The sequence below is a fragment of the Melitaea cinxia genome, chromosome 3 (assembly GCF_905220565.1).
Source record: "Melitaea cinxia chromosome 3, ilMelCinx1.1, whole genome shotgun sequence".
NCBI classification, from domain to species: domain Eukaryota; kingdom Metazoa; phylum Arthropoda; class Insecta; order Lepidoptera; family Nymphalidae; genus Melitaea; species Melitaea cinxia.
The window spans coordinates 12,466,006-12,730,158 of record NC_059396.1 but is presented as its reverse complement, the minus strand read 5'-3'; the positions used below and the strand labels follow the sequence as shown (position 1 = coordinate 12,730,158).

Here is a 264,153-nt window from a genome sequence, read left to right as displayed (position 1 = left end):
ATATGTATTTCTCTACTCTGACTACAGACAATCTTTGTTTTACGTTTCGTTGTACGCTTGACGGTATTTTTATTCCCTTCCTTATATAAGGTTTGCTATGAAAGTTTTTGTATATATGAGTTGGAAATATTAACAAGGGTTACATTTAATTTTTCTATAATTTCATTCGACGTAAGTTATGTTTAAGTAACTTGTGTTTAGTTAATTTTCGAGTTATGCATAATACGGTGAAATAATAGTAATTTTTCAAGTTAGATTATTTGGGTTTCATATATCATAGCGATTATTTATTCGCCTTAGAAATAGTGACTACCAATGTCACTATGCTTGGCCACTTAGATCGAAGTAAATTAAAACGTCAAGGTTAAGAAGAGTGGCTAAGCTAACAGCGATGAGTAACTATAATCTTAACGCGACTAGATAAAAGACCTAGTTATGTATACTACTATCCGATAAGGAATTTATATTCGAAAAATAATGCTAGTATGAATTGACAAAAATGGCAACTATTATAGCCTTAAGATCCCGCTGCAAAATCATTACATTCACCACATAGTTAATCAAGCTCGACAATTCTCAATTTCGACAAAACTAATAATATTTATTATATGTTATTGGAGTTAAAGTTACAAATCGTATACCCACAGCATGTTCGTGATGAATGTAATGATATTTCAACGTAGATCTTACGTATACTATAATCCCAGTTTTTAAAAGTCGTTCTTTTGTCTTAAAAATATATCGCTTTGCCTTGATATGAGTATATTTTTTAGTAATCATGAAACGTGAGTGTATCTTTGCGAAAAATACTTTTAACCGTGAAATTTTTCTTAATCTGTTGCAAACGATAATCAACGTTTAATTTTTAATATGCATACAGAGTCATTAGCTGAAAATGTAAAATTAACTAATATTTTGATAGAAACATTTTTAAACGGTTTTCCCGCCATAACGACGTAAAACTTCGATTGCCTTGTATTTGATATCTAGTTGTATTCACTTGTCCGCTTTAAAATAATTATTAGCTGATATTGTGTATAGCATACATTTGTGATTTGTAAATTAGATAAAATATTTTTTCATGATAGTGCTCATCTAATAGAATATACATATTCACGCCTGCAAGGCTAACCAACGAACACAGGGTGGACAGATGTTGAACTTACGACTACTCTACCAGCTTTTTTTTAAATAGTTGTAAAAAGCTTTCTAAATTATTCTAGTTATGCAAATACTATGAAAAGAATTTTTTTTTCTTTTTCTCATAATAGTGTGTTTTTCACAACAATACTAAGATTTTATTTTAAGTTAGTTAATTTGATTTATTTCATTCCTACATCGTGCTGTTGTGTTTTTCTTTTTGCGCCATGTTGAGACTAAAATATGAATCTAGCAAAGCAAACTAAAATTTTAGGAAAAATTCCAAATTTAACAATACAATAGTTCCACAGTTACGTAGAAGTGAATAGCGCATACCGTCTATAATATGGTTGTGCTCTATTAATCGTTCCATAAATGGTTTAACGCCAGTTCTTTCTCAAATAGTAGATATCTTTAAAGCTAAGAAATCTTATAATAGATATATACACATAGTTAAGCACATTTCACGTATTCGAAGTTAATTGTACTGTTAAGAGTTTGGAAAAAAGTACGAGCATTTATTATCCAAATAGGCAGCAGAATATAGTGTTATAGAAAATGTATTGGGAATTTTTTGTATCTTTTATTTGTTATTAGTCGGGCATGTTAATACTATCATTTTTCCCTCCTCTAGACAGTAATTTAACAGCTAACAGATGATGTCTATGTATTGGAACTATCATTATAAATTTTAAATTGACAATTGTTTTTACTAAAAGCTACTTTATAATATTTTTAGTAGTAGACGAGACCATTTTGCTGATATAACCTAAACTGGTTGAAACTACGTTACCATATGTTATACTTACATGAATGTTCCCATCCATTCCAAAAATTTAGAAGTAAACTTTTATTAATATTTATTAATAAATACTTCAGCCTTCGAGATTTATATTAAAGTTACTCAAAATGATCTCTTCGGATCGTATCTGTAAGTATTTGTCTATGGTATATTATGGCGTTTATCGATGTTCACTTTTGGATATAAATTAATTCGTAACCAAAAAGAAATTAGCTCATGTTTAATATGTTAAGACCAGAATTCATGAAAAAAATAATTATCGTCTAAAAATAATAAAAACTTTGAAAAAATTACTAACAACGGCAGTATTTGGTGAAAAATAAACTTATAATATGGCAAATTTGTTACTATATACGTGTGATTAAATAAAATACTTTTTTAGTATCTAATACGAGACAAGCGACAATCTTATAAAATGTGGTGTTTTACTTGATATTTTTTAATGTAAATTAGTTATAAGGTTTTCTATTTTTTTGTCGAATATATTTATTATTTTTGATGAAGTTTTGTATATTAGTTTCAATGAAGTTACCATTTCAGTTATATTTACTCTTGTGTTTTTATTTAAAAAGAACACATACTATTCTGATGATTACTTTATTCAATAGCCGATTGGTTATAAGTAAAGGCTATTAAATCAAAACACGAAAAATATCTTTTTATTATTTTTCTTTAACGATTTGATAACGAACGATATTAAATCTCAGTGTTATTGTAACAGTTGGATTATCATATAAAATAGACCCGAGTGATTATTGTTTAATTTTTTTTTGTTGGTGGTAGATTTTTGTTTACTTTTTTTGTTGTTGGTAATACTCGTTGTTTTTCCTACGTTTTGAGTTTCAAAAAGTAACAAGACTATGAACTAAAACTACTCGTACGTAAAGTATAGTTGTTGTTACAACTATACTTTACGTACGGGTACAGTTTACGATATTAGTAGGATCATTAGTAGTTTGTAGTGAGAAATATAACTTATAATAGAACTTATATTCATGTCTTGGAATCATACTGTGTTTTGTATATTCTAATTACCCACTTGATATTTTTATTGTATAAATATCAGTACTATTTGAAGTACGATTATAGTCTTTACCTACTCATTTCTGTATATTTTTTTTAACTACATTACAACAATAAAAATAGTACTATTATTATCTTGGTTGGAAAATGTAATATACATAGATGCAGTTAAGTATTAACAACTAAAATGTTTATTAAATAATTTAAATTGTTTGCAACAAAGTTTGTGAAGCTTGGGAGGCTTATTGACAAATTCTTACAGACATGTGATACCTACTATTGACTATTCTAAATAAATAAGAAAGTGTTCACATGGTTTTTTATTTATAATGCGTTAAGTATACCAATAATAAACGTTACAACGGGTATCTCTCTTCTTCATGAGTTTGAGAATAGTTCGCGTGTTTTATTATAGTATTACCCTTTACTTTGAGGCGAACAATGAAAGGTAGGTAACGGTTGGCTAAAATATAAAAAAAAAGTAATATAGAACTTTCTATTGTTTTTGTTGTTTTTCTTTTGTTACGATAAAGTTAAGTAACTTAAAAAAATATTTTATACTAGCGGACCCCGGCAGACGTTGTCCTGCCCGGAAAACAGCTACCAAATTTGATACCTTACATACCGATAGCAGCGCCACCTAACGGGTCCAATTGAGATAAAAACTAACATATCTTCCAAGTCAGACAAAATTACAGATGCTTACAAAATTTAATAAAAATTGGTTGAGTAGTTTCGGAGTTACATACTGATAGCAGCCACCTATCGGGTTCAATTAAGATAAAAACTACCCTATCTCCCAGGTTGGACCAAATTACAAATGTTTAAATTTTTTTGATTAAAATTGGTTCAGTAGTTTCGGAGTTACATACATTTAAAATTTTCATTGTTAACGCGCACCCCCGTAATCCTTATTGGACATGAGTTACCCTAAAATCCGCTCATCGATCATTTCTACATCACATATAGGAGATTCGTACCAAAGTTGGAGTCGATTGTTTAAAAACGGGAATTTTCCATTGTTAACGCCCCCAACGCAACAATATAATAATGTGAAATAGCTAGTTAATACCATTTTAACTGTATGTAAATTAAATTAAAATGCGGTTTACGAATAAGATCAATTTAATCATTAATAACTTACGTAAATGCGCCCTAATATATTATTTAACATGAACTTTATTGAATAGAAATAAAGTTCAAATTGACTCTACATTTTAGTTAGAAAACGTTTGTATGGGAAAAAGAAAAGGGCTGTTTTTAGGATTTTCACGGAAATTATTCGAATTTTTCTCGCCGTAAAAACCATCCTTGCACTTTAACGGACATTTTAAAAAAAGATTTGGTAAAATTGGCGCAGGCGTTGTTGAGTTCTCAAAAGGAAAAAACCCCGATTTTGAAACATTCTTAATTGTTGCTCCGCTCCTAATAGTAGCTCCCGATATTAGCGCTTACGAACACATTTTACGATTCATTTTTATATATAAGAATAAAATCTTGGTACCATACATAAATCAGGTTCACCTTTAGGTTGGATTCAAACCAAGTTATCTTTAAATTGGTTTCGACATTTTATTCCACGCATGAATGAACACATTTGTACCTCAATTTGCAACACCTAGATAAGTACTAAAGAATCTCTGGTATACAAATCATACTAGAAACCTGGACTAGCTGAAACTCGCGAGAAAATAATCGCGTTTAACTAATGTCCAAAATATGTTTCTGACATAATTGTGTTTGCTCGCAAACGAAAAAAAAACCGACTTCAATTACATCGACAAGTAATACAACGTAGATCGACGAAAAAATAGTCAAGCAACTACGCGTTATCAAAGATTACTCAAAAAGTAGTTATCAGATCTCGATAAAATTTATATGTGACCACATGATGAACATCAGCTTTCGATTAAATTAAAAATTATCAAAATCGGTCCACCCGGTAAAAAGTTATTGCTGATTTTCGAGAGATTCCCTCGATTTCTCTGGGATCCCATCATCAGATCCTGGTTTCCTTATTATGGTACCAAACTAGGGATATCCCCTTTTTAACAAAAAAAGAATTATCAAAATCGGTACATCCAGTAGAAAGTTATGCGCTATAATACAACGTAGGTCGACGAAAAAAGCGTCAAGTAAAAATGCATTATTAGATATAACTCGAAAAGTAGTTGTTAGATCTCAAATAAATTTAAATGGGACCAATTGGCACACAGCACCTTTCGATTAAAATAAAATTTGTCGAAATCGGTTTACCCGGTCAAAAGTTTTGATGTAACATACATTAAAAAAAAAACAGTCGAATTGAGAACCTCCTCCTTTTTTGGAAGTCGGTTAAAAATAAGATCATGACTGTGCACGGAACTCACAAAATCATGTGGACTTGATGCATGATGAAAGCACTTGTACACGCATGCTCAACTTACATAGAGAGATGAATTTGCTGTCATTGGTTTTCGTGCAACAGGGTTCTATCTTGTTAGCAGAAATATTTTTAAAGCTCACAATTTTACTGATTTGTATATTGGGTAAGAATTTAGAATAACTAAGGATGAAAATATCACAACGGAAGTCAGAACAACAATAAAATTTTCTACTCTTACATTAGAAAATGAATTTTTTGGTCGAAATTTTTTGTTAAAATGTTGGTACATATCGGATATGATTGACGGGCTGCCTACAGATGTAAACTCTACTTCAAGAGATGAGCACAAAGCGTTTTTTTACAAGTTTTTTTACAAATTAATTCAAACTTCAAAGGTATTGCTTTTAAATTTAATGTTGTTTCTGTGGACATATATAATAATTCGCATCTAGCCACTATGGCCCTAGGTCAAACTGTCAAAATTGTTATTCATGATTATAAAAAAATATATTTTATGACATGTCCTATTACCCAAAATTAGCTATTCTTATTGCAAAAACAATAACAAAAATAACTTAATATCAATATTTTACTTATAAAAAAGCACATGACTAGATTCACTGATGTTGATTCTACTTCACTGTGCGTAGACTATTTAAGTTAAACACAAGAAATTTGCTAAGTAGGGTCACTTTTCGGTAGCCATTTTTCAAATTCTATCTATTTTTATAAATTAAAATAAGGAGGTAAAATACTGGCTTAAAGTTTGTATGGATGTCGGTCAACTTTGAAGTTTCAAACATGAAATATTATTTTTTGATTAGGTAGGTACTGATTGAAAACGGGCAAATAATTGTAACGGCGCGGGCGTTATAGGAAATTCTACTACATTACGAGGTGATTTCGTATATTTATAATTGTGAAAGTCCGTCATTTTGGGATTGTATTGAAATTAATAATTTATTCACCTTACTTGACTTAAGTTTTCCGTCAAATATTTTTAAAATAAAGATTACCGCGATTGCTTTCAATGTCCGACTGAGGTATCAAACTTTTATTCAGGAACTTCCTTATCGAGTCCATTTAGGACTAGATAAGGATAGTGAGAGTAAAAAATTTTTGTTGGAGATTAAATTAAGTTCTGTTAGGACCTTGGAGACTGTACTTTAATATAGCCTAATAAATATTACGTTTAACAACTAATGAAAAAACTGATATTTTATTATATTATACTGTGTAAGTACGTATCAATAAAAATATGTAGTTAGGTAAAAATGGAAAAAGAATTATTTTGCGCATAAAATGTAATCTACTAAATTATCACCCATGTCCGTATTAATTAACCTGCGATGGGTCAATTCCCACAATTCTCGAACACTTCGGCACGATGTTAAAACCAACGTTGACCCCAAAACGGAGGGCTCACCTGCGGGGCCCAGGTGCGCGTGCGCAATTAAAATCATCCTCTAATAACACCTACATACACACTACAATTTATTTATTTTATTGTCTCCGTCTATAAGTCCATTTGGCACTTTAACTGAAAGATAGATCGTTTCCTATTTTAAGCTGATACTATTATTGGTATCTACTGATCGTTATAACTACGTACGATTTATTGTTTCAATAGATTCGTTATCTAAATTGAAACTTTAAGTAGTCTAAATGAGGGGGTCGATAGTGTGCGAATTTCATTTCAATTCTATCAATTTTATGACTACAATTTAATGGTGTTAATTTACTTTCCTTGTCTCGATACTGAACCTGCATTCTAATTTTGATGAAATTAATATAGGATTATATAAATGATAAATATTAACACATACATAAATATATTACATACGAAGTTATCCATTATAGATTTGAACGATAATCTATTCACATAAGTATGTAATAAATATATTTCTTTTTTTTTAAATTATTTTATTGATATTTGTCCTACACGCCACTTCCATAAATATATTTCTTAAAATCATATCATATAGGTATTGTTTTAATCTTTTCTATTTATTCTGTCAATATAATATAATTTTCTGTAAATAAGTATTTTCAGTTAGTTTTTTTTTTTTAAATCGGTTAATTCAAAATAATCCTACGTCTCGAACATGCGTACTTGGCTGCATGCAAATCACCGCTTCATGCGGGCTCGCGTCACCACACGACGTTGTTCACACCCATAGAGACAGTTTGCAACGGGACGGATTATATTTTCTGATTTTATTACTTTCGTGTATTAATATTTCAGTTCAAAAATGTATGCTACTACAATAAGTAAACTATCAGAAAACAACTGTATATTTGTGCTGTATAGGAAAGATTTACTTAAATACATTAAGCAGTAGAAGTCATATATGTTGATTAGTGGACGTTGGAGTGATGTGATGATGATTTTTTTATATATGATTTTTTTGATATAGGATTATTTTATAATGAATGAAATTCGCGTAAACATTAGAAAACATTTTGATTTTTTTATTAAAATACTTAATCGTTATTTTTTAATAGCAGTAGGTATCATATTAATTTATTAAAATAAAAGAAGAATAATGGCTATTAAAAAATTATTTTTATAATTATTTTTCAATACGAAAACTTTTTAACAAAATTGTGTTATTTTTTATAGTTAATTATTCCTTACGAGAAAAGTTTAGTTTTACAACAACTATTTAGTTTTTGAATTTTAATAAAAAAATTAATGCTTTAAATATGTATACAAATATCCCTCAACTCCCCCAACATAAAACGGAAAGTTCAATGTCAATGGTAAAATTGAACCACATAATATACGGGTCCCGCTACTGACGTACGAAGTTTTATTGCTTCTATGTTTACTGGATTCGTCGCGCATCATTATTTAAATAGTTTTACATTTCAACACAAAAAAAAAACTGTTTGCAAATTTGCTGTGAATAATGTAATCCGCGGAGGGCCGCAATGAACTCCATCAACCGAAAAATGATTAACAAGCGATTATACTGACGGATGGGTAGCGCGACTACGATGGCTTCCCGACCCATAGATCGCAAGCTCTCATGAAATTGACTTAGAACATTATAAAACGCATTATGATTAGTAATACGCACTTACAAATAAACAGAGTACCAATATAAATATTCTTAACTAGTATTTTTTCAATCACATACAATTTCAATCAGGTTTGTATCCATATAAACCAACAAATTGCAATTTAATTTTATAAAGTTACACAAACTTTGTAGATTTTTAGACTTACAATTCGTATACTTCTCATTAATTTTTTTTTTAATTTTATAATATTGCACAAAGTATGATTTATATCATATCATTTCGTATATATATAATATCATCAGAGTCAAAAATATTGTAGGGTCTATGAAGTGCGTAAGGCTTCAGTTTCATCCCCGAGTGAGCAGCACGAGCGATGCGCGAGCGCACGTGCCGCGACATATGGCAGCGCCATACTGTTTGTTTGCCAATCATAACGGACATATTTCATCAGATAACGGCCCACCACCTCCGACATATTGAAACAATCTAAAACAATTGTTGTACATTGTTAATTAAACGTCATAGGGCACCGCCGATTTGGCATGCCTTTCATCGTGATGAGGATTGATAATAGATAACGAGATGGGCGATGCGATGAGCGATTAGTTTACAAAGATGGATTGATTTCAGATCAAATAAAATGTACCCACGTCGTCTCTTTTTTAGTATAAAATAATATTTCAGCTATTATATATGAAGAATGATTCCTGTAAGTTCTCTAAATTTAAAATTAAGGAACAATACCATAATTTGCTCCCACTTGAAAATGTAAAATCCGAATGTAAAAACTATAAAAATTATTTTACACGATATTGGCAATATAATTTGTAACAAATCGCAAGTACTAACTAAAACAAAAAAAAAATTAACAATAAGAAATAATCTTTGATCAAATCCATAACGAATAATGGCTGTGCACAAAACGGCGATCAATTTGCATAACATTTGACGTTTCGCGTCTTGATAGATAGCCCTTCGCTTTAATTCAATGAAAGTAATCGAAGTAACCTGTAATTTTGGAGGGCTTGGCGCATGTGTAGCGCCATATGGCTGGAATCCATGGTGGCCAACTGAAGTGAAGTCTTCCAAACCCTGTTCAGTTTGAATTACGGCTTCTAGATAAGATAGGAATTAATTTTTAATTCTTAATACTTATTTAAATTTTTATGTGATACATATTTCTAAATTATTAATGTTGCATTTAGTAATTTTTTACTTATATTGGAATATCATTCACATTAATTTTATTCATTATAGGTATAGCTGATATTGCACATTTGTTTTTTATGATTAGATAGGTAAACTACCTAAAGTTAAGGGGTGACAAAGACGAATGTGTTCAATTATATTTGTAAAAAGAAATATATATATATATATATATATATATATATATATATATATATATATATATATATATATATATATATATATATATATATATATATATTTCTTTTTTTTATATGTAGACAATTTATATATATATATAAATTGTCTACAATAATTATAAAGTATATAATTATTGTAGACAATTTTTTTTATAAAATAAAATCTCTTTCAGCTTAATTATATCCTTTGCATGTATTATTATAAGTTTGACCGGTACAGATTACTCCAAAAGTTTTTGTGAAAATATAAAAACGATTACAGTTTTTTAGAACATCAGAAGGCGAGTAATAAAAAATGTCGCGGTTTTGTTTCACACATGCTGTTAGCTGTATATAGCCTGCAACAGAGAGTATCCTTTATCAATTGCTAAATGCATCTTTGGTATTTGTTCCGTGAATATGAAATGACCCCTATTTTATTATTTTTATAAGCAATAAAAAATTTGCCGAAAGCTCCAAATGAAAATAAACAGGATATTTATTTTACCTAGCTAGTAAAAAAAAAAAAAAAAAAAAAAATAAACGGTGAAATAGTTATCAACATAAATTCTATTTTAGACTTTGACTCTTACAAACATTCAAATCTTTTTTTTATGTACCAACAGATCTCAAAAAGGAGGCAGCTCTATTTTTGCCCGTTAGTTCGCTGTTATCTACATAAATTGTAAATATTTTTTCAAAAGTTTTTAAATGTTTTTTATGTTTGAAAGCGCAAAAGGGCTTCGGATTCTGTCAAAGTTGTAATAGCCTTTAATATCAATATTGTTATAGCCCTTGATAGTGATAATCTCATTAACTCTACCTATATGCATGTAAGAACTGTACAATAATTGTAAACCAGACTATTTTATTATATGTTTATTACATCGTAACTGTAATTGTGAGTTTAATGACGATGTGTTCAAGATATATATAAATGATTCTTTAGAGATTTTTGTTGCTAATTGTTAACGTTTTGAATTATTATTGTGTTTCACTTAAAATATTTAATAATAAAAATAATAGAAACTATATAAATTAAAATAGCTATGAGTATCGAGATTTCCATTCGGAACTTATGTAAACACAATAGTTTTATAGTTATTGTAAATAATGTAGTGACAAAATTTGTAGTGACTCCATTTATACACTTTGATTATAGTAGTTTAGAATTTAATTTATTAATTCTTATAAAAATATTATTGATTTACTAAAATAAAAATGTTATAAAATTATTGCATACACGGTACTTTCCATAGAATAATTATTATAACGTATGTGGGAAAGTGAAGCCAGGCTATAAAAAGTTGTAGTCGGTTAACCCGGATCCTTTGGTCTAAGGTCCACTTAATAGAATCTTAAGTGACTTCCCTTGTCTACACCACGTGTGTTTCAAAGAGTGAATTGTGTGTGAACTTATAAATTAGTAATGAGATAGTTACCGGTGACAACATTGTAATTCTTTTCTAATTGTAATGTTCCTATCGCGTTTAATATTTAAACCGTATATAAATTAATTAAATGCATTAATCATTCTTTATAAATATAAATAAAATTGTATCCTTTTTGCCTTTTTATGTTCAAATATAATAAATTTTGTTTTACACATTGTATACGATTAATTTTAGAAGAAGTGAAGAAAGGAACGAAATTAAGTTGTGCTAATTTGTTGTCTTACCTATAATTAGGTGAATATTTTTTAAACCTTATTTTATACGTACTGACATCCCTTTTGCCATTAATAACCATATCTAAGAATGAAACATGTTCAATATCTTTATAATAACCCGATTGTAAATCATTTATGTATAAATATTTAAAAACAGCGAGCGGGAATGTAGACAGGACCAGCTTCGCAAGATGTTCGCCAACCAGTCGACAGGACACTGATAAAGACCGTCACACTTCCACTTACGAGCGCAGCTCCCACAACAACTTAGCCATACTCAATTACCTTATTTATAATGACTGTCCGCTTATTTATTTAACATGTCCTGTAATACGAGATATATAATTTATCTCTACAACACACTATTCATATCTCGGACTTTTATATTTATAAAACTAAAAAATATTTAGGTTTTTATAAAACTAACGCTAATTGTAATGTTTTTTTAAATTTTTAATTCAGTGATGTGAGATTATTTGATTTTTTTATTTATAAAATTAAATACCATCAGTGCTGTTGTAAACGATTAAGGTATAATAGTAGCACCTTGCTACAGGATACCTTGTTTGGTAAAGCGTATTACGGCGAAACATCGGGATGTGAACCGTTGTGAGGCCGCGTGTATTCCATATTCCGTGTGCCCATCACAGGACGTCCTACCGGCTAGACCCACCACTTACCGGCTAACCTATTTATACGTTGCGTTAAAAACAAGAATAAATGAATTAATGTAAATGTATACTATAAAAATTGTCGCAGGTGCAGAAGGACGAGTTCCAGCCATCGTTGAATTCGATTTAACGCGTTTGCGTAGTGAAGGTTTTATTTATAGGGCCGTACCGCAACAAACCGAGTGCGATTACGATTATACCGCACACAAACATTAAATATCATTTATGATAACGTTTAGATCTATATAATTATAAAATTATACAATATTAGTACGTGGTTACGTAGCAGATATCATTGATATTATGCTTTATTGTTGAAACACGTTACAGAACAATGCATAGTTTTGATAAAGATCTCTCAAGTGTGAATCGGAAACAACGAACTTGGATTCCGTAGCTCTTTAGTGTTTTACAAAGCTTAGTTTTAGTTATTAAGAACAAACTGAACATGTTGAAAAAACATTTTTCGGTAAAGACTGTCTACAATTTAACTTAACTTTGTATCTTTATTTTTATTTTGTATTAATTATTATAAAAACGTAAAAAATAGAAGAGATACTTATATTGGTACAGAACGCACCCAAAAAACAAAAATTGTCTCAATAAAATAAATGTAGAATGATAAAATTATTTAATCTTATTCAAACGATCAATAAACTTAATCTTTAGTCATTAAAGGTATAAAACTTTTAATGCGTATATATTTAAAGGCCAACTTCACACAAGGAGTATAATTGAGTTTTTAATTTGAATTTAAAATCATTACAGTTTTACTTACAAAATATGCTATAAAAATAAAAAATAAAATAACAAAGATTATTTCCATGTCATCGTGATCGTGTGCACAAATATTCCGTTTGACAGTAGTTAGCCTAACTTCTCTCTGGGACAGAGGAAAACGTTCTTTCGTAACAATAACAAAAAATCACGATAGATAACGAAGAAAAAGTAATATGAACTAAATATATCGGATATCATTATAAAATTATGATCAATTTCATTTTAAAATGTTTTAGATGTAGAAAGTATTATTTATTATAACAGTTTTATTAACACTTTGAGCAATTTAAAATATTGTATACATCAAAAGATAGAGTTTGAAAGTATCGATAAATTATTTTTTTCAACGACATTTTTGATTTTTAAGTAAGGACAACGTAGTTGAATTGAGCTATTCAGAATCTATCGATTAGTATTTTTTTTTAATTACAAATATCATTATTTTGCAGGCTGGGGTGGGCTAGGTAAAATATATGATGCGTTTCTTATCAAAGTATTATGACTAAAGCATTTTTAACAGATAAAACAGAGTATTAAACATGTCTAATGAACCGCCAGGTGAAAATGTCAATAATATATAATAAATCAACTCTTTAATTACTACTGCATTCACTAATCTCTTCGCTACGTTCACATCAAACAATAATCACGTAATCTAAATAAAGATTCGTGCAGACGGTGGAATTGTTTTGGTCATTCGATATCGTCACCTTATTAAGGATCTGTCTTTTAATCCAACGTTTATCTTGACGCGACTCGCCAGGCGTGCATAAGTAGCAGAAGATTATAGTCTTGATATACAGTAGACGTTTCGCCTATAAGCAGATGTCACGACCTGTTTTTCCTCTTGTTAAACAGAAGAAACGAATCATAACCCTTGAAACGCTACATCTTCAGATCTCTTAACTTTTGCTCTTGTTTTATTTAAGGTAGCGAATGATAATGTATGTATCTGCAAAGATTACTGTACAATTATCACGTATGTGTTACAAACCTTATTGCAGGTTGAGGTTTTTTTAGAGTTTTAATGATGCGTTTTCTGCATGAAAAATTGCATTGTCTTATTGCTAGCTGAAGGGTATTATTTCATTGACAAGTTTTGTGTCATCTATAAATTTGTTAGTATCATAGTAACTAAAAATTAAACTACGTATTCACTTTAGCCTATCGCAGTCCACTGCTGGACATAGGCATCCACAAGTTCGCGCCAAAAATGGCGTGAACTCATGTATGTTGCCCATAGTGACCACGCTGGGCAGGCGGGTTGGTGATCACAGGGCTGGCTTTGTCGCAGCGAAGACGCTGCTGCCCGTTTTCGGCCTTTGTACATTTCAAAGCCAGCAGTTGGGTGGTTATCCCGCCATCGGTCGACTTCTTAAGTTCCAAGGTAGTAGTGGAAATGTGTTATCCCTTAGTCGCCTCTTACGACACCCGCGGAAAGAGAGGGGGTCGCTATATTCTTTACTGTCGTAACCACACACCAAAACTATGTATTAAAATTTAAAAATTCATGTGTAAGTGTTAGACTAAGATTTACTATGATTTTAGTTATGAATATTTTCAATATTAAAGCACCATAAATGACACCCTTTATTTCGGTGTTTGGTGCTATAAATAACCCGTTATTGAAGATGCGGCCAAGACATGTTTATAACTACAATTTACAATCAGATGTTAGTAGCACACATATATACTACAGTTTGTATATCAAAATGAAGCCTAGGGCGGCAGCGTTGAAGCAGGCTGCTCAAGCGCAATGTGCGCGCGCGACCTTTCGCGTAATTATTATAAGCGCGTGCGTCGCACACGCACCGCCAGCGATGTCTGTGTTACTGATATGGAAAGTGCTACCTCAACATATTCCCCCTCGGTAACTATTTTTTGTAACTGATTTTAATCAAAATGATTTTCATGGCATTTACGTATAAATATTTCGACATTTTAAGCGAAGTGCTCAAAAACGAATATTTTTAACGAACTCGTTCAGAATAATTGTCATATGATGTGACTGATTTACGATTACAAATTTTCATCGTTTTTTATTTAAATCAAAACAAAGTCGTTAATTTATTTCCGTATCTAAAAAGCAATTCAGACAGATATGAGACATGAAAGAAACAGTCACGGCGCTCTTCGTATTTTTTTTTCTTCTTCTATTTTCCAAGTGCTCTAAATACTGAGGTAACGCAATGTTGAAAAGTAGATTTTTTAACTGTTAAAAGCTCAATATTTTCAGATTTTGTACTAAAGTTATCCTAAGCTTCTAACTTCTTCAGCTTAGAGCTTCAATTTGAAATCGTAAAAAGGAAACTAATAGTTTTTCTTTCAAATTCTCCTAATATATTCTTTATATGGAAAATAAAAGATAGTACCTAATAGATTTACTTAGATTCAATTACAGATACGTCCTAGCCTGGTTTATCAATCGTCTTAATCGGCTTTCTTATGGAAAAAAACGCTTGAAATAAAGTCTTAAAAAGTTGCCGCGTAAAGGAGACGAAGTACGGATTAATGTTCGCAATTTAACCGATGGCTCCTAAGAACAGCATAGTCAGATGTCCTATATGCTTCACATAGTAAAAGCCCTAATAAATAAATATTCAATACAAAAAAATATACTCTGTGACTGTTGATAAATAAAATAAAAATCTTCATTGTGGTTAAAAACAAGTTATATATATTATTACAATAAACAATTATATATATTACTAAAATTAATTACAATAAATACGTTCTAAAATTGTTGAACAAATCAAAATTGCAATGGAACGGGCTATGCTTGGAGTTTCTCTCAAAGATAGGATAAAAAATGAGAATATCCGCGAGAGAACGAAACTAGCCGACATAGCCCACAGAATTAACAAGTTGAAGTGGCAGTGGGCTGGTAATCTCTATCACAGGACCGATGGCCGTTGGAGCAGACGTGTCCTGGAGTGGAGACCGCGTCTTGGTAAACGAAGTGTGGGACATCCTCTGACAAGGATTGCGGAAAACAGGGATGTCTGGCGCGAACACCAGGAGGCCTATGTCCAGCAGTAGACTACAATAGGCTCAATTGACTAACTGACTGATTGACTGCTCTAAATTAATAAATATCTAATAAATAAATATCATATAACATACACACACGGTCGTCTGTTCCTATGGTAAGCAACTTATTGCTTGTGTTACTGGTAACAGCCAACTGTTAACTATATTAACTAACTATATTTTTTTTTTTTTGATAAATATACATAGAAATTATATATATACAAATATCACACCCAGACTCAGGCGGGAATCGAACCCGCAACCCGCGACACATAAAGCACTACAAACTGCACCAACGGGCTAGTCCAAATTTCTAAAAATTGAATTAACGTCATTTCTAATATACTTGCTATTCCGAGGTAACATTGACGGCGGTCGCCTCGGTAATCGGTAGCCCCTTATTATTATGCCCATGCCTCCAAGATTAATGGAGTTAACGACAATTGTTCCTGACATATAAAAAGTAGACGTTGCAAAAAACTTCAGATTTAAAACCGCCTTAATAGCAAATATATTGGCAATCCTTACTGTTATTATTTTCTGAAAATTCTTCGTATACATATATCCAAAGTATAAGTATGCCGTATGCGGGACCTACAACTCTTAACATTAATGCTATTTAATATTTTAAAGTATGCTATATATATATTATTTTTTTTACTCTTACTTCATTGGAATTGTTCCGAAACCAATTACGAAGAAGTGTTAACACACATTTTAATTTTAATTTTATTGATTTTTTATACAGGTATATTACACAAATGGGCGGTATCAATTAAACGCCCTCAGATAGAGAAACCATTCCGTATAATAATTTTATTACCCCATAAACTGATCGACTCGCAATTGTCGCGAGTCGCAGACAAGTAGCGGGGTTTATAAACCACCGTTAATACCTCGTCCCGCAGAAGAGGGAAAGTGAACATACGAGTGAATTATCTTGAATCTGGTCTCAGATTGGAATCAATTGAGAGGCGAGTCGCTCCCGGGTTGGCCTTCGCGCCACCTGCCTGTTCGGCGACCCGTCTCGGCGCAATGCGTCAATGGAGTTGTGTGTCTTCTCTCCAAAATCTAAAATACTACACTGAATAATTTACTTATATATAACTACCCGTTTAAAAAATTATCAAATCACCTAAAAGCGTAGGTAGTCATGCATTTTATTAAAAAATGCACTTGCTTATATTCAAGTTTTATTTTACGTATCGAGTGGGTAGAAAAGATCAAATTAGGTCACGATGTATCATTTTTCTTTTAATAATATACTCCTTGAAAATATCTAAAATTTCCTAAAAGCTTTGTGTTCTATTTTATAGACAAAATGCATCTGTATCAAAAGACAAACTTATATGAAAACAAGACAAATTTTGGCAGTTTTTACCTCTCTTTCGTTAAAAATTAACGAATGTTTAGGAAACTATGAGTAAATTACTAAGATGATAAGATGATAAGATGGGCTTTGGGTATGGATTAACTATTTTTATGAAATTTTGTGTGCATATTTTTATAATTTTTAGCTAGGCAAACTTTAAGATAGTAAAATTACCCATTTTCTGGGTTAATTTTTTTGAGGAGGTTAATAACATCTGCGGCAAAACAACGTTTGCGGGATCAGCTAGTTATTTATATAAAAAATTGTGTGTATCGGGATATGACTACAGTTTTATCTCTGATATGATATCCCTTTGTAAATAATTAAATGACGAAATAATGGTCTGATATGACGGTAAATGAAGGAAGTTCATATTAGAGTAGATGTTGATGAAATATGCAAAACACACAATTATCTTTAACCACTAATAACCAGGTTAATACAGCTTAAATATATTAACACAGTAAGTGTAACAAGTAACATATATAGAAACTATACTGTTACGAGTTTCATATGAAACCTATACTTGAAATAAAAATTGCAAGCAGCGAAGTAAACGCCAAGAATTAATTATATTTGAACTATTCTGAAAGCATTCCTTAATTTTTTTTTTCAATTCGCCACATTTAACCTTTAATATTTGATTGGAATCGAAATAAATTAATCAATTAATTTCGAAGCATTTGCTCACAGTTATATTGCATGGGTTTATATGCATTTGGACAAGGCGCTCAATACTGTTATGCTATATATAATAACGGTATTATTATAGAACACAAGGCAGTGCAGACTGTAGCAAAACCTAGAATTCAGAGAAAAAACTTCTCATCGAAAGGGTTGCACGTGTGACACCTGAAGAATTTGACTTATGAAAACAATATAATCCATATAAAGTATGCACTAATATGAAAAGCTTAATGCACCTTACCAATCAACTACCGATAAACAGCGCATAAATAGGCTAAGAGCGCCAATGTTGCGACAAATTCCGAGCTGCACTGCCTGAAGCGTGCTCTTACTTTTTGCAGCGGCAGGTGCATGAGCATATGCTATTAAATTGTCAAAGAATACATCGTATGTACATACCTTTATACGCTTCAGATACCTTTAAATCAAGTAAACAAAAGACTCGAGAGATTTTTCTGTATCCTCTCCTAGGAATTACAAAAAATATGAAATAAACAACAAGGCACCGACAGCATTATTTTATTAATCACTTAAACCTATATAAATAATAAAACGCAATGAATACTTTAATGGTAGCATTTAGCCGGGAGGAGCACATTACGGTCACCATAATCAAAAACCGCAACATAGGCTGCAGCTCACGGCCTCGGCGATGTGAACATGTGCATATTTACTATATAAGAATGATAGTAATTAGTGATGAGGAGAGGAGCTAAGTAAGATATCGTAATGAGCGGGCGGGGTCTGAGGTGCACAAAGCTCAATAGCTCAGTATTGTAAGCGCTGCACGTGCTCATTACACCCAAGCCGAGCTTTTACGGTTTCGGCGCAACGCCCGCCATATGACTCTCAGGCGTGCGCCCGCGCCTCGCGCCAAACAGTTGTCTGAATGTTTCTGGGGACATCACAGTTTTTTGTTTAAAATTAAAACAAAAAAATACAAAATGAAAGAATTTGTAATAATTATAATATTATAAGATTTTGTATCCCCGAGCCTACCAATGACAATTTCCAGCAAGATTAATTTTACTATTTACTAACACTAAGAAATTAGAAAAACCTTTAATACGGAGTATATGAGAAATATTATGGCTATAAATTTTAGAACTATGATTGATTTTATGAACTGAAATATTGATACCGACATTCTTAATACGAATGTTTTTTTTATAACGTAATAAATTAAACAAATTGGCATTAAGTTAGCGTATTGTATAAGTTAACCCATCGGTAAAAAAGTCGTAAAATATAGAGTCGATATAAAATAATTTGCTTGATGGTCGCAGCGAGTTGTGTATAAATAATTATATACTGTAAGCAAATTGTGAGCAGCTCAAAAGTACTTGACCGACACAATATGTAATCCATTTATTATACATACATACTTATGTACTGACGGAAATTTCGTTGCTTGACTCGTCTCCACTATTTGTAGATAGATTTCTAAGGCTATTGACAATTATAATTAGCAACCTCTTTTTTGTATTTCGTTTTCTCTTCTTAGTCGTACACTCTTCTCTGAGTGGTCGTAGTTGCACTGATGAGATACGTGGGGGGTGTTCCGTGGATTGATAATATTTCCACGGGCAACTCTCCTGGCAATATGCGGCCACTGCCATGCCATATTTGTTTGTTAGAGGCGTCCCGAGTACACTGGACCATGGTGGACTCAGTAGCCCTCGTGATGACATCTATCCAGCAGGTTGGTGATCGACCACGTTCTCTCTTGCCTTCCACCTGACTCTGAACCACCAGTCTCTCCATCGAGTTTTCATTTCTAGAGATGTCGCCAAAGATCTTCAGTATTCGTAGTTGTACAGTTGCTGATAGTCTATCTTTAATACGAAGTTCTTTGAGGATGGATAGCAGACCTGGTGATGGTACACCGTCATCTGATTTCGTCTCCACATCCTCCAGAACTTGATATAGTAGAGCCGTGGTAAATATAGTTCTCTACTTCGCAGTTAGCTATATTGTGTACGTTGGTTCCACTTTGTTCAGCCCGATCCACTATCATCATCTTCGTCTTGTCTCGGTCGATAGCAAGTCCGAATTGCAGGCTGGTACTTTCTACACGGTCAGAAAATTTTCAATGTCTTCTATAGTCTAAGCGAGAAGGGTAGTGTCGTCAGCGTATCTGAGGATATTTATCACGTGTCCCCCAACTGATATACCTTTGTCCCAATCTTCCAGTACAATGCGCATAATGTACTCTGCGTAGATATTAAAGAGTATCGGCCTCAGTCTTAAAATTTCTTGAAAGTGTATCATCCACTCGTACCTTAGCGTATTTCGTTTTATTTGTTATTTTATTTTAAAGATATTATAGATATGATTATAATATTTTCATTATTAATTAAATTGTGTACGCTTTATAATGAAGTTACACGTAAGCACTAATTTCGCATTCAGCCTGTAACATTTCACTGTTGAGCTTAGGCCTTTTTCTCCATGTAGGAGAAGGATTGGAGCTTAATCCACCACGCTGTTCGACTGCTATCGTTATCAGGTATTTATGGTAACTCGGGAATCGAACCGGCGAACCGTCGGTGTTTTAGGTAACTACTCGCAACACTACACCAAAGCGGTTGTTAAAGCACTAATTTACTTAATGTTTATTAAGTAGATAATGTTCTCTTATATATTAAGTAATCTTACTGATAATAATAAAATTATAGTTCGATTTTTTCATTTGTTTGCTCAACTTTACTGTTCATCCGCTTGACCGGTGGCTATGAAATTTGGTTCTGTAGCTCGACAAAGACATAACCTGCCTTTTATCGAGGAATATAAATTATAGTTCCTCGGATGTAACGAAAAATCGCTATAGACAAGACCGGTTATAATTAAGAATTTTTTATATTGTGTTCCTTGATTGCCACTACCACTACCACTACTAAGGTTTAGCAAATTATCGTATAAAATTTTTCAAATTTTATCAACAAGAAAAACATATGAAAAATGTTACAGTTAAAAAGAAATCAAAGACATTTAAAAAAGCACGAAAATTTGATGATGCGAACATAAAATTGTAAAAAAAATTAAACGTATTGAAAAAAATATACAGAACCACATAGTAGTTTTGTGTACCAGCTGATAAAAGCTTATACATAACACTCAATTCAAACCCGAAATAATTTTAATGAGGTCAAAATCGCTAGCAAGAACCTAAAAAAAATTTGAGTAATCTTTGAGTAGTCTATTCTCAAGACTTCATAATTTGTAGAATTTCTTGCATTTAATTTTAATTTATTTTTTCTTTAAAGTCCTGTTTATGGACTATTATGGAGTCATAAACTATAAAACGTATCATTTGAACTTACAAAGCCTTTGCTGGTGAGTGTGAATTCACGGGAACTTCGAGTTTAGAGTAAGAGAAAAGTAAATAATGAAATATCATGCTATAATGAAATATCATCATCGTAATCGAATAGCAATGAGGAAGAAATACAATGAAAAATCGTTACTATTGAGAAAACAAATCATCATATATATTAATACGATAAGGTTAAGATGTTTGCCTCCCTTTTTAGAAAAAACCTCACAATTACTCCACATAAATTATATATCATTTTATAGATAATGGCATGCTATACAGGCATCAATAACTAGAAAAATATTTTTGCTTTTGTTTTTGTACATTACTGAATTATTAAAATTTTAAGTATATATGACTTTAGTTAGTTATTTCAAAAGTATTTTTTTTTGTTCAATTTAAAATCAACTCACATATACATATTTTTTTGTAATTTTGTAAAGTGATAATACTTACCTACTTAGTGCGAATTATTCGCGCGGCTATAGCTAATTATATTAAATACTTCGAATGCAATATCATCAATTCATTTGCATTTTTATTAAAGTAAATGACGTTATTCTCTTGACTTTTTTCGCATTTATATAGGTAGTAACAATATTAATTTTCTTAAGTCTCAAACGCCTCTTACATTTTTAATAGGATAAATGATAACTAAATATGATGGTCATTATTCGTACATGATAATAAAGTTAAAAAAAAAAACATACAATATAAATTCAAAACGTAGATACGTCATAAAAAGTCTTATTACTAAAGCGATTTCACCCACGAACTACTCCGCCCTTTTGAATCGTGACGCATATCTTATTATATAAGCTTTCTAAAAAAAACTTACAAACAAAAAAGTATTTCTTTTCAATTGGACCAGTAGGTTCTTAAATTCGACTCATGAAAAAAATATCACTTAGTGTGGGTATTGTTAACGTAACCATTTTTTGGCTTAAAACGGACATAGGTTTTTCATTGTACACATAATATGTAGCTCAAAATATTAGCGCTGCAAGTAAGTATAGTGTCTATTGCTATTGTGATAAAGGTGTGTTCAAGGTCAACACATGTATTATCTGATGTGATGTGTGACGTCACAGTGAAATAAAAAACTCATTATCCTAACACTCATTGGTTTTTATTTAGAAAGGTTAATTATTACAAATTAATAAGCTTTGGCTACCTGTGACATCAGGAGTATTACAACTTGCTATTTTGCATGCGCGTTGCGCCGACCCTATCCCCTTCTCTGCCCAGGAGCTCTGGTAACCTTACTCGCTACAGGAATAATGCTTGAGAGCAGGGTTATTGTATAGATGAAGTAGTTCCTCGGTCGGGCTGCTCAAGATTTTGACAAACATATTTTCAATTGTGCCCAACCTCAATAGTATGCGCGGCTCGGCTGACAGAATGTTTGCGCCATTTCGAAAAACGAGTCATTTTGCGTCCCGTAGCTATCTTTGGGAACACCGAAAAATAGAACCGAAAACGGGACGGCCCCATTCAAAACGGGAGGTCTGGTCACGTTATGTATTATAACACTTTGAAAAAAATAATTATCATCATTTTAAAATTACTAGATATACAGGCTACTGTTTTTTTGTGTTTTTTTTTTAACCTTAAAGTTATTAGGTATTATTATTCGATAATAGTATAAGATCTAAACTACATTATCTTCTTAAGTATGTTAAAAATAAATCGCGTAAGGGTTGGCTGGAAAATTCCAGCCAACCTATATTACAAATATTCGGCAACCGCGATTCAAATCAGATTTTTTGCCAACAACTCCATATCGTCACCGTATTCGTAATGAAACTGAATATAATGCTACAGAGAGTAAGTAGGTGCCTAAAATCATAACCATACACAGGTGTCTAATATTTTAACCGGCAATCTAGTCACGATCATTAAGATCGATAATATTGTTAGCAACGAAGTGGATTAAGCTACAACCTTAATAACCCTTAAAGTAGAAAACACTTATATCTGAAAACAATCACATCATCTGAAAATCTATACAAATAAATAAAATTGAAGTGTCTGTTTGTGATATTAAAATAACCGCCTATTACTGAATGGATGGATTATGGATACACGGTACATATACCAAAATAATATTTTTTACAATTTGTCTGTCTGTCTGTTTGTTCCCGCAAATCTCTGAAACGGCTGGGCCGATTTTGACTAATGGTTAAAAAATAACCCAATATTTTATTTAATAATTAGACTTTTTATCGACTTACAAAAAAGAGGAGATTCTCAATTCGACTGCATTTTTTTTTTATGTATGTTATCTCTTAAAGGTTTACTGGGTGGACCAAATTTCAATCATTCTTTTTTTTCTTCATTTAATCGAGATCTGACAAGTACTTTCGAGTTATAAGAATGTGTATTACATGTGTATTTACATGACTATTTTTTAGTATGTTATATCATTTTCGAAGTAATTGAAGTGGTTTTTTTTTCGTAACAAACATAGAAGACGTTGCCGTAAGTTATTTTTAAGTCTTTTACAAGAACATTTACAGGGAATTTTTCTGAAAGTTAGTAAAACTGTATCAAAATTCAATCTGTGTGTTAAGAAGAAAGCGAAGAAAACGAAAGAAAGGATTGTATTTATTGAATACTATGTGTCTAATGACGACGCGTTGACGCAACGGTCACAACACTGGTTTGTGGCTGTTGCGCTGGCGGTTGAGGGCTCGATCCCCGCACATGACAAACATTTGTATTGGCCAGACAGATGTTTGCCATGGTCTGGGGGTTTGTGCAGTAATTGTGGGTCTCCCAACCGTGCCTCGGAGAACACGTTAAGCCGTCGGTCCCGGTTGTTATCATGTACACCTGATAGCGATCGTTACTCATAGTAGGGATATATCCGCCAACACGTATTGAAGCAGCGTGGTGGATTACCTGATCCTTCTCCTACATAGGGAAAGAGGCCTGTGCCCAGCAGTAGGATATTACAGGCTGAAGCATGTAATGATAATTATGTCGAATCGTTTTTAAAATACAGTAACAATTGGTGTGAGGCAATAACGCGTGTGACGCCACGCGGCATCGTTTCAATAAATCCGTTAAGGGCGAAGGCGCACATGCCGCGGAATCTTGTCGACCGAGGCTTAGGGTGTCGTAGTGATGTCACTGAGGTCTATATTTTGTCGATACCTGTCTTTATCGATATGAGCATCATCGATGCAATGTATGTAACTATTTTAAAACGAATAAGACGTTTTTATACATTTGACCTTTACCGCTTACATTGTTCTATAACTTGTTCTTAAATATAATTTTTCAATTTTTACATTTCTGTTTTAATACAAAAAAAGACTACTTCGTTTTCGTATTACTAATTTAACGTAAATTTCACTCGTTTTGATATCATGCATTTATAAAGATATGATATACCCAAGTAAATAGAAAGGTACTATTTTTTTTTTTTTTTTTTGTATCACAGTAAATAGCTCATTATTGTTAAATGAGTAATCGACAATCCTAAGACAATCCGAGGCAACTCTACGAGAAGCCACCTGCCGCCCGCGCCCCCACGCTATATTTTATTTCACTTAATCGTCCTTTCCGTTATAATGCCTGCTTTTTTATCCTACACTTAAAGCAAATATTCTTGTTTCTATAAACTACAATGTCCAACCGCCCTATTAACTATAATAGACATTTTTAATTGAGAATCTATAAAAGGTTTCGCGAATCGTAGTCCATATAAGGCAGAGGCATTCATCATGGTCGCCGTGGTTCTCATCTGCCCAATTAATAAAAGTTGACTGTAAGGTATGGACGGCGACAGCCGCCTGCGCAGCCAGAGTACCGGTTCTGTCCGCAGCTGAAACGAACTCGCAACTATCCACCAAGTATTTTATTTTGATTTAACAATATACTTAACAATTTTGATAGCAACATAAACGTAACTAAGCAACGATAATAATGTTATAACGATATTGGTATAATTGTACAAGAAGTTAATCCAAAGGTAACAAGTAGAAATAGGATTGTGACGTGATTGCTTATTTTTTTTTTAACAAAAGCAATCGTAAAAAATCTCATTCATCCCGATATCAGGGTTCCGATTTTTTGTTAGTGCCGCAATCGAAACAGGCTAAATTCGAACAAAGGGAGAAAACAAAAACAAAAAGAGAAACAGAATGGTAAGAAGCGGCGCAGGCGCGTGCCGGCGCGACATGTGCGCGTGGGTAACGGGCCGCCACGCGCCGTTAACACGCTCCCCACTCGCCGCACCCTCTATCTCCGACATACACAAATCGTACGCTAACCCCGCAGCCCGTATCGCTTACTACAATTGTATTTATATATTTTCTACAACCTAAACTCCCGCTTAACATAATTTTGAATATAGAACACAACAACGCCCCCTCTGCCTCCGCGACACCCCTAAATACGACTCAACTGAAGCACTTCCCCTGAAACCATATATTTCCCGCCGGTAACAAAACACTTCGTATCAAAGCAGATTAGCCGCCTAATTAAATTTCCCGTGATTGCAACAAGGGGTTAATCTAGTGTAAAATATATCGTTTAGTAATGTTACCTACTTAGCAATTTAAACAATATAATAAGCCGGGGAAAAAGTATTTTCATACATTCTAGTAATAAGTTGTAATAAAATCTTTTCTGTTATATTGTTTGTAACTGGCTGGTTTTAATTCCATAAAAAGGAGACATCTTAAAAAAGAAATTAGAAAGTAAAAAACAGTTTTCCGCCACATTGGGTGAATCAACGAATAACTTCTGTACATTTTAAAGTTTTCCTTTAAAAAAAGGAAAAAATGGACCTCAAGCCACGAAAAAAAAAATAGGACGTTTATGAACCTAATGCAGTGTCATGGGTTGGTACCCACCAGAAAGAAACATAATGGACCGTTTGTGATTTTCTCTTAAGAGATATCAAATGACATTGATTAATTCATTATGAGCTTTTACGGCCGGGCTAAACCATCAATTCGGATTTCTACTGTCAACAGCCGATGATATTTAAGTAAGAATTGAGAATAGGCGGCCAGAATTGATTAACATAAAAGGTGTTGTCTTTCATCACGACAATGCCCGACCAAATTGAAAGAGTTGGACTGGAAAGTCTTAATGCATCCACTATATAGGCCCGATCTTGTACCCTCAGATGTTCATCTATTTCGCTCTCTTCAGAATTCTTTAGGTAGTGTAAAGTTAACATCAAGAGAGGATTGTCAGAACTACTTGTCGCAGTTTTTTAATTTTTTTTTTATACCACTAGGTCGACAAACAAGCGTACGGCTCACTTGATGGTAAGAGATTACCGTAGCTTATAGACGCCTGCAACACCAGAAGCATCGCAAGCGCGTTGCCAACCCAATCCCCAATCCCCCCTAGGAGCTCTGGTCACCTTACTCACCAACAGGAACACAATACTGCTTGAAAGTACTACCCCAGTCGGGCTGCTCCATATTTTGAGCAGGAAATTCCTGCTGTGCCCTTCCTCAGTTAGTAAAAATGATTATTGAAATTTAATGAGAAGTTCCGAAATTTCTACAGCAACGGAATCCTGTCACTTCCTACAAGATAGCGGCAAGTTGTAATGTATATAAATTTTGTAAAATCTTACCATGAATTTCTATACAAAATACGAAGAAACTTTTGCCTGACCTGATAATGTAGAGACAGGCTTAGTGTGAATTATTCGAATACTTGTTATTTGTTTATTAAAATAAACCAACGCGAACCTAACCACCTAATGTGAGGTTTGCATTATTTTCTATTAAACATGTTATCTAGAAATATTACTAACACGAAATAGTTTATTAATTTTTGAGAATATTTGAAATTTCAAGCAAATAAACAAATCTTTCCCTTTGTATATACAAATACATATATTATGTTATATAAATATCTGTATCTATGAGTATAGTAAAAGCATTTTATTTTATTTATTTATTTTATTTATTAAGCTTTATTGCACACAAAAAAGATGAATTTTAAAACAATTTGATACAAAAACAAATAATGTATGCAAAGGCGGCCTCCAGGCAACCTTTAACAAATTTTAAATTAAAACAACTAACTTTTAACTGAGGCAAGGCACAGCAGGAAATATCCTACTCAAAATCTAGAGCATCCCGACTGGGTCTACTACTGGAGTACCTCGATCTTACATAAGATAACAGTTAAATAATACTGCTTTCAAACAGTGTTGTGATCCTGTGATGAGTGAGGTGACCAAATCTCCAGGAAGGAATTTGGGGCAGGATCAGCAACGCGGTTACAATGTTTCTTTTATAGCAGGCGTCTATAGGCTACGATAATCACTTACCATCAGGCAAATAGTACGCTTGTTTGCTTACCTAATTGTATAAAAAACAATACCATTTATAAAAATAAAATCTAAAACATTCAAAGCCGAATACTTACCTAATACATTGAATAGTCCATATCTTTAAAAATGAGATTTTAATTGCTATTATTAGTTAAGATTGATAATACCTAAATATTGAGCGATATATAATCCCCGGCTTAATTAATTAATATTTCAGTTTTTAATACAAAGTATATACATATATATTCGTAGAGGTTAAATTTCCTTCCCGTTAGAAAAATATACCTATTTGCCATACAAAATATTCCTAATAATAAATAATGGAATCACAAAAAACGTATTTCACTTATACTAATTTAGTTACATGATATCAAGCGTAAAATATGAAAACTGGGAAAATCTTTCTAATTTCGTATCTAATCTAAACCCCGCCCAGCTCTACATGGCGACCAATACGCTCGGAGGGCGGGGCGCGCGCGCTCCGTGTAACAAATCTGAATCTCATCACATGCCGTGATTTTCCCTAACTCCTAGGATCGTATTTCATCCTCCTTAATTCTATTCAAATTGAATAGGTACATATTGATTTTCATCACCTTTTCAAACATCACTCGTGTACACATAGAGCCGTTTTACAGAAGGACGAATACGTAAATTTGCAATACGTAACGAGGTAGTATTAATGTCATACCGACGAAACCGCTTATTTGCAAACATTAATCCTTAAAAGTAATTTTGCAGTTCGTTCTGCGCATAGTCAGCGAAAGAAACAAGCAGTAATTATTCGGTGCTCGTAAGAATGTGACGCGAGCCACCTGTCAGGAGACCGTTTTATCAAATCATTTCTTTATTGCGCAGCCTCTGCGGGACCTGTTATTTTTTGTTAGTTTTGAAAAAAAAACGAACGTTATTTGTGGATGAGTCGGGTAGGTCGGGGCGCGCGAGCCTTATTTCAGTCAAGTGCCAGGCGCCGAACACGCAGGACCGTGTAAGGTTCCACTCGACCCGCACAACCTTCCAATCATTCAATCGTACGCATCCCCGTCTCGATGTTCATAAATCTTTGATGATATCTCTTAAAATGTTTTGATTTCAATTAATATTCAGTTGTTTCGAATGAAAGGATTTTATGTATTGTGTAAATTTGAAGTGATTTAGTGTACATATTACAAACCGTAACGCAGAATTTTGGCGCGTAAGGTAAGTTTTATTAAATTATTTTTAGGACTTATACGCAGTAAATTATTTCAGTAAAAAAGGATATCACTACATCAGTAAAATCAATACACGAAAAATTTAGTAAACACAGTAAAATGTACCACTATAAAACTAATGAGAGATTGTACGAGAAACAATAGTTTTAATTTAATTTAATTTCTTCAATTTTTATTTGTTTATTTTATGTGTCGTCAATGTCGTCATAACAGCTATAAAAATACTTTATCAACACACATTAACAAATTCTTCGAATATTTATCAATTACCCTTGTGAAAAGGGCTTCAGACCTGAAGCTTGTAGACGAATTGACAGACATATGCGTAGCGGAGGCCCTTAAAATAAATTATTTTTTTACTACAATTTACATTAACATATACAATTTTAATTACAATTATATCTATAATATAAAAATGAGTCGCTGAATGTGTTGCTAAGCGCAAAACTCGAGAACGGTTGGAGCGATTTCGCTAATTATTTTTTTTAAATATTCCTTGAAGTACGAGGATGGTTCTTACGGAGAGAAAAATTCTAAAAAAAAAAATTAATAAAATTAAAGAATCGACTGTTAGGCGATACGAAGTTCGCCGGGTCAGCTAGTATAAATATATATATTTAGCATGCAGAACTTAAAAATTAACTATTCACAAATAATAGGTTAAAAATAAAACAAAATACGTAGTCGGTACTGAATTACAACCGTAAAATCAAGCAATAAAACAAAATTAGTTTCGGAATCATATGTATATATTTGAATAGACAGTTTTACTACATTCTTATAAGTACATATACTCCTTTTAATTCAATATAACTAATCAATTCACATAAAATATTAATATACATTATTAATAAATAACTTGCGTTATAGAAAAAATTTAATATACAAGTCATGAAATTAAACTTTGATTGATTTTTATGTTAGCACTTGTTCAGTTTCCCACTAGCTATGCATATAAAATGAAAAATAAGACTACAATTGCGCGGCAAGTAATTGCCACTTACGGACTAATGAAGTCTTACTTTATTGAAATAAGAAATTGCGACACACGACCCTCTCGTCGTCAGTCAACTAGCGAGCTAATTATACGTAATAGCTGAAATCAATTGCGTTCACCTGTTTGAAATACAACGATAGAAATCGCAATTAACCTAATACACCACTTTTAAATGTTTACGGGAGTAAATCGGGACTGCGGTGATACTATCTGTATAACAAACGCATTTTAAACACAGGTGCCGCTAGATTGTTATCACCCCTGTCCCCGATACTCCTCCTCAGTACGGAATTAAGTAATTCGTATAAAACACAATCCATATTTGATTTCGACGAATTAAGTAATGAAGATAAGTGAACGCTTTCACGCCACATTTGCTACGTACGTAATACGTATAGATTCCGACTATGAAAACAAATGTCTTTTAGTCTAATGAAGATTGTTTTACTCCGATATGTTGTGAATTATTAATGCGCGTACGCAGCGGGTGACGTCCACGTCCATTATTCTGATTCTTCATTTGCTTGATTGAGCTTTTAATATGATTCTCTGTCAACAAACACCGGTCGAATTAATCAGGGCAAGAGCTGTCAACAAATAGACGTTAATGGCGACGGTCACGTAATAGCAATGATGACAATGTTTTTTTTTCAACTGATCACAGAATAGATCGCGGAGGACAACACCTGCGCGGCTTATTAAAATATTAAATTAGGTCATAGGTAGGTACTTAAAATTTAATTTGGTAATTACGTTAATATTTCGTTAAAATAACATTCAATCCAAATCATTATCTTCAAATTCGATTAAAATAATTAACGCTGAATATTTATTAAAAAACAATTAAATTTCTTTCATTTACAGAGATAAATAAGTGTCTGTACACGTTAAATTTTTCAAAATCACCAACGTGTTTACTCACTTACCCATGTAAGTTTGTATGTACGAGTAGACTTAAAACATAAATGCTGAAAAAGCTTTTTCGGTTCGTAATTATTACAAACTAACTATATCCGTGACTTCGTTCGCAATGATATATTTCAACTTTCATTCTGTCTCACATAGATAATGTATTTATTTTCGGGATGAAAAGTATTCAGTATTGTACCGTAGTATGGAATGAAATAACGCCAAGTTTCAATTAAATTCATCCACCAATTTTCTCGTGATACTTGATGTGCGTTTATCCTGGACAGATTAACAGACAAAAATGAGAAGTTAGAGCTTTATTGTCGATTATAAAGTTATTAATCTATCTTATATCCATATTCTTACATGTAAAATTCTCGTGATAACATTAACATACTCCTCCGAAACGGCTGGACCGATTTTTATGAAATTTTGTGTGCATATCGGGCAGGTTTGAGAATCGGCCAACATCTCTTTTTCATACCCCTAAGTTATAAGGGGGGGATTAAGGGGTTAATAACATACATTGCAAAATAACGTTTGCGGGGTTAGCCAGTTACAATATGTAAAAATGAATCGAATAAACGTAACTCCCGAACGACTGCACAAAATTGGTTAATATTTCTTTTTTGTTGTAATCGTTTAAGTCAACAAGGTTTATATAAAATAAGAAATCGATGCCTTTCGAAAAAAATATATGGTCAGCTTTCTTAGACTAAAGAAATCATATTTAATTGAGTTGTGTTTTTATTGTAGAATGTCCCGACACGTGCTGCTATCCCGTCTCGCGGAGCACTTTCAAGCCGCGTCACCCCCGGGACAACGTTTTCCGTCCCCAGAAAGAAGTGTGTCACCTCGCTCGCCGACTTCCGGAAACTCTCCTCCACACTCTCCAGACTCATTTTCACAAAAACGTCTGGATGTACTGCAGCTGGGAGATATAGAGATTGCAGGAAGAGCGCTCAAACAGTACGCTAGAGCTACAGGCAAGTCTTTGAGTAGTGTTCTAATTTTTTTCTTATGTGTGACAAGGCAAAATGTTCAAATAAAGTAATCCACTGAATGAGTTGCATAACTACTTACTGTAGCTATTACACTATTACTAAAATATGTAGTACCTGGAAACAAGTACCATTGGCCTATATACCTATGGTAATAAATAAAGACACAATAATTAAACATCATGCTGACGAAGTCACGACCTGCTTAACGTTTTATTTATTATTTATTTATTTATTTATTTGGAGAACGGTACAGAAACAATTACAGAATAACAGCGTAGCATAAAACAATAAAAAAAAAATAGATACAAATTGTCCCCTCTATGTCTCACTAAGAACATAGGGATAAGATTTACAGCAAGGACAGTAATGATGATTAGTTATTAATATTAATAGTCTAGAGCTAATGAAAACACCAAGGCGACTAATTAATCTAACTAAATAGCTTCCTAACTTTAGTTTTAAAAAGATGCCGGGAGCACGAGAACATATCTATATCATTAAATAAACTATTGTGTAGGACACACATTCTGTAAAGTGGCGCGCGTTGACCTATATTTGTTCTAGTTAATTCTATATGGAAAAGGTTTTTAGACCGAGTTGGTTTAGCTGGAGCTCGAAAATACAGTTCTGCAAGAAGTTGTGGTGCGTTTATTTCACCCATGCAAATATGTCTGAGGGTAAGTGCATCAGCCATCGAACGTCTATCGCTAAGAGAAATCATGCTGTATCTATCTAATAATTCATCATAAGAGCACCTTGGGGAATGAATACGGTAGTTGAGGATACGTAAAAACTTTTTTTGTACAAGTTCTAGGCGATTTTTGTATGTATCGTAGTATGGGTTCCAAATGGGGGATAAATACTCAAGTTGTGAGCGCACTAGACTTTTGTAAAGACACATAAATGTTTCTTCTCGCTTAAAAGATTTCGTGATGCGGCAGATAAAACCTAACATGCGGTAAGATTTTTTTATTATATGATCAATGTGTGTATCAAGCGTAAGCTTTGTATCCAGATAAACACCTAAGTCACGAATCGACGGTTCAGTATCGAGCATATGATCTCCCAGCGAAAAGGTGGATGGTATTATGTTTTTATTTCTTGAAAATCGAATATGTTTGCACTTGCTATAGGCTAAAAATAGTTTATTGGCTCTACAGTATTCATTCAGTCTATCCAAGTCTTCCTGCATCAAACAGATATCATTATTGTTTGTTACGGTGAAGTATATTTTTAAATCGTCTGCGTATAAAAGAAACTTTGAATGTTTAAAGCAAGGCGAGATGTCATTAATAAATAAAGTGAATAATAATGGACCCAATATCGATCCCTGTGGGATACCGGATGTCACAAGTGCAGGAGAAGATGCGTATCCATTCATGACAACAACCTGGGTACGATTTTCTAAGTACGAAGAGAGCCACCGAAGGAGATTACCTTTAATGCCATTGTACGATAACTTTCTTAAGAGCAAAAGATGATCCACCTTGTCAAACGCTTTTTTAAAATCAGTGTATATAGCTTCAACTTGGCCCTTTTTGTCTAAATTTTTAAATATGTAATTTGTGAAAACTAATAGATTTGACAAGGTAGATCGCCCCCTAACGAATCCGTGCTGCTCCTCGATAATAGTATGCTTAAGTTTCGATGATATGAAATTGTGAACTAGTTTCTCAAACACCTTCGGAATAGTTGATAGGATGGATATTGGCCGATAATTTGGTATTTCATTTTTCGAACCCGATTTAAATATAGGCGTTATAAAAACCCTTTTCCATTGGCTTGGAAATACACCTTTTCTGAGGCAGTTATTAAAAATCATTTCAAGAGGAAAAGAGATATTTTTACTAACTCTTTTTAAGAATATAGGTGCTATGTTATCGGGACCAGGCCCTTTGCTAGAATCTATATCTTTTAGTGCTTTATAAATGTCAAGTTGAGGTAGATAAAGTTGATTCAAACATATGAGGGTCTCATTAGTATCTAGTGTGTCAGAAATTTTGTAAGCTTCTAGATTCACCGGCTCAAAAACCGATTGAAAATATTGAGAAAACATACTACAAATTATGCTTGGATTACTGGATGTACAATTGTTAAGTTTCATGGTTTTTGGATATCCTGAGTTAGTTTCTTTTAAATCAGAGGTGTATTTCCAAAACAACTTTATGTTGTTTGGACAACTTTATGTGGTTTTTTTAATTATGTTATGCAGAACTTGGAGCATTGATGTACTGCAGCGGCCTGGGGGCGCTCTACAGCGGCGGAGTGTGGCCCCTGTTGCTACCACAAGCACCTCACTTCGCACCTGGCGTAGATCATAATCGGCACACGCCTCCTAGAGACGGTATAAATTCATAACTTACGAATAAAACTGTTACAGGGTCATTTTTTATATCAAATTACAATATTTACTTACAACATTAACTTAACTGATTAAAGGGAACGTCTCTTTTACTGATTCCAAACAAAGAGGAGGTCCTCAATTCGACTGTTTTTTTTTTAAGTTTGTACGATTTGAAAGCTACTCGTAAGAAACTAACTTTACGCTGACATATAAAATAATACCTACAGCTAATACGTAAGGGGATAATATAAACGTAAATGTAATTTTTTATACATATATATTTTTTTTTTTCTTAATTTGTCAATAGAGTCTGAGTTATTTAATTAAATAAAAAGACACGTTTGTAAACTTACAAGAATATATTCTTAAAATTTAAATAGTATATATTTAAGTGATTGGATTTTGGGTCGTTTTGATAAAACCTGTGTTCGCCTCGGCCTCCTTACATGACTTCTCGACTGTGTTCCTCATTAGAATTGTTATCAATGTAAGTTGTCGAATAAACCCGTGAACTGCTGATATGCCGTCGTTTACATGTCGTTTACCTCGAGAACGAAGCATTTTTAACGTATCTACTTGCTAAGGAAAAGCGACTACGATATTTACCTTACAAGTACATATTATCACATTAAAATTCTTAAGTATTGAAAAAAGTAAATTATAAACATATAAAAATATACATTCATATTTGGCTATTGTACATCAAACAAAATAAGTAGGAGTAGTATAATTTCGTATCAGTTTTAAATCAAATGCACGTGTAAATTGTATTTTGATTTATTTCGTACACAAAATGAGATCACATAAGCGGTATAGATATTGACTCAGGTGAATTTTTCGGTTGGTACAAAATATTTTTTCAGGTACAGACATATATGACCACGTAGACAATAATAAATTATATGTAAAAAGTTTTTAAAAATAACAAGGCTTCATTTAAATGTGCTAAAAAAATTTTGAAACTTTTCCTTTAAAACTTTTACTATCAACATAATTATGAAGTCATTACACGATTTACGTGATAGAAAAGCTTGCCGCAAGATTTAAGTACTTAGGTACTTGTACTTACTTAGTATGAAAATTCTAAAAATTAAAATTAATCAGAACAACTTTTTTAATTTCCTTATTTATCTACATAGGTTAATCTCTAAAAAATTGGTATCAAATGCAGAGCTTGCTGAGAGAAGCTCAAAACATGATGCGACGTTACTCTAAATCTAATATGGCGGATTTTAAAGATGCTGGACTACTTTAATGCACTCCTAAAATATGGATCCAAATTAAACGTGGATACAAGATTTCAGCTAAATCGGTTTAAGATACCTAAATGCTAACAAACATGCATACATACTTACATACATTGACATACATACATTGTAAATAAATTACATAAAAGCTCTTAAAGTCGTTGTTTTCGGAACACATTTTAAAACTAGATGTGCCCCACGGTTTCACCCATGTTTAATTTAAAATAAAGTTACTAAAATATTATATAGTCTTCTTCGATAAATGGGCTATCTAACACTGAAAGAATTTTTCAAATCGGACCAGTAGTTCAGATATAATCATCATCATTATCATCATCATCAGCTCAACCTACTGCAGTCCACTGCTGGACATAGGCCTCCCCAAGTTCGCGCCAGACTTTCCGGTTTTCCGCAATCCTCATCCAGCCTACACCAGCAATCTTACGTAGATCGTCGGTCCAACGGGCCGGGGGACGTCCCACACTGCGTTTGCCAAGACGTGGTCTCCGCTCCAGGACCCGTCTACTCCAACGGCCACCGGTCCTGCGACACAGATGACCAGCCTACTGCCACTTCAACTTGCTAATTCTGTGGCCTATGTCAGTTACTTTCGTTCTCTCGCGTATAGTCTCATTTTTAATCCTGTCTTCGAGAGAAACCCCAAGCATAGCCCGTTTTATTGCACGTTGAGCGATTTTAAACTTGTGGACCAGTCCCATCGTCAGTGTCCACGTCTCGGCTCCGTATGTTAACACAGGCAGGACGCATTTCTCGAAGACTTTTGTCTTTAAGCATTGCGGAATCTTCGAAGTGAAGATTCGACGAAGCCCGCCAAACACCGCCCAGCCCAACCGAATCCTCCTGTCGGCCTCCTTCTCGAAGTTGTTGCGGCCTAGTTGGATAGTATGGCCTAGGTAAATATAATCCTGAACAACTTCGAGAAGGATACTATCGACCGATACCGGTCTCGGTATGACTTGGATGTTAAACATAACTTTCGTTTTGTCCAAGTTCATACAGAGACTGACACGCTGGGAGGACCCGTTTAGGGAGGCCAGCATCTGGCCTAACTCATCCAACGTCACCGTAAAGATGACAATATCGTCGGCGAAACGAAAGTGAGAGATGAATTCACCGTTGACGTTAATGCCTCGTTCCCCCCAATCTAAGGTCTTAAAGACATCCGCGCAGCGCAGTAGTAAACAGTTTCAGTGATATTACATATCTCCCTGTCTTACTTCACGCTGGAGGGAAATAGGTATTGTTTTTTGGTCCTGGACATGAATGGTCATCGTCGCCGCGTCATACATAGACTCTGCAGAGAGTCCAGGATAGCCCAGGTCTCGACAGAGTCGAAGGCTTTCTCGTAGTCCACAAATGCCATACACAGCGGTTTTTATATTCTGTCTTTTGAATAATCTGCCGAACAGTATGGATGTGGTCTACGGAATACGGAATACGGAATAAATAATACGGGATAACAGATATAAACTGAAAGTTAATACGATTACCAATATTTTTTTTTCAAAATAATACAACCCATAATTGTATGACCACAGTCCACATTCGATGCACTTGTATCTATTGGATGAAAAATCAATGTTGATTTTTTTCTCGAAGTTATAGCGTTCGTTTACTAAGTAGGTATTATAACATGAAATACTTTTGTAGTAGACAATGACGTAAGCTACAAACAGAAGTGCACCTGTTTATGTAAAAAATAATGCAATAGTCGTCCGATTTGACCGAATATAAAATTTTAAGCGTGAAGTTTGCAATTATAATTTTTTTTTTTCGTAGATGACGAAGAGGAACTACCATTGAACCTGTCGATGAAGAATCGTCAAATTTGGTCTCCGGCTAGTGTTTGTGAGCGCGAACAAGTCGAGACGGAAAGAGAATCACCAGCATCGCGATGGGGTGGTCAGGAGGATCCAGATAGTCCTCTCGAGCTTGTTAAAAGATGTCGGAGCAATCCTGATGAGAAGCGTCCTTCGAGCACTGAGCCTCTCCGATGCCCCTCGGCGCCCGCCTACCACTCTTACGCGCCTCCGCCCCCGCCACCAGCTGATATCAACATCTCGTTACTCCTTAAAACAGAGAATAAAAACGAGAAATCTTTTCAGGTATTTTATACGCTCATTACTAAAACGTATCTTAAACTTACAACATATACATACATGCCTAGTTTCGAGTAACTGTACAATTTCCGTTCAGACTAGCTTTGAAATAGCAAACCTGTATCTGTTTAATTTTTTTTACAAATGGAACAATAAAAACTGCCCTTGTCTTAATAAGTACTCTTGCAACGAAACAAGTCGCGCATCTACTCAGCGCTCGTCTTCTCACCATTTTATTTTTCTTTTTATTTATGTCGCTATTAAAATTCAAACCGTTTTTCAATATATGTAGGCTCCAATTTTAAAGCTAGTATATATAATAGTGTTATAAAATGATCTTCTATAGAATTACTCTTAAGCTATGTGAACCTATATACATATAACTTTGGTAAATTGGAAATCATCACATTAAAAAAAAATTAAATTCAACTTAATATAACGTAGTTTCTATAAAGGATGGGAAGATCTAATCCTTGGTTTGACTCATAAACCCATGCAAGATAGTAAATCTAAGCAAGGGAGAACCCGAATTATATATAGAAATTATATATAGAATAATATAGAATAATAATAATAGAATGATATCTATAATAGCGAAAAAATTAATAACACTAAATATTTTCTACAATTTTGACCACTTTGTTAAGGTTTAGAAGGAGATAGGGATTTGAAGTAACTTTAAAGACTATTATGAAATGTAAAATAATATTGTTAATCGATACTAATTTAAATTACTTATTTTATAATTTGCTTGTCAAGGCGTTAAGCGGAAAAACGGCACGTGACCGGCACGAGACCTGGACGTTCAGTCGGTCAATTACCGTCGGCTAACTTTATTAAAATTTTTATAAAAATCCTTGCATTAGAAATAAAAATAAAAGTTGGATTTGTTTAATAACAATATTTTCGAATTTTTGAACTCATTGTAGTAACGACATATTAATCACAAAATTACAGTACCTAATAAGGTTAATGGCTAAAGTATTAGATATTGATTTTATATAATTAGATATTTGAGGAATTACATTATGTTACTGCATATGCTTAAAACCAGATAATTATCATATTAAAAGTGTACATTTTACCTGCATATTTTTAACTAACGTAACAACGATATCAGCAACTTTTTTGTTATAGCTAGAAAAATATACTCACCTTAAAACTGTTTTAATTCATCAGCACAATTTAACAGTCAAATACACGTTTTTCCAATTAATATTATCTCAATATTTTATTATACGTAATTCGAGGTGAAACTCTTGCTACAAAGCATAACATACCATATATCTTCAATCATATGATAAGAGAAATAGGTTAAACTGTTTGAATTCTTATTATAATGTTCTTTATTTGTATTCTTATTATTTTTATTCATAACTATCGTTACGAGTTTAAATTTTCACTTATTGAATCACTCTCGACATTCATGACCGTTATTCTTAAAGAACGCGCACCTTAATTTTTTAATTTATCTGACCATTGTAAAAAATCACTACCAGTTACAAGCCAATAACCATATGTGGATGGTCGCGGCATAGCACCTGTGTTGTTTATACGAGTGAATCGGTAAAAAAGAGGTTGAAAAAGCTAGCAGTTTTTATAGGCGAGAGTCAGGGCGGCGCGGCGGGCAGCTGCCCCGCCAACTGTCAGAGTCCACGAGGATTTCACTTGAATTATCATGGGTCATACTAAACGGCTAACGGTCTAAAGTTTAGGTTTTTTTTAGTTTTATAGACAAACAATGAAGTTGTCATTTTTTTATAATTGATTTTTTTTGTATCACGGGTAATTCGATAAACAAGTTTGAAACCGTCAAAATCAAAAATAACCATTATAATAGAATTGATCATAGATTTCGATACAAATTAAATCTACATATTTTTCATGTATAATATTCATTTAGTAAAACAAAAAATACGATATAAAAATAGACAAGATTTTACAAAGATTCCGTTACGTTAGATTATAATGTAAATACTTTTAAAATGGGACACAACATACATTCATTAAACAACTGATTAAATAAATCTAACGAAGGTATCTTTTGTCTAAGTCTCGGTGACGAAATATGAATGGACGAAAACAATTTGCTTGCTATATTCGAGTATGCTAATGAAAGATTTATAAATCGAACACACTTAGGTACATATTTACATTTCTTGTTTTCAATGTTTTCAAAAGAAAAATCTTAGGTACCTACGATACCTAGATCACGAAAATGTTGAAAATATGTCTTAGGATTGAAGTACAAATGCGCTTGATTACTTTTTATTGAAAAAAAAAACGTTGCAATAAATATTATGTACAAATCTAAAAAAATTATTTATTATGGTTCCAAAAATAATAACAACTTTGCAAATTTTTAATAGACAAACAAGTAACTTTTTTATGTTATTTCGATTTTATGCAATGTTTAATCAATAATTTAATACGTAAAGTATAGTTTACTCAAGTAAACTATTAAACGAATTTTGCATTCAGCCAGTAAAAACACCCCGCTGCTGGGCATAGGCCTCTTTCTCCATAAAGGAGAAGGAATGGAGCTTAATCCACCACGCTTCTCCACTGCGGGTTGGCGGATATGCTACCTACTATGAGCAATGATCGCTATCAGGGATTTATGATAGCAACCGGGACCGACGGCTTAACATGTTCTCCGAGGCACGATGGGGAGACCCACAAAGACAGATATCAAAACCGAAAATAAATTTTTCTCAAAACTGTAATTGTTTTAAATTTTGGACAAAACCTATGTGTGTATATAGCTGTTTAAGCCCTTTTTAAGAAATATGTAGGTACTTTAAATTTATAATAGAAAAACTATCTATTATAGTATTTATTATTACATTTCTTGTGCGATCCATAAAATAATTTTATATCATATGGTTATGGCTTGGAATAACATAAATAATTAAATAAAAAAAGGTGTAAGCAAATCAAAGAAACGTGTGGAAAGGGGTTAAAAAACTACTCTGTTATTAGTTTATTACGGGTTGTCATCGAAGGTGATAGACACTGTCAATTTCATGATACTTTTAATTATACGTAGACATTTTGTAGCAAGTAAAATTAATTGCAGGTCTAGCACTAATATATACATTCTTAAGAAGTATTCCGTTGTTACGACATGACGATAGAAAGTTTATATCATTTCAATGACTATTAATTACTGGTCAACAACAAACACATTAAATTTTGCTTTGTAAAATCGTAACGTGTAAATAAGATTGCTTGGTTTATTAACTAAATGTTACTAAAATACTATTAATAGCGTACGTTCCCATAAGCAATTTTTATTTAATCACAATACTTGGTGACCTACAATTCATTCAAATTTGAGTGAAGAGCTCTATTTCTTGGCATCCTAAGATACTTTAACTTTAGCTAACAATATCTCGGATAGACAAGATTTACATAATATATAGCTCAGATTAATAAACAATTATAATAGATACCTAATCTTTTACACAGTGCAAGCAATGTGGCAAATGCTTTAAGAGATCCAGTACGCTGTCAACGCATCTCCTCATACATTCAGACACTAGACCCTATCCCTGTCAGTACTGTGGTAAACGCTTTCATCAGAAGTCTGATATGAAGAAACATACTTACATTCACACGGGTAAGTTTACAATCATTTACTATTTCCATTATTATTTTTTTATTTTTTTTTTTTTATTTTTATACAAAATATTATACATATTTACAATTCATAACTTAAGAACTAAATATTTACAGATAGTTTTGGTATAAATCATGTCCGCGTGGAATTGTGCCAAGAGTGGAAAATTTATATGTTGTTTTCCAGAAGTACAACTAACACACAGAGCCGATAGAGATGGTGTTTCATAACTTTTGTATTAATTAAGTGTGGTGTCATTGCAAATAATACGCTACAATATTATCAATAGGCGCTATAAGTATAATATTTTTCTAGAACTGTCACAATTACGCAAATAATAACAGTCAACATAGAGTTTAGAATATGATTTTATATTTGGGATAATAACGTAATTTCCTAACATATTTATCATAAAATTAATAATGAAATATAAAAAAAATAAAACGTATTACAAGCCGTCAGGTACATATGCCTAGCAAACTTATAAACTCCGTAAATACTCAAATTAAGTATCGAATAATAGTAGACTTTACCACGTCACGAATACTCAAACTTTCGTTAGAAAATAACAGTTGAGTTAAAAGTTTCCTATTGTCCCCATTATCCATGTTTCACACTTATTGTGACTATATTATTCAACTAAAGATTCGAATTTGTCACCAACGATTAAAACTTTTAGTTAACGTTAATATACGACATACATAGGTAATTAATTGTCTTCTGTTTTTTTATACACAGTAATAATTATATCGTTTATTCCGTCGCTTCTCATTTCCTTATTTTAATAATTAACAAACTGTATCCATCGATGAGGTTTACATTTTAAAAGTCGATTATAATTAAATTCAATATATTTGAAATCCTATAATATTTTTAAAGACGCATAAACGCCTTACTACGTACAACTTACATACTTCATATCCTTAAAGTCCAACGATCTTGTACCTATTATTTTAACAACTTTTTTACTAAGAATTTCTCGTTCTTACTTAAATAGTCTTTAATTATTGAAAAAAAGCAATACGCCAAAATAAAACTATTTATATATCGACTTTAAGAAACAGCATTGAAAGAATCGAACGACTAAAAACTACAATTGACATATTTGTCCCGATCCGAGACATCTCGTCACGTATGTGCAGATGGAATGATTTACAGTTGCCATAAATGGCGTTCGTCCTCCTGATAAATGCCTCATCATCAATATTCCAAAATGCAGCTCGCCCTGCAATTAGCGATAGCCTTCGAAGACCTTCACATCAAGACGCAAACAAAAAGCCGCAGTAAATCCTGTTCCATCTATAAATTGTAATGTATTTTTTCTTTCAATACTGTTCTCGTTATATAGGTTGCTAGGACAAACAGTTATTCTACTTTACTATTGATTATATTAGCAGTAGGTTGTTGTTATATATCATATTACTTTTTTAATAGTTATGAAACGGTTAAACACGTTATTACTTTTTTTTTATATCGTAGTCTTATATATAGATAGAATGGCCAACCAAAATATTAAAATATTTAGTGAATTAGTATTGGTATTCCTTTTAAGGAAATTATTTTTGTTACAATAAATAATATAACACTTTATGATATGACACGTAGTTAGCCCGCTTGTATAACCTTTAATTACCACATTTCATTCCTGTAACGGCACCCTCATATTGGGCATACATTACAAGTTAACTTACGTGTTATGAAACAGAAACTGATATTAAGTTTGTGCATTGAATATTATCCTTCCAGTTGTTTATGTATAATAATGTTGAAGTAGTTATATTTAAAAAAAAAATCATATATAGATGCTGAAATACATATTTGTATACCTATTGTCAAATATATTATTAAAGATTGTTAATAAAAGTATGATTATAATTTTGTTGCAGGTGAGAAGCCGCACAAATGCGTAGTGTGCTCGAAAGCATTCAGTCAAAGTTCGAATCTCATCACACATATGCGCAAGCACACCGGCTATAAGCCTTTTTCGTGTGGTTTGTGCGATAAAGCGTTCCAGCGCAAAGTCGATCTCCGACGCCATAGAGAGTCACAACACTCGGAAGTCGATACTACTGCCAATATTGATCTCCCTCAACATCGCTACAAATTCTACGACGACGACCAAGCGCCACTCGCGCCCATTAGTTCTAATTGAAATTGGCTAAACACAACTGTAGTTTGTGTCGTTATTTCATCGAAAAAACCAAAATCGTTAACATAACAGACTAGAAATAAGTTAATAAATGTTACGACTTTTAAATATATAAGTTTATCGTGCACACTTTTAGTACTGTAGCCAAAGATGTCAAGCAATTATTTTACGTACTTAGTCCAACTACGTGTATACCAACACTGCTATCCGTTGAAAAAGGATCACCTTATTGTTAACATTATTAATATTGTAATTATCTCAGTAACCTCGAGAACAGAAGTCGCTTATATGTGTGTTACCCTTAAAGTGCCTTAAAATAAACATCAATTATATCCGATTAATGCGATCTTAAATAGAGAAGAAAAAAGTACCTATAGGCCTCGTCATTAAACATTTATGTAGTCATATTACGAACATCTTATATCCGTCCTTTCATTGTGATATCTATTTTTAATTTAACCGCGAAGTTATTATAATGTATGCATCCTAAAAAAATGTATGAAACATAACCATTTTAGTAATACAAATTTTTCCATTAATGCAAAATCACAATAATTTTGTCACTGTGTTACTATATTAATAAATATGACTAGATTTTTCTATGAATATGAGTTTTGTCTGTATATCGACCATTATAAATACTAAGATCATGATAGACAGAGACCAAAATAACCAACTTAATGATTATGCAATAATTTGCAGAACTTAGTACTTAATTATAATATTAATTATAATATTAATTATAAAATAAAAAAATGTATAGAGTCAGTCCAATACAAACCAAAGTAAAATGTCATTTAGTCGTAAAACGGTATATTTATATTATATAGATTAAGAATTGTATTATAGCTATTGTAATTACATTTTTTATTTATTGTAGATAATACATAAGCATTGTAATGTCAAATGGTTTGAATGAAAAAAAAAATCATTGTCTGTAAAGTCAGTTTACGGACGATATTTTTACGTGACAGCGTCATAAAGAATCATTGATTTGGATTGCACACTTTTATGAATTTAATTCAATTATCTAAGATGTATCTTATATAAGAGAAATAAATGTGTCACAAGCCAACGCTTGGGCCGATCGTCCCTCTCTATCGCTTGTTCCGCGTTCTCGCTTGCACGCTCAGGCTCAGGTGGAACGTGACACTTTTTCGTGCGTGCAGCCAGTGTTTATCGATTTATAAGACGTTATCACGTCAAAAATAAAAGTAAATTTTAACGTTCAAAACCATAAACCTAGTAATTTTATCACCATAAATGCTACCAATTGTTACCAATTTCTCGGTTTGTTACCATATTCTCAAAATAAGTTCACATTCTAAGCTTATCAAAGTCCAAGTCAAATTATGAAATGTTCGATGTAGACAAATTATTATTAAATGATTTTGTTCAACACTAAATTGCATTTTTTAGTTTTAAGTATTTTCATCTATAAGTAAACTATGTTTTCACAAAGACTGTCCGCAACCATATAGGTCATATTTTATGCTTTTATTATGATTAAGGTTTGAAAGTAAGCTCAGTTCTTTTGAGCCAACGTATGTAAGTGGATGACATATAGGTATAGTAAATACAATCACGTGTTCTTAAATATAGTGGAGCGGTTTATGTTGGAAACACACGTGCAATGACTAACGGCTAGAACACCAAAGAGTAAAGCTATGATTGTTTACCTATACCGATTAATGTAACTTTGTTGTGACTGAACAATTGTGGACTATGTTTAAAGATATTTTAATCGTTTTAAGTGTAGTTGCAATGTAGATAGCTTCATAAACACAGCACCCGACTTACGGGGTTAAACCGCGTCACTACTATCATGTTATCAATTGATTACATTTTTGCGTTCTGAATCTTTTTTGTAACAATAACTAGTTTTTTGGCGGTAAAAAGTTTCGTCAGTCATTTTTTTTGTAACTTTTAAGATGTAATTTATTAAGGCCAGTTCAATACAAAAATTTTATTAAGATACTTTTTTATTTCAATTTCCCTTTCCTCACTTTGTGTTTTGCTAGTTGCTACACAGTTTCTTAGCTACGCAGTTTCACATGCATTAATTTAAAAAAAAAATATTTAAAAAATTTTAAAATCGAACCAGTAGTTCCTGAGATTAGCGCATATAAACAAACAAACAAAATTTTCACCACGAAATAGCAGATTCATTATTACTTTATTTAAAACTAGCGAACCGCCCCGGCTTTGCACGGGTGCAATGCTGATACTAAATATACTACAGAATGTCTTTATTTATAGTATGAAGCTAGCTTATAGCATGGTTATTAACATAATAACAACATTCAAATATGCGTCATTAGATTACACGTCGTTACAGAATCCGTTGAAGAAATAAAGGTTCACTGCTCGTCCCTTGTAGGTGATAGCGTGATAATTTGTAGCCTATATGTTGACCCGACTTCTTAATAATATTTGTGCCAAATTTGAAGTGAATCCATGCAATACTTTTTGAGTTTATCCCGGACATACATACAGACAAACAGACAAAAATTCTAAAAACTATATTTTTGACTTCGGTATCGGTTATAGGTCACATCCCAAGTATTCTTTTAAAAAAATATTCAATGTACAGTTTTGACTTTACTACCATTTTATTATATGTAAGTATAGATTAAGTATTGGTAATAATTTATTGTCATAATAGTAATAAAAAAATGAAAAAAAAAATTAAATAGAAACACCAGTATAATTATACAAGAATTTAAAATTGATATCATGATGACTGTTGATTTAATATGTCACACGTAATTATGTCAACAAATTCGGCGTGTAACATCGTATAGTATACTAGCTGACCTGGCGAACTTTGTACCGCCTTCTTTATTTTTTTCTTAAATATAATAATTAATATATCAAAATAAAATATAGCCTATCTTTCAAGTTGGATCGAACTGCACATGGTGTGCGAATTTTATTATAATCGGTTAAGTGGTTTAGGAGTCCATTGAGGACAAACATTGTGACACGAGATTTATATATATTAAGATAAAGGTGCATTTTTTAATAAAGGTAGGTACATAAAATTACTTAATTTATTCTTTGTAGTTAACGATAAATCGTAATATCTACTAATTACCGCTGACAAATCATAAATATTCCATGTACCTAGAGCGAGCAGGCAGGTCTAAGTCTGCCTTGTTATTATATTCTTTACATTCTTTGTCATTAGTAAGTAAATGAAAAGATGACGAAGGACTATTAAAAAATAATTTAGTAATCAAATAGAAAATGAAAACAATGTGTTAAAAATAAAATTAATCTGATTTAAAAAAAAAATTACTCACATCTTTTTGTCTGAAAACTTTTTATTTGTTTTTAATACAAAAATCCCTCAGCTACATTTTGTTTTTTAACCAATACAGAACTTCTAAACAAAAGCCAATTTTGGATTTTACATTATTTAAATTACACTGTTTATGTAGACAAAGTAGACAAATTTGATTGGAGGTAGTAAAAACTAAAAAGAAGCACAGTTACAATAAAAATAAACTTTTAATACTTTATCGCACATTTAAAATTACATAAGGAAAATAAAAGATATTCTAACTTTATAAAAAAGTGCAAAAGCGGTCTTATCCCTAATAGTGGTCTCTTTCAATATTTATCATAATATTATCTTACAGAAACAGCTAAAAGAGACTGAGCGTCAGCGTCAGTTGTTTCACAAAATTTTACTTCCCATATTTTTCATACTATATCGTTTCTTAGGGAATGAATTCCAAAAAGTAAAGTTTCATTATTAAAAAAATTAACATCTTAGCCGGAGTTTTACAACTTTACCTACCGTGCTTTAAAGTTACCAATGTCCAATAATGATTTATTGATCCTAAATACTAACGAAGTTGAGTAGGTACATGTTTTTCGTATCAGTATTTACTGTAATCTAAACCGTCGGCACGACAACGTCTGCCGGATCCGCTAGTCTATATCTATATCTATCTTATATATATAAAAGCGAAAGGTCACTCATGACGAAATCTCCAAAACTACGAGTATAACACCTACAAACTTGAAATTTGGCAGGAAGATTCCTTATAGAGCGTAGACATCTGCTAAGAACGGATTTTACGAAACTCGACCCCTAAGGGGGTAAAACGGGGGTTGGAAGTTTGTATGAAAGTCCTATGTTTTTGAAGTAAGAGACTTGAAATTTAAAATGCTCTATAGATGGTAAGAAGGTGTCCAAATAATGTATCTTTAGAAATTAACTCCCTTTTGGGGTTAAAACGGGGTATGGTAGGTTGACTCACTCATCACGAAATCTCCGAAACTATAACAGCTACAAACTTGAAATTTGGTAAGTAGGTTCCTTATAGGGTGTAAACATCCGCTGAGAACAAATTTTTACGAAATTCGACCCTAAGGGGATAAAACGGGGGTGGGAAGTTTGTATGAAAGTCCTATATTTTTGAAGTAAGAGACTTGAAATTTAAAATGTATGCTTTATAGATAGTGAGAAGGTGTCCAAATAATGTATCTTTAGAAATCAACTCCCTTTTGGGGTTAAAACGGGGGATGGTAGGTTGACTCACTCATCACAAAATTTCCGAAATTATCTATTAATTTGAAATTTGACAAATATGTTCCTTATAGGGCGTAAACATCCATTGAGAACGAATTTTACGAAACTCGACCCCTAAGGGAATAAAACGGGGGTTGGAAGTTAGTATGAAAATCCTATGTTTTTGAAGTAAGAGACTTGAAATTTAAAAGGTGTGCTCTATATATAGTGAGAAGGTGTTCAAATAATGTATCTTTAGAAATCAACTGTGTTTTGGGGTTAAAACGGGGGATGGTAGGTTGACTCAGTAATCACGAAATCTCCGAAGCTATAACAGCACAAACTTGAAATTTGGCAAGTATGTTCCTTATATTGGCGTAAAGATCCGCTGAGAACGGATTTTACGAAACTCGACCCTTAAGGGGATAAAACGGGGTTGGAAGTTTGTATGAAAGTCCTATGTTATTAAGGTAAGAGATTTGAAATTTAAAATGTATGCTCTATAGATGGTGAGGAAGTGTCCAAATAATACATCGTAATCTATATATATAAAAGAGAAAGGTCGCTGACTCACTCATCACGAGAACTCAAAAACCGCTGGATGGTCCATCCATCCAAGATGGACAAAGATGAAATTTGGCAGGGAGGTAGATTATAGTTAGTAGACGCCCGTTAAGAATGGATTTTGCGATATTCCACCGCTAAGGGGGTTTAATTGGGGTTGATAGTTTGTATCGAACATATACAGCAGCTATAAGTTCGCCTGAAAGGCTATTTATACTGCAGCCTGAAAATAAAAGTAAAAATGTGGTGTATAGAGAGGTTTTGTAAAAATAACTATTAAATTATACTAAATTGTGCGTTTGAAAAAGTTACTCAGAGTGATAAGCATTTCAAGTGACTGAAATTAAAAAATAATTTGCGTTAAGCAGCTTAATAGTAATGCATATCTTTATAACCACGCGGACGTAGTCGCGCGCAACAGTTAGTGTATTATAAAACAAAGTCCCCAAAAGTGTATTTGATCGATTCCCTCAAAATCTACGGAACGGATTTTCATGCGGTTTCACCAATGGAGAAAGGGCTTCAAGAGGAATGCTTACGGAACGGCTAAGCCAATTATTATGAGAGTTTCCCTGGAAGTTTGCCGGGAAAACTTTGAGTCACACTGATTTCAACGCAGGCGTAGCCGCGGACACAGCTAGTACATTTATATAATTCGAGTAACCCAGCAGTTTGCTTTTGTAATTATGACAAATCCTCGACTGGTTTATACGAAAGAAAATCTTTATCATACCAAATCTATACTATCTGAACAAGTCAAAGGTTAAGTTTTAATTTTATTAATTTTCTATCAGATTTCATTCAGGTACTAAATTAACTTGATTCACGTACCTACTACTTACTTGTTTGCCGACCTAGTTGTATTATGAAACAAAAAAAACAATATTCCTATAACTTTATTATGAAAAATAATTAGAAGAAAGACTGAACAGAAGATTTTTTGATATTTTTTTGAGACTTGGGTAATTTTTACGTCCATAACGCTTATATAAAGATATATGTTTTATATAAAACTAGCGACTCGCCCCGGCTTCGCACGGATGAAATGCTAATACTAATATTACAACTACAAAATGTCTTTATATACAACATTCACAGCTTTTATGTCATTAGACAATACAAACATGTTTTCTTTAGAGGTTACTCTTGAATTGATAAATTATGGTTTTAGTATAATCATATCCAACCTAATGTACTTACCATAAATGCAGATTAAAAATTAATCTTACACATCATTACTTGTTAGTACCAACTAAAATACGAACATACGATTTCGAAAACGTTGTCGCGCCAACCCCACATAGTACAGTAAGTAACCTATATCGGGAAAAGAGAGCCAACTCCGCCTTTTCTTTTGCAAGTATGGAAAGTGGCGCCTTTAATATAAATCTATTAAAAATCAGTCCTGCAAATGGAGTGATTTATATAATGGATTTTATGTTTATGATGATAGATTAGATGAGATTTACATTTTAAAGAAAAAGTAAGAATAGTTTAAAATAAAACAATTGATTAAAACTTAATATCATTTATTTTTAATGTTTTTATGTTTATGATAATATTTATTGGCAATCAGGTCTTTGTAGGATCATCACCATCATACCCAATTTTTCCAAACAGAATTTTCGATAATTAAAAATAAGTAGTTGTTCTAATATTAAATTACCTTAACTCTTAATTGAAACCAAAATTGATAAATAATGGTTTTATTTATCAGTATTATTTAATTTTTGCTTATATCTTCTGATAGGTCTCACCCTTACTTCCCCAGTCGGACTGATTCAAATTTTGACCAAGATATTTCCTACTGTGCTCTACCGCATTAAATCTTACTAATAGATGGGTAAAAATTAATTCTTCCATTAATTACGTGAGCTATTTCTCGATCAGTTTAGAACCCTCCCTCCCCTTAGGTGAGATTTAGTCCCTCCCTTAAAGTTAGATTGACGATAAATATAATAGAGATTGACGGGAAATAATAAACTGTTCAAAAATACTATAGTTAATTTATTTCAATTAAATAAAATTCAAAGTAAATACTAAATGATTTTAATAGCCATGAGATTTATTTTAGCGAGTAAAATGAACACTCAATTTTTTCTTTTTTTAACCGACTTCCAAAAAAGGAGGAGGTTCTCAATTCGATTGTATTTTTTTTTTATGTATGTTACATCAGAACTTTTGACTGGGTGGAGCGATTTCGACAAATTGTCTTTTAATCGAAAGGTGGTGTGTGCCAATTGGTCCCATTTAAATTTATTTGAGATCTAACAACTACTTTTCGAGCTATATCTAATAATGCGTTTTTACTTGACTCTTTTTTCGTCGACCTACGTTGTATTATACCGCATAACTTTTTACTGGATGTACCGATTTTGATAATTCTTTTTTTGTTGGAAAGAGGATATCCCTAGTTTTGTACCGTGATAAGGAAACCAGGATCTGATGATGGAATCCCAGAGGAATCGAGGGAAACTCTTGAAAATCCGTAATAACTTTTTACTGGGTTTACCGATTTTGATTATTTTTAATTTAATCGAAAGCTGATGTTTATCATGTGGTCACATATAAATTTTATCGAGATCTGATAACTACTTTTTGAGTAATCTTTGATAACGCGTAGTTGCTTGACTATTTTTTCGTCGTTCTACGTTGTATTACTTGTCGATGTAATTGAAGTCGGTTTTTTTTTTTCGTTTGCGAGCAAACACAATTATTTAATATCCGTAATATTTTATAGTTTTTTAAGATGATGTGAGATTTTCGATTATACCCCCCTCGACTTAAATGAGATTTGGTGAGATTTCATTGGACAATTATGAGCTCCCCCATTATGAACTCACGTAATTAATAGATTTCCCCTAATCAATTCTTACTTTAACTAATTAAATTGTAAAAATATTAACACGCGGAAAATTTTTAGGTAGATAATTAGGTACACGTACCTGTACTAGGTAAATGTGTACCTATTTGTCGACATCGCAGACAAAACTTCCCACCATTCATTCCAAATTAACAGCATTTGTTTATTACCCTTCATTCCATTTTCAGCGTCATAGTTAACAAGTAGTTATCTGTAGAACTGCTATAATGAAATCAAAATACCGAAGTTTGCGTGATATTCCTTAATATGTTTTTATGATTGATCTAATCTATTTATTTGTAGGTATGACTTTATCTGTTATATAGATAAGATCAAAACAATTTGCTGATAAAGTCCATGCTTTTAAATCATACTGTTATGAAGCCTTTCATATAAAAACGTCTACATAAGTTAATGCCTACTTAACCCCATAACCATTCTATAAAAGGTTTATAAATAAGTATGCAATGCAAACACAGCCATATAAAGGCTTCCATTCATATGTACCTAGTATTAAGCATATAATTATAATGACAACCCTTTGCTGATTCGTCATTGCGATTTTGTAATACAATAAGTGGGCTAGAGCAACTGAATCCCTACAAGTCTTTTAACGCAATGAGAGATCGCTAATGAGATTTATTGCTGTCTCACCCTATTTATCTACCGGTGCTCAGCTACAATTATAATAGACTAACCATTTAAATTTATATACGTCTAGCTGACCTGGCCAACTTCGTACTGCCATATATTTTTTTTCTATCTATCTTGTAAATTTTCTTTTCAACCCATTTCCGACAACAGTGTTTGCTCGCAAACTAAAAAAAACGACTTCAATTACATCGATCAGTACCTACGCGCCTAGGCGCGTAGCGGTCCGTCCGTAAGGGGTCTAAGCGCTCCGTATAGCGCCTCCTCCACTCCGACGACGTTCTAAGCCGAGGTGCGATCTCGCTAGGAGACACCCTTAGAACGGGCGTTTTCCGCGAGCCCTCCCAGAGGGCTCCTCTTCTTCCTTCGCGGCCGGTGTCTATAGTACCCGGCCCCTCTCACCGGTGACGCTGTAAAGGCGGCCAACAGCACTAAACAATTCGAAAAAATTTTTTTTATCCAATTTGGTGCAGTCGTTCAAAAGTTACACGCATACATACATTTCAGGATTGTTTGTAAATTTGTATAAAAAAAATGTATATAACAAAAATAGTTTTTGGCACCAGTATTTGACTTGATATATAGGTATTTCAATACTTATTAAATTACTATTTCATTATGTTTATATATAATGTGAAAGCACTATGATATGTTTGTCTATATTAAACATATATTTTTAAAATTATTTATTAAATAATATTGTGTAAAAGATTACACTTCTATTACTTTATTAAGGCATTTTCCATTACTATTATGATACTGTATATATTTGTCTGTATATTTTTACTTGAAACCGCAGTGGCGTGACACGCTCTTTCAATTAAATCCAAAAAAATTAATATATACATATATTTTCTTCTAGATGTCTTTATTTATTTCTTTTTGTCATACTATTAATACAAAAATGTACAATTAGTTATTTTTTAAGAATTTACATGACTAGTGACATTTCTTATTTCACATATGGGTTTAATTATTAAAAACAATTGTTACAAAAAAAAAACATATATTAAAGTTTAAGTGTATGTGACACTATATCACAGAATAAAAACAACATTAACTTTGTATTTTTAATCATCCCAGTTCACTTGATGACAATCGTGCCACACAAATGTGCCTTTTAAAGACTGTGGTGCTTCCAGTGCTAGATACAGGGGGGCCCGAGCTCCACGCTCTGGAGTAAAATCACCCATTCCTTTTGTCATATCTGTTTTAACAAAGCCTGGGTGAACACAATTAACGGATATATCTTTCCCTTGTGCAATTAATTGTTTCTGTTGGACAAAAGTAAGAGCCGACAGAGCCACTTTTGAAACTTTATAGTCACCATTATGACCTGCGAAGGACACAAATGAACTTTTACCATTTTTGACATGCTGCAAAAAATCATCAACAAACTGCAATATTTCGTCTACTGTGAGGTCATCCTTAGCAAGAATGTCCAGCCAAGCCTGCTTCCTAATGTTCGATAACAAACCCCAATCACTGCTCAAATTGACAATTCGGGCGTCATTTTTAAGCAATGGATACAGTATTTTGGAAATTTTAAGAACACTGTAGAAATTTGTATCAATTAGCTTCTTAGCTTCTTCGTAAGTAGGCAAAGGCTTATCAAAATCTAAAATACCGGCATTGTTTACGAGTACATCGATACCGGAATGGTGTGTAGAAATATATTTGGCAAATTCCTCTATGCTGGATTCATTTGTAACATCTAACGTATGGAATGATGGTCGAAGTCCCAAAGCCTCTAATTTTTGTACTGCTTTTCTTCCTCTTTCCTCATTTCTAGAAGTTAGATATACGGTGCCATTAAACTTTTGGCATAACCCCTTTACGATCTCAAAACCTATACCTTTATTACTGCCAGTAACAACCGCTACTTTGGTTTCCATTTTGTACAAAAATTTATAAACAATCTAGAACTCACAATAAAAAATATAATTTTAAAATATATTCTATTTATCAGTTTTTAATGACATTTCATTTGTCATTGTGACAAAAGTGACTACACCTCAGCCATCTGTCAGTTTTACTGAATTTATAGTGATGTAGCTTACCATTAGCTAATTAATACCGGTACCGGTAATTTATTACCGACAATAGACGAGCTCTGAGACTATTTTGCGAACTATAGAATACTTTTTTTCATATTTTAGGGTACTTTTGCAATTGGGTTTTCTCATTTTCACTTAGTTTGAAAATTACAGAAGGGATACTTTGGAAAGAGGCACAAAGTTCAAGTCCGTACGCATAAATTTGTTGTAAATTTGTTTTATACCGTAAAATTTATTTTTAAAAAATATTTAACAAAGTCAACAATAGAATTTTAAAATAATTATCATTTTACTCTGTTTTATTACTAATAAAAGCATTTATTATAACGATGTCATATTAATATAATAATCACTTTTAAAATATTATTTGTAAAATGACGATTCGAAAGTGCTTTTGAAGCATATTTCAAGTGTTACTTTGATTAAGATTTGATTCAAAGTCGCACTATTTATTAAAATCATCACTCATCACATCACTTCAGCCTAATACAGTCCACGGCTGGAAATAGGCCTCCACTAGTTCGAGCCAAAAATGGCGTGAACTCATGTTTTGCTCAGTCACCACGCTGGGCAGGCGGGTTGGTGACTGCAGGACTGGCTTCGTCGCACCGAAGACGCTGCCCGTATCAGCCTGTGTATTTCAAAGCTAGCAGTTGGATGTTGTTATTAAAATAATTACACTTAATATTTTTTCACTCTTTTGTTTTGTTTCTAATCTATCATCTCGTCTTTTGTTGAAGATAAGTACAAACAAATACAGAATAACATAATACACAAATATATTAACTCTTTTAACAATTTTATTTTAATTTGGAAATTTTAAAAAAAATTGGGGTCACCTGTTTGGGGTCATCCATTAATGATGTGGCTCGAAAGGGAAGGGTTCGGAAAAAATGACGAAATATAACATGACTGTAATGAGATATCACGTATATTTATTAATTGAACAGGCGGTTTATAAACTAAAAAACAAAAAAAAAAAAAAAAACACTGCAACCTTGATATTGTTCTGGAAATTTGTATCACGGTGCTTAATTTTCGAATTTTCGAAATAAACATAATATTCTAAAAATGTCAATATAACTTTTTTTTCCGTTTCATCATATCAGAGTTCACTGCTGGATGTAGGCCTATTACGTGATTTTTTGTGTATAAGGGTGAGTCTAAAAAACTCACAACATATCACCAAGGTCAGAGAGGTTAATAAATATACATAATTGTGTTTGCAGGCAAACGAAAAAAAACCGACTTCAATTATATTGAAAGTAAAAAAGTAATACAACGTAGGTAGACGACAAAATAGTCAAGTGAATACGCAATATCAAAGATTGCTCCAAAAGTTGTAATCAGATCTCGATGAAATTTAAATGTGACCACATGATAAACATCGGCTTTCGATTAAATTCAAAATCATCAAAATCGGTACACCCAGTAAAAAGTTATGCGGATTTTCGAGAGTTTCCCTCGATTTGTCTGGGATCCCATCATGAGATCCTGGTTTCCTTATCATGGTACCAAACTAGGGATATCTCCTTTCCAACGAAACAAGAATTATCAAAATCGGTTCATAAACGACGGAGTTATCGCCGAACATACATAATATATATATATATATATATATATATTTATACGGTCGAATTGAGTAACCTCCTCCTTTTTTTGAAGTCGGTTAAAAAGTTACTAAAAACATCACTTGATTATTGTATGTCCCCTTTGCATATTTTTGCTATACTTTATTAATGAAAAATATTACTTATTATCTTTTTGTTCTGTGCTAGGTAAATTATTTTCTTCATGTTTTATATCATACTAGCTGACCCGGCGAACTTCGTATCGCCTAACACAAACTTTATCGTATGGTATTAAAGTTCAAATTGACTTTTAAGTATTATCACAAATCTTTTGTATGGGAGTATAGAAAAGTGTTGTTTTTAGACTTTTTCAGGAAATTTAATTTTTTTTTTTTTTTTAGAATTTTTCTCTCCGTAAGAACCATCCTCTTACTTCAAGGAATATTTTTAAAAAAGAATTAGCGAAATCGGTCCAACCGTTCTCGAGTTTTACGCTTAGCAACACATTCAGCGACTCATTTTTATATTATAGATTTTATTAACCGACTTCCAAAAAAGGAGGAGGTTCTCAATTCGACTGTATTTTTTTTTTATGTATGTTACATCAGAACTTTTGACCGGGTAGACCGATTTCGACAAATTTGGTTTAATCGAAAGGTGGTGTGTGCCAATTGGTCCCATTTAAATTTATTTGAGATCTAACTACTACTTTTCGAGTTACATCTAATAATGCGTTTTTACTTGACGTTTTTTTCGTCGACCTACGTTGTATTATACCGCATAACTTTCTACTAGGTATACCGATTTTGATAATTCTTTTTTTAGTTGGAAAGAGGATATCCCTAATTTGGTACCATGATAAGGAAACCAGGATCTGATGATGGGATCCCAGAGAAATCGAGGGAAACTCTCGAAAATCTGCAATAACTTTTTACTGGGTATACCGATTTTGATAATTTTTGATTTAATCGAAAGTTGATGTTTATCATGTGGTCACATATAAATTTTATCGAGATCTGATAACTACTTTTTGAGTAATCTTTGATAACGCGTAGTTACTTGACTATTTTTTTGTCGATCTACGTTGTATTACTCGTCGATGTAATTGAAGTCGGTTTTTTTTTCGTTTGCGAGCAAATACAATTATAATTTAGTAGCTTCCTTAATAATTAAGTTGATATGAGATTAAATACTAGGAAATTTAAGACACAGCATACGTGACAGACATACAATCTACAATCACTCCTAAAATACAATTATAATAATTGTTCTGCCAATTTAGTATTCACAGCAAATGTTGTGCTTCATACTATTATGAAACATTAGGCCTCATAATATCTTAAACTAAAATTACGAATTATACAAAACTTGCAAAATTATTTTGCAAATTAGTAATACATTTAATAATCAGCTATTTAGTTAAAATTATTTACACACAGTCAAACCTGTACTAATACACTCTTAATTACACTCATATAAACATAATTTATATTAACGCTTAAAATAAATGGCTTCAAATTTTTGTAATTTAATCAATTTTGACAGCTGCATATATTTTTCTGATGAATGTATATGCTGCAAAGAATCCAATAGTTCCAGTCAAAATCCAAAATGTTAACACCATAAGTCCTGTAAAAATGAAATCATTTAATAATTTATCTCATCATCATCATTACAGCCTATACAGTCCACTGCTGGACATAGGCCTCCACAAGTTTACGTAAAAATTACGTGAACTCATGTGTTTTACCCATAGTCACCACGCTGGGCAGGCGGGTTGGTGACTGCAGTACTGGCTTTGTCGCACCGAAGATGCTGCTGCCCGTCTTCAGCCTGTGTATTTCAAAGCCAGCAGTTGGATGGTTATCCCGCCACCGGTCGACTTTTTAAGTTCCAAGGTGATAGTGGAACTGTGTTATCTCTTAGTCGCCTCTTACGACACCCACGGGAAGAGAGGGGGTGGCTATATTCTTTAGTATCATAGCCACACAGTACAATAATTTATCTATTTAATAATAAATATTGTATTTTGTAGAATGTTTTTGTCCTTGACTCAATATTAACAAATTTTAATAATAATTTAACAAACATAGTATAATAATGTTTACCTGTGTAACCAATGTAAAGCAATGTAGGTATAAACTCTGTTATTTCCAATTTTGTGAAAAAATAAAATATGGAATAAATCAATATGTAAATAGCTGATCCTCCAGAAATTATAAAACTTTTCCACCACCAATGATAATCCTAGAAGTAAAGGTAATCAAAAGTACTAAAAAGACAAAATTATATTATACAATTCATGCATGATATAAAAACATGCAAATTTACCTCACCACATAGTTGGAAATACACCATTACTATAGAAATCTGAGAAACTGAAATAACTAATATGCAGAATACTAAAAACAAAAATCCAAATAAATAATAAAATTGATTTTCCCACAGAGCATTAAATATAAAGAATAGCTCAATAAATACAGCTCCAAATGGAAGTATACCAGCCATCAATATGCTGAAAATATACAAAAATTACCATAGAAATTCAAATAATAATGATATTTATAATTATTATTTTTAACACGACAAATTATAAATTAAAATATTTACTTTTTTCTTACCATATATAAGTATTCATATACCAAACTTGTTCTGGCACTTTCCTTGGTATGAAATTAGTACGCACTGGATGTTGGAATGGTTGTTTTCTACATCCAAAGTAATACCCCAAGTAGACTAAGGGAAGAGAAATACAGAACCAGAGGCATAAAAGTGCCATCATAGTGGAAAATGGTACCGCTCCACTAGAATGTTTACCCATGATGAAAAAGTTTAAAAAGAAACATGTTCCAAAGACAATTGCTGGGTACAGCGTTGCTGTTAGGAAAGCAGCTTGTTTCCATTGCTTTCCTTTCATAGTATTATACAAGCGAGCTGAGTAATATCCAGCTATCAGACCCATGAACACATAAAGGAATATTGCTGCAGTCATCAATGCTCCGCGACTTGCTGGTGACAACATGCCTAACATTGCTACGACTGAAACAAAATAATAAAAAATTAGATAATAACTCTTTACATACCATCATATTCTTATCCACTATTTGTACATTTATCTTCATAATACAAACATTTTCTAGCAGCTCTTTTGTAAATTTTCTAATGTATCCAAAAATTTTACAATGCTGTATCCTAAGATTATTGGGGTGACATTACTATTCAAGTGTTAAGAATGCCTTTGCAGATTCTTTTGTCAAACAATTGTTACTATTACTGTTGTTATTGTAATGTAAAATAAATAATGTATAACAATTTTATAAAATACTAGCGACCCGCCCCGGCTTCGCATGGGTGCAATGCTGATACTAAATATACTACAGAATGTCTTTTTATAGTGTGAAGCTAGCTTATGACATGGTTATTAACATAATAACAACAACATTCAAATATCCGTCGTTAGATTACACTTTGTTACAGAATGCGTTGAGGAAATAAAAGTTCATTCCTCGTTCCCGGTAGGTGATAGCATGATAATATGTAGCCTATATGTTGACCCGACTTCTTGATAATATTCGTGCCAAATTTGAAGTAAATCCATGCCGTACTTTTTTAGTTTATCCCGGACATACATACAGACAAACAGACAAAATTTCTAAAAACTATATTTTTGTCTTCAGTATCGATTGTAAATAACACCCCAAGTATTCTTTTAAAAAAATATTCAATGTATAGTTTTGATTTTCCTACCATTTTATTATATGTATAGAAAATGAACTTGGAGACTTACATATAGTTATGAGGGACATGAGAAATATTTGAATTCCACTTCCAATGACAGCTGCAAATAACATCCTCTTAGGTGGTGGTCGGAATACATCTCCGTGGACTAATTTCCAACCTGTTTCTTCGATCATGTCCTCAATGTTTTCATCTGAATTATACCTAGCTATATCTCTTCTTAACGTGCGGACAATGATCATTGTTAAAATACCTACAATATTTTGAATTTATAAAGAATTTAAAAAACATTTAGAGGCTTCATTTATTACCTAAGAAAATACAGAAAATCATACCTGATAAAAAAAATAGAACTACAATTGAATTAACTATAGAAAACCAGTGTATTTGTACATCTTTCATGCCTAAATATATATCCCATCTCGATGCCCATTCAATGTCTGATTCTCCCCACTCTACTGAATATGTGAAGTAGAGTTTTGTACCGGTATCTTCATTTACCAGTTGAGGTTTTGCTTCTGGTGAAAATTGACATGAGTCATGCAAAAAGGTCAAGTAATCCTTATCAATAGAAAATGTTTCTACTTCGAAGCCCACAACTCGGTAGGAATCTCTGTAAATAAGAAAGCCTTCTATTAATCAAATATATTTAAAAAGTCAATCAAAAATATGTGTCAAAATATATTACATATATATACTATAATAGTAAAAATTTTACACAATGAGCTGAAAGAAGAACTAACTGGCTATGTTTGTGATATTTGAGAAGTAACTTCAAGTGATTATTTATGTATGCTTTGCCTTTAGACATGAATCCTAGGCGATATCCCTGCTCTATTGTCCTTTCAGATGTATCAACATTTATAACTTTGGTAGCAACTGGCAAATTATCTATTAACCTGAAACAAAAAACACAAATGAGATTAAAATTAACTATTCTCGAAGTCATTGACTAGATTGTAAGAAAAAAAAAATTATATATACAAGTGCACAAAATATTCATGTTCAATTCGTCCAGCAACTTTTTCGGATTCTTCAACACTCCAATTCATTGGTTCATTTTGTTTATGACACAAAAGTTTGCATTTAATATTTTCAGCCATGTGTACTTCATAGGGTGTATTAATAATTCTATCTCCTCTTAAAACTTCTCCTAAATTTTCTGATTTATCGAGGAATGTTCCATTTTTTGGTCTACACAGGGGCAAGGAATAATACTCGTATGGTAGCTGTGTATGAATACTCGTCATTTTAACGGCTTTTACTTCGATTCTTTGACCTTTCTTAAACTCCACCGGTGCCACGCCAGGGACATAAAATCCATGATTATAAACTATGAAGTTGACAAGTAATATAAAAATCTGTGAAGTGGGCTAAAAACAAAAATGTTACTATCATAACTTGAAAAAATTAAACAATATAATTATAGCAGATGATTATATACTAACTGTAGACATTTTACTAATCAGACGGTTGAAGATTATCAAAGTATTAAAACCTTCATAGTTTTCATTTTATTATTTAATCAATATAATATTTTAATCGTATTAATACAAAAATTAGGTACATTCAGTAATTTAGATTTCACACAAATTGATATTACATAGTACATACAGAAATGTCACGATCACGAACGTCAACTCTTACTTTTTTTTAATTTATTGATAGCTGGATTCGAGTCTTTCGCTCTAAACTGTACACATTTTTACATATTCTTTGGTAGACCGGACTCCACCGAGTTCGAGCTCCAGTAGTCTCGACACCAATTCTTCCAAAGTCTAGACACCAATCGGAACAAACATTCATCGCTCTTCATAGAAATTTAGGGCTAAGATCTAGATTAGGTAAAACCGAATTAGAAAAACCGAATTTCGGGGTTTTTGGGTGTGGAGGGTGGACGGTGTAGGGGAATCTATACAAGGTAACACTGTCACACCTCAAAAGCCCATGGTTATGGAGATATCCATGGTTAAAGTTTTGAGTCTGTCCTACCCCTAGAGTGTTTTTTTTGTGCCGCGGAGGCGCGGAGGGAGGGCAGACCTCGCCCGCCTCATGCTCCGTTCCGCAGTGGAGCCGTTAGCCGCTCCTCTACGCATTCGTTCGCGCGCTTTCGCACGCAAGGGCGGAAGGGCTGCACTTCCCGCAGCGCCGGAGCCAAGCGTTCTTCTAACTTTCGAAATTCTTCTTCTAACCTCAAAACTTTAACCATGGATATCTCCATAACCATGGGGTTCCGAGGTGTGACAGTGGTACCAGGGGAAGCGTTCCCCACCCTCTCCCCCCCCATCCCCCCACGGTCCCGAAATTCGGTTTTACCTAATCTAAAGCTTTATCGAAATTTAGTAATATTCAACCGGTCAAAGTCTCACCATACCCGCCAATTTCTGCACCGTTATGGTCTATTTTTGGATCGAGTTAACTTATTTTCTTTGAAAAAAAATAGTATACATATAATACACCGATGCAAAGTGTATTTTGTGTACTTTGCGAATATTAATAATGCTATTTGTCGAGGATACGTAAAAAGTGTATGGTTTGCTTTTAAAAAAATATCCTACTTTCTCACCCTCTTTAGATATTATTCCCAAAAAATGTTGTTTTTAGTTTCATCGTTTCGTTGTTCATCTTCGATACTAATTTTTATTAGTTTTTCTAAATGAACCATGAAGTACAAGTACCGTACCTACGGTAATTACTTTACAAGTTGTGAAATGTCCACCTATTAGGTATATAGACCACCTATTTTCAAATATAAAAAAGAAACTTTGCTGTATCATAATTTTTTTTTTTTTTTTACTGTTAGAGCTAGATAGATACTATTGGGAAACAGAATAAGTAGAATTAGTGACAAAAGAATCATAATACTATATTTTTTTTGACATGTTTTTGCACCAAGATCACTTTCTCCCTCCCTCTGAAACAAGCTCGATTTTATAATTGATATATGCACATGTACAACATTTTTTACACAGTAAATTAAAGCTTAGTTCATACTCTTCAAATTAATATAAGCGTTTTTGTTCTAAGTGTTGAAACTTGTGAGCTATGACCAAAAAACTACGTCTCAAGTAGCGCGCGCTTATCAAAGCATATTACGCGGGAGATGCGAGGTCAGCGCCACGTGCCAGGCGGTGCAGTGCTGGGGTTTTTTTAATTTAACCCCACGGGAGACTACGGGAGCTTGCGTTCAGGGGAGTCCGGTCTACCATAGGTAAAAAGTAAAAGTAAGGTAATAAATTATATAATTATAAACAAAATCTTCTACACTTTATATTTTTCCTTTATTATAATTATCTTCTCTATTGACGAACATATAAACTAGAATAAGGTTTTAAAAAATATTGGATTTGCTAATATTTCTTCTGAACGGCAGGAAATATTTTCTGAGCCAATGTTATTTATATCCGAAGCCAGCTTTAATCTATATAGCATTGTCCTTTATTCTACTTTGATATAGTCCAATAGTCTTTCCAAAGTCTATTAATCCTGTCTTTGATGATTGGAAAGTAATCGGAGAAAGGTGTTTCAACAACATCTCTGTGGTCCTCATCATATACATTTTTTGCAGTTTGATAAAATGTAAAATAACTGACATTTGCGACACCCACGGGAAGAGAGGGAGTGGCTATATTCTTAAATACCGTAACCATACAGCACTTACTATTCGTTCGACTAAAAACAAAAGATAGTCAACAATTATCAACAACAAAAGATATGTAGGCATCTATTCTATTCAGTTATGTTTTGAACTTAAATACCTAACCTTAAACTACGATTTTCGATATTTAAAAATACCTGCTACTAACTTTTTTTTCGGAGTGTCTACTCTAGTGCTATTGGCCCTAGCGGCTTCGACAGCATCACCGATTGGAGTGGCCGGGCACTGAGACCCAGCTGTGAAAGAAAAAGTGGAGCCTTTTTACATAAGGATAGACAGCGGGAAGCGACTTTGTTTTATATGTATTGATTATATACATACATATTTATGAATCATGCACGCACGCAAGCATGCACGCACGCAAGCATGCACGCACGCACGCAAGAACGCACACACACACACATAAAATATACACAGCGTCACTTTTTCTGCATTAAAAACTTAGAAAGCAACCATAGTCAACTGTCAAGTATTATTTTATCTATGAACTATTTCTCTATGAATAATCTGTATCAAATATAACTTAGTTTCAACTCTGTGCTGATGACTTAACGTCGAGATAACCAGTTATAACCTGAAAAAAAAAGCGCGGGAACTTTGAAGTGAAAAGGCGGTCTTTTTTTTTCAAAAATATTTTATTAATTTTATAATTCATTCACTGGAGTTTTTTATAAATAAATACTTATAAATTAATCAAGAGATGGGGAGAAGTAAGAAAAGGAAAAAGAAGGAGGAAGGTAACGCTGAGGACGACTCGTTAAGCTCCGACTCCGAGTCCATAAAATCTGTTGAGCTAACAGACGCCGAAAGGTATGCCCCGTTTCGGGTAGCCGATTACGTGCGGCACTACCCTGAGAACGGGGGTAATTTTGACTATATTGTATTCCTGGAGAGTACAGAGGCTGACAAGCCAATCGGAACAAGAGACATGATGACACTCGCTAATAGCATAAAAAAATATAATAAAGGCGTGAAACAACTAAAACGCATTAATAAAAGTAAAGTTGGAGTTATCTTTGATAGACCTGCTTTTGCTAACGCGGTCTTAGGCAACAAAAAATATCTTGATGGGTACAAACTTAAAGCTTCCCTTCCGGCTGCCGCTACAGAGGTCACTGGGGTAATTTCTCATGTGCCTATAGAATTATCCAATAAAGAAATATATTCAGCTCTAACTAGCACGAAAAATATTATATCTATACGTAGATTTATGCGACGTGTAAGAGAAAATGGAGAAATAAAATTAATCCCCACAAAAACAATTTCTATAACCTTTTCCTGTCCCAATTTACCAGATAGTGTGGACCTCAACAGCTGGCGGTTCGAAGTACGGCAGTACATCCCGCCAGTAAAGCAGTGTCTAAAGTGTTTAAGATATGGTCATATTGCAAAATTCTGTAAAAATTCACAAAGATGCAGCATTTGTGGCGAAGGTCACAATTTTAAAGATTGTCAGACTCCTTATACTGCAGCCAGTTGCTGTCACTGCTCTGGCAATCACATTGCCATATCCCCTGCATGCCCTGTTAAAAAAGAAAAAATCCAGCTTAACAGAGATAAATTTCAGAAAAAAAGCTTTGTTGATGTTTTAAACAGCTCTCACTTTCCATCATTAAACAAAACTGATCAGTTCTTATCTCTTTTAAATTCCGAAATAATACTCAAATCTATTACAGAAGCTTTAGTAAAACTTATAACACTAAACAAAAATAATGAAATACCTATCTCTTCCCAAAATATTAAAAATGTCCTGCAAGATACATTAAAAAAGGTTACTAATAAATAATTTGTACTTTATGGATACTTTAAATATTGTGCAATGGAATGCTCAGAGTATTCTACACAATCAACATATTTTTAATTATTTCCTTTTGGACAAAAATATTCACATTGCGTTAATTTGTGAGACTTGGTTAAAGCCTTGTCAAAAATTTAAGATACGTCACTACAATGTAATTCGTCTTGATTCAGGAAACACCCACAATGGCGTAGCCATATTAATACATAGCTCTATTTCTTATTCTAAAATTGATACTTTTTATGATGACTCCATTCAAAATGTTGTTGTTCGTATAAAATACTCTAGCAACAAAGAACTTACTATCATAAGCTTTTACAGTCCAACTAATTGCAATCCTGCTTTTTCTAAATCTAAACTAGACAGGTTAATTAAAAGTTTACCAGAACCAATCTTCCTAGCAGGAGATTTTAATGGCCTAAACTCAGCCTGGGGCTGTTCTACTTCTAATTGTCGAGGCAAAGACATTTTAGAGTCTATCAATAACAATAATTTGGTTATACTTAATGACGGAAGTATGACCACTGTTGGTTCGCACATATGGAGACAGAATGCTCTTGACCTAACCATAGTATCACCTTCATTGGCTCTAGAGTGTGACTGGTCAGTACATGACGATCCCTTAGGCAGCTACCACTTTCCTGTAATCACAAAAATTTTACTTAATAACAATCATTACAATGCCACTCCTATTCCCAATAGTAGCTCACTACCCTGCTTCCCTAACCTGAACAACGTTGATTGGAACATTTATAATTTAAATGTCCAACTATTGCTCACTGAATTTTCTCTTGATACACAAGACCCCCTTCATAACTACACAAAATTTACAGATATTTTACACTCAGCACTGTGGAAATCATCTTCTATTTCTAAGCACTCTTTGGTTAATACAGCTTTATCTTCATGCTCTCCTTCTAACTTAAATAAAAAAAAAAAACTTCTTCCTTGGTGGAATTTCAATTGCACCAAAGCCGTATTAAATAGCAAAAACGCTTATTTGACTTTTAAATCTGATCCCACTGAGGCTAATTACATTAATTTTAAAAGACTACAAGCCACCAAAAAATATATTATCAGAAATGAGAGAAGAAACAGTTGGATAAAACTTTGTGAACAATTTAACAGATCGACTCCTATATCAGTCATTTGGACGTATATGCGAAAATTTAACAAAAGCTATTTTCCACCTTCCCATAACAACTCTGACTATTCTTGGATCTTTGATTTTCTCAAAAAATATACTCCAGATACTGTAGAGCCAGCCTTTAATCTTAATTCTTTCTGCCATATTCTTCCTAATCAAAATTTTATTATAAAATCTTTTACCATTGTCGAATTAAATTCTGCTATTTCATCCAGAAAAGACTCTACACCTGGCCTTGACTACATTTCATATAAAATGCTTAAACACCTGTCTTCTCAATCTAAACTAATTTTATTAAATATCCTGAATCTTCTTTGGGAGCATAATCTTATTCCTATGGATTGGAAGGTTGATTGTTTAGTACCTATCTTAAAACCCAACAAGGACAAGTTTAACTTTGATTCATATAGACCTATAGCATTGACTTCTTGCATGGGAAAAATATTTGAACAACTTTTAAAACAAAGATTGGAACATTTCATAGAGTCTAATCATATTTTACCTTCTAATCAGTTTGGTTTTAGAAGAGGCAGGTCTTCAAGGGAGAGCATTGCTCACTTACATCTTGATATTTATAATGCTATACAATCAAAGCAAGCTCTCGCTGGAGTTTTCTTCGATGTAGTTGGAGCCTTTAATAATGTTAACCATCATATTCTATCCACGGAATTAGCTGCGATTGGTTTACCTGTAAAAGTTATACAATGGATTTTTAATTTTTTGCACAGTAGGAAGGTATTTGTTAAGTATAATAATAGACTTATTGGTCCAAGGCTTTCTCATAAAGGTACATGTCAAGGTAGCATTTTGAGTCCATTGATTTTCACACTTTATATACATAGATTAAACTTAATTCTAGGCTCTCATATATACAATTTACAGTTTGCTGATGATTTGGTAGTCTATTGTTCTAGCAATAATATAACTACCCTAAATCTTAAGTTAAACGAAGCTTTAGTTAAATTAAATTCTTATTTTAATTATCTTGCATTGGACATTAGCTTTGAAAAGTCTAAAGTCATAGTTTTTAATAAAGTAGGGTCTGAAAGAATTAAAATAAACTATAATAATATATCTCTTCTTATCACAAATGAAGTTAAATTTTTAGGTGTTATATTCATGAATAACTTATCATGGAACAAATATGTAGACCACATAGTTGATAGAGCTCTTAAGGCTCTTAATATTTTAAAGTCTCTTGCAAAAACATATTGGGGTTCTGATCCAAAAATCCTTCTTACCCTATATAAATCTCTTGTACGCAGTCATTTTGAATATGGATTTCTATGTTTTTCTGCTAATGACAAGTTGGTTAACAAATTAAATATTATTCAAAATCACAGCCTGAGACTTATCACTGGCGCCATGAAAACAACCCCAATTAATTCGTTACAGGTCGAGTGCAACATTTCCCCTTTACACCTTAGATTTAAATATTTGAAATACTGTTTTTTGCTAAAACTGTTTTCCATTAGTAATCATCCTCTAATTAAAAAGCTTAATTACTTACATAGTAAATATCCTGTAAATGCTCCATTAACTTCTAATAACCCATTTATTCTCTTCGAATATTCATTCATGTTAAATCTAAATAACCAACACAAAATACACAGTTCTAGCAATTGGATGTGTTACGAAAAGGAGTTTGACTGTCTTATTAATCAAATCGATATTATTATTGACCATAAGCTAAAAGAGCGCCAGGAAGTTTACAACCTCATAGCACAATACTCTGATAAGTTCAAACAAGTTTACACAGATGGATCAAAAAATGATATAAATGTTTCCATGGCCTATTATGTACCTCATCTGAAGTTTGGCCAAGGCGTCAGATTGAAAAAGGAGATATCAATATTTACAGCTGAAGCTCTAGCAATTACTGCTGCCCTAGAATTCATTAAAAAACAAACTAATCAATATTGGCTGATCATTACTGACAGTATGAGCGTTCTAAAGGCTTTAGATAATTATCAATTCAGTGCTAATACAAACTTCATCATTTTAGAAATAAGACATCTCCTTTATCAACTATCCAGAAGAAACTACAACATCAAATTATTGTGGACACCTTCACATATAGGAGTAAGGGGAAATGAACATGTGGACTTTCTGGCACGTTCAATTGTTGACAGTGACAGCGGCAGCCCTGTTGATGAGAATGTTGCCGTACCATACACTGATCTATTAGTTGCTATTAAATCAAAAATCCTATCTGATTGGCGTGATCTTTGGCGACAAACCTTGTTAAGAAAAGGATCTTGGTATGCTCAGATAAATCAAGATATTGGAAAAAGTCCTTGGTTTACTAAATCGCATCAACATAGAAGCAGAAAATATTATACAATACTATGCCGCTTGAGATTTGGACATTGCAGATTTAATGCACATTTGAATCGTATGCGTATCATCTCATCGCCCGTTTGCCCACATTGCACCAACAACTCTACACAGTCTTTAGATCACATATTTTTTGAATGCTCCGCTTTTAATCTGGAACGCCTCTTATTTATAGCCAACTTGTTATCAACTTCTGGACCAAAAAATGTCCCGCGCAATACACAAGATTTATTGACTAATTTGGATAACTATACTAGTATATTTGAATTTATTTGCAATACTATCAATGATATTTGAAACAGGATCAGGACCTTCATTCATCGGATGTGAAACTTTATTTTGATATTTCAGGCTTCGGCCTATTACAGACTTGGTTTCGACCTCGCCTATCACTTATAGACAAAGAAGAGTAGACGAAAATATGAAATTTCAGACTTGGTTTCGGCCTTACTCTACCAGTCATCGAATCAGAAGAACAATAAAGTTACTTCAGACTTGGCTCCGGCCTTTTGATATATCAGAACGAAACTTACAAATTCAGACTAGGCTGTATGGATTATAGTCCTTTGCCTTTCCCTATTGGGGATAAATTTTAAAACAACATAACTTAGTTTCACATGGAATTTGGAAATATCCAGCTTGTATCCAGCGTATAGAACGCGTCGGTTTAATATTTTTCTTTTATTTCAAAAAATATAATGTAATATATTATTTGTGTTATTATTAACAAATTTATGTGAAAAGTGTTGAATTTAAACTTTTATGTAATATATATCATTATAAGTAGAAGTGAGGTTACATAAAAAAGCATACAGAAAAAAAACAACATGGTTCAGGTATGTTTTTTTTTTAAAGTACAAGGTCCTACTTCATTACACTTAAATCATCATGTAAATAAATAATATTTGATGAATTCTTTGTCTTTCAGTAAATTACCTTTATTTTATTTTTCAGGCTACAGATGAAATGGAACAGCCTGATTTACCTCAAGCCTTAAAATTGTTAAATGAAATGAATATGAATGTGCAGCAAGTTTCACAGTTAGTAGATAATATGTTGTTACGCGTTAAAACCGGTGAAATTTCGACTGATAAGGGTCTAAGTTTTCTAGAAATGAAATATCAAATGCTTCTTAGTTATTTAATTAATTTAACGTACATAGTGTTAAGGAAATGCTCTGGAGAGAAGATTGAATCAGACCCTTCTATAGACAGACTTGTTGAAATACGAACTGTACTGGAAAAAATTCGTCCAATAGATTCTAAATTGAAGTATCAAATCGACAAACTTGTGAAAACAGCAGTTGTCGGGACTTCAGAGGATGATCCTCAGTCATATCATGCTAATCCAGCTAACTTGGTAAGTAAAATCGAGAATAGTGATGAAGACAGTAGTAATGAATCAGATAATGGTGTCAAAAAGGAGAAGAGTGGAAGGTCAAATGTATATGTACCTCCTAAATTGGCAGCAGTACATTTCGATGATAGCATATCTCGTACTGACAGTGAAAAGAAGAGCAAGGAAAGAGCTAAGAAACAGTTCCTCAATTCTAATGTGATGAGGGAGCTTCGTGAAGAATATTCAGAAGCACCTTTAGAAGTGACAACAGGAAATCATGTGAAGCATTCTATATCTAAGTATGAACAGGAGAAAACAGAATATGAAGAAAATTATTTAACTCGTTTACCAGTTACCAAGGCAGAAAAGAATAGAAGGAAAAAGTTAACAACTGTTGGGATGTTAGCAGATGAAATAACTGGGAGCCGCAGTACAGCTCATAAACACAAACTAAAATCAAAGAAAGGTAAAGGGTTTAAAAGACGGCGCACTCACTGATCTCTTTACTAGACCTTTGTATAATAGTTTTTATTCTTGTCAAGTAAAGCATTACATTGATATATGTTCAGGAAAAAAACAAATTCACATGATAACATATAAGAACGTGGGTTCTTATTAATTTTCATTAGAGCTGGTAATTCGGACACTATAAAAAAGATTAAAAAAGGAATCAAATGAGTGAGTTTTTACATAATAGTAAATACCTGTGTTTCATCTGAGTGAGATATGGTAAAATCTTTTGTTGATTTTATTGATACCTAGAACTACCTAGACTACTTGATACATAGACTTTTTTGATAGCTAAAAGTATCGATACAAAAAAAGGTCGCCGCTTCCAATTTTCATACAAATACTGAACAACTGCTTTCAAATTTCAGTCGGGTTGACAAAAAAAGGGTCGTTGCTTCAAATTGTCGTAAAAATACTGAATACTACCCATTTAAAACTTAATTTCTTATTCAATATGATACCTGCCTAAAAGTACTTATTGAGTAAAAGTATCAAGTACAAGTTTCGGTATCGAATAGAAATGTACTCGATACCATAATGTATCGATACTTTTTTCATGCCCCTATGTGGCAGCTATTATTGTTTGTTTAAATTGATTCCAACACAAATCAAATCTAAATTTGTCAAAACAGATTTATATATACTGATATATACACTGATATATATATATATATATATATACTGATATGACAAATTGATACAAATACAACAAACAATAGAACAAAAACCTCCTTTTTCATTTGATATAAATACAACAAAATTTAAATGACTAATTATTTGTACCCACATACCAAAAGTACAGCTACAAGTTAGTAGTAGTAATTTCAAGACACCTAATATAGAAACGATTGAAATTCTTCAGTTTTGTCTGCTGCAGTCAACTAGTAATAATTATAACATTTGTGTTATCTTTGTTTGATCACAATTTGATGAGATGCTTTTTGGACTTAATAAACATAAATATACATACATTTTTTTTTTAATTTTTAATTTTTGTTTAATGTACTAAAACTCATAAGCAGGACACAATCAAGTAATATATTTTTTTACTATATGATGAAAAAACATTTAGTCCCAATGTCCTGTATTCACATGTGATTTAATAATCTTTATTTTCGTTGTTTACTAAAAGAAATAAGTATTTGTTAAGGTTTCTTAATGTTTGAAAATAAATTTAAACAGAAAAAGCAAGTATTAAAACTTTTCCTTGTTATAGTATAAAATCTATTTTAATTTAAACAAACTACAGTAATACAGAATATTTTCAGCAGCTATATGGATAGGTGAAACAAGACACCTCCCTTATGAACACGCACTTTTTACAACTGTTATAAAATAAAAAATTAGAAAGAGATTTTAGTATACAGGGTACTCCATTTATCTAAGCACATGCACAGTAAATTTTAGCTCCTATAATCCTATTAAAACATAACTATTAAAGTTAGGAACTTATTTGTTACTCTATAAAATATTTATAAACATCAAACTGGCTTTACAAAGTTGTTTAAGTTATGTGTACATAGCAATTTTAACTCAATAAATATGTAAGTCACCTTTGGAATTCTTTGCTGCTTAAATAGTAAAAACGTCCAGGGAGGTGCTACATCTTGCTTAATTACACTTGGTGGCATAATTAACCAGCCACCTATCTTTTTTCAAGTTTCTTCAAACTCACTGAGAATTTAATTCATTTTGTCATAACATTTGGGTTAACCTTTAAGAAAAGAAATGAAATTTTTAAAGGGGTAAATAATGAAATAAATATAAAAGTGAGAACGTGCAGTTTAAAAAAGTATGCTTTAAATTATCCATTTAATAATATGTATTTTCTTCTCTGTTTTCAATGAACCCTTGCAACCGATTTAGAAGTCTGTCCATTGTCTCAAATATAACTAGAATGTTCTGCCACTCTTCAACTGTAGCAGTTTTTTGAACTCAGATGGTTGTAGGAGCTTTTGTACTACTTCAAATCAGTCTTGAGGTTGTCCCATACGTTTGATCAGGTTCAGATCAAAATTCCAAGATGGACATGGTAATCGCTGAATATTGACTTCTTCAAAGTAACGGCAATAACTTTCCTCGCGTGTGCACAAGCGTTGTCGTGCATGAAAACGAAAGTTTTTGCCGATAAATGGCGTAATGGGAATGACAGTTGGTACTAAGACATTTATTGCATACTTCTGAGTAATAACGCTGCCTGTATCGAAGACGGACAACTTTGTACGTAGAAATAAATACCACATCAGAAAATTATCGAGCGTCCCACGTAGCCCTCTGTTTTTACCTCAAAATATTCAGCAAACCTTTCACCGGGGCGGCATTTATACAAACGCTGTCAGTCCATTAAGACCTCGCAAGGCCATTCTTGATCTTTCAGAGAAGAACTGCCTTACATTATTTCGAAGTGTGAATCATTAAGCAAACCTAAACAAAAGCCTTTCGTTGTTTTGTGAGGTATGGTCAGTACTAGGACTCGAACTGATTTCAGGCCCCTCTGTTAACCTTCTTCTTAAGGTTCTTAGGCTCACACTTACGTTTCGTACCTTAAACAGCTGTTATGAGCTCTGAAGATGTAGCAAACCAACCCATTTCGAAGAACATTCGTTCGCGATGATGTAACGATCATTATCTGATTTACATCTTCTGCCACCTTTCCTTGACCTACTTGTGTAAGAACCGGTCCGTCTGTAACACTGGATAGCGTATTGAATAATGGTATGTGTCCGCGTTCGCAAGTGCCACAGCTCACAGCTGGCTGCTCCAGCAGCATTTTTTTTTGGTGTAAATGAAATCACGGTACCCTAACCTTCATTTAGTCGAAGGAATTAAACAAAACGAGTGAGCAATTGTTTGGTTTATTGTAGGTGTACCCACTAATGAAGTTGCGCCTAGCACTCCAAAGTGCAAGTTAACATAAGAAAACGATAATGCATTTTAGTTAGGTTGACGGTTAATTGTGCCTCCGAGGATATTTTATTTATATACACATTTCAATTACTTTTTTGTTATCCCATAATACCCTTACTGAAATAATTGTTATGAAATTGGAGAAATTAGTCAGTATTTAATATTATAGACACATTGTTTATCAAGTTCAGCTTAATATGGTTTACAGATGATTAAGTGCAGTGCAAATAACTATTTTAAATTTGCCTTACTATGCATATTGTGTAATATAATAAATAAGTAATTAATGTTAGTAAAAACATGTTTATTGTAATGGAAAATTGGGATGAAGAAATTGCATGACATTGTATTTTTTTCTTCTTCATTTTTTATACGTACCTTTAACAAATACAGACTAGTTTAATTACAAAATTATGATATATTTTATGCGAAATATATTATGTGATATTATTTTGGTACAATAAACTTAGCAACTGCAAATAATGAATAAAATTTGTAAGAGATGATCGATTTGATATTATTGTATAAGTAATGCTTAAGATATATTGATAAAGTTGTTTAGTTTTTTATTACTTCCATTTTTTTTTTGTTTTATAATTATTTAATTGTCAACTAGTCCTTAAGTAATTTTAATGTTCATGTTTTTTAATAAACTACCGTGATGTATATGTTCTTTTATGTAATTTATTAATGTTGTCATTAAGGCGTTTTCTAGCTTTTGTTATTTTTTCTATTTCTTTTTTATTTTTAAGAATTATGATGTAATAAAGAAATTTGAAAACGTATGTATTTTATTTTTGATCAACAAACAAATCTGCAGAAGGAAAATCTTGTACACATGTAGCCGGATTAAAAGACTGATAACGGGACCATCTCATTTGACGAATATGACCAATCGGCGTATGAGTGTCTAAGCATTGATATTCGCCTTTAGGAGGAGCCGTTCCATGGTTATGCGTAAGATCCGAGCGAATCACACGATTAAGCAAATAGGGAGGAGAAGCCAGTGTTAACTGTAAATAAAAATATCATGATTTAATCCCCATTTCATTTTTTCAGTAAATAATATTGTACTATATACTTTAACGGTCCATTAAATTAACAGAACTGTCGTTTTGTTGCAAACTAACGGCTTCATACATAGTACATAAAAGCTTTTTTACTAGGTATATAAATATAATACTAGTTACTAGTTTCTATTATATTATAAAGAGGTTAAGTTTGTTAATGTGTTTGTAGATTTGTACTTTCTGAAACTACTAAACATATTTTAAAAATTCTTTCGTCAAAGCTAAACTAATCCAATTGTGAGTGATATAGACTACTTATATACCTATTATTAACGTAACAATTACTGAGTTCAATCTGAAAACATGACACAAAAAAATCCTTAAATAACTCCCTAAAAAGGCTATCGTGTTCATAAAAACCCTCTATAATGGAGTCCTTAGTGTATAACATTTTCCATAAATATGGAAGGTGTCAAAGATTTTCATGCTACACAAACTGGGAAAGCCTCCAAGTGATGTCTTTTCCTATAGACTGATTAGTCTGCTGCCAATCCTATCTAAAATCTTCGAAAAAATACTGCTTAGGAGAATTCCACTAATCCTTGAGCAAAATAAGTCTATGCCCAACCACCAGTTTGGCTTCAGGCAGAAACACTCAAGAGTAGAACAAGTTCATCGGGTATGTGACAAAATAAGAAATGCCTTAGAGAAAAAAGAGGATTGCTCATCAGTGTTCTTGGATATACAGCAAGCCTTCGAGAGTATGTCATAAAGGCGTGCTATGCAAACTTAAGTCATGCTTGTCACACTCTTATCATCTGCTCTTCACTTCGTATCTGACACACAGGTTATTCCGAGTTACTCGAAGTAGTTCTGTGAAGCCAGGGCTGGTGTACCTCAAGGCTCTGTACTGGGTCTGATGTTATACATATTATAGGTAAGTTAATAAATTCTGTGCGATGTATGATAATAAAACTAAATATAATATTATAAAAACACGGCTATATTTATGTAAATTACCGGTGTAGCAACAGTAGCGTAGGGATTTCTGTATTCATCTTGTTGTGTTGTTAGGTAGTCCATGACACCGAAATCTAAAGGGAGTTGTGCTAGATTTGCATTTTTCATGAGCTTATTTCTTCCAGGAGTACTGAAATGTGACCGTACGATGTAACTATAAATTAGTATTTTAAATTAAAAGTAAAACATCAAATTACTTATCTTACAGCCTGTTAATGATCGCATAAGTATAATTTTATAGTTACGTGTATATACGTTCATCCAATGTATTTCTCAGAAATTAAAAAATAATTAACTAGGTAACAAAGATACGTTTTATATCATAAATATTTAGGTGGTTCATTAATATATTCAATATAATTTAGGTATAATTTACTTACTCTGTACATGGATAGGAAGTAAAGTTAACAAGAGGCTTAAAAGCATATATTGGATCTGTTTTTTGATATATTTCTTCAAGCATAGAATGCGTTTCGCTTTTTCCAATATTTTGATCTTGATCCCCCCAGCGCAAATATGTACTAAGATGATTACTCAAATGATCATGGTAGACATTATTATCCTTCTTTTCTACGTGCCTTTGATAATCCCAATTTTGAACCTTAACTTTCGGACCATATGTGTTTTTTGAGAAGAGGATTTGTTGTGGCTTTTTAGGAGTTGCATGTTTAGATCTCATATTTATAAAAAATTACAGTGCCAAAAATGCTGAATACTCCAAAAATACTTCGTAAATAGACAAGTGTCTATTTATACTTTCAAATTTGAAATAAGTATATAAACGGCCAGTAATATTTTTTTTATAATATTTAATAAGTTTAACATATAAGAAAGGTTGAATTTATCACAATAATAAAGTAATCTTTTAATTTTAAAAATATTTTCCAATAAAAAAGTTTTTATTTTTTTTTTTATTTATTTATTACTTCTTGCATACATATAATCAAACACTAAAAAAGTTTTCATTAATAAACAGTCAATATTTTAGAATTAACTTAAAATAATTATTTATTTTTCCCAAGTGGATTAACTTCAGCGATATTGCTTAATGTAAGCGTCTCTTGCAGAAAATTCTCTTCTTTATTAACACGAATGCTCTCCTCGACACATATAACGAAAGCTTCAAAAAATTCAAAAAATGTTATCTCTATATTTAAATCCAATATTTTGTCTATTTCGCATATTTGCGGAAATAATAGCGAAAATATTTTTATAATGGATTTATTCGTCAAATTGCCCAAATTAAATAATTTTAAGTTAGGTCTTAATTTTGAGTTGTGATCGATTGGATCGTCTGAAATAAATATAAACACATATAGGTGATATTCATAGATGATATGTAGGTATAATTAAATGATAGTGTTATATTAAATAAATTGGTTATATAAAATAAAGTGGCATACTAGTAATGAATGCCATTTCATTGCCAAAAATATACGCATTCGATCCTATTGTAACAGGATCTTCTTCAATAAGCAATGTTTGTGTTTCATCGCAAGAGTGAGGAGATTGTCTAATAGCACATAAAAAAGTTCGTATCGTACATGGCTCGCCTAAACTACAGTATAAGTTATACAGTCCCTTCAATGGTACAAAGTTTCCATATCCTTCGACGAGTTTCCCTTAAAAATAAACGTTGATTATAACAGATGGGTGATGAAGAGAGGATAGTAAATAGTTTTACTATGATTATAATAATATCATTAAAGCATTTTTATTATTCATTTTATGTTATTAAATATTAAAAACACCAAAGAAAATTGGATAACTACCGCGCTTACGACCAGCTCCAGGTAGAATGTCTTTCTCCATGAACATTCTAAATGCGTTACCAATCATACTATCTGGTTTTTTACCAGGCAGTTGTCTTTTTGCATAAAGTTTTCTGGCAACTGTTATTAAATTATGTTGAAATTGCCAGAAATATATTTGCTCAAATGGATCATGAGGGTTTTTTGAAATCCATTCTGGATTTTCGTGAAACGCTTCATCAATTTGAACTAAAGTCAAACCCTTATTGTGTATATTACAATCGTAATAAAGTTGCCATAAATATAATCTGATAAGAATAGGAGTGAAATGTATTTCTTCTTTGTTACATATTGTAGCATATTGATAATATATGTATTTTAAATCATTTTCATAACATTTAAGTGCCTTGTGTAATGCGTTTACTTCGAAATTTAAGAAATCTTCAAAATCAAACTCACCGCCGTTACAACTATTTAAATCCTCCTTAGGAACACAAGATATTGATTTAGGTGACTTATTAGTTTCTATAAAATCGTTAATTATAGTCGCTCTTATTTCTGACTGTTTATCAATATTTTTAATTCCTTGTTCAATATGATAAACGAGGCCAACTTTAGTATCACATATATCAAATGTATAAGGATTTTCTAATATTGTATGAGTATTTTTATTTTCCGAAATTTCATTTTCTGTTAGTTTTGTTTTATGGCTCATATTATCGTCCAAAAATAAGTGTTTATTTTGAATTATAAGTCCATTGTTAGTAACGAACCTTCCGGTGCCATTCTTCTTATTATTTTTAAATTCTCCTTTATAAAAAGAACCTAGTCCTAATCCAAGATCCAATACACCATATCCGTTACGTTTTCCTTTTTCCCAAAAACCACGATATGCACAGAGAGATGGAGAAGACATCGAATTGTTATAATAGGTATCCCAAATGTATACCCCATATCCAGACATAACACCATTTTTCCATTCGCCTCTGTAAAACTTATGGCAATCGTTTTTATAAAAAATATATTATAGACATTTATAAATTTATATGATGAATAATAGATAATAATAATAACTATACTTACATCATGATTTGGCCATATCATTAAACCCTTTCCTTCTCTTATATAATTAGCCCACTCGCCTTTGTAACCGCTTTTTTCACAATATTCACGGGAGCCAAATCCGTGTCGAATATTCTTAAATGTAGTAAAGTTCAATATTATTTGAATAGGAATATCGTGTAACTATTATTTTATTTATGACTAGCTGTACCCTGCGCGCGTTACTACGCTTTTTTTTGTTCGTACCAACTCAAAAACTTTTGTGGGCTCATGCACAACACTTTGCTGAAGATCATGAAATGATCAAATGCATAGTTTACGATTCTATAAAGAACATACAGACAAACATTCAACACAACAAGATATAGTTACACTAGCTGATCCCACAAACATTGTTTTGCCATATATGTTATTAACCCCCTTAATCCCCCCCCCTCCTTTTAACTTATGGTTATAAAAAATAGATGGTGGCCAAGTCTCAGATTTAATAATAATAATAATATACTTTATTGCACATTTAAATAAAGAACAAAATTAACATTACAAGCAATTATAGTCACAAATTGTACAACTAGACGATGTTATTTCTAAAAAGCAATCTCTTCCAGACAACCTGATAACGAAAGAGATATTGCTTTTCAGATGGACTGGTGGTATATAAATATAAATAAGTAAAAAAAATAGGATATATAACAATTATATAGACATATACATTATACACATACTTACGCAATAAAAATAAATAAAGATCTATCCAATATGCACACAAAATTTCAAAATCGGTCCATTCGTTTCGGAGGAGTATGTTAACTAACATTGTGACACGAGAATTTTATAAGTAGGTATATATAAAGATGATACATATTTAGAAAGTTAACTACACATAAGTTGCAGAATTTAATTTAAGTATTATAAAACACAAATATAAGTATTCTACTGTTATATGTATTACAAATACGAAAGATTGTGAGTTTGGTCGAAAAGTGTTTGTTACTCTTTCACGTTTGTTTCTTTCACGCAAAAACTATTGATTTCTTTTTTTTTATACATGTAGGTCGGTAACAAGCGTACGGCTCACTTGATGGTAAACGCCTTCAATACCAGAAGCATCGCAAGCGCTTTGTTGACCCTACCCTCAATCCCCAGGGACTCTGGTCACCATACTCACCACAGGAACACAACACTGCTTGAAAGCAGTATTATTTAGCAGTGATCTTCTGTAAGATCGAGGTATTTTCCCAGTCGGGCTGCTCCAGATTTTGAGTAGGATATTGTCTACTGTGCCCTACCTCAGTTAAAAGTTTGTAAAGAAACTTCTTACATAGATGCCAGGAGATCCAGAATAGGCTAGTTTTAATCCCCTCATTCTCACGGGATCGGAAATATTGCGGATAAAGCCGCGAGGCGTAGCTAGTTAAATATACTTTCAAATTTTCAATCATGAATATTTGTATGGATTAATCGTATAATGTTTACGTTATTCTTACATTAACCCATTCGCCATCATATACATTTTGAGATCCAACGTAATGAATAATCCCTTCACCGTGTTTTGTTCCGTTATGCCAACCTCCCGAATAAGAACATTGATTTCGTGAATTCACATAAAGGCCTTTGCCATGGCGAAGATTTCCAGCAAAATCACCTTCGTACCATGTGTCATCTTTCCACTGAATAATACCTTTGCCAGTTATTTGATTTTCTCTAAATTGACCCTGTTATGATGTTTATTACAGATATGATTTAGAGTACTACTCATATTTCTATCTAGAGTTAACATTAAAAAAGAAGGAGGTTCTCAATTCGACTGTATTTTTACTTGAGCATCCATATAAAAATAAGTATGCATTCAGCCTGCCATTTTTTTTGATGATGGTCTCATTTAAATTTAATCAAGACCTGACAAGTACTTTGAGTTATGCTGCGTATTAAATTGACTGTTTTATCGACTACGTCGTATTACTTGTCGATGTGATTCAGTCATTTTTATTTTCGCTTGGGAGCAAACACAATTATTATTAAAATATAATCAAATTTTGATTACTATTTAAAATTTTATGTATGTAATAAATATACTGTAATTTTTCATGTAAAGTGAGTTTAAATAATAAATTAAAAAAAGTATCAGTGACATAAAAAATTGAAGTAAGTATATTATTGCCTATAGATAACTAAATAATGAAAAAATAACTTGAAGGGAATCTCGATTAAGTATCCAGTCACGTTAGGGTTTTATCTTGTAACTGAAAGATTACATAAATCTTTGATAATCTAAAAATCTAAATATTGTCTAAAAATGTGTTATAATGTCACGTGTAAAAGTCGTTAGATATTCAAGGTAAAAGAGCACAGAAATGAGTTTTTTGAAAATATCTTGCAATAGTAGAATGATACATAAATTATCAGCTCAGCTATTGTAGTCCACTGCTGGACATACGCCTCCCCAAGTTCGCGCCAGACATCCCAGTTTTCCGCATTATTTATACATTACAGAATGCAAAATTTGTAAAGACCTTTACACAATACAACTTTTGTAATGAATTCAAATACGATTAGAGGCAAAAAAAGCGAGTTTCTTTAGTTTCCATCAATGTTCCCTTGAAATACCAACATTCATATCGCTATGTGTAAATAACTGTTTTATGTAAAAAAAAATCTGAGTGGTGTGCAATAAAGTGTATTCTATCTATTCTATCTACCTATTCTATAATAAAATAAGAAATAAAAAATATGATAGTTAATCCTAAAATCACTTACTAAGTAAACAGTTCCGTCAGACCATTGATAACGTCCCTCGCCATGCATACATTTCATAGAAATATTTCCTTCATAAACGTTACCATTTCGAAAACGAATGTGTGCTCTCTCATCTGGCGCTGACCACCAGCACACTTGCAGAAAATCATCGCTCTTAAATAGATAATTAAAATTAGGTGTTATTAGCATTTTGTTCTGTCCTCTTCTCTATTGATAGATGTAGTTGCATATTGTTAGTTTTATTCTACCTGTGAATTATCGTGTATTTCAATATTTGAACGACTTTTTCTTGTTTTAGATCTTTTAACTGAAAAAAAAAATAGCAGATAAAGTTCAAATACCAATTGTAAGCATGTATTAAAGTTACTTCGAATAGCTATGTCAAAATTTTAGAAATATTTTAGCTCTAACAAACCTCCTGCAGCTTTCTTTTTTTTACTACTAGATATTACATCACTTGGTGTTTTGAGAAGATCAGAATTTAAATCTTCGTTTTTTGGTTTTTCGATAACATCCCAAGACTCTACAATATTATCTAGCATAGATTCAAAGAGTGTTGTAACAATTTCTTTTCGTACAGAACCTGCTGGACGTTGGGCAAGAACTACCCCTGATTCACCGGTAAGATGTGCAGTAGATTGTACTCGGGCAGAAGGCAATATTTCAAGTTCATTGTCCTCGTTTCGATTATAATACCTGGGCAAAACTAAAGAACTTTCACGACGTGTCAATATTTTTTGCGAGTCGACGTAGAACATTTTATAATTCAACCTTTCGTCAGATAAATGTATTTATTAAGTTTGTGAAGTTATATAAGTTTATTAGTAAAATATTAAATATTAGAATAAGCAGTTTAACATAAAACTGACAGTGTAATTGTCACAATATATAAATTTAAATTGACAAAAAGAGCAGTGTCGTAAAGTTTTACTTTTTTAAATGCAAAATTATAAAATTAGGAAGTCGAAATGTATAAAAAAAAGTAAATGTTATTACGTTATAAATAAAAATAAATGTTTTTTCATTAAAAATAAATAGGTTTTCATCTTTAAACACACCCACACTTTGATTGATTGATTGATTCAGCTTGTAACATCCCACGTCTTTATGAAGGAGAAGAAACTGATAGTAGGAGATACGAACTAGACAAGAACTTGACCCCATCTGCTCAATCAATGAAAATTATTTTATATTTATTTTAGCGTATAAGAAAAATAATCGCGAAACGGTTGACTAAAAATTCGTGGTTAGGCTATATATTTAAAATTCAAAATTGATAAAATTATTTTTATTTAAAAATGCACCTAGTATACTTGCATGCACTAAGTTATAAAGAATTAGAAGAAAGAATATATTTATTACCTATCGACAGTATGAAGCCTGTAGAAAATGTACGTAAGCGTTGGGTTGTCTATTATTTTTTTTATTATTTTTTTGAATGGAATTTGGCGAATATGATATATGATGCGGTTTTTTTTAAAGTACTAAAGAAAATAACTATTTAACTTTTATCCATTAAGTTAATACCGAAAAGCAAAATAGACACTGCAACAACATCGTTGTTTTTTTTTTTTTTGTTGATATTGTTTTACTTGATAGTTCATACAACTTGCAACAGGATCACTTTTGACCCTGAAGAGTGACAACTGCGAAATAGAAAACTAGTTTTTCTTATTCAGTGCTGACAACGTACTTATTTGTCTTTCTATGCACAGTAATACCAAACACCCTGGTGAAATGCACAAGTTTATTTACTAACATACTACATAACTTCAAAACGACTGCATCAAATTGGATAAAACTTTTTTTATGTACGTTTTTGTCATTACCAGATAAAAGAAAATAAAAAAATATCGACATTCAAAAAATAAGAAGTATGGTGGTACACCCACACAGTTGGCTACGTTAGCTAGTAATTGAATAAAACATTTTTAGCAGAATAGTCATTTATTTGACAATTTTTAGACGGCAATTCCTGACAGTTTTTTTTTTACAAAGTACCTATAACTATTATAAATTTCTTTTTTATATCCATTCATATTTTTCATATACACAAATCTTTTAATCTACCGAAACGTAACGAAAATAAACAAATACGAAAAAAAAAACATCGTTACAACAAACACAACTTATCGTTTTGGCAAATACAATTAAAATAATAAGTACATTTCATGAAAAATAATGACTAAGTACCCTTCAATAAAATCTATCAAAAAATAGACAGATCTAATAAACTTACGTTAACTATCATGTTCTATGTTTTAATATACAATTATTTACAATAAATGAATTAAACTGTCGCTTTGTTGAGCTATTGTAACTTTATTTATACTTTAGATTCGTTATTTGACTAGCCCATTGGTGTTGTTTTGCCCTGATTTCTGTTACGCGGGTTACAGGTTCAACTCGTAATATTTATATTTATATATATATATATATATATATATATATATATATATATATATATATATTTGTCAGAAAAAGAAAAAATAAATAAACCACTGCTCATCGTAATATTAATAAAAAAAAAATATTATTAAAAGAGGTCTAGCCAAATTACCTTCTATGCTAAATGATGTATTAACACAAAAATACTTTTTTACAACTATTTCCTATATTATAATAAAAGGCCAAACGAGTTACGACGACATAAGACTAACATAATTATTTAAGGCCTGTTACACATGTAGTGAATAACTCTATTTGTATTATGACAGTATCTAACAGTAAAAAGTTTTTAATTCATTATTCCATTCTTTTTCACCATCGAACTCTCTATATTTATGAGATACATCCATCCCCATATATTAATCTTAAAGTAGCAGTTTTTTAATTGAGGAGAAATATGTCCTAATAGCCTATTCTACCTCTCGCTATCAAAGTCTATTTGTATCGTCATCCGTCAAATAGCTTTATCCACGACGGGTGAAACAGGCCCTTAGTCAATAAAAACAAAGGCACGCCCGTGGATTTACCTGTAATTTTTACTATAACATTTTATAACCTTTTATATTTATACTTTGTGCTACCAATTGAACTTATCTAGATACAATTATCTCACTATTCGTAAGCGTAAAAAGACAAGGCTTAGATACATCGCTAACCTTACTTAAAATACTTTTTTACTATTTTTAATAAACTACACACAAAACTATCTTTGGCATTTTATATGAGCAATTAAATGTTATTTAATATACTACTTACATTAAAAAGGACGTGTTACATTCTATTTAGAATATTATTCATATTGAAAATTATCATTGATATTAGTATCTCACACAAAATTTTAGAAATTTAAACAAATCGAGTGCGTAGAGAATATTTATAAGGTTTACATATAAATATTTTGATCAAACAAAAGATTTATAAAATACAGTTCCATCACAATTGAAATGCAAATTGTAATAAATTAAAAGGAGATTTAAATAGATGTACAGATAATAAATATTAAACCCTACTAGACAGCACATCTCTATTATATGACAAAGTCGATAGTAAAATTTTAACCGATTTTCATGACTTCATTATTCCCTTGTATATAAATAAATAAATAAATAAATAAATTTTTGATTTTTATTGTTTAGTAAAAAATCATACAAAAATAAGACCCAAATCTGCTACATAGCAACGTAACATTTAAGAAAAACATTACCAACAAAAATAACAAAAATAAGTGTTGTACGTATTTTGCAACTAAATAAAAATAAGGTAAGTTTTAAATGAAATTTATCTATTTATAAAGTATATAATAAGCAAAACTATAGTTCTTTCAATAACATCTTCCATTCTAATTAGTAAGTACTTTCAAACTTTGGCTAACGGTCGGTTTCAATAACCACTATTTCAGTAGACTTAACATAAAAAATTATCTACAATAGCAGTATAATGTGAGATAGACAGAACTACACATGAACTATATTTACATTTGATCTAAAGACGCAGTGAATAGACATTAGGGAACATACTCATACAAAGTGACCCGTTTTTACAATTTTTTACGTGTCGCGTAGTATAGGTACGTTCCCTTATGTATGTCGGTGATTTTAATTTTAATTTAATTGTTATAAGCCTAATATAGCATAATACTACAGTTCTACTACTATATTTATTACTATTGTTCTATTTTGAAAGTCAACATTTAAATATTGATTGACTTATTTGAATACCAGTAAAATAAATTCGGTGTGCGGCTACGGTAGTAAAGAATATAGACACCTTTCTCTTCCCGTGGGCATCGACTAAAGGAACACACAGTTCCACTACCACCTTGGAACTTATAAAGCCAACCGGTGGCGGGATAACTATCCAACTGCTGGCTTTGAAATACACAGGCTTCGTCAGGCAGCAGCGTCTTCGGTGTGACAAAGCCAACCGTGCGGTCACCAACCCGCCTGCCCAGCGTGGTGACTATGGGCAAAACACACGAGTTCACGCCTTGTGGAGGCCCATGTCAGTAGTGGACTGTGATAGGCTGAAATGATGATGATGAAAATAATTTTTATTCATTCTTAGGATCCCTCACGATCTCAAACAGACCCCGGTCATTATCTATTTATAGAATTTGTTACTGAGGAAAATCCAATGAGCCAAAGCTTGACTTGTGTTATAAGCTAAGTAAGAAGATGCTCACTTGCCTTCATTGCCTAAAATGTAGCTGAAGATTTTCAAACAGCTAAACCGATTGGAACAACGTTTAAGAAAATATTGGGAAACGTAACTTCTGAAAAAAAAAACCACCTCAAAATCAGTTCAACCGTTTGGGAGCAAAGATGCTTCAGAAATACTTGTCACAGTACCTTAACACATTATTTTAACGGAGTTACACTACCGTGGTCTAATTTTCATGTAAAATTAGTATCTTGTTCTATTAACAAAGTACACAAGTAATCACGAAAAAAAGAAAAAAAATTAAAATGTTGTATGTAATTTTCAGTGTAAAGTAATTTTGGATTATTTTTAGGAAATTACACAAAATAAACAAAAAAATGCTTAATGATGTAAAAATATTAAATTATATTCGAGTAACTATTTTTAATTAAGTAAGCTAGCAACAACATCTTTTTAGAACCTATTTTAAGTCAAGTTTATGGTTGCATTGAATCTGTCTTTAAAAAAACAACTACTATTCAGAACATTTCTAGCGATTCTCATAATTATAAAAATTAATTACTATATATATTAAAATATGTAATCTGTGTATTGATAAAATTATTTGTTCGTTTGGCAATGTTGCTTGCGCTTAACAACAACCTCGCCTGATGGAAAGCAGCTTAAGAGGCGCTAGCCCGCTATATACCCATTTAGCGTGTCTTTTCTTTCCACGTTAGAGCGTGTAGCACACGCGAAAGAGAATCCTAAATGGCGGGTTCAAATCTGTAAACTTGACATAATATCTACGACTCCAAAAACATTTATTGAATTGACATTCTACGGTAGATTCGGAACAGTTCGGTTTTGAATATCGGAAGCGATGGTGATCGATCGGAATATACCCGACCAGCAGTCGAGTTATCGTCCACATTGAAAAATGCCAACACGCCTAAGGTCCGATTGCTATATTCAGAAAACATTTCGTTTTGCGTATCGAATGATTATGATGATAGCAATTTATTATACTGTTAATTTTTAATACAAGCGTGTATGTGTATATATATTTATTTTATAACATCGTATACTGCATTGACTTCCTACAAAATAAACAAATAAAAGAACCGTTAATTTTCGAACTAGAAATGTTTGTAAGTTTGATGTTTCTTAAGCAAAAATCGACCGTTTTTGGAAGTAAAACTTCTTTACGCACGCTTGACTCGGGGAGTTCATATATATTTAAGAGACTATTATTATATATAATTATAGTTATTCGAGCCCGACGAAATCCAAGCGCCAGCGTGTCGCTATAAGCTCCAAGCACCTTCCTAACCGAGTCCCACTCGGGGCCGGTTGGAGCCAGTCGGCGCGCAGGCAGTCGCCGCTCCTACGCACCCTCCCCTGCCGAACCCGCCCACGCGCACCGGCGGTGCGGTCCGGGCCGCCGGGCGCTAGCGCCGGTGCGCGGCGCGCAGGCAGTCGCCGCTCCTACGCACCCTCCCCCGTCGAACCCGCCCACGCGCTAGCGCCGGTGCGCGGCGCGCAGGTTGTCGGCGAGGCTGCGGCGGCGGGCGCGCGCGGGCTCGGGCGGCGCGCGTCACGCCTCGTGCAGCAGGCGCTGGTAGTGCGGGAACACGGCGTACGGCGGCACGTGCAGCCCGAACTCCAGCGCCACGAGCACCGCGAACTCGAACTTTATCAGGTCCTTCTTGTTCACTCGGAACGTCGTCTCGATGCGCTGCGGAAGTGCGAGCGTCTATTTATAGTTGCGTGTGTGTTATTTTCGAAGTCAAACTTTTTCGCGCGCTTGATTTGGGGAGTGAAGAACTTAATAGAGAGCGTTACGATAAGTGTGATCGAGTGAGGCGACTTGCGTGTTATTTTTTTATATATATATTTTTTAATACATTTAGATAAATCAAACAAAATAATAATAATAATTCAAACTATTAAGTGAAATTAAAACACACGTGTCTCTATTTATTTTTGTCGACAGTATAAAATTACATAAATAATTTGAAAAAGTTTACTAGTAATATTTTAGTTTTACAAACGTCATATACAACCGTATTAGTCGTATGACTGATATTACGTCACTTCCGTTATATATTTTTCTTACGGTTTTAGTCTCACATTTTTTTCAGTTCGGTCGCCCAGCCAAATGTCAAGCCTTCCGTAAGGAACTTCGTTGCAATAAGCGATAGATACAAGATTGATAGTTACTAAATGTATTAATGTACTTACATCAATAAGTGCTTTTAACATTTCGCCTTTGACGTCGTTTAGTTTAGCCGACAGCAACAAGCAAGCTCCGGCACAAAGTTTTCTGTTGTCTTTATTTATCAGGTTTGCAAGTATCAATTTTTCAAAGTAAACGTACGCCTGGGCCACCGATAGTAAATCTATACCACCACTATCGTGCTTTGCGATTTTTCTCATTTCTTTTTTTATACTGACAAAAAAGATAAAAGTGACATTGCATTATTCAACTATATTCACATTTATTGACCAATCGAAAAAGATATTTATAAAAATATTGGTTTGCCAGGAAATTTGTTTCAAAATTAAGCACTATATATATGTAATAAACGCTACACACTCAACAGCCCCCCAGTAGGATTTTCTCGTGTCTAGTGTCCAGAAACACACAATACGCCACAAGAGCCACGACAAAGATCTATATGGCCAATATAAATGTTTGTCATGTGCAGGTATCGAGCCCGCGACCGTTAGATCAACATCCACTTTGATCGCTGCGTCAACACGTCTTCAAACAAAAAATAATTTATGAAATAAAAATTATATTTCATAATTTGAAATAAAGAATAGTAACAAAAAATACTGATATCTTTATTCTATACCATTAAAAGAAGCAAAAAATTCAAAGAAAAATCTAAATCTAAAGATAGTATAAATGTATATTGTACCTATGTAGAAAAATACATACCTTCTGAGTTTGCTCAAAGTCAGCTTGATATGCGGAAATTTTTCTCTGAACTTGTCATTAAGCTCCTTTTTCAAATCTTGAGGTCGAACATAGTCGATAATAGATGTCATATACGAAGTAAATGTGAGTAGAGTTCTATGTTTTCCAGCGATTAATTCAGGATCGTCGAGAACATTGGGACAATATTGTACCTGAAATTTGTATATCTGTGCTAACCTACACTCAAATATTTCATATTACATAACCCGATAAAAAATAATTTCCAACTTATTTCAATCAAAATTTATCTCATTCCAGGCCATGTTTTTTTTTTATCCGACTTACATATTTCTGAGCGATGATTGCAGTCTCATCCCAATCAAAGGTTTTATTCTCTATTGATGAGTGGGGTGGTGATGATGCTGTTGTAGCTCGTTGGGATGATTCATATGAGAAACACCTAAAATATAAATAAATTATTTTTCATGTACACATACAGTTTTTAAACATGCAATTTAGCGTTACGAAAGCCGTTCACTAAAAGTAACATGCACTACAAAATTATATTTAAAAAATAATGTGAATATCAGCATGCTCATTAAGTGCCCGTGTATTGTACTTCAATTAAACAAAAATTGTACGTAATACATATTATTTACATTAAATGTTAGTATCTCCCATTTACAAAAGCTTTTACCTTTTACCTCCAACCATATTAGTACGAAATTACAAATAATAACACTATTGTATAACTCCCGTAAATTGCTATTAGACGCAACAGATATTTTAGTGTCATCAATCCTCTAAAAATTATCATTATACTGATTACATTTCTGGCTGGCTTTTTTTTTTTATAAAATTCGAAAGCATTCAATTATTTAATGTTGCTTGGTATTGTCTATTCTATATATGTATGAGTTATATATAGAATAGACGATAGTAATATATACTTACATTATTTTCTTTCAAATTAATTTTGTCAAGGTTCTTCTGTACTTTGAACATAGAACGTTAAAGGGACAAAATTCTAGCACAGCAGCTTGCGGGAGTTAAATCTCTTTACTTATAATAGAAACTATTCTCTATATTGAGTTTATTCTACATTATTCGTTTTAATTATTTATTCTACATTATTTTATACATTGTTTTTTTTTAAGCAATTATGCTATGTTTTGTTGATATTATTATATTAGTTGTCTGTCAGCATGTAATTTGGCATTATTGTTGGTACAACACGACTAGTTGTTGTTAGATACAAGAAAATTCAACGATATAATTATATAATCAGGTAGTTATCATAATTGATAAAGCAAAACCAAACAGTTATTTTAAAAATATATATATAGTTTATGATTTGTTAGTATTTTAATCTCCATATGTGGAGAATGTTCAGGAGTGTGACTATATCTACCTACTTAAATATATGATTTAATTTAGTTAAAAATATATAGGCAAAACAGTGGTTTAGATTACTTTTGGTGAAAAGGTAGTGATACTAATTTTTTTTAAACATTATAAAGAACAATAATTTAATTTGCATTCAAAACAAGCCCCTTTAAAAGTAAATCTAAAGCTTTATATTGTTCTATTTTTAATAAATAATTGCAATTTTTGTGATGACCCTGTCAAGTGTTAATTTTGACTATATTTAGCTTAGCATTACAAATATTCTTTTTATTTGGTTACCATTTTTTATCCGTGTGTCTCGTCAATAACTTAGTCCTGAAATTTAAATGTTAGTGATGGCATGAGAGGTGGCATGTAGTACTCCATTTTGTGATAAAGCAATATGGAATTCTTACAATGAATATATGTATTATAAAACATTAATATTTAATTTTATGCTGTCATTAAGATGATTATAAAATTTGTCAGTATTTTGCGGATAACGTCTGTCAAGTTTGAAAAGAAACCAATAAAAATGGCAATGAAAACATTAACACATGCATAATTTTCATGACATTTAGTGAAAACAAAAATCACATTGAGATTTTATTTTAATTAAATAATTTACCTTGCAATGACATGAGGACGATTCATAACTTTCCAAGTAGTTTTGTCACTAAAATCTCCTTCATACATTTTTTTGTATTGTTCACGAGTACAAACTCTTGTAGGTATAAGTAACTTTGAATAAGATATTTCTTGACCATTCTCCTCTCTTTCCAATCCCAGTAAATCAAACGGGTCCACTCCATTATCAGTAATAGAAGATAGAGGCCTTGGTCCAGACGTATTACGTCTTCGAACACCTTCTTTCCTTAAGTCAGAGCTAAAACAGTAAGAATCTATTATTATTATACTAGCTGTGCCAAAAAAGTTATTGTTCAGTTTGCAGACTTATAAAATAAAAATTCTAGAATAAAAGTAGCCTAAGTTACACCTCAGCTATCTGCCAGTGAAAGTCCCGTCAAAATCGGTCCAGCCGTTTCAGAGATTAGCCAGAGCAAACAGACAGACAGACAAAAAAAAATGTTATTTCGGTATACGTACCTTGTATACATCCATATGCATTTAGTAAAAAGAGGTTATTTTAATATTACAAACAGATACCCCAATTTGATTTATTTGTATAGATATAAATGTATAGATTATATTAAACATTTAAAAACTAATTTTCACCATATAAGTATCGATCTAGTAATTAATTATAACTTACCGCACCCCCCTAATTGTTTTAGAATAAGGTATAGTACTAAATAAAGCACAAGGGGCTCCTTGGCCAGGAACAAATGCGAGTCTCTCATCTTTAAAGGATACACCTTTAAAAGGTTTTATATGTCTCAGTTCTTTGCTGCACAGTTTTTCTGACACGCAAGTACTATTTGTTCTATAACGACCTGTAAAATATCGAACTTAAAGAAGCAAATAATATTATATTTCAATTGTAACAAGATAAACATTAATGTAGGTATTAATTTTAACACTATAATATTCATTAATTGTTAATGAAAGATAATGCTATATTAACTTATCAAAGTTATTTAAATACAAACTTAGTTCAAACTTAATCACAACACATAAAAGACAGATATTTAATCACTATATACATGTTAAGAAAATAAGTTTAAAAGTTTTAATAAAAATAATTGTGTTTGCTCGCAAACGAAAAAAAAAACCGACTTCAATTACATCGACGAGTAATACAACGTAGATCGACGAAAAAATAGTCAAGTAACGACGCGTTATCAAAGATTACTCAAAAAGTAGTTATCAGATCTCAATAAAATTTATATGTGACAACATGACAAACATCAGCTTTCGATTAAATTAAAAATTATTAAAATCGGTACACCCAGTAAAAAGTTATTGCGGATTTTCAAGAATTTCCATCAATTTCTCTGGGATCCCATCATCAGCTCTTCATCATCATCATCAGCATCAACTCTTTGGAATTTTTATAAACGACGTGCTAATGTGTTTCGAGCATTCTAAAATATATTTATATGCGGATGATCTAAAAATGTTTAAACAAATATCAACAACAGATGATTCCATAAAAATGCAAGCAGATTTAGAAAGACTTGTATCGTGGTGTGAACGGAATCACTTAACATTAAATCACCAAAAGTGTTATAAAATTACATATAGTCGAAAAATTCGAAATTTTTATTATGATTATAATATTGGGGGTAATAACTTGGTATGTGTTAATGAAATATATGATCTGGGAATCTTAATGGATTCGAAGCTAAGTTTTATCCCACATATAGAAGATATTGTTAAGAAGTCCCTCAAAATGCTGGGATTTATCTTTAGAAATACAAAGGATTTCAAAAAATCATATACAAAAATAGTACTTTTTAATTCATACATCAGGAGCAAAATCGAATATTGTTCAATTGTCTGGAACCCATACTACCAAATTCACAAAAATAGATTAGAAAGAATACAAAAAAAATTATTACGTGCATTATCATGTATAAAGACAATTTAGAATATAACTACAATAAAATGTTGAAACACTATAAAGTATTGTGATTGTCTACACGAAGAGATGTTTTGGATCTTTGCTTTTTAAATAAAATTATTGGAGGAGATATTGACTGTCCTGATTTGGTCCGAAGATTAAAACTGGCAATCCCTAGAAAACCTATGAGGACTACCAGATCAAAACAAACATTCGTGAGCAGATTTGCTAGAACCAATTTGGGCATGAATACATGCTTAAATAGAATCATAAACTTGTATAATTCAATTTTAAAAGAGGATGCAGATATTGATATTTTTAGATATTCTGGGAAAGCATTCAAGAGAAAAGTTAAGATGCTTTTTTTACATTTGAACTCAAATTAGTTACCTACTGTATGAAGTTATGAATATTCTTTCCATATTATACTTTAAATTAGCTGATTTCTTGTACCTCAAACCGTTTACTTATAGATATATTATATTTATAATTTTTATATTTATTCATAGAATTCCCGATGTATTATCATATTAATTGTTGTACTTCGTTGTTTTTTTTACATATACCTACATATTTTAACTTTTTTCTTTTAAATATTTTTTACTGTTTTAGCACGGGTTTTAATTGTTGTAATCTTTTTTTGATAGTTGGTTTTATACTTTTATTGATGAGTTAATTTTTCATAAGATAGATATTTATTGTTAGTATAAGTTTCGAAGCAACTGTTTAAAGTGTATTGCATGCTGAGTTAGCCTATAAGTGTGGTGTATAGTGTAAGATATTCTGTTTAACTATATAATTATGATAGAAACCACTGTATACTACGTTGGCTTCCTATGTAAATAAATAAATAAATCAGATCCTGGTTTCCTTATCATGGTACTAAACTTGAGATATCTCCTTTCCAACAAAGAATTATCAAAATCGGTACATCCAGTAGAAAGTTATGCGGTATAATACAACGTAGGTCGACGAAAAAAGCGTCAAGTAAAAACGAATTATTAGATATAGCTCGAAAAGTAGTTGTTAGATCTCAAATAAATTTAAATGGGACCAATTGGCACACACCACCTTTCGATTAAAAGAAAATTTGTCGAAATCGCTCCACCCAGTCAAAAGTTCTGATGTAACATACATTAAAAAAAAAATACAGTCGAATTGAGAACCTCCACCTTTTTTGGAAGTCGGTTAAAAAAGTACAAAAAACCTTCACCTTTTTTCGTTAACTTTGGTTAAGTGAATTATAAATGTGTAGATAAATAACGGAAAAAATACATATCTCTTGTTTAACGTGTTACAAAAATTTAATAGGATCGTTTTCCAAAAAAAAAAAAAAAAGTTGATGAACACTTATTACTGTGACTTTGGAGAAGTCGATGCTATATGGTTACATGTATAATATTTGTTACCATTGTTTCTAAATACCTCCTTCTATACAGGTACAATCCATGGCTGTACCGCCATTTACGGTCATAAACATATATATAACAGTCACAGCCATGGATTGTACCTGTTACGCTGGCGGTTGCAGGTTCGATCCCCGCACATGACAAACATTTGTATTGGCCATACAGGTGTTTGCCGTGGTCTGGGTGTTTGTGCAGTCCTTGTGGGTCTCCCGACCGTGCCTTGGAGGGCACGTTAAGCTGTCAGTCCCGGTTGTTATCATGTACACCTGATAGCGATCGTTACTCATAGTAGGGAATATATCCGCTAACCCGCATTGGAGCAGTAGCGGGATATTACAGGCTGAAGCGATTGTTTCTAAATAGTACAAAAATATGTATGTTAATAGAAATAAACAATCTATCAAACTATTTTAATATATTTAGAAATAACTTTTTAACTGTTTCAATAAGTAGGTACTATCACCAGTAAGTAATTTTTGTACTACATACCTACGTTTGTAATTTAATACGTGAAGCAAAAATTTTGTACCAATTTTAACGAAAATCGCACAGATGGAGGTGTATAAAATTTCGCACACTTATAGTTCATATAGAGAATGAGTGCAGAATGCTAATATTTTTTTTAATCTATATAATATATATAAAAGCGAAAGGTCACTCACTCATCACGAAATCTCCGAAACTATAACACCTACAAACTTGAAATTTGGCAAGTAGGCTCCTTATAGAACGTAGACATCCGCTAAGAACGGATTTTACGAAACTCGACTCCTAACGGGGTAAAACGGGGGTTGGAAGTTTGTATGAAAGTCCTATGTTTTAGAAGTAAGAGACTTGAAATTTAAAATGTATGCTCTATAGATGATGAGAAGGTGTCCAAATAATGTATCTTTAGAAATCAACTCCCTTTTGGGGTTAAAACGGGGGATGGTAGGTTGACTCACTCATCACAAAATCTCCGAAACTATAACACCTGCAAACTTGAAATTTGGCAGGAAGGCTGCTTATAAGGCGTAAACATCTGCTAAGAACGGATTTTACGAAATTCGACCCTTAAGGGGGTAAAACGGGGGTTGGAATTTTGTATGAAAGTCCTATCTTTTACAAGTAAGAGACTTGAAATTTAAAATGTATGCTCTATAGATGATGAGAAGGTGTCCAAATAATGTATCTTTAGAAATTAACTCCCTTTCGGGGTTAAAACGGGGGATGGTAGGTTGACTCACTCATCACGAGAACTCAAAAACCGCTGGATGGTCCATCGATCCAAGATGGACAAAGATGAAATTTGGCAGGGAGGTAGATTATAGTTAGTAGACGTCAGCTTAGAACGGATTTTGCGATATTCCACCGCTAAGAGGGTTTAATTGGCGTTGATAGTTTGTATGAAACATATACAGCCTGAAAATAAAACTAAAAATGTGGTGTATAGCGAGGTTTTATTAAAAAAAAAAAAAAAAAAAAACTATTAAATTATACTAAACTGTGCCTTTGAAAAAGTTACTCAGAGTGATAAGCATTTCAAGTGACTGAAATTAAAAAATAATTTGCGTTAAGCATCTTAATAGTTATGCATATCTTCATAACCCCGCGGACGTAGTCTCGGGCAACAGTTAGTGTATTATAAAACAAAGTCCCCAAAAGCGTATGTGATTGATTCCCTCAAAATCTACTGAACGGATTTTCATGCGGTTTCACCAATGGAGAGAGGGCTTCAAGAGGAAGGTTTACGGAACGACTAAGCCGATTTTGATGAGAGTTTCACTGGAAGTTGTCGGGAAAATTTTGTGACACACTGATTTCAACGCGGGCGTAGCCGCGGGCACAGCTATTCTATAATCTATCTATAATATATATAAAAGCGAAAGGTCATTCATCACGAAATCTCCGAAACTATAACACCTAGAAACTTGAGATTTGGCAGGTAGGCTCCTTATAAGACGTAGGCATTCGCTAAGAACGGATTTTACGAAACTCGACCCCTAAGGGGGTAAAACGGGGGTTGGAGGTTTGTATGAAAGTCCTATGTTTTAGAAGTAAGAGACTTGAAATTTAAAATTTATACCTTATAGATGATGAGAAGGTGTCCAAATAATGTATCTTTAGAAATCAACTCCCTTTTGGGGTTAAAACGGGGGATGGTAGGTTGACTCACTCATCACGAAATCTCCGAAACTATAATACCTACAAACTTAAAATTTAGCAAGAAGGCTCCTTATAGGGCGCAGACATTTGCTAAGAACGGACTTTACGAAATTCGATCCCTAAGGGGGTAAAACGGGGGTTGGAAGTTTGTGTGAAAGTTCCATGTTTTTGAAGTAAGAGACTTGGAATTTAAAATGTATGCTCTATAGATGGTGAAAAGGTATCCAAATAATGTATCTTGAGAAACCAACTTCTTTATGGGGTTAAAACGGGGGATCGTAGGTTGACTCACTGATCACGAAATCTCCGAAACTATAACACCTCCAAACTTGAAATTTGGCAGGTAGGCTCCTTATAAGACGTAAGCATCCACTAAGAACGGATTTTACGAAACTCGACCCCTAAGGGGTAAAACGGGGGTTGGAAATCTGTATGAAAGTCCTATGTTTTTGAAGTAAGAGAATTGAAATTTAAAATGTATGCTCTATAGATGGTGAGGAGGTGTCCAAATAATGCATCGTAATCTATATATAGAGAAAGGTCACTGACTCACTCATTAAGAGAACTCAAAAACCGCTGGAGAGTCTATCCATCCAGGTTGGACAAAGATAAAATTTTACGATATTCCACCGCTATGGGGGTTTAATTGGGGTTGATAATTTATATGAAACATGTACAGCCTGAAAATAAAACTAAAAATGTGGTGTATAGAGAGGTTTTAAAAAAACAACTATTAAATTATACTAAATTGTGCCTTTTAAAAAGTTACTCAGTTTGATAAGCATTTCAAGTGACTGAAATAAAAAAATAATTTGCGTTAAACATCTTAATAGTAATGCATATCTTCATAACCACGCGGACTTAGTCGCAGGCAACAGTTAGTGTATTATAAAACAAAGTCCCCAAAAGTGTATGTGAACTACTCGCTCAAAATCAACTGAATGGATTTTCATGCGGTTTCACCATTGGAGAGAGGGCAAGAGGAAGGTTTACGGATCGGCCAAGCCGATTTTGATGAGAGTTTCACTGGAAGTTTACCGGCAAAACTTTGTGACACACTAATTTCAACGCGGGCGAAGCCGCGGGCACAGCTAGTTATGCATATAAAATACATTAAATCAATAAAAAAAACATTACACATTATGTAAGTATTTGACACACACACACACACGCATATATATATATACTCTTTTGTTTATTGTTCAAACTTGTAATTTAATTAATTATGATCGAATTTCAACCACTGAGATAGTCTATTAGATGTTTCGTTTCATTCATGGACCACTAAAATCACCAAAAAGGAAAAGAAATCACTTGAGTTTTATAAACAAATATAAAGAAAACAAATTTTAAGAAAAGCGCTCTTCGAGATGTGATTCACAAAATTAAAAAAAAAAAATTTTGGTTTTTCCTATAATATATGAAGTAGAAACGAAAATATTTAGACGACGTAAAAGCAGTCACATAACACGGAACCGCTATATATTATTTAAATGAGACGTGGGTAAATTTATACAAAATCAAAAGTTTGGGTTGACAATACATCGAGATCTGTATTTCTAACCGACTTACTCAATTCGACCGTATATTTTTTTTTATGTATGTTCGGGGATAACTCTGTCGTTTATGAACCGATTTTGATAATTCTTTTTTTGTTGGAAAGGAGATATCCCTAGTTTGGTACCATGATAAGGAAACCAGGATCTGATGATGGGATTCCTGAGAAATCGAGGGAAACTCTCGAAAATCTGCATAACTTTTTACTGAGTGTACCGATTTTGAAGCCGATGTTTATCGTGTGGTCACATTTAAATTTCATCGAGATCTGATTACAACTTTTGGAGTAATCTTTGATAATGCGTATTTACTTTCTATTTACTATTTTTTTCGTCTACCTATATTGAGACATACTCAGTACTCATTTGTTAAAAAAAACAGAGTAGTCATACTTTAACTTTTTTGTCTCTTAGATGATGCAATGTACCCAGTAAAAGTTAGCTTTTTACATTTCTATTTATGTTTCACTTTTTAAGAAATAATAGATGCAGTGTGATGCACCTAAATTTTATCATGTTTTGAAAAGCTTTGTTGAGAAATGATGTAGAGAAAAATGGGAGACCTCTACGCTCACTTGTGATATGATGTTCAAACATAAGAAAGTGAAGTGTGATGTGAAGTCAAAACATATTATTTTATTTAAACTTAATTAATAATGTTGGTTTAAGGTCATATTTTGTCACATTGTTTTTTCAAATCAGTCATTTAGAATCAGATGTGACTTATAACATATAAAGAAATTTTTTTATAGAAGATGCAAAAGTTATTTTTTTACATGAAAATAATCCTAAAATGCATTTGAAACCCACTCACTTTGAGGACAAACCTATTCAAACAGACACAAAAGTATTATTAAAACCAGTCTAGTTGCTTATGAGTTTTTTCTATTTGTATACATACAATTACTAGTAAACTTAATAGGCATAGTCTTAACACGTTGAACGCCAGACCAAAAACCATGTTTAGTCCAGTGGGCCGCGACGGACACCATGTGACTGCCATTATATTGGGTCCAAGAGGCCGCGTCAGACACCATGTGTCCGCATGCCCTCGATCACTTCAGAAGTCTCTAGGGAGCCGACGGACAGTGTTTCGACTGTTTTTACTAAGGCAAGTGACCCGCGCGGCCTCACTGTGCAATAAGGCCACATAGCACAAAAAAAAATCGAAAACACTTTGAATTTATAGGCTTTTTAACAAATTGTTTCCAAAAATGTTATAGCTGGTGTCTGCCACTTGAGATCTTGGAAAATAATGGGTAAATAACTGTTTCCGTCAGTCGCCCATTATTTTTGAGGTTTTCGCTGACAATATTTGCAGAAAAACACCTTAACAATTTTTTGACGATTCTCGATTTATTGGTGTGGCCCCAGGCGAAAGTATGCTGTCGGACATATGGTGTCCGTCATGGCATCCAACGTGTTAAATAGAAAGTAACATGCCGATTAAAGAGTAAACTATTGTGTCACTTTGTAAATATAAAGCGTTCAGTGACTAATATGAAGATATACAAAAATATAATTAAAATTAGTTCATACACACATACTATAAAATTATGTAGATAAATAGTTACCAAAATTTAGGCTTTCTGAGCTGCTTTTGTCATCCTGTGTAGCAATTTTCCTGACTCTTACAGACGAGTGTCTTTCTTTAAATGATTCAGTATTTCCCGATGAACACCTTTAAGGTAAAAAAATTTTAGAGTTATTGTTTGACATAAAGCGATAGTAGGATGATTTGTATTCTAATACAATATACTATACCTTTCTCGGATCGAATTATAACCTATTCCTTTAACTGGGGTTGCGGTAGCTTGGTCGGAATCTGAACTTAATGATAGATTATCACCACTACCTTTTTGAATGGGACTTTTCTGAGGTACTTTGGTACGATTTTGGACACTGTTACATAAACCGTCCTTGTGAGCATAGTTTTGATTATCTTTAACTTTAGTTTGGCATAATTCCGTATCCTTGAAAGTACCATCTAATGAAATGTTAGATAAAAAAGTTACAGCAGCAAGCCGCCTTCGAGCTTGTCCGTATTTATTACGATTGTACATGGTGTAAACAATTTTTTTTTCAAATAAAATATTTATTATTCACTACTTTAAAATGGTAAATATTCAAATAATAATAATGACAGCTGATTCTGACATTTGATTACTGACTAGTGACAGTGAGGCTCACCTTGTTCACAGACATCTAAGAGAAATATATGTCTGTGACAAGAAGCTTATATAAAACCATGGATTAGGTATACTCTATAAAACAGTATAAGCTACTTGGTCTGTGACTTACTTTGTTTTCTTAACCGACTTCCAAAAGGAGAAGAGTCTTGATTTCACTACATTTTTAATATGTCACCACATAATTTTTTGCTGTTTGTACCGATTTTGATAATTCTTATTAATTCGGAAGTCAGTGCTAGTGGAACGGCAATTTCAACGGTCGTGGTCAATAATATTGCGGGCCTTCAGTGGAACGTAAGCTGATGTTAAAATTTAGATATTAAGAACAGTATTACTGTATTAGTATTACAATTTTCATTCAACGTAATATTATATACATAATAAAATAAACCCATACGGGTTAATTTAATTTATAATTCTGTCAAGAGGAAAGGGTACCTGAGAGACTACTGAAAAATAGGTATTTGAATAAAATGTTCCTGTCACTAGTAACTAAAAAAACCTTCAACTATGCCCCTACGTTCTCGCTTTTTTTGTAAATATGCGTAATTTTTCTTTAATGAGTGTCTGAAAATGTATAAAAATTTAGCAATATTTCTAGTTTTTGAAGACTCCTACTCTCTATGATAATAAGAATATGAAAAAAAACCGAGACATAGAGGCATGGTCATAGCAGTTAAAAGTTTTATCTTAAAAAAAATATTTGAAGTATCATTATCCAGAGAGAAAACAGTCGACTACGTTTGTATGAAAAAAAAAGCCGGTATCCTTCCCTCTTAACTATGTAAAATGCGTGAACTATGTATATAGTTACTTTAAAAAATGCTGAGTGCTTACTAACAAACCTTGTATAACGATTAAGCAAATTTGACTTACCTAATTTTTTTTTATATCTGCATCTTAAATATGCTAAACATGACACTTAAACCTTGCAATAATAATAAATTGCAAAATATTAACAATAAATATGTACTATCATACTATGTAAGTCTTTTGCCTCTTTTAATACAAAAAAAAAATCCAGTACAGATATTAGGTTGTCAATTGTCAATGTCAAAACTATTAGATACTGTAGTGTTGTGTTGTGTTGCCTGTAATTTTTAATAAAATCTAAAATCTAAATATCTTTCGAGTACTGACTTAGGAAGCCGCTTTTTTATTTTGACCCCAATTACTGTGTTATGGATGGAGTCTAATAGCACCAGCTCATCGTCTGCGTCCCGAGCCACCAGATTTATGATGGAAGGTGTTGGAGCCAGAGTTATAAGAGGACCAGATTGGAAATGGGGCAAACAGGTCGATTGAATTACTCTCATTACCTGAACTGACTACTTTTAGTTCTTTTATTACTTCCTTCAGCGTTATTACTTGTCTGACAGTATTTAAAAAAATTAACAAAAATTTTTAGGATGGTGGAGAGGGTCATGTTGGAACTGTGAGGAATTTTGAATCTCCTGAAGAAGTAGTTGTCGTATGGGATAATGGAACTGCTGCAAATTACAGATGTTCAGGAGCTTATGACTTACGTATTCTTGATAGTGCTCCAACTGGTGTTAAACATGAGAGCACAATGTGTGATACATGCCGACAGAAACCAATTTTTGGTAAGAATATCCAGTTTTGAAACTTAAAAAATATAAAATGACTAATTTGCTATTAAATTAATAGATCTGGTTTCTCAAATACACAAAAAGTATCTAAAAATAGTATACAAAACTAATTTATCTTTATATTTATTAACTATTTAAAAATTTCAATAGGAATACGTTGGAAATGTGCTGAATGCAGTAACTATGACCTATGTTCGGTATGCTATCATGGAGATAAACATCATTTACGGCATAGATTTTACCGTATCAGTGCTCCAGGGGCACAGCGCTGCCTTGTTGAACCACGCAGAAAAAGTAAGAAACAAGCTGTCAGAGGAATATTCCCTGGAGCAAGGGTTGTAAGGGGGGTAAGAAAAAGTTTTTAAAAGTTTATTCTGCAAATGAAATGTCTATTTAATTGAACACATTTAATTGTGTTATGCACAAGTATACCTAATAAATCTATTAATATTATATAAAAGATAAATACGTATCCAAGTTGTCCATGTATGTATTATACTATTATAGGGTTTGTAATGTGTGTGGCTTTGCCCATATGGATTTCGAATTTTTATTTTATTTTATATACATCATGTCACTCAGTAATTACATAGCATTTTCCTTGGGAAAGAATTTTTTTTAATTGATAAACTGGTTTTTGATTTTAATCATCATAAACAAATCTTTCCTAATTGAGAGATAACCATATCTGACCAATATTTGTGTATTTTTGTATTTTATTATTTCAGGTTGATTGGCAATGGGAAGACCAGGATGGTGGCAACGGCAGACGGGGTAAAGTAAATGAGATACAAGACTGGTCTGCTGCCAGCCCACGATCTGCAGCATACGTTGTTTGGGATAATGGAGCTAAAAATCTGTACAGAGTTGGTTTTGAAGGCATGGCTGATTTAAAGGTATCATTTCATATTTATTGAGTTGCTTTTATCGATTTTATCATAGAACTTATTAGATACTGTATATTAATGAACAAATATATTTAACATATTATTGTGTTGAAGATAAGTAACTATTACATATTAATGTAAATTTTTTAACAGTAAGTAGTAAGTAAGTTTTATAACAGCCAGCTGATATAGATACATATTCTTGTAAAAATTATTTATATGTAAAAATATACATTTAAATAATGTATATATAAATAACTGTATATACACCGAGACCTGGGGAGGGAATTAAGCCCACTAACCATAGACTAAGATGCAGGATCACTGTAAACTGGGCCAGCATACTTGTTAATATATTATACATAAATTTATTTTTATATCTTTTAACAAAAAGACAATTTGTGATGTTAATATTTACTGTTTCTTTAAACAACTTCCTCGTTTATTATTGTTAAGTAAAGCCTTTTATATTTCTAGAATGATCTTAAGTTTTTATTTCTGCAAAATAACAACTGGTCTGGTATGGTTGTGCTAAGTAGTTGCCTAAAACACTGACGGTATTGTGGGTTCGATTCCCGTTTGGGATGATGTTTGTATTTCTTTCAGGTTTGGATGTCTGTCCTTGTGGGTTTACCTACCGTGCCATGGAGAGCTCGTTTAGCCTTCGGTTCCTGTTTTTATCATAAATACCTGATAGAGATTGTTACTCATAGTACGAGGCATGCCTTTTAAGTTTTGTCTTTTGAAGAAAAAAACACAACTAGAACCTTATAGCACTAAACTTTTTATTGTTTTTCAAAGTATTCACTACGTAACTTAATACACTTTTCCATTCGTTCAAACCAGTTATTATAACATTTATTCCACTCTAAAGTGGGGGTGTTCAAAATGGCTGACTTGAAAGCGTCGACTGCTTTTTCACTGGACTGGTGCCTTTGACCACGAAGACTTCTCTTAATTTTAGGAAATGTAAAGAAATCGTTACTGCTTAGGTCAGGACTATATGGAGGATGTTCAAGAATTTCTACTTTTTCTTGCTTCAAATACTCAATCATTTGACGAGCGCTGTGTGAGCTTACGTTGTCGTGGTGCAGGATGATGCGTCGCTTTAAGTTAAATTTTCGAAGTTCGGCGATGACGTAAACAAACTGTGGTACACCACTCTGCGTTAACCGTTGTACGATCTTTAAGTGCAATAGTCGCAACATACCCGCCTGGCTTTGAAGTGCTACGAGAACGAACAACTTTAGTCGGGTTTGGTTCGTCTTGAAAGGCCCAGATTGTAGATTGTTGTTTGGAATCAGGATCGTAGCCATAGATCCAAGATTCGTCACCACTGATGATGTCGTAGACGTGATTTGACTCTCCTCGGTTGAACCTTTGCAGAGTTTTCTTACACCATCTGACGCGGGCCGCCTTGTGATCGTCGGAAAGGAGATGCGGTATCCAACGGCAAACTAACTTTCTCATACCAAGCGCTTCGTGCAAGATCTTCTAAATGGTTGTCCCTGAGATGCCTAATAGAGCCTCTATCTCTCGATACGTCACATGACGATCTTCGAGAATTAGTTGTCTCATAGCAATGATGCTATCTTCAGTGAAGGCGGATTTTGCGCGTCCTTCACGAGATTTGTCACTAACACTAGTATGTCCACGCTGGAATTTTAAATACCAGCGTTCGACACTCCGCAGACATGGGGCTTTATCACTGAACACAGATGTTAGCTCTTTAAAACACTAAAGCCGTGTCAGGCCTCTTCTAAAGTTGTAGAAAATTATTGCACGAACATTTTCCTAGAAAGATTCATTTTCGTACGTAACCTGACATATTCCAATCGACGCTGTGACTAAACAATAGCATTAATACTAATACTTTCAACTGTTGTAAGATTCAAAATTTAAACACATTTGAATATAGAACAGCCCCAAAATCTGAATTGACAGGAAATATCGAAACGACAGAACTTAAAAGGCATGCCTAGAAGGGAGCATATCCACTAACCCACCGTGGAGCAGCGTGGTGCACAAGCTCCCCCTGCATGGAGAAAGAGGCCTACGCCCAGCAGTGGGATGTTACAGGCTGAATGCGTACAAAATAACGGAAGTACTGCAATATTTAACAATTAAAGAGTGATTAATTATATATATGTGTGTGTGTGTGTGAAAATATATAAATAACTAGCTTGCCCGCGACTTTGTCCGTGTGGAATTTAACTAAAAAGTTATTTTTTAGTTCGTAGAGTTATAAAATAAACAAATTTCTAAAATAAAAGTAGCCTAAGTTACTCCTTACTATATCAGCTATCTACCAGTGAAAGTCCCGTCAAAATCGGCCTAGCCGTTTCAGAGATTAGCCGGAATATACAGACAGACAGACATTGTAAAAAATGTTATTTTGGTATATGTACCGTGTATACATCCATATCCATTTAGTAAAAAGCAGTTATTCTAATATTACAAACAGATGCTCCAATTTTATTTATTTGTATAGATAAGTGTATAATATGTATATATTTGTTAAACTCCACGCAGACAAAGTCGCGGGCACAGCTAGTCAAGTCATATAATAACTGATAAAAGGTAACCAAGGAATGCTATAAATTATTTTTAATATTTCTAGTTGTGAGCGTGAAAAGCAAAAAGATGGACTTTCTAAATTAAATTATTTTAATTTTTAATTTTGTTGTTGTTTATTGTTCTTTTTTTTTTTGTTGAAAACAAACTTTTCACGAAATTATGTATCTGTATAACTAGATATTTGTAATAACAAAAAAATAGAAAATGTATTTGAATTTCAACAGAAATATAGGTTGAAGAAAAAAATTAGTTATATTAATTTAAAACAATATTTTCTACATTGATTGTTAAATTTTTCAGGTTGTAAATGATGTCAAAGGTCAAAATGTATACAAAGAGCATCTACCACTTCTGGGAGAGCTAGGACCTGGTCGTACTGGGCCACATGGCTTACAAGTTGGTGACCAAGTAAGTTTTTTTGCTGCATTTGTAATGAAAACTCGCTGACCTGCTTATTGCATTAGGAATGAGACACTCAAATTTTTCTTATGGCTATACAGTTTATGGTAAATATCATTCAGAGATAAATATTTATAGCACCAATATATTTGTAAGAATGAAGTGGGTTACACTGATTAATAACAAGGTAAAGTAATGCAAGGTAGTTATTAGTTAATAGGGAGGGGGACGAACTTCTTAGCATTCGATGGATTCACCGTACGGGTGCCGGGTCCATCGTATAGCAGAGGGAGAAACTCAGAGCAGTTCCTAGTTCCTGCGACCCAGGTGTAAAAATGTGTGTATAAATCGTAATATAATATCTAAAAATTAATTCGCTTGCGCAAATTAATTGTTGAAAGAGTCTAGGTTAAGCTACTAGCAGGATACAACAAGTACATCGTGCCAAGCCAGAGCTAAGACTGACTTAGACGCGGTCGCACCGATCGTTTTAGACATGTCAGAACGACTCGAGTAATAAGAATGAGTGAGGGTAGATGACAATCGAACGATGTGCTAGGTGGCGAGATCGGTGCATTTATCTATAATATACAAATGAGTCGCTGAATGTGTTGCTAAGCGCAAAACTCGAGAACGGTTGGACCGATTTCGCTAATTCTTTTTTTTAAATATTCCTTGAAGTACGAGGATGGTTCTTACGGAGAGAAAAATTCTAAAAAAAAAATTATAAATTTCCTCAAAAAGTCTAAAAACAACACTTTTTTATAATCCCATACAAAAGATTTGTGATAATACTTAAAAGTCACTGTTAGGCGATACGAAGTTCGCCGGGTCAGCTAGTTGTTTATAAATTCCTTCCTAATTGCCTACGACAGCATAAGTGCCGACATATTCATTCATTTGTTTATTTTTATAAAGTCTAATACAACAAAAACAAAAATAGAAATATATTGCTTAGGTTATTTTGTCTTTAAAGCAATGAATAGTGCGTGTAATTGGAATATGCAATTAAACTCGAAAAAAATAAATCTTAGGTGATCAAGTTACAGGTCACATTTTTTTCAGACTAGCTGACGGGGTCAATTTCGTACCGCCTTTTTTGTGAATGTAACGTGCTTTTTATATTTCCTGTTATGCAAACCTGCTCTTCAGAATAAGCAAAAAATAAGGACGCGTACGTACATTTCGGCAATTTATTTTTAGTTAGAAAGATGATGAAAATTATATTACTTTTCCAGGTGAATGTTGATTTAGATCTGGAGATAGTTCAATCGTTGCAACACGGCCACGGAGGCTGGACGGACGGTATGTTCGAGTGTCTCAGTACCACAGGCACGGTGGTCGGTATCGATGAGGACCACGACATCGTCGTCACCTACCCTAGCGGCAATCGATGGACTTTTAACCCGGCTGTACTTACGAAGGTAATTAAGTTATATTAATATTATAAGAATAAATGTGATTTTATAAATAATAAAAAAAAACACTTTCAATTTACTTCCACAAGTAATAAAATGAGACGTTGATCAACGCAGGTAAACGAAAAAATAGTCACGTCATGAAGCGTAACACAAAAAGTATCACTCAAATCACGATTTCATTTATATATGACGACGCGTTGGCGCTGCGGTCACATTACTGACTGCTGCTTCTTCTTCTTCTCCTTCTTCTCCTTCTTCTCCTTCTTCTCCTTCTTCTCCTTCTTCTCCTTCTTCTCCTTCTCCTCCTTCTTCTCCTTCTTCTCCTTATTCTTGATGATATTGAAAAACAATTTAAATGGAATTAAAAATAAACTCGAAAGTAATGTGTGTGTGTAAATTTACAAAATATATGACGTCACATTAGGTAGGTCTCATGAATGTGACCAAATCGAAAATTCGTGTGACGTAATTTATGGATGGGGCCTAGTCAGCACACGGAGTTTGTCCGCAGGTGTGCGGCGGATCGCTGAGCGCGTCGACGTCGGCGGGCGCGAGCGGGGGTGCGGGTGCGGGGACGGGCGCGGGCGGCGGGGGCGGGTTCGCGGTGGGCGACCTGGTGCAGGTGTGCGCCGACCCCGAGCGGGTCAAGGCGCTGCAACGCGGGCACGGCGAGTGGGCGGAGGCCATGGCGCCCGTGAGTCACCTACGATACTTTCATTTTTACTGATTTATTTTTTTATGTAGGTATCTATACGTGTGTGTATGTATATGTATTTTAATTCTCTTCATGAGGATAAATAGTCCTACTCCTCTGCCCAAAGGTTGTCTGGAAAAAATCGCTGCGTTAGCGATAAGGTCACCCGTTGCAAATAATCCACTAGTTTTTTTTTTGTTGCTTAATTCAATTTTTGTTACCCTTTGTGCAAAAAAGTGTAAATAATTAAATAAATAAATTAAATATAAAGTCGGCAAACCAGCTTACGGCTTAACTGAGGGTAAGCGGTTGGTTTATAGACGCTTGCGACACTAGAAGCATCGCAAGTGCATTGCCAACCCTCTCCGGGAGCTCTAGCAGATTTACTCGCCACAGAAACGCAACACTACTTGAGAGCAGTACTATTTAGCTGTGGTCCTCAGTAAGCTCGGGTACTTCCCCAGACGGGTTACTCCAAAATTTTGGGCAGAATATATCCTGCTGTGCCCTACCTCATTGATTCTTCAGTCAGTCTAATCTTTACTATCTTTCCGAATCAGTGGTAGCTTTACTTTTACAAAAACAATAATTTATTTTTAAAGTTTTAATTTGTAAAATGACGATTTGAAAGAGCTCTTTGGGGCCTATTTGAAGAAAGCTGTTTTTGATTTTGATTTTCTTATATTCTTAACTGGAACGAACCAGCCTGTAACTTCTCGCTGCTGAGTAAAGACCTCTCCTCTTATTATCTCCAGATTCTCCATATCTCGTATCCTTAACCTTTATATCAGATAGGATCGGAACATAATACTGCTCCATTACGGATTGATTGATTGATTGATTTTCAACGGGCTATTCTCCGCAACTCGACGACTTAGTGCGCCTATTTTGCGTGGTAGGCTGGGGGCTTCATTCATGCCAGCCTAGCTCCTTGAGGAAGCCTAGCAGACCCCTTGCGTTGCCGACGACTTCCCGGAGCGACCTCGGTGTCCCGAGGTGTATCGCCCTGTAGTTCGCCACACTACCGCATTCCAGCAGGATGTGTGTGGCCGTTTCTTCTGCCTCCATGCACGCTCTGCATAGGGGGCTGTCTGTAACACCTAAGTTGTGTAAGTGTTTGTTGAGCAAGGCATGTCCGGTAACAGCCCCGACCAGTAGTCGGAGCTGGGCTCTCCCATAGCCGCAAAGTTTGCGGGACAATCCTGGGTTGATCGTCGGAAGAGCTTCCTTGGTCTCCCTGCAGGTGGTTAGGTTTGTCCAATATTCTTGGTGCATTACCTTGGTGTTGTGTCGCAGCTGGCTGCGCAGCCATCCGAAAGGCAGAGGTAGAATGGGTTCGGGTCCGTAGACCCTCATCTCCGATCCATTCCTCGCCAGTCGGTCAGCCGCGTCGTTGCCTCGCGATCCACTGTGGCCCTTTATCCATTGGAGGATAATGGTGTTTGTTTCACTTACCCTCGTCAGAGCTCGATGGCACTCGTATATTAGCCCCGATGTCATGGTGTCGCTCTGTAGGGCTTGCAGGACCGATCTGCTATCGGAAAGAATACGGATTGGAAAACCCTGTACCTCTCTAGCCGTGATCGCTGTTGCAGCCATTATGATTCCCATACATTCCGCCTGAAAGACGGTGTTGTGGCAATGCCAATGGCGATGACATGTTGATATTCAGGTCTTCTGAGTAAACCCCAGAACCTGTACCTGTTGATGTTTTCGACCCGTCTGTGAAGATTCTCAGCTCCTTGGGGTTGATGCCTTCCCCTGGGTCTTCATGTAATTGTATTCTATATTTTTTGTCGAATACGTACTGTTTGGGTATTCTGTCGGTGACCGCTTCGATGAGCGGTTCCCTGTTCGCCAGTTCTCCAAGTATACCTGTATGTGTTACTTTTACGTTTCTCCATAGGTTTAGCTTCCTGAGTCTTACCGCGGCCGCTCCCGCCTCCTGTTGGATAAACAGATGCAGCGGCGGCAAGTTCAGTAGGGCTTCCAGGGCCGCAGTCGGGGTGGTCCTCATGCAGCCCGTAGTCGCCATGCAAGCTAACCTTTGAAGTCGTTGTAGCTTTGCTTCGCCGGTGATTAGTTTGGTTCTCGGCCACCAAACCACTGCGCCATAGCTGATAATTGGCCTGATGACGGACTGGTACAGCCACAGAGTGATTTTCGGGGATAAACCCCATCTTTTACCTATCATTCTGCGGCACTGCCAGAAGGCTATTGTGGCCTTGTCAATCTTGCTGTTGAGATGGCTGCTCCAGTTCAGTTTACTATCTAGAATGATTCCTAGATACTTCACCTCCGAGCTGAACTGCAGCTCCGTTCCGAACAGTCTAGGGGGATTGTAGTTCCCCAGTAGTCGTTTGTTAGTGAACATTACCTGTTCCGTCTTTCTGGGATTGACGGTAAGTTCGTTGTCTATGCACCATCTCTCCACAATCCGTAGCGCCTGTTGTGTAACATTACACACGGTACTGCTGACTCTGCCGCTAATTAGAATGGCAATATCGTCAGCATACCCGATCGTGAAGTAGTTGTGCTGGTTCAGTCTGGTTATAAGGTCATTCACCACCACGTTCCACAGTAGTGGGGAGAGCACCCCTCCCTGTGGACATCCTTTAACCACCAGTGCATGTTGTGTCCCAGATGATGTAAGTCTGATGACTCTTTTACTGAGCATGTTACCTATCCAGTCAACCATTACCGGGTGTACACCGTGCTTAACCAGGGCCGACGAGATGCTGGTGAAGTTGGTCATGTCAAACGCACCTTCTATGTCGATGAAGGTGCCGAGACACATTGCCTTGTTTTCAATGGCCTCTTCTATTTTGCTGACCACTGCATGTAGAGCTGACTCTGTTGATTTACCTTGGCTGTACGCATGTTGGTGTGAGTGTAGGCGTACTGTAGCCAGGGCGTTTTCTCTCAGATCCCGTTCACACAGCCTTTCGAGGGTCTTCAGCAGAAACGATGTTAGGCTGATAGGTCTGTGGGATTTGGGTTCGGAGTAGTCACTTTTTCCCGGTTTGGGGATGAAGATTACCTTTACCTCCCTCCACTGCTTTGGCACGTACCTGTGAGCTAAGCACGCTACCAAGACAGCGGTAAGCCTATGGGTCAGTTGGTTGCCTCCCCACTGCAGAAGTGCTGGGAAGACCCCGTCCAACCCTGGGGATTTGAAGGAGTCAAAGCTGTTGATAGCCCATCTAACTTTTGGTGGACTTACTACCTTGAGTGCATACTCCCATTGCTCCTCTGTTGGGGTCACATCCTCTTCGAGCCAATCGACCGACCGCATAATGCGGCAGCCTGGAAAATGCGTTTGCACCAGAATGGTCTCAGCTTCCTCCAGCGTGCTCGTGAAGGTGTTGTCTGGCTTTCTCAGGGAGCCCCTCAACTGGCTAGATTGGTTAACGAGAACCTTCCTTACCCTGTTGGCCTGTTCGCAGGTTTCCACGCTGCTGCAGAATTTGCGCCACGAGTCGGTACTTCTATACCTTAAACGTTTCTTGTATCTGGACTTGGCCTTCTTGTACTTGTCCCAGTCCAGATCGGCGCATGTATTCATTGCTCTGTTTAGGAGTCGCCTTACCTTTTTCCTGAGTCTTTCCAGTTCAGGCCCCCACCAGTTCACTTTGTTCTCCGGTGGGATTGATAAGGGACATGCAGTTTGGTAGGAGTCTATAATATTGTTAGTTAACATATCTACCTGTTTTTCTATCTGTCCTGTTCCCTCGAGTCTGTCTGGGCATGTCTGCTCGCTGAGCAGCTGCTCCAGTCTCTCGACGTAATGCACGCGGTTGGTTTTGCGTGGGTTACGCCTAGGGACTGCTGGGACTGTATTTACCTGCACGTCGAAGCGTATCCATCTGTGATCTGAGCACGATGCCTCATCGGATACGTGCCAGTTGGAGATGGTTCCAGAGGCCGCTTCTGTGGCTAGTGTTAGGTCGATGATTGTCCTACTACGTCTGTTCACGAATGTGGGTTCGGAGCCCACGTTCACGATCTGTAGATTAGTCGTCATCAGATATTCAACTAAGAGCTTACCTCTTTCGTTTGTTGTTTTCATTCCCCAGAGGATGTGATGTGCATTGGAGTCAGTGCCTACAATCAGTTGCAGTCCGGACTCTTCGCAGTATGTTGTCAGCCGTGCCATGTCGTGCGGCGGTGGCGCGTCAGCCTCTGGCATGTAGGCCGACGCGATCACCATCTCCGGCAGGCTGTGGTCTTGCGTTCTGTGCAGCTTAATGGCGCAGAGATCTCTAGAACAAAAGCTCGTCAAAATTTGCGCCTGTATATCCTTAGTGATGTAGATACAGGCCCTGGTGTTTTCCGGGCCCGTATGTGCAATGAGCTTACCTCCAGCATTCCGGAGTCCGCATACCATGCCATTTCTGACCCACGGCTCTTGGATCAGCGCAATGGCTGTTGTGTTAACCTCCAACCATTTCCGCATCTGAGCCGTCGCTGTCATGCTATGGTGGAGGTTAGCTTGGAGGACCTTACAGGACGAGTGAGTCGGGTGAGCCATCTTCAGATAGCCTCTCCCCCGCCTCCTCCGTCCCTGTCCCCCCTATGGCCAGGTTGTCCAGGCCAGTTAAACTAGCCCCTTCCTCCGACTCCCGAAGCGGCTCTACCACGACCACCGATTCTTCGGTCTGGAGTTTGGGGCTCGACTGCCTCGTAGGGGGCGGCTCAGGAATGGCCGGGATTGCTCCTGACCCTTCTTCCTTCGCCTGCCCTACGCTGTCATCTGTGCCCTCCATTTGGTCTTCACGCCCCGTTGGCAGGTGCTCGGCGAATTTGCCCTTTGGACCCTGGAATTTTACGTACACCGACCCCAGCAAATAGCAGAGTCGGCGTTCGCGTTCAACCAGGGTCTGCACCACATCCTCAGGAGCGCTAAAGATCAGGAACGTGTTACCGTCCTGTCTATCGACCTTGTGGAGGACCCAGCTGTCTACCCTTGCCCACTTGTTCTGGAACCGCAGCGCGCGTCCCACCTTCCAGATGTCCGGTTGTTCACCCGGAAGCAGAACGCCGCAGCGGACCAACTTGACGAGGTCGCGCTGTCGCTTGACCGTCAGTCTAGCACCCGTGGGCAAGGTGAGCTCCGAGACTATGCGCGTGAGGTATCCCACGGTATCCTGGTCACCACACCACAGTTTCAGAGCCCCGTTTGCGTAGGTCGGTTTACCCTGAAAGACAGGGTACACCGGCTCGTCATCGGTCGCTTCTATGGAGTCCTTGAGAAGGCGCTCCTGTAGAAGGACCTGTATCTCTTGTGCGGCTTGTGCAGTCAAGGGCTCACCGGTCGCAGTTGTTACCGCAACCAGTAGGTCCGACTGCACAGCCGCAGCATAGGGGGCATGGGTTCCGTCCGCTAGCTTCGGCTTTTTGGGGTCCCCCCTCGGCGACTGAGAGTCGTCGAGGCGAGCCCTTTTGGCCGGTGCCTGGGACGTACTTCCATCCCCCGCTTTGACCTTCGCCAGCGCCTCGCCGCGTTGGGCGCGACCGGTTGCCTGGTTGCCCTGGCCACCTGCCGCCCCCTTCGCAAACTTGACGGACCCCATGGGTTTGGGTTCTTTGGCTTGGGCCCTTCTTTGACGTTGGCGCTGCCTCTTGCTCTTGCGCTTAGGCTTAGGTTCGCTCCCTGGTTGGGAGGACCCTGTACCACCCACGCGTCCCGCCGACTTGCTGGGTTTCCCCTTGGCCTGTCGTCGGTCGACAAGAGTCCACGCCTCGTCAAAGCGTTGGAGGGCAGCCACCTCTTCCACCGTCCGGGTTCCGGGTTGCCCCGGTGCCCTGTCGGCAACAAGGATGGCACCCTCTGTTGAGGACGCCGTCGACGTGGACGGCCTAGGTTCCTCCGGTTTCCCAGTTTCCCCTCGGCCACCCACGGACTTGCGTTTTGTGTGTGGTGGCGCCACCTTGGCAGCACCACCCCCGTGTTTGTGTGTGTTTGCTGAGGTCAAGGTCGACTTCGCTGCCTTGCCTCCGCTTGTGGAGGAGGGCGGTCCCAACTTCGTGGTACCGCTCCACTGTTGTGTCTGTTGAAGTTGTAGTGAGTGTTTGGTAGACGGACCCGCGTTCGCGGTTCTCGCCACCAGTGAGGTACCATCCGGTTTCCCTTCAGGTCCCTGTGTGGGTTTGGATCTGTTTTTATCCATAGTGTGTAATATATAAATTCATCCACTGCGCTCCCTACCCTCCATGGAGCCCGCAACGTTGGGGATGCCGTTTCGACACCGGGGCTACGCAGTGGGTATAGATGTGAAAGGTTGGGTTCCAAGCGCGACATCGGGAGCTGCAGATGTCCGGCTGGTGACCGCGATCCCACGGCCCCCAGTTGTTCCGAACACCCTTGCCCCGTCAGCATGGCCGGTCCCCGTGTCCTCCCAGAGGACCCTTCCCCATCTCGCCAGCGTAAAGCACCCGGCTCATCCGTGCAGTTACGCATGTCCGTTTCCCCGCAGTGGCTAGCTACGGGGCTACCGTTTAGCCTGAAATCCGGACCAAAGAGGGCGTGTTGTCTCCCGTGGTAACAAAACCCAGACCCCGTTCGACTCAGCCCCCCAGGACTCCTTCATCCCTGCGTACGGCGATCAACTGCGCAAGACACACGCAGGTAGGCATTTGCAATTGTGATCCGCCGGGTCACCTACTATACCCGGCGGATGGCCTGTCATACTTAGCTACAGCAGTCCGGGGAAGGTGGTAGTTTGCGGCGCCCGTTACGACCACTGTATTACCAGGGTGTGCGACCCATCCCAGAAGACATGACGTCCTAAGGAATGGGTTCGCCCCCAAGCCCGTATGTCGGCGAGCTGAGGGCGACGTGGACGCGTATGGCAGACTTGACAGAGGCGAGCCGACTTAACGCCGCACACTTAAGCCCACTCGCACCCTGCCCACACCCCCCTCCATTACGGATGAACTGATTGTATACGTTTTTATGCAAATATTTGTATACGTATATGTCTGAAGGTTTAGAATTGTTAAAATAAATTACAAAGACAAGAAAAAGTACAAAGGAATACCTTATGGCATAAAGCAATTTCTTGCATCCGACCATTGGATGGATACTGAAAAATAAAAATTTTGTGGGTGTACTAAAACAAAACAAAGTATTTATTTTTGGTATTGTAATGAAACAAATCTATACTCTTAATACACAATTTGCCCATAGTCACCACGCTGGGCAGGCGGGTTGGTGACCGCAGGGGTGGCTTTTTTGCACCGAAGATGCTGCTGCCAGTCTTAGACCAGTGTTTTGGAAAGCTAGCAGTTGGATGGTTATTCCTCCATCGGTCAGCTTTAACAGTTCCAAGGTGGTAATCGAACTGTGTTATCTCATAGTCGCCTGTTACGACACCCATGGGAAAAGAGTAGTTCACAACATTTCGCAGATATCCAATGGTTTAAGTCTTCGAAAACAATGCCTTTTCAATATATTTTCCCAAAGACTTCAGACCGTTTCCGTTTTAGTGTTTTACCTATTGAAAAACAAATCAAACATCGAACTGAGCAATCTAGATTGATCACATTTCGGAAGACTCCAAACCATATACTGCGTCAGGCGCTCGACCGGTATTCTCAAACAAAACGCAAAAATTGCCTTCTTAAAAAGATTTATTAAAGTTAAAGGCGTTTTGTTGTCTACCCAAAGGCGATGATAACCCTGTAACGAAATCACATACCCATCTAAAACCAAAGAAAGACTACAGTGTGCTCTGCTTCCGAAAAGAACTCCCAGAAATTTCAAAATCTTTTGAAAATCTACATATTAGAAGTATTTCTTCCTAAACTTTAAAACCAATTAAGATTGGTGCTAATTTAATTAGTCACAGCCCCGTACAATAACTTTCTACTTCCTTAAGAAGTTTATCCGCCAACCCGCAGTGGATTAAGCTCCAATCCTTCTCTTACATGGAGCAAGAGGCCTATGCCCAGTTGTAAGATGTTACAGGCTGAATCATATCGTATGGTATAAGAACTTTAAGTTAAAACGTTAAAAGGCTTTTGATTCCTTTTTTTTTTTATTTCACTTAAAGTTACAAACGAACCACTAACAAAAACTCAAAATAAATAGTTTGTAGATTTGAAAATTAGGACATGTAATTATTTTGGTGAAGACGAAGAAAATTTATGTATAGTTTAGGTTATGAAGTAAAAACCCTAATATTTTCTATATAAATAAAATATTAGGCTTTCAATATTAACTTAATTCTGTAAAAGTTTATTTCAGCTAATTTTTTTTATTGTTAGACGAACGAATTGATTCATAAACAAAAATATAAGTTTTTAAAATCAACTTCTTGAAAAGGTACATCAGAAATAGATTTTTCTTTAAAGGTTCATAGTTTTTGCCAACTCTCACGTTTAAGTTTATGAAAAAATATCCTTTAGTAAGGATATTTTAAAACAAAAAATTTTCTCTCTCAATGGCTGTTAATCAATTTATGGTAATGTTTTTAGTATTTTAATTAAGTTTTTGATTTGGAACTATTAATGTGAAGCATCTCTTCTGAACTTTGTTATATGTTCTTTTTTAATATCGGAAACTATTTTTGGTTAAGTGATACTATTGTATTTTGTATTTCTGTAAATTAATATTAATACCGTTTGTTTCCAAAATAAAATAAAATAAAAATAAAACTATCATATATCAAGCGTGCGAAGTTGTGATCGTCGCAGTTCGATGATAAAGTAGTCGTTTTTGTTGTAGACGCTCGGCAAAATTGGTCGCGTGCAGCAAATATATCACGATAACGATCTCAAAGTAGAAGTCTGCAACACTTCATGGACTTACAATCCGAACGCGGTCAATAAAGTGGCGTCATTCGATGGCAGCATTCCAGGAAATTCATCAGGTATATTGAATTTTGCCTCGACAGATATCGATGGCCGTTTCGTAACTATCTCATTTTTAGAGGCCATCTTTGGCTCGAGCGGAATAACTTAATCAAGTCCATTTGAACATATTATTTTTCTTCCAATATTTGCAAATATAAATTGATACGTTATTAATAAATTCAAAAGAATTCAGTTATATGGAGAGATATATTTTACACAAAGTACGTAAATGTAGGCACAAAATTATTTGAAAAATATTTCTTTAAAAATGTACCTTTTTCAGGAGATCGTCTGTCAGTACTCTTAAAGAAGTTATTTGAATCTCACGTGACGGGCGATGCGAACGAAGAACTAGTGAAGGCGGCCGCAAACGGCGATGCGGCTCGGTGTGCGGACATCCTCGCGCGGACGGACGGCGTACAGGCCGACGTCAATGGAGTTTATGGAGGACACACCGCCTTACAGGTGAGCTTAGATACGGGTCACACTTGTAGTCATACTTATTATCAAAAAATTTAAAGAATCTGTACTACGACTATAAAGAAAAAGAGATTGTTTGTTTTAGTGCTTTCATCTCAGTCTGTTGGGGGTTATCGCGCTATAAAATGAAAACTATTCAAATGAATCATTAATTATTCGAGTAGGTTTCAAAATGACTTTCGAGTCGTCTATTCGGAGTAATGACGCGCCGACGGCCGTGCGACAGGCGGCGGCGCAGAACGGGCACGTGGAGGTGATCCGCGCGCTGGTGGAGGCGGGCGCGGAGGCGGACGCGGAGGACCGCGACGGCGACCGCGCGGCGCACCACGCGGCCTTCGGCGACGAGTCGGCGGCGCTGCGCGCGCTGGCCGCCGCCGGCGCCGACCTCAACGCGCGCAACCGCCGGCGCCAGACGCCGCTGCACATCGCCGTCAACAAGGGCCACCTCGCCGTCGTGCGCTCGCTGCTGCAGCTGCGCGTGCACCCCAGCCTGCAGGTCAGTCACTTACTCTTGGTAATCATTATCCACACTTACATCCTACCTTTTTTTTACGCTGGAAAATGCATTTACGCACCCCCGTCACCCGAAGGCGACGGAAGTCTGAGACTACCGGCGGGAAGTGCAATGCCGGATTACTCAGTAAAAACCAGTGGTGCCCTCGTCGTCCTGGTGGGGCGTCACGGGACCACTTACATCCTACCTACCTACGTTTTGTATCTACTCTTGAACGCCACCTGTTAGTTGAGTAAATCTAAATAAACAGTGCCCTCTGTTTTTTGCTCTATGAATATGATGCGTCTCAGTCAAAACACATCGTATCGTTTTTATCAGTATAGGGATCGTGATATACTCGTATTCGTCTTTTAAATGAGGAGGTCGACGAAATTGTAGTCTCACTTATCTCTAATATCCATCTGGATAAAATACCTTTTACTGTTCTGCAGATTCTGCTGGGATATCAAACGTATATTTTTATAATAAAACTAGCTGCGCCCCGCGGTTTCAACCGCGTTAGTTTGAGGAATAAATTTACTAAAATACTATGTAGCCTATAGACTTCCTCGGTAAATGGACTATCCAAAACAAAAAGAATTTTTCGATTCGGACCAGTAACTCCTGAGATTAGCGCGTTTAAACGAAAAAAGAAACTTGTTTTATAATATTAGTATAGATTATTAATTATTTTTAAATAAGTCATTTGTTCACTTGTCGTTTGTTGTATATTTGAGTAGCTTTATATATTGTCTTTAGTCTACACAAAATAAATTTCGTAACGCACGAATTACGTTTGCAGCAGTTAGGAGGTTGCAAAAAAACCGAATAATTATAAATTATATATTAATACAAGTTGAAGTAGGACTGAAGAGTGGTCAAAATAATATTACAATCAATAAAGTTAGAAATTCTTACGACTAATTTCGATCTAGCGGGTACATCGTTCCATAGCTTAATTGGCTACAGCACCGACACGGTAAGTCGGAGATCGGTTCGATCCCCGCTGGAACGGTCGATTTTTGATTTGATTTTAAAAAATTGTTTAAAGTTAGAAATTAAAACAACCAGGCATTTAAAGGTCAATACGGGGAACTCGTGAGGTGGTCGATTGAGAAGCTTCTATCAATTTGGTACGTCAGGGGGTATTCGTGGGTTTAAGGTTCCGTAACTCACGCATAAATATTTGACAACCAATATATATGTCAATACTTTTTTAAACGACTTCAAAAAAAGGAGGAGTTATTCAATTCGACTGTATATATATGCATATTTTTAATGTATGTTCGGGTATAACTCCGTCGTTTATGAACCGATTTTGATTATTCTTTTTTTGTTGGAAAGGAGATATCCCTAGTTTGGTACCATGATAAGGAAACAAGGATCTGATGATGGGATCTCAGAGAAATTGAGGGAAACTCTCGAAAATCTGCATAACTTTTTACTGAGTGTACCAATTTTGATTATTTTTAATTTAATCGAAAGCCGATGTTTATCATGTGGTCACATTTAAATTTCATCGAGATCTGATTACAACTTTTGGAGTAATCTTTGATAATGCGTATTTACTTGACTATTTTTTTCGTGTACCTACGTTGTATTATACATTATTGACATGATTCTACATTTTTCAAATTTAAAATACGGCACTATCCGAATATTGTGAATATATCGTGTCGATTTAAACCTTTTTTAATGGGAGAGTTTACCATATCGACGGGAGGAACATTAAATATTTGACGGTTACGAAACCCACGAACTTTATTTTATATGCTGACCCACGAACTTGCATTGGAATTATTTATTTTTCTTAGTTTAATTTTTTCGTCAATTTTTCATCGTTATTCAATCGTTAAATTAAAAACCATGGAAAGCGGTCCAGCTGTTTTTTAAACTAAACTTATACTCATTTGTAGAACAAAATTGAAAGTGATGTATTCTCCGTGGAAAAACATGCAAATGTCGATTAAGTTTTTGAAATACAGTTTTTGCATAAAATTTATTCATTTCGTCAGCGATATAAATAAAATAATAAGAATTTCAATTATCGGGTAGAGGTAAAACATGTACGTTTGCCAATTCGCCATGGAGAACCACAGTGGATTTATTTTTTAATGAGGAAAGCTGTCTGCTGTCTTTCGGCTGTGTTCGATTTATAGTTTACGTATTGAGCCAACTTAAGTACTGTAGGAACTATATCCATGGGCGACCTCCAGTCATAGCTATAAGTATACCATAAATATGTATGCATAATATATAGTTGATGCATAAACTTACAAATGCGATTGGTAACCAGCAGGCCTAGCATGCGCGCCACGACAAAATTTTGTCTACCCCTTTTCTCGTATTATCTCTCTATGTCTACAGTAGCTAACATGCGTGCACGCGATACTCTTCTCGTTACGTCAATAGAAGAAATAATCATTAAATTTTAGTGATCTGTGATATTTATCTCTACGGAAGCTAACATGACATCGTAATTTTGTCGAATTTTGTCGTTTTAACTCTTCTCGTTTTCAATATCTTCTCGTTTTCAATATCTTCTCGTTTTCAATATTATCGACGAGAAAGACGATAAATAAAAAATAAATAAAACCGGGTGCCTATTTTTTGTATACCATGGCGTTTCCCTATTATAATTATATAATTTCGGTATACGAAGAGCGGGAAATGCGAAAAGTCGAGTGAAGTGTGCCATATAATGACACAAAAAACGTATTTGCGCCCTGTTGCTTCTTATTCTAAATAATAATAATACTTTATTTCAGACCAAAGTGTAAGTCCATATTGGGTTAGTACAACAAGACAAGACAACATTCAGAATAAAAAACAAAACAAAATTATATTAAAAAAATCAATAAGTAAAAATAAAATTAAATAGAATAAAAGTAAAATCAATAATCAAAAAAAAAAAAAAATTCAAAAATTCAAAAAATTTTAAAAATTAAAAAAAAACAAAAAAAAAAACAAAGCGTGATAGAATTACAATTATCTAATGTGCGACAAGATATAAAGCACAACACGAGCATATTATTTTACATATATAATTAAATTCATTTACTTACGCCGTTTTATTTTCCATATTAGATTTTTTAAATTAGATATATACTTTTTATCTTAGCCAAAAGGCCGAGAACATTGTTAAATAAAACATGTGTCACTCGTTTGAAATTATACAAACGTTGGCTCATCCCGGTTTGGCACGATTGGTCAATAACCTTGTAAATTCAACTTTACGACATAAGAAATAAGAATGATATTCAGTTGTGATTATGGTTGATAATGTTTCTCTACTCGACAAGGCGAAGTCTTCGGAAGAGAATTTTGTCTCTCGTAGTGCGCATGTTAGGGTAATCGAGAAAATACTCGATGTAGACATTATCTCTCTCTCTCGTCAAGAGATATCTCATTGTATGCATGCTAGGCCGGCAGAACCACTCGTCTATGCCTAAACGTATTAGTTTTGGAATCTTAGTTGAAAACTTAATTTAAATTGACAGTAGTCAACAAATGTTTTGAGTATATTATATTTCAATGTATATAGTAGGTTTCAATGTAATCGTATATTCTGTTGTCTCGAAGAGATCGCTCCCTTAGCGATAAGACCGCCTTTGTACACTGTTCTTTATTTGTAATATGGTTATTGTTATGATTATTGTTGTGTACAATAAATATTATTATTATTATTATTCAATAATGTAGCAAAGAAATTTTAGAGTAGGTATAATTTAAAATATTATTGCGTTATAAAACATGTTTATAAATACTTCTTATGACCTTTAGTAACGCTTAAATAACAAATGAGTTGGCTGAGTTGGTTGGGAGTACTCCGCGGTTTCGACCGCGTTAATTTGAGGAAGAAACGAACTAAAATGTTTTAAACCACTACTGTGCAACTCGGGCGACTTGCGCCGGTGCGCGGCGCGACGCAATGCAACGCCGTTTTATTTAACATTATTATGTGTCAAACTTAAGTACTCAAAAAGACAAAGTTCATCTATATAAAATGGCTTTCTTGATGAAGTTTTTTCATTCGTAAGTCTAAGTGCCTGTCTAATAATAATGCAATAAAATCACCTTTTCATTTTTTGTGATCATTAATAGGGCCACTATGTTTGAAAAAGTACTTTACAATGTTGATTTTCTAATAAAAAGCCACAAAATAAATATATTTCGACAAAATAAACACGCTTTCATGCCATAAAATCAAATTACATTTTAAACCTTTTTTATTTCCGCGAAAACGCTATCAGCCATTTTGGTGACGTAGTGTGTTTAAAAACGAAAATCGTGTATGACGTATGTATGACCGAACTCGTTCAATACGTCAAAAGTTCAATACCTTATACACATACTCTTTGTCGTTCAACGTTAACAGCTACAAATATTTGGTGTTTTGTGTAAAATAATGAATTACAATAGCTATCGTTGGTGTGTAGTGTCTAGCTGTACAAGTACTAGCATTAAAAAAAGACTATTAAGCCTTAATTTGGCAGTAACATAAGGAATAAAATATAACCTAACACTTTCTACAGTATAATATAACAAGTATAAAAGTAATACTTACAAAGACGTTTTAACATTCCGAAATTCGGCAGAACAGAAGTCTGGGTTACATGCAAAAAACTTTGCAACTATCATTGAATCAATTTTTGGCAGATTCGTACTATCTGCTTTTACAAAACCTTTTTGCATTTTAATACATAAATAGGTACAAATGAAATGGACTAACGAAAGAGCACAAGTATTACTTCTTGAAGTTAATGTTGATAGATATGTCCCTAGCTGTTTACAGTTCTGACAGAACTTTGTTTTTGTTACTGTCCGTATGACGTCATACCATGGCGGGTCGTGTTTTAGGTCATGTTATATACAGATTAAAATATACGACTTTTAATTTCAATGTAATAAAACAATAATGTGCTTTTATGATTCCAAATCAGAATATTTAAGTGTATTTTTACATAAATTTTAATTTTTATCAAATATCGTTTATTTGTCACTACCGAAAGTACCCTATTCGTTGCGGGGTTATCTTAAAACTGTGATATCTTCTAAGATATTCATTGAAATCAAATGATGTCAAGGATAATATTTTTCAAAAATAAATACTTGTAATGAATAATGCCTTTATTTGGATAAGGATTTATAATATGTGTATAAAACAAGCTTCGCAAATAGTGCATTATTTTAGAAAAAACTCATGTTGTCGAGGACTATTTTTAGAACTATTAGTGGCGATTATTTTCGTTATACATGATTTTTGGGTATCTTTTGCCGTTTACGCAGCGCACGCAACGGAAGCCCTCAAAAAGAATCAACTTTCCCGTTTTCGGAACATTTCTTATAAATGCTCAGTCTCCTTATGCTCTCAGCGAAATGTTATATAGCCTGTAGCCTTCCTCGTCAAATGGACTATCCAACACAATAAGAGTTTTTCGGTTCGAACAAGTAGTTCCCGAGATTAGCGCGTTTAAAAAAAAATAAACAAAAAAAAACTTTTCAGCGCCAAAAATAGCGTGATCTCATGTGTTTTGCCCATAGTCACCACGCTGGGCAGGCGGGTTGGTGACCGCAAGGCTGGCTTTGTCGCACCGAAGACGCTGCTGCCCGTCTTCGACTTGTGTAAAAGCCAGCAGTTGCATGGTTCGTTTCGTCATCAGTCAGCTTTTTAAGTTACAAGGTTTTAGTGGAACTGTGTTATCCCTTAGTCGCCTCTTACGACACCCACGGGAAGAGAGGGGTCTCTTCCCGTGGTTGGCTATATTTTTACCTGCCGTAACCACACAGCACATAATATTAGTTATAAATAACTTAAAATCCATACAATACGTATGATAAAAATGTGACTAGCTGAAATCTGTACATTAAAAATATTTAGAAAAATCGATTTGAAATCGAATAGAGAGACAATACTCATATGTGAAATGTCAATTATTATTATTATTATTTTTTTTGTATCTGTGTTGTACTGGATTACTGCGAAAAAAAAACTCAAATAACTCAAGCGCAAAAGCGCTAGGAACGCTCAAGGGTAATACTTACTAACGTATACGCTAATACCTAATTTTATTACTGAACCATCTATACTTAGCAATTCCGTAAAATAACGTCAAAAGCTAAATATTATAAAGAACTGATTTATAACAAAATTCAATTTAAATGTACTTTATCTTAAATTACGTAATCTCACTGCGATGAATGTAGTTCTTCTTTTTCTCAACAGTACATTTCTAGCAATTTCTTATGTTTTGAATAAATTTTAATAACATTTTGTCATGGTCTCATATAATAAATATATATCACTAGCGAACCGCCCCGGCTTCACACGGGTGCAATATACTAAATATAAAATAAATAAATATAATGTACTAAATATAAAATATAAAATAAATATTATATATGCGCGAAAAAAAATGTGTTTATTTACGACATCGCTTTAGAAACATCAAAAACTCTCAGTGTTCCTCTACTATGTTATTCATATATTATACATATAAACCTTCCTCTGGGACCACTTTATTTACTAAAAAAAATCGCATCAATATCCGTTGCGTAGTTTTAAAGATCTTAGCATACAGACAGCGGGAAGCGACTGTTTTATACAATGTAGTGATATATAATTTGGCGATTTATCAACGTGTTCTGAAAACCTGTGACCTGTGACGGTCATGGCACAACACCTTAATGCTTAGTTGTGTGGAAAATGTGAGATGTAGTAAAAACTTATCTCTATATAGTTTTCCGTATGCCTTTATTTTACGTACCGAAACTCTGTTGAACAAAATTGCAAACCCTACCCTGTAATAGAACAGTTTGAAAAGCACAGTCTCTTAGTTATACACGTTATACAAGAACAGATAAATGAGGCATAATAAGATTATATTATATAAAGCATAATAAGATTGAATTGTATGCAAAGTAAGCCCCTTCAATAGTGCTAAAGAATATGATAATCTATATATATATATATATAGCCTCGTGAATCCCTCAAGCTTTTTCCTAGTTATAGTTTAGGATACAGCAATCCATATTCCCTTAAAAATTCACATATTCCAGTATAGGTTAAAAAATTCGTTTATAAGTAAGCCAAAATGAATATTAAAACATAACACACCTACAATGAAATTGTTTTTCGCAGTATACTCGCTAACCGACCTTTACGAGTTGTGAATTTTTATAGTCACTATAACGTATAATTATGAGATAAATAATACTGTCGAGAAAACTGAGATAAACATTGCCATAATTTAGTTAATTTGATTTTATCGTAAATATAAAACTCCAATTAAAACAAACAATACAAACAACTATGAGGGAGCTTTTATGTTTGGTATCTGACCCCGTGAACTTCTTACTGCCATACATTTATTTGGTGACCATCAATAAATAACTAAACGCTTCACACTCAATTCAATATTTTATACAAAACTTGTCCCGACAGTAACAAACACAAAAAGATTTATACAATTCGGTAAAGTCTTTCAAAAGTTACGTTACGTGTGTACATACATTTCGGCGAGTCAATTTAGATAATATTCGTAGATAGATAAAAATATCTGTAATTGTCTACGAACATGGCTGGTAAATAGTTCTTAAAATCTTTCAGTGATTGTTCGATTTCGTTATTCACAACGCCTGAGGGTGAGCTGTGGTCCCCGAGGTTAGGTTAGCTAGTCATATTGTATAGCTAGTCGTAGCGTGTTGTAGTATCTTTATAACAGCTATATGAATTTCTATGTTATATAAATATAAACAGCAATTTGCATAAAGATAAAGACATAGAACGCTTTTATCTATACTAATATTTGCAAGGGGAAAGATTTGATGACAAAAAAAAAAAATAGATTATGCTACATTAGTAGCGAGTGGCATATTTTCAGTATATTTTTTATCTTAAAACAGAATAGTCCAAATCGTGTAATCCACGCGGACGAGACCGCGGACGGGAATGTACTTTCAAATACCTCTGAGTACTGAAAAAATAAAAACTTTAGAAATGTCACGCACATTTGAACTCGCCGAAGTGAAGTAAAAAAATTCAAATACACGCGAACCTTGAAAGCATCTCACTCCGTTATTGGGAAGTCGTGTATGAAATATAAATAAAGTATCGAAAAGTCGAAGAATTATTACATGTTGTGAGAAATTTCATAAGGGATTGCGTTATTATATTTCACAAATGAAAAAACTTTTCCCCCAAACGAGGTGACTAACGGATCGTTTAATCCTTTAGGTTCACGAGCTGCTGTGCTGTCGATTTTAACCGTTTTCACAATACATATAAAATACAATTTCTTGTATATCTTCTTTTTAACCTACTTAAAAAAAGAGGTTAACAATTTGACTGTATTTTTTGTGTGTTACCTCATAACTTTTTACAGGATGTACCGATTTTGAGGATTCTTTTCTGAATCGAAAGATGGTGGTTGTCGATTAGTAACATTTAATCTTGATCCAGATCTAACGAGTACTTTTTGAGTCATCCCTAATAATGCGTATTTAATTGACTATTTTGCGAATGCCTACTTTGTATTAGTTGTCGAGTAAAGTTAAGTCGGTGTTTTTTCTTTTACGAGCCAACACAATTGTTTTTTATCTTCTTCTATCTCTATCCTTTTTTATGTTATAATATATCTCTCTAGGGAAATTGTCAAGTCAGTCAAGTCTACGTACTATGTTCAACAACATAATCCATACAAGAGCCATTAAATGTAAATTGCATAATCTGATCATATCCGAATCTATAATAGTCATCTTATATTTATAGTGACAGCTTTTTATTTGTTAGATAAAAATTGTTTTTATTGTATTTTTTCTTAACATCTATACAAATAAATAAAATTGGATATTCTGTTTGTTATATGTTAAAATAATCGCTTTTTATTAAATGCATCTGGATGTATACATGGTACATATAATAAAGTAATATTTTTTACAATTTGTTTTTTTCTGTCTGTGTGTCAATCTCTAAAATGGATGGACCGATTTGGACGGGACTTTCACTGGCAGATAGCTGATGTATTATAATATGGAGTAACTTAGGCTACTTTTATTTTAGAAATTTATTTATTTTATAACTCTGTGAACTGAAATTGTTCAGTTCACAGAGTGACCACGTGAGACACAAAACTTGTAAATACATACAATTTCACTAAACAGCCGCTATAATTTTATATTTACCGCTCAATCATTACAGCCTATACAGTCCACTGCTGGACATAGGCCTCCACAAGTTTACGCCAAAAATAACGTGAACTCATGTGTTTTGCCCATAGTCACCACGCTGGGCAGGCGGGTTGGTGACCGCAGTACTGGCTTTGTCGCACCGAAGACGCTGCTGCCCGTCTTCGGCCTGTGTATTTCAAAGCCAGCAGTTGGATGGTTATCCCGCCATCGGTCGGCTTCTTAAGTTCCAATGTGGTTGTGGAACCTTGTTATCCCTTAGTCGCCTCTTACGACACCCACGGGAAGAGAGGGGGTGGCTAAATTCTTTAGTGCCGTAGCCACACAGCAACTTTACCGCTCGATATTGCTTAAATATATAAAAACAACTCCATACTTTGGATGCGATTAGCATGAACGCGCGAATGCCCATTTGCAATTGTTTCAGCATTTGAAATGTTTACGAAACGATTGCTAGTATACATCTTATTTGTTAAATTCCACGCGGACAAAGTCGCGGGCACAGCTAATAATTATATAATAGTCGTAATACATATTCAGTATATTCTTCTTGCCGCTAGATGAAAAATATAATATTAAAAAAACCCAATAACAAAAAAAAATCAACATCGGCGTTATTACGTTGAAAACGAAGCATACTATTTATTTATGTGGTTTGTTATTAAATTTTGTGAAATCTTACGTCAAGACGGAATTGCTCCTACATTAACCACGCGCCTCTCGCGATCATTGTTCTTGGTTTTAATTAAGTATTCGAATTAAATCGGATAGAGTACCGCCGCGACATGTCTTGAGTATTATTTGTTCGTAAAACTTACTTGTAAGTACATTTTAATTAAATCTCAAATAGAATCATGATCGCTTTGTTATAACTCACACGGATGCCTTATTTGTTCATGACCAGGCGAAGAAATTTTATTCAATACTAGGTATATCTCACGGTTTCACCCGCGTAATTTTAGATCTTGTAGGGATATCGGCATAAAAACTAGCCTAAGCATTATGAAAAAGGGAAAAAAATATTGTTAGTTAAACTTTGGTAGTTGTCTCGTTATTACTTCTCTTCAGCGAAAAGTTAACATCAAGAGAGGAAGTCAAAAAATTTCTAAGCAACGAAATCCTGTCTCTACCTACGAGATGGCGCTAAGTTATCGAACAAAATTGTACATATATATTATAACTAATGTAAATAAGTTTTGTAGAATCGTACCTTGAGTTTCTATATGAAATACGTAGAATCTTTTTTTACGACTAAATACTACACGAGTACCCATATACACTCATAACCGTAATCCCTAAGAGACAAATTTGTAATCCATAGGGTCAAAATACAATTGTCTTTTCAATGTTTAACGATTATTACTTATCTGGTTTTAGTTTTACGACCGGATTCGAAGGTCTAATTTACAATCAGAGTTTTACGAAGTACTAAAAGAAAGGACTCGTTAAAAACTAATTTAATTAAATTTATTACAACATCTTCTATATATTAACACGTGAAGCAAAAACTTGGTACCCTTTCTATTCCGCACTCTTTCTTTCTTCTACACTACCATGCATTTGACACACTTATAATTTACATTAATTATGGTCGAAATTCGACCACTGGGCGACTACTAGTATATTGAAACGAGCTGAATACACGAAAATATTAAATCTTGTCGTTAAAAGTGACTAATATTTACATTTGTGTTCTATGTGGAATAAAGTTGCAATAATGACACAGACACACAAGAGACAAGGAAATAAAAATAGTTAATTCTTAACTATAGCACACATATTAATCAGTAAAGTAATTTACAATAAAAGTAATAATGGAACAAACGATACATAATAATATCGACTCCTCCACGGAATAACTACGCAACCGCGATTTAGCGCATGTATAAAAAGAAGCTTCTAAATATAAAGATGTCGGTAATTGCTAAACTACTAATGCAATTTCCATATTCATAGTATTCCTTTGGGCTATCGACATGTAAACACCATATATAAATATGACTTATTTTTGTAAGTAGTGTAGAGATAATAGCAACGCCTAATGCGAATATTTCGTTTATTATAACAGACTGATGGACGTGGTCAAAAGAAAAAGAAAAAAGTAAATTAAGGTATTCAAAATCAAAATCAAAAACAATTATTATTCAAATAGGCCCCAAGAGCACTTACGAATCGTCGTTCAGAATGTAGATTCTGCAGAAAAGAATCGGCAAGAAACTCCGCAGTTCTCTTTAACTACATATACTACCTACATATCTTTTTATCTTATACGATTTTGACCGAAGTCTGAACAGTTTATGCTTCAAGTCAGGCGAATTATTACAAAATTCGTTTCGCTCGCAATATTTCTGAAATTATTTACTCGTTTAGTTGGTTCCGCTCACCTCGTTTCCTTTAGAAGCACGTCTATTCCAATTGCGTCGACTAGTGTAGCAAGTTTTATATATAGTGAACATGTGTAGGTTTTACATCTTTATTTCGTGAATAGATAAAAAAAGAATTATACTGAATTCAAATCTAAAGCAGAACTTATTTCAGTACTCCAAATTTTAATTAACGAAGACGTCAAATTAAATTTTTGGTGTGTAGGAAAATAATCATCAATAAAGAGTATATCTTTGTATCTTCAATACCGTTTTCTACTTTTAATATAGACAAGTAGAGCTTCAGTCCGTAATGAGTGTAGACGACGCTCTCAGACATGCGGTTGCCATAATTGCCAAACTTTACGTCGACCCAGGCCCTCCCTTCCAACTTGTCGTTTACCGCTGTTTTCATAGCAACCCATATGCTACTCCTTTGTCGCATGGTGTTTCTGTTTCTCTTTACAGTAACGATGAATCATTTTAATTAATTACGTATTCTACCCGAGCACAAAGAACTTATAAACTTACGGTGACTTATCTTTCCTAACTGATCTCATAATGAAGTTTCTTTAAACTCATTTTTGGCTCCTCGGCAAAGCTTTATCCTCAAATTTTCAAGAAAATTAAACGCCTAAGGCTCTTTCCTTCCTTGCAGCTAAGTTATCTCTAAAATCTTTGTTTAATGAAATAACTATCTGAGAGCTTGCGCCATATTGAAGCGCAATTGGGCGTAAAGCTATTTAAATCTGAATAGAGCATTGTGAAGGCGCGTCACCTTGATTCAGTGACAGCGCTGGCTTCTCGTCCTTAATAAAGTTAGAGCCGCTGCAGCGACACTCAGTCGGCCGTTTTATAATTAAACTTATTGTGATATTTATCATATTATTTATTACTTACAAAACTTAGTAATCAAAGTAGTAATTAATATTACTCGTAAGTTGTTTATTTGTCACAAAACGGATAGGAACCTTATTTATTATTATTATTAATCACTCAGCTAGAGTAAAGTGAATCATTAAAAATTTATTTGTTACATTACTCAGTTTTAAATACATATGCGACTGTAAAACTTTATCTTTAAAAATCGTTCTGAGATATTTTATTGTTTCAAATAATTCTCAAGACGTTTACATATTAAAGTTTAAGATAGATGTACCTGAAAACTTTGCGTCATGTAAGTTGTTATCGAACTTAAAAGTAGGAAGGTATTTTTCAAAATGTTGTCGTATTTTCGTAAAAATTCTCAAATGTGACTGTGATATTGAAGATAATTTATCATTGTTATAACATAAGGAAACGACACAGTATGTCAGGAGTCAGCAAAGACGTTTGTTACGTAAATATCGGCAGGGCGTGTTGCGAATTGGGCAGAATATACGATGAGGGGAGGCGTATGTCCTTTCTGCTGCATAAGTAGAAGTATTCAGTTTTATGTTTAGATATGTGAGAAACTCGTAGCGGTGTTTACTGATTCGAGATGCACGTTTAAGTTGTATCTACTCGTGTTTTAAGTTAGGTGATGGAAATTTTTATATGGCGGTTTTTATTTACTTTTGTTTTAAAATAAAACATCAATCAGTATCATCATTATCATAGTATGTACCTAAAAAAATAATTAATTAATACGTCTTAAAAATTGTAATCAAAGAATTGTTATAATTAATTGTAATAATTACATATTACGTTAAGTAGTAGTCGTTATTGCCCACGGATTAAAACATAAACGGATAATAGATATTGAAAAATATCCTAAATTATATGACTATCATTCAAATGTCAATTAGGCTATGTCATATACAATCATAAGTACCAAATAATAACGTTTCAATTTACATCACAAGTGGCAGAACTCCCTTACAAACTTTTAACTCTCATTTTACTCACTTCCAATTCTAATGGCTAAATCCACATAGCTATTTACAAAAACGTATAAAAAAGTATAGATCGACTATAGAGAGTATTACGTTTCGATAGAAGAGAATATTATAAAATTGCGAGATGAGTTACCATGAGCGTAAATTCACAGCCTTTCCATTTCTGGTTATTTGCCGATTTATATTCTGCGCCCACTCGCCGCCTGAGAAATCTCATGTTGGAGGTGCTCTTTCAATTTGAATCGGAACACTCGGATCGGGGAATAATGTATTTCGATACCGACCCTCCGTTCAGAACGAATCCTCCTGTTTATCGCCGTTCTCATTTATTCGGGCGTCGTCGCGCCTTTATTTTTTGAACACAAACTCGGTATCGTACTGTTTATCCGCCGCGCAGTACTATTAGCAGGGCCTTTGTTTTGAGACAATCGGATTGCGTCGCTCATAGATAATTGAATTGTCACATCAGCACACTACTCGTGCGTTGTCCCTCTGCTCCTTTTTTTATATAAAAAATGGTAAAGTTCTTGATTTTATATATTACGTATTTAAGCGTCTCTAACACAAACCTTTGGCAATAAATGTCTGTAGTAAAGAAATTATATAATATTATACAAAGTATTACATAAAACTAATGATCGACTAAAGAAATTTCTAGATACCAAAGTAAAACGTGTCTAAGAAGCTCCATTTTACAAGACCGGTACGTAGTCTAAGTTTCTTTTAGCGATCCTTTGAAAGCAACAAAACGTACGTTTCCTCGATAGCCACTTTTCTCCGACAATTTAAAATTGCTTTGAATTTTGTAGTGCACCATAAAAATAGAACATGATAGTTAAACATTTCCTAGAGAAAATGTACCTTTTATAACATATAAGATTGCAATTATGCCTTAAAATAGATACATGTTTAGTGAAATTGGGGTTTATTATAGCTTACTTAAGAAAACCGTCGGCTGTTCGGTTAACCGAGGCCCAGTTTAAATGGCTCATCTGGTATTCGAGTCGCGAGGCGGACATCTTGCGGGCCCTTAACCCGCGTCTAGTTTCTACTATTCGAGGACTACTTACGTCATTTTGTTTGATAATCTGCTATTGTATCGCCGGGTTGCGCAGCATCCCTGTGCGAATTATGCGAGTTATCTATTGAGAACGTGCGCGGCGTACGGGTATGTAATGAATAAATAATTCGAACTTGTTACACGGAATAATGATGGATTTCTTATCGACGAAATGTATGAATAGTAATCGTAAATATCCCGATAGCGTAATACGTTTTTGTACTAATATCTGTTTTCGAAATTGATGTGTAAAATACAGAACACAGAACATGATCTTTAAGCTATGAATATTGTATCTTTAATAAAAATCGTGTTCTGAGAAGAAATCTATTTCAAGTTTTATTTATGTGACTATTCGTATTTATTTCCGCCGTACCTAGAAAAATCCAGAAATGTTTTTTTCAATTCAAACTGAAATGGCCGAATTGAGGAGCGGCGGTACGACACTTTATTTGTAGCGAATAAAAACGGTATAACAAATTGTCTTGTAGCGTTATCCCATTTTAGAAGTTTTGTACAATCAATCCATAAAATAATTATTTATACGCATGAACGAATTTACTTTTAATTTACCTATGTATAAGCTTGTTTTTTAATCGTGATTATAATAGACATTAATTACAAGTTAATTAATAGAAGATACAAAGGCGTCTTCTTGTAAAATAAAATTAATATTGTTAAGAATCTAAATATAACTAAAAATAAATATCCAGTTTCAAATTTATATTAGTTAAATAAATATTTATTACTAAGTAGATTTTTCTCAAATTTAATGAAGAGAAGCAGTATCCGCTGGTGACATAGACTATAGGTATTATATTTTCTAAAAAAATTAGGGATCCTTATTAAAACTCCAATAATGTAATCCAAGGTGTATGAAATACTTAAAATATTCTTTACAAAAATAATAACAAAAAAAAAACATTAAAATAAAAAGAAAAGTTGGTTAAAATAATAATATTTACATTTATACATTTTTTTTAGTAACCTGACGCAATAGAAAGGTGTGTGTATAGTAATTTTTAATTTTGAAATATTTGTTAAATACCCGTGCGAAGCCAGGGGGGATCGCTAATTATATTAAAACGAGTAAAACACGTAAGTTTTAAACAGCTTTACTTCAACATAGTAAACATTAGTAATGAATGTCCAACATAGTAATGAATCTCAAAAATGATTAAAGTAGTAGAATACTAAAACCATGAAATAAATACATTTAACATCATCTGCACTAAGTCCACGTTTCCTGTTGGAGCTATTTTATTGCTTGTCTTTATTTACACACAGAATTGAGGCTGGAATCGAACTAAACACCCCTGAAGCGGAAAGCAGGTTAGTTGTCAACTGCGCCAACGAGCAAGTCATGACGTAACTTTTGAAAACAACCGTTATGACTCCTATAATCTCTCTTATTACCTGAATATCACATATTTGGTAAAATTAGTCTCATTACATTCGCAATAGCGCCTGTAGAGGAGATCTAGCGTTGCGTTTATTCACTTTATATCCTTACACATAAATCAAATCCTAAAATATGTCATAGAAATATTGACAGGTGTAAACAATACTAAATGCCGGGCAATTTCTTAGTCGTTAGCTTTTATTTACCTTTCGGAAGCCTGATTGAGTTGCTAGTCTTTTATATAGAGAAATATTTCAACCTCCAATGGTCTTTTTGGCACCTGCTTAATATTCCTTTTGATACCTCTATTTGTAATGATGTCACGTTTGTAGACAGATATTTAGGGGTGCAGACTGTAATTATGCGTTATCGTATTGCTTGAGTTTATATGATTATACGAAATAAAGTACGAAAATTTATATAAATAAAGCCCCAATCTATTTTATATTTTAAAACAGATGCATATTTTTAAAAGTCGTAAAATGAAATAAATAATTTAGTTATATTTTATAATATTTTTTCCAAAAAAACCATTAAACCCAACTTAACCCAACCCTACTTTCCCTGAAAAAGTTAAAAAGTCGCATCCAAAATGTTAACAATGTAATGTATGTTTGGGACAAATCGGAATGTATGATTATTAATTTTAGTCTTTCTAAAATTACTTAGGAAATAATAAAAAAACTTCAAAAGAAATACTCGATTCGAAACGACTAGTTAAAGGATTTAAGTAGAAAATAAATTATTTTTAAAAATGAGCTAAGTATTATTTGAGCTCAAGAGCAATGGACATTTGCCGACTATAAGATTAAAAATATCGATCATACACGTCGACCCAGCCGGAGTCGATTGCGAGTGCGGACTGCTGACATTGCATTAAAAGGGAGGAGCGTGACCGTCTCCGCATTACATGGTTCCGCTTTAGATTTGTTCCTTGTCACGACTCAAGCGTCTTATTGAAATCTAATTTTCGTTAATCCCACGACCCGACCGAGTCCAACTGGAAATCCGCAGTTTAGCCATTAGCGTTCTATTGTAGTTGTTATGCTTTGCGACCAATATTTTGTACATTTTGTTGTTAAACCGTTAGTTCTAGCAGTTTTAGTAACTTGAGCTACAATGGTTGAAATTCTCAAAATTGAAGTCTCTTTCGAAAAGACTTTTAAATTCGCAATAACACACTTAGATAAGACTGCGGAAAAGTTCCAGTATATTATATAACTTTGGAAGACTTATTTCAGTTGATAATATCGACAGCGCTAGTATATTCTCTCTGATTAAATTTTGGCTTTTCAATCAAAAAGTAAATTTTTTTGCATACATTTGTTTTTACTAAAAAAAGCTAACTACAATTAGTATAATATACTAAACTTCTCATGGCATAATAAGCAATCAATTTATTCCATTGTGATTGTAAAAAAAAAAGGTACTAAGTATAGTTTGAAAAAAGGGGAAAAACCTGTATTTTGGCTTGCATCATTTTTACCACATTTATACGAGTGCTGCTAAACTAATACACGAGATCAAAGGTAGTAAACAGTTTTTTATTAATTTCTCTTTAAGTAATTTTTTGTATGAACTTTTCGTGCGTGCGTGCGTGCGTGCGTGCGTGCGTGAATTTCTTAGTGCATATAATTTCAGATCGATAATAACTTAAGATCGTTTCATTAAAACAACTATAATGCCGTGTTACAAATTCTAATTTTGTGCCTACTTTTTATCAGCTTTAGTCTATATAGTCAAGCGCGATGGTGGCATGAGTATCTGTGTAAATGAAACCAGATTGACGAATATATATAAACCATGACTACGAGTATGTAATGTTTAATCTTACATTTTGTAGAGCGGTAATATAAGTAAAATGTTATGGAGATTAGTAAGTTCAGTTTAATTTCCGAGCGATGATGGGTTGTCGCTTAGGACAGAAGCTTTATTTCACTGCGCCTTGCTACGATCTTGTGATGCGAGGCGCTATAGCCTGATTTTATGCTATTTGCGTGCAAAGCAGATTTAATGGCCTATTACACTTCTCTGTTTGGAGATCTTGGAGTGATTGTCTATATCTTTCCTAACTCTAATACCTTTGATGTTTCTAATAAACGATGACTTCCTGTCAATCTCAGCAATACCAAAGACAGCGAAGTGTCTGTCTGTTCGTCTTTCATGACAAATTAAATTTTTATAAATATAAAAGTAGTTTATAGTACATAGTTGTAAGTGCATATATATTTAACTAGTGGACTCGGCGAACTCGTCTTTTTTTTCATTTACGAGCAAACAATTATTAATCATCACGATTCTTAAAGAGTAAACTCAGTTGCGTGTCTAAACTGACACTCACTTTTATTCATCGATTTATTTTTAAATTTACCTATATAAACTTTATCCTAATACAAACAATAAAAATATTTATTCAATTAGATGCAATCGTTCGTAAGTTGTAGGCGTACGTACATATGAGATATTAGTTTTTATTTATAATATCTTTAATTATTATCAGTATTAAAGACGTGCACCCGATTTTTAAATTTAAACAAGGCTAACTCGGTTTGATTGCTTGCTAATACTCGTACAATACTATACAATACAAGTACTCTTTATTGCACACCAAAAATATTACAGATACAGATTAACAATATTTACAAGAGAAATGTCTAAGGAGCGGATTTATTGATAACGAGGCAATCGCTTCCAGGCAACCTAATGTAGTGAGAATTAACAAAACTGGGGACGCAATACACAAATGTCATACACACACGTACACATCAGAATATATAATAAATTATAAATATAACCCACTCATTATATTTACGAAAGGCGAAAACGTGATCATACTTACGAGGACTAAATATGATGATCGAATGCAAAGATTTTCATCTTTACTCAACTAACTGCTGAAAACATTTTTTTACTTACCTCACTTACCTGCGAATCCCAGAAAAGATGTTGGTCAAAGATAATTCCAAGTTCCTAGCTTTAACACTGCATTGTATGTCGACACCTTAGTAGATATTAATATAGATTTGAAGGTCGTCTGCATACAAGTGAGAGAGAATATAATATGGGAAGAAACATAATTTATAAAAATGGAAAATAAGAAAGGAGATAACACGCTATCTTGGGGAATACCGGCAACTATAGAAAACCAATCGGAAAAAGAATCTTGAACTCTTAACCGATTGCCGACGCTCGCGCAGGTAAAAACGAAATTAGTTATTAACGTTTGTAGATATGTTAAAAGACCTTAAAATAGCGAAAAGGACATCAAAGTCTACTTTGCCAAACGCATTACTAAAATCTAATAATGTTAATACCGTAACCTGTTGATTATCCATTCCCAATTTAATGTCATCAGTTATTTTCATGAAAGCAGTGATTGCACCATGTACGTGATGGAAGCCAGATTAGAGAGGATTCAAAAGGATGTTTCTGGTCAGGAAATTATGTACTTGAATATGGATAAGGCGCTCAAGAACTTTAGATACTAAAGGAAGAATAGAAATAGGATGATGGTCAGCATAAGATAAGGGATTCGATTTATTAGGCATTGGTACAATTTGGATGTTCGTCCAGGACTCTAGATATTGACAAAAAAAAAATATAGATCGGTTGAAAATATTAGTAATAATAGGTACCACAAAATCAGGATAGGAAGGACCATTTTACGAGTAACGCTGTCAAAACCAATCGCAACAGATTTAATAGCTAAAATATTCTTCTTAACATCACAAACATTAAGTTGACTTTAATACAAATGAGGATAGAGGAGGAGAAGTTGGCTTAGCAAAAAGTTATTCTAAAGGCTTGGACTGGATTGGTCCAAAGTGTGAGAAGATGAGAAATGTTTCTGTAATTGATTCAAATAAAAGTTGTAAGAGTTTACGTTTTAAGGTGCTTTCCCAACTCCTAATGGCTTCAGAAACTTCCAAATTATTTTCTTTAATTGAGGAGTAACCCACGGGGCTGGAAATATTTTATGCGTGCCGGTCGAATGAGTGCATTAGTGTATTACGCATAGAATTCCAATAGTAAGGATTTAAAAATTGTTATCTGTTCGTTAACAGTATTACATTCAACATTCAACACCGCACTCCAGTTAATATTAGTAACGTCTTTTTGCTGACTTTTCATATCCATTCCACTAAAAGACCGGCTATACAAAAACTCATTTGCAATTCACTCTTAAGTCGTAATGATATCGAACCATTTTTGAAGAGAGTGATTACTGCTGATATTCATTGTGATCTTTTACCATCAATTCGGATTTCTATTGTCTACAGCAGATGAGACTTAATCAAGAAATTGATAATAAGCGGCCAGAATTTATCAACGGAAATGGTGTGGTCTTACATCATGACAGCGACCGACCACATACGTCTTTAGCCACTCAGCAAAAATCGAGAGAGTTTGACTGGGAAGTTTTAATGCATCCACCATATAAACTAAGTCATGCACTCTCAGATTTCAGTCTATTTCGGTCTCTTCGAAATTCTTTAGGTGATGTAAACAGACGTTAACATCAAGAGAGAAAGTTCAAAAATTTATACAGCAACAAAATCTTGTCACTACCTGTGAGGTGGCGGTATGTTATCGAACAAAATTGTACATATATATTATAATTAATGTAAATAATTTTTGTAAAATCTTACCTTGAATTTCTATATAAACTGTGCGAATTTCTGATTTAAGTGTAATTGTATTGAGTTTCACAATTAACTTTCAGTACATTTTTCTTGAATATAAGCGAAAACACAAAAAAAATAAAATTTTGTCTAAATGGTTATATCTTTATCTTTTCTTTGTGGAACATTCCGCTAGGAGCAATATTCTAGAGTTTACACAAAGACAAGTTATAGGTGTTTAGTAATTCAACTGTATAAGTACAATTTATGACATAATTTAAGAACGTAATAATTGTGAAATAAAATACAACTCCAAAGTTTTAAATGTTTACTACTGTATCTAGTCCACTTAGTTCACGAACAAGAAACGTTGTCTTTGCTCTCCTGTAAAATGATGATTTTCGACTTGTATCACTTGTCTCACAGGAGGCACAGGTGTAATTCATATTAATATATATGTACATAAGTAACTCTCTATTAATATTATGGGTATGTAATATTATTCATTATTTATACGCCTATGTGTCATAATAAATCACTGAGGAATCACTGGAGCTGAATTAATGGTACTCGACTCGTCGCATTTGTAACGTATTAAAATTGATGACATATAGAATATTCGTTTCCTTAGAAATAACACGGTGTCTAGGAATATCGGAAAAACTTTATATAAACCACTATTTACCATAAAATATTCTGAGGGGGCAATATGAAATCCAATAATAATTAATTAGTACACAGAACAATGTTCAAACAATTTATTAATAAAATGATGAAGTTATTTAGAAGCGAAGTGGTTCGGCTTAAGTTGTTCCAAATCGTAAATATTTTTATTTATAAAGTATAAGTAAGGTTACTTTTTATATCATTTTTCTTAGTCTTATACAAACCATTAATCTTATATAAATGTATCTGGCCGCAAAAACGATGTCGTTAACTTTTTCCTACGGAGTCAAAGTTATATTTCGAGAAAGCAAATAAATGAAAAAGACAAGAAATATTACGTCTGAAAAAAGTTCGTACGTTTCTTAAGAAAATGAATATTAAAGGATAGTATGTTTTTATAATAAGTATAATAAAATATGTTAAAAATGACAAGAATAAAATAAACATAGTAAAGGAAGGTTAAGTGTAGCTAACACGGGGAAGTTTCATTATAGGGCATCATAACTCTTGTGTAAGTAATAACTCGCGCTGTACACATTCCCCGGTCGGTGCGACTCGGCCCGCAGGTGAAAAATTTGAGCTTCGTTTCAGTGCGGCGCGGGCTGTTTTATCTCGGCTTAACGTTACGAGGATTTGTGGCTCGCTAAGTAAGGTTTTATGTCTCTGAAACGCCTGCAAGTTTGCTCCCTAGATAAAAATGTATCTCGGATCTTGCACTTAAAAGTTACGAGTACTATTCTGTTAAGTAATTTAGAATTAAAATGTAAATTTCGTTATCTCTCTCTCTAACGTTCTACTCTGTCTCGTTCGCTACCATCGTAATGCTCCTGTTAGTGTAAATACGTTCAGACAGCAAATGCACGAGAATAATAGTGACGCTGAAAGTTGCGCCGACGAGCGTGCATCGAGTGCAACTGAACTAGATTTCCTGAATTCTTAACGGCACCGGAATCTAGAGTCGTAAATAACGCGCACTGCGCGCTTTCTTCCTTTCTTCAGCTTTGGGGAACTAACCTTCAATGTTGTAGTTTCTTTTATAAATGGACAAAGTTGGGGTATATTGTTCTAACTTTACATGTTTGTTTGTTGTTATTGTTGTTGTGAATGCTGTCGTAATAAAAATACTGTTTGAAATTCGGAAGAGTATAAAAATAAAAAAAAAAATAAAAAATACTTTTCTCGTAGATTATATTGCTCACAGGAGCGTACCCCACGATGCAATGAGAAAATGGAAAACAAGGCATATCTACACAAAGTGGGAGGTGTTGTATCAAGGAATGGAATTCGGCAAGCGCGCCACTCGGGGTTGTGTGTCGACGTCGGTTAGAGGGTTCGTAGGCGGCAAACCGTTCCTAGCTAACGTACGTATGGAATGTGAGCTACAAGTATCTATCTACATTCGCATCTCCTAAGTAATTCATACATAAACATTAACGCTTCCGGCGATATAGACCCTATTTGTGCCTACACGTGTTATATTGCTTATTAAGCAGATAATTCTTATTTCTCTATTGAAAAACAGTCATCTATTAGCTTCTGAGACACACTATCTATGTAAATAAAAACAAACATGAGCCGAAAAGTATGTACGCGAGATATTTTCAAAAAACCACCAAGTTAAATATTTATCTTTTTGTGTAGGTATTGTCAAGACAAAGTTTGTATAAATGTTTTAAAAAAAAAATGATAAATTCGCGAAAAAAGGAAATATGACGGTCATACGAAGTTCGCCGGGTCATCTAGTTAAATCTTATAAAACTGTATCATATTTACGTTTTTAATTCAGCGTTATTTTAATGTACAAACTATCTTGAATATATCTTCTATTCGACTGTGTTTTTTTTATGTGTTATTCATCACTATTTACTGGTTTATCGATTTTGATGATTTTTTTAACCGACTTCCAAAAAAAAGGAGGTTCTCAATTCGACTGTATTTTTTTTTTAATGTATGTTACTTCAGAACTTTTGACTGAGTAGAGCGATTTCGATAAATTTTCTTTTAATCGAAAGGTAGTGTGTGTCATTTGGTCCTATTTAAATTTATTTGAGATCTAACAACTACTTTTCGAGTTATATCTAATAATGCGTTTTTACTTGACGCTTTTTTCTTCGACCTACGTTGTATTTATACTGCATAACTTTCTTCTGGATGTACCGATTTTGATAATGCTTTTTTTGTTGGAAAGGGGATATCCCTAGTTTGTTACCATGATAAAGAAACCAGGATCTGATGATGGGATCCCAGAGAAATCGAGTGAAACTTTCGAAAATCTGCAATAACTATTTACTGGGTATACCGATTTTAATAATATTTAATATAATCAAAAGCTGATGTTTATCATGTGTCACATATAAATTTTATCGAGATCTGATAACTACTTTTTGTGTATTTTTTGATCACGCGTAGTTACTTGACTATTTTTTCGTCGATCTACGTTGTATTACTCGTCTCTGAGTACTCGTCGATGTAATTGAAGTCGGGTTTTTTTCGTTTGCGAACAAACACATTTTTTTTGTATTAAAAGCAGCCTGTTATGAAGTCTCATTTAATGTTCATCAAAACGAAAATTAACTGACTGTTTTACCGACTACCTACGTCGTATTACTTGTCGATATAATTAAAGTCAATCTTTTTCGTTTATTACAAATTCAAACACATTTATGTAATATAAATATATAAAATATTTGTTAGTCTTCGTAGGGTTATGCTAACACACAATTCACATAGATGTCTGGAGGCAGTGTGACCGAGTGGTCCTAACGCGCTGGTTTTAGGCACCAGTCCGAAAGGGCGTGGGTTCGAATCCCACTGCTGTCATAATTATTTTGTTTCACATTTTCATTTTATAATAGCAAAAAAAAATGTATTAAAGTGTTGTAGAATAACACGTCATCAGTTTTTAATTATTTTTTCAATGTCCAGTTAAAACTTACCTTGTAACTTTGAAACTTTTTCATGACTGCAAAAAATAGACCTTTGCAACGTTTTTTAGCTTAAGTTGATTATGAATGTATCTTTAACAAATCCATGTTATTCTGTTCGCTTCAGCCTGTAATATACCACTGCTGGGCATAGGCCTCTTTCCCCATGTAGGAGAAGGATCAGAGCTTAATCCACCACGCTGCTCCAATGCGGGTTTGCGAATTTACTATGAGTACCGATCGCATAAAAACTGGAAGCGACGGCTCAACGTGCCTTCCGAGGCACCGTGGGGAGCCCTACAATTTTTTGATTTGATGTGACGTAAATACAAATGAAGACTGATAAAAAATTTCCACGCCATGCTGTGTCAACTTCCGCGTCTATCTTTTCACTATTTATCACTTTTTTATGACCTGTAATATATATATATGAAAGTCGTGTTAGTTAAACCGTTTATAACTCAAAAACGGCTGGACCAATTTTTATGATATTTGATTTTTTTTGGATTATTCTTAGTCCGGAATAGAATAAAAATTATTAAAAAAATTGGAAAAAATAAAAAAAATCCAATACAAAATGTTCATGGGTGTCATAACTGTCAAACAGTTAATATTCATCCCGTCGATACGGTAAACTCTCCCCTCAATTTAAAGAATGTACTTAAATAAAGGTTTCGAATTGACAAAATACATCCGCAATATTTGGATGATAGCGTACTTTAGATTTTAAAAATGAAGGATATTGTCGGTAATAAATAAAAATTGACACATATATTGATTGTCAAATATTTATGCGTGCGTTCAGAAATTTTGTGTAAACAGCTTTGTTCCATTTACTAATGATGCATTTAAAACAGCCAAAAAGATATATAAACATATAGCATTAATTATCATCATCCCTAATAATATAAAATGAATTGGACGTTAATAATTTAATTTGACATTACTTTTTTTAAATATAAAAAGGGAATTATCAAAGTATTGCCAATTGAAAAAGCTTATATTATTATTAAAATTAAATTATAATAGTAATAATATCCTATTGTAAATAAACGATATCTATAGCTCCCGTGATATTAGTATAGGATTTTGTTTATTTTATATTTATCCTAACCGATAAAGTAGTTCCCCGTGGCTATCTAAAAAATCGTAAAATGAAGCACACGCGGTCGGGAGCCGTAGGCAATAGCTGTATAAATTACTCATAGAGTATGCGCGTAACGATCACGCGCTTATAGTAGAAGAACGCAACGCTAGCTGGACCCGATCACTTTTCATGAAAATAAACTAAATTGCAGCAAATAAAAGAATCATATGTTACCTAGGGTAAAAAGATCTGCTTAAATTTCGTGTAAAAGATATTGAAACGAAATAATCTGATTCATCAGCGCTTTGTCTTATACTGGCGTTGGCCCGTCCTCCGGTCGCAAAATTTCGGTCGATTGTTTACTTCGTTAGCGGAGTCTATCTCCCACACAGCGCCTCAACGGCTTTTGATTGTTAGACTATGAGTAAATATACTTCCTTTAGCGAAATTGTACTTTGAAAACTTTCCTAATTACGTAATTTTGCAGCAGAAAAACGTTTGATTTCGAAATAAAATAAAAAATAATAAACCGTACATACAGTTACATAAACATATTATTAGAGTTCAAATTGTGTATATAAATATTACTAGATTTTTTTCACAATAAAATAATTTATAGTTTAAATAGGTAAAATTTTTATAATTAAAATAACGTTAACTTATCTCGCATTAAACTTTTATCCATCAAGATATAAGTATAGTTTCTATTAGTTGCTGTACTTAGAACCACCTGCGCCCTATACAGCTCCGCCTAGTGTAAATTTATGTATGCTTTCAACGCTTTTACCGTGTGCCACCTGACCTAGGCGGACATTTCGCCGGACAAATGTCTCTCTGTCCCTATTTATATTGGGTACTTATTCTAACTCCAAACTGACTTGTGTACTAGAGCAATCGTTACGTTATTCGAAAGACTTTATTTTCTTTGCTTGAAATTTATGCGATCTAAACGTTTGTCTGGATTTAACGGGATCTATTGTTTCCCTTTTACTTTTTTTTTTGCTTTCCCCATTCAGATTTAAATGGACAAAAGTATTAATGTTACTAAAAATGTTTTTATGTGTGTATTGTTTCTTATATAAAATCTTCTTTCTAAAATAATTAAGCGTTAAATATAATGAGCGGTGTATATTAAAATGATTCATTAGACATAGAAATAATTTAAAGAGGAAAACAGGCGCTGTATATTTCGTCGATCGTTACTTCACATGAAGCGTAGATAAAAAATCAAAAGAAATGTCGCCATTTCGTTTGATTGTAAAAATTGCGGCAGGCAAAGAATAAAAACTTTTTTAATATAAAATATTACACATCTGTCCTTTGGTTCGAAGGTTATTGAGAAAAGTGAAACAGTATTAATTAACCCAAAAAGAAAGTACAAAGATAAAATAATAAGAAACTATTACATCACGTTTCTTACACATACGTATTTAAGTTTAATTATGGTCATGACATAAATACATAAATAGTTAATAATACTTTGAAAAATTTTCAAGACTTTAACACATTACTTTTTTTATTACCCGACTGCCAAGAAAGGGTTATGTTTTTCGCGCGTATCTTGTATGTATGTATGTTTGTATGTAATATTCTTTACTGCCTCATATTTCCAGAACCATTGAACGGATTTACACAATTGAGCTATAGTTAGGTTCGTCTTAGCTGCCCAAGTGTTTTTAGATAGGTGACATTAAAAAAAATCAAACATGGCGGCTGCGCGAAGCCATTGTAGTTAATGAAAAAAATTTTTTTCTCGAATACTACAATATGAGTATCAAATTGAAGGGCACAATACAAGGATTTTAAAAAGGTATATCATGATTATTATTATCGTAATACTAATAAAGAAATACAATATTAAAGTTTAAAAAATGTGGACTTTGCTCTTTCCCACGCCTATGCCATGCCAAACTCGCCTCCTAGGCGACGATCAACTTCGGGGTGTAGCCTTTCTAATAAAATACAATGGTTAAAAAAAACATACAATTAAAATTACAAATAAAAATTAATAAATGTCACACCAATTTACAATTACATTTGTCGGCATTAGCGCTGTCTTACGCAATTAGAAAGGAATTATTAAACAACAGATGCAACGATCGCGCCACCTAGCACATTGTTCGATAGTCACCTACCCTCATTTATTATATTACTCTAGTTATTCTGACGTGTATAAAACGAATAGTGCAACCGCCGCTAAGGCAGTCTTGGCTCTGGCTTGGCACGATACATTTGTTGTATCCTGCTAGTAGCTTAACCTAGACTCATTCGATAATTAATTTGTGCATACGAATTAATTGTTACATATTATGGCGGATAACTCGAGCAGTGAAGGTGAGCGTTGATACGTATCCCAAAGGAGATCTCCTTAAACCTACACCTGGGTCGCAAGTCCTAGGCACTGCTCTGAGTTACTCCCTATGCCACACGATAGATTGGATCGGATCGCATTACAATTTTGTTATAATCATTTTAAGTACTACCTACATAGTATTGTAAAGAGTATGAGTATAACCTACGCCCGCGCCCTGCAAATATAGAAAACGAGCTTCCAATTTTAGTCGAAAGACTACACATTAATAAAATCAATAACAAATACATAATACCAAATACAAACAAATAATTTTAATAATAATTTCATTATATTAAAACTAATAGTTGTTGACTTAAGCAGTCACCTATTTGCTAAAGGACAGGCTTACGTTGCTTTGAGCAGAGTGAGATCTTTCTCCGGGCTTGCTATCAGTTCTCTAGACCCTAAAAAATTACTTAATCAACCACATGATGTAAACTTTTTAATGAATTGAACCGATTACGTAATTTGTCTGACTAAAAAGACATAAATAAAATAATAATTAAAAAAAAAAACAAAAAATCCGCCTGCGTGAAGAACAACTAATAAACAAAGAGAGAATGATTTGACTTATCCTTCAATTTCATGCCTCCGACTGCATATTATCTACGACGTTGCATAAAGTTTCGAAGGACTACCGTATTAATATATTTTAAATGTACAGCACAAAATGTTCGATATTGTTTCTATTTATTTCGCTGACTTTGTGTGCATATTGAATTTTTATCTTGTTCCAGCTTTTTCAGTTGATTTTCTATTAGTTGTTCTTCACGCAGGCGGGTTTTTGTTTTTTTTTTAATGATTATTTTATTTACTAACATAATTATAGTCTTTAGTGGTCAGAAATATTAATAATTTATTAAATAATTGTATTTGCTCGCAAACGAAAAAAAATCGAATTCAATTACATCGACAAGTAATACAACGTAGTTCGACGAAAAAATAGTCAAGTAACTACGCGTTATCAAAGATTTCTCGAAAAGTAGTTATCAGATCTCGATAAAATTTAAGTGTGACCACATGATAAACATCAGCTTTCGATTATATTAAAAATTATCAACATTAGCACACCCAGTAAAAATTTATGCGGATTTTCGAGAGTTTGCCTCGATTTCTCTGGGATCCCAACATCAAATCTTGGTTTCCTTATCATGGTACCAAACTAGGGATATCTCCTTTCCAACAAAAAAAGAATTATCAAGATCGGTATATCCAGTAAAAAGTTATGACGTATAATACAACGTAGGTCGACAAAAAAAGCGTCAAGTAAAAACGCATTATTAGATATAACTCGAAAAGTAGTTGTTAGATCTCAAATAAATTTAAATGGAACCAAATGACACACACTATACCTTTCGATTAAAAGAAAATTTATCGAAAAAAAAAATCGGTCCACGCATTCAAAAGTTCTGAAGTCACATACATAAAAAAAATACAGTCGAATTGAGAACCTCCTCCTTTTTTGGAAGTCGGTTAAAAAAAGTTAATATTAAATAGTAGTTAAATATAATGTAGCTGGGTGGTTACGGCAGCAAAAATATAGCCACCCTCTCTCTTCCCGTGGGTGTCGTAGGAGGCGACTAAGGGATAACACAGTTTCACTACCACCTTGGAACTTATAAAGCCGACCGATGGCGGAATAACCATCCAACTGCTGGCTTTGAAATACACAGGCCGAAGGCGGGCAGCAGCGTCTTAGGTGCGACAAAGCCAGCCCTGCGGTCACCAACCCGCCTGCCCAGCGTGGTGACTATGGGCAAAACATACGAGTTCACACCATTTTTGCCGTGAACTTGTGGAGGCCTATGTCCAGCAGTGGACTGCAATAGGCTGAAATGATGATGATGATGATGAAAATATAATGAAAAGAAAACACAATAATTAGAAAATCAAGTAAAATAGTCATACATGTTATTATATAAATAAAATTCTAATTATTTTGCAAGAAGTTACCACCATCAGTTTGAAAAAAAAATTGTAACAAAAAAATTGCATAAAAAGGTAAAACAATTTTTTATTTTATTTCGTATGTTAGTATCAAATATATTATATGACTCCTACTTTATTTTCATTTAATTAAAATCTTACGCGTCCTTGTCAATCTCGAAATGTTACAACTTCAAGGTTTAGCGTTCTCGCTGACCTAAGCCTAACTGGGTTGAATGTTATTACGTGTTGTTCCAGATATTAAAAATAAAATTTTGTTAGCGTACTCGTCAAGGTGGTTTTAATAAAATATAATGTTACGAACTAATTTTAGACATGCATATTTTTGCAAGCCCTGTGATATACATGGGTACTAAACTTAATGACAAAATACAAAAATAACATTTAAAATTAAAATTTAAATTCAATTGCATTTACATTGCTGATGCCTAAAATAAATAAATTTAAATTAGAATTGAAATTAAAATGTTGGAATATCAAGATATTTTTTCTAATTGAAAATTTCACTTAACTTGAAATATTTCGCTGCAAAATAAGAGGACATTGAAATAGAATACTTTGCTATTTAATCACTTGTTTAATTGGGGGCGTTACAAGATTAAATATAGGGTTACAGCGCTATGAAAGTATGAAAATCAATGTTAATCACTCAATTCTTTTGTTTCAAAGGTTTTAACTTTTAAGTTCCCATAAAAGTACCTCAACGGGCAACGTAAACATTTTATTTATACTTCATAAATCAGTTTAAATTTTACTAACAACATGTATACGATAACAGCCAAACTTAAAATTTTTACACAAAAATATAAATAGACTACAACTGTGAACACGCAGATGATAAGAAATATTTGATTGAACATTTTCCTCCTACAAAAATATGTACTATTTAATTTTAAATCAATTTAAAAAATGACAGTCTTGTAGATAAACATTTTGTAGTTTATTTCACTCCTTTTGCGGTTTCAAAATGTTGCGGTTGATGTATCAGTTAGTCAGTCAAGATTAACCCGCCCGGTTCCTATGTTCAAAAAACGATTCATACGTCGAACACGATATGTTCGAAATTTTATAATTCATAGGCAAATGAATAGTTTACTGAAAAGAAGAACTGGGCTTTAACTTTATTTTCAACTAGTTGTGCCCGCAACATTGTCAGAATCGGTCAAGATGTTTCAGAGATTAGCCGGAACAAACAGACAGACAGACAAAAATTGTAAAAAAAGTTATTTTGTTATATGTACCGTGTTTACATCCATATTCATTTAGTAAAAAGTGGTTATTTTAATATTACAAACAGACACTTCAATTTTATTTATTTGTATAGTTTTAAAGTGTGAACTTAGAACTAGACTCTGGTGAGTTATTTTTCATCACCGTTATCACCATTAAAAAAGGAAAAAACTATATAAGATCTTGTCTTGTATAATGGGGGAAAATTTGTCAGGCCAAAGAAGGTATTAGACAAACATTTGTGAATGTTTAGCCTAATATTCAATCTTAACTCTCAATCACTTCAGCCTAATACAGTCCACTGCTGGACATGGCCTCCACAAGTTCGCGCCAAAAATGGCGTGAACCCATCTGTTTTGCCCATAGTCCCAACGCTCTCAACTAATCATCATAACAGCCTATACAGTCCACTGCTGGACATAGGCCTCCACAAGTTTACGCCAAAAATAACGTGAACTCATGTGTTTTGCCCATAGTCACCACGCTGGGCAGGCGGGTTGGTGACCGCAGTACTGGCTTTGTCGCACCGAAGACGCTGCTGCCCGTCTTCGGCCTGTGTATTTCAAAGCCAGCAGTTGGATGGTTATCCCGCCATCGGTCGGCTTCTTAAGTTCCAAGGTGGTTGTGGAACCTTGTTATCCCTTAGTCGCCTCTTACGACACCCACGGGAAGAGAGGGGGTGGCTAAATTCTTTAGTGCCGTAGCCACACAGCTCTCAACTAATAGAACTCAATAAATAGAAAGAAGTATCTCGTAAAAGAACGCTTATGAGATACTTGTTTGAGCTGAAAGCTTTTTTTAGAAATAGTTCAAGATCTTAAAAATTCTCTGAAAAGTTTTCTAAGCCAACATAAGAGTTCAGGAAAATATAGCAGGAGGGGAAATTATTGTAGTGCAAGCGGAGGCGGTGCGTGAAACAAGTGCCGCTACGAAAGCGATCAAGCTCAGAGAGATTTACTACTCCGAGATAAGTTTTTCTTTACAGCCCAACCTCTACCCCGTCCGAGGCTCTCTACAATTTTATTGTTTTTTTTTTCGTGAAAAATGTTTTTCTTTTGTTTTGAACTCAAAGCAATAAAAGCTTTTGTTAATGTAGTAACAAATTTTCACTTTAACATTTAATATTATAGTTTTTAAGTAAGACCAAACGGGTACATTAACCTTGTTCGATTTGTGTAGTGAATTAAAATATTACATTTAAATTATCATCTGGACCGTGTGTTATTTTAATTATAACTTTAGCACTAATAAAAAAAATCAAAAATAATTTATTTAACTGTAAAGATACACATTACATGAAAGGAACAGTGAATCCCACACTAGGCAATGCCTGTGTCGTGGGATTCAACAACTCAAAGAAATAATTACCAGGCGTAGTGTGGCTTAAGATGATAATAAGTATATTTATAACTAACTAATGATAACTGAATTAATATGACGGTGCGTTGGATAAAATTAAATACCCGAAATATGGATCACAAAGTGCTAATTATATATGAAAATACGTATTACGTTCAATAAATTTTCTTTATGGAGCTGTAATATCAGAGAAAAGAGAGCGTTCACGAGGCTCGACATCCACTTTACCCTAGACCCGCAAATATCCAACTCATCGGCAAACATTTATTATAGAGCAGAGTTTGAGCGCGGAACTTGATAAGTTTACAGAGCGAGAAGTTATAAGTATTCCCAGCGAGCGTGGTCGGCTCGGGTGGCGTCAGCCGGGCTCCGCTACGGCTCGAGAAACATCGTCCGAGACGCCACAAAAACTTCGCCCCCACTTTATTATTACCACGATGCTAATTAAAATAGCTCGGAATAGATTAGGGGGCAGCTTCTGGCAGCGGGCGCTTAATGCTCTGGTTTTACGACGTCACGCTTTATGCCCTCTCATTAGCGCTTCTCCCGACCGAACGGTTTTTTACGATACACATTCGCATTCTATGTATTTCGTGTTACGAGTAGATGATATAGTTTTTATTTGTCGTTCAAGAGTAATTTGTTTTCCTTCGGGAATGAAGGGTCTTTATACTTGTATACTTACTAGTACAATATTTATTTAAATATTCTTAAAAATATGGAAACGAAAAAGTTCTACAATTTCTGTACAGCTCGGGGCTATCATAACATAATAAAATTATGGTTTTAATTAATGCGATTCAGAAGAATGAAATTATTGTTTCAGTAATTGTATTGGTCAAAGCCGGGCACAGTGTCGTTAATATATACAATATAATAATTGAGTTTCGAAGGTGAAAATGGCTCGAGCCGCTCGTTAACCACGTGAGAATTACCTATTGTTAATGTTTTAATTTGAATCCTCCCTTCCGTTTACCCCTGTACATCGAACCATTTTAGTCTACCTGCTATATTAAAGTTTGGAATGAAATTTATACTTATTTTATTTACAAAAATATTTAACGCTGTTAGTTACTATATTTTTTTCTAAACTTTCAAAATATGTATATCATTCAAGTAAGCTTAGATTTTAAGTGAGTTATGATATTGAAAAGTTAAAATATCATAATTATGATTTAACAGTCATATACACAGATACACAGTTACATGGTTTTATTCAATGGTGTAATTAGACTTAACGGCTATTTTATCTAGTTAACTGAGACACATATAAAATTTTATACATACAAAGGGTTTGTAGGATAACTATAGTTACATAGCTTATGGCATGAATATTCGTTCGCACGTCGGCTGCTTGCATAGCACTTAGTACAACGTTTCTTGTGGAAAGCAAGATTTCTTTGTACAGGAAACTGTTTCAAAATCTTCAAAAATTTCCTTTCAGTGTCTATTTGAAGTAACGAGAGCGTATTTAACATGATACGATATTACGTTTGTGCGATAAGTTACTGACTGTAATAGTATATCATTAGTTATTTTGGTTAATATACCATCTCCTCGTTTCTGCATTAATTGCTTCTATTTCTACGTTAAACATTTCTTATTACAAACTGTGGGTAGTCAAAAACACTATGCTTGACGCTTGAGCTTTATTGAGAGTTTTACAGACTTTACGCTGAACTAGAATTTTAAGACGCGTCAATATCATAAGACGTCGCTATAAACACGAACTGTGGACTTAGAACCGAGATGACTGTATAATTGTCCAAAAGTGTTATCGCATATCTTTGCAAATTAAATGATCGTTGATTTAAGTTATTAAATAGACGAACTAATAAGGGGATTGCGAGTATAATTGAAATAAATGTAATCATGTCCAATTTGATGAGAAGCGTTCGCTGTTCGCTTAAGCTTTATGGTAATCTGAAATATCTGACTCGAGAGCTTATTAAAAAAGAATTCTCCAAATCTAAAATCTTACTTATAACAAACAACCCAATCCTATTCTTTACTTTAGTCTATTTCTTAATTCATCATCTTAATCCATTTAAGATAACGCTTGCCCGTACCTAGCTGCTGCAGGAGATACGACTGTATATATATGTATGGATAAGTTTTTATATGGGTAAATTTTAAATCTTTTGAGACGTTGAATAACGCTTACACGTTTCTAGTCCCTAGTATTTTTATAGTTAAAACAATTAACTTGCAGTAAAATGGTAAAAAGATACATTATGCAAATTACTTCGTGTTTTTCAATGGATGACTGCAAATGTTTGAAATCAATACGGATTTAATTAATTATGTCCGAGCAGAATTTTTTTCGTGTTCCTTAGCAGGACCGATCGAAGATTTGTCTGGACCTGATCAGGATGAAATGAGATTTCCTGATCGGGTCCAGATCAATCATCTGCGTTACATACCTTGCCTGGTCCGGATCGAGTATGCCAGGTCCGGTCCTTTTAAAAAACACGAATATATATTCTTGAAAAAAAAATTGTTTGGTAAAAAAAGTGAATTCATATTATAAATATGTTACTTAACATAATTATTATTATATTTATTTCCGTTTATTTTTTCTATTGTATTATTTATTTTTGTTTTTACTTTAAATATCAAATATTTTTATTTATTTTTATATTATTAATAAAATTTTATTTATTAACTTCTATTCATTAACTGCTAATTAACTACTTTCTACTACTTACGACTGCTCCACTGTGTAGAAATGGACTCCCTGCTAGACTGTCCTGATAACTGTATATGTATGTACTAAGTGCGCTTAAAAACATCCATAGTGCGATTCCGGCTCAGTTCGCGCAATTTCTTTCAGGCTACCCTAATCTGGACCAAACCTGGTCCTGATGCAGTTATGCCTTACCATACTTGATTATATTTTACATCAGGCTATCCTTATCTGGACCGGACCGGGTCCTGATCCAGTATGCCTTACCATACTTGATTATATTTTACACCAGGCTATCCTTGTCTGGACCAGACCTGGTCCTGATAGAGCTTGCCGGATCTGGCATGCCTCATTCTATCCTGATCCGGTCCAGACCAGATTTAGCCCGACTTTTTTTGTAGTCAGGTAATTTAACAAAAAAGTTGTTGTTCAGCTCGCACAGTTATAAAAGTAATAATTTCTAAAATAAAAGTAGCCTAAGTTACTCCTTATAATATCAGCTATCTGCCAGTGCAAGTCCCGTCAACATTGGTTCAGCCATTTCAGAGATTACCTGGAAAAAACAGACAGACAGACAAACAAAAATTGTTAAAAAATATTATTTTAGTATATGTACCGTGTATAACTCCATATGCGCTTAGTAAAACACGGTTATATTAATATTACAAACAGACATTCTAATTTCATTTAATTATATAGATAGTAATGATAATAATTGATACAATTGAATTGTAATTTAGTTTTAAAATAAACAATTAACTTATAATTTAATAAAGCGTCGGTAAAAACGAATAGAGTAGATATGTCCTAGCATTAAAAAATAAACAACGTTTTTTTGAAGTAATTACTTCATCGTCGCCCGCAAAATGCTTCTCATTTGTTTTCCAGGCGCGATAAAACAGAAAATGAAAATAGGCGGCTATTTCATGAAACCTGGCCTTTGTGCTTTGCCGTCGCCTTCGGTTTGTTTATTTCAGGGGCCTGCCTCGTAAACACTCGCAGACCGATATACTAAATTTAAGTTGGCCTCCTTTATTTTCGCTCGAGAACTTTTTTATTGCTAACCAAAGATCGTCTGGTTTATTTTTTATTTCGTCAAAAACGTGTCAAATTTTTCATGACCTTCCATTTTAACCCTCAAACCTTCAAATCTAACCTTATTAAAGTAAATTAATCAGTTTAAATTAATCCAGACCTACAAAGATTAACAAGAATTTATGTATTGCAATTTTTTGACACTGAAGTGTTGTGATATTTAAACAAAAATACAAGATAGCTTGAAAGCACAAACCGCTGCGGCGTCGGACAGAGAACGATCAGATAGCGAGCGCTGAACTCGTATGTCTTTGGTAGCTATTCTAGCCACTTAATTTACTGCCACAGTAACGCCACATGCACGCTCCATATCCACTGTGTTATTGCCAACTTGAAAATAAGAATGCCACACACATTTCCTTCATATCTCTTAAATTTAAGCGTCTCCCTACTCCACCTTTAACGTTTCCAAGTCTCTGAGACTCTTAAAGTAAAAGCGTTACTAAACTCGTTGTTGTTCTTGTTTGCTATGATATTTTATAATATTTTTCTGTACTTCTGGTACTCTAGGCTTTTAGATTCTGTTAAAATAAAATATGTAGTAATATATAGTGTGACGCATATTATGTGTTAAAAAAAGTTATTATTTGTAAAACCGTGTCTTAACTGTGTCATGAACGAACGCTGATTTCTCTTAAAAAATTAACATGGTTATTATTTTTGTCCTTAAAGTGTACTTATGTGTACCTTAAAGACACGATTTCGAAAGTCAGCACTTGCTAGCTGGCTTACGCAAACTTGAGAAATACTCGTAAGTAGCGTTATCGATAAACCGAGTTTTAGATTCATGTCTGTTTCGATTCATAAAATTACGATACACCTGTGAAAAATTGTGAACAAGTTTTGTGAAATACGTGAATGTGGTTTTAACTTTAAGACTTAATTACCTTCAAGAGCGAATATAACTTGGTAATATAAGCAATTAGAAACTTATTTGACGCTGCCGGTCCGCCTGTTCCGCCTGAGGGGCAGAAATCGTGAGCGGGATGAGCCATTACTTGCTTTCGCAGAACTTTTCCTTTTAAAAGTCGTCTCTTACTCTTTTGAAACTTATTATATTGGATAATTTGGCCAGAAATATGAATACGGTGGCCACAACTTTAGTAATTTTACCTAGTCAAGAAAAAATTTCAGCGATTAGCAGTTGAAATATTGCAGCCAACGGGGTTAAACATCAGAACATTTACGTAATTCTATGTGGTATTATATTTTAGAGTTGGAAAACATGAATAACCGTTAAGGTTTTGAAAACTTTCACCATTACAGATAACATGGTTTTATAATATAGTTATAATATTAATATTGTAAAGTACTTTACAATATTACATACACTTAACATTTGTCGGAAATCTTAAATGATTATAAATAGCGAGGTGAATCAATATTAAATAAATAAAAAAAATTATAATACAAATTACTTACTATATATTCATCAAATTGGTTGTCAATCTATCTGTCAGTGGCGTGTGTTCTGTTTGCAATAACAGTTATACGTAGTTGCTGGTATGTTAATGTAATGTAATAACTATAAAATGTATGTAGTTGCTATAAAAAGGGTACATAGACTATCATTTAAAATCGTCGTTGTATTCAAGAGTGTCAACATTGTCACAAAACTAGTAGAACAGAAATTTATTGTCAAAAAGATACTTATAACTAAGTTTAAACTTAAATCTCTATACTTTTTAAATAGATTTTTTGCAATAAAGAAATGAATTTACCGCAAAAATTCGATTAGTGTTGAAAATAATATATACTAAGATAACAGTTCATTCTTTCCCATTATATTTCGCCCGCAGCCTCGTTCAAATGAATATCTTAGGCGGGCTTACGATAACCAGTATAACGAGGCTCTTACCTGATACAAATTTTAAAAAATCAGCGTAAATTTTCTATCATAAAAAGTGTAAAACATATTACAACATTTTTCATTTGTGTATATTTTGTGATTTAAATTTTATAAGAGTTTTAGAAGGTTTTTTTTTTATTAAATCCGAAAGAAATTTAATAGATACGTTAATACGTGTACTATAAATACAATTCTCTTGTGACAAGACTAAAACAAATAACTAAAACTATTTTACACGTCTACAACGGCGACTGTACACTGAACACTCGGGATTTAATGTTTTCTGAAGTTTGTTGTTTGAAACTTTACGGTGAATTATGTGAATAGTAAGACGAAACTAAGAGTAACAGCAGCGAAGCCGGGCTGCAGAATATTTCAGTGTGTCGACGTAGGTACTTACTTGTATGACCAGTTATGTAAAGCGTCTTCCGCGTTGCGGTGCGCTGTTCACGACGATGTGCTCGCGGGGCGCAATAGGGCGGTCGCTGTCGCGCTCTTTCCTCACTCGTTGCGAAATAACGACCTCAATTTGCATAACAATGCTCGTCACCCCTTATTCCCCACCAGCGGCTTTCGCAGGCGACGCGGCTCTGTCCCACCGGACACCTACCGTTTTTTTTGTTCATAAAAACTGTCCAGTATGAGCTGTCTATTAAAATTCATAAAATACGCCAGTAAAATTAAAATAAAATGAAAATAAATACGCCGAACCAATGTTAATGTAGCAGGTTTTTTACCATACTGATTTTGTGGGACTTAAAGGTTTATCGTCTGATTTAATTTCTCGTTAAAGTTTTATATAGCTGTGTAGCGATTTTGAATGAATGCTAAATACAGGTAATTAAAATTGATTTATTTTTGTGTTCACGTTTGAAATACAACGGCCACTTGGCCACATTTAGTATATCTTCGGTACAGCTCTTCTCGCTTTTAATTAAATCAAAGTTTTCGGCTTTTTGCGGCGAGCGTGCCAGACACGCACGTTCTCCTAACTCCAATAAACTTTCCTTATTAAATTATCAGAAGTACAGAGACGTTCCCCCTTTGAACGTGGTGTAAATTGAAAAAATATTGTTGACTTATACTGAAACTCTGATTTATATATTTTTTTTTACATTTTAACCGACTTCCAAATAATTGTGTTTGCTCGCAAACGAAAAAAAAACCTACTTCAATTACATCGACAAGTAATACAACGTAGATCGACGAAAAAATAGTCAAGCAACTACGCGTTATCAAAGATTACTCAAAAAGTAGTTATCAGATCTCGATAAAATTTATAGGTGTACACCCAGTAAAAAGTTATTACGGATTTTCGAGAGTTTCCCTCGATTTCTCTGAGATCCCATCATCAGATCCTGGTTTCCTTATCACGGTACCAAACTAGGGATATCCCCTTTCCAACAAAAAAAGAATTATCAACATCGGTACATCCAGTAGAAAGTTATGCGGTATAATACAACGTAGATCGACGAAAAAAGCGTCAAGTAAAAACGCATTATTAGATATAACTCGAAAAGTAGTTGTTAGATCTCAAATAAATTTAAATGGGACCAATTGGCACACACCACCTTTCGATTAAAACAAAATAATACATTAAAAAAAAATACAGTCGAATTGAGAACCTCCTCCTTTTTTGGAAGTCGGTTAAAAAGAGGAAATTCTCAGTTCTGTTATAATTTTTTTAAATGTATGTTACCTCAGAATTTTTGTCTAGGTGGACCGATTTCGATATTTTTTTAATCGCAAGCCGTTGTATCATGTGGTTCCATTTAAATTAAATTGAGATCTAACAGGTAATTTTCGAATTATATCTAATAATGCGTATTCACTTGAATATCTTTCGTCGACTTTTACCGCATAACTTTTCACTGGGTATACCGATTTCGATGATTCTTATTTTAATCGAAAGCTAATACTTGTCTTGTTGTTCCATTTAAATGTCATGGAGACCCAATGAATACTTTTTGAGTAATCTTTGATAACGCGTATTTAGGTCTATTTTTTCGTCTGTTTACGTTGTATTACTTGTGAATGTAATTAAAATCGGATTTTTTTTTTTTTTTCGTTTGCGAGCAAACACAATTATACTACTTTGATATATTGTTAAATTTTTTGATGCCACAACTTCAAAGTATTTTTAATAAATAACTTTGTACGATTTTATTTAAGTTTATAGGAAACACTGATATCACAGTAAAAGATCCGCTATATAGATATACATTTTACTCCGTTAACGAAATAGGCGTTTGTCGGCAGTATTGTTTTGCGGCGCAGCTTATCTGGTATAGAACGAGTTGTCGTTTCAGTAATTTATACATCTTCCCCGCCTCGGGCTCGGAGTAGCAACTAAGACGTAGCCCGCAGTATGAAGTCTGGTCTCCACCAGAATGCTATTAACGGTCACGTAATAGACTGCTGATTCCTCACGTTCCGGATTCAAATTTGAGTAAATATGTCTCTTTGTGTCGTCCCTTGTTGTATTTTGCCTTTGTGTTTACATTTTCTTCCTGTTATTTCGGACCGTCCTCTTGTTATTTCATTTACGTCCTGTAATCTGATATTGTTATTTCAGAAGCATGTTAAATGTTTTTTTTTTTTCTTAATCATATTTATGTTTAATTACTTTTTATTTTTGACGTACCTAATAAAAGTTTACAAGACAAAATCTATGCACATATTGTGATGTTGAATGAACCTCTTCATATATTATGTATGAATGTTACGTCGTATATTTGATAACGAGAAGTATTTACCATTGCACAAAATTCTCGTCTTACGGAGTTCTTTGTAGAGCTTTGTATAATACAGTAATGTATAGCGTTTCGGAAACTGCTCGTCGCGGATATTGGAGATTTACCTAAGTGTGACGAGATCCGTACAAGACTTGCCGTGCCGAAGCTTTTCTATTCTATCCAAGCGTCACATAATGCTACTTTAGTAATAGTTTCCCCTGCCATCATATCTTCCTTCAAATATTTTATTCAGAGTTACCTTAGAAGCTGTATAATATGTGTTTGTCATCAAATATTACATAATGTTTTGAAGAGAAAAAAACTGTACTAATTAAATAAATAAATATATATATTTTGTTAAACCGGGTTTTATAAACCTATTTATTTTACAGGATAAATGTTTTTGCTGTATTTTTAACATTTCCCACTTCTTGTAAACGCTGAATTATTTAGCGAGGTTAGATAAGTTCATGTAATCCTCCGTTCTTTCGTGTTTACTTTACCCGTATCACTTGATCCACGAAAAATAAACGTTATTCTCACAGGTACGCTAACATTGGAATCATAAAAAGCGTAAAAAGCTCCAGCGATAGACTTAACGCGCGGGTAAATGCAACCGGCAGGTACGTTGGCACGATGACAGTCCTAGAGCTCCCCGCGGGCCCTTTCCGCGATCCTCGTAAATTGCGAATATTAGATTATAAGTACGGACTGTGGCGAGCAGCGCGGGGACCATCAGCCGAGCGCCGAACTCGCTCTTTGCTTTACACCGCGCCGTGATGTGAATCTGCTTTTTACGTCATATTCCCCTTTGCCTCATTTTCACTTCCCGGTATTATTTCAATGACACAGATTCGTACTGCCCCTCTGTTTAAATACGTTTCACGTTTTTGTTTTTTTCATAAATTATATCATTCATATTGATTTAGTTTTCCGACAGTGCAAAGTGGTTTGAATTAATTTTGAAATAAACAATTCGTTAACTACGCCCAAGGGGTTATTCTGAATATACTCGTATTGGTGTGTGCTTATTAAAATGTAATTTGATAATAATTATTGTTTTAATGAAACATAAAAATTAAATTACAAATTAAAAAAAAAACCCTCGACACAATAACCTGAGTTGCCTTATTACCTACTTATTTATTACCTACTATTTATTTTTTCATTAGTATCACATGCCTACCTAAGTCTTTTACCCTTTTTGTTATTTTTTTTTTTTTGTTAAAGTTAAAGTAAATTGATGTTAAAATACATAACTACAACTCGGAAAAAGGAATACTACGGAGCGGATAACTAGGAGTGGTCCCCCAACGCGATGTATTTTTTTAGAATTATTAATACTCGCACATACTTACGTACTTTAAGATTGAGTTTCTTTAATAATTATTTCTTTTTAAAGGCAACTCAGGTTATTATGTCGGGGGTTTTTTAATATTTTAATTTAATTTTTATTTTATACTTTTTGTAGGTACACTTATTATAATGTAGATTTTGTTAAGTTGTTAATACAGTAATACATGAACAGATTCTTGTCGGAATTTATAAAATTTATATTTAAGGTAAATATTACATTTAAGGTTAAGATTGTTCGCTTTTATTTAATTACTTACTGATTACTATTTTTTGTTTCTATAAGTAATATTGTTACTCAATGGTTAGATTTTGTTGTTGTAAATACGTAGGTTCTTGTCGAAAATTTTCAAATTTATATTTCTATGTATATATTCCATAATATTCCATATATATATATACATATATATATACTATTATGGAATATAATAAATTCCATATGTAGTCCATAACACATTATATTGTAATGTGCACGTGATGCGCTTTCATTTGAGACTCCACTAGATGATATTTGCAGACATTCGGTTATTCTTTCCCACTTTCATCCCCACAACTTTTAAACGACCCAACCGATTTTCATCAAACATATCTAAAAACACTCGCCCGTAACTCACCTTTCATATAAAAAAAAAAAAAAACGAAATTGAAATCGCTTCATCCGTTCGCGAGCTACGGAGCCACAGACAGACAGACGGACAGACACGTCAAATTTTCCGCAGTTGCTTCGTTTTGATAGTAATTTTAATACAATGCATTTTGCTATATTCGTTACGCTGGTTGTGATAATAACAACAGCTGCGACACTGCGAGCGCGACGGTGTCAGTTTGCCTACCCCTTTCCGTTACGGCTTCATTAGGAGAAAAGCGAGCGTCGCAACTAACTCGAACCTCTTATATGCTTCCACTTCTATACTCGTTATATACTTACTTGATGCTGCATCTCGTTCAATTAAACTCCTTAAGTACTTAGTATAATGGTGTCTAAATATTCATAACGGAAGACTTACACTTTTCTAGTTTCTTTGTCATATACATAATTATATTACATTTTGTGATGAAAATGGTTATTTCCAAAGTTTTTTTTACATAAAATCTGTTACATGGTATTCTACGGAAATTCATGTTAACTAGCCTACAATGAAAAAATCCTATTTCTACAATCAATTGTTTTAAGCTATAATAAATACTAGCTGTTCCCCGTGGTTTCAACCACAGTAAATTGAGAAAAAAAAAAACGTACTAAAATGTTATATTAATGGACTATCTAACAAAAAAAAAAAATTTTTCAATGCGAATCAGTAGTTCTTAAGATTTGATTGAAAAATTTGAAGATTCAAATGCTTGAGCTTTATAATATTAGTATAGATACATGTATTCGTATTGAAGAACCAAATACCTATATGTTAGTTATATACTCGTATATATAAAATGAATGTTTGTCTGTTTGTCCTTTACAGAATAGTAAACTTTGCATTTGAACATGTCATGATCTTCAGTGAAGTGTTGTGCATGAGCCCACATAGATTTCTGAGTTGGTAGGCCCAAAAAAAAAAAAAAGCGTAGCAACGCGCGCAGGGTACAACTAGTACCTTTATATATCTTTTTTGCTTTTAAAAATGAATCATTTGTATATTGAAGAAAGCTGTTTTCACAAAATATATTTCCGAACGCACGCATAAATATTTGACAACCTTTTGGTTTTCTCGGTGTAAGTTGCAGTTGTGTAAGAAGCAAGTAATGATTATTAACAAAAATAAAAAAGCACGGGCATTATAAGCCTGTGGATATATATCTTTCTATTCATATTTAAAAAAAATTGACAACCAATATTTATATATATCTATCAATCCTTTTTCATTATTGACATTACTCTACATTTTTAAAATCTAAAGTATGCTATCATCCGAATATTGCGGTTGTTTTTTCGTTTCGAAACCTTTATTTAAATACGTTCTTTAATTTAAGGGGAGAGTTTACCGTATCGACGGGATGAACATTAAATGTTTGACAGTTACGAAACCCATGAACATTTTGTGTTGGATTTTTTTCTTTTATTTTTTCGTCAATATTTAAATATTTCAGTTATTCTGTAATTCGGACAGAGACAAACACAACAAATCAAAAAAGATGAAAATCGATCCAGCCGTTCTCGAGTTATAAGTGTTCGAACAAACCCGACTTTGTTTTATATATTAAGAGAAGATTAAGATAAACGGTAGTGTAGAAGCTAGTTTTATACTCACGAACTTTTACGTAGACGGTACATTATGTAAACTGGCATTCAAATGTAAAAATATATTACTTTGTTGAAATCCATAAAAGTGACTTTAATCTCGCAATAGTTTGTGTTGCCTTAAAGTATCAGTTTAACATAACCACGTAAAAGGTACAACGATTTATTGATATTTGAAAAGATATACAACCAAGATGAAACCGTTAACAGCTATTTCATTAGTCACATGTAGAGGGTAGAATCTCGGGATTTAACAATCTTTTTACTAAAATTGTTTCAAGATTACGTAATAATAGACAATAATATTGTATTTTTTTTTAATTATTTATTTACAAAAACGTATAAGACTGGTATATATTTAAAATATAAACATTACTTATGCTCTTTGGCATGGCATTTATGGGCAAAACACATGAGTTCACGTTATTTTTGGCGTAAACTTGTGGAGACCTATGTCCAGCAGTGGACTGTATAGGCTGTAATGATATGCTCTTTTAAGTAGATATTTTATTTATTAATAATAGATAGCTATGCCTGCGACTCCATCCGCGTGGAATTTAACAAAAAGCTATTGTTCAGTTCGCAAAGTTATAAAATAGATAAATTTCTAAAATAAAAGTAGCCTAAGTTACTCCTCATTACATCAGCTATCTGCCAGTAAAAATCCCGTCAAAATCGGTCCAGCCGTTTCAGAGATTAGCCGGATGAAATAGACAGACAGACAGATAGACAGACAAAAATTGTAAATTATTGTTATTTTAGTATATCTACCGTGCATACATCCATATGGATTGAGTAAAAAGCGGTTATTTCAATATAATAAATAGAATTTCAAATTTTATTTATATAGATATAAATATAACAAAAATAGTAGAACTTTTAAATAATATTTTCCTCTCTTAAGTATAAATTACTATTATAATAATACGAAATCTTGTAATGCTGGAGATAGTTACTACAGTTTCGCGAGACCTCTGCTGCTTCCAACATCTCACGAGATTGCATTCCCCAGTGGCAAGGTGTTGGCATCGGTAGTAATGCATTACTGGCTGTTCCGAAGTCCCGCCGCCGTCGCAACTCCTCATCCAGTGCCGCGATCTTTGTGAAGCACCCGTATAATTACTCTGGGACTGTGGGAAATAGCTCAGTGATCGCTGAGAGCTTTCTATTATTACATTGAATTAAAGTAGATCGAAGTTAAAAGTTTTAGCATTACACATTTGGATGGACTATAGCAGTATTTTAGAGATAAATAATTTTATTTTGTGTCTAAAACGCATGAATTATTCGATAACACAAAATCGGTTGTAATTGTAATATTAAAATTCAAGAATTCTTATAGTCTTCTAGTACGTGAAAGCGAAATAATTTTATTACAAAGAGCAGCCCAACTGAATAAGAAAATAAATTAGAAATGTAATTTTATTCTTATCTAAAACTTCTAACAACGCCGATTATTTTAATCTATGAAAAGATTAAACAAGGCATATGTTTTTCTTAATAGAAATACTTGACTTTTTAAAGATGCATTTCTAGATCTAAATATTCGTATATTTTCGTTGAAATCGTAAGAGCCGCTTGCGATATTTTGCGACTAGTGTAAATATTTAAATTATCATATGAAATTTACGTAAATAAAAATTAATCGTCAATTGTGTGAAGTACTAAACTTGAAAACAAGTTCTTACGAAAAGAAAAATTAAAAAAAATTGCGTGGTAAAGTGAAAAATTTAATAAAACGTAATATTCTAAGATCCGTACTAGACACGATCTTCACCCATCTGACTTATAGATAAAAATCAAATGAGAGCTATTTCATTGCGAATGCGATAACATAGAGTTGTTTTCTAAAAATCTGCTCTGAATGGCGGTTGTCGAATATAACCTAGCCAGCAATATTCCAGCCAACTCTTTCGCGATTTATTTTTAACATACTAAAATAAATAGAAATTATCCATTTTCATCTATTAATCAGATGGGTGAAGTTCGTCTCTAGTTCGGATCTCCTACTATAAGGATTATTATTATAGGATATTTTAACTTTATTCGTTTGCCAGTTCGCCAGACAAGACAATTTCTGTCGGGTTAGCTAGTCTATACAAATAAATAAAATTAGACTGTCTGTTTGTAATATTAAAATAACCGCTTTTTATTAAATGCATATGAATGTATACACGATACATATACCAAAATAACATTATTTACAGTTTTTGTCTGTCTGTCTGTCTGTTTGTTCCGGCTAATTTCTGAAACGGCGGGATCGATTTTGACGGGACTTTCACTGGCACATAGTTGATCTAGTAAGGACTAGCTTAGGCTACTTTTATTTTAAAATTTATTTTATAACTCGACGAACTTGTCAAATTCCACGCGGACAAAGTTGCGGGCACAGCTAGTATAGAATAAAACTGTGAATATAAAAGTACTAATCACTGATATTTCAAACAATGTACCGTTCCATATCAAAATATAGCTGCTTAGTACTTTTGTATTCATTGCAAATAATTGCTATTGTCTGTTGAGATTTTTTTCTACAACCATCTTACGGTGTAAAGTTTGATACCTAATTTAAATAAAACTACCGAGGTTTATAGCTTAATAACTAATAATAATAAAAATAAGATTTATTTATTTTCTCACCACAATATTGCAAACAGGACATTAGATAGGTACATAATAACATAAGCACCAATATTGTGGGAGACTGGTGCCTACGCTAGGCTCGAGGCCTGTGTTTCAGATCACCAGGTCTCCACCCCTTAATAAAGTACATTTCAAAATAATTGTGTTTGCCAGCAAAGAAAAAAAACCGACTTTAGTTACATCGACAAGTAATACAACGTAGGTAGTCGAGAAAATACTTAAGTAAATACGCATTATCAAAGATTACTCTAAAAGTTGTAATGAGATCTTGATGAAATTTAAATGTGACCGCATGATAAACATCGGCTTTCGATTAAATTAAAAATCATCAAAATCGGTACACCCAGTAAAAAGTTATGCGGATTTTCGAGGGTTTCCCTCGATTTCTCTGGGATCCCATCATCAAATCTCGGTTTCCTTATCATGGTACCACACTTAAAATATCTCCTTTCCAGCAAAAAAAGAATTATCTAAATCGGTTTATAAACGACGAAGTTATCCCCGAACATACATAAATATATGTATATACGGTCGAATTGAGTAACCTCCTTCTTTTTTGAAGTCGGTTAAAAATAAAACCTTAATTCAATTCACCCATGGTGATTGTTCATCATTAACATTTTATTAATAATAATAATAATAATAAGCGTTTATTTCAGACGTGTACATTCATAGTATATTAGTGTGTTAGTAACAATATTTACTACTAACACACTAATGTACTATGTATGTACTTATTACACTCCAAAATTATCTCAAACGAATGAAGAATCCGCTTCTTTTCCGAAGTCAGTAAAAAACAAAACGAGAAACTGCTTATTGACACGCAGGAAGATTTATTAATAAAAAATACAAATCAATATATATATACAAAATACTCATAACAAGTTTGAACGGAGTTCAAGAGAAGTCTTATCGGATGCGACAAACTTTTGCAAAGATTACAAATTATACGTAGCAAATAGCGGAAAGTTTTATGATATCTGAAGTGCGCCGAGCTATGTTTAACTAATCAGTACGTGGATTTTACTTGCTCACACATCTATATTAAACGCCTCTTGTTACTTCTTATTATCTCGATCTCTAAATTTGGGAAATATTTCCTTGTAAATCGAAATGAATACGGGAATCTATTAAAATTTATTTGTATAATATTAATAAAAAAATATATTCATTATTAATAAAAAAAATCCCAAAACTTAACATCGATATGTCGTTGTAAAACAATTACAATTGTAAGTTTTTACATATGTATGTATGTTTCAACATACGCATTGTAACATTATTTTTATCAACAACTTAACATTGTACGTTAGTAAATTGCAACTCGGAATGTGTTTTAAAAATTCTTTTTATATACGCCGAACTGGGAAAAGTTCCACTTAGTTCCGTTCGCCCTCGTACCGTACCGTATCTAAATAGAACCTACGCGAGTAGTCGTATAAACCAGAAAGGGACACATTTAAGACGTTTTCATACTAAATATAAACTACAAATTTTATTGTAAATTCGAGTCACTGAATTTTTTTTTCTTCTGTATATTAACAAAAATCTAACTGAGTCTAAACATAAGTAATCAGTAACATAATAGAACGAAATACAATGTTTATGAAATATATAACGGGATGTTTGGAACTTGGGTAGGCCTATGTCCAACAGTGGACTGCGATAGGCTTAAGTGATGAGTGGTGACTCAACAGAATAGTTAATGAATTAATTAATTTTCGCAATCAAATTTGATTTGATTGAATATTTTATTAGCAATGATTGAATTTATTAAAATATATAATAGAATATCTTGTGTCTCAGTTCAAGAGTAACATAAGGAAGCACGTCGACACGCGTCTTGTTCACGCCATGCTCGCTCCTCTGACAACAAGAATGGAATTCGATTCTGAGAGCGTAGAGATAAAACGTATGTTCATTTTATTTTCACATTTGTCAGCGTTCGTTTTGTGCCCACTAACATAAATTGGATGTGGAGGGAAACCTCGCAGGTGAATGTAAAATAGCCGGCTTTTCCCGAGATAATACCTCCGAAATTTTACGACACCATTATGGGATTTATTGGCCGTGTCACATTTAGCAAGAATATTATCTTCCTTAAATAATTTTCTAATATTCTGTATATTCATTTGAGTTAATGGCCTACTACTCCTTCTAGCAAAGACTTTTAAATCACTTTTTAATTGAAACACTCAAAATTTCCATTTCCTAAATCATTATATATGGATTAACCAATATATCTTGTCACGACTCGCATACATTTATTGGAATAGTTCAGTAATCTCTAAATCACATAGAAGTATATATATATAGTCCAAATGTAACACCTTAAATGCTCAGGAGTCCGTTTAGGAACTATGTTCGAAGTGTAAGTACAAATGTACAACAGGACGACCGCCTAGTGCCAATAACTGTTGTCTCGTACACTAATGGCTGAAACAGGCGTTCAATTAAACGTGCCAATTCGGTCGGAGATAGCCCTGTTAAACGCTACGCATCGGATACTAGCCTAACGTCAGGCTCATTTTATCCAAGCAATCCGAATAAGTAAAATTAAACGAATAAAGCTTGGATTTTACACTATGCCAAGTTACAACATACTCGTTACAAAATGTGTGTTTGCTTTAAAAAAAATCCGTTAACTAGACGATTAAACAAAGAATTAACTTACAATTTATATGAAAAAACTGACCATAACTTAATTAGATTCACCCCTACATGAATCGAAATACGTAGAATTAAAAGAGGATAAAGAAAATAAATTGTATTTAATAATTGAAAATTATTTTATTACATACAAATACGACTTAAACAAATATCATATGTTTTTGTAATAAAAATTATATAATATATATTGTTACACAGAATGACGTTGTTATTTTTATTATTTCAAGTTTTTTTTTTTTTAATGATAACTTACACTTTTCTTTTACATTATAGATTTGCACAACTGGGGACTAACAACTATAAAAAAGAGTAAACACGGCTTTTTATTGTATATCAAAGAGATTATACTAACTTGACAAATTACTCACACTTCGCAATTTTATATTTTTGTGAGCCTGCTTTCACCCTTATATTGAATATTTGAAACGATTAAATTATTTTACGTTTTCTTAAAACAGTTATCATTAAGCTAACGAAGCATTTTTTATGTTAAAATTTTCAAAACTAATTGACAAGAAAACTCTTATAATGTCAGAATAAAATATTCCGTCGTAATTTGACAATTATTAAGTCAAATAATACTTATCTAATGAAAATCGTGCGGCGCTGTTTTTTCTTCATAAATATTATTCTTATGGCCTGCCACCACGACCTGTCGATAAATTAATGGAAGGACCGACGTCACCTGAAATTTTATGTTTCCTTTCTTTGCGCTACTCGCTTTTATTTTATTACCGGCAATCTTTCCTCAATGTCGGCGAAAGATATCATTTGAACAATTTGTAAAAATCGAATCACTTCTCATTATGTCATTATAACAATAGAGTTTACATTGTTAGTTTACAAGTAAACGTGAAATATTGATTTTGAATAGTGTGTCATTAAACTAATCCTTAAGATTAAATTATTTATGATGGAAGATTATAAATGTTCAGTATCAATTTATTACTGTTGTTAAAATATTATGTATTCAAATTTCTTATTCTAAGTATAATTTATCTTTGTAGAATTTCGTTAAGGGTCTTTCTTATATTGATGCGAAACTTAACTGCTCTGGCTGTTTTGACCCGACGTTCGATTCGTGTCACATTACGGACACCTGTGCGTCGCGTACGACGATTGTCAGAAAAAGTCCCTATACTTTCCGAACCGTAATCTCAGCGGCACACTAGCTTCTAGTAATATTCACCTAATAAATACTTCCCATTCTGAACATTCACTATGTAACTATTGAAAGTTCGAAAATTGTTATTGGAAATGCGGACCCAAATATTTTACGCGAGCTGTTATTGCGCGTGCCGCAGGTTGTGGGCTAAGTCTGATGTGTGCAAACGATTTTGGACATTGTATAAAATAAAACATCTTTTCAAATGATTTGAGTTTACAAAACTATCTTATTTTATGTTTTATTAATTATAAAACAAGCTGTAGAGACAAAAATCAACCATTACGAGTAAATTTCGCTCCCGTAATTTAAGAACTTGAATTAGAAGCAATTTAGGTTTTACAAACCTATATAACTTTTAAAAGCTAATCTCATCCAGAAGTTTAGTAGGCGCTGAAAGTTAGGCTCTTCATCAATCTAACCCATGCACTCAGAGAAGCGAAAAGAAATTATAAAGTTTTATATTATCGACATATTCCCGATTTTCTGAGTATCTCCACGTGTATTCACGCATTACACGTACAGTTTAAAGTATAATAATAATAATCACATTTCAATTTTGCGATTGTGTTGTTACGTGGTTCACTATATTATGTATGTATATAATAAGTTTTGAGATTCGATTAGCAAGTTCAGTAAAGGATGTTTGTTTCGTGAATTAAGCCTCGGTTTATGGCCCGCCGGCACGCAGGTTGAGTGTAGTGATTACGCCAATCACCTCTCATTGTTTAAATGAGAGAGCCTCTGAATTACAGTGACAGACTAAAACCTACGCCTATAAATTTATTTTACCACACTTTAAATACACGTTTAACTCAATACATTTAAATAAATCTCTACAGATTTAGGTTCTATATAAGTTGTTCCGTATATATATTTATTACGTACTTTTACCTATATGTGCTTTACATATATTATTATAATGGTATATATTATAATGGTCAAAGTACTGTCAGTACAGGTCGTAAAGTATTTTGAAATAAAACCATTTTTATAATGTAGAAAATTATTAAATTTCTTTTTAGCAGCAGCGTGGTGGATGAAGCTCCAATCCTTCTCCTACATGGAGGAAATAATAAATAAATAATAAATGATGTATGCTATGAGTAACGAGCGCTATCAGATATTGATGATAACAACCGGGATCGATGGCTTAACGTGCTCTGCGAGGCACAGTGGGGAGACCCACGAGGACAGATATCCAAACCTGAAATAAATATTTATACAAATACAAAAATCCATCCCGAGCGGGAATCGAACCCAAAAACCTTCAGTGTTTTAGGCGACGAGTAGTCGCACTACTACACCAGAGCGGTTGTTAATAGTGTTAATACTAGTAAAATACTTAAATTTACTTTAAAAGATGTAATGTATTAGGTGCGGTCTACTTAAAAGATTGAGATTAAGTTATCGCGAGTTTTAGTTCTATTGTTAAAGTCGAGAAATGTTGCTTCTAGTGCAAACCGCACTGTCGGGTGGGTAGGGTTCGGCGCTAAATCTCGTCGAGTACATTACCGTTTTCCAATATCTAAAGCAAAGCGCTCGCCGCGGCCGCGCTCCTAGAATAACAAAGAACTGCGTGGTTGAGATATTGGGCCACTAATGGACTGCGGTATTTATGAAACGACCTACTTTATCACACAAAGTTCTTCCATCTTTATTTGCTAGAGCTCTAGGATAACGATAAATATTAATTACTACGGATTTCACGTGAGATAAAATACATGCCAAATCCCACCCATTCGGTTTAATCGCAAACGCTTTATTAAATAGTAAGACTGACTGTTCTTTACTTTGAAATGCTATTTTACTGTGTCTCAATGGAAGTTATGGTTCGAGCAATTTAGATACCTATCATGTAATTTACTACTGTTCATGCTTTAAACTAATTTAAACCGCCTTGATGTAACTACATATACATATATTCGAAATATGGTTGTAACGCTATCATACATTTTATATTATCATTATCTTATATTTCAAAGAAATCCTGTGGGTATATTATCATATAAAATTAGCATATTTGTTAAGCTGCTTTCTGCTTTAATTTATACCAATCCCTCGATAGATTCGATTAATATCCGCTATATAGCTCCAAAGATCTTCATTTATATAGCTCAAGTTCGTAATTTTACCTACAACTGCAACGTATAAACTAGTTAAATTATAATAATGCTAATATTTATTTGATGTGTGTTAGATATGAAATCGGTATTAAAGTTTATGTTTCGCACTTTTAGATCACCTAAATACTTAACAAATGTTAAAAATGCCCATGTCACAATACTCGTGCGAGTTTATTTTTTAACGATGAAATGATTAATTTTTGGGCGAGGCTATATGGTAAAAACTTCACGGTACGACGCATATAATCAAATTAGTAAATATAAACGCGGTTCAACTCAGCGGGTCGACAAGTTTTAAAATAAATTAAAAGATTATTGGCTTAAAATTAAAAATTGATGAATGGTGAAAAATGTAATTGATAACATGAGTATTTATTTAATTTGTACGAGATACTCGTCGATACACGTACGTAGAGATGAGGAGTGCGGGGGCTTAATTCCGCACAATCAATCAAGGCGGCTGATGAGGGTGCACCAGCTAGTGTGGAGCTCGCACTACTTAACTCGTTGAACCAATCAATAATTGCTATCGATATGGATTGGCAAATTAATTCACTTAGTTTAAACTCGTGCTCCGAATTCCAACGCTCTGAAATATTTTATCTTGTCCCGGATTTCCATAAATTTAAAATTACTTTCCAACGTCATTCCTATTTGGCAACATTCCATTATGACAGTATTAATTTATTTTTGTGTTTGGAACTAAATAAGTTCTTGGTTTCATATAATTAATATTATGATTTAATTTATACGTAACAATGAACTTAACATTTACCGTCCCGGTTAAATATTAACTTTGTTTAACTTAAATCAATACAAATTTATGAATCTACTAGATATTAAAATATTGTGACAACATAAATATGTTTGATAAAACAGAATATTATACAATATGACGCTAATTTGTTTCAGTAACAAATAGTAAATTAAACAGTACAGCTAATCATTTGAATTTTAGACGAATGAATAGAATAGAACGTAGCATAGCTAAAGAAAGCGACAACTAATGCTACCGCTAAATGTAATTATTGCGACCATTTGACAATACGAGGCTAGATTCAAGGTCCGGCTCATAGAGAGGTGTTTGTGTGTAATGAATCGTGGTCGAATGCGAGTTAGATGTAAATGTATGATATTCGCGGGGGCCGCCGGGTGGGCTGAGCTGGTGCCTCCATCATAAGTCAGCGCATACTGCAATGGCGCGCCGCTCCCTGACGCCGTGCTCTATGGTTCGTAAATAATCCCTCCCGTAATACTAGGCGTAATGGTTTGGATTTTAACAATTAGTTGTTTTCTTTTTGTCTCCTCAATGATCGACTCTCAGAACCAACAACTTTTATTCGTTATGAAATAAAAACCGCTGGTGGATAAAATTTCATGGCTTGAATTTGTATCTTTTTGTCTTAACGAGCCATCAGTAATTGGCCGCAGTCTTGCCTGCATAAATTAATCTTACTTAAACCTATCTCGGAAGTAGCTTAAGAGGTCCAGACTGTCTGCAATTACGACTATTATAATATACACAAAAACAGTAAGTTTTTGTAAATTGTAGTCATTAAGTCCCTTATAATAGTTTGTAGTGTATCGTCTGGAAAGGAACTAAAATATATTTACAGTAATAATTTTTTTATCTCTAGCAATGTAATCGAACAACTAATATTAACGTACTATTAATCTGTACAGTACTAACCTCGATAATACCTAGATGAAATATAAAAAGCATAAAGTAAACGCATAAAATAATGCATAATAAACGTAAAACCTTAACTTCATTACGAGTAATTTATTAGTTGCACGTTAAATTGAAATTGAATTGTAATATCACCTAAAGTATTAATTTAACTGATATAATATCAAAGGTAATTTTAATTTTCATTGAATATCCAATTAATTTATTTGTATAAAAGAATTATGAATGGAAGAAAATGGCTTGTGAAAAACCTTGCCATTTAATACAAAATCACAAATAGAAAAAAAAATAGTTTTTATGGATATAGACGCAGATTCTCGTGGACTTTTTTATGGGTGTTTTTAAGATTTACAATTTTCTAGTACATTTAACATATCCGATAGGGTCTAGCTATCGTTAGGGATGGAATCAAACAGAATTTTTTTTTTCAAAGAATACGTTAATGGTTTTGTTATTTCGTATAAAATACTTACTAAATAGAAATGAAGTTATATCGTTTATAGTTATTTAAATTATTTCAAAATGAGGTATTTTTTGTTAATCTGTGTGTATTTTAACCGACTTCAAAAAAGGAGGAGGGTACTCAATTCGACCGTGTATATTTATTTTTTTCATCGTTTATGAACCAATTTTGATAATTCTTTGTTTTGGAAAGAAGATATGTCAAGTGTGGTACCATGATAAGGAAACCAGGATCTGATGATGGAATCCCAGATAAATTGAGGGAAACCCTCGAAAATCATAGTGACTACTAGTACGTTTGTTAATTTTTTTCGTCTACTTACGTCGTATCACTTGTCGATGTAATTGAAGTCGGTTTTTTTCGTTTGCGAGCAAACACAATCTATATAACATACATTGCCAACGTCTTGTAAAACGATTATCATATGCTTTTTATTTCACATAAAATAGATTATTTTTGCTTAAAAATTTATAATAAAAAGGAAGGTAGTTAAAAAAGACGACTAACATCGCGTGTACAATATTATCGCGTTGTTCGAAAATATATTGCGTCGTTTAGAAGAAGCGGCATTAGAGACAAAAGAAAATAATGACTTTATTTAATACTATTTAGAAAAGATTTATTTCATACGAATATAAATGAACGTGGTTGGCTATCTCTCTTGACGTTCGTGGTATCTCCTCGCCCCCGTGGCTTATGGTAGGGTCGCCTACTTTCATGTCGCATTGTTTTGTATCTTTTGGTTTATAACTTTTTGTTTTGTTTGATGTAGTCAAGTTTCACTTTGGAAGTATTTTCTTGATTGTACAACCAATTTACAGCTCGTAACATAAATATACATGTGTATATATATATATATATATATATATATATATATATATATATATATATATATATATATTTAGATTGATTTAATTCTAAACGATATAAATTATCAATCAACAAGACAGAAGTTCAGTCGGAGATTCAATTTTTATAACATCATAAAAGTGGTGATTGAGAGTCGAAACGTTATAGCTTTAATTTTAAATTTCTAGACGAGTGTATTACGGGCCGCCTCGGGTGTTATAATATTCGTAAGGTAAGAGGTACACGTACGAGTGTCGTCGACTAGGGGGGCAGCTCATGTGCACCTGCGGATATTGCCACGTAAATCAAATTTCTTATTTCTCCTCAGCACTTATTTTACCTTACCTGTTTACTGTAAGATGTGTTTATCGCTAGTAATCATAACCAGCTAAATATGAACACTATATATGCGTTTAGGCTATAACTAGGCTGTATTATCTAAATTTGTTAGATTACCAGATTACGTTCACAGTTAAATAATTAGCTATAGCGTGTAAAGTGTGCGCCTGCACCAAAGCATGAATTACAGGCAGTAATGGCCATCTATATGCCAATAGGATTAATATTTAATGCTGCTATTCTGTGCGGAATTACTCTGACGCTGCGGTTGAGCTTCCCCTGAATTACTGCCTACTGACGTTAGCTCCTGTTTGTGTCATACATTTCACCATTTGTAAAAGTCGAAATATTATGTGTCATAAACCGTAGTTAGTGCAAAAAAGGAGGCATAATAATCCATTAAATTTAAATGAACGAAAACAATGACCGGTGTACATTCAATAATTTCATGAATATTATTAGTGTGATAGTTTTGCTATTTCAAATAGAAATGATATAAGTAGGCTGTTTTATTATGCTTTTTATATGCTTTATGTAAACTGGATAACATTATAGGGATTAGTGTATATTACGTTTAAATTTTAACCGCCAAATTGCGTGTTAAAGTACACCATGCAGGTGCAGGTGGCACTGAATTTCTAAGTACGAAATTTGTTTGAAATCGTATAAAAGTACTACGCTCGCTTATATATTTAAATTTTCTTTGTGAGAATATTTACTCTGGATAATGTTGTATGTAGTAATAGACTAAATAAAAAGAAATATTGTGTGTGTACCGCTCAAGGTTGCCGACGGTCAAGGGTTTGGTTCCCGCTCGGAGTGGATATTTGTGTTTATACAAATATTTATATCTGGTCTGGATGTTAGTCCTTGTGGGTCTCCCCACCGTGCCTTGGAGAGCAAGCTAAGCTGTCGGTCGTGGTTTTTATTATGTACACCTAATACGCATCGTTACTCATAGTAGGGTACATATATTCGCCAACCTGCATTGGAACAGCGTGGTAGATTAAGCTCTGATCCTTCTCCTACATGGGAAAAGCGGCCTATGCCCAGCAGTGGGATATTACAGGCTAAAGCAATTGTGTGTGATGTGATAAGAATGGTATGAATTAATTTTAAGATGAAAGATAAGATATATATAGATATAAAGTTTTTTTAATCCAAAAATATTTGTGTCTTAAATACGGGTAAAAATGTTCATTTTATTACTGCGCGAGATTACAATACTCATTCAAAAACGGTACTGGAGAAGGAAAATCGCTCATCTTACGGTATCTTGCAAATTAATTGTGGAATGACAGAGCACAACGCTCGGCTCTCTTAATGCACGTTCACAAAGCGAAACGGCTTGGGCGGCACCGAAGTGGCACGTAGCGGTGGTGATTATGATAATGACGCGGTAGCCGCGCTTTTTGCGCCGCTCTGCAACACTACAGACTCGACACAGTTTTAGATTTCACCGTATCCTGTGCAGCGGGAGATGCACAGCACCGCAGCTGGGCTACGTTCGCCTTACGGCCCTTGTTTTAACTACTTTAAGACGCTTATAAATTATGCAAGTCTCCATAATCCACGCCCTAAATGCCTTCTCCGCCGCCTCAATTATTCATTCGAGTGGTTTGATGTTTTAGAAAATTGTCTCGATGCTCGAGACGGGCGATGTTGTATAATTCAGTGGTATAAGGTCTCCACACAGCTGGCACATGTAATTGGAACTTCTCAGGTGATTTTTCACCTAAAACTTAAGCATATGTACAATCTATATTATAAATATCTTATGCCACGTTATTTGACAATCATTAACGTGATTCTTGTAAAACCAAAAATAAGCCGAATAAAAACACTTCGAAACTTAAATAAAATATAAAACCTGTATTTCTATTGTAGGATTCTGAAGGAGATACACCCTTACACGACGCTATTTCGAAGAAGCGCGACGACATATTGACTTTACTGTTGGATCACGGTGCTGATATGACACTCACGAACAACAATGGATTTAACGCTCTGCACCACGCTGCGCTTCGAGGCAACCCAAGGTAAATTATTTATATAGGTTTTTTTCTGTCGTATATACGTATTATACGTATGAACTAAAATCGTAATTGGTTCGATTTTGAGCATTGAATGTCTTTTAATACAATCATTATTATTTGTTTGGATAATGTTACTTTAGCTATATGTTTTAATTTTAACTTGTCCGTATATCTACTATTGTGGATGCAATAATCTCATAAAGTATTGCACCGTTTTTATTCAAATTTAATGTTCGATACCTTACTATAATATATTACGCAACGATTCTTATTATTATCAAACAGTTACAATGAATATCAACTTGAGTGAAACAACTGTTTTATATTTAAGAATGTGTGCCACGCAGTTTCACACACATTTATTTTAGGGGGAAAAAGCCTTCCTCGATAAATAGGCTATCTAACACAAAAACAATTTTTCAATTCGAACCAGTAGTTCTGGAGATAAGCGCGATTAACTTAATTATTTATATCTTACTGGAGACAATTAAAAGATATGAATATAGATAAGTTTAAAAAACTTTTGATAACTTTATTGTTTTAAGAGTCGCTATAAGACATGTACGAGTATATACTTGCACATACGAATATTCGGTAGCACTGAAAAAGTAAGTTATAGCTCTTCTGTTAAAACTGTTTTCAAATTCTGATAAATCTTATTATCTCCAATAAAGCTACTTATACTTTTCGTATGGTTTATTCATCATGTTTATGTTAACATTTTCGCAATAGCTATTGAAAGCCATCGTTATCAAAATAACTTTTATAATAATACCTTTGTACAACTAAAGACATTTTAAGGATGCTCGTATCTTTGTAGACCTTTATTCAGGGACTTTGAAATAAACATAACGTCGCTTGTTGTCCGTCATTATCCCTAGGAAAATGGGTAGTTATGAGCAAGCCCGCCGCACAATAAACTGCTACGCGTCTAATGCCGCGGCCGGCGGAGCGTCTCATGTGACGTCTTTATTACTCCCAACCTCATACGAATGTACACATTACCCGAACAATATATTCAAATTATCTTAGCCTTTTATAAATATATATTTTTTATTTTTTATTTTAATATTTGTTGCATGAAACACATTTGCTTATATCATAAAGTTATTTAATGTTCGATTATATTTTTATGAGTATACTTGACATCAATTGTTTTTTTTTCTTTCTTGGTATTTCATACTTTAAGTTAATCCTTTTGAAACTTTTTTATTAAGTCTAGTATTATCGGAATATACTATGTACGTAGACCAGAAATAGTTTGTAATACAAAGCAAAGGTAACTTCTATCTTATTTTAATATAAAGGAAGCTAAACGTATTTTATGAATCAGTGAGCAAAAGTTACATAGAATAATGAATCTCCGCTGGAGAGTCGTGCGTAAAGCGGTTTATTTGTGAAGGGTCCAGCAGCCGGAGTGGCGGTGACCAGGAATATTATTCAGGTCACGTGACGACTCCTAGAGAAATAATACGAAATTCGACTACGTGACTGGTTCATTATATTACGGAGTCACGGTCATCTCTAAACAGCGTTTTTGGTTTTTTTATGTGACATCTTCGAAAATCGCCCGTAATTTCAATTCTAATAGAGTTTTGCTTGAACTGTATGATGAATGTTTGATGAAAATTACGACATATAATTATATAACAATTATAATTTAATTAAATGTAGAAAAAACATAAATTAATTAATAAATGTGTATGTCAACAGAAACGAATATAAGCTATGCTTTAGATGGAATGTAAAACCGTAACATGTTCCAAATTACTATAGTTGTTGGTAGGTTTGCTATCAAAAAGTTGATCAGATATAAAACTCATGAATTAGGGTAACAGCAAGGTAAAGTGACGTAAGCAAGAACCTTAATCTCTTTCTGAACAAACGTAAGCACTAAGACTCGGATCGCTTAAAAAAGTTTTTTTTAAGATTGTTGTTTAATGGTAATCGAATAGAAGATTGTCGTAAAACGTTCCCGATTTTATCGCGAAATGAGAAGTCGCTCGCGACTTTTCCCATTCAACAAAAACGTTCGTTTCCCCTAGAGATGTAAAATCGTTTTATTTTATTACTTCCGCCAGTATATCGTTATATCAGAAGTATCCATCCTCTTCGACTCGCGGAATTTTTAATAAAAATCTGAACGAAATTTGATTCAGCAACTTTAAATATTTATTACAGAGGAGGTTGAATTAAAACATTTTTAGTTTCGTTCCACTTTATTAGTTACGGATATCACTGTTTTATTTGAAGAGATGGTAATGTGCTTTCGGCGTACGTGATCAATTAAATTATGCGATTGCATGAAATGTAATCAAAATTCGTATTTAGCATCGAATAATGCACAGAGAGAGGAGCTGCGTCATTACGTCTGATTAGGAACAGTTATCTCGTGCGGTTATCGTTACAGCCGCCCTAACGATCCCTTGTAAAACTTCTACAGTAATTTCGTCATATATAACGGCGGCTTGATAAGCTTCTGGTTGATCATTTGTACGAATTATACGTTTATTTCCAACCGTAATATAATGGAGTTGTTAACTCTTGTTGAGTTTTCTTAATAGCGGTTTTATAAACTTCATATTACGAATTAGGAGGTACGGATGCCATGATTTTAGATATACTGACAAATGTGACATTTTATTGGAAATTTTCGAATTACTCACTTTTAAAATAAATACTTAGTTATATTTTAAAACTAAAATCTTAAGGTTGAAGGAAAAACCTTGTGACATTGTTGTATTTGATAATATTTTAAGGATTGTTGTGATTAATTTGTCGCTGAATCCGGCGATCACGATGGCTCGAGCAGCTGCGTCTAGTGCGGTTCGGTTCGATAAGACGAGCATTCGCGCCCAGCATTAATCGTGAGCTTAAATATTTTAACGCGTCGTAGCATTGATTTATTCGAAGCGTAATCTCAGCTCGCGGCTTGTTTGTTCTTCGGCTCAAGACGTATAGGTAAGATTAAGCAGAACCCTCGATCTCAGCATCCCACCCAAATAATTTACTTCGCCGCTATCATCCTTTTTGGTTCTTTGTTAATAAGATTCTCTTAATCTCTCGGGTAATTGTAATTCTATTCGTTCTCACGTCCATACAATCCCTGGACTTTGACTAACTTTCGTAGCAATCATCGCTAGACGTATTGCGCTGCTATACGTGTAGTTAACTATAAATGAACACGGCATTCAGATGAGATTTATATGGTCATTTTACCGCGTTAATTGCAGCGAACGGAGCAAAGTGCGATGATATCGTATTGTCCGAACGAGAATTGTAATCCCCACTGCTTCGATGGAGGCAATATGATACGAATTACGTAGATATTGCGATTGTATGGTTTAGGTTATTGTGCAACTTTTTTGTAATATTCGTATGTACACATTGGTTGTAATTTTTTTTTGAATGTATAAACTTTGGTTTAGTGTAAAAATTACATTTTTTGACTTAGAATACGCTTTGTCCTCCTACTACCGTTGTCTGTCCTACTCTTTGCATTTTGTTTAGTAATAATCTTAAGCATCGATTTGATGCACCAAGTGTTAACTGGAAACTTCTTTAATTTAAAAAAAAACGGTGAAGGTGTGTTGTACACCTTCACCGTCATGTAAATGAACTAAGTATGTGTATAAAAACTTTAAATAAAGAGTCTATATCTTAAAAATATAGGTAGAGTTATTATTTTCGACCGTTGGCGTCGCTTAGAGGAGCGAAGCCGACTTAAACTAGAAAGGACGGCGTGGTGGCGCGGTGGCGGAGCGCCGGGGACGAGCTGGGGTGGTCGCGGGCGGCACCGTTATTGTGCGACGTTTGATTTACGCACGTAGCGCTATCACCCTTTTGTTTGGCCGAATACTGAACACTGTGCCAGTTCCGTAGCCCTCACTCTCCATGATGTTCCATACCCGCTTATAAATTTCTTGATTACATTTGATATAATTTTATTATGTTCCAATTTTATTATTTATAGTCGTGTGCTATTCGTTCGTAGAAGTGTACTAGTACGCGCGCATTGTTATTTTAAATGATTAAAAAACATGTGTTGATTGGCGTTGCAAAGTATCGTTGTGAGCGCGGCTGTTGTTACCCGCAATTAGCGGCTCTACACACGCGGATAATCCGCGCTCGCACCGCGCCGCGCCGCCGCCCGTTCGCGGCTCGCACACGAATGCACTGCGGATTCAGCGAATAAATTCATTTATACGCAAATTGTATCGGCGCTTGCAATTAAAACTTTGTTAGCGCATGAGCTAAGATAAATAACACTAATACATTCTGCTTATTGCGGGAAAGTTGTCGGGTACAGAGAATATATTAATGTTGTTCCTAATTTGTTTGGGCAGTAGTGTTGGATTAACAATGTCGTTTTCGTAACTTTCAACGTAGCCTTTAACCTACATTAGGTATTTTAGACCCTCCATTAGCTAAAAAGTTTAAACACAAAATGAATAATATAATACACCTATAAATTACACCTATAGATAATATTGATATAGCTTTTCAAAAGAGGACTGTATAGTTTTGCTGGTTGAAAATTTATTTTTTATATTTCACCAGCATATTTTCTAAAACGTATATTCGAATATGAAAGTCTTAGGTTGAGTCGACCGCAACGCTGAACCATAGTGATGGAAGATCTAGCCATTAATGCAATCTAATTCAGTTCGACTGTGCGGTTTCAAAGGGAGGGTAAGTTAGAAATTGATTCCAATAGTTTGCCGAAGCATGCAAGTCCAGCAATTCTGCCTTAATCGTGAGACGTTGCATTTGGTAATTTCCTTCTATTATCCGTATCTTTATTTCTTCTGTATCCGTATTTTATAGTTAAGTATTACTAGTATTTTTTTATATGAATGTAAAGTATAAAATAATCTACCAAAATAAGCTCCCTTAATGTTTTCCAATCGAATCTAGAATATCAAGATTTATCATATTACAAATTTACTACTAAACAACTACGATTTGAATTAAAAGTATTTAATATAAGATCAGATGTTAGAATTTTATAGAACCCTATTCACGGAATTAATTTATATTACAAAAAAAAACCCTAAATACGTATAATTTTGATATTGTTACATTAACAACCTCAACCGTTATTCTTCGAAATTTATAGAAGGGCTTATATATTAAATATATATATTAAAATAAAACCCACATATGTTTACACAAGATATTGTCAAATTAACAATTTTAACCATTTAAAAGTATTAAATTTGTGATTAGGTACGAATGGACCCGTAAAGTATAAGTAAAGCGTTCAGTTTAAGAAAAAATTTGTACGTATTTACCGACTAAACATTAAATCTATGCCTATGAAATACCAGATCTACTGACTGACAAATAATCGTCGAGGGTATACTGTCGCAGCGAAATATAAGAAAATTTAAGTCAGTTCTTTCACAAGCAAAATTTAAGTCTGTTCCTTCACAAGCAAAAGTTGGAATTTGAAAATTGTAGTATCCATTCCTATTAATATTTATAAGGTATTGATATATCTCTACATAGTCTGGCCATAAAAATACTGTTACAATTAATAATCAACAAAATATTACATTTATTAAATTATAGTATTTTGTAATACGAGTATTACATTTAAATTTAGAATCTGTCAATTTTATATGATTGTTCGTTGTGTTTTCTCATTTTCGCGACAGTACATTGTAAAATATTTTGTGAGGAGTGGAGTGATAAAGAGAACCGAATCGCTGTGATTGCATTACACAAAGTAGGTCTGGAGCCAAATACAATTTTTAAAATTCTCCATACGCTTGGTATTAGTCAATGTACCGGGATATTGATAAGCACAATAAAACCTCCTCTGTTTGTGACAGAAAAAGATCTGGCCGTCTACGTAGTGTTCGTGCGAAAAAGGCGATCAAAGCAGTAAGGTAAATAATTCGAAGAAACCCTGTACGAAAGCAAAAGATTTTTTCTCGGGAGATGAAGATAGCACTCAGAAACATGTAGCGTATTTTAAAAGATGACTTAGGTCTTGCAGCCTATAAGAGACGCAGTGGTCATTTCTTAACTGATAAAAAAAATAATACGGTGGTAAAATCAAATCAACAACTTAAGCGATACGCAAAGGGAGGCCACAGAACAATTTTGCTTACAGATGAGATTTTTTTTTACAATTGAGCAATATTTTAACGTACAAAATGACCGTATTTATGCTCAAAGCTCTAAGGAAGCTTCCCAATTAGTCAACTGAGTATAGCGTGGGCATTAACCAACTTCAGTAATGATTGGTGGGATGTTAGCTATGAAGGAGTGACTGAACCATATTTTTGTGAAAAAGGCACCAAAACATTGGCACAAATGTATCAAGATACCGTTCTTGAGAAGGTATTTAAGCCTCTTAACAACACCATGTTCAATAACCAAGAATGGACCTTTCAGCAAGACTCGACGCGCCGGGTCATAATCGTTCCGGACTTCATCAGAGCTGAAGACTGGCCGTTATCTAGTCCCGATCTTAATCCGCTGAATGATAATTTATGATCAGTTTTAGAGACTATGGCTTTACTCTAAATGCCATGATAATTTGGAGTCCCTAAACCAATCCATACGATTGGCAGTGAAGAATTTTCCCATGAAAAGCGTGCTTCTATTCGATGGCTCCTAAGTATACTGAGTCAACTCTACTTTTAATAACTTTATTTTTTTGTTACATATATAGATAGGAAATGAAGTAAATGTTATTAATATCTTAAAAAATGAAATTATCAAAAGTTGTTAGTTGACTCAGTATACTTAGGAGCCATCGTATTGATAACTGGCCTCAACGTTTAAATGACTATTGCAGGTAATGGAGACCACTTCGAATAAGCTTTATATATTTTTAATGGTTTTATTTTAACGAAAATACACTGTAATCGTAATAAATGTTACTTGTAATAGAAAAAATGTTTTTTTCTTTGTAACAATGTGGAATTAAGCTCTGATCCTTCTCCTTATACATTACAGACTGATACTGATGAGGCTGAAGCGTTTTATATAAATAGAAAATGTATATGTGTCATCATTTTTGCTAATTTGACCGTTTATTTTGTGTAATGTGGAATAATATTTTTTTACGAGAGGAAATCTACTACTAACGAACGACTAATGACAAGTAATGCTGAAGTAAAATTACCTCGATCTTTCATACATACGTATTATCATTGTTTAAATTTTTATCTTGGGGTTCGAAAAATTGCAATTATTGTGCTGATATTTGTAACTCGAATCGTAAAGCAATACCCGTAGCCGTTTAAACGTAGTCTGCAGATGTCCGTATTCTTAAAGTGGATTAAATGGAGCCGTAAGTTATCATCAACAGCTATAAAATACAGACAGTGTTGAGTTAGACTACGATTTATGAATCGAGAATATCGTATTTTCCTAACTTTGGAAACGGGATATAAATCAAGGAGCACCTCTAAGTGCATCGCAATAATCTAAAGTTTCCTGTTGTGTGTTTCATCTTAATTTAATGGATAGATATTTAATGACGGAAATTTATATGCAAACTTGAAATGAGCGAATTATAATAGTGTAATATCTAAATGAATCCATTAATTAATTTAACAGCCTAATAATAAAAATGTGAAATGAATTTTTGAAATTGACGTTGATTGATATTTTTGTTTGTATACCTAGTTATTCTTAGTATCAAGGAGATTGTGGATTTCTATTATTCAACGCATTACTTTTCCCGTTTCTTAATTCTCTAACAGTAGTTTCGCCTCAGTAGATACAGAGGTTCATTAGTGTTAGTTCGGTTCATTGTTCGCGGATGCGGGTGTCGCTATGTACTTGTAGACTGTAGTAGCGACGCGCACGCCCGCGCCGTACAAACTGTAGCGCGTAGCCGTTTTGTCTGGGCGTTCCGCTCCTTTGTGTGCTTTACCATTGTTCCATTCGCTAATGTTGTTAGTGCACTTTTTCAGCGACTACGCTAATTTAAATTCTTCTCCTTCCTTTTGCGAAGAGACTCGTCTTCCGTTTTCCGCGAGTACCGTTCCTTTTACGTTTGAGACGTCCGCATCGGGAGACTGCATTTAAATGAGATACTTAATCACCCGCGTTGGCCTCGCCTTCTTTATAGCTGTTGTTGTCTTCATTCATTACGAGCTTTAATATCCCTAAACATAAATCCACTTACTAATTGACCTTAGCTTTTGACTATTTCTCGTTTTTAATTAAATGTTGTATTACAAAGATTTTCTTTAATAAACCTTAAATTAACCCTCCGAACGAAGAAGTAACGTATAATTACGTGAACGTCTCAAAGAAAAGATGTTTTTCAACGCTCTAATAGATCTTTTATGAAATTGTCCGTGTATCTTTCTACTAACAGAAATATATTTGTGTCATCGTATCAACAGCGTCGAGTTATCTTAGAGGTACGATATTCTTTTGATCTATTGGGATATCACAAATGGAATACAGAAAAGATGTCAAAAGTGTTTTCTATCAAAAATAATTCAGAGACGAAAAGTATGGACCGAGGGGAATACGTCGTCGCCGCTCGCGCCTAGACCGCTAACACCCACTCGAGTTGTGTACATATGAGTAGAGTAATAAACTCCCGACGAGAGTTAGCTAAGATTTGCCTGTTAGAATTTTGTACGTGTATCCCCCTTTGCCCGCACCGTCTTCCTTATACCTTACGCAAGCACCAAACTTGGTCTTAGTCTGCGCTGAGCTATTCCAAGACGAAAGGTATTTCTTTGAAGTTTTTAAACTTTAAAGGCACGAAAAATACTCCACAATACTGACTGTAGATAAATATTCCACGATACTGATAGTAATATATATTACTGTATGTATACATACATATATTTAAAACATCACTGTAACGATATAACAAGAGCAAACTTGTTCCTTTTGAGATTTTTTTTTCTTAACAATAAATTAAAGAAACGAAATTAAATGTTCATTGGGAAGCATTCATGAGAAACTTTACTGACTGGATGTTTTTACCTATTTAGTATTTTTTTTTTTTTTGTATTTAAATATTCACAATAAGGTTATGAGCATTGGAAATTTAAAATGAGAAAAACTAAGTAGGCATCTCCTTTATTATTCGACTGTCGTTGAATGCATACAAATGTATGTATGTATATGTGTTTCTGAGTTGAGCGTTACTTGAATAAATTGTTATCTAGATAATTATTCGCGAATATTTTATCCACAAATGAATTATTCATCGAACTGCCGACGATTGAATTATTCTGTATTTTATTTATTTTAAACATTTTTAAGTATCATTGAAGATGATACCAAAAATGTAATGACATCGTAGTGATACAAATGCTTTATATGCACACCTCTATATTATGAATGTTAAAAAAAAAATTGTCACATGTTTTCCTAATGCTAGTGTGGCGTAACTTTTTTTTGGTTTTTTGGTATTTTGTTTGCTCGTTTCACGTGCAAATTTCAAAAAGTACTTAATTGATTCTAATCAAACTTAGCTATTACAAACACAGCAAAGCTCAATAAAACTGTCATATACCTAGTCATAAGTAAAGCTTACAACATCGTGATACTACATATGTATGAGCGGAGAAGTGACTGTTAACGTTGACGCGGTAGATATACATATTTACATAGTCATATAAAGTCTTCAGTTTCTTAAGTAAATTTCGGTTAGGTTTCTTTACCGCATGTTTTTTATGTTACAAATCGTTTACTGATGTTTTTAGGGCTATGAAACTTCATACTATAGTTCATAAAGGCGTAATTATCACTGGAGTCAAGCAAACTGACAAAATACAAAAATTACAGGGACGAGACCGCGTCTGTTATTATCATTAATAAAATAAGTTTTGTTAATTTATAGGTGTAGCACGTAAAAAAATATTACAAGTTTTATCTGCAGTGTTTGTCGCATAGTCGCAGATTATACGCGTTTACCTATTAATTTCTATGCTAAGCTTAGTGGATCAGTGTCGACGCGGCCACTTCGTACGTACCCTATGACGCATAGCGCGGCTTCGCAAAAGCTCGCTTAATGAAATATTCGCGTCGCGAGTAAATCGGACACCGCCATTCATCACAGGTGACGCTCACACTGTGCCACTTCCTCCATACCTATATAGTTTTTCTACGCAAAAACTACGGCGGCCTAAATGAAAGTTCATACTTTCTATTTATTATCTTTGCAACATATATTTAAATATTTATAAACTATATACTTCACAAATCCGTTTACTCGTTGTGTGGTGATATTTTATACGGTTTTATTATTACGGCTAAATGTAAGTAGGTATGTATCTACGTAAATCCTACTTTATATTCTCGTATCTGGTATGCAAGGCACGTGTATATCGATACTTTCCGGCGCGAAGAAAAACGTTTCTCAACAATGTTTTACGCGATATTGCCAATCACTCACAGCTCGTGTCAGCGAGACGTAGACATATGTACAAGTCTTTCTTTCTTTCATACACGCCATTTGTCTTGATTGGAACGACGATTACTTCCCTAACAAACTTTATTAACACATTTATCTTGATATTATCTCACTATTCGTTTGTAAGTCATTCACAAATTGTGTCTCTAATTAAGTTAATGGTAGGAAAACATAACAAATAAAATTACTTGTGAAAAAATAAAATATATGTGACTTATTTCGTCTTATTGATTTGAAGACGAGAAATGATTGAAAGTAGATCAACTTAGGTACGGCGGCGTGTAACCGGTCACGTAAGAAATATAACTTTGTTGGTAACGTCATTACGTCAGACGTGAAAATAGTAAGTGAACAACGTGACCGCAATATCAACAATCAATTGTCTTATATTTTATCGCTCGCGATGCTGGCTGTTATTCGAAGAAACACTGATTTCGAGCAATCAACAAATACAGCACGTAGCAGACGCGCAATATAGAACAATTTCTGTTATTTAATTAATTGATAAGAAAAGATATATTATTGGTTTCGTGATATGATAATAAAATTTTACACAAAATACTCAATATACCTAAGGAGATCTTAGTAGCTATTGTTAAAATTTATGAAAATATTTCTCTCCGTTTTGACGAAAACAACCCTGTGTCTGTTCCGCTGCTAAGAAGTTGAAATCATGTTAAGTTAATGCATGTGTAAGATTCTGCAGGGCGTCTAATGAAAACTTTATTATTGTCACCGTACATTAAATATTAATGTTCTTACGGTTTCTGTTCAAAAGAAAATATAACTTTTGAGATTTACAGAATATTAAGCTATAACTAGTGTTTCATATTATCTGGTTAGTGAAAAATATTTTTATTACTGTTTAAAACGTACAATTTTTACAGATGCAAATGTAACAGTATAAAATATTAAAACTAAAATTAAAACGCTACTATTATCTGAACCATTAAAACCTTTCTCAAAAGAACATAGTTCAAATTAAGCACAAATTTTTGAAAAGGGTAAATAATTGAATTCGCATCCTTATTACATCTACACTACATATTTTAACACAAAATTATTGATAAAGGGAGTAGCCACTGAGTATTACAGGATATTGAAATTTTTTGCAGAAGTAGGATTGATATAACATTGTATGAAACTCCTATGTAGTTTGTATTCATACCCTCAAAATACAAAATTTGTCATCATGATAACATGCTTATATATTAGTCTAAAGAGACCTTCTTTGACGAGCAGCCTTTATACGATCTATGTAATAAGAGTCGGGTCACAAAGAGAATCACAATAGCTCTTGGCATGCAGAATGGAGCATGACTCGGGCATTATTTTACTATCAGTCAAGATGACAGTAGTATTTTTCGCGGCTAGCGGCCGACGCCAAGGCGCCGGCTCAGCATCGTTTATCATCCACTTCACCACCGTGTCCTAGCCCTTACTTATTTATGGATATACCCTCAGAAAAGTAAAGTGTCATTCATATTTATTACTAGCGAAATCAAACATCTAAATAATATAAAAACTGTAGTAAATGTGTTATATTTATGTGTACAAAAATAGTTGAAAATGTACATATAGTATACCATAAAGTTAATTTACATGCATATTAATTTCTCCAATTTGGTACTAAACTCTAAGACCTTGGTAATATCTATATGTTGTGGCGCCATAGCCATGGTACAAGGAGTCGAGGCTGCCGCGGCCGTTTTATGATACGGCTTACGACGTAGTTATGCAGCAACTCTAAGAAAAGATGGGATACGACAATACGATATTACATGTCCGTCGATGCTCTATACTACGGTAACGGCTCCGTAAAATGACTAAGTTCATTATCTTCCTTTTTGTCTTAAAATCCATTTAAAATAAAGGTAATAAAAAATCTAAATATGAATTTCATTACAAAAACACACAGAAAGAGAGAAGTCAGTCGGAACTTGTTTGCATACTTATAAAGTCTGTATAAAGTGACAGTCTAGTTATTAATGTTTGTTTTATTTCAAAAACGAAATTATTTTTCTTAACATTTTTCTTGGACGACACATTTCATTTTTAAAGTAATTTCCCGTGCCTCTTACATGTGTAGAATCAATTCAGTTTTAATTTAAATAAACTCGGACCACGAAAGTATTCACTGATTTATTTCACTATTTGATTTGTTCACATTGAAATTTTCGCAAAGACTACAATTGAAAAGTAATTATTCTTACATCTAACCTCTTATTTCAATCTACCCTACAAATATCATCCAATTTAAACATGGCTACATATAAATAATCGTTACTAACAATTATTCTAGATTTAACATTGATATTTATAACCCAATTATAAGTTGTTTCTAAAAGTAATTATATCCGATTCTATCACATAATTATAATGCGACTAACGAAACTATACATTTGAAATTAGTTGATTGAAGTATTAAGTCTACAGAGCCTAATAATATTTATTTAGATACATGCATAGCTGCATTTTTTGACATTTTAACAACATAATCGATCTTCGGAGATCGTAATTATTATTATTCTTGGGCTTAATATGCTATGCATGTATCTAATATTTTCCATCTTCCTTACAATGCCAAGTCGTTAGTCCACGTCATTATCGAGCAATCGAGTAGTTCCTATAGAACGGCCTGGCATGATATTCCCGAGTAGAAATTTTTTCGTCTTCCTTAGAAGGACCGGACAAGGCATGCCTGATCAGGACTAGATAAGGCGTGTAACGCAGATGATGATTTTTTTAAGAATATATACATTCGTGTTTTTTAAAAGGACCGGACCGAACCGGCTGATCAAGATGAGATGAGATTTCCTAATCTGGACCCGATCAGGAAATCTCATCTCATCCTGATCAGTATATATTTAAAAAAAAATTGTTTAACAAAAAAAAGCGAATTGATAGTATAAATATGTTACTTAACATAATTATTATGATATTTATTTTCGTTTATTTTTTCCAATGTATTATTTATTTATGTTTTTACTTTAAATATTAATTATTTTTATTTATTTTTATATTATTAGTAAAATTTTATTTATTAACTTCTAATAATTAATTACTAATTAACTATTTCCTATTACTTACGACTGCTCCACTGTGTAGAAATGGATTCCTTGCTAGACTGTCCTGATAACTGTATATATACTAAGTGTGCTTAAAAACATTAATAGCGCGATTCAGGCTCAGTTCGCGTAATTTCTTTCAGGCTATCCTGATCTGGACCGGAACGAGTCCTGATCCAGTATGCCTTACCATACTTGATTATATTTTACATCAGGCTATCCTTGTCTGGACCAGACCTGGTCATTTTACATCAGGCTATCCTTGTCTGGACCAAACCTGGTCCTGATAGAGCTTGCCGGATCTGGCATGCCTCATTCTATCCTGATCCGGTCCAGATACATGATCTGGTTGAGCCTGATCTTTTTTTTAGTCGCGTTGCTGTTGTATGATAGTGTCCTGCTGCGACAAAAGCGATGCTTCGTTAAAATGCGTGTTAATCTGCATGAACCATAAAACAGAAAACAAAGATTTCATTTTACGAATATAAAAAAACCGCTAACAAATCGATTGGTACCAGTTAGACAAAACTAGGTTGGGGGTTTTGAAAGTTATATGCAGACTTTTACTTTTTTATATTATTTAAACTCATGTTACATAAAAAATTACAATAATACTGTTGAGAAATAACAAAATCCAGTTGTTACAAATAACTTTATTCATACTTGATATCTTCTACTTACCACACCCTACTTCAACTTTACTATTAAAATTTCTTTTTCGACTTCTAGTCTGTACCGTTGATATAAGAAGAGTGCTCTTTTTAATAAGCCAACACACTATATATAACCAACGACCGGAAACAAATGCTTTTGACATAAATGAAACAATAAATGACAATAATCAAATAAAAAGGCAATCTCCTTAATCAATTAATTGCTTACAATAAGTATGAAAAAATAAAATAAAATGTAAATACAAAATAAATTTGATTTTACAAACAATTCATTAAAAAGTAAACACAGATCCATAGCACAAAAATGATTAAAATCACTACTTATTGTAAATATATTTTATAAAAAGTGTACAAAATATTTTAAATTACTATAACAAAATCATTACATTGGGCCGTCCTACTACGTGCGGTCCCCTGACGCACGTATAAATAAATGTGTATTAAAATGTATAAAGAATTAAAGTATCAATATCGGATTATTATTATTAATTTATCCGTAATGAAGTTTTACACTTAATTTTTTTTTTCAAAAATTCAATACACTTAAAAAATCGCGGGGATTGGTCCGGAGTGTTAAGTTTAAATACAGTTCATTTGGGCAATTAACAATTAAGTGGGTAGTTCTACAAACTAAGATAAATATAAAAAATCTATTAGAAATAATTTTTCTTGACGTCGCCAACCTACCATAATAAAAATTTGGATCTGTTTTGGATAGAATTTGTTTTATTTCGATAACAAACAACATTCATAACAAATTATTTTAGTACACATCAACATGTTCATTGACAAATAAAGTTTTCGGAATTGAATCTGTAACTCCGTGATTTTTAAAGATAAAGCTCACAAATTTTGCACTATCATAAAAATATAGATTCAAATATCTTTGCTGATTTTTTGCTGAATAAGCTTTTGTTTTACCATATTCCACAGTGCGTAGCCGCGCCATGACAAGTTCACGGTACCGTACCGCGGCACAAATTCTGGTGCAGTCATCTGTCAGGCTCGTGTGGTTAATTTGCAGTTAAAACATAAAATAAATTGAATGTTAAGTTTAAGGCAATCAATGAACTTTGGATTATATAAATGTTGCAAAATTAGTTTATAATTGTTAGATTATAAATACGAATATATCACGTCCTCTTGTACAGACTTAGTAAATTATAAGAGTTGGAGGTCCAGTCTTCAGGAAAGCGTTCAAATTGGTTGATAACGATATCTTGTTAGTAAACTTAGGAAGAACTTAAAATCCTTGTAAAATGTTACAATTTTTTAAAATTACACGAGCCATATAAATTTATACTAATAGAACTGAATAGTTCGCTTACAAGTTAAATGTTCTAAGCATTAGTCCGATTCGAAACAAAAGATTTTGCGTTAAAAACCCTGTTTATGAAGAAGCAAGTTACTAATCAATAACGCTACAAACAAACTGGGCAGATTGTTTTGCAAGAAGAATGTAAAAATTATTTTTATTGTAACAGAATAATCCCAACATAAAACGTAAAAAAATAAACTTTAAATCTCTACCGTATTTCCTTCACAAAATAAAAATTATACATGTTTTAAAAAATCGCCAAAGGTTACAGAAAATCACAGCTAACGAATACTATTTTGAAGCATTGTTGTGTTCCTGTTGGTAACTAAAACGTGACCAGAACTCCTGGGGGGAATAGGAGATAGGGTCGGCAACGCGCTTGCGATGACTTCTGCTATTGCAGACCATTATAAGCTACGGTAATCGCTTACCATCAGTTGAGCTGTACGCTTGATGGCCGACCTAGTTATAAAATAATTAGATTTACTCGCGAACGAAAAAAAAAGGACTTCAATTACATCAACAACTAATACAATGTACACATAGATAAAAAAAATAGTCAAGTAAATACGCGTTTTCAAAGATTACTCAAAAAGTAGTTGTGTAAAAAAGTAAATGTAAAAAAAAGGAAAAAACAGCCCTCCTTCTTCTTGAAGCATACCTAACCTTCCTTTTTAAATAATTTAATTTTTTTAGCTGTGGATGCCGGTAGAGCAAGCAGTTGTCTATAAAATAATATATAATAATTTATGTGGAGTAATTGTGAGGTTTTTTTTTAAGAGGGAGGCAAACCTACCTTACCTACCTCGTATTAATATATATGATTTTAAACATTTTTAACATGATATCAAAAATCGACCATTCCAAATAAAATAAATATAAGTATGGTATATTTTATATATTTTCTTTTTTTTATTTAATAATTTACATCCACGGCCTCAAAATGACCATGCCTTTTGTTAATCATGCATGCATTATAATAATACCACAGGAGATTTTTCATTATAACTAAAAATCGACAGTCCTGTGACTGCCTAGTAAAACTAGGACGTGGGCCGACGTTGAGGGTTTTTTTTTCCTTACAAAATACTGTTTGATGGAAAAGTATACACATCATTCATTCGTAATTTCTGAACATATTATTATTTTTCTTATCTATGTCTATATTTACACTTATTCGCTAGTTATCATATGTGTACAGTATATTTTATATTTGGAAAATAAAGATTTTCTCTGGGGACTACAGTCATAAAACAATATTTACAGTCTCATCAGAAAGGAAAAATCTATATCTTTATATATAAACCTTATCTTCAATCTTTTTCCTCATTCTATGTATTTTCTACACCCTGGATCATCGCGTAAAATACTTAGAATCATTTTACATCGGGTACTGCTTATTTACTTTTACATTACTTTCTTATTTACCCTAGTAATTATTAGCCTGTATATATTTGCATTACCTCCTATTATAAATATATTATAATTTTGCCAGTGGCTTATTTTTTCATTGCCATACGTTATAGTTTTTAAAAATGGGTTCATTTATAAATTCATTTCATAAACGTTGCCATAGTATCGATCAGTATGATACAGTTGGTCGTAAAGTTTCCAAGTGGCGGAGGTGCGATGGCACCAGTAGAATCGTATTCTGAGCGCGAGGAGGTGCGACGCCGGCGCTGCAGGAAGCCGCGTCAGCAGCACGTGCGCCTCCGAGTCTCTCGACTCGCTCCACGTTTATTATCGAGTGATTGCCTGCCTGCGTGATCCGACTCGCCAACTATATTTTTGAAGCGATACGAACGTTCCGCTCCGGGATTAGCCTCTTTTTATATCTTTTTTATAGTCCGTCGCATGATTATAAGACCGAGTCATTGTATATGAGATAAGTTCTCCCTAACTTTTTATGTCGCATATCGACAAAATGTTCGTCTGTAAAAATATTAGTAGCCAACAATAGGAAATAAAATACATATACGAGTAGATGAGCGAAAATATAACGCGTAGCTTTCGCCGATGCTTTGACAGTTAGTAGGGACAAGTCTGAAATATCGGCGTACGCGGCTTAATCGCTCAGCGCTGCGATATTGGCGTTACATCATGTTGTCAGCGAAGAGAAAAATTGCCACTCCGCTTGCCTCTCTCGCTCGCGCCCCAACCCACCCGCTTATGTCGACAGCGCGTTTATATTACTAAGAAATTTATTGTAGTTTACGAATACGCTCTCGTTTGTATCGATGTGCGTTTTATAATAGTAAGTAAATAGTAATTTTTTCTCTTATTTCTAAGTAATAAAACATAGAAAGCATTAAAAATTCAGCTACAATTCCTTTGTTTATTGATAGATTATTGATATCGGAATCCAATAAATTGAATTAAACGTCCCGATCGTGTGTATCGCCATCTAGAAATTGTTGCAAATTTTAATGGTGGTTATGGCAGTAACCGATTCACACAAGTGTGAACCGAAGTGTCTGACACGTTTTTACACTATACATCTTTTACCGGGTATAGATGTTACAATACTGTAAACGCGCATGCCTTTATTTATGTGAAATGTCATTTCTTAAATTAAATGATAGCGTAGTTACATTCTCTGCTATGTGGTTATGGCAGTAAAGAACATAGCCACCTCCTGTCTTCCCGTGGGTGTCGATGGGCAGCAGCGTCTTCGGTGAAACAAAGCTAGCCCTTCGGTCACTATGGGCAAAACAGATGAGTTCACGCCGTTTTTGGCGTGAACTTAGGGAGGCCTATGTCCAGCAGTGGACTGCGATGGGTTGAAGTGATAGTTACGTTCTATTTCTTAACCCTCTTCGCCACGGCCATGTTTAACATTTTGTTTTTTCAGCGCTACGACTTTGTTAGTAGGTATATTTTTGTATTATTTTTATCAAAAAACAAATTCTTGCTTAAGACTAGCTGACGTAGCGTTCTAAATACAATAACACTGAATAATGGTTATTATTGTAAGAGATGGTTGCTGGTAATGTAATAGCGCTATAATTATATTTAAAAAAAACTTGATAAATATGATTTATTTAATCGTGTAGGTAGATCTATAAAAGAATTGCTTTTTAAATTCTACGTTTATTTGTTTACTTGTCATAATGTATTCTACTATTCATCTATGTATGTGAATTCACTTGATTTTTTTTTATATTATCACTTATATTTCAATTTCTCGTTTATCAAACTTTTTGATAATTTAGCAAAGGTTGTACGATTGATTGATGCTTTGTATTAAATTACGTGACATTAGCGAAATCATCTGTGCTATTTTGGTTCTATTAAGAGCAATCGTAATGAGTGCTTGTATTGTTTGAAAATTGTTAATGTGGAAATCGGTAATTGTTGATATAATGCCACGGAAGTAATTAGTTAATTAGTACACTTACGTCTAATCTAAATGGATTGCTTTAGTACAATAACGTTATATAATACTGTATATATGTGTTGGTGTCCTATTTATTAGTTATGCATATAACTTACGTAAATATTTATAAAATAAACTATGATCTGAATCTGAAAACAATGTATTCCAATCACAATATTGTTTTGATATTTGCTTTGTTTCGTATTTATTTATATTTGCTTTAACTAGCGTTTGTCCTGCGGCCGTGCATGCGTGTTATACGTTTTGAGCTTCCGTTTTCTTCCGTTGAAATAAAGCCTAATATCACTACATGATAATTAATACTGGTGTCATTCTACTGCTGGAAGAAAAATTTAATATGGGTTCAGTTCGAGTTTGAGTCTATCCATTACAAATATTCAAAAATAGGAGTTTTCCTCTTTATAATTTTAGTACAGATATTCTTATACATATTATGCTTATTACATTTGAAGTAAGTTTAAACATAATGTCTTTATTTTTTATTCTAACAAAATTCGAAGGATCGAGATAGAATAGGCCAAATGTCGCTAGTGTCTGGCAGAGTCTCCCAGTCCAATTACACAGTTCGTTACCCACCTTAGAAAGAAAATGAGAGATAATAACGATGGTTTGCCTCGGAACATGAATAAACTTGTAACATACAAGGACGGACCAAAATAATTATACTTGTAAATGTGAACGTCCATGTTTCAATACGTAATTACAATTTTAATAACACCAATTGTACTCGCCAATTTAAATAAGTTCACTTTACGATTCGCGTATTTAAATTTTCCTCTATAAAGGATTGTTAATTTGCAGCATATGCAATTAATACAATTTTTATATTAACATTTAGGTAATGTTCTTGTTTCATTCTTTACATTTCCTATGAACTAAGAACTACTTTTACAAAACTGCATTTACATAAGTGAATAAATAGTTATTGTCTGCGGTTTACTCGCCTGGTAACTTTTAATTTCTCATCAACCAAAATTTAACTCTAAAGAGTTTCATAATTATAGTTTAAAAATATAAGAGCTCCCATATATTTTTTATTCGTTATAAAATTTATATTTGCAAAAATCTTTCTTATTCAGTATTCTGAATATTAATAAAACTGACCAAAAAAACGTGTTTAGTAGTCAGAAAGTTAATTTAATTATTTTACTTAATAGCAGTTATTCTATAATGAATGTAAAAAAATCGATAGTAAAAATAAATGCAAAAACAATTAAATAACGAACCACGGAAAGCCTTAAAATGATTTTTTAAATACGTACAGACACGAACACATTCATAGCGTTATAAACGTTCACCCTATTAAACCCACGGGCCTAATAAAGATATTCTCTTTCATATGTTTCGATGAGATTTTTGATTCATGACACCGGAGCGACGATTAATGCCTACCAGTACCGGTGTATTCAGAAACAGGCGCACCTGCTGAATTTACGACGCCCGTAAATTCATTGTTATTCACTCCAATAGTTCTGATGCAGAATCCTCTGTATTGTCACCTCCTCTTATCGAACAACCGAGATTTACAGTTATGGAGAGCTATTCCTCACGTCTTAGTTTACGTTTAAATTATATCTTGTAGTTATCATTATATTTCAAATGTACTCATTGAAACGCTTAATCAGCTCATGTATACTCTTGTACTTGTTACGACTATTATTACTAACGAATTATTGAATACGATTGTTGACCCTCATGCAAGGAAAACTTACAGTATTTCTTATCTACTTTATCTTTTTGAAAAACTAAAAAAAATTGAGGATAATGTTCTATCATTTTTAATTGAAGTGAATTAACTCAAAATAATTGAAACACGTTTATGCAACGATCACAGCACTGGTTAGTGGCTGTTTCGCTGGCGGTAGCCGGTTCGATCACCGCACATGACAAACATTTGTATTGGCCATAAAGATGTTTGCCGTGGTCTGGGTGTTTCTGCAGTCCTTGTAGGTCTCCCCACTGTACCTCGGAGAATACTTAAAGCCGTCGATAACGGTTTTTATCATGTACACCAGATAGCGATCGTTACTCATAGTAGGCAATCTATCCGCCAACCCGCATCGGAGCAGCGTAGTGGATTAAGTTCTGATCCTTCTCCTACGTGGGGAAAGAGGCCTATTCCCATCAGTGGGATATTACAGGCTGAAGCGAAAACTCAAAATAAGCAAAATACACGAAGTCTGATCTCAAATCGTCTAAAATCTGAGAGGCGGTGCGATGTGTAGAACAAAAACTAAAAGTTCATATAAGATTAAAGCCAAAAAAAATTGGTTGTATATAATCCAATGAATTTCTAATTTATTTTATCAAAAAAAAAAAAAAATCTAAGAAAGTATTTAAGAAGTAAGATCACTCCGAAACTCTTAATTTAACGCGGATAAAAATAATCTATTCGTATAATTAAAAGGAAAAGAAACTTTAAATTTAGTTGTCAAATAAATTTTAAATTTGGTGGTGTTTTATTAATTTAGTTTGAATAATACTACTTGCGAGTGACGGGCATAGGTTTAATTGAAGACGCGCGTAGAACGCATATATAATAGTTTTTGTAATTAAGGGTAAGAAAATGCTGTTATAATTTTGAAGTATTTAAAGAATTTTGTCATTTTTGAGTATTTGATGCCATCTTGAGTAAAAGATTACACGATGAACAAACAATTATAACGTAACCATAACAAGACTTTTGAAAATTCTCTTATCTCTCCGATTCCCTCCAACAATATTATTGTGTAATTAAAATGGAAAGTTGCTTTGTATTTTTTTCTTTTCTTTTAAGAGAATCTTAAAGGCTTAGGGGTGGAACATTCTTTATATAAGTCGATCATTTTATTACATAAGCATAGATTCCTCAAAAATAAAACTATTCTTTTATAAAATGTTGTATTAAATATGTTTTATATTTAAGATTCAAATAGTTTGTAGTTATTTTTATTATAACCAAAATTATTTTTGAAATTAACAATCGAGGAATCTATGAATAAAAGAACAATAATTATATCAATTACATATTTTTAATCGTGTTTTCAAACGTCATGCTCGGTATATTAATATTAAATAATCTTATTACACGTTATTAAATACTATTTCGCACTAGCTGTCTTACCCGAGACAATTCTGCATTACTTATTATATGTGCGTACAATATGAGTTCGTTAGGATTTTAAGACCATTATTTATAGAGTACTAACTCCACTTCTAGTCGGTGTATCAAGATGTTACCTACCAACCAGATTTTAGGTTAGCCTTCTTGGATCACAGTTGTGAAAACCGCATACAATATCGTGTAATGAATACTGACACGGGAAAAAATAAATAGGCAGAGACGCAAAATGTTCAAAAAAAAAAATTGTATTATCCTCTATTGCTCACGCAAACAATCCTTGAAATTAGTTTTTCTTTAATATCTCTCGAGTAAAAGATTTGATTGGTTACAGTTTAACCAATTTACGTATACATACAATACATACAAATACATACGTATGGATTATGCTATTTTTATTTTGGCATAACCGAGATTATCTTCGAGATATAAGATGCATAAAGACCAGGAGACTGAAAAAATGGAAGTCAGTCGTCTCTAACAGGAAGAAAACAAAGTAATAACAAGTACATAGACATTAAAGTGTATGATTTTTATATAATTATAGTATATACAGTCCGTGTAAACAGCAATATTTTAACAAATGTGTGCGCTTGCTCTAAGTGGATAGCGGTACGATTTTTGTGAAAGCTTCATAAATAATTCCTAATTCTCCTAAGACCTTTACCGTTAAGAAAGGAAGTAAAACGTTCGCATTAAAGTACCTTATATTTGAGATGCTTATTATAAAATGTCCTCTATTTGTATTATTTATTATTTTTTAAGAATTTAACGTACCCAATAAATACTTATTACGAAATAATGTAATTTTTTGCTAAATAATATTATATAGTCATTTATTATTCTATGTAATAATTTCTACATGAGTAACAACAATATTCTAACGCGACGTTCCACAAAGTTCACTGATATATATCATCGATTCAATAATATAAATTCCATAAGTCTCGAATATGTGCGGAAGATAGCTTTAGTATTGGTTCTAAATTCGAATATTTGAACAATCGATTATTGGATGCAAGAGTGATGAGAACGGCGAGCGTGCCATTTCTGTACTGTAGAGAAGTACGCTGCGGGGGTAATTGTAGTAGTAGAATGTCGTGGTCGAGTGTTTGGCATGGTCCACGTGGCACAAGATTGCGGAGGCGCTGTTTGCTCTTTGGTGGAGCCCGCAACGGGCTTACGGTTCAGCGAGCCGTACTGCGGCCGCACGGCCTCTCGGGTCACGTCTCCGACCAAATTGAAATATCCCCGCTGCCCTGCCTTCCACTCCTTGCACACAGCACTACGTCGCCGTCGCCTCCCTGCTCCACATAGATACAACATTTAACTAATACGCTTCTTTACAAAAACGTACGAAAATTTCGACTTACGTTGTTTTTATTTACGTTTATAATTCTTTAAAATAGTCAAATTATTTTTAATGCCTTAATATCTTGTATATGTTTACCTTAAACCTTTTCGATGTCGATATGACCATTCAAGGTTGTTTTACGTAAACCATAAAGCTCGAGGAAATCTTTACATGTTCTAAAGTTTAAAAATCCTATGACTCTCTAGAGGGAAACAAAAGTTACAACAAGTATATATTTTGGAGATATGTTCTGAACGAGCTAATATTTTTTATTGAGAATACGGTAATTGTGGTCTGGTCATATTTTGTTAAATATTATATATTGGCATGGTTTTCGAACGATTCAATTTCCGTGCGCAGACAGCGGCTGAATTTACGTGCGCAGATTTACATGCCAACGAAATAATTTGCAAATGGTGCTCGAACGTTTCATCTCCATATATTTTATGATTTATTCCGTGAATACTGCAGCTTAGGGTTTAGTTTCGCACCGCGATACATTTATAGCTTTTTATTGAAATTCTTATCTTTAGCTTACACAATATGCTATCAACTCTCAAACCGAAGTTTTATTACATGATGTATTAATTAATTTATTATATGTAAAACTTATGGGTACAGATTGTTAACTTATCTTTGTTAAAGTTAGTTATTTTTATTCAAATGTTATACCACATTAACTATAACACAATGAAATCAAGTTGAATTTTTGTGTGTACATATGAGGTTAACACATCGGGGAGTCGAACACGGTTATGTATGACATAAATGTCTTGTAAAGTTAAGTAATGAATTTTGTGTTTTCATTTTTAAACAGGTCACTTTTACAGGACAAAGAAATTTAAAATAAAGTCATGCAAACTGTAACTTTTGCTACGTAAATATTTTGATTAATATTGTAGAGAAGAATGATTGAAAACCTGAGTTCTAGTGAAGATACAAAACTACATTCAAATAAAAGTGAATCTATAAAAAAATGAGAACAAAATAAAAACTGAATTCATTTAATTTTCGAAAAAAAATAATGTAATGTTTCGTTACCTTTTCTCTTAGTTTTTTGTTTTCGTGCCATGTTAAAATGACAAAAGTTTTCTTTTTTTTAGTAAAACAAGATGACAAAAAATCTAATAGGTACTACTCAATGCAACTGATGAAGGATGTATTAAAAAAAACAAAAGAGCACTAAAACAAATAGATCAAGGTACAGTGCTTAAATCGATAACCTTTGTAGAGGTGGTTGCCTTACGAAGCCCCTTTGCAGGTAATCCTGCCCACTTGGAGTTATTGCCGCCGAGGGAAGGAAAGATTACCTCGGCGGGAGATAAGGAGGTCGACGGGGCTTGGAGTGCGATTGTCCCCGAGTCAGGCGTCGAATTGTGTCAAGTGAACCGGCAAATTGAACGGCCGAACCTTCTGCGCTCTCTGCTCACTAATCGTCACATAAACTGCTGCCCCCTGAACGCTTAATTACGTAAAATACTTTTTTGTCCTTCGGCAAAATCAAGAATATTTTTAATTTTGTCTTACAATAGTGCCTTTTCGTTAGTTTTCATTAAATCAAAAACTTTCACGAAGAACAAATTCCAATATTTCTTTTTATATTAATCTGGTAACAACATGAAATATGCAAATATTGCAAAATTCTGTTATAAATATGTTAAATTGCGTTTCTTTTCTTCGATGTGATTCATTAATACTAGCAAAGTTGTGAGTGACGCTAATGATATGACGCTTAGCAATCGTAGCCACGTAGCGCCTTTCCAATTATGAGTGCTACGAGGGCAGGCGACAGGCGGCTACGGCCTGAGCTACGCTGCGTTCCATTCGTTACGGGATGTGCCACTAACATCTGCACCCTGCCATAACCCCGATAATTTGCATTCGATTTTACTTATTGACTTGTTCCATCGGCATATTTTTATGATCAGGAATTCAGTGTTGTTACGTACAGTTCTGATTATGCGTTCTTGTTTTCTTAACACAATAAGTAAGATTAATTTGTCAATACTCAAAAAGTTATGTTTATAATATCTCTTGAAATGGTTAATATTTAGTTAATACATTTTATTAAAAGAAACTTTCTAAATATTTATATTCACAAAAGGACAAGCCGCCGTGTCGACTTATTTATACTGATTATTCCTTACACAAAGCCAAAGTATAATGTAAAATAACTTATTGTTAACAAATGTTCACGCGTGTGAGATATAACACGTAGTAAATAATACTAAAAAAGTTTAGTTAGTGAATGAAATTAGAAATTTCAACAAAACACTCCACGTGGAATTCTGCGATAAGGTGAAACTTTTCCCCGCTCGCAAATTACACTCTGAATTTCGTTGATAGAGAGAAACTTTGTTCAAATGAAATCACTTCTACGGTCTCTACAACATTTCTCTGTTTTACTTTCTGCCAAGTCACCCTATCGTGATTCATGTCTTTTGGGACGAGACTAAAAAGAACTAAATTAAGTTTCCTTTCTCGTTACCTTAATTTAAATTTTAAATTATTTAACGTAAACTTTATCTTACGTAATTCGTCCTATAAATACGTAAAAAACTTCACGTTCTTCAAAGTACATAATCTAATAGACTGTTTTATTCGTCGTAACTATTAAATGACGCGTAATTTTAGATCTACGGGAAAATGTATCATTTTAATATTTCCGTCTACTGTGTCCTTTAAGATATGATATTTAAATAAATAAATAAATATCTTATAACATTCGCACACGTCGGTCATCTGTTCCTAAGGTAAACAACTTAATGCTTGTGTTATAGGTAACAGCCGGCTGATACAACTAAATTTTTTTTAGATATATAGATTTTAGAAATATACATGGAAATAATACACATACTAATATATAAATACAAATATTACTCCCCGACTCAGGCGGCAATCGAACCCACAACACGTGGAGCAGAAAGCAGGGCACTACGAACTGCGCCAACGGGCTAGTCATCAATATTTAAAAGTAATTTAATCCATCGTATAACACTATGACGGTACACACTCGTGTAAATAGGAAAGTAGCGGTTACGTAGAGTGCGCGGATTCAATGCAGCCGCTAGATATACGCGAAGTAACGCGGTTCCATTATGATATTGCCTCCTAAGTGAAATTTGTTTTCACGAGCTTCATAAAAGTATGTTTTTTCCAGCGAATCTCTCGGAGCATAACAGCTCTCGCTGCTTATCTGAATTTGAAATGGAACTTAAGTTTTTACCATTACCCTCGTAATGATATCCATTTATTTGAGCGTTATTTTTGTCCCGCCAAAAAGAAAGCCACAGGTTGCGATGAATTTACATTACGACTAATGTACTGTAAAAAGTTGCAATAAAGTATATTAAATCATTACACAGTGACAACGTGACACGATCGGCTCAATGATGCATGTAACTGTCAGACAAAAGTTTGTATTCAGCGAGCAGTGACGTATGATTTGGATTTTATTGCGCTGTCAATGCGTCACATTGCGCCGCGTCCGGGGTACGGTCGGTTAACTTGTCAATCACGTAATTGACGATGTAGCTCTTTGGCGTATAGCGCTCGCCAGGCGCCCGCTGACACAGGCGTTGCACTCGACGCGGCGCACGTGCCGATCGCCGCCACTTCTCTGCGATATTATCGCCCATGCACCACTTGTCACCTATTACATGTACATGTATATACACATACGAGATACACGCACATATGTATGTATATGAAGTTCATGCCAATTACGTTTCTTGAGTATCTCTGTCAGATTGACCTGAACTCTTACTGTAAAAATATATATGCTCCGGTTATGTAACGCCTGCAAAACTTCGTTATTATGTGAGTTACAGTGTAGTATCTATCTATAATATATATAAAAGCGAAAGGTCACTCACTCATCACGAAATCTCCGAAACTATAACACCTACAAACTTGAAATTTGACAGGTAGGCTCCTTATACGACGTAGACATCCGCTAAGAACGGATTTTACGAAACTCGACCTCTAAGGGGGTAAAACGGGGGTTGGAAGTTTGTATGAAAGTCCTATGTTTTTGAAGTAAGAGACCTGAAATTTAAAATGTATGCTCTATAGATGGTGAGAAAGTGTCCAAATAATGTATCTTTAGAAATCAACCCCTTTTTGGGGTTGAAACGGGGGATGGTACGTTGACTCACTGATCACGAAATCTCCGAAACTATAACACCTACAAACTTGAAATTTGGCAGGAAAGCTCCTTATAGGACGTAAACATCCGCTAAGAACGAGTTCTACGAAAACCGACCCCTAAGGGGGTAAAACGGGGGTTGGAAGTTTGTATGAAAGTCCTATGTTTTTGAAGTAAGAGACCTGAAATTTAAAATGTATGCTCTATAGATGATGAAAAGGCGTCCAAATAATGTATCTTTAGAAATGAACCCCTTTTTGGGGTTAAAACGGGAATGGTAGGTTGACTCACTGATCACGAACTTACAAACTTGAAATTTAGCAGGTAGGCTCCTTATAGATCGTAGACATCCGCTAAGAACGAATTTTACGAAACTCGACCCCTAAGGGGGTGAAATGGGGGTTGCAAGTTTGTATAGACGTACTATGATTTTGAAGTAAGAGACTCGAAATTTAAAATGTATGCTCCATAGATGGTGAGGAGGTCTCTAAACAATGCATCTTTAGAAATCAACTCCCTTTCGGGGTTAAAACGGGGGATGGTACATTGACACATTCATCACGAAATCCCCGAAACTATAACAGCTACAAATTTGATATTTGATAGGTAGGTTCCTTATAGAGCGTAAACATCCGCTAAGAACAAATTTTACGAAACTCGACCCCTAAGGGGATAAAACGGGGGTTGGAAATTTGTATGAAAATCCTATGTTTTTGAAGTAAGAGACTTGAAATTTAAACTGTGTGTATCCTCTATAGATGGTAAGAAGATGTCCAAATAATGCGTCGAAATATATATATATATATATAAAAGAGAAAGGTCAATGACTCACTCATCACGAAAACTCAAAAACCGTTGGATGGTCCATCCATCCAGAATGGACAAAGATGAAATTTAGCAGGGAGGTAGATTATAGTTAGTAGACGTCCGCTAAGAACTGATTTTGCGATATTCCACCGCTAAGAGGGTTTAATTGGGATTGATAGTTTGTATGAAACATAGCTAAAACAGCAGCTATAAGTTCGCCTGAAAGGTTATTTATACTGCAGCCTGAAAATAAAACTAAAAATGTGATGTATAGAGAGGTTTTATAAAAATAACTATTAAATTATACTAAATTGTGCCTTTTAAAAAGTTACTCAGTGTGATAAGCATTTCAAGTGACTGAAATAAAAATAATAATTTGTGTTAAACATCTTGAATGCATATCTTCATAGCCACGCGGACGTAGTCGCGGGCAACAGTTAGCGTATTAAAAAACAAAGTCCCCAAAAGTGTATGTGATCGATTCCCTTAAAATCTACTGAACGGATTTTCATGCGGTTTCACCAATGGAGAGATGATAATAGCTTCAAGAGGAAGGTTTACGGAACGGCTAAGCCGATTTTGATGAAAGTTTGCCGGGAAAACTTTGTGACACACTGATTTCAACGCGGGCGAAGCCGCGGGCACAGCTAGTAATAATATATATAAACGCGAAAGGTCAATCATCACGAAATCTCCGAAACTATAATAGCTACAAACTTGAAATTTGGCAGGTAGGCTCCTTATAAGACGTAGGCATCCGCTAAGAACGGATTTTACGAAACTCGACCCCTAAGGGGGTGAAATGGGGGTTGCAAGTTTGTATGAACGTCCTATAATTTTGAAGTAAGAGACTTGAAATTTAAAATGTATGCTCTATAGATGATGAGAAAGTGTTCAAATAATATATCTTTAGAAATCAACTCCCTTTTGGGGTTGAATCGGGGGATGGTAGGTTGACTCACTCATCACGAAATCTCCGAAACTATAACACCTACAAACTTGAAATTTGGCAGGAAGGCTCCTTATAGAGTGTAAACATCCGTTAAGAACGGATTTTACGAAATTCAACCCCTAAGGGGATAAAACGGGGGTTGGAAGTTTGTATGAAAGTCCCATGATTTTGAAGTAAGAGACTGAAAATTTAAAATGTATGCCTTATAGATAATGAGAAGGTGTCCAAATAATCTATATTTAGAAATCAACTCCCTTTTGGGGTTAAAACGGGGGATGGTAGGTTTACTCACTCGCCACGAAATCTCCGAAACTATAACACCTAAAAACTTGAAATTTGGCAGATTGGCTCCTTATAGGGCGTAAACTTTCGCTAAGAACAGATTTTACGAAACTCGACCCCTAAGGGGATAAAACGGGGGTTGGAATTTTGTATGAAAGTCCTATGTTTTTGAAGTAAACGACTTGAAGTTTAAAATGTATGCTCTATAGATGGTGAGGAGGTGTCCAAACAACGTATCTTTAGAAATCAACTCCTTTTTGGGATTAACACGGGGGATGGTAGATTGACTCATTCATCACGAAATCTCCGAAACTATAACAGCTACAAATTTGGCATTTGATAGGTAGGTTTCTTATAGGGCTTAAACATCCGCTAAGAACAAATTTTACGAAACTCGACCCCTAAGGGGGTGAAATGGGGGTTGCAAGTTTGTATGAACGTACTATGATTTTGAAGTAAGAGACTTGAAATTTAAAATGTATGCTCCATAGATGGCGAGGAGGTCTCTAAACAATGAATCTTTAGAAATCAACTCCCTTTCGGGGTTAAAACGGGGGATGGTACATGACTCATTCATCACGAAATCCCCGAAACTATAACAGCTACAAATTTGATATTTGATAGGTAGGTTCCTTATAGAGCGTAAACATCCGCTAAGAACAAATTTTACGAAACTCGACCCCTAAGGGGATAAAACGGGGGTTGGTTTGTATGAAAGTTCTATGTCTTTGAAGTAAGAGACTTGAAATTTAAAATATATGCTCTATAGATGGTGAGGAGGTGTCCAAATAATACATCGTAATCTATATATATAAAAGAGAAAGGTCACTGACTCACTCATCACGAGAACCCAAAAACAGCTGGAAGGTCCATCCATCTAGGATGGATAAAGATGAAATTTGGCAGGGAGGTAGATTATAGTTAGTAGATAATAGTAGTAGAGTAGAGAGATTTAGCGATATTCCACCGCTAAGGGGGTTTAATTGGGGTTGATAGTTTGTATGAAATATATACAGCAGTTATATAAATTCGTCGATAGGTTATTTATACTGCAGCCTGAAAATAAAACTAAAAATGTGGTGTATAGAGAGGTTTTATAATAACAAGTATTAAATTATACTAAATTGTGCCTTTTAAAAAGTTAGTAAAGAAGTTAGTGTGATAAGCATTTCAAGTGACTGAAAAAAAAATGCGTTAAACATCTTAATAGTAATGCATATCTTCATAACCACGCGGATGTAGTCGCGGGCAACAGTTAGTGTATTATAAAACAAAGTCCCCAAAAGTGTATGTGATCGATTTCCTCAAAATCTACTGAACGGATTTTCATGCGGTTCAAGAGGAAGGTTTACGGAACGGCTAAGCCGATTATAATGAGAGTTTAACTGGAAGTGTGCCGGGAAAAATTTGTGACACATTGATTTCAACGCGGGCGAAGCCGCGGGCACAGCTAATTGATCTATATAACATAGAGTCAATGTCCCTTTATGCAGCGCGATAATTACTTGTGCATAACATCATTTTGATGCGCCAATGTGTGTAGTCTCCGGGGGCTCATGTTTGCTCAGTTTGGTGTCCAGCCGTCAGCTTCACTTCAATGCGTTGAAATGTAGCCTCGTTATTCATGTTAGCAATAGCAATAATGCTCAATCCCGTAACCTTCTACAGGTTGACGTTTTGATGAACTAACTTACACATTTATGATAAGATATTGACAACGTCAACACATTGTGTCGACATGTAAAGTACTCTACTAAAATTAACAAAATTGAAATCGCCCGTAAACATGCCACTGTCATTGAAATAGTCCTTCTCCTATATACGTGAAGGTTTGATTAGGATGGCCTTAACAGTTTTATCAAACGTCTGTGCTTTCAATAGGACCTGATGACTTATGTTCTTCCGAGACGCGGTGAAAAGAACTACAAGGACAAAAACCTTAAAAAAATTATTATTATTTACAAATTCAAATAACCGTTTCGCACGGGAATCAAACCTATTGGCGTTAATGATTTTATTGCTATTACTAGCATAAAAAATTATAACAAACAACAATAATATAATCTTCTTGTTTTCTTTTTTCAGGTAAGTTTAATTTGTTAAACAAAGCTGGTCTTTCAAATTGTAAGTACTCTTAAATTATAAATATATGTACATTCCGAAATATCATTCTGTGATACTTCTACTAAAAAAGAAAAAAGAAATTTAAATAATATTTAGTATAAGAATTTATTCAGAATATAATTTTAAAATCTTAACACAAAAATTGACATTTATTTTTGTCACCATCACTCAAGATACGAGGGAACGTTCGCTCGAAACTCCGAATAAGAACGGAGACATTTGATTTTAAGCCTCGCGGACTATAAGTGTTATTTCTTCGGGAGAAGTATTATTCTACGAGAGTAGCGTAGCTGCGCCGTCTCGAATGCTCCATTTAGTTCCAAAGTTTTTCTCGTTTATCACCGTTGGGCACTCAGAGGCGGAGATTTTTCCTTTAGATTTGTTGTCACACCAGACCTTTTTAATGTGACTTTCTTATCGTAACACGATTAAAGGTACACTTATTTTTAAAAGTGGTTAACAGCGTTGCCTACGTTATGTTGGCCTATTATTCAAAGTTATAGTGTGAATGCCGCGAATTATGAAATATAATATATGTACTTATGTGTGGTAATGGAATTATGTATTTTATGAATATTATTTTCATCATCCCTTTTTAATATTTTCCTTTTTACGTTGACCGAAAAATTTGCCAAAAGATTTAGGAGAAGTTGAATAACAAGATTTTATGTCCACAATTCGCTGCCGCGGATTTCATCGGTGTCTGACGGCCGAGATAACGCCTACCTTTTGGCGCTCAGGGTGGTTCGTTAATTAAGCTGCGGAACAACAGTGAAAAGAGGGTAGATTAGCTTCGTCACAGATCGAGAGGTAGACAGAGACATTCTTAAATTTAATGTCGTAATTCGTAATATGTGTGAATATCAACAAAACACGGACATAGGAAGTATTCTTTGCGGATATATATCCGTATCCGTATTACTGGTAATATACACTGCAAAAAAAATAATTTATGACTGCTATAAAATATCTTTATTAAGCTTAAAAATGTTTGATTGTGTTGAACCAAATTAGTGTTTTATTAAAATAAAATTTAAATTTATTGAATTATCGTTGTTAATTTTGTAAGTTTGGTCGTTTAAAAACTCTAAATAGATCTTTTAAAAAAATGCAATTAGCTTTACCTATTTTAAAGTAAATGCAATATGTACAGATGATATTACTTCAAGAATTTTTGTATAAAAAATACGCAATATTGTTTTTTTGTTTTGATAGCTAAATAGGTACCTAAAATAAAGTATATCGGAGTTCATTATTAAATAAAATGTTTAAACCTTATAGTGGCATATTTAAAGTATGCAATGGAAATATATTTTAGCTAAATTATTAAGTTATCACTTTTTTAAATAAATTCATATTAACTTCAATGGTTATAAAACGCAACCAATACAATAAACTTAACACAATAGCAATAAAGTCGACAGTATTAGAGACTGCGAAGTTCTAAAAATGTGTCTTTCGTTGTGACAGATAATGACTTCCTATTATTTGAGACAGTTACTGTAAGCTATGCTACTACTAACACGTTCATTTACCTGTCTTCGATCCTAACGCCTTGATGCGGTTAGGACTTGGGTTCAGGTCAAATGCCATCACGTTTACGGTCTTACTTTAACAACTTCTGCACCAATTTATCCACAGTATATTACTTTGAAATATTTGGGCGCCTTAATAAAATGGGTCAATTTCTTATGATATCAATGTTTCAAAATAAATCAAGAATTTTAAATTTGGAAATACTATACTAACCTCGGGTTATAGAAAGCCTGCGGAAATAGTATATTCAATCAAAAAATTTGATTTTGATTTTATCTGATTGTAATACCATCGAATTCTACTCTTCTTGAGTACTTAATAACGATTGAATTATGATTTTCTATTTTTTTTTTAATGAACTCGTTTATATCACTCAAGATAAAATTCAAGTTAGTAAATAAAATCCTATGGTAGTAATAATATCCTTGTGATTCGGCCTCATACTGCGTAAAAGATAAAATATTCGACGTTTTACTACGCGATAGTGTGGCGTGCTCTTTACCCAAATATCTCATTATATTTTGATATTATTTTCTCCTCTTTCAAGTTAATTAATTTTTCATATAATTTTAGATTAAAAGACCACGTTGTAACTAATTAGTTTTGTTTATTTATTTATTAATGTAGAGTGTTTTATTTTATTCGTTTGGAGTACAAATAATAATTACAAAGATTGAAATATAAGACATTTTATTCTTTATTGATCGATTTTTATTTACTTAGAAAAATTGATCGGCTATCTCTAGTGATCCTTCCTCACAAGTATAGTGAGAGGTTGGTAGCACAGCCACAATGACAAACCTTTTTCTTTTTGAGTGACAGCGCGACTCCAAGATTGAAAAGCGTTAACGAAACTTTCTTATAGTAAATTTTGATAATTCATTGCAGAATTGTGTTTACATAGTATATTATAGCGTTATTTGAATAGGATAATAACACTTTTTTATTTTTTCTAGTTAGAACTAATTGCCAGTAGTAGTAGATAGTAGAGGGATCGTAGAGCGATAGGTAGGCAGTAGAGCCTGCATAGGAAAAATCCAAATATTCTATTTATATATACTTTTTCTGATATTATTATTCTACTGATTATTTTTCAAAAACACATATACATGTATTTTCTTTTATATAACGAGTAGTTCATTCTTACTTCAGGTTTTCAATTCCTATTATATGACAAAACTTAAAGTTATGATCAAGACAAGACTTCAAGTTTTATTTCTGTACAAATGTCTTATGTTTTTCCATGAAATTCCAAGACTTTTCTTAATAGATTCAGTGGATAGATAACAACCGCTCTGGTGTAGTGATACGAGTAGTCGCCTAAAACACCGACGGTTTGCGGGTCACCCCACCGTGCCAACAACACTACACGTGTTTTACCTATAGTTATATAATGGAAAAATTAGACACAATGTATGAAAATTTGAGCACAGAGATTCGATTTTATGCGCTTTGAAATTTCCCTAGTCTATAGTTAATATTATAAAGAGAAAAGATTTGATTGTTTGTTTGCATTTAATAAGCTCCGAAACTACTGAACCGATTTGAAAAATTCTTTCACTGTTGGGAAGCTACACGATACACAAAGCGTTTTTTTTTTTATATTTTTGTTCAATACCTGTGCGAAGCCAGGGCGGGATTCTAGCTTAATAATAAAATCAAAACCAAAGGAATAATTTAAATAATCTACTTCACTGACTTAAAAGTTTAAACTAGTGGATAAACTTCGAAAGAAAAATCCTAAGCCTACGTGACCCATTTTATTTGAATAAAATCTTTATATTCAAATAAGCTCCGCTCATAGAAGCTACGAGTACATATATTTTTGCTCTCCCATTTTTGAGCCCTTTATTTGAATGTACCTACTACATACATATTTTTAACTCTACAATTTAGCTATTTAAACTGTAATTTTCATTTAATATATTTATATATTGCTATCGTCCTTTTTATGGAATTTTAATACTGTATTCGATTTTCGAGAAAAAGAATATTGTTTCCTTCGATATGTCTACCCATTCATCCACGATTTTTATTTTATTTTTCATTTTTAATGTACCGTGTGACAATTGCGATACCAAGAAAAATCTGAGAATCTGTCATCATTTCATCCTTTTTCAAAACATACAAACAAAAATTCTAACAACTTCATTCGTTCCAACGAAATTTGTTATTTCAGATATAAATGTTTTTATTTTAACACGAGCATCAAATCTTTACTTTAGGATATAAGCAATAAAACTTGCCAAATTTTGGTCATATACCCGCGGCAATATTAAATAGGGGTCGTGGGCAGCACGGGCCAAAGGGTTATTTACAGCCTTATAAATGTATACTTCCAAATTAATGACTACATTGTCTGTTTTACGAAAGATATTTTTGTCATATATCTGTGTAATTTTTAAAAGGAACTGTATTATTCATATGATATTACATAAATCTAAAATGTTTTTCGCTAAAACTATGAAGATTCGAGTAAACATGTCAGTAAATCATGAAGACTGCGGCGCAACTTGACTTCTACAATATTTGTGCTAATAAAATCCCCTAACAAAGCTATTGTTGTCAACGAAAATCGCCTGACCCGTTTTTGTCTGTCACGGAATTCGCTGTCATTCTGTCGGAGCTTAATAGGTTACGTGTGCGTATTATTTTGTCCGGTTTTGTCGAATGTGATTTTTTCCTCTTATCTTTGTTTGTCATATTGAATGCTTCGAGTCAGTTTTCTTATAAAATATATTCGGAATCCGGACAAAATTTTAAACGGTTTTTAAACTTCATTAAAATGTCACGAAAAGGTGTCCGAACTTCTTTTTTTTTTTTTGTTATATTACTATTATTTATTTATCTCTACGCGTTAAAATACTCTTACGTATAGGAATTTGGATTTAGATATTATCCTAACTCGTCTTATAAAGTTAATAGAACATTAGTATTCTTTATAACAAGTACTTGTACTATTAAGTTGTATTTTATTCAACAAATTCTTTAACTGACTGAGGAAAGCATTGTTTACGATTCTCGTAACGTAGTGTGAGAATAGAAACCACACGCTACGATCCCTGCGGCATGCCTCGTCCCGTTGCATTTGCATGTTGCATTTACGCTAGTTACTCAATCAACCGCATATTATTATTCTGGATTCTGCAATTATTCTGGTCTTCATTTGAAAACACACTAGATATGAAAGAACATTTAATCTACGTTGTTAGTTTGAAAATTTTTTTAATGTTTTTATATTTGCAATTCAAAAATGAATTTGCAATTGGTGGTTTAATTGGCACCTTATGTCCACTTTCCTGCGAACCGTCAAAGAATGTCAAAAAATAGAGTTACAAAATCGTGTAGTAAAAATGACCATAACCTCATAAGGTTATGGTCATTTTACTAACAAATAAACTCAAAAACAACAGAACAAAAAAAAACTACAAATAACTAAAAAACCCATAATTTTTTTTCTCAAACAGGTAAAATAATTGTTGTATCACTTACACACATACACTTAAAACACGTAACTTAAAAATAATGTATCTATTTTTCTTGGCGTTGCACGGGAGGTGTGATTTGTTCATACAATAAATAACGTTTCCAGGGAGTAAAAATTTAGAGCGAGGCGTAATCTTGCTCCGACAAAAATAACGATGACAAAACGATAGTTTTGATAATAATGAGGAAGAAGAACTATCGGGAGCCGTCGTCTTCATTTAATAAAAGTAATTATTTTTTCTTCTCTTAAAACATATTGAAACGATAAAATGTAATTTATAAGCTGATTTAGTAATAATAATTTTACTTTGATTTAAAACCTTTTAAAGTGATAATTTGATAGCTTGTGCATAATGAAATCATATAATATTCAATATGTAACAATGATTATATATTAATACATAATTATAACATCTCAATGAAAACAAGCGCGATTATCGAACACACTTTCCTCGCCTTCTCTACTTCTCAATAACTTGAAAAGTATCACTTGCAGCTCTCACGGGTGGATGACTAATAAAGTAAGTTGGAGAGGAAAAGTAAACTAATATCGGATGGCTGTGAGCACCGACCGCTGCTGCCGATGGCCGCTGCAAGCGCCACGGGGACGTGGCCGTCGCGCTCGCTACAGATTTATTACTTTAATATAAGCACTCCATCCGCCTATGAATGTCACCGTTACTTTATTCTTCTTTTATGAAAAATATCTACGAAGCAGTGAAATAATTTTTTACCGAACTGATCATTTGAATATGTTTTGCTTAAACGGTTTTTTTTTTATACGTATCTATATTACTTATTGAGTACTTCAATAAAAAAATGTTCTCCCTTAAACCTTCTAAATTAATGAAAAATAATTCTTCCTAATACAAACAAGTTTTCAAAGTAATAACCATTAACTAAGAGAAATATAATTTAAAATATTGTAGAGAAGTGATGAGTAATAAAAACAAAACAATAATCATTAGCATTCCTTCTCATCATTCTCACTTTAAAACTCGTTTCGAAAAGTTTCTTAAAATTTTGTGAAAAAAAAAGTTTTTGTACAAATTAAGAGCGAATTTAACTCCGTCCGTTTAGCCATTAGTAATTTCAGAGTTCTAATGAATTTTCTTCTTTGACATTGAAAAATGAATTTCGACCCTTACTTTTACCATCGGGACATCTGTAGCGCACCGTACTGAAGCTACATCGATCCGCGGTCGCCGGGACCGCTCTACGGTGTCACTCGTGGCCCCGCCATTTACATATTTCAATGCTATAAAACGATTTTAGGAACGGTAGGAAAATTTCGGCACTAAATTTTACATATTCCTACATGTAATGACTTTCACATTTATAACAGCATTAACGATGAGGTTAAACTTCACAAAGTACAGTCACTGCCGTAAGATTTTTTAATCAATATTTATTGTCCATTCGGTACCATTGAAGCTTCTTCAAATACAGGCGTACCCTGACTTTAATGGTAAATATTTTTGGAAAAGCGTTGTAAAGCAAATCGAGAGGCAATCCCGCCCTATCCCCGCTCCCCTCATTACCCGTAACGCTGGCCCATTAGGCTCACGGGCCGAAGTGCCCCGGACCGTAGTTAATCCACGTCCTCATTCTCTGTTATTTCGAAGGTCTGATCTAATCTAAACAGGGCTTAGGATCCAACAGCGCCAGTATTCGCGCGACTCGTCCCTTTATGTACTTAACTATCCCTGTTCCCGGACCCGGCCGGTTATATGACGTTGCCTCGCTATAAAAGGAAATGACGCCTCCGGAAACTTTGTTACGATATTGCGTTTATAACATCGAACGTAAATAAATTTTATTATTACTTATGACCTGTTTCATTGATTAAAAAAGAATTACTTTTTATTTTGCGTTCAATAACTTTCTGTATTTGAAATGAATGAATATTTACAGATTTTCAGATTAAAGAAAGATTTTATAAACTATAGCAAAATAGAACGATACTGCTGACTCGAATGGCAACCGAGCGTAGCAAGCGAAGGCCAAAGTAGAAGGGTCAATTTAGAAGCTATTATACGGTGGCCGTTAGAGGCCTACTTCCGGCGGCTGCACTAAGCTGCCGTGTTCCAATCCACTCGTTCAATTTAGGCCTTTCTGCAAAACTATTCAACTCTTACATTTACTGTAAATACCTTCACCGCTAACAGAGCCAGGCATTTATAAAATGTTTCTAACACGATACAGTGCTTGTATCGTTTAGAGATATATTCGTTCTGTTAAATATTTACGTAGTATGTGTAAACTTTGCACTTTTGGTATATACGTAATACACGCTGAATTTAATTTAGTAGTGGATAAATACTTTTTCTTATAAAAATCTAAAAGTCTGCAATGAAAGAGACAATTCCTTAAAAAATTATTTCATAATAATAATAATACACTTTATTGTACACCAAAAACAAAAATAATACATATCAAAGAAAGGAAGAAAGTATTGACAATATATAATATTCATATTTCAATGGCTACAATAAACAAGGTATAATAATCACCAACAGCAGTAGTTATTATGCCTGCGTTATTTTATTTGTAGCTCGAAGTTATATCGTTTAACTATGGCTCGTGGAAATGCTGTATAGTACTTTGTAGTCGAGTAACAAACGAGGAGTTATGACGGCGGCGAAGGATTACGTGAGTGGATGTCGTAATAAAGCTCGCGATGAAGCCGTTACCCAAAGATGAACGTAAATATCTTGCCTCGTTGCTGTCGGCAGTTCACCGGAATTCACCGTTAATCTGACTAAATTTGTAATTTATTTTAATGATTTGAAAGTGAAAAATTAGGGTCTAATCTGAAAAATATATTTCATAAAGATATTTTTTTGTACTAGTAAAAAAAGAAATAAACATTAGTAACTACAACGCCATAGTCAAATACAAACAAATAAAGTAACGGCTTCTGAATGGCTCACTGTCTGATAAAAGTTTTATACACCTATTATAAAAAGAGATGCAAGAGTATCCCGTCACGCATTTCGTCCGAGAATAGGTAAAATATAAATTAATCTAGATCGTCTTCCTTTTCTTTTTTTTTTCTTTTTTAGACACGTCAACGAAAATTAGTCACAGCAAATAAAAAGATAAAAGCCAATATGACAATGACAATAGCTATTGTATTCATTCAAGTTCTACGATAGTCATACGAAATCTGTAAAATATGCTGTCTCACATTAAGCCCAGTTAACGAATCAGAGCATTAGTGACAGCTGTGAAAGTGTCCTTTGTCCTCCGTGGCGTACATTGTGCTACTCGCCTGTTCTTATCACCTAAATTAATTACATAAATCTTGTTTGCATACGTCTTAAGCGTGTGACGCAGCGCCATAATTCAACCAGGGCTTAGGTTAACAGTGCTAATGAAGGGAGACTACAGCGTAGCATACCTTGGATTTGAATGATTATTATAATCATAATAAACACCTCTCACTCGCCAATGATATCGCCAAATCATATCTAAGTCGGCATACCAATACTGTAATTATAAAATAACAGAATACTACTCGATTACATACATTTAACTATTATTATATCATTACAACGATCGTGTTTTTATACAAACTAATGGTCATCCAGTGCTCGAAATTTGACCATAATTAAAAATTTAAATTAACAAAATAATGAAAATATAGAACTTTTTTTTTAAGTTTTCATTTTGGCTACAGACTTTGACAATCAACAGAAGAGTATTTACGTGTGTGTGTGTCGAATACATGGTCGTGTGTTTAATGTTTTTTTTTTTTTTTTTTTATTGATTTAACATATTTTTTTGCATAATTTAAAAAAAAACTATTAGCGTTCGGCACTCCTCTATATAAACTATAAGTGTACGAAATTTTATACTCCTCCGTCGGCGCTATTCTCGTGAAAAGGGGTAGAAAGCTTTTACTTCACGAATTAATATATAGATTAACAGAATTAAGAGAACCAGTATTTAAAAATGTCATTATTTAAAAAAAAAAACGATTGATATTTATTTTTTAGTTCGTAATATTATTTTTTTAGTTTCAGAAGTGGATTAAAAAATACCTCACACTTGTCTGTGCCCGCTATTTTCTTTTTCCATTGAGATTCACAAAAAAAAGACATCAATTGTATTAAGGGACGCCATCGTAACATTGTGATCGAGTATATTAAATATTAAATAATAATAATAATAAAATACAATGTACATTTAAATAAAGTACTACCTCCAAGATTTCAGGAGAGAACAGAAAGAAATTGAGTTTACAAAAATTTTGCAAACAGATAATATTTTAATATTTAAACTTACATGTACGGTACGTAATGTACGGTATGTAATTCTACAGCGTATTAAAATATACTATAAATGGAAGTTAACTGTGACAATAACACAAGATGTCTTATTTACTGGAAGGATAATAATTATTTATTAATTTGTTTATTTTATTTATTTATTATGTACATTTTGACTAGCCCGTTGGTGCAGCTAGCAGTGATCCTGCTTTTAGTTCCGTGGGCAGCGGGTTTGATTCCCGCTTAAGTATGGGTGTGATATTCATATTTATATATGTATTATTTCTATGTACATTTATTAAAAAAATATTTAGCTATAACAATCGGCTGTTGTTACCTATAACAAGCATTAAGTTGCTTACCATAGGAACAGCCGTCCGTGTGTATATGTTATAAGATATTTATTTATTTATTTACGTAAATATTAGCCACTTCAATATTATGTTTATGTCAAACGCCATTTTTACTCACTCCCACAGAAAGGCAAAATAGTTTAAAAGATTTGAAATCACATTAGAGACAGAGCGACGTCAGTATCATTAAGCCTTGTATTGCTAGATTGCAATAATTTCCCAAGGCATTTAGTGTCAGAAGTGGATGCGTCGCTTCTAAAGCCCGACAAGCTCTAGATGTAAACCGGTTGCAATCATATAGACGTCGGGACAGTGTTGTCTCTTGTACTTACATGGTCTTTTCTTTATTCTTGTCTTCATCTTAGCATATATTTCGCTAAATAAAATTTTATATAAGCATGCAAATTTGATATATCAGGTATTAATATTGTTGCGCGTATCAACATAGTTGTAACTAAAAATTTTCTACAAGCAATTTCGTAGTCTTAATTATTTCTTAAGTTATTATGTTGAGAAAGGCAGTTGCAAAGATACGACAAGGCAAAAAACTTTAGAACATATGATATTAGTGTTAACAAAAATCAAATCAATCAATATGTAATAAGGGTAATAGTAACTATCGACGAAAACTCCATCGAACTTCAAAATTACTGAAAGAATCATCTCAGTCGCGCAGTAAATAGAGACTTTCCTTCGAGTAGTTTAAATGCTAGTATGGCAAGCAACGGTTGTAGCGTAGAGGTGCGCCGCAGCCCGCACTCGCGCGATAATCAGCTTTTGTGCTTGGTAATTGGGTGTCTAGCTGCCAACCCTAGCATTTATTTCCGATAAATTGAAAACTGCTTTTGTGCTTAGAATCATTGGATGTTACGAGTAACTTTTTTTATATTGAAATGCTTGTCTTAAAGTTATTAACCATTTGTTCTTAAAACTCATTTCAAATTCTGTTCTCGTTCACTGACATTTCTTAGATTTAATTAACTTAGGGTTAACAATTACGAAGTTAGGATGATTAGAGAGGTCATGCTTCGTTAATTATTTTTTATAAAGTGGTGATAATTACAGTATATATTTATAATTTACATATTTTGTCTTTGTAAATAAAGCAAGTGCGCGACTCTTAGCGCCGTATCTACTCGTTCGAATAGCGTAATTTACATATTTTAATAAAATAATATCGCAACTGAATCGTAACTGAGAACTTGATTTAAGTTCTTACTGCGATGAATGTAAATTTCAGCACCGCCGCCGCCGCCGCAATTCCAGATTTCAATTCTGGAATTAATAGCAGCCGACGTGGGCCGAACCCGTCTAATATTTGCGTTACTTCCGGAGACTCACTTAGCGATGGATATGGAATAAATTAGTGCGAACGAGTCGGAGCCGGAGGACTGAGAATAAAGCATCCTAAAATCGGCTGTCTGCAAATAGGCGAGTATTTCGGGGCAGATTTAACGTTTTTGCAATATTCCGTAGGCGGTACACGGAGGCGGTTGGCCCTGCTAAGCGTGCATTAATATTGTCAATAGTTGGAGTTAGTGGAAGTGAAGTACGTGTTCCGCCTGCCGCTATCTACGGCGCAGCTCGCGCGGTGAATTCGAATAGCCTCTCACACCGCGCCCGCCCCCTCCCGTGCGCCTCTTGCGCCTCCACCGGCCGCCCCCACCCCGTAACGCCCCATAAACTCGCGTCTTAATTTTAACTTTATTTCTTACCGCTGTTCCAAGAAAATTAAGTGTGAACGTACCGCTGAAAGATTCACAGGGGCGTTATCATGCACTTTTCCATCTCCTTAATGAATTGATAAAAGTAACTACTAGATATCGCATAATAGCGCCCACAAAATAGAGTGAACGAAGAAAATTAAATAAAATGTCTCTTCAAAATAACATCTTACGAAAATACTCTTTACTTTAAAATATACTAAATAATTGTATTATTACGCGCTTTAGATTGTTGGCAATTTTGATAGAAGTAAAAAATTCACGTTCGTAGATAATAAAGATTATAATTAATGAAAGTACATAGTCTGTTTGAGTTATATTATTTTCCTGTAAAAAGAAAATTAAGTATATATTGCGGCTAATATCCTTTAATATTGATAAAAATTACAAATATAAATATTAGTTTACGGTACATTTTTACTTTCAAAATATTAACTTATTAAACATAGAATGCGTAACACTCCGAGTGGCTCGACGCGTACTTGGATTTTTAAATTATGTAATAAATTCTCCGGAAACTTTTTATTCGTGAAATCAGATAAAGAACTAAAAGTTCCATACATTAGCTTTTATAAGCTTCCCAACTCTTTGTTTAAGCACGAGCAAAAGGTTTTTTCCCCTTTTTTAATGGAAGCTTGTTTTAAAATTCTGTTCCAACTGCTGTTACAATTAGTAGGAAATTTTTCTAAGCTTCGATCTTTATAAAGCTGTAAACATCAACTCAATTTACAATCATCTACTTAATGAATATGTAAGTATATAATTACCTATAATATTATATCATATATTTGTATTTATGTGTGTACGTATGTATGTATATATATATATATCTATATATATCTATGTAAGTGTATGTATTTATACCTGTAAGTATGTAATATATTACAGTTTTTTAGCTATTATGTTATTAATTCTTGCACTGTGTTCCCCGCTATATGACACTCTCTCTCATGAACATTGGTTGACTGGAAGAGATCTCTTCTAGAGATAAGTCCACCTTTGCCATCAACTTTTTTGTATAATTTTTCTGTATATTATTTTTAGTGCAATAAAGTATATAATAATAACATGATATTAAAATTCTATTTATTGAAATAGAAAGAATTTTTTAAATATTTTTTTTATATTTTATTGAAATATTTTTTTATTACATGGATATTATTGTGGTAAAATTAAAAAAAAAAGTAAAAAAATAATTACGTAAATATTTTTGTACATACTGCCATATTCGATTTATTTACATTTCTCACACAAACTCAAACCTACCATGTCAAAGACGAACAATGTTACAGTGTTTATGCTAGTGAGAAGTGCGGAGAAAAAAAAATGGAACCGAACAAGAAGGCGATTGTATTTCTTCATTTTATTGAACATAAAAATTATTCTTTTCATGCAGGTTTGGGAAATATTTAATTTAATTTTCCAACAAATACAAAACTTTAATTTTTTACGTTTTTAATATATATACTTAGGTACTTAGTAATGTTCTTACATTTCATACATACATTCATTCATACATACAAGTCAAAAATCCAGATCCGCAGCAGGTTTAAATAACAATTAACAATGTTGCATTCAATACTACATTTTTTTAAAGTTTATAATATTTCTTTAATTGAAAACATTAATATCTTTAATAAACCTTAAAAATAGTTATACAGCTATATCTTCAATAACTATTACTGACACTACTAAAGATTATTTTTTCTTATTACATTTTAAATGAAATTGTTGAGAGGCCGAATCAAAAATAAACCAAAAGGAACCGTCAATGCTATATGCTGAACTATTCGCTATTCCCGGTTTACATCAAGAACACATCGGATCGCTTGGAATTTTCTCAAAGGTAAAAGTTTTCTTGGGCGAATGCAATTTCGAAGTTGCACAGGCAAGCCAATGTTCGCGGAGCGCGTAAAGCCGGGTAAAAAAGTACGGTCGGGCGCGGCATCTCACTCCCCGCGCGCGGTTGCGCCCGCAGTTCCTCGCCCCCGGCGCCACGCAAAAGCGATTATTGGGGCAATCGGAAGCGCCCTATACTGCGCCCGAGAGAGGCCTCGCGATGCAAATAAATTCGGAGGAGGCCGCGGCCGGACAGCGCTGCCCCTCGTTATTATTCGGCTCTCGCGAAATTGCTTTTATGTCCTTAATGGAAAAGTAAGATATTTACTTCGTACTTGTAGAAAGACCTTCCTTTTACATTTTTCTCCGTATCCCCATAAGTCGTCGCTGAAAATTATGCGATTTCGACGTGAACGAGGCTGTTAGATTATACATTTACATTAGCTTTTCGGTGAGACTTTTCGCCTTCATTTTCATAATATGTAAAAGATCACAGAAGCGTGATGAATAAATCGCGAAGATTTGGATCGGCACACTTAATCTTAATTCAGTCAGTCAATTCAGCCTATTGCAGTCCACTGCTGAACACAGGACTCCCCAAGGCGTGTTAATCTTAATTAATTTCATATAATTATATGGATGTTCACCGTTTAATCCCCAAGTTTTACATTAGCGTTTTAGTTCAAAATTTACTGCAATGATAAAATGGCTTTGACATTATAATTATGTCTAAAGAAAATATTTAGCTTAGAGTGACAACTAAGTTGTTTGAGAATGTATGTAATGCTTATTGATATCTTGATAATAGAGTAGATTTATAGCTTCATACTATTACGTGTATTACTAACACCAACGACCAATTGATTGTTTACATGTGGTTACAATATAGAATACGAGTAGTAGTAGTTATTAATACAATTTTTACACATTTTCTTTGGCTTATATTTTCTTACTGATTTCTTGTGTTCGTGAAATACTAAAATAGTGCAAATAATTAATAAATGTAGAACAAGAGAAATAAACCTCATTAAGACAAGTGAGTGTAAATAATGTCGACCGAGCTCGCCAGTTGGTGCGAACTGCCCCTTTAATTATGAAAATGTATGCGAAGCACATGAAAGTTTGTGCAATTATGCCGCAGCCCGCCCGCCCGCGCCGTGCACTGGCCGGCCACGTCCTTAACTGCCGAGCACTGCCGTCTACTGCTCTATTCAATTACCTACTACGCTACGAGAGAGATTTTCAAGATGGCCATGTTGAAATTGCATATAAGAGATTATTTTAAAATATTGTATTTCAAAACTTTCATCTATTATATTTCAAATGTTGAAATATGTAAAGTTTAAATTTTCACGTATTTAAATTAAGTGAAAGAGTGTATACGCTTACTGAAAAGGACAAAAAAAAATTGACTGAACAGAAGCAACTGTTTTTATTGTACTCAAAGCGTTTGTTGTTCAAATTTGACAACAGTTAATTTTATTAGCTTTTTAATCATAAAATGTAAATCAACTCTTGAGAATTATAGAAATCTTCGTCAAGTTATAAAGTTAATTGTCTTGATATTCATAAAAAAAAAAATTGAGACCAATTAAATAACAATCGCTCTAGTGTAGTGGTGCGTATAGTCGCTTAAAACACGGACGGTTTGCGGGTTTGATTCCCGCTCGGATTAAATATTTGTATTTGTACAAATACTTCTTTCCCGGTTTGGATGTCTGTCCTTGTGAGCCTCCCCACCGTGCCATGTTTAAGCCGTCGGTCCCTTTTGTTATCATAAATACCTGATAGCGATCGTTACTCATAGTAGGGATTATATCTGCCAACCCGCAGTGGAGCAGCGTGGTGGATTAAGCTCCAATCCTTCTCCTGCATGAAGAAAGAGGCCTATACCCAGCTGTGGGATATTCAGGCTGAATTGTAAATAAAATCCACATAAAAATCGCATACAAAATAAACAAAACTTACATGAAATAAAAACCTATATTCGTACATTACTCAGACTTGACGAGGTCAATTATGAAGCAATAAAAGTTTTAGTGCTCCGCACAAATTGTCGATTTGCAGGCTGACGGATGGTTGCAATACTGACGCCGGCAAATGAGCACACGATAAAATTATCGTTAGCGGTAACGACATGAATAAATGCAATAGGGTGGTTGGTAGACGCGGTTGTGTGGCAGCAAGGAACAAGGGAGTGGTAGCTAGTGAGTGGCAACCCTAGGCGAATGCAGAGATTGCTCAGCGCTCGTCAGCATTTTGTGACAACTGTTCTCGTAGATGACTATATATAATATATGTTATTACGATTTAAAACCTATGATTATGATTTTATGTTCTATTACGGCTCATTTCATTGTGTCTATTTTATAATTTAACAAAAACAAGCTGTTCTGAAAACATTATTTAACCTTAATTTACTTAATTACACAATCAGGTGGCGTGTATGGTGAGGGTAATGTGAAATGGAACTTACATACAGCAATGAAAATATACGACATAAATTACGGTTACGGTTTATATTATTGTTTAATGTGCGTAACGAACTTATCTACTCGTAAATAAGCACGTTATTCACTTTGCTTCTGCATAATACGAGAAATTATGATGACTGTATTTGATTTTCGATCTTAACTCGCAATAAATATTGCATATCAAAACCAAAAGCATCAAATTACAAACCTGTCTATTTATGTTTGTGATTGGAGTTTATACTGATAAATAATTATTAGTTTATAACCGAGTATCGATCTTGAGTCTAAATATTCGTTTCTGATAATCGCGTTAGGTGAAGTAGAACAGTAAATATATGATTATTTAAATACACACGGCATTGCGAAAGTGTCCTAACTACTTTTTGTTTTGATTTATAAACCACCGCAACAGACTGGCTGAAACTGGCTGGTTAGAAATTTTAAATGTCACGCATTTATGATGAAATACTTGCAATATTCTCGCAGGAACACCGAGAAGATAACTGTGATTTTCCGACACTACGACGCGTTGTATCAAAATGTTTTTATATATACAGGTACTGTTACAATACACTTATATCATATATTTGCAGTTATTCTTTTTGAAAATTTTATGCTATTACCCACTAAACTGAAGATATACTTGAATCTAATAAATTATCTTTTGTCGTTGAAACTCATTTCCAAGTCTGTTTAAGTTGTGACTACCCAGCCACTCAGCCCCTGTCCTCTAATCGCGTCGTCATCGAGAGTAGTCGGCTCATGTCGCTCTGTTACACTACTGCCATAAATCAGTCGACACCGTGTGATGGATGACACAGTTTCGTCGAAAAAAACACTGTATCTTTATTTAGTCACTATATCTCAGTGTATAATATTTATGGACGTTGTTATTTAATTATATATCAAGCTTATTATTTTATTTAAGAACGACTGAATTCGTACTCAAAAATAAAAAGTGCTTAATTTTGTCGTTATAAGTTGTTCGAAAGGTTTATCCAAATAAAAAAGGAAATCCTCGCGATAGTAAACAGGGTCCGTGACAGACGATTCAAAGTGAGTGTCATTCCCTCTGACACGGCGCCTCACAGGCGGTTTGTGCTAAGTTTTATTATTTTTGTAAGGATTACACTGGATCTCCTGGAGGCTCCCCTCGTACAACAAACATTTATTATCTATATCACATGTTATTATATTTAAAATTCTGTCCTCGTGTTTTAGTCGGAAAATCAGAAAAGTTATATTTACTACTCAGAGAGAAAATTAGAAACTTTAATATATATATATATATATTGCTTTTATATTTATGTCACATGTTATTGTATTTTAAAAATCTGCTCTCGTATTTTGGCCAAAAAATCAGAATCCTTTTATAGTTTACTAAATTAACTTTGTCTTTACGAAATAGTCCGCTGGCAAGCGATGGGTTTTGTATTGAAAATGCACACCCGCTCGTTAAGCGGCGGCTGTGGTCCGACGCGTGACGTCACGTCCGCTGGTTCCGCCCTCATTAGCATACATTATATTCGCCATTCGTTGAGGACCGCTTGCGGCTTTTTGCGATATTTTTTGGTGATAAAACCAAACAAAAGTGAGATCTACGGTTTATTGCTAACTCTCTTAATATTATGTCGTCATGCTAAACTAATTACCGATTTTATTTAAAAAATATTTTTAACCCTGAAAGTTAAATATAAATTAATTTTCTATATTTAAACTTCATTTTGTATAGAAAACACTAAAAGTTGTCATTATAAGGTACTATAATTATTTCATAAAATTTAAAGCGAATTCCAATAACGCTAGTATGTACAGAGCAAAAACATAGAACACATCAGCCACATGAAAGCACCCGCTGTTCTCGGGTCTGAGTGTCCCCGTACAGTGAGTGAACAGTGACACGAGCCACGCGCAATGTTTCTGAGAGGCTTCTTTACGACTTCGAAACTCGCACCTACCTCGGACGATTAATGTTACTACGGGAGATTACTGCTTCTGTTCAACTTTAGACATACAATATTTCGGACCCATATAATTTTTCGTGTCACGATTAATTTTTAATAAGGTAACGTAATTGCATAACAGAGCGTCGCGACACGTAAATCACTAGCCTGCCGGTCAGGCAGCGACGCAAATATTTGCATATCGCGATTGATGCGAAGCAATCAATACTGCAAATAATGGAATTGTCACATAAAATCTGCAGTAAGGATTGCGCGTAACACACGTTATTAACAGATGTCATTGTTTTAAATACATCGATAAATAATGTAGTATTTGCTACAGTTGCTACGAAATTCGTATAAATTATCATCAAATTTCCTATGTATAAAATTTATACAATATTAAACAATTAATTATTAATCGTATTTAGCAACATAATAAGCGAGCCATTAACAATCGAAAAGCAGATATTTGTCATTAATATTGCAAACAGTTGAATTCCGAGATTACAATGTAAAATCAAATTAAAACATATTTTAACATCACTTTCCGTTTTCAGGTGACGTCTGAAGAATGATTTTTAATCCCACCATCCATCCATCTTGACCACATTTATGTTTTGAAGAAAAATAATCCTTATTATATATAAAACAATAATTCTGCATTACATATAATAACGTGCCAACCGTTTTGTAGAAATTCTTATAGAAAACGAATATTAGGGAATAATATCGCGATAAATCTGTACCTACTTAATCTACATATTACGAAGTGGGGGATACCAATACATACCAATAAAATACCAAGATTAATATACGAGAAAATGCAAACTATTAACATTTATTAAACATGGAAGTAATGTCAAAAATTGTACTGTGACTAATGTGATCAAACACAAAAAACGGCCAACTAATTGTCGTAATCTAAATCATCTGTTATATCAATAAATTTTAACGTATTTTTTTTAAAACTAAGATAACAAAGGGTTCGGAGAAAATAAAATTGGAACGTAAAAATCATAAAGCGGGTGTTCTAGGCAACATCGCACAAAGGCGATACAGTCTATAGATAACAATAACACATCGACGATGCGCCGTCGAATCGCTGTGTCAAAGTATTCGTCCTGATTGCTCCATTCTGCTTCCGAGGCACTACGCCGACTCCACTACGTTAGCTTTTTTTTCTCTCTTATTATCAATACAAGGAAAATGGAACGCGGCATGTGCGCGCGGTTAGGCAATTAAAGAGACCGTGCCGATATCGAGACATTAATTCCGTTTAGCTTCACTTTGTTAATATATTGAACGGGATAACATGGATTTGTGTTCAATACTATAATACGATCTATGTATTATTTTATAAATTATATTTCGGCTGCTTTTTAAAACCTATCAGGCGATTTTTTTATTTTCTCTTTGGAAGCATTGTTGCGTCACTATTTCTATTCACTTATTGGCGTGTTATCACCTATGTTTCCAATGGTTCCCCCAAAGTGTGGAATATATTGTGAATATTTGTGTTCTGTGCCCTCTAGAGACGTATTCGATGCCGCTTTCCTCTATTAACCTACAAAACTAAAAGTTTGTTCACCTTCAAAACGAGCCTAATGGGACACGAGAGGGCTAAAATAGGTAACTTGTTATCTTAAATACAATGAAAAAAAAGAAAACATTGTCACCAAAGCTTGAACTCCTGCTAATTTACTCCAGATTAAGCATATATTAGAATCAAACGTTAATCTTATTTCCTAATTGTTCATCCTGGGTATGGTGGGATATAACGACCTCAGGGTTAGAAGACAAGGCCCTAGTTTTTTATATGTTTAACCTTATTAGGAGTAAGCAAAATAACCCAGAGTTGCTCGGAAAGATATCCTTCAATGTGCCGGACCGCTACGTGGACCGCAGCTGCTAGCGGAGCCCCGCGCGCGCACTAACTTGCTGTGGGAGGCGCCGCTCACTCGCGCCACACGCCTTCTGAATCAGTTGTCAGATCAGGTGGACATATTCTGTTGTACTCTGAGTTAATTCACAAGAGCTGCTTTATTTACTATATGTTATGATTAGTGGTTGTTTTAGTTACAATATTTTAGTATTATATGTACTATCGCATTAGGTAATAAGCCTGTAACGGTATATTAGTATATTTATGGCAATAAATAAATAAATAATTTGTAAAGCATGCCGAGTTAACCTTAATATAGCTTAGCGATTGTTCAACTATGAATATATATATGAATATACCTTAAATAATAAAATATACAGAAGTCTGAATATAAAAATCGGAAATATATATCGAAATAATAGTAACCTGAGATGATTTTTATGTGTGCGAATCTACGTGTCTGCATTAAATTCGTCCTAAGAAAATGGCACACGGCAGGCGAAAATAATTTTTCATCTAAAAGCTTACATTTAAAGAATAGTTCGTGGTAGATAGGTACGATGAAAACTGATGCAGCTGTTTCCAATATCTGCAAATTCTCTGAGAATACCAGAAAAAAAATCGGAAACAGAAATCAGAAACGGCATTTCCTTTCTTTTTCATTTTTAATGTAAAATAGGATTTCTTGTTTACCGCAAATGCTCTGTTTACGGAGTTTTAAGAAAAATGTGCTATTAATGGTTAAGTTGTAAACGTGTGTTTTTCGCTTCGTATATGCACTTCAGAAAAAGACTTTGAAGTTTCACAATTTGTTTACCGATTATGAGCTGACTTTAATTATACTTGTTTAGATGAGAGACCGACGTATTTAAATTAGATCAAAGTTTAATAGCACCCGTCAAAACTGAGACAAGAGCTCTCTACGAACGACGAAAAATTGCTAGCAATTATTGTAATTACAGTAATCAATACAAATATGGCAATAAAAGATATATTAATAGATCAACTGATAATTGAAATATCTACTACTAAGCATTTTCCGATCATCCTGATAGCGATCGTTACTCGTAGTAGGGAATATATCCGCCAACCCGCATTGGAGCAACGTGATGGATTAAGCTCTGATCCTTCTTCTACATGGGGAAAGAGGCCTATGCCCAGTAGTGGGATATTACAGGCTGAAGCGTAAGCATCTTCACATACTTTAAGTTTGATACTGTTATGAAGGTACTGAATGTAGTATGTGAAGACAAACGTGGAGCAATCGTTAAGCGAACGATCAACGGCAACACAGCCAGCAGACGGTAATTCAATTTCAACTTCTCTAACAACCTTCGGCCGAAACGTCCAGATGAACGGACACGCGGCCGAATTTACTTTATTACGAATGACGTTAAGTACCCAATTATTGTAAATCCAATTTATTTAACAAGGAATTGGTGCCTGACTGCCTACGAACTGGTGATCAGCATTCCACTCGCCTCGTTACTTTGCAAACTTTGTATCTGTTTACGTTTTAACAGCAGATTTCAATTTATGCGGCAACTCTACTATATTTTTTAAATCTTGATTTGAACACTCTAAACCACAAGCGTCCCATAAAATAGAAAATTAACTGGTAAAAAAACTTAAATATTTCGTAATTTTACCACTAAGCTTAAAAAGTCGAGTTTCAAAAGTATAGCATTTAATCAGTAGCGCCACAAACAAAACATTACATTACGTTGATATAAGCGTGGGCTACTTGCCTTCATTCATCAGCCTTTAATAGTCCACTGCTGGACATAGACCTCCCCTAATGTTCGCCACTCCGTCAAGTCTTTGTCTTATCGGAAGAAAATGTATATTTCATTCCGTAAAGACCGCGTAAACTACGACACTTGCGTACTTGTGACACCAAACACCGAGAACTTCCTACGACTATTTTAAAGTCATCTGACAATCTGGTAGGAGTAAGCTAACACTGCTCTAAAATGCTTTTAATCATATAGCACTTCGGGTGGCTAACGACCATCAGGTTCACGTGTTTACTTCATCTTTGGTTTATTATTATTTTTTATTTTTTTAGTTCAGCATTCTTAAGAAGATTATATCATTACCTCATCGCGAAAAAGTAAGTTATTCAAAGATTGTGTTTCAGGCAACAATATAGCACAGTTTCTTAAATACTGCTAAGCTAAACTGTGTTCAGGGATAAACCTCCTTTTCGAGTAATACTATTGAAAGTATAGTTTTAAATAATTACCGAATGGAGCGTAATATACATTTAGTTGAATTCCACCATTTGAGAAGCTCTGTTAGTATAATTAGTTTCGAGAGTATGAGTATTTAGTTTAATGTAAGATTTGTAAATTTTACATAACTTTTCCGAAATTCTTGCTACAGCTTGTGACAGGACTTATATACCAGTATTACCTTATCTACCAGCGAACCTTAGTATATGCAATAAAGAACAAAATTATGTTATAGTTTAACGATACCATGACTGAATATAAAACAATAAACAGAGAAGTATATCACATGTAAATAAATATTAAACCAATTTAATAACGTATAAAATGTGTCAAAGAATTTAATTAAATAAAGAATTTACATCCATGTGTTCAACAACCGATCGGAGTTACGGGCACAGCGTAGTCTGATGTTTAATAAAGTGAATTCCACGCTTAATAAGGTTTTTTCGTACAGTAAACAAATGACTTTATCTATAAGCTCTGTTAGTTGGTTCTTTTCAAAGTAATATAGAATTGTTTTTTTTTTTGTACTTTTTAATACAAATCTTTAACATACACTCACAGTCGTCTGTTCCTACGACCATCAACTTAATGCTTGTTCTATAGGCATCAGCCAACTTATACAGGTACATTTTTTTTTTCGATAAATATACATATAATATTTAAATACTTACACGCATACAAAAACACGAACATTTTATACGCACACATTATTTATTACACCCAGACTCGGGGCGGGATTCGAACCCACCACCCTGGAACCAGAAAATAAAATCACTGCAAACTGCGCCAACGGGCTGTTAAATTAAAAACTGACTTAGAAGATAATCGAAAATTTTCATTAATTGTTAAAATCTCAAATCAATTCGAAAGAAAATTAGATTTGAGGAACGTTCCCACAAAAGAAATACTGTGAGATCTTGTTTGTGACGAAAAGGGAAAGTAACTTTTGTATGTATTCAACAGAAAATAAACAAATTCAATTTACATCTTTGATTTTGTTGTATTGTGTATTTTTTTTTTTTTTTTACATTGTTAAAATAGAAAATATACTTAATTTTTCTTATGTAATAAGAAGTCATAGTAGGTGGCAAAAGTGTTGCAAGTAATTTATTAATTTTGAAGAAAGAATAATAAATTTGAGTATGATATACAAAAAAGCGACACCGTTTTTTGTTTAAAATTAGTCACAATAACTGTATGAAGTAAACCGAAGTTTTCTATATACACATATACAAATAAATAAAATTGGAGTGTCTTCAATATAAAATAACCGCTGATGATGATGATGATGGATGTATACAGGATACATATACCCAAATAACATTTTTTACAATTTTTGTCTGTCTCTCTGTTTGTTCCGGCTAATCTCTGGAACGGCTGGACCGATTTTGACGAGACGTTCACCGACAGATAGCTGATGTAATAAGGAGTAACTTGGCTACTTTTATTTTAGAAATTTATTTATTTTGTAACTCTACGAACTGAACAATATTTTTTGAAATGAAACTTCTTTAGGTGCATGAGGGTAAAATGTTTACGGGTGAAACGCAATAATAATAATAATATATTAGCGTCACGAAGATGTGCAACGTTTTTGTCGAACAACAGAACCACCTAGCGTGTACTATAGAAACTACAAAGGTTGTTACATTAATATCGATAGTATTACATTGCAAACTAACTAGGTGTCGCTGAAACGGAAATTTAAAGCTTTAGAATTGTATAAATATAAACGAGACTTAAAAATTAGTTTGCCAAAGAAGTTTCCACAAAAAAATCCACGTCGGCGAAGTCGCGGGTACAGCTAGTTTATAAATAAAATTATATTTGACCGCAGCTGAATCGTTATGGCTATAGTTTAGAAAATAGTTTCTATTTTAGATCAAATGCGATCGTTTTATTAATTCCGAAACGAACCAGCTACATCCCTTTATACCCATCGAACAACACAAATTGCAATATTCTCTTCGATTTCGCTAGAAACAATTTCATTTGGCTCATGGTCCTTTCAGATCGTATGTAACAATGAGTTTAATCCTATTAAAACGGACACACATTGTGCCAGAATTGTAGCGTGGTGGCTTTGGTCTGTCGCCGTTCAGGCCGGCTCACCACCTCCTCTAACCGGAACCAGACCTTAAACAGAGTTAAACATGGTTTAATTTCCCTGCCGAAGCGCCAACGAAAAAGCTCCGCCTAGTTGAAACACAACTGTGCTGGGAGGAAATAAAATAGCACGGGAAGCGATGCGGGCGTCGGACGAAGCGATTATGCAGTCGAGAATAATGGGCGCCCGGTCCACATGCACGTTTTTGTTTGTGGTCTGTGACGCGATTTATACGCGAAATTCTACCATCGCTGAAGTGAGCACTATTCACAATAATTGCTTTGAACAAAATTTCATGGCATGTAACTTTAATTCGAGCACGAAATTCACTTTTACTCTAAAGTTAGTATACGATACATATATCTATTGAATATATTCCATTTTTTAATTTGCCTCCCTTACCTTTATTAATAAATCATATATGACGACCACACATTCACGATTGTGACTAATATATAAGTATAAGCAGTTCTTAATAAATAAATTAAATGAAAATCTCTAAACAACTTGATTTTAGTCGGTCGATACTTATTTTATTTCTCGTGTAAGAAGTTTTCTTTAAAATCAATTGAAAGTGTGTGGTTAATCCAGACGATAGTCTACAGCGCAACTTTTAATAGCCTTATCGACCTCGGACAGGCCACTTTCTAGACCTTCATTTTTCCTTTGCTCGAGAAACCATCCTTTATTATATATGTACAATGTACAAAGTACGAACGAGAAATTTTAAATTCGCTTGTTTAATGACTATACAAAATACCTATAGTAAATTTAATTACTTCAGGAATTAAAAATCTCTTTTTTCTCAGGTTATACTTAGGTGTCATAAATTTTATCACATTAATGTAACAGTAAATAAACAAATAAATCATATAATGAGTGATATCTACAACATAAATATTGTTATCGTATTACAAAGATCACCAGAACTTGTTAAATATCCATATATATGCATATAAACTTAAAGTAGTTTTATATTGCAAATAGATTTGTTTGTCTAGCACTGCGAGGAGCACTCTAATGCTTTCGGTATAAGAGTTCACTACCGTTAAATCTGGTATAAACGATAAAATTTGCATTTATTGGTCGTCTTCAGTGTCGTAAATTCACAGCGAGTGAGCTGCCAACGACATTTTGAGTGAATATCTGCGGCTACCACTGTAGAGATAGCCGATGATTTCGTGAACTTACCAATGCGTTATAATTGAAATCGCCTGTCAATTAATGGCCGTGACGACTATGACGACTACGATGTCGCGCTTCGACTGACCAACTATTGTAGCTGGCTCAATCACTGGACTGCATGTGTTGCGCTAAATCCTACTAACCTTTACACTAATTTAGTAAATTTTATTTACTTTTCCCGTTGTATCTACGGTATCACCATTCTAAATGCTAAAAGCTATTTACGTCTAAGCTTGTAAATACAAATATCTTGTTTCTTGATTGTAGGCGTATATGTATATAAGCTTAGAGAAAGCGATACGCTTTTATTTAAATTTATAGTCTAATAATGTTTACCGAAACGAAGATATATATTTCTATTATTTGTATAAGAAATGTATATATACTTAGTCAAAAAATAATTGGATACCAAACACAAAAAAGCTTATTGATGTATTTTTATGTTCTTGTTATATATATGCTTAACCTGTTATTTATTAATACAAAAAAGCATCCAATACGACCAAAGTAATAATTTATTACTCGTTGAATAAATTACAATACTTTTTCTTTTACGTATTTTAATTTTTGCGATATCTTATTAAAATAATATATATCGCTTTTTTTACTGAAATATATGCTTTTTATTTCGAACTAAACCCAATTAATTATTACATTACATATTAATATACAAAAAAAAAATACCGACCGGGGAATGGGATAGTACCTTACAGAAGACCACAGCTAAATAATACTGTTTTCAAGCAGTATTGTGTTCCTGTTGGTTCATGTGAGTAAGGTGACTTTGAATATAAGCCTACGCTAAGAGCGGGTCCGTTTGATGAAATCTATTCTCCAACCTACACTGCCTCAAATACTGCGTGGCTGCGAGTAGTTCCAACTGGTACTACGAAATTAATTCGATTCGCTGAAAACCACTAGCAACGTGAATGATATGACCAACAACGTGATGAAGACAGTATGTACACTGGGTCGCAGACACTTTCCGTCGGTGAAATCAACGAAGCAGTCCAAAATTTCACCCGAAACCTTGGATCTGATGCGGCGTAGGATGAGGGCTCTTTCTAAGAGGATAAAAATACTTGTACGCAGAGACCACTGCTGCTCTAATATGAGATATATTACAACTCTTATAGAACGGAATAGGGGTCAAAACTTTTACAAAAACCATTGAATTGCCTTCTTGCGAAGCTCGAAAACAGTGGATGGAAGAACAGTATGCTGAGACTCGGGACACTGAAGAGTCACGTGCACCATTTTTACGCCACTTTTCAGAAGACATCCCGGATATCGAAGTGGACGAGACTAGTGCGGCGCTCAAGCAGCTTGAAAACGATAGCCCTCGGGAGGAGGCCTCGGGGGATGATGGAGTTACGACTGAGCTCCTTAAGGCCGCAGGGCGACCTGTCATAAAAGTCTTGTCAAAACTCTTGCCGTTATCCACAGGGGTGCCTCCCCGGAGGTGTAGTCCAGTAGTGTGTAATGTTGATAAAGACTTATCTAATCTTCTATCTTAAAGAATTACAGACCAATCTTACTTCTGACTCAACAAATTCTATCCACAGGAACAGGCTGGATTTCGAAATGGCTACAGAACAGTGGACCACATCTATGCTGTTCGGCAGATTATACAAAAACCTGAAGAGTATAATCAACCGATGTGTATGGCATTTGTGAACTGCGAGCAAGCCTTTGACTCTAACAAGACAGGGGCTATCCTGGATTCTGTGCAGAGATGTCATATCGACTGCCACTATATTGAGGTACTGAGGTGTATGTACGACGCGGCGACGATGATCGTCCATATCCAAGACCAGCGAACGAGACCTATTTTCCTTCACCACGGGGTAAGACAGGGCGATGTAATGTCTCCGAAACTGTTTGCCACTGCGTTGGATGTCTTTAAGACGTTGAATTAGGGAAAGGGAGGCATCATTAACGGTGAATAAATCTTGCAGTATCTTTTCGCCGACGATATAGTCATCTTTGCGGAGACGTTGGAGGAGCTAAGCCAAATGCTTGGGGGCCTAAATGAGTCCTCCCGACGAGTCAATAACATAACTTCCGTTTTGTCCAAATTCATACCGAGATTGACTCAACCAAGTCATACCGAGATCGATATCGGCTGAGGGTACCCTTCTCAAGTTGTTCAGGATTATCGACAACTTCGAGAAGGAAACAGGAGGATTCGGTTAAACTAGGCGGCGTTTGGCTGGCACCGTCGAGTCTTCACTTCGAAGAATCCGTAATGTGTCCTGACTTTTTTTAACGTGAGGAAAATCCTCATGGACACCCCTCCAGCGCGAGTGCACCGGAGAGGTTATGTCAAACTTTTACTGACCAAAAACCACCACGTTTGAGTAGTCATCCGCCTGGGTGTGGCCAGATGGAATCGCGCTAGCATTCACCACCTCGTACAGGCTCGTGTCGTCCGGCCGGCCGAAGTCCCCCGACTGTCGGCCAGCGACTCCACTATTACGAGGGGGGAGGAGGTAGGCAAACCGTCTCCTCCTTACCCCTGTACGTCTGCGCCGGAGCGGCTCAGAAGAGGTGTCGTCCTCCCTGGTCCGCCCCGTGGTCTCCTTTCTGCGTCATTACCCCTTCGCAGAAGGAGACCGCCTCCTGCCACGACCTCTCACTCTCGAGCACGGCCTTACGATTTTTGTCGATTAGAACTGAGACTATCTGTGAGAGAACGAAATTAATCGACATAGCCCACAGAATTAGCAAGTTTAAGTGGCAGTGGGCTGGTCACCTGTTTCGCAGGACCGATAGTCACTGGAGCAGACGTGTCCTGGAGTGGAGACCGCACGGTTCCGGCCCGCTAGGCCGACGATCTATGTAAGATTGCCTTCGTAGCCTGGATGAGGTATGCGGAAAACCGGGATGTCTGGAGTGAAATTGGAAAGGCCTATGTCCAGCAGTGGACTCAGATACGCTTAACTGACTGACTAAGTAGGTTTTATAAGAAGACGTTATAATGAAACAACTTTTTCAGATTTTATCGCGGTTTATAAATTTTTTTAGATGATCCACGTTTCAGATACTTTACTTACGGCTGCTGCGTGGTTGTTTCATCATTATCATCATCATTACAGCCTATCACAGTCCACTGCTGGACATAGGCCTCCATAAGTTTACGCCAAAAATAGCGTGAACTCATGTGTTTTGCCCATAGTCAGTAGCGTGGTTGTTTGATTATACTTAATGAATGAAATGTACGTAAACATTAGAAAACAATAAGAAGACGTTTTTCATATTAAATCTTTATTAAGTTAATTTTTGCTTTTTAGTTTTTAATATCGGCTTTTTTAAACGTTGTGTTTTTTACAATAACATTTTATATTAACAACAATTTTACGTAGAAGAAACCGCTTTTGTCTGCGCACAAAAACTAAATCAAAATGAATAAATAGAATGAGAATTTTTACTAACTTACGAAGTAGAACTTCTTGTAAGTTTTATGAGAATTTAAGACGTGATTCGGATTTTATTAAAATAATAATACATGCGTTCTCCTTTTAACTTGTTATTATAATATTAATATAAGTGACTGTGGACAAAGTTGAAGAAAACAAGGATAAGGAAAGTCATTGAGAAGTACATCCGTGCGAGGCAAAGTATCGAGAAAGTGGATAATGTAATGAAGCCTAAATGGCCGGGTATTCGGCACAGAACAGCGGAGCGCGCTGCTACACAATGGCGACGATGGCGCGCCGACGGAACCGGATAGCGCCTATTGCCGGCAACACGGTGCCGATAAGAACCGCCACGGCCGCGCCCGCTCTGCGCTGCTACCGACGCCTGCCCCTGATTTATGGACGGCATGTCTCCTTTTTAATGAGTCCGTAAGAAGATATCTCCCTGAACACTACAATAAATTTCTCAGCTGTGACTCGCCAAAATGCCTCGGTATCGATATCAGCAAACAAACGTAGTTTCTTACCGTTAATCTGCTATGGAGAACGTATCGAGTATATAAGTTTTGCTTATCTCTGGTAATGGCCGACTATCTAGTTTGATCTGGCAGTTTTATTTATGACCCTGTTTTCCTTTACACGCTCTTTCCAATTTGCGGAGAGTGAAAGGGATTGTTATGAAGCTGCCATGTTTCATAGCAATAAACATGTATATCCAAAATAACAACATTAACAATATCCTTTGCCCATTGTTTTACGTTACTTACTGTTATATTCTTCCTACATTGTTTGAGTCGGTTGTTTTAAAATGAATCTCGAAACTATTTCGATTTAGTTTTCCGATCCCGCTGAAAGTTTGCGAATTCTAACTTAGAGAGGTTTTAATCTTGTTTTACCAACAAATTCTCAAATTAGTACATGAGCTTTAGGATAAAAAATATTTATAAAATTTATAGGTACTTATTTTAACTATATATGACTGTTCTATATAAACCTATTTTTTTGGGTACCCAGTACTTAAACTTTCACACTTAGGGTACCCAGAACAATATATCACATGAATGGTAAAAAAATTCGAATAAACAATATCCTCTCCGAAAGCTTAAATCCGTTGCTATTCGAACATCAATGAGCGCGTAAAAAATGGCATACGATTGCGTGTCCCCTCTTACGAATATAGCAGTCAGTGTGCGCTCGTTGTATATAAGTAGTGCGTTCATCCTGCTAAATTTATTGCGCTTTTATATCAGGCGGCACGAAGAGGTCCCCTTTCGTCCGTATCAGACCGCGCGGAGCCCAGCTTAGTGAAGTCGCAATTACATTTTACCGCCTTTGCTCTAACGGAGGACTTTTGCCATCTATCGAATCGTAATGGAATTAGCGTTCCAACGTTCTTTTAATTTGTAACCTATCGTTGTTCAAAACGAATCTTCTGCTGACCATTTGCCATCCATTTCAGAAAACAGATTTGTAGTTATTGAAATTGCCTACAGTTTCTATTAATGCTACGTTCGTAGCAAACGTCTACGAAGAATATTTATCACAGAACTGTAACAGTAAAATATTTTCATACTTGCTCTCTATTTTAATTTTTTAAGTTATTATACATTGTTTCTGCGAGTTTCGATTATAGAGTTATTGCGATTAAATAATTTGATGTAACTTCATTTTCCTGAGGTACGCATTCGCATTCAGACCGTAACAACTCACAGCTGGGCATAGGCCTCTTTCTTCATGTAGTAAAAGAATTTAAGCTTAATCAACCACGCTGCTCCACTCCGGGTTGGCGGATATATTCCGTACTATGAGTAACGATCGCTATCAGGTATTTACGATAACAACCGGGACCGATGGCTTAACGTGCTCCCCGAGGCACGTTGGGGAGACCCACAGGGTCAAACATCCAAACAGGAAAGAAATATTTGTACAAGTACAAATATCCATCCCGAGCGGGAATCGAACCCGCAAACCGTCAGTGTTTTAGGCGACGATTCGCACCAATACACTAGAGCTATTCCTAACTGTTTCCTAAAGTTAAGTTTGTTTCCTCAAGGTTTTTTTCTAAGGTTAGTATTGACTATAAATTTCAGAAATGAGATGTATATATATTTATCTATACTAATATTATAAAGCTGAAGAGTTTGTTTGTTTAAACGCGCTAATCTCAGGAACTACTGGTTTGAACTTCAAAATTCTTTTTGCGTTGGATAGTCCATTTATCGAGGAAGGCGATATAATCTATAACCTCACGCTACAACTAATAGCAGCCGAGCAATAGCAAGAAGGGTTACGAAAACAATAAAAAAATATTTTCAAAGGCTACCGTTGCGTGCGCTGAGTAAACGGTTAAAGTTACTCAAAAATCATGTATAACGATTACAATCACCATGAATAGTTCTAAAAAAAGTCCGCGACACCATGATTATCTTTAAAGTTTAAGTCGTTATAGCTTTTTTTATGGTAACCATTTTTGTTCTAAAATAATGCGCTATTTGCAAGGGTAGTTTAAAGACATGATATAAATCGTTATCCAAATAAATATATTATTCATTGCAAGTATTTCTTTTGGAAAAAAATTATCCTCGACATCATTTGATTTCAATGAAATTCTTATAAGATTGCACAATTTTAAGATAACTCATCATCATCATCATTCCATCCTATTGCAGTCCACTGCTGGACATAGGCCTCCACAAATTCGCGCCAAAAATGCGTGAACTCATGTGTTAAGATAACTCAGCAACAAATAATTAATGATCACAAAAAATTAAAAGGTGATCATTATTATTAGACAGGCACATGAATCCTTACAAATGAAAAATACTTTACCAACAAGGGAATTTTATGAAGATAAATTTTATATTAATAGTATTTAATGTCGACACAGTTTAGGAATGTTGACTTGTAAAATCAAACGATGATGCGTCGCGCCGCGCACCTTTACAAGTCGCTCGAGTTGCACAGTAATGGCTTAAAAACATCTTAGTATGTTGCTACCTCAAATTAGCGCTAGTGATATATATATAATTTGTTTTATCGCTGTTTCTAGGCAATGAAGCCATGGCTACAATATCATTAGAATACGAAGGTAAATTTTGCCATTATTTATAAGAATGTATATGTAGCTCAGGTGGGAGATCAGCTGGTCCCGACACGTGAAGACCCCAGTTCAAATCCTCATGTCTCCAGGTCAATTATTTTTTCTCGTTCGTGAATTTTTATTTAAATAATAACCAATAACCATATTTTTTATTATTATCACGGTAAGATCGAGAAAAAATATTATTTATATTTCATCAGTTCCTATGTAATTCGTATTTAAATAAAATTTTCAAAAAATACGAGCTAAGCTCAATCAAGGTACTATATATTATATTGTGATAGGTTATTTTGCTATGTTTCGTTGAACCTTATTTTATATACTGAAACTATTAACTTATTAAAAAAAATTAAATATAAAGGAAATAGCAAATTTACAAAATCATGAATTGCAGTAGTCAACGTAAATTAAAAATAAGGCAGATAACACCTGTACAGCGAGCGGAGGAGGCGCCTCATCTAACATGCATGTGACGCCACCACCCTCTTACATCTCATTGACGCGACGACTTACGCTGTTTTATGACCTTTTCGTTGTTAATTAATACGTCTCTTGATTGATTACGTAACATGAGTATTGAATACATAATGTAAGTCATTAAAGTTCAATTGCAGAGTTTTTTTTTAAATATTTACATACTTCAATAACTATCTTTTGTTGTTGAAGAATCGTAACTTAATCATATAATTTGTAAGCGAATAAAACAATACGTATCTCTCACACAAATCTTGAAAAATAGAATTTAAAGTCGAAGTCACCATCTGCATAAGAGATTTGTCCGACGCGAAGTTTTGATGACGTAAATAATTTACGATCGTTCTGTCGATGCATGAATATTCGACGACGGCTAGCTCGAAAAACATTTTTCATCTGGTGGGGAACGCCAAAATCTTTTGGATGAATATTACTCTAAGAAGTTGAACGTCGATATATTGTTGCTTCGCCTAAATTTTAATATCGACTTTCGCGGCGTAAAAGTAAAGGTCGAAATTTGTTTCAGCGAATTTCATAGATTTTTCAAAGATGATTTACACTCACACCCTAAGTAATGAGATCCGGTCGAACCCTAGCCGTCGTAACGTTTGTAATACCGTTTTACGACCAGCTTAGGAAGTAACTTATACATATATTGAATAATTTTACACCCAGCTTAGAAAATAAACGCTGAGACCACACCTATGAGACAGGTTTCTAAGAATATCATCTATTTATTTTATTACTGTAAAGAAAGAATCTATCTTTTATTTGCGGTAAAATAACAACACTGCAAAATATAATTATCGACTAATAAACTAAAACACTAATCCCAAAAAGGCCTTGGCTGAGTATATCCAGCATCTGTCAGGACAGCGCTGTTCTGAGTATTTTTGTTAGGTCGACGAAATAATTATTACATGCTTGTATAGACTAAAAATATCGTGGATTGTAATTCGAAAAATCAGTTTAATTAAAACATATTGTTTGGTCCAAACACGTGTGCAACAATTTTACTCAGAACAAAGATGGACCCCGAAGGGTAAGCGTGCCAATAGCCGCAATTTTTAAACGTTGTTATCTGAGAGTTATTATAATGATATTGTAGTTATATATAGACAATTCCAGAAAAACATTAAAATGTAGATGAAAACATGCAATGAAATTGATTAATAAATAATTTTTATCAATTTATATACTATTAATTTTTTCATAATTAAGTCAAAATTCGTCAAATTTTAATATTGTGTACTAGTTTATGGCCAATATTCTTAATGTATTGATCAACTATCGCCTTATTCCTGTTACTTGAAAACTTACGCTACACGTCTTTTTTGTTAATCCATTAATACTTTAAATTTCGTTAAATTTAACATCAAAATCTAACAAGACTCCCAAAACCGTTTTTATTAAACTCATAAAGCTCTAGCTACCTAGTTTCTCAGTTTCATTGACCGTGATAGAAAAGTGTAAGTTATATTCGTCCTACCCCTTAATCCGCCTGCCCCGCTTACCTCGCCGTCGTCAGCGCCACCTTTTAATAACACAGTCGAGTGCTTTCCAAGCCCAAGATTAAGATGACTGCAAATATTACACTTGCAACGTTTACGTTATCGTTTACGTTACGTTTATGGTTGTTACGCGCAAACTGAAGTATGACGCCCCGCGTCTTCATATGGGCGGGGTCGACATTGTCTTAGCGAACGAGATCAAGCTGCTGGGGGTCGTCATAGACCGGAAATTAACCTTCAACGCCCACGTCGCAAACGTCTGCAGGCGCGCGCTCGCCTTTTACCACCAGCTGGCCCGTGCGGCTAAGGTCAGCTGGGGCCTCCATCCCGAAGTTATCCGCACTATTTACAGAGCGGTGGTTGAGCCTGTGATGCTGTATGCGGCTGCCGTTTGGGCGCCGGCCGTGGACAAGCTAGGTATTCGCAAGCAGCTGAACGTGGTCCAGCGGGGCTTCGCGCAGAAGCTGTGCAGGGCATACCGGACCACCTCCCTGAACTCGGCACTGTTGCTCGCTGGGATACTCCCCCTCGACCTCCGCGTTCGCGAAGCAGCGACCTTATACGAGGCGCGGAGGGGGGTGCCCCAGCGGATGATAGGGGATCGGGAGGTGGAGCGGATGTCCTCGGCTCTGCGGTCTCCGCATCCCGCCTGCCATATCGACCTCGAGTTCGAGTGCCTGGCCGACCAAGATCAATTTAAAGCGAATTGCGCAAACGATTACAATATCTTTACGGACGGCAGCAAGATTGAGGGCAAAGTGGGGGCGGCGTTGTCCGTATGGACCGGCGCCGCCGAAACAAGAACCCTCAAGCTTGCTTTGCCGTCCTACTGTACGGTCTACCAGGCGGAGCTCTTGGCGATATGCCGGGCGGCGCGGATGGCCGCAGACCACTTGGCCGGATCAGTCGGGATTTATTCCGACTCCTTGTCGGCACTACTCACATTGAAAAATCCGAAAGCCCCCCATCCCCTGGCCGTCAAGGCGCGGGAACATCTGCGAGGGGCTTTGGCCCAGAACAGGCGAGTCAGCTTGTTCTGGATCAAAGCTCACGCAGGATTAGAGGGGAACGAGCGTGCCGACTATCTGGCCAAGGAGGCTGCGCTGAAGCTAAAACGCGCCTTCGACTACGACAGCTGCCCGGTATCATTCATCAAGCGGAGCATTCGTATGCAGTCGCTTGATGAATGGAACCAGCGGTATCGTGGCGGTGAAACGGCTGGCGTCACCAGGGTATTCTTCCCTGACGCGATAGCCGCATACAGAATCATCGGAAAAATAAAGGTGGACGGGTTCCTCACACAGGTTTTGACGGGGCACGGTGGATTCTCCGAGTACTTGCATCGTTTCAAGTGCAAGGAGAGTCCATCGTGCATCTGCGATCCTGCGTGTTCGGAGTCTGTCCTCCACGTTCTTCTGGAGTGCCCTGCCCATGACCGCGAGAGGCAGAAATTGGAGTTCGAAATGGACGCCAAAATAGACAGAAACTCCTTATCAGAGTTAATAAGCAGTAAGGATAGAGACTTGTTCCTTAAATTCTGTATAAAAATTTGTAAAATAGTTAACATTAGGAATAAGACATAAGCAAAATATGTTAAATAAATATTATTGAATATTTAATGTAACATATAATATTGTTATTAAATTAAGGAATTAGGATAAGTAACAAATCTGTAAAATATTAGCTCTTAGATATAATAATTTGTATAATATAGTAGAATTTGTTAGTTTTAGTTAAGGAAATACCTGTGTTGCCTCGTTTAAGTTAGATCGTAAGTCCTGTTAAAAAATTGGTTTGTAAGATACAACTTGTTAAATGAAATAAAAGATACATCTGTTCCCCACCCTCACTATCCCCGAGTTCATAGTATATAAGCATAATGATTAAGAGCCTTAAGCCAGTGTGAATGAGGAAGGATGAAAGAAAGATATAGTATGCTGAATGAAAGTGCGAGAAGAATTAATGCGAGAACTGGTATGAATGAGTTTCGAGAATACAGACTCGCATAACGTGCGGGGGCATAGATTAAAAAAAAAAAAAAAAAAAAAAAAAAAAAAAAAAAAAAAAAAAACGTTTACGTTATCACACTTCTTGTGTATATATGTCCTATATACATGTGTATGTATGTTGTTATCACTATACCGGTTCATATAATAGCTTTAAAGTACTTAGAATACGCACTGCTGATTGTATTATACATGTTTTTTTTATTTTTTGCATAGCAATGTTTTCGTAGTTGAATTCCCTTGAGTAAAAGTATGTTACGCTTTACAGAAAAGTTTCTGAATACGTCGCTATAAGCTGTAAAGTCGTTTGTTGTTGGTTGTAATGTCCCTTTTCGCTGTTTTTTTTTTAGTCGTTAATTGTCCTACAGTCGCTATGTACCGAGGCGTTGAGCTATCCTCTAACTTTTATATTATTTAAGTATTCGGTGTTGATACTTGTTACCAAGTATTGGATCCTAAAGCTTACGGTGTTAGCGCGTGCACGTCAAACTTCGGTAACCGTCCTTAAGAAAGTTACCCAAGTTGTCTCTTGTCGGAGATGTGCTGCGTTGCGCCGCCATGCTACGTTCCCAACCTCATGTAAACTCTAATCCCGCAGATAAGACTAGGCTTTACCAGCTTATACAACTCCGTCAGAAGTCGTTTGATAAACCTTGTCTATACAGATTACATTCGATGTTAACTTTACAAATTAGCTTCAATTTATCTACTTAATAGTCGTGCCGGAAAATCGAGCGTGCTTTACAATGACTATTTAATGTATAAACGATATTTTTATGTTTTGAAATGAATGGACAATTTAAACGTGGTCTAAAGTTGTTGATAGCAGAAGGATTCGTTTTTCACCCACTTCATTGCACTTGAATGGCACTCGCATCGCATTATCAGCCGTCACTTCCATCGACAGGTGTCGCTTTCAGCCAACTCGAGAGTAAATTACTAGCTTGGATGTCGCTGAATCAACCCTAATCGATTGCAAAACACTCGAGAAATGAAACAATAACTATATTAATGTCATTCACTAACTCTAAAAATATTTTTGAAATATGAATATTTCTATATTTTTTATTCTAAAACTAATTTAAATTTAAAATGAGTACAAGCATTTGTTATAAATGGGAATCTATTCGTATAATATACAGAACAGTAACATCTTGTATGCTAAGCGCGAACCTCGAGCTCGTTTTCGTATTTAAATAGGGAAATGGGAAACAGACGCAGTGAGTCGACGAAGCACTGGTGGCGTGGTATTGTTTTAATTAAAGTAATTGGAGGAGGCACGTTGAGAGCTGCCGCTCGGTTGGCATGATCTGTGCCTTGAGGATTTACACCAATTTAAGACCGAGCTCAGCGAGGCGTCAATTAATAGTATAGAGAACACTCGATTGTCGAATGCAAATTCCCTAACAGTTAAGATAACATATATCTATAAAAAAAATATTGCACGTCCGCCTGATATTTTTCCTTTTTAAATATAATAAAAGAAAAACATGATACCAATATTTGCCCGTCATATTACGTTACGTAGTGACATGACTGCATTTCTCTTCCGTCGCGACAAATGCGACGACAAAATACAAGAAAAGAAACGAACGAACTAAAGCTAACAAAAAAAGTTCAGAAGATAACCGGAAACAGAGTCGCTCATTGAGAAAAGTAGAAGCTTCTCTTGTAGAAAACTTTGCGGCTGGACACTTTTCCTAGGTATCTGTTATGAATAAAAATTTGAATACGGTAAATAAACACATAAGTTCATCTTGAAATTAAAATGTAATAATCTAAAAATATCAAAGACTATTTACATACCATCATTCCTTACGAAATGTAACTGAAGTAATGTAATGAACTACTAAAAGCATTAAATATGCAAAAGGGAATCCGGAGGTCAGTTTCCTAAAAACCGATGAATGCAACTATAAATAGTGGTTACATAAATTTTGTTAACTATCGAATTTTGAAAAAAGAAAAGTACATCAAACTATTTAAATAATGCAAAACATGCGTAACATTCTAGTAATAAAAGTGTATAAATTACGTAACAAAAGGTTTTACATAGTAAAAATTCTCAACGCATAATATTTTTAAAGTATACTCTACTACTAAAATATACTACTCTTTAAAAGAACATTTACGAAAAGTTGTGTAGAGCGTGCCTACGATGTATTTTTTTTAACCAGGGAAGGCGTAAAGAGCGCCCGGAGGATTGATGTAATTAATCAAAACATTTAAATGTTATCATCTTATATTATTTTATATCATATAAGGAACAATGTCACCAAAAACTCATTTACCCCCATGTGTATATAAGGTATTTAAACAGTAAGTATATGTATATTATTTCGCCTACGTACGTACTAGATGTTTCTTGCAAGTCGCAAGAAACGTCTAGTACGTTCGCATGGAAATTATGTTAAAATATACATATGCTATACAGGAATAGGAAGATAGAAAAAGTGCGGTAATAAGACCTTGATGTGTAACTTTGGTGGATTTCCTTACTCGTTCCTATATGCGAATACTAAATCTTTGTAAGTAGCGTATGGATGAATGAAAAAAAAATCGATACGTGTTTTGTCATTGTATTTAAGAGCACAAATTCTTTGTTTCAAGTAATTTTATAAGTATACCTATGAATATAAACCTATAGATGCAAATGAAATCGAAAACACAAATACCATGTAAAAGTACAAAAGTGATCATATTTTGAAGAGAATTTGTGGAATCATGAAGTGGCAAAACAAAATTTAATATTCGTAAAAGGGTTGATGTCGGAACCGGGCAGTGAGGCAGTTGACGCGTGCTTTTACTAGGAGTTTTTTTGGCCACATTCCAAAATCAATATCTTCGAATACACAGGCCGTCGCGCATTTTGCACTAATCTTACCCAAGAGCGGAAGTAGCCTAGATATCTATCTACAGAGCTAACTGGCTCTTACTGGGCCGTTACTTAAGTATAGACTAAACAAATAAACAATAATAACTTTTATTAGAATTAGTTAATTTATTATAAAATATCGTAAAGAACAGACTAACGCCTACATTTCTAACACGTTGCTTAATTATGCACTAAATTTAATAATCAATTATAAAAGTTTAGTCATCGTTAGCATTTTAAATTCCGGTGTTTAACATTAATATAATTGCAGATAAAGTTGAGAATTGTTACTTTAAACTCGATATGTGAATATTAAAGCGACAGAAACTGCGACATCGTAAAATCAGGCAGCCGTAAAATTAAACAATCCCGTCTGCAAAACTGCTGGTTGTACTTAGTTATGAATAAACATGCTCTTTGTTATCATACCGTGATTTGTGATGGACAAAATTTGTAATCATGCTGTTTAATTATGTCTTATCGGTATTGGCGACTTCGTTTTGATGCTTTGTCTGTTTTATAATGAAAATAAAAACGGTTTGATAAACGATTCAGCACTTTTATGTATATCATATTTTATGTATATTGCAACTTTCAATCGAATCAAGCCATTTATTTATTAGATTATCATAATTTTTGTTAGATGTATGATTTATACAATTACATTGTCCAACGATGTTTGGTGATTCAATTTTATATTGAAATGTTGATGTTGCTCAGAAAAAAGCTATCTAAGATATTTACTGTACTATCTTATTTATCCTACACGGAACATCGTAACGGCTTTTATGACAAATATCATTATCGCACCGCCAAAATATCACGTATTTCGACGCGCAAACGTTCGAGGACACATGAATGAATAATGCATGAAAGTATATCTTTTTGTAGACGCCCTTTTCTTATATCCATATTTGCAGCTGGTAACATTATTGCATAAATTACAAAAAAAATTATGTATTTTTGTATGTCCTATTATTCTGTGACGGTATTTTATTATTAATCATAAACACAATTTTGCAATGAATTGAAAGTAAGTGCTCAGAAATGAAATAATCGTTTGAAATCAAATTAACACTGAATGGAAATAGCGTGGCGGCGACGGCGGAGAGGGCGCAGTCGGGTGCGAAGCGATGCACCGTGCTCGAGAGCTCGGTTCATTTAAAGGCACTTGTCTGTAATTGCAGAGCGACTAAGACTTAGCCCGCCTGAACGGCAGGCACTATCAAACAAAAAGAACTTTTAATGGTATGCCTTTCTCGACCCTCTACGGGCATTCGTGAAGCCCGCCGTAGTTTGAAGGCAACCTCATTTGATTAATTTTCCTTTGATATTACTTTTATTTCGAAATGCAGTTCGTGATTAATAAGCCTGGAAAATTTACTAGATCCTTTGTAGGTAATTTAACTTTCTTGTTATTACTTAAGCTCCCTTTTTTCTTAGATAGCTATTGCAATTTAGTCGGAAACGCAATAAATAGCTAGGGTGGCGCCGCTTGACCCACTTCCTGTTACATGTCGAAACGCCCGCGATTTAATCGCGTACTGCCCCCTCTGTCTTTCTACGAGACCCACACAGTATGGTCTTTTACTTCTTAATTATTTATTAAAACCATTCTTTGCGTGCCTGGAAAGGGGTTCCTTACACTGTATTAAATATTGGTACTATTAGACATTTCTTATGATCATCTGCGGTTCTACACAATATCAATATTAATTGAACTAAACTTATGACACTGTAAGTTTTTACTTACTTTTATATTAGTAATAACCAACTTAGATGTTGTAAATGTTAACTTTAAAACGTTCGTTTTTGCTATTGCTTTTCAATTTAGTGTTTTGAGTGAATCGCATCGGTAAGTTTGTGACGCGGCACGGCGGCGGCGGCGCGCTCGCCGGCATCTGATAGGGAAGCGGAAATTGTACGACGCGTCGCACGCGCCTCTCGTCGCATGTCTCTGACGTGTATTCATTCCATTTGCCCGCACATTGTAACATTTTTTCTTCGCTCCTTGTCGCTTCCAACAAAAGTTTCACAACATTGACTGCGATCTGTAATAACTAAAATTGTAATTAAAGCTAATGCACAAATATAATAACGATTTTTCATTATGATAGTTGGTTTATCAATGTAAAAGAATGGTATTATAACATTAGCAGGTTTTAAACTGCTATCCTTCTATATGTATATATATATATATATATATATATATATATATCATGTAATCAAATAATAAATCCTATCAATGATAACACGCCCACACGTCCGTTGTATAAATGTATGCTTTTTATCATACATGTAACAAAGCAAGCGCGCTCGGATATATTTTTGTAGAAGTTTCATGAATATATTAGCCATAAATGTGACTAAAGGAATCTATTCCCTGTTGTGAGCCGGCCCCGGAGCGTGAATAGCGGCAACACGACTCTCAATTACTAGAGAATTGCGGTAAAACTAACTTTTAATAAATATATCGCCCTTTTATGTTTTTTATTTTTCACATACGAGTTCAAATTGCAACGAGTGTACAAATTAATAAACGAAATCATTAATTTAGATTCGCTTGAAAAATTGTTATTTATCCAATAGATGGTTTATACAAGTGTGAAAAAAGTAAAGCCTTTACTGTTGTATAATATTTTGTTAGAGCAGCGATCCAAATCTAACTACACTCATTCACTTATCTCGACCGTTTTTCTATGCTACCTCTCATAAAAATACAATAGCCTTATTTTTTACGACTGTAACAAATGTCAACTTTTCGAACAAGTCCCCGCCGCCCACTCCCGCTAGCCGCCAGCACCGGCCGCTCTGTTGTTCTTTATCGTATAACTTGGAAATTGCACTCGAGCTCCTCTCGATTTTACAAACACTGTGCAGCTAGCTTAATATCTAAATAACTTCTGGATTTAGGTAACTTCTTGCTAACAGAACTTGTTGGCAGAATTATTTATTATTCTTTGTTTAAGACTAGACTATCAATTAACTCTCAGCCGCCTTTAATTGTTTGTAATTTCAGTATGTGACCCCGACCAATAGATCGCATCTTTAGTATCAAAAACTTACTAATTGCTTATTCATTATTTTTGAACAAAAACTTTTTGATAATACTTATAAAATTAACTTATAAAATATACCAAAAATGATTGTATAAAAATGACATTTTCATTTTAGGATTATTTATACGGGTAAGTCGGCAAACAAGCGTACGGCCCACCGTATGGTGATTACCGTAGCTCATAGACGCCTTCGGTACCAAAAGCATCGCTAGAGCGTTGCCTGACTCTACCCCCGACCCCAGGAGCTCTTGTCACCTTACTCACCACAAGAACACAACACTACTTAAAAGCAGTGTTATTTAGATGTGATCTTCTATGAGGTATTTCGCCGTCGGGCTGCATCAAATTTTGAGCGCGATATTTCCTGCTGTGCCCTACTTCAGTTAAATCGGTCTTAATCTTAGCAAGTTTATCTCAATTTTATAACTCTGACCATTTCTACTTTTTTAAAAATATTGCTTATTTAATACATCAATGTCGACATATTCCTATATAACACTCATTCATTTGTATCGCTCTTTTTTTTTTGAAAATATTGGTTTTGAGTCAAAATTAAATTACGATTTGTTTTGTGCAACGAATTGAAACATATCGGATTATTTGATTACACGGTATCACTACTGAAGTTAAAATAATACTATTGTCACATATATCGAAATCTATCGAAAATAAAATCATCCAGCCAGAATAATAAAATCCTATTTTATGTATCGCATTTATTACTTCTTTCGCTTTTAAAATTAATGTAATAAAATAAATAGCCGTTCGTTATCATTATATTTTGTTGTAAATTTAAATTTTGAGACCTCGTTTGAACCATCAATCTTTTGTAGACTAGCCCATTGCTGCAGGTTCGATTCCCACCCCAAGTCAGAGTGTAATATATATATATATATATATATATATATATAAATATATACCAGTCGGCTGTTACCTATAACACAAGCATTAAGTTGCTTACTTTAGGAACAGACGACCGTGTGTGTATGTTGTAAATACTTATTTATTTATTATTATGTACAACATATTTACTGTATTGTTTAGTGTAAAACGACAAATTACTTTACGTAAAATATGGTAAGTAATTCAATTACAGTAGTTATATATACATTTCATCTTAGATGCAATAAAAATTTTGGTTAACATTATTCACTGAGACAAAATATTCCTACGTAATTAGTATGACAAAATTCATATATATGATGAGATTATGTACACAAACTATCGCAATTAAAATAACAAATTTAAATGCGTTAGTATTACATGTGAATGACTGAAAATCTGCGCCGAATTTACAAGAAAGAATTCCGATTTTAACCATTTTCTCATTCACTGCCGTCAGTTACATACGGATAAAATTTTATCTATATTTTTATGTAACATTGAAAGAAACATTGTAAAACCTGTGATACAACAATAACATTTTATCCTAAACAACTGTGTTTACTGGCAACCCTCAAAAAAAAAACCTCAATTACATCGACAAGTAATATATAATAGTCAAGTAAATACGCATTATCGAACATTACTGAAAAAGTATCTAATCATTAGATCTCAATCAAATTTGATTATTGATGATTAGATGATTTCGATTTTGAGACCACATGACAAGTATTAGCTTTCGATTAAAATAAGAATCATCAAAATCGGTAAACCCAGTCATGAAAAGTTATGCGGTATAATACAATGTAGGTCGACAAAAAAATAGTCAACTATTTAGTTTATTAGATATTACTCAATTAAACTTAAATGGTACCACATGACACGTAATACCTTTCGATTAAAAAAAATCATTGATATCAGTCCACCCAGTCAACAGTTCTAAGGTAACATGCACAAAATAATACAATCGAATTGAAAACCTCTTCCTTTTTTTAAGTCGGTTAAAAATATTACAAATTTTTATTGTTGTTTCCGTATAATTTTCTATTACACTATTTAATTCTTTTCTTAGAAATTATTTTTAATTCTCTTTCCATAATAAACAAAATTTCTTACCTATCATATAATTACAAGAGCATATTCTTCAACATGAAATGCCTGCTTATCATACTCCAGACTCAATTCGTAGGGTTTTCTTTTTTAATGGGCTAAGCAGTTTTGGAATACTTTTAAGCTACCAAATAAAATGACTCATGAAAAATTCATATAGCTCTATCTAGATACACGTAAATTATAAAATATAATATATTGTACTATTTCTTATAAATTTATATATTAATACGTGAAGCAAAAACATTGTACCCCTTTTTACAAAAATTGCGCAGACGGAGGAATATGAAATTTTGCACACTTATAGTTTATATAGAGAAAGAGTGCAAAATGCTAATATTTTTTAAAAAATGTATAAAAAATACATTAAATCAATAACAAAAACAAAACACACACTACCATGTATTTGATTAACACACGCATATATACTCTTTTGTTTATTATTTAAGAAGTATATATAGTCTTTGACAACAGAACTTTAATAATGTTCAAAATTATAATTTAAATTAATTATGGTCGAATTTTAACCACTAGGCGACCACTAGTACACGTAATTAGGTAAAACAGTAAAAATTTTCTGAATACGGCTAAGTCAATCTCTTCTTTTCCTGATAATTAAATTGAATAGTTTTTGTTAAATTAGATATAGTCATAAGAATAGGTTATTATGTTCTTCTTTTACAGTAGTAGAATAAAATGTCTGAATTTTTAAACTAGTCAGTAGTCTATATGTCACATCTCCATGTCCTCGTGCCACAGCAAATCGGCAGAAATTATAAAACTTCAGCAGGAAAGTCTTCATTCAATAGTCAACTGCCACGTTACATAAAAAATAAAAAAAGTTTTTCTCCTGTATATAAATAACTCAGCAAACCTCAACTACAACTTTATATAACCTTCCTTGAAACAGGATTTTTAAGACCAAATTCGTTCTAACAAACTGTAAAAGCAAATACCAGTAACTAGAATATTATTTATTAAATCTATCGGAAATGATGTTTGCTGTTTTAAATGCATGAAAAAAGTCAAGCCCATAAGTATAATACTAATAAACTTTATAATAGTTTATATATTTAGATATTATTATGCTTGACTTAATTCAAAACATTAAACATTATGCGATAAAAGAAGGCCTATGAATATTTACATTCAACGTAATTGTTTCCGCAGCGTATCCTCATTGTCATGAGGGGAATATATCGTATACTTGTAGTTTTGAGACCTTGTTATAGCTTCGCTCTAAACAAAACAACAACGCTGAGTTTCACTATAAAACAAACACGGACTTGAATCTTTATTAACTGTCCAGATTACAAAAGAAAATGATAGAACTGATTCAAACTAACAATTAATATAATGTGTGAAGTAGATTGTGTACATACAAGATATTTGCATAGCGTTGCAAAAGGATCGATTAGTTAGTAGGTACAGGCACAGGGCATACGGGGGCGGTCGCGTGCAGGAAGGCTATAGCAGGCCGCCGGCGGGCGGCTCGACGCGGCGCAATGGTGCCTTCCGGCGAAACGCGAAGAATGTTGCCGATAGATTAACTTCTGATCTCTTTTCCGATATTATGGCGAAGCGTTTATGTAAGAAATTCTGGGCACTTCAATCTGGTTTAATGCCACATATAGTTACTTCGGATATTTATTTTTTTTATCCTAAAACGAAGTTGACAGCCTACTTTGTAAGACAATTAAATGTCTTTCAAAATCAAGATCAAAAACTATTTTAATCAAATATTCTTCAAAAGCTCTTTTGATTAGTCATTTTACAAATTAAAATTATATTTGACTTATTTTATAAATTGTAGTTAAAAGTGAAGCTATATAAGCGATTCGGAATTTCGCAGAGAACAATCAGAAAGAAACTTTGCAGTTACTCTTTAAAAAACAAAAAAAAAACTATGTTTTCTGCATGAAATACAACGTCACTTACGCCACACGTCTTTATCATCTATACAAATAAATAAAATTGAAGTGTCTGTTTTTAATATTAAAATTACCGATTTTTACTAAATGCATATGGATGTATAATCGGTACATAATTTAACAAAATAACAATTTTTACAATTTTTGTCTGTCAAAATTTTCATCTAAGGTCAGAGCAAAGCTTAAAAGTAAATAGTTATATAATTTTTGTTATGAGTAATAACTATTAAAATATAATTATCTTGTTTTTCTTTTATTTCAGGTACGTACAAATCTCTTCTAATTTGCTGAATCGTCTCTTAATAGGTATGCAATCTTTGATATTAGTTTATTTATTTATTTATACTTTATTGCACACTTACAAGAACATTAAAAAGAAAAAAAAAACATACTGAATAAAGTTCAAAGGCGGTCTTATCACTATAGATATATCACTTAGATAGTGATTTCTTACAGACAACCCGTCTATAAAGGAAACATTTATAACATATAACAGGCACACGGTGTAATTTACAACAATATACTATGTATAAGATTCATATATACACTATACAGCATATACAATACACCAAAAACTAAATTCTCATATACATAAACGTAGACCTACACATATTTTCATAATAATATGCATAAAAAATAATTACATACATTAACAAAAAATTATTTACTGAAAACAAAATATAAATATAATACAAATAAATGTTGTTAACGATATGATTTTGTTTACTGACACGTCGTTTAAAAATATCTATGGACTCCGCTTTGCGAATGTCTCGCGGTAGGGCATTCCACAGTTTTACAGCCTTAACACAAAAAGATTCAAGACAATGACAAAAAGATTAGTTCTATGTAACAAATAATCTTTTATAATATTTAGTTAGTCGTTTACTATATTGTGTAAGCATATTTATAATGCGTTACGTTTACATTAAATTCCTCTATAAAAGCGGAATAAAATAATCAATTATTTAAACACTATTTTAACAATACGTTTCATATTTCTAAAATAAAATATTATTATTATTATTTATATACAATTTTAAGTATAAGATATATAAAACCCGTATAATGATGACAAGTATATTGTACAATAGCTATATTATTCATAGCTGAAACATATTTTCGATTTGAGTTATGTACGAGTACATCGTTGTCCCTCGTCTAATTGTACGTCGATGCCTCGTTTGAGGTAGGGAAGGGCGCACGGCGGCTTGTTTGCTTACAAGTGAATTCCATTAGATTCCAGCGTGTGTACCACAGACTCGAACTCCGCGCTTCATTCATATCCCATTAGCTGATCGATTCACAAGAGCTATACTCATTTATGCAAGCAGCCTTGAGCTTAGCCACGGAATCGCTTACGCTTCAAATGCAGCGTAAGCTATTTACAAGTGCAGGTATGTCGATCGGTCAAGATAAATACCATTCGGGTCAGTAGCAAACGTGCGGGTGCATCCGAGTCAATGCTCACTTCGGTTTCGTACACAGTAAATTGTAATCCGGTTGAAGTATAATAGACAGTTCTCATTGTTATACGCTACATGTGGATTAATAATAATTCTATACATACATACATACATAATATAATCACGCCTCTTTCCCGCAGGGGTAGGCAGAGACTACTTCTTTCCACTTGCTACGATCCTTACATACTTCTTTCGCTTCGTTCACTTTCATTATTCCCTTCTTACATGCTCTTCGGTTTAGGGTACTCTTGACCTGGCCTTTTTTCAAGACGTCCCTTATTTGGTCTCGGAACGTCCGCCTAGGTCTACCCCTTCCAACCCTTCCATTCACACTCGCCTTATACACTTTTTTTGTCAATCGTTCTACACTGATTCTCTCGACATGGCCAAACCATCTGAGCCACCTTTCAGCTGACCTTTCTCAATTTTTGTCACTACATCTTCTTTAAGACCACAAAGTTCCTTATCTCACTATTTCTTATCCTGTCACTCAGTTTAACTCCTATCATACTTCTAACGTTCTCATCTCAACTGCATTTATTCTGCTTTCATGTTTCTTCTGCCATACCCAACTTTCACTTCCGTACATGAGTGTCGGAACCAACACCCCCTCATGCACAGCCAAACGAGCCTTGTTAGACATCTCCCGACTGCTCATAAAGGAGTGCAAAGCTCCATTCACCCTATTTCCTGCATTCACTTTTCTTTTAATATCACTCTCACACTTTCCATATCTTGTAAACTTTGAACCCAGATACACAAACTCATTCACCTGTTCAATTTGTTCATCTCCAATCACGATATTGCAGTCTGTCACTGCCTCATCTCTTTCAAACACCATCACTTTCATCTTCTTTACATTCATTTTCATTCCCTTTCTTACAAAAACTCCATTCATAGCAGTTATCATCTCATATCAACTCCTCGGCCGACGACGCAAGTAATACTTGGTCATCAGCATAGAGAAGACATTTGACGAGTAACTCATTCATTCTCAGCCCACTTTCACTCTCTTTTAAATCTGTCAAACAATTGTCCATGAACAGGTTAAACAGCCACGGTGACGCTACACATCCCTGTCTAACACCTTTTTCAATATTAAACCATTCAGTGTATGCCCCGTTTATCCTCTAACAAGCACTAGAATCCCTATAAAGAGATTGCAATGCTCGTATGAGGACACTGCTCACACCATTCACGGACAATGCTGACCACAATTCATTCCTCATCACTCTTTTTATCTATAATCTATAATATAAATAAATAAATAAATAAATAAATATCTACACAATACACACACGGTCGTCTGTTCCTAAAGTAAGCAACTTAATGCTTGTGTTATAGGTAACAGCCGACTGGTATATAGCTACATATTTTTTTTTTTTCGATAAATATACTTATAAATAATACATATATAAATATATAAATAAATATTTATATTACACCCAGACTCGGGGTGGGAATCGAACCCACAACCCTCGGAGCAGAAAGCAGGGTCACTACAAACTGCGCCAACGGGCTAGTCAAATATATATATAATATCAAATATATATAAAAGCGAAAGGTCACTCACTCATCACGAAATCTCCGAAACTATAACACCTATAAACTTGAAATTTGGCAGGTAGGCTCCTTATAAGACGTAGGCATCCGCTAAGAACGGATTTTATGAAACTCGACCCCTAAGGGGGTAAAACGGGGGTTGGAAGTTCGATGAAAGTCCTATGTTTTTGAAGTAAGAGACTTGAAATTTAAAATGTAAGCTCTTTAGATTGTGAAAAGGTGTCCAAATAATGTATCTTTAGAAATCAACTCCCTTTTGGGGTTAAAACGGGGGATGATAGGTTCACTCACTCATCAGGAAATCTCCGAAACTATAACACCTAAAAACTTGAAATTCGGCAGATAGGCTCCTTATAGGTCGTAGATATCCGTTAAGAACGGATTATATGAAATTCGACCCCTAAGGGGATAAAACGGGGGTTGGAAGTTTGTATGAAAGTCCTATGTTTTTGCAGTAAGAGACTTGAAATTTAAAATGTATGCTCTATAGATGGAGAGAAGGTGTCCGAATAATGTATCTTTAGAAATCCATTTCTTTTTGGGGCTAAAACGAGGGATGGTAGGTTGACTTACTCATCACGAAATCTCCGAAATTATAACAGTTACAAACTTGAAATTTAGCAAGTGGGTTTTTTTAGGTTGGTTTAAAGCAAAATAACCGCGTTGCAACCCTATGTGTTCAAGAAACAATTATTTTGATCACTTATAAGTAGTGCAAAAAAAACTAGAATACTTTTTACTTACCCCTGTCGTCACGGAGTCACGGAGGATTGTGAGTAATGCTATTCCGTGGCATATAGTTACGTAGAACCATATTAAAAACTAAATTGTATGTAGTATATTTTAAACATATTTACACTACAATACTATTTTATACTACATTATTTCATACCACAATTCTGACGAATTCAACGAACCATATTGTTAAACGCGACGCGCGCTTCACGCGGACGTAGTCGCGGGCAACAGTTAGTGTATCGTAAAACAAAATCCCCAAAAGTGTATGTGATCGATTCCCTCAAAATCTACGGAACGGATTTTCACGCGGTTTCACCAATGGAAAGAGGGCTTCAGGAAGGCTTTCGGAACGGCTAAGCCGGTTATGATGAGAGTTTCACTGAAAGTTTGCCGGGAAAACTTTGTGTCACATTGATTTCAACGCGAGCGAAGCCGCGGGCACAGCTAGTAATATATATAACTACGATACGATAACTTTATTCCAAAACGTAATCAACATTAGTGGAACTTACTTAATACACTATAAGCGAGGATACGACGATTTAATACGAGTATAACACCACACATAACGAAATGATTGTAATTGTGCTTTTTATTTTATAATATAATAATAACAAATATGTAATAAAGGAGCTCAAATCAATAATTTTAAATTCCTGTAACCATATTCGGTTTTATTACACCAAAGTGTACGACCATTGACGATCTTGGAAGTTACAAAAGCAACGTCTGAAGCTCCCTAAATAAATTTGACATGAAAACTCGTTTAATATCACGAATGTTAGGTTCATACACCATTTAGAAGTCTGTTGAACTGTGCTCCATGAAACAATAATTAAATTTTCCCTCAGCTCGGAGTGCGCGGTGTGTCGTTTCATCAACCTTTACACTAACTCGTAGCGCCGCCACCACCTGAAATATTTAATTCCAACCAGCCATTGTGCTATAATGCACCGGAAATGAAATCTCTTGACATTTCACTCATTCCTTATGAATGTTGGTTTTTTTTTAATTTCGCAATGATTTTGAGTTTTCATTCAATACTTTCTAATAGGTTAACCGGTTCGAATATAAAATGGCATAGTATTTAAAAATACGTAAAGTAAAATAAATATTTCATTTTATGGAAGAATAGCATACGCTTTAAATCGCTGAGCGTAAAACTACGCAATAGCAAGGGTTGCAATTGTGTGACAGGCGGTTGAATAACCCAACCGGCTAACGAATGTAATTAGGTTTTCCTCGCCTGCAGAGCTGTGAGCACCAAATTAGCGTCAATCAACAAAATTCCTTTTTGCTATAACACTACATATTTTTCTCCTATAGTTTCATTTTTATATCGCGTCCTTAACGATAAATAACGTAAATGGATAAACTCTGTTTTTAATTTAATAATATTACATCTATAGCGTTTTCTTTAAATCATATTCCATTATCTTTTTTTTTGTCATAATTAAGTTTTATTACTTATTATAACATTTTGTTGCTGATAGTCCGTATTATCCGCTTATGGTAATTTTACTTGTAAATAAAAACAAATGCGAGTCGGACTCGCGCACCGAGTGTTCCGTAGAAACAATTATTAAAAATATTTTTATTATAAAATTTATGCTTTTCGCAATTTTTTCTTTATTTGTGCTATAAAGCGTTACTTTATAAAAAATATCAAGATTCTGGGTTCACGAGAAGTACCCTGTAGGTTTTGATTGCGTTGGCTTAGAAGTTTGGTCTTATCACAGCTCTAAGGGACAGTGGACTTGAGTATTTGTTATGAATTTCAGCTTGACACCTCAACACGTTTGAGAAAAGAAGGGGTCTTGACAGACAGACGGACAACAATATGATCCTATAAGGGTTTCGTTTTTCCATTTTCATTTATATCTTTCACACTAAGAAATATAATTCACTATTACTACTTCTCTTCACACTATCCCGAATCCGGCTTGCGCCATATTTTTCGCGCGTGAGCGGTGGTCCAGATTAGGCTAATTTCTCATATGAAATCTATTATTTCACGCGTCGGCCTGTCTCTTTCACACTCATTGAATACAGTGCTAGGAATCGTACTAAACTTCGTTTCATAGGAACGCAATCACTGGCGCTCTACTCGTTACAACTCAAATCCTAATGTACGTAATGCGTATGCGCGGAGCAGAATAGAAATAATGCAATGTAAAGATAGTATGTAATATAGACATATAGATTTAAGATTACCCATGTAATTTTCGTGGAAATACACTACACCAGCGCTCTTTAGGACGAGACGCCTCTTTCCCGAAGTAATATTGCCAATCAAAATCAAAATCAAAATTAGCTTTATTCAAAAAGGCCCCAAGAGCACTTTCGAATCGTCATTTTACAAATTAAAACTTTAAAAATAAATTATTATTTTTGTAAAAGTGAAGCTACCACCGATTCGGAATGTAGATTCTGCAGAAAAGAATAGGCAAGAAACTCCGCAGTTACTCTTTTGAAAATAATATATAAACTATGTTTTAGTACAAAATTAGAGACATGTTGCATGAAATACAGCGTCACTAAGTCCACACATCTTTATCAACTATGTAATTCTGCACCGAGTAATAAGCTTTATCTATTAATTTTTTTTAATTTCTTTTTTTAATTAGAACACTATTATCCGTCTCACACTAACGAAAGAGCTGGCGTAAATATCATCGCGGGTGGAATCGGGAGGGACTTCAGCTATTATGCAAACAATACCTGTTTATTACTGTCAGTGTATGTAAATCTTCTTTTATCCATATAATATTCTCTTTCCTTTAATAAAACGATCAAGAAAAAAACGATTTTTAAACCGTCCCCAATGAAATAATAAATAGATGTATTCAAATAGGCGAGATTTTATTTAAATATTATCTTACCAGGTATACGCTTATCAAGGTTCAGCGTTGGCGTCAAGTAGCGAACGGCAATGATTGGCCCGATTTCTTCACCGCCGCCTTATTTCCATCTTATTACCAGCAGCGAGCGATATTAAAGCGGGCGCTCCGCCGCCGCGCGTCGCCACCCGCGTCTCCGCCCTGTCTTTGCGTCCGTGAATTAGGTTAATGGCTTGCCAGGTGATTTCCTTCTAAGCCGTATTTTGAGTAAGGCACCACCTCGACACGCCAATGTCACTGAAACAACTAAGACTGTTCGACTTATACATGACATGCGTAACACGAAAAAGCTAATTCACCAACTAAATATACACGCGACTACACGATTATGGACCGTCGACTATGTAAGATTGGAGATAAGGCGAATAATTCAAATTTTATTAAAGTTACGATGTGTTGTAGAGTGTTGTAGCGTTCGTAGCTATATTACGAGATTCAGGGCTCTCGGGGGTCTTTGATTTATGGTACAAAGTCGCACCGCAGAGCGCCGACGCTGCCAGGGAACGCCGCCGGCGTTTTTGCGACCCTCCTCTCCCAAACTACTGTCAGACTGTAAAAGCCAACAAAATTTAATCATACAAAACAGACAGTGCTCGAGTCTGTTTTATGTTCTATCATATTAAACTAAAGATGTCATTAAGTCTAGTCATTATGTATTAGTCTATTTCAAAAAATAAAAGAATTGAAAAATAAAAAAATACTTATTTTTAATATCAGAAATCATAATTACTACTAACAAAAATATGTAATTTAATAGGTGTGATTGTGCATTGTAAAAGTATGTAGTTACGTACGTACGTATGTACTACATTGACTATTCTTACTTACACTTATCGTAATAGCAAGTTATAAAACTATTATTTAATAGTTATAAAAATCTTTTACACCAATAATAAGAAAGTAATAATAATTATAAAAAGGGGACAAAAAAATTCTACAAAATACTGATTCTACTATCAATCGAACATTAACAAAACCTAAGTGAACTAATCAATTGAATTTATTTGGGTTATTAGTTTGTCCCCGTCTGCAATAATCTGAAGTATATAATTATATTATTAATACATTAATATATCTGTAGTTTATGAAAGTACTGAATACACTTCACACTAAATAGAGCTTTTTCCCCTTTTTAGTGGTTATTTGTCGCGGCGGGGTATTTTTTTTAATTTTTTTTTTTAAATAATACGTTTTTATTACAGATTTTTTTAGTTTATCATTAATAAAAAGGGACTTTCCAGAACCTAGCGTCTTTTTTTTCTAACCAGAACAATGCGGACAGTTCAGATGCTTACTGAGTTAAGTTACTGTAGACGTTGAACCTTGTCTAAGGAATTATGGTCATGGGACCTATACAATAACTTTTTCGTGTCAATATAACTGAAGGTCAGTCCATCTTATGTTTTTACTGGGCTTAGAGACACAGAAATGTGTCTCTTTGTGAATATGTGTGAACCGAGGTCCACAAAGATTTGATCGAATGTCGTTCCCCGTAGCTTGTCTACTGTAACAAAATCAAGCAAAGTATCAAAGGGCGACATTCGACGTTCATTTTCTTCTTGCGCTCGACGCGCGTCAAAGTCCACCGGACACGGGTAAATTGACTTCCTATTCCTTGATTTTCGTAAATTGTTGGGTCATTGAATATTATAAACACTGCTTGTTTAAATTCTATCTGGCGCGGTCTCTACGAAGAGCCGGCCATTCTATACTTCGAACAACAGCCATAGCACCATTAATAAGCCGCGATCAACATTGATGTTACAGCCGAACATTACTCGCGATCCAATCCAAATTCATACGGAATAATAACTTCACATACACGTGTGATTTGGATACGAATCCTAATCGAGATAGTTAATATATTTTTTGTCAATTATAATATATTTGTATAATTATAATTTTTGGAACGAAATTCCTAACAGCAGGCTTGACATTTGGCTGGGCGACCCCCACCCCCACTTAATAGTTTGAATTATTATTATTATTATTTTGTTTCATTTATTTTATTCTACGGTATTTGTTATTTTCTAAAATACTAGATTTCCTAAATTCTATTATGTACTAATAAAAACAAATCAGCAAAGTTAAAAAAAAAACAAGAACTAGAAAATATATATAAAATTCAACATTTTTTTTTTTCAAATTGTGTTGTATCTACACTATCCGAAGAAACTTCGTTCCTACCTGGTGTCCCATGACACCACATACTTTTTTTGGCATATTTTGCATAGCTTTTAAGTAACACAGTGACAATCAAATGTAAGACCAGAAAATATCGATGACTAACTCAAAAGACTACTCTACTAACTCTAGAGAGCGCTACAATGGATTTAAGGGTAACAATATCTTATATTATCTATATATAAATAAAAATGAATGTTGCTAAAGCACATATGACTCGAGAATGGCTCGACCAATTCGGCTAATTTATTTCTTTGAATGTTCCTTAAGGCCCACGGAAGGTTTTAATACTAAAATAAAATGTTAAAAAACATTTAATTTTTACTATTAGCTTTTGACAGAACGAAGTCTGTCCGGACAGCTACAGTATACATATATTTTTGAATTCAGCTAATCAAGTAATTTGATATGATATGCCACTCGATATGTATATTATTTTTTAGTAAAACTTGTGGCCTAGTAAGCCTATTGCTAAAGAAGTTTTACTTCAGTCGTCTGGTCTAAAGCACACTCGTTATTTTTTTCTTTATTTTAGAATTATGGTATTTAAAATCAGCCATTTGAATATATTTTTTATGTACCTCAAGCCATCAAGACAAACCTAACGACAACAGAACGGGAAAATCCTTCAAGCCGTTTAGGCTGTAGTGGAAAACACAGAAATCTACATACATATATACACTCGAAAAACAACCCTCCTTCTGCAATCAGATAAAGAACATATATGTCAAACGTAACGTGCTAGGCAATACGAATATTGAGGATATTTAAAATAAAAAATAAAAAAATGCCGAATATTCGATTGTTCATACTTCTTTTCGTTAAGAAGACGTACCTATAATATAAAAATACGCATGGCGCTACGGTTCTTCGCTCGCGTGTGAACTCCTAAAAACCTTCAATGCTAAGAATCGATAATGCTAAAGCCAGCGCCATTAACGACTTTATCCGTATCCCCCTTAAAGCTTGTTTACCAAAGTGACATACGAAATGGAAAATATCTCTCAAAGCCATCTCTATGATACAAAACCCTCAAACAAATACCTATTATGGTATCACTAACAAATTTTAAGCATTTATATATAACATTTTATCCTGTGACTTCAAAGGATGTTTAGAATTGTTTACTTTGATCTGGTTCGCTCTTTACTCGTAATGATATTATCTGTGTATTTTACGTTGATACTGTAGATCAAAAATTTAGCGTAGTTATTATTTTCAGACTAATTGAATCGACAATTTTACGACGATTGAAAGATAGGAAGACTTTTATTATGTACAATTTGATAATGTAAAAATAAAAAAATTACAAAAATTTAGTAATTAACATGTATAAAAGTAGCCTCAAAACATTAATATTGTTTTACTTTGTAATACATATTAATTTTAGAATAACACAATTGTAAATAAGAAGTAAAATCTCTTCGTATTGTATTATTCATTGCAAAAATATTATTCATTGCTTATTTTTGATTTTATTAAAGTAATTTTAATTATTAAAAGAACATATGAAACTACGTAATGAATTTAATATCATTTAATATTAACAAAATCCTACACTAGTTACACTATATTAAACCAATATTAAAGAAATCTCCAACGTGGAGTAATTAGGATATAGATAATGTGTACATTGAAATGTGTTATGTCTGTTGCGTAAATTTTAAATACAATGCATCTTAATATGTACTAAATGAAATTATTTAATTTTAATACAATTACTTTTGCTTGATCATACATATTACATGCAGATTTAACATTTTCAATGAAATATAAACGCACGCTTTGGTTCCACATGAATAACAAACTTTTACAATTTCTAAATAAAAAATAATAATTAGTCGTTGCTTCTGCAGCAAGTCGATGAAGTTGGAAAGCAAAGCAGATGTCAACTACAGCTGGTTGAAGGGGACCAAATGATAGTATAATGACAATTTGACCCGAAATCAACCAGCTAAAGCGAACAACGCTAACACTTTCTCATCAGAATAGTATCCTCTTGACGACTTCGTGGTTTCATTCAATCTTTTCTCCGCTCTTCATAGTCTCACCAGTGTTTTTCAAAACTCACATACGATCAGAGATTATATATTTAGGATCGTGTAAAATTTAGCATGTGTATAGTGAAACAGATGAGTCCAGGAATAGAACAGCGCTCGAGGTACGAGGAGAGAGGCGCGAGGGTGCCGTCGGCGGCGGCGAGTCGTCGGCGGCGCTACATATAGGGCTGGTCGCGCTCTGCAAGCACACAGTGTAGACTTACCAGCGCGAAGCGAGCGCGTGCCGGCGCGCCGACATTGACGCGCCGCATGTAATTGTACACGCCGCCCTGCTATTTTAGTCTCGTCCGCTGCACTAATTCGGGCAGGGTTAACGCGGCGGCCTCCCTGATCGCTGTCAGCCGATGCACACTCCCGTCGTATTTTACGCGGACACTCAAAAGCTTACGAGAATTTCGTTTAATATTTGCAAGAGGCGCGCACAATCACATCCGCGGTCCTAAAAATTCGATGTCCTAAACACCTTCAGCGGTCGGCTAAGTCTGAACTCTAACCCGATGAACCCGGCGTCATCGACCTGACGCGAGCACCAGACGAGGGGTTCGTTGACATCTCGTAGATGACCTTGCATCTCATGTTTGACCCAAATATATATTAATGTAATTTAAGAAATAATTTTTATGAAGGAAACTATCCAAGTTTAAAAAATAATAAAAGATCTTCGTATTTAAAAATTTTCGACGAGTTGATCGACCTCAGGTGAGAAATACAACGACACCTTAGGTCGCTACTTTACATCCGCGAATGCATTCTGACCGAGAACGACGCGACATTGCGAACCTACTAACCCCGCGCCGCAAGGGGTCCTGCGCCCCGCGACCCTCCGAATCCGGCCTCCCCGCGCCCCCCTTCCGGTCCATCCGAAAGCTTGTAAAATACTTAACGTGTAACCCGCGCAGATCCGTCCGAAAGTAGTAACGAAGGTACGTTATAGTAAGCCAGCACCGATCAGATTTCGTATTTAGGTTGTATAGTGGCTAACGGATCGAAAATAGTACAAATGAAGGTTTTGCAAAGGAGATATGTCGAGCTCGCGGGGCGGGTGGGCGGCAATACGAACGGCTAGGGCGGGCGGGCCTCGCGTCTCGACTGAGAGGCGCGCAGCATCGCGCCGCCGCGCCGCGCCCCGCGCCCCGCGCCGCGCTCACCGCCGCACTGTCTGCGGCGCTGCAGCCTCGCGCCGCGCCCGCCCGGCCTCCGCCCGCCCCGCGCCACACGCCACCCGCTGCCACCTCCGCCTGTTACCATTGCCACTACGCAAGAAAAAAGTTAACTAAGTCTGTCGTTGTTGCTGATGCCCCGACATGATCCTTACTTAATCTTATTCGTAAAACGCATATTCTCGTCTTAGACAGGTATAGAAGAAAATGTAAGAAAACTTCCGAATACAATTCTATTAAAATACCTGTAGAGTTATTATCTAAATTTAAGGCAAATACTACACGTACCTACATAAATTTTTTGTATCATTGTTAGAACTGTAGTGACATCATTATAACAAGATTGAATTTATATATAACCTGTCAAAAATAACAATTATTAAATTATTATAAGAATTATGATTTACTAAAACTATTGTAGTAGCAGAATCGTATAATTGTATTGTCCACTTGGATTACTGA

At 34.1% G+C, this 264,153-nt stretch overlaps 8 protein-coding genes across 8 annotated transcripts; 3 read left to right on the top strand and 5 right to left on the bottom strand.

Moving 5' to 3' along the window:
- The first annotated feature begins 31,436 nt into the window (after nt 1-31,436).
- On the top strand, nt 31,437-43,168 carry LOC123669183 (zinc finger and SCAN domain-containing protein 32-like). Its single transcript, XM_045602811.1, has 5 exons — nt 31,437-31,665; nt 33,896-34,027; nt 37,075-37,400; nt 40,866-41,016; nt 42,903-43,168. The coding sequence occupies exons 1-5, from the start codon at nt 31,437-31,439 to the stop codon at nt 43,166-43,168; spliced, it is 1,104 nt and encodes a 367-aa protein (XP_045458767.1).
- A 9,591-nt stretch (nt 43,169-52,759) lies between these two features.
- On the bottom strand, nt 52,760-53,660 carry LOC123669182 (carbonyl reductase [NADPH] 3-like). The gene has a single exon (XM_045602810.1). The coding sequence runs from the start codon at nt 53,658-53,660 to the stop codon at nt 52,836-52,838; it is 825 nt and encodes a 274-aa protein (XP_045458766.1). The 3' UTR covers nt 52,760-52,835.
- A 3,083-nt stretch (nt 53,661-56,743) lies between these two features.
- On the bottom strand, nt 56,744-60,495 carry LOC123669181 (transmembrane 9 superfamily member 4). Its single transcript, XM_045602808.1, has 8 exons — nt 60,116-60,495; nt 59,875-60,030; nt 59,467-59,744; nt 59,181-59,384; nt 58,015-58,432; nt 57,725-57,908; nt 57,502-57,640; nt 56,744-57,022 (listed from the first exon to the last, which is right to left on the bottom strand). The coding sequence occupies exons 1-8, from the start codon at nt 60,379-60,381 to the stop codon at nt 56,922-56,924; spliced, it is 1,746 nt and encodes a 581-aa protein (XP_045458764.1). The 5' UTR covers nt 60,382-60,495; the 3' UTR covers nt 56,744-56,921.
- A 1,299-nt stretch (nt 60,496-61,794) lies between these two features.
- LOC123667623 (neuroguidin) lies at nt 61,795-70,084 on the top strand. The gene is made up of 2 exons (XM_045601489.1): nt 61,795-61,819; nt 69,000-70,084. Exons 1-2 carry the CDS (start codon nt 61,795-61,797, stop codon nt 69,905-69,907), a joined length of 933 nt encoding a protein of 310 aa, XP_045457445.1. The 3' UTR covers nt 69,908-70,084.
- Nucleotides 70,085-73,599: 3,515 nt separating this feature from the next.
- On the bottom strand, nt 73,600-75,591 carry LOC123669180. Its single transcript, XM_045602807.1, has 3 exons — nt 75,237-75,591; nt 74,857-74,986; nt 73,600-73,839 (listed from the first exon to the last, which is right to left on the bottom strand). The coding sequence occupies exons 1-3, from the start codon at nt 75,533-75,535 to the stop codon at nt 73,618-73,620; spliced, it is 651 nt and encodes a 216-aa protein (XP_045458763.1). The 5' UTR covers nt 75,536-75,591; the 3' UTR covers nt 73,600-73,617.
- Nucleotides 75,592-75,858: 267 nt separating this feature from the next.
- LOC123669509 (radial spoke head 10 homolog B-like) lies at nt 75,859-81,184 on the bottom strand. The gene is made up of 8 exons (XM_045603113.1): nt 80,838-81,184; nt 80,675-80,726; nt 80,427-80,579; nt 79,157-79,384; nt 77,691-77,804; nt 76,629-77,601; nt 76,260-76,478; nt 75,859-76,150 (listed from the first exon to the last, which is right to left on the bottom strand). Exons 1-8 carry the CDS (start codon nt 81,182-81,184, stop codon nt 75,861-75,863), a joined length of 2,376 nt encoding a protein of 791 aa, XP_045459069.1. The 3' UTR covers nt 75,859-75,860.
- A 5,426-nt stretch (nt 81,185-86,610) lies between these two features.
- LOC123669510 (CDK5 and ABL1 enzyme substrate 2) lies at nt 86,611-99,022 on the bottom strand. Its single transcript, XM_045603115.1, has 9 exons — nt 98,724-99,022; nt 98,534-98,640; nt 90,599-90,779; nt 89,954-90,211; nt 89,626-89,661; nt 88,285-88,399; nt 87,961-88,151; nt 87,258-87,465; nt 86,611-86,751 (listed from the first exon to the last, which is right to left on the bottom strand). The coding sequence occupies exons 1-9, from the start codon at nt 99,020-99,022 to the stop codon at nt 86,611-86,613; spliced, it is 1,536 nt and encodes a 511-aa protein (XP_045459071.1).
- A 1,314-nt stretch (nt 99,023-100,336) lies between these two features.
- LOC123669508 (E3 ubiquitin-protein ligase MIB1) lies at nt 100,337-252,015 on the top strand. Its single transcript, XM_045603112.1, has 12 exons — nt 100,337-100,447; nt 100,560-100,755; nt 100,912-101,108; nt 101,490-101,657; nt 104,526-104,633; nt 105,863-106,048; nt 106,557-106,739; nt 115,468-115,612; nt 115,879-116,060; nt 116,302-116,571; nt 174,431-174,582; nt 251,883-252,015. Exons 1-12 carry the CDS (start codon nt 100,337-100,339, stop codon nt 252,013-252,015), a joined length of 2,031 nt encoding a protein of 676 aa, XP_045459068.1.
- Nucleotides 252,016-264,153: the final 12,138 nt, after the last annotated feature.

What these genes read in the sequence shown, in the direction of transcription:
- LOC123669509 (XM_045603113.1), bottom strand. Translation starts at nt 81,184, where the DNA reads ATGTTCTACGTCGACTCGCAAAAAATATTGACACGTCGTGAAAGTTCT. An exon ending in AAATACACGATAATTCACAG is followed by an intron (nt 80,580 to 80,674) that starts GTAGAATAAAAC and finishes TATCTATTTAAG; the next exon opens with AGCGATGATTTTCTGCAAGT. An exon ending in TGAAATGGCATTCATTACTA is followed by an intron (nt 76,151 to 76,259) that starts GTATGCCACTTT and finishes TATTTATTTCAG; the next exon opens with ACGATCCAATCGATCACAAC.
- LOC123669183 (XM_045602811.1), top strand. Translation starts at nt 31,437, where the DNA reads ATGTCCCGACACGTGCTGCTATCCCGTCTCGCGGAGCACTTTCAAGCC. An exon ending in GCACACGCCTCCTAGAGACG is followed by an intron (nt 34,028 to 37,074) that starts GTATAAATTCAT and finishes TTTTTTTCGTAG; the next exon opens with ATGACGAAGAGGAACTACCA. An exon ending in ACATACTTACATTCACACGG is followed by an intron (nt 41,017 to 42,902) that starts GTAAGTTTACAA and finishes ATTTTGTTGCAG; the next exon opens with GTGAGAAGCCGCACAAATGC.
- LOC123669180 (XM_045602807.1), bottom strand. Translation starts at nt 75,535, where the DNA reads ATGAGATCTAAACATGCAACTCCTAAAAAGCCACAACAAATCCTCTTC. An exon ending in ACTTCCTATCCATGTACAGA is followed by an intron (nt 74,987 to 75,236) that starts GTAAGTAAATTA and finishes GTCACATTTCAG; the next exon opens with TACTCCTGGAAGAAATAAGC. An exon ending in ACGCTACTGTTGCTACACCG is followed by an intron (nt 73,840 to 74,856) that starts GTAATTTACATA and finishes TTTTATTTACAG; the next exon opens with TTAACACTGGCTTCTCCTCC.
- LOC123669181 (XM_045602808.1), bottom strand. Translation starts at nt 60,381, where the DNA reads ATGACGAGTATTCATACACAGCTACCATACGAGTATTATTCCTTGCCC. An exon ending in AAATATCACAAACATAGCCA is followed by an intron (nt 59,745 to 59,874) that starts GTTAGTTCTTCT and finishes TCTTATTTACAG; the next exon opens with AGATTCCTACCGAGTTGTGG. An exon ending in TATATGAATACTTATATATG is followed by an intron (nt 57,909 to 58,014) that starts GTAAGAAAAAAG and finishes GTATATTTTCAG; the next exon opens with CATATTGATGGCTGGTATAC.
- LOC123667623 (XM_045601489.1), top strand. Translation starts at nt 61,795, where the DNA reads ATGAAGTACAAGTACCGTACCTACG. An exon ending in GTACAAGTACCGTACCTACG is followed by an intron (nt 61,820 to 68,999) that starts GTAATTACTTTA and finishes TTTGTCTTTCAG; the next exon opens with TAAATTACCTTTATTTTATT.
- LOC123669510 (XM_045603115.1), bottom strand. Translation starts at nt 99,022, where the DNA reads ATGTACAATCGTAATAAATACGGACAAGCTCGAAGGCGGCTTGCTGCT. An exon ending in CTCAGAAAGCCTAAATTTTG is followed by an intron (nt 90,780 to 98,533) that starts GTAACTATTTAT and finishes GATATTTTACAG; the next exon opens with GTCGTTATAGAACAAATAGT. An exon ending in TGTTAAAAGCACTTATTGAT is followed by an intron (nt 86,752 to 87,257) that starts GTAAGTACATTA and finishes GCACTTCCGCAG; the next exon opens with CGCATCGAGACGACGTTCCG.
- LOC123669508 (XM_045603112.1), top strand. Translation starts at nt 100,337, where the DNA reads ATGGAGTCTAATAGCACCAGCTCATCGTCTGCGTCCCGAGCCACCAGA. An exon ending in CATTCCAGGAAATTCATCAG is followed by an intron (nt 115,613 to 115,878) that starts GTATATTGAATT and finishes TACCTTTTTCAG; the next exon opens with GAGATCGTCTGTCAGTACTC. An exon ending in GCGTGCACCCCAGCCTGCAG is followed by an intron (nt 116,572 to 174,430) that starts GTCAGTCACTTA and finishes TTTCTATTGTAG; the next exon opens with GATTCTGAAGGAGATACACC.
- LOC123669182 (XM_045602810.1), bottom strand. Translation starts at nt 53,660, where the DNA reads ATGGAAACCAAAGTAGCGGTTGTTACTGGCAGTAATAAAGGTATAGGT.